Consider the following 288358-nt stretch of genomic DNA (forward strand, 5'->3'; position numbering starts at 1 on the left):
GAGACAGAGACCTCAGGACAACAGCTAGCAATGGAGGGTGGCTGCTAGCCAAGTTCTACAAACTATTTTTTCTTGCCCCGGACAAACTCTGAAATAATGAACTTCAACACAACACGTGACATGCTGGCAACAATATTGTGATGCTCACCTTTAACCTGCATCTTATCAGTCTGCTTTCTGTCTGCCTCTTTTGACTCCGTTGTCTCTTTTTACCTGAAGGTGTACGTGTACTATGGATGTAATATTAGAACTGGATACTGGACCCCAAAATGGTGCATATTTATTCCAATGAGAATTGCTCGCCTGGCGCATACATTAAAAAATGTTTTATAGCTTCCGGGTGTCACAGTCTGTCATGTTCTCTCCAACCACTCCCCTTCACTCTGCACTCCCTCACCTGCATATTGATTCCCAGCACCTGTCACTCATCACACACCTGAACGTCATCAGCCACTCTACCCCTCTATAAAATACAACTCCTCACCTCAGTCAGTGTCCGGTCTCGTTCATATGAAGGACAGAGCTACGCTACCCACCTTCGAACACTCCACGGACTCATCCACGACGTTACGGCAAGGCTATCGCCACTTTGAACCCCGATCACCAAATCCCGACTCCAGTAATCTCCGGTCTCCTGAGTGTGTCGCTCCAGCTCCGGCTCCTGTCTGTCTTCAGTCTCCTGTGTGTGTCGCTCCAGTTCCCAAACCCTTCTACCATCAGCGAAATAAGGGACGGTATCATTTCCACTCATATCCATTCCATATTACCTCCTTGTAATAATAAACTCTCTCAGTCTCCTCACCTTTGTCTCCGGTTGTTCTGTCCGTAACACCGGGTTTACTTCCGGGATATCCGGTCCACTGAATATGCACAGTAGTGTTTCACTACTTCAATTGGCCACTGGAAAACATTGTCTGAAAGGCTGAGCGGCTGCGGCGTATCTAGTTCTTATTATACATGTATGGCTATCTTCTTTTTTGTTTCTTTTGTGGTACACCACTTCACTTAGTACAATGAATGCTGCCTGCACCCAACAGAGTGTAATTAAAACACAGAAAAGTTATGAGCTTGAACCTATATCTATGGATGACAATTTTTGGGGGGGGGGGTCAAATTTCCCTCTTTCGTACATGGGGGAGGCAATTATGCGCATGCTCAAACAACTGCCATTCAGACACTTGAGTCCAGGTGTAATACAGGATTACTCTTATTGCTAGGTAGCAGTTTATCAGATTAATTGTGAAAAGCTATGACTGGATAAATGCAAATAAACAGGGTTTACCCATGCCTAAAAAAAAAAAAAAATAGTGTTAGTGCAAATCCACTGGGGTGTTTACACATCTACTTTGAAGTGGTAATACTCCCTCTTGCACTTATTCTTTTGTTAATTTTGAAAATTCTCATGTTGTCCTTCAGTAGTTCATGGTACCCTCACATAAGCACTGTGCAGCCACCAACCCACCGCCCACTTGTGCTAGGCAGTGCTAAAAACAAACAAACCCTCCTCTACACTGAGAGCCAGCAAAAGCATCAACTGGTGCATATTCTGTGGAGCAGACAGAAGAAACAAAGGTAGCTAGACAGCATGGATATCTAACAACATATGAAAAAAATAGAAAAGTTTTACACCTTGTTGCCAGTTTAATTTTATAACAAACTCTATAAATCCCACAGACTTCTTCACTTCTTATTGCTATAATTAACTCAAGTTTCAGTTTAGACAATTAATTGCAGAGTATATTTGTTTTTTCTGTGAGTTAATCCAGGTCAGAGGCCAATTGATCTGTGAATGTTTTTTGAAATGATCTCTGGTTTCTTGGGAGAAAACACTAAATGAGCATGGTTATGCACAGCCTTCAAATTGAAGAAACAAACCCAGAAAACAAACTATTTTACACTGCAATGTACACAATTCAAACAACATCTGTTGTCCTCTGGCAAATTTGTTTAAGCGTCAACACTTTCAAAATAAAGGCTGTGATAGCATGAAAAGAGCAAGAAGGGTTGAGTTGAGCAAAACATTGCACAGAAGTTATCAATATCTTTTTGCATGTCTTCCTGTTTGAGTATGTCCATCAAATATGACCAAACGTGTTGGTCAGTCAACCAGTTAACAACCTGCTCCTGTTTACCCAGGCCAAGATCTATTAGGGTGGTTTATTAGACCAGACTCTGCAGGTTCATGATATTTCTCTTCTGCAGATACTGCTACCACCTCATTACAGCCAGGGCTCCAGCCAGTGTGAAATTCCCCTGAGGAGGGAGGCACTGAAGCAGAGCCCAGACAAGCCCAAGATATTATTGAGTGAATGAAGACCCTGTAGCTCTGGGATTGTCATGTAACAAGATATTTTATGCTCTCATTAAAAAGAAAAAAAAGTGGCATTTGGAATCAATCAATTTAGTTATTTATTGCTCATTTTGTATTATCTGCTGTCGTTTATCACCACTCAGTTTTGTGTTTTGTAATGCAAACGGCAGCATAACAAATGAACAACATTTAATAGGGTTCAAAATACTCCAGCAAACAATGCGTTTTGTCTCTGTGTGTAAAGTCTTTTTTTTTTACTAACTTTTATGTAACTTGAATCATACTATCAATAATAACCAGTTTTGGACTATTCTGCATTATACAGCACAGAGTTGACACTTGACACTACTGGTTTAAAATTGGAAGCTCTGGCAAAACTGCCTTTATGTGTCAATATACAAACATAAATTAACTAATTTCTGTGTTGGAGGAACTGAGATTCTGTTTCCATGCAAACCATTATATTACAATATAGACTCTCAGCCAGGTATACATGTATGTATACCGTATATACATAACAGTGGAAAAAATGATCTGTGCTTATACTAGCTCCTATTTGTATCGCGCACACACCTGACACATTTTGTATATGAGCATGTGTTGAAAAATGACGAAACACTAAGTATTCCCCTGTATTTTCAGTAATAACTCTTTAGCTAGCAGCTACACATTGGATATTCAGTAAAACACAGAACACACACAGGATACAGAGTGGTAAGGACGGTGCGCCACACACAATGCACGCTCCGGTGCACAGAATTAATCAACAACCGACACAGTTTACTGACAAATCAACTACAGACCCTGTTTTCAAAAGACATGTGGCAGAGTGAATCTCAGATCATCCTCCAGCCTGTTACACTGACAAACACCAGACCAGATGTGTTCATCAAGAGCAGTCACGCACTAGTTTATATTTAACATGTGTATCAGTGATGCTGCAATTTAAACAGACTGTTTTACCTGTGTAGTTGACCTGTGAGTTATCAACTGTGAATGGTGAGAGGATACACAAAGGCCAAAAACTTTAGCACATAGTCGTGAACCGTGCACACTGCTGTTGTGTTTACTGTAGCTGGTTGACATGTAAACCAACATGAAGCAGGAGTTCAGTGACCATCCAGTGTATTAAGACGGTGTAGTGCCTCATTCGTCCAGGAGTGTTGCATCATAGAAAAGGTTTCAGTCGTAGTCATCTGGACACTGTTTTCAGAATCAAGACGTTTCGTCTTGATTCTGAAAACAGTGTCCAGATGACTACAACTGAAACCTTTTCTACCATCCAGTGTATTGTAATACACTGTAATACGTGCTTGAGTTCAATCCAAACAGTCCCAGTTGCTCACATTAGTAAAGACAAGAAGGTTTGACCCCCCAGGCGATTGTGTCCTCTTTGAACAGACACGTTGACAGGGCATACATAAATGGTGACAATTGCTATTTGTTTCTCAGCAGGAGACTCTAAAGGTGTTACATTATCATCTTATGAGCTGAATCAGAGAACTGTTCTTTATAAAGGAGATGTCAGAGAATTCCCATTTCAGTTTTTCTAACTGAAACAAGATGATGATTGTTTTCTAAAAATACTTAGAACTGTCAGTGTCTGACAGTACAAAGTAAGTTCAAATTACACATCAGTTTTGAGCTTTTTTTCTTGCTTCACCAGACAACAGCAAACATTTCAAAAATTGTTAGATCGAGAACAAATAAGGTCGCACACCAACTAACTGATTGGTCCTTGAAAATAAATCATTACAACTAGACATTAAAATGTATGTAATTGCTGAAGGGTTTGCCTGAAAATTCAGGGCTTTACAACATTATGCAAGAAACTTTAATGCCTGAAATCTATTAAAATTATGATCACTGTCTGAGGCTAAGGTCTGTAAAAATCCTCTATGACTCTAGAATATCTACTATTTCTTTTTTTAAACAAAATGTAACAGATTAATTTTGGGATCATTGAGAGTGAAATGTGAAAAATGCTGTGAAAAACTCTAAAGGGAATGGAAACACCAAATGCATTGCTTTGCTCGAAAGCCAAGCGCTTGTAGAACCAACTGGCCAGTGGAGCTAGACAAATGTACCCCGAGGCTGACCTCAGGCTGGCTGGAAATGATCTACCTAAGGGAGCCAGAGACCTAAATGTCATAGACAGTCATGGGTCATGGGTGCTGTTACTATGAGACACAAGGGGCTGCCTCTTCTTCATCTCAACAACCTTCCCCCAAGGTGTCACTTGGGTGGCAGGGAGGGGTGTTTTCAGCCAGTTTGTAATCTGACCCTGCCACAGGTTTTGTTTTCACTAAGCTTGTCTTGTGTCATCAGACCAAAAGGAAATTACCTCTGTGTGGGTACTGGGATGAAAAAATACCATTCAAATGTCAGATAAAAACTGAAATCGAGGGGTAGCTCCTGGTTGCATAGAAATTACATGTGGAAAGAGAATATGATGCCTGTTTCAGAATAATTAGAAAAGAATGGCACACTAGAGGAGTGTGACCTGTCTCTTTTTTTCTGTTGACATTGTCGGTACAAGACTTCATAGCATGAGCAAAGTATTGATTCAACTTCTTGTGCTGAAACGTTGACAGGGTGTGTGTGTGTGTGCTTTGATGGAGATCTGCATGTTTCCCAGCAATAGCTATAATGTGCACATTCCATATTTATCACATGTTGCCAGAACTGCTGTCACATTAAAAATGATTACACAAATCAATATGAACAAGCAATTTGGGATAATCACTGTCATACATCAAAATTATCCCGCAGCAGATGATGACTGCTAATGACTTTGAAACATTAAGCAATGCAAAAAAAAAAAAAAAAAAATAGGTCAGTAATTCATTTAGACTGAAAGGAGCCAAATCTTTTCGTGTGTCATCTGGTAAGTAACGTCTTGGAAAAAGCCTTAGACATGAGTACTTCAATTACAACTGACAACCGGTAGTGTATGTAGTTAAAGGCTGCATTTGGTTGCAAATGAAGCCAAATGTATATTTTTTACCTTGTCATGAACATCTCAGACATTATTTCTACTTTAAAAAGCCACCCTGGATGCTTCTCTCCATTTACTGAGATATTTTCATCATGTTCAGTTGTTTAAATGGTATGAGAAGAGTGATAAGGCTGAAAAGATGCACCTTTCCATCGTAAATGTAAACTGCATTTCAGTTTGTGGAAATCCTTACAAAAAAATACACAGGACATGACCTCAGTGTCCACAATGGTAGAAGTGGCTCTGGTCACTCAAGGTCACTGGTCCAGCCAAAAGAAATAGTTCCAGCATGTAAGTCACCTAGATCCATAACTTCTTGTTTGTACATTTCAGTTTGTGCACAGATTAAAAATAGTTTGTCAATATATGCTATTCTGTATGTGTTTTTTAATAATTAACATACATTCATACACATTTGTACTTGCTAATTTGCAATTAATACATAGACCCATAGACTAAATTAAATACCTCACTTGTCAGGGTTCATGCAGCTTATTTTGTCATCAAATGTTCCACTTGTTAGCAGAAGCTCATAACTCTACACAGTATGTCGCACTAACTTATATGTGCAAAAAGGGGCACATTAAAATTCCAGCCACACTCAGGGCATAGACACGACTACATCATCAGGCCATGGAAGAGAAATTGTCCTTTTTCTGGTAAATGTTGGAGGGGAGCGTTCGCTCTTCTCAGCACAGAGAAAGGATTGAGGGATGTAGGTGGAATGAAGCAAGAGCACTGGGTCATATACTGGATTAGTGAATGAAAAACAATAAAGTGTCTTCTTCCACAGACCTTAATACTGATTTAACCTTTGCCCTAATCTTAATCAGACTAAATGCTCTGTTGATGATTAACTGATTAATTTGTGGGAACAACAGTGATAGATTTACTTTGACCAATATGAGAGCAAGCACATTCAGAGAGAATCCCTGTCTGACTCTTTTCAGGTCTTTAAAAAAAAAAACTGAATTCTTTGCTCTGAGTCACCGCCCTCTCCCTTTCCTGCCTCCTCCCCCACATGCAGTAAGTCAGCAGTAGAAAACAGCATCTGTCCAAGATGCAGAAAAATATGCCAAACAGTGTCTGCACAACAAGTGAAAAGACTTAAAATAAAATTGCAAACATGATGCATCAATGTTTGATGATGTTATGTGCACAGTATGATGTAGATGTACTATTTAAGTGTTGAAATACATATTAAAGTGTAAACACTAAATGCTACAATACTCAAGTATATTAAATTAGTGAGGAAGGGATGTCCAAGGGAGAGGTTTAGTGCGGATTACAACTCAGTGTAAATGAATGAGAATAGACATACAGTGCTTTTTTTTAAAAAAAAAAAAAGATCTTTAAAGGACATCATTACATAGCATTTACATCATAATTGTCTGAACAGTTTGAGTTAAAAAGATCTGCATGTTTTATTTGAAATTTTTGTATCAAAACATTACTTTATCTTGTGAATTTGCTTGCTCTTGATGTTTTTTTCCACACACAATTTACATGTGATATAGATTTGGTCTCATGATTTACTATATGTATGCTGTAACTGTCATACATTGTTCAATGTTCTTTTTACAAATTAATAAAAATTGCTTTCTTTAATTCAATATTACTGACTATATTAAAGTACTTGTGAACTTAAACTAGCATTAACATTAAGTCAAGCAGGATTGTTTTTCTACCATTTGCATATAAGGGACCCAAAGGAATATCACACGGATTATTAAGAAATGATTTAAAACTATAATTATAAATGAATCAATATTCGTTGCTTGGATCAGCAGTATTTCAGAGTTGTTGACACTGTTATATTAATAACACTTGTCCCACAAACATGGTTTCCCAGTGAGAATTTCCAGCTTACTGTGACCGCCCTCCGTGCATTCAGTCATTTCCTAGTAGGTCTTCAATAAAGTATGAAAAATTAATAATACATATTATTAGCCAAGGGTTCTAAAAAGGATGTATTAATACAGGTAATCTGAAAAAGTCATTCATGTTCGATTTAATAAATTCATACATTGTTCATTAAATTATTTTTTTCTTTTCTTTGTAAAAATACTGTATTATACAGTACTTATTTACATCAGTGAAGATGAGGTGGAACGGGTGAACAGTTTTAGGTTCCTGGGAATCAGCATCACAGAGAACCTGTCAATATCCACCCTGGAATAATTTTCCAGGGTGGATATTAACATTTTTAAACCCTAAATTAACTATGCCTAGAGCTTATACGTTTTTGTAAAAATACTGTATTCATTAATAATAAATGCTTCCAATGATATTATTTATCATATGCATTACAATTCACCATTTATCATTTAAGGTAAGGGAATTCCTGTGGTAGTCAGCCACCTTATCCTCCCCAACCCTGTGTTCTCTGTTGTTCTCTCCTACCCTGGTGTGTCTTGTATGTCCCCAATTCATCTCTGGATGTGTGTGTGTGTGTGTGTGTGTGTGCATGTGTGGGTATGTATCCTGGTCTGGCCCAGTGGTTTCAAGCCTGCTGCTGATCACCGGCACACCTGTCTCCAATCATCCATCAGTCTCCACAGCAGGCTCTCCCACAACACCAATGCCAGATTGTCCCCATACAATTGTACGACCACTATGGTGAGGTGCCGCAGACTTACTAAATGAAGTATTCTTTCCTAGTATGTTTTTGCCTTGTTTTTTTTTTTAAGTCCTGTTTTGTTCAGCATCAGGATTATCCTGTGCTGGTGATCACAGTTCCTGTCCTTGTCTGGATTCCTGTCAGCCTGCCTGCCTGTCTCTCCAGCCACTCCACCTTGCCTGTCTCCAACAACTCCACCACGGAGACAGACCCTTTTCATCCAACCTGCTCCATGATCTTGGTTCTGCTGACAGTCAATCTCCACACCCCACCACCAACTCTCACAGCCAGCCCAGGTCTACACGGTACCACCTACACCTCGTCTCACTGACCAGTCTGCCTGTCCAGATCCACGCGGCTTCTAAACCAAGTCAGACGGGTGACCGCTGCTTCAGTCTCCACACCGGAACCATGGCTACTTCTCCGGAGTTATCAAGTACGACGGTGAAGGCTTCGTTCCGAAGAATTACACCCCTTCCCACTATTCCTGCAGACATTCTAATAAAGTATGAATTGGTTGTAAAAGACTGCTAGTGTGTTCTGCATTTGTGGGTTCGAAAGATCGTACATACGACAATTCCAGGTCATTTATGATTAAGACGATAAGTGTGGTTCTTTTACCCGTCAAACAGACTTGTAATCAACAGTATGGACGCTGGCATCAGAGGACATGCATCAGACAAAGGGCATAGGCCTCATGGTGAAAGTGAAGTTTAAAGGCATGGGGATTCTTCATGATGTTTTGTATAGTGTAATATATTGTAGTATGCATGGAGTGGTAACTTTACACAGCGCTTGATAAAGCAGAGCACACTGAACAGGAAAAAGCACACTCAGCAAGCTCTACATTTGTGAATCAAGCTCGTCTTGGCCACTTTGTGTGCATACCTTTTGAAACTTCCAACAGGCAGATCAGGGCCCTTGGTCAGGTATAACAAGGCAGAGCTGTCATAGACCTGACACTGATGTGCCTGTTGGACTGTCAGCTCGGTCTCTTGTCATCTCAGGTGCTCCAATGTGAGCTAACTGTCAAACAGAAAAAAACAATAATAATGAAACAGCACTATTGTTAGAAGCAGCAAGATATTGTGATCAATTGGCTTTGTTTAAAGGATGGTAGCAAAGCAACAGATCCTTAGGAAAGCAACATATTCTTGTCTGGTACTTTCAGTTTCTAAAGCCTAGATGTCGGGAGTTATATTTCACAGTTCCATCAGTGAATCAGAGATTTACTTGTTTGCCGTTTTCCATCTCTGTCCAGCTGGTGTCTTTGTATTTCATCAGGTTACTGTATTTTGTTTAATTAAGGCTTAAAAGGCATTAAAATGATCATAGTGAATGACCTTTAATTTGATAAGAGAAAGGAGCAGATTTAAACTCACTTCAGCTTTCAGAATAAAATCAGTGTTCACATTAAATAACAGAATCTAACTTATATTAAATTCCCCTTTGGGGCACCACTCTTTTACAAAGAGAACATCTTGATAGTCAATTATAATAAGTAATACATTAATTAATAATAAATTAATCTTGCTACAGAGTTCTTGTCTTGTGTACAGGGACCGGAACAGTTCATACACACAAACCAATGAAGGTGTTTATAAATTAAAGGTTTATTAAACTAACTTCACACACAAACTACACACAGAGAACTAACTGCACAAACAATAAACTACACACATAACTACTAACTACTACCTAACTAAGTACATCCATGCAATACAATTTAATTGAGTTAGTCCAGCTTTTTTATCAAATACAGCTAAAATAAAAATAATTACATTAACTAAGTGAAATTGATTTACATTTGTCCAACTCAAACTAATATAATTAATTGGAAATGAAATAACAGGTAAAACTATTTTTCTTTTGATACCCCGTTAAGACACACATGAGACAAAACCTGGTTGAGGTTTTTTTTATTGAAAATGCTCATATAATTTCAAAACCTACCATCAATGACATTTGTGTGCCTGCATTTCTTTTTTTGTTTTGTTTTAAAGATAACAAATATCAAGAAACAGACTAAACAGGGAATTAAAACAACAAAAAATCCAACAGGATCTATAAAAAGAAAACATCAAAATGGAAATCATCGATGAGGTTGACGACAGCAATCTTCATTTCAACTGACTGTAACTAACCTATTATTTTCATTATCGATTACTCTGCAGAGGTGACGTCTTTAAATGTCTTGTCAGTTCAAAACTCAAATATATTCAGTTTAATATGATATAAAACTGAGAAATGCAGGAAATCTCCATTTTAGAAAGGCTAAAAACAGATTTGTTTGCCATTTTTGCATGAACGATTAAATTTAACTTTTGAAACCCACAGGGGCGTATATGCTCTTAAATATGTTGTCTTTAGTGTCATTTCTGCTCAACGGTTTGAGCTAGAGACATGCAGTTTTTTTCTTCTTAAACTACAGAAATTAAGCTACCGGGGGAGCCTAGGGTTGCCAGGTCTGTGTGACAAAACCAGCCCAATGGCCAATGAAAACCAGCCCAAAGCCCAATAAAAGCAGCCCAAAACAGACCTCAAAATATGCCCCTGCCAAACCATATACACTACTTTTAAAGTCCAACAGCATTGCTATCATTGCCACCAAATATACTGTAATATCTACAGAGTAACACCATAAATGTTTAGTGTGCCAGCATTAAAAGCAGTTTTCCCTTAACAGTTCTTTTACCTAGGTTCTAAAATGGCCTTGTGTAATTAGAAACAGTATTATCATAAATAAAAGAGAGCTCTGTGAATGTGTAGACCAATTTACTGATGCACAAACAAACAATTCACTTTCTCTCCCCTTTCCCCTCTTCCTCCCTCCCTGCCTGGACAACATGAATGGGCAGCATGTTAGGCACACCGTGTGTTTATGCGGGTGTGACGTGTCCCATGTCCATGTGTGTACGTGATTATCTGTTTGGTAGGATTTGGTTATAAATACGGATTTTTATTTGTAGACATTATTCATCTAATTTGCATGCAAAATACAGTAGGTCTACCCAATCAGCGGACAAAAAATTCAACCCGCAGCAACACTTCAAAATTAGCCCCAATCTGAGGACCTGGCAACACTGGGGGAGCCCCTGTTTGTTCATGTGAGTAATTTACTTCCGCTAATAAAACTAATGTAAAAAGTTGTAAAAAACGTGGATAATCTCACCCTCTGCCCAGCGCTTTGCTCATTCTTTCTGTGTGTATATTGATCAGTTCTCATCCACCATGATTGTTGGTGATGTTAGAGTCACATGTCTGAATCGGACACTTCTGTTGGCTACAGTGGATGATGTCATAGCCAATCGGAATGTCTGATTCAGAGGCTTGGCTGTGTTGTGTGTGTTAATTTTTTTACTTGAATACACACAGCAAGATAATAACTTGTAATTTTAAAGAACGATTTCAGAGGGGTCTTACTCCTTGTCAAGTTCCCTTAAAATAGTCCTCCCGTAACTCCATAACTGGTGAAAAATGAATGCCCAGCTATCCCAAATCCTCAGAGCCACAAGCAAAGATGCAATGAAGGCGGAGGCTTTGCACTGCTCTCAAAACAGGGGATATCATTGAGTGGTTTTGATAAAAGAAGGCACTTCACAAACCTATATTTGTTACTTGCATAACTGTAGTGTAGCCATTTGGCTTGGACCTACCATTACAAAAAAGCAGGAAAGACATTGCAATAAAATAGGGTGGTGTCAGGTTGTGCTATGCACGGTCAGGGAGAGCAAATTGTAATTTAATAAACTGGCTTAGGTTGTTCATCCGTGAGTTTTTGCAGGCCTGTCGTAAATCGAGAAATTGTCATTCAACCTTTCATTAGTGACCTGAGCCCTGCAAAGGTCATGGGACAGAGGTTCCTGGGAGAAGTTTCAGTTCTCTGACAAGAGATTTTAAATTCTTCATCATCACCATCTTTTATCACACTACAGTTGTATGGAGGACTGTTTTTAAAATCATGTTTGTCCTTAATTTATGTGCTACTTTTGAGTAGCACACAATAATCTTTATTTATAAACATCAGCCATTGATTTGAGCAAGCAAGCAACTGGGACAATTTGTGGCAACATACATAATACTTGTTTGTGTGAGCTACTAGATCCACTGAGTTTTTAATTATTTCATTCACTATGTGAGAGAGGATTTTCTAGATCATTACATTTTTTTTTTTTGTTGCCCAAAATGTCCAATTACTCTGTGTGTACAGCCCCTGTGAAAACTGCCATATTTTCAGACCCCTTTATCAACCAGCACAGTGTACCACGCTTAATTAGACTGAATAGTGAAAGTTATGCATGTTAACCCTAGTACTATGAGCAGAGGCAGATTATGAGAGAGTTTCCCCGACCCAGGCCCCATCATTTGTAGTCATTTAGTTTCTCTTAGTGTTTGTTTTATTTCTCTTTGTGGTCATTTTTAATCTCTTTGTGGTTGTTTTGTCAAACCCTAAACTAGCTAACACTGAGTCAGTTTTGTTTGTTAATGTATGCTGTCACTGTCTGGTTTCCTGTCTTCCCTAACACATCTTTGCCAAGTGGCTGGAGTGTTGGAGGACACGGATCTTCATCAATTTCCAGCAAATGCTCTGGTCATGCATGTGTTCCCCCATCGCATCATGTACACGTCAATGATAACCATCAAGTTGAAAGAGACTGTTCTGAGCGATGACCTACGTATTCATTTCATTGATGTCTTGTGTATGTACACCATGCTAGTTGCGTAGGTTTCCCACACCACCCAAGGGCCCTGGACACCCGTGTCAAAGTGGCATTTCAAATGTTGTCAAGACCATGACAGATAGCAAGAGTTTGTTTAGGGCCCCAGGGAAGCCAGAGTTAGCTCTGATGACAGTGATAAAAGTCAGTATCATTTTCTGTTCTATTCGTTTACAGACCCAACTTCATTTTTCCCAGTCAGAAGATTTGAAGAAGAAGGCCCTTGGCCACTAGAATAGTTTTGGTTAAGCCTAAATGTATGAATGTTAAATTTTGCATTGTGTTTATGGTTATTAACAAACATTTCTAATAATTCAGTTGAATTTAAAGCTGCAGTAGGCAAAAATTGAACATACACAATGCAAAACCTTCCACCTCTCTCTGCTGCTCGTATCACTCTGTTGAGCCCCTCCCACTAAACCCACAACTTCGTACGACAGCAGGAGCCGGTTGCCCCTGCAAAACTTCATCCCTCATCCCTTAAAATGGCACTAAAACATACTGGAATCACTTTACCTTACATTTTGGTAAGAAACAAATAGTTTTATTGCATCACAGTTAGGACACGTCTTTTTAGTGAGCATCTTAAATAAGGTAATCATAAATCATAAGGTCCCCCTGCATAAATTAGTTTAAATAACAAAAATCAAAAACAGCAACATTGTGTGAGTCTGTTCTTTCTTACACAATAATTACTGTATTTTGTAAATCAGGCTCTATTTTTCACTTCTCTACCATGATGTCATATGGTACAGACAACAATTTTATCAATTGCATCAGTATATATATTTTACCCCTGACTTAAAGGGACAGTTCACCCCAAAATCAAAAATACATATTTTTCCTCTTACCTGTAGTGCTATTTATCCATCTAGATTGTTTTAGTTTGAGTTGCTGAGTTTTGGAGATATTGGCCATAAAGATATCTGCCTTTTTTTAATATAATGGGACTAGAGGGCACTTGGCTTGTGGTGCTCATAGCGCCAAAGAAATGCATTTGAAAAACTCAACAGCTATATCTCGGCCCAGAAATCATGACCCGGTTACTCAAGATTATCCACAGATTTGTTGTTAGTACATGAGTTTCATGTAGGAACTACAACCAATAGTTCCTCTGTTTCTACCGATAGCAGCCTGCATATGCTGTTAACTCAGGGAGTTACTGGAAACAATAACTTGGAGCATAAAGGCAGTCTGGCAGTTTCTCATACTGTCACGCTGAAACTTGTAAACTTGTAAATTGGTATTAACTAGTATTTTTACACCAATTAATGGCAAGTCTCTAGTAATAAACATGCAAACATTTCACTTTAAATGTTGACAAGGGCAACCTGAACACACCACTTGTTTTGGACACTGTAGTGTGGACCTCCAAAGGACCCACATATGGACTGCATCCTGTGTACTCATTCGGAGGATCAAGCGCCTGAGTTGTGACCCAGAAAGTGCATCTTATCACCCAGGGCATCAACTGTCAACTTTTTTTCTTCGTGTTTGCAGTCTCAAAATTGCATCTATTAAAGTAGGACTGAAACAAAAGCAGCATGTGCTGGAAACAAAACAAGTGGGTATTTTCATCCCATGAATTTCCAAATCAAAAAGCATTTGTCTGTCAGAGAGCTCGATGGTAAGGGGTCTGGCTCCCAAAGCAAGACTGAGGACAGTGACTGACCTCTGAGATGGAGGTGACACAGCATGAATAAAAGACTGGACTGTATTTATACTTTATAAAGATGCTATTTTGGAAAATGTTGGTTTTCACATTTCTACACTAGACATTTATTTATAGTATTAAGTGATAAAAAATGACACCAATTCTCCATAGCTTAGGTATTTTCTCAATTCAATGACAAGTGGATCTATGGCTATCATTGAATTGGAGCCACAGAACCCAAAATCCACCAAGGCTGAGAAGTCACTGAACTGATCTTGTTTTTTCCCCCCTAGGAGCAGCAATATGTCCAGCTGTATCTGATCCCCACCATCTTGAATAAGATGAGCTCAATAGCTATCTTTTCTGCTGCCTCAGACGTTGAGAAAGAATGTCTGAATTTGTGGAAATGCTACCAAACAAACCTTTTCAGGTTTGTCAAGCTGTGAGAAAAAAACTGGAAATAGATCACCATCTGACTGGGCTTTAATAATGGAACAGGACAGTGTGTAGTGACAGCACATTGATTCTGTCTGCCAACCAGCAATGCTAGTCTTCTTGCCTAAAATCCACTTCAAAGACAAAAATATGTCTTAAAGCCTAGTAAACAAACTAACAAATTACTGGAATGTTTGTTTTGTAGTCATTGCTTTTGTTGCAAAGAGGACTCAGTTCTCCTTTTTTAATATTTTCTGCTGATTAACTTTGGCAGGACACTGAATTTGTGCTGTTGGCTTGTTTTGAAGGAACCAAGAATATAAATGTTAAATGTATTTTTTTGCCATGCTAGCAGCATTACTGATGGCAATGTCGGTCTGTCAGTGGGCCCACCACTTTGATCCAGACTGAAAGTGGATTTCTATGGAATTTTGTAAAGACATTCATGGTCCCCAGAGGATGAATCCTAATCAGATACACAGGATTACACGATTATCAGGGGGGCATAGTGGCTAACTATGACAATGTTTGCATGCTAATGAGCTAAACCAACATGGTGAACATGGTAAGGATTATACATGCTAAACATTAACATGCTAAACATTATCATTGCAAGCATGTTATCATGCTGATGTGATGTGTGAGCATTTAGCTCAAGAACAGCCTCACAGAGCCATTAAAATGGCTGTGACTTAGCATACATTTGTTTATATTTTTAATGGCATCTATCCATCTAATTATTTCTATCAAACACACATCATATCAACACAGAACAAGAAAAAAATATTAATAAAACCAATTTAAATTAAGGATTATCTGACCTGGTTGATCTGTGTTACACTTATCAGGCTAGAATTTGAATTTAAAAACTGGATTCAATTTTCTAATTTTCTAAATGGAGAATGCAAGTGATAAGTGTTACATACACTGGTTGATTTGCAGTTATTGTCACTTATTGTTAGCCACTTTCCTGTCTTCTTTGAGCGATGCGACTCTGTGATGACAGTAGTGAGAAGGGACGGTATTCACCAAAAGTAAGGGGACAGTGAAGGAAGGAGACAAAAGAAACCAGTGACAAGCAGTAATTAAATGGCTCCTCAACCTCGCATTATGGTAGAAAGGACTGACATAAGGAAAGCAAAAAAAAAAAAAAATGGAGACAAATGATTCATGAGCAGGGCCCACACACTTGAAAGCTGTTTGAGTAATCCTGCCTCCCCAAATCTTGGCATGAAGGATTTAAGACTCCCTCTAAACATCACACATCGAATTCCAACACATCTGATTGACATAGGAGGAAGCTCCTGATGACTTAATTGTCTCTTCTTTTGGACATACAAAACATCACATCAAGATAGATAAACGGATGTGTACATACACACATAGACACTGATAATCTGGAAATTAATGGATTTTAACAAACATTTACTGATACAGACTAGGCATAGAGATAATATGTATACACATTTAAGAGTGTAACTTTCAATCAGCTATGGTCAGCTGTTCCTCAATGTGGGCAATAATGTCTACCTATAATTATCTGCATTTGTTAGTGAAGAGGAATTATAATTAATGGGGCTAACACAATAGTTGATCAATGTCCAACCACCAACAAAGCCTCAAGTAATTAGTCATAACATGTTTTCTATTGAAATATTTGTTTTCTATTTCAACAAAGAGTATGCTTACAGCCAATACATTTCACATTTTATGCCCTGCAATATAAAAATATAAAGATGCTTGTACTGTAAACTGTCCTTATCAATACATGCATACTTATGATAATATGTGATCCATTATGAACTATGAATATTAATGATTTTTTTGTGAAATATCTAGCTGCAAGCAGCAATGCTGGGGGCCAAGCACAAGTAAATCAGTGAGGTAAATTACAGGTATTATCGGGACTTGTCTGCCCATTAAGCATTTTTCAATTTAGAGATGTTGAAATATTCTGACATGCTTTAGGATAATGGACATGGCACCTTTTTATATTTTCTGATTTAATTATTTCATTTTATTTGTAAGAAACTGTGTTTGGAAGGATCTTAGGTGGTTAAATAAAGACAACAACAACAGCAATAATCCTGAGTACTGACACTGTACACAGAACCCTTAATTGAAAGTATTGATTAAAGATTAATAGTTAATAATATTGACAATCATGTCACCAGAGACAGAACTAACCTCAATTTATCAGGAGGGTAATCAGAAAAGGATACACACTACATGCTTTTATATATGACAATAATGGAAATATTTAGTAGGCTATAGCCAAAGGGGTAAAGGCAATTTTGCAGTAACAGCTTTAAATGCCCCATTAGCACATGAGAAAATAGACAGTATGCTGAGCTGGTGGTGACAGCAGGGCAAAAATCTATGGTCTGTCTGGAGTCTCCCAATGCCGTCATGCGTCCATCTGGGATCCACCTGTTTAGTTGATAGTAGTGCAGTGATTTTGACAGCAGAGCATGGGCTGCACTCAGTCGGAGGCAGTCCTACAGATCCCTCACTCAGCTGTATAGGTGGAACTGCGTTTAGGGAGAGAAAGGACTCTCGGTGACGACTTGATCCAGTACGAGCCACACAATGTAGTTTGGTTTGAAGTATTTTGGAGATCACAGGCAGCACTGACCATATGGCTGAGCTTCTTTGAGTTGGTTGCTAGGCAATAGAAGAGGGGCAGGTTCACTGCAAGCATAAAGCTTTGTGCTTTAACAGGAGGGAAGTGGAGTGCTTTACTTCTCTCAGAGTTCCCGTTAAAGATTCATTCAGATGTCAGTATCTGTGCTGACCAGGTCTGAGAACGCTGGCCAGACGTTTCCAGGAGTCAACACAGCACAAAGTTTCAGTACGTTCTCAGTGGATAGAAGCAGCAGAAGCTCTTGGTAGTAGCAGGTGAGAACAGATGATTACTTTGGCATGACCAGTTAATTATGTTTAAAACCAAAATATTATGAACAAATTCCAAGACATATTATGAAATACCTCTGGATGCTTCAAATAGAGTGAGGGTGCTTAATTTTCATGTAGACATAGAGTGGTTTTTAATAAAGTAAATACATAAAATCACCACCAAAATAGTCACCAAAATAGTACTGTAATATGGTAATAGAAATAAGTACACCAGCTCATAAATTTCAACTTGTATATACCATCAGTCAACAGGATATGGTTCAGAGTATACTGCTACACTACAGGTGGATAATGGCTTTTTGTAATGACTCTAAGGCTCCTTGGATGCTGTAGGACAGGGTCAACCTTTTTCTATGATAAGCGTCAATTTACAAAGATGAAGAAGATAAGTGTGCTAATAGCTAATAGGATACCCTTTGTCAATTACTCATTTGCACATACATAAACCATGTTGTGATGTAGGTTGCTAATAAGTCAAACATAAAATGGGCTTACCAATTAGTGCGATTTCTGTCGCTGCCTTTTGCTGCTCAGTCATGTTATGTCTGGTCTGTATGCTGATACAGGTGATCAGGTGCACACATGCCTCCGAATGGTCTGTTGTCAGCCAGCAGCAAGACATGAGATGTCATTGATGTCCACACATACCATATCCACAGCCACACTGAACACTGGTGCATTTATTAGTGCAACAGTTTGCTTGATGTGTACATTTCCTGCCATTTCAGGAATGCAACTCTCAACAGTTCTTGCAGACAGAAGCAAGTCTTTAATCCTGGATATGATGGTAAACTTCTGCGCTGTTGAGGAAAGCCTCATTTATGTATTCTCCTTCTGTGACTGGTTTCCCACATTTAGTTATGCACTACAAAAATTTATAGCTGCCCTCTGTAATCTGATTTTTGGAGACACACAGTGTTTGAAACGGGCTACTTTGCTTAGCATATTTTGACATTGCCTCTTGATGACTCTGCTTTATCGGACTCATCTTTGAAGTTTCTCTCATGCTTAGTTTAAAAACGATGCCTTACACTTACACTGTGTGTCAGACACACCACATTTTCACAGAAAAATTCACGTACGGCTTGGTCTCCTCTTGCAATGAACCTGAACTCTGTTGTCTAACAGGACTAAAAGGGCCTGCTAGATTTACTCACCATGTTGTGTGTAAAGTGGTGCGGTGTGGTGTTCTCTGTGCCAGGTGGTTACTGGTTACGGCACCTGCGCTCTTGTAAGGCAGCTCAAGGACCACTCAGTATGAATTGTGCACTGTTTCTTGTAAATGCAGATTTGACATATCACCATGTCAACATGGCATGACATCAATTACAGGACCACACTAATTAAATCTTATAAAAAGTATTTGCTTTCTCACGTGCCACTGAAAATGGCTTTGTTAGCAGAGAAGGGGCATGTTATTTGCGTGTCTATGCTGGCAGCTGCGTAGTCACCATGGTGATGTCAGGAGACAGCGGTGTTGCAGCGGCCGGGGTGAAGATTAGTTGATTGAAGTTGGTTTGGCAACACAGACAGAATGGGACACCTTGCACCGGTAACAAAGAAAATCCACCGTTGCATTCCAGTGAGGGTCTTTTATAGAGAAAGTTTGGTAAGGAAGTTCAGAGAAGCATCTGACCAATCAGTGGACGTGCTGACAATTCCACAAGTTGTACGCATGTTAAAGTTGTAGCAAATTTCTAACATAGTTAAGACTACAAACGTACACATTCAAACAATATGAAAAGTAACAAATTAATAGCATTGTGGCATTTTAGGAGCACAGAGCAAAGAGTTTCTTTGTTTGAAAAAGAGGGGAGAAGAGGCAAGCACAATGAGGGATTTGACTGTCTCGGGGAGCATCCCAGGGTCAGGGATGAGTGGCTGTGCAGGTATGTGTTAGGACACACATTTTAATCTGGCAGTTACATCCTTGGCTCTGTCAGTCCAACAGTGATGTTGGACCTCTTCTTTTACTTTTAATCCTATCTTGAGGAATATTCCACTCTAGTTTCATGTAGATTGATTGAGAGTCTTAAAGTAAAATACCAGGCATGCCAGGGCTTCAGCTTCCCTGCCCTTAGGGAGGCCTGGCTAATCTCAAACATGGTCCCCCAGGACCATTAACAGTCAGTTGTTAATCCTGTCCCATCTTCTGCATCCTCTAAGGCTTTGATTGTCTTAAATGTAAACACCAGTCTTGGTTTGGTATCTGGTCAAAGTGGCCTAATGGTCTCACAACTAATTTACTGCTGTGGGAAAGGAAGTAGAGTCCATAATGTGGGGGGGGTATGGAAGGCACCCCCCTTTAGCTGTCTCTGTGTACTGATCAGAGATATCCTACATATGATATTGCCAGTGCCAGACGTAAGAGAGAATGAAGTTAGTTTGTTCAAACCAGGTCCAACATTAGTGTGTCAACATTCATTGATGGGTGATTGTGAAAAGCTCATGCACATAAACACAATGTAAAACTTGAAGCAATGAGTAGTAATGTAATGTTACTGTCAGCTCATTATTTGGTTCAGTCAGCTAACTCATGATATGTTTAAGCCTGCCCGAAAATAAAGGTGGCAGTACAAAAATCCTTAATTTTTCTTAAATGTGCAGAGTGTTTTAAATTTCATCATTATATTATCACTTGTTTGTGCTTCTATTGTTATAGATGTCTTAAAGTAATATGGATCTCTTTAGAAAACAAGGTTTTACATGCAGATTCTTATCTGCATAAAACTAAACTCAAGAATAAAACAATCTGATAAAATTCCTATTAATAAAGGATAATACGAGATATTACATTTAATTATTATTTAAAGAAGACATGAGATTGCAAGCCAGATCGAAAGGTGACACATAGTCATGATGAGTGTCTGTCACTCATTTATTTGGTTGCTTTGTCACACACTGCTGTGTATTACAATTACATCACAAAGTCAATATCCCTATCCTTCAGTGTGCACATACATATTCTGTGTCATTCATGTTTATCAATTAATCAGTCAGACAGTTAACCACCATGGATCACATCTTTCTAAATCATCCCCTAGATGCACACACTCTTTAACGTTACCACTAAAATGTACCTTAATTTTGTGGTTTTAGTGATACTGATTTAGTACTGATGAAATTGATGCTGTGAAAGTTGACATTATGCTGAGTTTACCAGCCATTATAGTATTGGTAAGCTGATGCAATTTGGTAACAGGAAATGTACAAACTAAACTCAACTATATACACTGGCCTTTTGCTTATACCTGTGAATTCTCAAATTTGACTATAATGTAGTTGTACGCATTTATCTTAGAATATGGATAGAAAACCTTTGTATTTCAGTTTTCTATTTAGACTGATAAAGTTTTGAATTGAAATTTAATTTTGCTATTGGCTGATCTGGAAGCAGGTGACGTATATGGAGGCAGCTTTCGTCACTTACTGTCACCAACCAAATTAATTAAAACCCACTGTGTAACTCAGCTCAGCTTTGTTTGTGATTATTATGTGTCCTTTCCATTACTCAAAATAATTATAAGAGGCATGTAATTTGTGATAACCTTATCATGAATTAGTCCAATACATCTGCTTAGCTCAGTCCTGCATTCAATTAAGATTTAATGGCTGCTGGCATGGGAGAGTGATGCTTAGCTCCAGAAATAAACATAAAACGAGGCAACCATAAGGCTTATAGAGTCTTGCAGCTGTGTCCCGTAATGCCATGTTCAATAAAGTGCTTCAAAATTCTCAGGACCCCCTGACCAAATGTAAGAGTGACCTATACTGGCTGCTGGTCTCAGCTAAAAACTCACTTTCGTTTCTTCTCTACGCTTTTCTCTGCAGTCAAATCTCCCCCTCCAGCTTACTCCTTCTGGGCAATGTTGTCTCAAGTTTCTGTTCCACTTCATAGCTCTTTCTAGAATTCCTCTACCAGTAATAATTGCCCTCGACAAAATGCACAGATCTATGAAAAGTGTAGAGATAAAGGTTACTAGTGTTGGTGCAGTCAATCCTTGCATGCATGATGCCTGGAAAAGACCTTTTACAGCATTCCTGCAAAAGCTATGATAATATATCATGTTCAAGCCCATCATTGTGGATTTAATTTCAAATATTGCAGTCGCACATAGAAATAATAAAATGAACACATTTGTCCCATAAGTGTGTCCTCTAAACAACTTAAACAAGTCAAACTGTGCTCAATCAGTTGACAGATATATTACTGACATTCCTTCTTAAAACAGATTATATATCAGTGTCCTGTATATGTGTCCCATATGTTTCATTATAGGAACATACAATGCACTGTGTAAGTAAAGATTTAAACAAAGAAGGATGGTGAGCATTGACCCGATGCATTACCCACACACATAACTGCTGGAACACTGACTTTAATTAGAGATTTAGAGTGTATTGTACTAGGGTGTAGCACAAAAATCTGTACGTATGCATTCTCTATGGGCCCCTACGCGCATCCACAGCTATTCATTCTAGTATCTTTGTGGGCCCTTCTCACATGAGAGCCCTGTATACTCAGTCATACACCCCTGGTAATGTGGATAAATTACTTCATAAGACATCTGTAAAAGGAAGGTGCTGATCCAGGAAAGCTACCATACATTGAATGTGTTAAATGTACAGTATACTGTATGTTGTATGAATGTTTGATGGTCTTTGAGCATGTGTGCCTCTGTGTGCAAGTTACAAGCATACAGTACAGTTTTCTGTTACTTTCACACCTTCTCACTCCATAGGGAGACATAAAGGGATATTTAGTCATATCAGACAGATGAAGAAACCTACTGCTAGATTAATACCTCTACTTGGATGTATTTCTCTGCCCAAGGGTGCACTTTAAGCATTCTCACTCTGGTGTTCATTTGCTGGAGTAACATGGCAACTCATTCCATTATCAAAGAAAACAGTATTAAACCACAGTGAATAACATTGATTATGATGTGCCTTTGTCTAAAATGTTTTCCATTATGTTTTTTCATGTTTTAAAGGTTGTGGCCTTGAAATATCTGTTATTCCCTCATATTGTGTGTTCTCTCTTTTCACTTGTGTACAGTTTACATTGTCATAATGAAGAATAATATCTAGTCAAATTTAAAAGCAATTTAAATTCAAATTCAAAATAAAAACCACAAAAATACAGCTTTGTTACATCATTGCATATGTGTCGTATTATGGGTGAAACAGTCGAAGAAGCACCTCAACAATGATAGATTTGTGTTGGTGACCTCGGAACTCTGAACAAACACATGGACTGTTACAATATTTTCTTCATTCAAACAGCATCAAGCTGAATCAAAGCCCAAGGTTTTTAATGGATTCTGTGAATGAATGTGAGTCCGTAGACTGACGCCTGTGAATAGTGTCATAGATGGTCTTTGTTTTTGAACTATTTGACTGGGAGAACTCAGTGTGTGTCCATAGACAATTAGAACTCTGCACCTCTAACAGAAAATATGGGTGTTCCTCAAGGATCTATCTTGGGGCCAATTATATTTTCTATTTAAATAATATTGGTGTAGGATTAAATCCAGCAAAGGTACACCTCCATGCAGATGAAACTATTATTTATACTGTGGCACAATTTATAAAAGTGGCAATGGATTACTTACAGACTGCTTTTAATTTATTGCAGATTGTTATATTAAAATTGGTTTTAAACTCTAAAGAGACCAAATTTATGATTTTCATCTCCCACTGACTGTACGGTCTTAACACTAGATGGCACTCATCTAGAGAGGGTTACCTCTTACAACTACCATCTAGCTTGATCACAAGTTGACCTTTGGTGTCCATATTGATAACCTAAAAAAAAAAAAAAAACAACCTCCAAAACAAAGTTGTGTTTTTGTTTTTGTTTAAAAAAAGTTTTCCTTTTTATTGCTAGAAAAAGATGATTCCAAAGTACCTCTTTGTCAGTATTAGACTATAGTGAAGTAATTTATATGCATGTATCTTCATCTCTTTTGAAAAAACTGGATGTAGTCTATCATGCTGCCTCGCAGTTTGTAACTCGTGCAAGCATCCGTACACATTATTGTAACTTATATGAAATGATTCACTGGACTTCACTGTGTTTAAGGAGAAAAACCCATATGCTATTTGTATTGCAAAAACTTTACTGGGTAAATTACCTCATATCCACTTTACAGACATATTACTCCAGTAGCTATAACACTAGATTATCAGAGGAAATTCTCCTCATGGTCCCAACCACCTGAAAAGAGCTGGCTAAATCTGCCTCTTCCTTTTAAGCCCCGCAAGCTTGGAATGACCTGTAAGGCATACTTGACATGGAATCTTTACCCTACATATTCAAAAATATTTTAGAATCAGTTTTGACAGAACAATGTCATTGCTTTTAACACGTGCTGTTATTTTCCATGACTCTTTTTAGCCCCTGATCCCTGTATGGTTTGTATCTGTTTGTTGTGTTTTGGTATGTTTTTTGTGATGTTATCTGTTCCCTTCTGTACTTTTATATGTTTTTAATGTTTTTAATTTTCCCTGGCAGAAGAGATATTGTATTGTTCACCAAGAGGTCTGCATGTCTGGAGAAGAGACGTTCTGCCAGGAAGTGTCTCACTTCTTTGACGGTATCTGTCACAGGATTTCTGACCCTCCCTGCATTAGCCCTCTCTTCAGAATCTGCCAGTATTCTGCTCTTCCTATAGCAAAGGTAGGAGAAGAATAGCATCTTCAACTTAGCATCCTCTTCTTAGCTGCCTCAGTGAGTGTGCATGCCCTAGGCCTACGTGGCTACGTCAAAGTACAATGCCATTTAATAATTCAAGTTTGTAATTAATATAGGCTCTAACTGAACGTATATAGTAATTTACCGTGTTACATGAGAAAAAAAACCAGCTCCCCTCACAGATGAACAGTTTCACACGGGGGACTCACCTGCACGCGTGGCCGGTGCGGGTGCAGAGAGGCTGCGATAACACAGGCAGAGGGGGTGTGACGTCATCCTCTGCTCAGGATGCCTTTCCTCTGTTGTTGTTTAAGGTTTTGTCACTTCCTGTTTTATTTTGTAGTGTGTAGCGTGTTCCTTCCCTTGTGTGTCTTGTGGTTTTACTTCCTGTCTTTGTTTGCTTTCCCTCCAGTTTTGATTGTTGGCCCTTCCTTGATTGTTTGCACCTGTGTCTCATTGTCTCACCTCCCCTAGGGTATTTAGTCCGGGTCTCTGTCTTTGTTCAGTGTTGGATCATTGTTGTAACTGCATGGTGTGAGTCCTGTCTGGTGTTGCGCCTGTCTTGAGTTTTCCTGACTTTTGTGTGTCGCCGTTGGGTGCACTTTTTGTTGTACCTGGTTCCTGTGCCCAGTTCCCCAGCATTCTTACATTGAGTTCTGTATTGGATTCTTTGTCTCCCTTGGAACTTGGCTGGATTCTGGATTTTGTACCTTGCCTGCTCCCTATTGAACTGTTTAGCCACATTGGACTCACTTCCCTGCTTCCACCATTACCAGCCGGCAACCTATCTGCCTATTGCCTGTTAGTTACCTGCCTGCCTACCGGTCTATCTGCCTGTACCTGCCTGTAAACCATCACCCCCAATAAACGCTGTAGCCATCTGGCTACTTCACCTCATATCGCTTCCTGGTCATCTGCAATTGGGTCCACATACCATACCACACCATATATGACATCCTCCCCTATATCTTTAGCCAATAGTTGTTTGCTGCTAATGTTCAGAATTTCATTTACAAAAACTTTAATTCTTTTTTTAATACCCTACCACGGTATAACATTTAAAAAAATATTGAGATCGATCCCAGCATGCATTGACTGAAAGGCATAAACACCTTGAACACACTGTCAATCTATTCCAGGGCTATCACTTATGTATAATTTAAGGCACCAATTCACCTGAAATGCAGGATTTTGGACTATAGGCGATTAATCACAGCACCCACAGGAAACCCAATGAAGAGAACATGCACTTTCCATGGAGAAAAGCAGAACCAGGATTTAAACTTAACCACCAGACATATTTCAGATATTGAGAAACTCAAAACTAAATATTTAAAGCCATGAACCAATATGACTAGTGAATCTAAACCACCCAGTGAGATCCTCTCATCATATTTACTTTTCACAAGCTGGCTTTTCTATGGTTGCAAGGTGTTTTGAATAAATAGATGTTTAGTTTATGCTCCTAATCACCTGAAGTGTCTTGTTTAGCTTACCTTCACAATCTCACAGAAACATGCTGAAGGTAAAGCTTAGCCCATCCATCTTATTACAAATCTATAGCTTTAAACATTAATAGGCTTAACTCAGTATAATCCAGATTTTTCATCTCTGCTTCCTAAAACATGCAAATCCTGTTTTTGACTGAAGAAACAACCAGGGTGAAGTGAGGATCTTGTAAACATGAAATACATTTTTAATTTCTAAAGGTATAGGATAAGGTGACTACCACTACTACTACAGCTACTATTTTCAGCAGAGTATGCTGCCATTTCAGTTGTCTTCAATTGGCTTCAGCACAGCACAGACCAAGTCAAAGTGTTCTTCATAAAGCTAATTAATGATAATGACCAGTAGGCGACTTGTTAATTTTTAACAGGGGAGATGGCCCAATGGGATTATTAAAAGCGGCAATGTGAAGTGCCACTACAAAGCAAAGCAGAGAATCTTTGAGCAGGTTAACAAGGGGGATGGATTTTGGTCATTTTTCTAACAGCGGGCATCCCCCCTCAAATCGCCTACTGACTATGACGATTCTTATACAACCGTCTCCACAGACTCAAACATCATGCAGTTTGTGACACTCACCCTTTATTTCAGGAATATGAGTAAAAACCTTTCTCTGCTTCTTCACTTATAGACATGGTCCCAACATTTCCCCTTGAGCTCACTGTGGTCGAGCTGTTGGCTCACCGATAAAGAGCTGTGAAGAAATAATATTAAGTGGATGAAAATGACTGAGCCAGAGGCTCTCCAGGACTTTAATTTACATGAGTACTGTATTTTGTTTGTCCACCTGAGTGTGATGGATGGATCCCCAGACCCTGATGAAATGGAATGCATCAGTTAATTAGTTTTCCCTGGACAATGTAAGCTATCAGTACAAGATTCCATCTTTTGCACATAAAGCAAAGAATTCTCTGCCGGTGAGTGAGCATCCATATCTAACACCTTTATTCACTGTGTAGTTTGATAAATGCATTATCAGAAGTCTTTCCACTACACTACACTTTAACATATACTGTATACTATTACATGTTATTAATACTCCTGCAGCCAGAACATGAGGCCTGTGTCACGATTGCCAAGTCAGTGTTGCTGGCAGAATTCCAGGCCATTTGTGTTTAACAGCATACGATCTTCTATACAAACCTGTTCAGTAAATATTATCCACATACAGTAAAATAATGTCGCCTACCTGTAGGTCTGCTTGACCTGTAAATGAACAGGGAAAAATGCAGCAAGCAAGCAACTGAAAGGAAACATTTACTATGAGGAGAAGTTTTGGCAAATTGCTTAACATCTAATTTAGTGGGTAAAAAGCAGTGCTTGCCACTGGAAGGGCATTTCCCATAACAATACCCTCACAGCACTAACGTGTCAAACCTGATTGTGAAACAGGTCTACAATCATGCCCAGATGGGATTAGTTGTGAATAGGAGTCCTGTGCGAAACTGTTATTTCAGTCAGAAACATTCTCCTCATAGTTTACTATCATGGCAAATATAATTAACCTTGATTTAGTGGCTCCCTGCACCAATTAGAAACCCATTTCATGTTTGGTAGGGCAAAAGTGGGAATGGAATGGGCAGGCCAAAGGCATCTCACTACTGTTCAGTATTGTCTGTGCACATGACAACATAGATGATGAAATGTATGTTTAAATATATAGAATATCATGGCAAATCACAAGGTTAAACTTAATCAGTTTGGTCACTGGCCAATAATTACTGGTTTGCTCATTAGTTAGTTGTCAGTTGATGATCAGCTGATCTGAGTGAAACTAATGAGTTCATGTTCCTGCCTGAACCCATGCAATGTTTTTTATTAGTGTTTGATCATAGACTGCATGTTTTAGAGTAATGCACATTCGTGATATATATCAATTTCACTGTATTGTGTACTCGCCAGTAATGCAATCTCTTCAGGAGTTCTGTATTCTCAAAGTCTTTCTTTCTTTTCTGAATTTTTAAGTTGTATTCTACTTATTAAGGTAGCGTACTAGTGCAAAGAAAAGGTAGTGTGGGAGTAGTGAGTGCACTGACTGTTACATTTTAGAGAGCTTGATCTGTCTATGCGTATATTTTGTAGTGGGGTTTTTTGTATGATACAATGCGTTATTACATTTTTTACAGTATGTCTACGTGCAGACCGTCATCCCCATATTGGTCGTATAGGTCGTCTGTGCAAGCCGCTTATTACGGCCCGTATTTATGTTTATTGTTAGGGAACGACCTCTAGTGGCTGTATGATGGGAGCAAAGGAGAAAGTCAGGTGAGGTTGTATAAAGAGCAACAAAGTCCACGTACAGGTTAACCACGTGTCCGGTACGTCTGTAGCAGGTACTCTCCAACGGCCATATGTCGTTTTTGGAGTCATTGGCAAACTACCTATTCTCTTGTTTAGGTATGAGGGCTTGTTGCTCTGTGGGTGTATTATGAGAATGTAAAGCTTTTGTTGAACAAAACCTGCTGTAGCTAACAAGGATTTCTTGCCAAACTCCTCTATTTTCCTGAGAAAAAAAACAGTGGCCAGTGTGAGCTGTCTTAAGTGCTGTGTGTTACGGACAGAACTGGCCGGAGACACAAGGCAGGTATGATAGAGTTTATTGTAACACAAGTACGTAGATATGGAATGGAAGGAAGTATACAGTCTTTTGAATAGAGGTGGCGGAGCACTGAGGATAAAATCCACACGGGTCAGGAGACTGGAGAAACACTCACGGCTGACAAGAGACACAAGGGACCAGGAGCTGAAGAGAGTCACACGGAGGACAGGAGCAAGTAGGAGCCGGAGAAGAGGCACTGGGTACTGTTGGTATGTGGTAAAATCCGTTCAGGGAGATTGAGTCCAAAGCGTTAACCGAATCAGGGGAACTAGCGCTCTGTCCTGTGGCATTAACGAGACCAGACCCTGACTGTGGTGAGGAGCTGGGTTATATAGGTGAGTGGAGCGCTAATTGATTGCAGGTGTGAGATAGGTGACAGGTGATTTGTATTAGTACTCTGGTGAGGGAGTGCAGAGTGCAGGGGAGTGACTGGAGAGAACATGACAGACTGTGACACTGTGGGAACAATGCAATGTTTTCTGAGGAAGTAGGTGTATTACTGGAAAAGATGTAATTCTATCATTAAAATCACTGCTGTGGAATGTATAATTACTCACATTGTCTTGCAATAACTAGCCTGTCCAGACTCAAGGGCCAAAACAAGCTTTTCAATAAATCCTTACTTGACAGCTTTACCACCAAATTCAGAATATTGAAAATCAATATTAAAGTCAGAATATGAATTTTTACAAAATTTCAAGAGATGTTTATGAAGAGAACTTCACCGCTTACAAAGACATTCTTTTGTTTTTATAATCAGTACATAGTGTGATGTATTTCATGTTATATTAAATGGTAGTGATATATATTTGAAAGAAATCACCTGTTCCAATAGCATACATTACATTCACAAGAAGATTTAGAGGTTTACTTCAGTTTAATTTCATGCCTTTGGGGGTGCAAAAGCCTTTCATCCGGACATTCATTTTCCAAATACATTTTGTTCCTGCATTGAGCCTTAGATTAATGAATTGGCACTGTTAGGAGATTTTGCCTCTTAAGACCTGACCTTCAAATGAGTGCTTGCCAGTTGCAGCAGGCTCACTGTTATACAGCAGTATGTGGACAATAAAAGAGCTTTGTTTTAGAGCTAAACAAATGTAATTTGTATCTTCATATGTAAACCACTCAGTGGTGAACTGATGTACAGTTCAAGTGCCTCATGTACAGTATTAAGTGATTGAGTTTTGATGTAATATCTACAGAGTGCACTCTTTATTTTTCTACATGGCAAATTTAGATACTTATTATGTAATCAACAAGCGTGACACAATTAAATGTGATGATACAATACTGAAATTTAATCAAATCCAAATCAGTAATACGATTACATTATGCATGATGTGTGTGAAAACCTATTTAATTTCCTTAAAATGGCCAAAATAAAGCTTAGTGCATGGGAACTTATTCCTGCAGTCTCATATCTTAAATATATAATAAGTCACATTGGCGAGAAGGCCAGTGTAGTGGTCATCACCTTTGTCCTCTGTTTGTTCTATTCTTATGTACACTAAGGCATAGATTATGCATGTGCAATTATATTATAATATACTGTAGCTTTCTGTGCACAATTTTGGCACTAATTAAACTCCATACTTTGGTCAGAAAAGTCAGTCATTGAGGCACAGTGTAAATTCTCATACATTTTTAAATGGCTATAATAAATAATTTAATATTAACAATGGATCACATACTACTATTTGTATAAGAAAGGGGTTGTTCATAGTGATGAACCCACATATAATTATCACCACTCTCTCAGCTCTATGGAACTTTATAGGGTCTTTGAGATCATTGTTTTGGTTTTCTGGCCCACAATTGTACTGTTCCGGTTTATGCTCCCTGCTCTCATCAGCATTGTTTCCAGCCACAGCAGGCAACTGTTACGGCTAAAAGAGCTAGAAAATTCCACATTACGTGGCTTGCCCAGCACCACACTGCAGACAGACAAAGTTAGCGGCTGCCTACTGAACACAGTGGGAGCATTTAGCTGCGAAGGAGCCAGATATTTCTGTCAGGAGTTAGCTGAGACCAAAACAGAGCTGAAAGCAGAGTAAATATTGGACTTAATCCATCAGGTGGCCTGAAACATGACTCCAAATGAATGTTAATACATATGATGGATGTGGAAAAAGGTAACTGTTTTCTAACTGGTTCATCATATCAGGTTAAAAGCAGTCACTATGACAATGTTGTGTTTATAGCGTGTTTCTGCTGCCCCCAAATGGCCAAAAATCACTTATTGCAGGTCTTCAAAAAGTGTTTTGAGACGCTAACTGAATCATGACTTCAACCAGGCTACTGTTAACATTACATCTCCTGCAGCACCCACATTGCAGCATGAATGAAGTTGATTGCGTCAGTTATAATTACATTGCATTTTGATGTTGACCAGTTGTACAGTAGTGTCAAGGAAGCCCCATGTGTGTAATTTAAACATGTTCTTTGGCCCATTTCTGTCATTCCCCACATCGCCTCTCACTCTCTAACAGCTATCTAACAAAGGCAACATACTAGGAAAATTATATATGTAAGATTAGGGCATGACATGATATAAGGTACAGTAATATGGGTTATCCACTTTTTCTTTTGACTGTCCCAGCTGCCAGAAAACTTGTAAGAAAGAAATTGTAAGAATCTTCAAATGAGAGAGAGTGTGTCATTCCTTTGCACCTGATATTTAATCTCTGAACCCAATTCACAGAGATCCAGGACAATGACTCTTAGAAATTTCTATTTCTTATTTGCCAGTCATCATCATCGGCCATAAAATCAGCACAATCTCTCTGCTAGTGTCACACCTTAGTCTTGCATTTGCAATATGCTCTAATAGTATCAAATCACTCAACGTGTAACATTATGCAAGAGTATTATGCACACATATTGAGAACCATTTATGTTGAAATTATTTCACTTGAATAATTCATCACTGTAAAATTGTCATTATTGTTGGTGTGCATTACTCAAAAGTTTTGGATGACTAATGGATTCATATTTTTCAGTCACATTAGTGGGGTATACTAGATACTGTTAGGAATATTATTTGCCACAATAGAAAGAGGACAGAATGCTAAACACAGCTCAACATGTTATTGGGGAACTTTATGACTATCTAATAAAACAATCAGAAAATAAATTACACACTGAAAAAAAACATTAATTATTCTTCCTTTGGCACTTTTTGGAATTTACCAAACAGTTTCAGGTGCATTACCACCACTGTGTGGACTGGACTGAGCTACATTTGCATCTAATGTGGGAAAAGCAAGAATAGTGTGTTTTACTTTTTTTCTAAAGTACCATGCTCAAACATCAATTACCCATTTAAGTTACATTTTGAATGCACATTTACATTTGCAAGCAATGATGAAGAATAAATGGCTTAGTCTTCATGGAACTCCCAGGCTCTGGATGAGTTCCATTCTAGCCCAGGGCACACACAGTATATTACACACTTAACCATAGTAAATGAGGACCATATTTAATGCATAGTATTTATGACTTTGCTGGAACCTCTTATAGCTTTATTACTCATTTTCTTATAGAAAAATAAAATGTGATTTCAGTAATAGTAGTATAGTAGAATATTTGATTCAAAATCTGTTAATCTGTGTAGGCTATTTAATTCCATCCAAATTATTGACATTGTGCAAAAGTGAAGTTTGAACAGCAATTTGCTACGGGCAGTTCCTCCTCATAGTTTGGCTTTATTCAACGCTCCCCAGCATTGTTAGTGCTCCTGAGCATTCAGTAGTTCCTGTTATATTCAAGGTCATGGTCCAGTCAGCAATTCCAAAAATTAGCAATCTGATTTAGCTTTACTTCAATATGTTTAATATCCACCTGACAGAAACAGATGGTTTCTATTTAAATGTATCATGCCTTTCCAGCAGTGACCCATTTATGGTACACTACATGACTATCAATTACTTAAGGTTTGCCCTTAACCCCCTCAGCACCTGAAAATGTCCTGAAGAGACCATTGTAAATTCAAAATTTAGTGTCATCCCAGATTTAAAGCAAAATAATCTGTCAGGTAACAGATGATGTTTCATCAGAATCAGAATCATAAATGTGTGTATGTAAACTAAACTGTGTATAATTTTTAATTGTTTTGCCCAAAAATGAATTTAATGACCACATCTTCCAAATCTCAGACTCCTCCATTAGCAGAATTCCTTGTATTGACTGGCCATTTAGCAAATTCACGTATTTGCAAAACGTTGTTATAATATGCATGCCATGTATGCCATGTAACCGTAACCCCATGGTTGGAGTCTTCTTTTTTTTTCCTCAAAGAGGTGCAAAATTTATGACCGCTCTTCACATCGTCATACAGTATGTCCCTCTGGGTTGAATAAATACTGGATGCTTGAACATACATGTCTGCAGGAAATGGCCAATAATGGTTCAGGCATGCAAAATATTTTTTTCCAGTTAAATTGAAAGACAAGACAAAAACACTTTTCAGAAGTGTAGGAGTGAGTCACTTCTGTTATAACATCATTCACAACATAGTTACCTCAAGATTTATTATGTATGTAAAGATACCACCTGCAAACTTCTAATCACTTTATTAGTGACAGGGGTGTCTTAAAGCTGCCTCACAGGACCATATCATTGTTTTTCACTGCTATACAGATGACATGCAGCTGTGCATTTCCATACCACCTAAATATGTCAGCCTTAAGTGGTTCACTGTATTGATCACATCAACTTGTGAATGTCACATTAGTCCTTTCAGCTGGTAAGACAGTTTATTTTTATTGCGTCGAGGTCCAGAAAGAGAAGCTGTCCATCAACAAAATTTGGAACCCAGGCTTAAAGCCTCAGATGTACACATAAGAAATACCATCACTTTTATCAATTTTAGGAGTACACCATTTTCCTCTACAAGTAGACTTTGAATGACTTCTGCATGCCTTCATCACCAGCGGACTTAATTACATTAAGTCAACAAAAAAATATTTTAATTAACTGTAACTTGCAAAATGTATCAGCATGAATGTGTAATGACCAAGACCAGAAAAAGAGCACAAAGTACACCTGTTCTACATTTGCTTCACTGGTCATCTGTTTGTTTTGGACAATTAAGATTCTGCTCTTAGTTTTGAAATCATTGAAGATATTAGCACATGCATACATGTTGGACATGCTTGTAAGGTTTTTCCCCATCCAGATCCCTTTCCCTGCCTTCAGCACTGGCCTATTAAGGCCCCTGTTTGGTTGGCGCATAGTCTGGTTGTACTATGGTGGTTCCCAAAGCAGATCACAGCCATTCAATCCAATGTGTCAGTGATCACTGGGCATGTGAGCTCTGCTATCTTCACACTAGCCCCCAGATAACTTAACAGGTCTATTTTTAGGGATGTGTTTAATCATGGTAAATATAGTTAATTGTGGTTTTAATGTACAGTAGATTTTTTTTGTCTTGTTCAAATTAAAGGCATTGACCTTACAAAGATGCATATGGGCAACTGACCCATATCAAATGAAAATCAAGTTTTTAATCTGCTAATATTGTTCTCAGTATAAAAAGAAACCACTGGGTGTTTTAGGGAGTTCCCAGTGGAAGTGACACAGAGCGAGAGAGAAATACACAATTCAGTAACAATCATGAAGTCCCCAAACCAGCAAAAAAATAAATAAAAAATAATCTGCACAGTTTCAAACTAAACCATTAGACACATATTTTCAGTTAAGGATTGACTTACTATACTTTACTATACTGAATATAGTAAAAATAAATCTGACCAACTCTAAGTACTCCTTTACTATTTCTACAAGGGTTTTTATTATCTTGCTTTTGATTGGTTTCCATTTTATGTTCATTAAAATATGTACTTTTTCTATCTGTATGTAATTCATTTTTTTACATGAACATGTTTTACATAACAACAATTTTGCCTGGAAGGTGCTATGAATATAAATGTTGATTTGAATTTATTTAAAACAAAACTGTGATCATAGTCAGAAGACTGGAGTAAAAGGTTGTGAGAGGCGCACATTTTAGAGAAAGGGTTTCTCTGCATGGCTAATTCTTGGCATGCTAAACAGGGTCAGTCAGTGCATCCCACTATCACAGTTTCCACGGGAACACAGACACAGAGCAATGCAGCAGCCAACGACGCCTCCAGTGATCGCCCACACAGAACAATGCCCGGCCATTATTACAGTGTTTTAGGTACATGTGTGCATATGCATACGTTTAAGAAAAACCGAGGGAGTGAATGTCTGTGTTTATATGGCTGGTTACCCACAGCTACTATATGTGCAGCTGGGTGGTTGCTTTGCTGCATTGCTGGTAAGTTTAAACATGGTGAACACACCCTCAGGAAGTTATTCGCCTTACAGGGAAGGGAATCTCTGTGATGCTGAGCAGGGTTCGTTTAGATCCTGCATGTTCAGAGCACTCCTGGAGAGCAGGACAGTAGCTGCACTGTGACTCTGCTCTACTCCATTATCATCTAACAGACGTGTCCTGGTTATAGGACAGAAGATGCTGTCAGACATATCAATTTCCTGCACTGGCCGCAATGTCTTAAGCTACTAAAAAGTTGCTGTGTGGACCTCAGCCTTGCCTGCTATGCTGATGTGCTGACAATTATAAATCCACGAGAGTGATTCACATTTGAATCATAACAACACACATTTATGATACTATGATTTAATGTGGTTTCGAAAAACTTCTCAAATACACTCGATTGACAGCTTATTTTGCTCCTAAAGACAGTGATGGTGATGGCTGCTACCTCTTCTTCTTCTGTGTATTCCAGAAAAAAACGAAAAAAACATTCATCTAAACATGTTTTATATCACACAGGCTTCTGGTGCTAACTGGCTCTGCAGATTTGCCTACTCACCCCTGTGGAGCAGTGAGAATTGAAATGTGCATGTACTAGTTCAGCCAGGATAAACCCACCAACCTTGCAGTGCAGGCTGTATTTCGCATCATACCATAACCCACCACCCACTTTGTTCAAGTGACGAATAAAGAGCAACATTGAAAATGAGGTGATTACCTTTTTGCAATGATGATTCTGGTGTATAGGGTGCTGTATGTGGACCCAAATGCAGACGACCAGGAAGCGGTATGAGGATGAAGTAGCCAGATGGCTACAGTTTTTATTGGGGTGAATTCAGGGTGAATGGAGCGGGTCCAGAGGAGGGATCCTGGGTGGGTGTAGGTGGTCCGGAGGAGGGATTCAAGGGCCAAGTGGTAGACCTCAGGTGGACGGCCCGGGGGCTGGACATGTGGGGAGCTGGGGACCTCGGGCAGACGCCCCGGGGGCTGGGTATGTGCGAAGCTTGGAATCTTGGGCGGATGGCCCAGGGGCTGGACAGGTGCGGAGCTCATCTCATGAGGTCCGCGACAAAGAAAAAAAACATCTGGAGGCCTGGCGGAATGCCGGCGGCACGGGCAGAAGGTCGCAGGAGGCCGGCAGCTAAAATGGAGAGTCACTGGAGGTCCGCGGCGAAGACTGAGAGTCACTGGAGGCTGGCGGCGAAGGTGGAACCCCTCTGGAGGCTGGCAGCGAGAGGGGAACCCTTGTGGAGGCCGGAGAACCAGATCAGGGGCCGGCGACAGGACAGCAGGACAGGGAGCCGGCGATGGGACAGCAGGACAGGGAGCTGGGGAGACTGGTAGAGGAGCTGGCAGAACTAGTGATATCCGGGAACCCAGAGCCTGCCACTCCGGCAGAGAAGGAAGATAGCAGCGGCAAGGGATTGGTGCTGCTGAGATCCAGTGGCGGCAAGGGATTGGTGCTGCTGCGATCCAGCCGGGAAAGGAGGCGACTGCGATCCAGCAGGGAGTCTGGGAACTGGGAGCTGCTGCGATCCAGCAGGGAGTCTGGGAACTGGGAGCTGCTGCAATCCAGCAGGGAGTCCTGGGACAGGGAGTGATGATTGGCGCGATACAGCAGGGAGTGATGATCACTGCAGTGCTGGGCAGCAGAGCAGCGGAGCAGGCGAGCAGCTGGGCAGCGGTGCAGGCAAGCAGCTGGACGCGACATGACAGCAACAGCCTGAGGTACCACTTGGTTTGCAGCCTGAGATGCTGAATGGAGACCAGCAGGCCAGGGTGCAGGCTGGTTACTGGCGGGCCGGGAGTCCAGGTAGGGCTGCAAATCTTGCCTCATGCTGGAGATTGCCACAAGGTTCTCTAGCATAAAGGAAAGAGTTGCAAGCCAGGGTCTGGATAATATTGTCCTCTCCATTAAGGACTATACAAAATGACTGCGTTTGATATCAGCTGAGTCTTGAATGGAAAGGCAGAATCTCTCTAGCGTGGAGAACACTTCCTTCGACTCCCCCACGAGAGTCAACTTCTGCTGGGTCCATGACTGGTCGGATCATTCTGTCGTATGGGGTGCAGTATGTGGACCCAAATGCAGATGACCAGGAAGCGATATGAGGATGAAGTAGCCGGATGTCTATAGTGTTTATTGGGGTGAAGTGGCTTACAGACAGGTACAGGTGGACAGATTGGTAGGCAGACAGGCAACAAACAGGTAACAGGCAAATAGGCAGATACAGGTCCAGGAAAATGGGTTACCGGCTGGCAGTGGTGGAAATTAGGAAGTGAGTCCAATGAGGCTAAACAAATCCAACAGGGAGCAGGCAAAGTTCAAAGTCCAGAATCCCGACACGGTCCAAGGGAGACAAAGAATCCAAACAACAAAACTCACGGTAAGAATGCTGGGGAACTGGACATGGGAACAAGGTACAACTAAAAGTGCACCTAATGGCACACACACACACACACACACACACACACACACACACACACACACACACACACACACACACACACACACACACACACACACACACACACACACACACACAGGAACAACAATCATCCAAAACTGAACAAAGAAAGAGACCCTGACTAAATACCCTAGGGGAAGTGAGACAACGAGACACAGGTGCAAACAATCAAGGAGAGGCCAACACTCAAAACTGGAGGGAAAGTAAACAAAGACGGGAAGTAAAACCACAAGACACACAAGGGAAGGAGAATACTACAAAATAAAACAGGAAATGAAAAACCCTCAAACTATAACAGATTCCAGCTTCCACTACAGTTTGTATCCCTGTCAGGGCTGGAAATAAGGAGTAAGGTGCTCTCCATTTCTTTAAGTGGTGTCCATTTCTACAGTATGTGGGAGTATTTGGTTGTCATTAGGTGACAGTAGATGTCTTTAGCCCACAATACAGAATGTACTTAAAATTAAATCAGCAAAACTCTTCATCTGGATCTATCAAAAGCTAGACTCTGCCTGACTCACTTTCTGCTCATCCAACTCCATATTCCAACATAAACTTGCTTAAAGTAAAGGTTTTCTTGTATTTTCAATTAGCAGTTAATCACTGACTTGCTGCTTCTTAGGTACCATCCATTCATCTGTCTGATATGTTCATATTATCTTAGGTCCATATTACAATGTGTACCTTTGCTATACTGAACATGCTAATAGTAATACTTATCCCTGATGCAACACATCCTCATACCTAAATGACAGAATAGATTGTTTGCCAATGACTCTCAAAGTGACATATATGACCGTTGGAGAGTACCAGAGAAAGGCATACCGGAACTTCGTTGTCATGGTAGCAATAATAAACACATGGTTAACATTGTTATATGGTCGCAGGTTGGTTAGGTTTAGGCACCAAAAGTACTAGGTTAGGTTTATGCACCAAAACCAGTGTTGCCAACCTGGCAACTTCGGTACATTAAGCAACTTTTCAGACCTTCTGAGCGACTTTATTTCTAAAAAGTGACTTGCGACAAATTTAGCGACTTATTCAGTCCACCAGGGAAAAGGCGAGAAATATATTCAAATATACTGTATTGTAATTCATTCCCATGCATGCTGCATGGGTCCTCTGCCAACAGCGCCGGGGTCTCTCTCCCTCTCCTCTTGCGCTGTGCGCAGGCAGTCAGTGTGTGGTGTGTGGGGCAGGCAGCTTTTCTCTTTCTCTCTGGATTAAGATGTTCCTACAGGTTGTAAATATGTAAATAGTTTGTTTGATCTTGTAAATATTTAAATAGTTTGTTTGATCTTCTCCCTCCTCCCTCCCTTAGTAGATTTTTTATTTAGGCCTATTTTTGTTTTTTGCTTTCAAATATACGATGTCCCTGTAGTGAGTTTGGGATTATTTGGACAAAAATTTCTCTATCTACCTTTTATATGTCTTAAGATAACGTGATCTCTCCCTCACTGCACTAAGATTTATGCAGAGGAATGTGTGATGATGTCATCAACATGCAAATAAGCGTATGATATCATCTGGAGACTTTTAGCGACTTTTGGAGGTAGTGCTAGTAGGGCTGGACGATATGGCTTATAAATAATATCTCAATATTTTTAGGCTATGCCACGATATACGATATGTATCTTGATATTCACATTTTCTCTAAAATAACATACCTCAAAATCTCCAAAAGTGCAAACATATGATGATCTTTATATGATGAATATGATGCATTGCTGTAGATTAAACTACCCAACATAAGTAGTTGCTCAACCTTAAACATCTACAGCAGTAAAATGCAAACTTACACTAGTAATATTAATAATATAATATTAATATTCATTTGTAATAATAATCCAGAAACATCATATATAATAGTAAAACACTGGTTTTATTGATAACATTTTTATGTAGACAAATATATAAAAAAATCATCCACAGAGCTTTTAGAAAGGGGAGGAATAATCACTTTTCCTAAAAAAATATAATTGTGAATTAATAATTTTAAAAAAGTTGTTGGGTCCAAAATTAATGTTTTGTTTATCTCTGTATGAGATGTCTCTCGTTTGGTTCCTGCTTCTAACAAAGCTTGTGAGCCAATACTAAAACGACGTTGGTGTCACGTGGTATAGTTAGTGTGTAAAATAAGAACATACCAACAATCTTAGCTTAATTGTCCGAACAACAATAACCCATAAAATTACCGACAGCCATAGTCCTCACAACCTTAACTAATGTGTTGTCACTGGTTGTCAAAATTAGAAAAATAACAGCTTCAATCCCTGAGGAGCTACGTGATTAGTGAGCTACCTAATGTTATAGTTGATTGATAACAAAGATGCGTATCAGTCACTTACCAGTACAAGTTTATGCAGGGCAAGTTGATTGAGAGACTGGTCTCCTTATGAGAAGACGGTTGCTCTTCTTTAAGAACGGAGTGGGCGTGCATACCTGCCAACACTCCCATTTTTTGTTGTGTTTCTCCCGTATTTCAAGGCCATCTCCCGGCGCCTTCCCGTTTAGTTGCTTCTCCCGGGAAACTCCTGTAATTTGCATGACCCTTAAACTTTATTATGAATACATGGATCCAAGTTTTGGATGTTTGTCTGACATCACCCAAGTTGCCAGATTGTCTATGAAACACATCTACACACACAATTTACACACTACATACAATTTAAACCCATTTGTTACTGCAACCTGGCAACCCACACCCCGATCCAAGAGACGTGTGCGTAGCTGCTTTGCGCAGGCAGACTTGCCAGCTAAGTTAACGTTAGCTGGGGTATCGTAGAAAAGGTTTCAGTCGTAGTCATCTGGACACTGTTTTCAGAATTAAGACGTTTCGGCTCCCATCCGGAAGTCATTCCCAATTGAGAATGACTTCCGGATGGGAATCAAGATGTCGCATCTTGATTCTGAAAACAGTGTCCAGATGACTACGACTGAAACCTTTTCTACGATAGAACACTCCTGGACGAATGAGGGACTACACCGTCTTATTTTGTTAGCTGGGGTACATTCAATCTGAAAACGATGTGCACCGTTTTGCTACGGTTTCCGGGTTGAACGACGCGTTTGCTGAAAATGGTTTGCAATGGTGTAAAATGGATTTTGAGGTATGTTTTCTTTTGTTTGGTGGGTGTGTCAGGTGTTACCCAATCAACAGTGACATGTATATAAACACTGCTGTATTAAAAAGGCAGTGCAGTGCTCTTTCGTACACCGCCGAAAAAACCCTCCCTTATCATGAAACCAAAATTTTGGCAGGTATGGACATGGGATCCCAATATATTACCAATGTGGCATGTCAAAGGTAAATCTGTAAATCTGCTCATTATAGTGTTTAGAACCAAAACGTGACTGTGATTGAGAGTGTCATCTCATATAGCATATATAACGTTAGCCCTATTATGACTGAGTACTTGTAGCTACGGAACGCACGTTAATATAAAAATCAGAAAATACTGACATGATAATACAGTCATCCTTTCTCCCTGTAGCTATTGTTGCAGTGTGGCACTCCACTGTTTTTTATAATCCGCTATGAGCTTTGTTTTCAGCAAGAAAACACTTCGACTAATGTTAGGTTAACACTATGCCCTAGCTAATGTCAACTTTTACTGTAGCTGTCTGTCTAATGTCGAGCGCTGTGGGTTTAAATAGCATTCCTACAATGTACTGTACTGTAGGCCTAACCTTTGATTGGATTACAATGTAAATACTTACCTAAGGTCTTATAGTGTAAGGATGATTGAAATGTACTTTTACGGTAAGTGTTGCAATATAGTAATTATCTATAATTATTAAATGATGGGGAAAAAAAGGTTATTTTCATTTTTTAGCCAGCCATATCCTGAGATTACCATAGATAACGTTACATGAAACACCACCTCATCAAGTAACCTAACCTACATTAGCTATAGATAGCTAATGTATATATGTTGCAAACTGAATTCATTACTCTATCACAAAAGATTCCTCACTTGACATGACTGAGACTGTCTGAGTCTCACTCCACTCGACCATGATATACGCAGGTTGTGCAACAAACTGGCAACCACTGGAATGAAATGGAAGGGGAAAGGGGGAGTGCGTCATCTAGTGGCTGAATGTTATCAAAGTTATCAATAGCACAGTAAGTAAATGATGCTATAATACACACATTCACCTTAGTAAGGTTTAGAATGCAGAATTTTTACTTGTATTGTATTTTCAAAGTTGGTATTACTACTTTTGCTTAAGTAATGGACCTGAATACTTCTTCCAACTCTGGTTGGCACATCCACAGTCTAACTGTACCTGTGTTACAGGCCGAGCCTCCCTGTTTAAGGAAGGTGACCTTGTGGGTAACCAGCGGTGTTGTTGTGAAAGTGAGCCTTTACTTTACATTACTGGATGGCTGTGTGCTGTGTTTGCTGCCACAGAAAATAAATAATAAGTCCCTCTTTATGTAGCTTTACTATGGCGTCTTCTTGTACTCTTCACAGCAGAGTTGCTCCAGACTGTGAACAGCTAGCTAGGTAGCAGCTTCGAATCAGGCTAAAGAAAAATATTGATTGTGTTTTCTCTTGTCGTAATAAAGTTAGCTGCTGACTAGCTAGTTAGCTGTTTGCAGTCTGGATCAACTGCTCGAAGAGTAGAATACGCCATAGTAACATTATATAAACAGGGACTTTTTGTTTTGTTCATTTTCTGTGCTAGCAAACATGACACACAGCCTTTCAGTAACTATTATACTTCAACCTGAGCTTATCTACACACTTTATGGCTGACTAAAGTCATGTAACTACTCCTCTACTATATCGCCCATTAATTAATATTTTAATATATTTAATATATCTGATATATCACCCTAAGTGCTAGCTACTTGCATTGGAAAGGAGTTAGCAACAATGACCAAAACTACTTGGTGAGGTTTAGGCAAAGATCATGGTTTGGGTTAAAATAAGTATGTAAACTACGTAAGTTTAGTGCCGTACGTCACATGAGCTGCAGCAGTCACCTTTCCCGGAGCTGCAGTAATCCACTGAGCCTGTGCTGCAGCGGTCTGTTCCTAAGCTGCAGGAGCATTCACCAGTTCCGTATATAAGTTAAGTTACGTCACATGACTCACTAATGTGACTTACTAACATAACTTACTAATGTAACTTAACTTACATACCTAAGTTAAAATAAGTCAGCGCTGACTTTTGGTTTCACACGGGACAACTGACTCCTGGGTGAAAGTCCTGTATTTGACTCATCCACCCACCTACCCACCTCCTTATGCAGACTTTGTCGCTCTTTATACTCACCTGACTTACTCCTTTGCTCCCATCATAATTTCTATGGCTACTAGAGGTTGCCGCCTAACAATAAACGTAAATATGGGTCATAATATGCTTGCACAGACGACGTCTTTTTGGTGAGGATGGTCTGCCCTGATGATGTAGAACACACTTTTCTTTGATCTTATTTTGAGCTTGTCTGTTCATGATGCAGTATCTGAAGGAAAAGGGCAGCTACTGACCTTGAAAGAGGAACTGTCATCTCAGGGCCTCTGGCTGCTTGAGGTCCCAGGGCAGAGGAGGCTGTCAATAAGGGCACATCATCAAATAAATTAAACATAAAAATGCCGCTTTTTCTATCTTTTTTAGGTTTTGGCTTAGATGTTTATGAATCTAGAGCTTAAAAAGCTTACCAAAAAACATTCTGGTCTCGTGTGAGTTTTGTTCTCTCTGTCCACACAAGCTGCCTTATTTACAATTCTAAGTGATTTTAATTCTAATTATATATTTGGGGCTAAACTTTCATATGTATCTGTACCTGCTCCTTGCTCCATAGATAGTCATTTAGCCATTGCTAAAAGAGACAATGTTTGTCCTTTGAGCCTAAAAAAAGATTTTGACTTTATGGCAGCAGTTTGAGTACAACTTTGGGTAAGATAGTTAGGCAGCTTTTTGCAGTGATCATTAAATATTTTCAAATGAGACCCTTGAATATGTTCTAATCCTCCTTAAGTCTTTATAGACCTTTTTATAGATCTCCATCCCTGTCTTATGTTTTGGTTGTTTCAGTTCGGTTTTGTGCTGTGTTTTGTATTGTAATATATCTTTATTTATTTATTTATTCATTTATATGTGCCGCATATGTGTGTGAAGCACTTTGTAAGTGTGTGTTTTAAAAAGTGCTATACAAATAAAGCTTTACTTACTTACTTACTAACCTGCTTTAAACTGATGTCACTATCTCCAGCATGCTGTACTACAGAACTACAGATAGTTTGATAGTTTTATTTATATGTTTTAAGTTATGTATATATATATATACATAACTTAAAACATATTAAATACATTAAAATGTATTTCATGGTCACATCTCGGGTCACATTCCAGCTAGACATTTATGCAACTATGTTTGTTTGTGTGAAATGCAGTGCTTGAATGCACAAGTCCATACCAGGATGTGAACAGAGGAAACAACTAACTAAATAGCAAACTACTCCTCAACCTTTTCTGTCAGTGACATACTTTTTCTTCACAGTTTTCTTTCTAAATTCAAATATTATACACATAAAAAATACTAGCATACCAAACAGTACATCGGCATAAAGCACCCATTAATTTACCTGAGCCTCAGGAGCAGAATAAACAAGAAAATAAGGAGTTTAATGGTGCATTAGTGAGGAGCCAGTGGAACAGGCCCTGGGCTGTCTTTTGAATAGGCAACTATAATGAAAACCACTTGAAAGAGCAGACCAGTTGGCATTATACATTGTAATGCAGTTTTTCCTGAAGGAGTAGACCGCATGCTTTAGCTTGTTTATGATCGGCTGACACATAGGTGCAATAAAGATGAAGAGGTTGGATGAGAAGGATTAATAGTTATTTAAAAGCAAACTTTTAACTTAGTTTAACAGGTAGTAGATATGTTGTGCATCTTGTTGCCAAAAGTACGTAGGGTCTATACAATGTTATAGTACAAAGTAGGGCTCTTATCAGAGATAAATTATGATGCAGAAATATACTGTTTCATTCTAGGATTATACAACAAACACATTAATTTTCAATATGAGGTGACAGCATGTTTTGTAGTGTTTTCAATTAGTAGCTGCTGGTTAATATATCTGATAACAGATGTATTTCTAAGTAGGTTCATTTAAAAAAAAATGTTTCATGCAGGATACTCTCCTCACTTCAATTATGGTATTGATGTTAACAGCTTTGTATTCCCATTTCGCACATACCTTTTTATATTTATACTTGGTTTGACTGATGCTGCCAGCGCACCAGCTTTACCCCTGATGGAGACATCTAATTAAAGCCTCCTGTTATGAAAACAAAAGCAAAAAATAATTTGCTTCAGCCTCTTTTCTCTTTCTCACACACTAACTCTCTCACAAATATGCAAAATGAAGAACGGTGACAACATGGATGAGGCTGAGTAAAGGTTGGCCAGTTGAATGCCATTGGTACTTAATTTATTTTCTGACCTGTATTATAGTGTATTATATATTTTTTTGCCTAGTACTTCTATTCCTGTGTGCACTGACGTGATAGTGAGCTGCTGTAGCAAAAGAGTTTCCCCTCGGGCATAAGTATTTCTGATTCTGATTCTGATACATTTATGATGGATTGATTACTTGGTTGATTGACTGGTGTGGTACCTGAAAGCTATATTAGTTCCTAATATAGCCTATGTACTGCATGCATGTTTATATGCCCATATTTATGAATCAATCATACTGTAAAACTGCAGGCCCAAAATAATGAGCTAAAAATCTGTACAGCTGTAGAGTTGGGTGATGATTCTCAGTGGGTTTGTCACTATGAACAACCTTTTCACATTACATTTGATTTTCTGTTATTTATGATCTAAATACTTCTACCATTGGATCTATATATCACATCCTTTTTGCTCCTTACTGGTCTTAAGTGCTTGGATGGAAGAAAATAAAAGAACAGGATGGGGACTGCAAGTATAAAGTAAACAATTTGACTGTCAGTCCAGATGATATAGATGAGCATGAAGCCTCAGTTGAAGCTGCTTCAGGTTATTGAATAATAACAAATCATTTAGCAAATATCAAGATAAGATCTGCTTTACAACTTCACTTGGATTAGCTGTACAGTATTCAGTGTCACATGACAGTGATATCACTGCCTCACTGCGCATGTGTCAGTGTTTTTGTGTACCCGGCAGAAGCGTCGCTAGACGTCGCTTCGTCTTAAACCATCATAAATTGACATTTTATCAAGTTTTTAAGCCAAGTTTTCTACGCTACACTGTTTTCCTGGCCATTGTTTTACCTATATGTTTTAACTTGGTAAAAGTTTTCAGTCATCGGACGTGTGGATCTTAAGTGATTTTAAGCTGGCTGCAACTCGACATGGTTTACCGGAGTACCTCTACTGCTGCTAGCTTAGCTATGTTTGTTTTTTAGCCCCGTGGCTAGGCTAACCAGTCGCTTTTACCAAGGACTTTAAGCTTTGAAGCACTCTCACGGACTAAATGATGACTGTGGATCGTGTCACCTTACCGTCTCAAACCTGAAGAAAAGTATTGCCTGTCTGGAAGCCGAGCTCAGAGAAAAAGACAAGCTCATCCTGGAGTTCTCCCCTGTCGCCACGGCCCAGGCAAAACACCTTGCAGTCCTCAGCTCCTCTGGCTGCGGCAACCGGACTGCGACCATCCCTTCTCACTCCCCTGACTGCTCCACTCCAGCACTGGACAATGATCCCACTCTTCCGTGGCTCGGCTCCATCATCACTGGCGCCCCAGATCATGAAGCCATTTCAACTAAGCCTGAAGATCCATGGCTCCTCATGGGTGCAAAGCCCTAAGCAATTGCCATTTCTACTCCTTGCCGAGCCCCAGTGGATGCACAGTCACTCGTCGGCGGGGGTGGTGAGAGGGCTCCGGTGAGTTCGACTCCACGCCAACTGGAGCACTGGACTGTAGCCTGTAAGGACAGACATGGTGCAAAGCGCCTGCCTCCTCCACCTTCATCGGGACATCCCGCTGGCCAACAGGTTTGACATCCTGGATATGCAGGACTTTCCTCCACTGGAGGGACGCTCCCTTTTTCCAGCGGTCAAGTCTTCCTCCTCCTCTCGTCGCAAGTTACTGAAAGAGGCCGTGATCAGGAGAAGCTCTGGAGGGCTCAATAGTCCTGAGATGGAAGAGAACACCTCTGGAGGACGCCGCCCCCTCGCCGCAGCAGTCCCTGGCCACAATCCCAGGAACGGCTGATGGAAGTCAGCAGTCTCCACGATCATCGATTCTGCCTCCTCTCATCCCCCCAACTACACTGATCGTTTGAGATTCCATAGTAAGGAATATCTGCTTCGTTAATGCGGTCACACGCTGACTTTTTAAGATGGCTCTTCTCAATGTAAGATCCCTCTCTAACAAAATGTTTATTTTAAATGAATTTATCTCTTCTACTGATTTAGATTTTATGTTTTTAACTCAATCGTGGTTACGTCCTGGTGATCACAGTCAGCTGGCTGAATTGTGCCCTCCAGATTATGACTGCTTTGGCCGCCCTAGGGTTTGTGGCCGTGGTGGTGGCCTTGTTACTGTCTATAGGAAGCATTTAAAGTGTAACCTCATAGCTTGCAATGATTTTTCCTCCTTTGAAGTGCTCATGTTTAAACTTGGTGGCCCCCTCCCAGTCACATTTGCTATTATTTATCGCCCCCCTAAACCAGCTGGCTTCTTCTTGTTGGAACTCCCTGAGTTTTTATCCAGTCTTGTTTTTTAATTATGACAGAATTCTTCTTTGTGGTGATTTTAATATTCATGTTGCTGCTGATTTTTTAAATATCACTAACTCTTTTAACCTTCAACAACATGTTTGTGGCCAAACTCATTCCCGTGGCCACACCTTAGACCTAGTCTTTAGTCTGGGCCTGAAAACCCCATCTGTGGAAATCAGGGACATGTTTGTATCTGATCACCTATGCATTGTTTTTAACTGTGAATTACAGGCTGCTAGTACTGAATTATCCCGCTCTAAGTACACACGCGTCCTTAATGAGCATAGTGCTTCAAAATTCTGTACAGTGTTCAATTTTCCTGGGAATGTGTTTCCCGATTCCTCCAACACCAACGATTTGGTTGATTATTTTAACTACCTGTGTTCTTCAACCTTAGATCTCATAGCTCCTCTGAAAAATAGACCAAACCCAAAGACTAGAAAACAGCCATGGTTAAATGACTGTTTTCAAAGCTGTAAAAGGAAATGCAGAAGAGCAGAACGCAGATGGAAGAAATCAGGTCTCCAGGTCCACTGTGTGGCCATGAAAGAGTTATTACGCATTTATAATAGGATGATGAAGGATGAAAGAACATGTCATTTCTCTGCACTTATTTCTGCCCATCAGTACAACCCCAGATTCCTATTTAAGACTGTGGCTCAGTTAGTTAACCCTGCCTCTCCTTGTGCCCCTGCTGATTGTGATGCTGATTGTGAAAAGATTGTTTTGCACATTGCTGGAAAGGTGGAGTTAATAAGATCTGATATCACCCCCAACCCTGCCTTTTTAGATGTGGATCACCCGCTCAGGGATTCTTTGAGCAATTTTTCTGCTGTTATGCTGCCTGAACTCGCAGACATCATGTCGCTCATGAGAGTATCCGCCAGCCCTCTGGACAAAATCCCAACTAGGTTTTCACTGGAAGTTATGGATTGTATTGCGCCCCTTTTACTAATTATTTTTAACAGCTCGCTGTCTACTGGTTGCATCCCAGATTACTTTAAAACTGCTTGTGTCCAGCCAGTCCTAAAAAAACTTGGGCTTGATCCCACCCTCCTGGATAACTATCGCCCAATCTCCAAATTGCCTTTTATTTAGAAGATTCTCGAAAAACTTGTATCTAAGCAGCTTCTTGCTGCTGTGGAAAACAATAAGACCTTTCAAATGTTCCTATCTGGCTTTCGTCAGCACCACAGCACTGAGACAGCCCTTCTCAAAGTCACTAATGACCTTTTAATGAATGCAGACGCAGACATGTGCTCAATTCTTGTGCTGTTGGACTTAAGTGCTGCCTTTGACACAATTGATCATGGCATTCTTTTAGATAGACTGAGGCACTGGGTGGGCATATCTGGCACTGCACTAGACTGGTTCTCATCTTATCTGTCCAATAGGAAATTCTGTGTCAGTATTAACAACTTCATGTCATCCTTTTCCCATATCAAGTACGGTGTGCCTCAAGGTTCAATTCTGGGACCAATACTGTTCTCCTTATACATGCTTCCTTTGGGCGATGTAATCCGCAGACATGGGATTTCTTTTCATTGTTATGCGGATGACACACAGTTGTACCTCCCTGTCAAGCCCACTGACCTTAGTATGCTGAGTTCTCTGCAGGACTGCCTGTCTGACATTAAAAATTGGATGTCGATAAATTTTCTTCAGCTCAACTCAAATAAAACTGAAATCCTTGTTACAACATATCAAGCCTGTTACAAGAAATCTTGGTGTCCTGTTTGATAACAATTTATGTTTTGTGCAACATATCACTAAGCTTGTCCAATCATGTTTTTATCACCTCAGAAACACTGCAAAAAGCCGATGTATTTTAAATCTTAGTGATGCAGAAACTGTTGTACATGCTTTTATCTCCTCTTGCCTTGATTATTGTAACAGCCTGTTCACTTGTCTTAATCAAGTGACACGACTGCAGACTGTACAAAACTCAGCTGCTAGGCTGTTAACCAGGACCAAGAAGTACGACCACATAACACCTGTTTTAGCCTCTTTACATTGGCTCCCTGTTTGTTTTAGGATTGATTTTAAGATCTTGTTGATTACTTTTAAGGCTCTTCATGGCCTGGCTCCAGACTATATGTTAGACCTTGTAATCCCTTATGAGCCTTCACGTAGTTTGAGATCTTCGGGTAAGGGTCTCCTGTCTGTTCCTGTTCCATCAGTGTCTTTGTTTAAGTCTCTTCTCAAAACACATTTTTATCTGAAAGCATATCCTGATTTTACCTGAACTGGCTCTTTATTTTATTGCTTTTGTGTATTTTATGTATTTTGTTTCTTTATATTTCGTCATTCACTGTGATATTTTATTTCTCTTGTTGTGAAGCACTTTGTACTTTGTTTTGATAAGTGCCCTATAAATAAAGTTTTATTATTATTATTATTATTATTATTATTATTATTATTATTATATATATTGGTCTGCTCTCAAGAGGGGAGACATTTTTTAAATGTATTCAAACTTAAATGTTGGTTTATTGTCCCTCATAAAACAGGGGCACAGACAATGGATTCACTATAATTTATTATTTCTCAGACTGTTAGACATTTTGCAATCCACTGATCAATCCACAGCTTCAACCATTGTTTACTTGGTACTGATTGGCCCAAAGGGGATGTCGTCACTCTTGGGTCCAAATGTTTACTCTTGGCTTGTGCTTTCTGATATGACTTGATCACATGATGATCGCAATCTTATTTCATTTGGCCAATTACCAAATGGAACAATAGCTCATGAATGATAATGATGGAGAAATTAACTAAAAGTGTAATCATCTTGTTTGTCTTGTGCTGGAATCTGCTCAGGATAAGATCCACATCACATGATGTTTACTAATACAATTTTATTAGCTCTCCATAAGCCAACAAAATAGTATAATGTTTATCTGTAATTTTATTGTACTTGCTGAACTGATTCTGGTTTTATACTGATGCCATGTAACAACGCTTTAGATCAACACGTCCTCATACAATAAACATAAATATGGGTCATAATAAGCTGCTTGCACAGACGACCTATATGGCCGTATTTTTGGGGAGGACCGTCTGCTTTAGATTGTATGGCTATATCCATGTTAAAAAGGCATTATGATTGCATCGTTACCATTAATCTACATTTTCTAAAATGCTGTTGTGAAGCATGACAGCCATGTATTAAAAATAGGTATATAAAGATGGAATTACTCCCTCAAACATCCTTATTTTTTCCCCCTAATATTTATGATGAATGGAAACAGTCATAAATAAGTCATTATAATAAAATTTAATAATATAGTCAATTGGAATAAATAAATTATAGGTTTAAAAGAGTTATCATAATTTTGATCAATATTGGCATTACAGATAATTAAAAAGTAAAGTAAAAAAGCGTGTGAATGGAGGTGAAAAAAGACAATGACCTCAACTACAGCTTTGTCTCTTAAAAATGAGCCTTCCAATGTTCCACTGTTAAATCTCTATAACTATCTATCAACAGTATATCTCTGGCACATGATGAAAACAACAATCAGACAATACAGAAAAACAACAATAGTTTATTTTAACCATATTTTGTGTATGAACTACAAACTCTGGTCTCTATAATCGATCTCCATATCTTTAAAGGTCATGAAAGAATGCTTACATGAAAATCAATCTCTCATTCGTTTACATCATGTTTCTCTTTTTCACTTTTAGAACAGATTGTTGGCACATGTAAAATCAAAATTTATAAAATTTTGTTTTTGTTTTGTTTTATTCTCAAAATGTATTTTTTATATAAATCTACCACTAGAACAGCATTCAATCTCAGAAAAAAAGAAAAGAATGTGAAAAAAATCATATTGACCAAAAATATTTAGATATCTTACATACATGAGACAGCTTGACTAAAATGCAACAAATTTACGATTTAAGTTTTCAGACAATTTACCTCCAACTAAAGGCAAAAAGGGAAGTTGGTTACACTCTCTTATGTAAACTGAGTAGAACTGTGATCCACATCCCACCACTAGGAACTCAAATACAGATTAAATGACACACACCCAGGTCATTCTATGGTTTAAAAATGTGCCAAACTCCACAGAAGTGTAATTATGGGATAAATAGTGTCTGGGTGATGAAAAAAGCATGATATGGAGTAATCAATCATCTCATTCAGTCTGGACTAAAATTACTTGGGGACCTCATATTATTTAGGAATCTAATCTGTTGTGTGCAGCACATTCAAAGTGAATAAATAAAAATGTGTTTCAATCAAATTTACTGAACAAATCTCCAGAATTATCTTATCAAATTATTTTGAAACATACAGCAGGTCTCCATACTAAGTAGATACAATAACCTCTTGCATTTGCATCCAAAATGGTATCAAAGCTCCCATTAATAATATCCACTGCAGCCTCCATAATACTTAACCTGTAAGAGGAGGACAAATGTACATAAAAAACTAAATAAAATGATGCCGTTTCACACAGGACTATTTTTATCAAATGAGCTTCTGTATTAGGTGAAATATGGAAGGTAATTTGCTGTAGAGTTTTTATTTAACCAATTACAGACATGACAGACAGGTTATCAACATATATAATCTATGCAATTATTGTACTACGTATCACAGGAGGACCCCAGGTAATACTAATCCTGTGCGAATAGGGCTTTAGATTATTATCTTGTTGTTTCATTTAATTCTCTTTTCATATTCTAGTCAAGGGTTACTCAGATGAACTGCTACTGTATCTTATTTATTCTCTCTACTTGAAAAAAAGCTGAAGCATTAAGCTATGGGAAGTAGCCTATTTGTCTTTTAGGTTAAAATAGGTCTTTTGAGTTGAAAGCACTCACTCCAAGTAGACTTTAAAGGTGGTTGGAAAAGGTTAATAGTTATGTCCCGCTGATGACATTTTGTTAACTTGTCTTTATTCTCAAATGTGGGATAGTGAGCTAGCTAGTATAATTTAGAGTGGTTTTGACCAATGGAAGGCCAGGAGGTGGGCGCTATAACATGAATGGACCTATGAACATCTTCATCTTCATCTTCAGCTTGATAGTGTTTAACCAAATGGTGAAATGTGACAGTTTGAAACAAACTGAGCATACAGTTGGACGGTAACAATGTTGATTACGCAGCAGGAGTAGTTTGAGAAGTTTCTGTGGATGTGTTAATACTTTATTTCTGATGTGAAAACCACCATTGCCACCATTGGAATCCACTGTAACCACCGTGAATCCAAGCTGATCACACCATCTACTCTTTTTAAAATGGCAAATCATATACTTTTCACATACACCTTTCTAGCCTATAGAAGATGAGTGTTTGGAACTCACAACATACTGTGAAATTCGAGTACCACTTCCAGCATTAAGGTTAGTGGTGTGCATGGTGACTCCACAGAAAGTACATGCAACTATCTGTAACAGTAGTTTTTACGAGTAATTCTCCTTATATAATTACTTATTGTAACACCTTGATATAATGAAAACACAAAACTAAACTAAGCATGACAGTGGCCTCACCTTCTCATATTTTACTGTTAGGGAGCAAAAACTGCACTTATTTGCTAAAAATAAACCTGGGGCATCTCCATAAGTGCTGGAGCTGACAAATGTCTGCCTAACCGCTGCATTTATGGGGCCCGGCACCATTTTTCACATTGGGGACTTTGAAATGGTTTCCAGGGTATGGGCGCCTGCAGAGCTCTGTCCATCCAAAGCCCATTGGCATATCAATTAAAATGGAAATTGTGTTGTCGCTAAGGGAGAGGGAGAGAGGCAGGTGCAACCCAAACATCTGGTTGATGCCCGATCCCACACATTCACCTCTAAAGCCTCTCGCAGCATAAGCCCTGCCGCTCAGGGCCAAGTCCTGTGTTTGGCAGGGGCAAGGTGTGAATCTGGGGCTGCCAGGCACTGCCCATGTGGAAATCTGGCACACGGATGACAGGCAATGTCCTCAGACAGCTGTATAAAGGGTTTATGCTCTTTCTTCAGCTTGTCAATCTGCTTCTGACAGCACTCAGTCCTGCAGTACTGCAGATGAGGTAAGGGGTCTCAGCATGAAAAAGGTGGCTTCAAAGGAATTATCTTGATATGAAACAGTACAAAGCACCTTACGGTAAAGGTGAGACCATGATACATTGGAAGGCAGTGGACTTATTCCAGAAGAAGAGTTCTGATCTTTACATCTTTCCCTATTTTTTCAATCACAATTATGCTGATTCTAAAGTACCCATTAATGCTGGTCCTGTATTATGACCTTCAGAATCTAAATGGGTCTTAATGCAATTAATGGAATGTCCTCTATGATAAATAGAAGATATCTCAGAGAAGCTGGGAACTTGAGTCAAAACAAGTGGAGATTAGGGCTAAAATTATATTTTGTATATACATTAGAAACACAAAGACAAATGTAAGTTTCTTTCATAGTTAATCAATAGAATTTAATTTAACTAAAATGCACTTCTGATAGTGAGCCTCAACTTTTACAATAGCAGAATGCAGGGCATATTCCCCTCATTTAAGATCCTCAGTCCATTGATGACAGAGCAGAATGCCTAATATGTATATGACAGATATAATTAACAGTGAATTATGATCAAATTTCATCACTGACAGTTCTGTCACTCACTGTAAAATAATGAACAAGTGTTTAACTCATCTCAGTTACAGATGGTCACAAAAGATTTCATCACTTAATCCACAGCTGGAGAACTTCACTAATGTGCTCTAGATTCCTTTGATACCTGGGGAAAATGAGGTTACTATCTCATCTGATCTAAAGTCTGCAGTTTACCAAAAAAGAACAATAATTTGCTTCAGGAGTTTTTCTTCAACAGAAGTCTTCAAACAGAGTTTGAAAGCATATTAGTAAACCAATCCCGTGAAATGAGAGGAAGGAAAAAAATAAACATGAAATAAGTGCTGAAAAAATAATTGCAGAATACAGTTTTCTCTTGATTTAACCACAATAGCTTTTTTCTTAAATAAATAACTTCTGTTTTGTAAAGACACTTTTTGAAACAGTAGACATACCCTAATTCCCAAAGTCATTGAATAAACATCACCAGTCACTGATTTGCTAAACACACCGTGTTTCCAAACCTCTATGTTTGAGCCACAGTCCTCGCAACCAGTTGTCAGTAATGTCCAGTCAGTAATGTCTTTATGTAATTCCATCAGTTTTATAATGTCTCATTTTGAAAAAAAGTATTAGATTTGGGTCTCTTGTACATTGTCTTTTGAGCTGGCCCGGATTAGCAAAGGTTCGTGCGCTGAGCTGTGTATGGAGTTGATAGTGGAGGCATGGTTGTATGCAGTCTTATAGGTGTTATAGTGGTTGAGGTGCTCGTGCTCAAGAGGAGGCAGAGTCAGGTGGCCCTCCATGCCCGGGCCTCCCGTTACACAGTCCTCGTCCACATTTATGATCTCAATGGTGCGTGTGGGTGCGTGGTGGTTCTGCTGGTGGTGCTGTTTGCGCATCTTGTAGAAGATGATCAGCATGACAGCTGCCATGAGTGTGATTGCAACAAAGCAGCCAATGATGATCTTGGTCGTCTTCATTACCTCATCCAAGCCGTTCAGTGAGCCCTCCCCACCCAGCTCCGTGACAGGGATTGTGTAAGTCTTCTCTGTGGCACGGGTGGAAAGTGGGGTCCGAACTGTGGTGGTAGTTGTAGACGTGGGTGAAACAGACTCCCACATACCAGCAGAGGGGGTGGGGCCCACCTTCTGTTGCACAGTAGTTGTGAAGCCTTCATTATGTGGCGTTTCTATGGTCTCCACTGTCACTGTGGTGAAGTAGCTGAAGCTGCTGTTCTCTGTAGAGGACACATTGAGCGTGGCAGATGCTGTCGTGTTACCCGCAGAATTACTGACCATACATGTATATGTGCCTGTGTCCTGCATGGTAACATTGGTGAAGTTCAGAGTGCCGTCATTCAGCACAGAGATTCTGACCTTGTATGCACCGTGTGTCATGATGGAACCATTGGGTGTAATCCAGCTTACTGAGGTCAAGGAGCTGGCTCTGCATTTCAACTCTGCAGCGCTTCCCTCTGTCACATTTAGGTCTGCAGGAGGCTCCACAATAACAGGAGCATAACAGTGAAAGTAGTTCTGGTCCAGCTCGCCAATGTATCGTCCCTTATGGTGGGATGGTGAGCTGCAGCGGGCACAGCAGCTGGTGTTTGCTGGTACCATCTCCTTAAGCCACCAGCTTAGCCAGAGGATGTCACAGTTACAATTCCACGGGTTGTGGTGCAGGTGCACCCTCTCCAGGTGATGTAAAGGAGTGAAGAGATCATGGGGCAATAGGGTAAGGTTGTTATGGGCTAGATTGAGCTCCACTAGTGACTGCAGGTCATCAAAAGAGTTCCTTTCTATGGTCTGGATCTGGGCATGCATCATCCATAGCTTCTGCAAATGAATGAGCCCTTTAAAAGAGCCAGGTCGGATGACAGATAGCTGGTTCCCTGACATCTCCAGTTCATCCAGCTTCACCAGGGGAATAAGGTTGGGAATTTCCCTCAGATTGCACATTCCCAGATTTAAGTAGCGCAGATTGCTCAGCCCTTCAAAGGCCCCCTCAGATATGTAGGAGAGCCGTTTGAGCTCCCCAAGGTCCAACCGCCGTAATGAGGGCACTCTGTTGAAAGCATAGGAGGGAATGCTCTCTATGGGGTTATTCCTCAGCCAAAGCTCCTTTAGTTTGGACAGGTACTCAAATGCCCCGTTTGGGATAGTGGTGAGGCGATTATCAAAAAGCTCCAAGGTATTGAGGCTGGCCAGTCCATTGAAGGCTCCCAGCTCAATTTTGCGTATGTGGTTTTTGCTAAGCTGCAGGATCTCCAGATGTCTTAGGTGCTTGAAGCTGTCCACCTTTATGACTTGAATGAGATTTTCTTGCAAATTCAGGTAGCGTGTGTTGGTAGAGATGCCATCAGGGACATCCCGCAGGCCTCGCCGGGTGCAGATGACTTTGCTGAACTGGTTACTACAGGAGCAGACAGAGGGGCACGTCTGAGCACGTACCAGCCCTGCCACCACCAGCAGCTGGAGGGCCAGAAGCAGCACAAACAAAGGGTCGGACAAGGCCCGGTTCCACCTAGGACCTCGCATCATCTGCTGCTGCTGAGAGGAGGTCATCTTGTTTAACATTCATAATTCATTTACTGGTCTTCCACTCTTTGGAAAGAGGATTTGGGCTCACTGGAATGAAATGAGAGACAGAGGAGAGAAGAGATACATTAGATAATTGAATGCACAGCTGTAATGCATATTTCTCGTGTCACTTCTAATCATTACCACTGAAATAATTTTAATAATTCAAATTTGAGGGTTTTCACTGAAAGATATTTAGGTTTGTCTATCTGTTGCAGCCACTAATAATCACACATACACATACACTCAAACACACATGCATGCAACCTTGATGCTGTGCCTTATATCTGTTTCTGTTTCTGGGTGCACTGTCCTCCTCACACTCTTAATCTTAGTCACATAAAATAAAATCACAATGAAGCCGCCGACTTATGTGCTGTATCTCTGCAGAAGGAGGAGGGGAGGGAAGAAAAGCAGCTATGACTGCTGTGTTGTGTGATTTATATTTGAGACTGGGGGGACATAAATAATAAGAAAGCTCGCCACCCACCAGTCCTTCAATCGAGTCGAGATATCTGGAAACGTCTGATTACAAGTCACAGTTCCTCAAAGGCACGTATGTGACTGGAATGTCAAACAAGCAAGCCAAAATGGGCCCGGGGAATTTGTTTGTGTAACTCTTTATGAATCATGCCAGATGAAACTGTGGAAATACAAACAATGTATTCTTTGATTAAAATTTACTGTGTGCAAAAGAGATGGTGCTATGGCAGCCACGGAGTGTGACTAAATTCCGTTTATTTAATTGATTCAGTGTATGTTATATTCCTGTTTTCTACTCAATAATACCAGTATTCTTGATAGATGTTCATGGTTGTGCAGTGAAAAATGGTTAAAAAAGGTGCCATTCATATATTAGAAACATGAGACAGCAAAGAAAAACTGCAACTTGTGAAAGTAAAGCTAGTAATAAAAACTTTCACCATAAAGTGCAATTTAAATAGTGAGTTTTAAAAATGACCTGAATACATAATATACATATACGTAGAATGACCCTGGTAACAATAATTTAATTCACAAAGACAGCAAAGCAGTCTTAATCAATCATAAATCACTACAAGTGAACACCATACAGACCATATAGTACATCTATATTATTGAGATGGTGCATGGTTGAATCAACATGGTTGAATTAAAATCGCAGCAGATACCTCTTTTGGCTGAGAGTCATATAAAGACAGGAGAGAATAATTACATTCTACAACAAATTTAGAGAGGGGTTCAAATATTAAATGTAAATATCTAGCCCTCCTGTGGAAATACAGATCCATTAAGAGATAGCTTGTTACACTACTAACATGCTAATTACATAGCTTCAGTGTAAATATATTTTCATCAATTTATTGTTAAAGACTAGATTATAGCTGCAGTGTTCACTACCTAATACATATACTTACTGTTGTATGCAAATGCTGAGATGGGCATAACAACATCATCACTATTTGAGTAGTGCAATGACAGTCTCAACAACATTTTTGTTATCATATAGTTGTCAGAATTCATTCTTATATATTATTTTTCATCACTGTCATAGAAAGCTGGATTGTTTTTCATCTCTAAGTGAAAGACATGTAAACACTCTGGGAAGGTCGGAAGTGAGTCACAGAGCTAACACAGATAAAGCGAAACATTTATAGTCTCCAATCTACCTGACCTGAATGTTTTTGAATGTGGGAGGAAACTGGAGCACGTTCAGACAATCAATGTGAACGTCAAGAAGAAATGTGAACTTCGCATATAAAGAACTAGAATTACAACCTGCAGTGAAATGAGTGATAAACAGTGGCATATGTGTTGTTGAGCTACAAATAGCTACAGTAAATCTCAAAATTTGTCATAAAGAAAAGTCAGACTGTCACACAAATAAGTTTGAATCTCTAAATAATAATAATAAGTAATTATATGAGCTCTAAAATTATATGAGCTCTAAAAGACAAAGGTTCTCTTGGGATGTGTTTGATGAATAAAGTGAAACAGCCGTCATATTTAGATAAGGTAATCAAAAATAAACGTTATTTGTCAGTGAGTCAATTGTCACTGACACTGAGTTCAGAATACAAATTAACAAAATTTGAAAATGGTGTATGCCATTTAAAACTGGATAAGGGTTGCTGTAAATAGACTAGAATACTTTGTCTTTTCAGTGTTGATCTGGCAAATAATGCAGATGAAGACTTTAATGTGCTGACATGCACAAATAATGAAACATCATTAGCATGACAGCTGATTTCTGAACAGAATAGAATAAATCAGATACATAAATGCTGTTGTGGGATCACAGTATTTTCTGCATCTATACAGTATGTTCAACACACAGCCTAATCTGCAACAGAAAGCCCTTCACTTAAGAACGAGCAGGCTATTACTGTAACTACTGATTAATTGCTTGATTACTGACTCCATTAATTCTTCAATTACAAAATTCAAATTCCAAGCCGCCAAAGCCTGAGGGTGGAGAAAGAATGTGTTTTCATGCAGGGGACCAGGCAAATGTGACAGGGATCACACACCAGGCTGAAAATCACATCCCATTATGGCAGCTTCCGTTTGTTAGAAATTAAAGCCTTGCACTAAACAACTGACTATGATACAATCCACGGTACAATATGAGGCTTCTGCTTGCATGTTCTGCTGACCCTGTCAGAAGAGAGATATAATAAAAGTGAACATTTCCAGGAATATTTATGGTACACACTTGTGTACAATTTTTTTCAAGGTGAAATTCCATCAATAATATGACCAACTAGAAAATATGCTGAACAGTTTGGATTTGTGAATAACTATCCTTCGGATAAGGAATCCCTACATCTTATTCCACTATTTACTCATCGTCCTTTTTTGAAAAGAGATAAACAATGAATCAGCAGAACAGAATCCAAATTATGGCAGCAGAAAAGATGAAGTTGATTTATGAAGCAAAACAATGTGTCCTCACACTGACAATGAAAGCAGCAAAATTGGATTTACATATTGCGGTGAAGGAATTAGATTAAAAGAGATAAGGAAAATGAGATTAAGAAAAGAATGCATTTTCAAACTTTTGTCCTAACAGATTATGAACTGCCAGCTGTCTCTTTGTCTGATAGAGAGTACTAAAGCACAACCCAGATTAGCAGGACTGCAGACAATTGAAGAGCAAGATCTGCAACATTTCAGAATTATTTTCTGGTTTATGAAACAGAAACAACTCACACTGAATCCACATCTTATATGTGTCACATCAAAATATGCCATAATATGACTTCATAGGATACATATACATTCTATTAATCAGGACGCTATTTTAGTTAGAACTACCATACATATTATAATATGGATGCTAGAGTTCCTAAATGCTAAATGATCATTTAGTATTAGTACTTGATTATAAGGTAGCATGGATTACCTTCAATTTAGTGACCACTAATGAGGACATTTCTGAGTTTCCCACAACTTACTTTGACTTCTTATTAGTGTAGGCCTAGGTTCCCAAAAAGAAAAACTTAAATACTACAAACTACTTCTTGAGAACTTCTTTTGGATTTAACAGGGACATATAGCGGTGTGTCATCAGCATAAAAATAGAATAGAAATAGAATAGAAATAGTATTTATGTCTGAAATAGTTATGTTGCTAAATATGAAAATGTAAATTGAGACACATAGACTCATAGTTTAAATGAAGCTGAGTGTAAGTTCAATCAGGAAGACTTTTTATGCCTTTCATTCCATTTATTCACATCTCTCTCTCTCTCTCTAATCAGCTGATATGGGTGTATACTCTTTCAGTAACCAACCAGATTTTGCCACAATCTATAATCACAAATCTTTTTCTCTGTTGACAAAATAGTGCATTTTCATAACAGTTACTTGCAGTAACCATGTAGCCTGGTATGAATCAATTACTATACTGAAAGCACTTCCAAATTTGCCTGTATGGAATCTTGGGTGCACCAATTACTCCTTACATCAGGGTGTAGTTACATCAACCAGCTCTTCACTCCTTTTCCCAAAAACCCTACCTGAGGATCTGCCATCAGACCACTTAAAGGTAACCAATGGGATTTAACTTTGGCAGCCATAGAAACAAGATACTCATCTTTTTGCATGACACAACTAATCAATACTCATTCTGCATAGATATAACAGCTGTCTTGCTGATATTGCTCAACTCTCCTTCTTACCCAGAAAACGTACACACAGTACAATGGGAGCACTTTCCAGTCTTCACACCAGCTACATCTATACAACATATAACAGATACAGATAGATGTTGATTCTTCCCTGAGCAGGCCATCACTTTTTGATATTCTGTAAATCATCCATGTTAAATTCATGCAAACTATCTGCATTAGGAAGAACCTGTGAGTTAATCACCTAAAGCACTGACCCTATATCCTACCATGATTTCACAAGTGGTGGACATCTATTCAGCTAGTCATGTGTGTCTCTATGTTATTAATATTATAAATGTATTTTAGATAGATATTTAGCTTTTATAAGTCACATGTTTCATCATACCATTCTTTTTTTTTTTTTTGGCTGAATGCACAGCTGGAATTCTGTAGCTGGTTTCACATTGTGCTGCACAGCAGTTTACGCTGGGTCCTGCTTCCATCCATTTTCATGAGTACAGTAATTCTGGAGTCTGTATCGTATTTTTGCATTATAAATTAGCCAGAAAGGGCAGAATGAATTATTCAACACAGCTATAGGAAATTCTAGTGGGGCTAAAGCCCCCTAAAATAGGTCTGGTGACGCCACTGCTTAGCAAAAAACACTGAGTGATTTTCTTCTGCTCTCTTTCCATAGTCAACAAACATTTCCTGTCTTCAGTCTTTACAAACACATGCATGGCTTCATTGTGGAAAGGTGGGGAGAGTGAGAGGGGATTTGCCTAAGGCTTTCTTCACTCAGTTAATGCTTGAGTGCCTGCTGATTATGAACTTTTTGGTTCATAAGAGTGTTCAAGAGTGACTGACAGAAGCTCTGTCTTTCACACTGCATGGCATGGGGGGGGGGGGGGAAATGGGGGCTGATAATGAGAGTGAGAGAAGTGTGTGAAAGAGGAAGGTCGGCATGTATGAGAGAGAGAGAGAGAGAGAGAGAGAGAGAGATTAATGAGATATAAATCAAATCAGGTCACTTCTTGATAATGCCAGCAATCTTGCAACAGCTCCAAATATAAACCAGAATCCTTTATGGATTCCACTGTGGGAGGGAGACCCACTGCATCCATTACAAGCCTTCCCCTCTTTTCTTTCTCTCCTGTATATTTTTGCCATGTAGTCATATTTTCAATACAGTGTTTTGTCACTTAACCAGTACATTATGTTTTCACTCGGGTAAAGACAGGACACGACATCCTCCCCTTGAGCCATTGTCAGGGACACTTGTGTTAATATTTTAATGCTGAAAACAGTGTGTCACTCAGTATGCCTCAACTGCTTTGCTTCTATATTTGTAATCATTTTTAAAATTTATTTCTTTGTCTTCTAGATGACACATTTTTTCAGCCTTTCAATCTAATTGAAAATATCATCACGATTATGCATAAATGTCACTGATTGGTTTTCTTCACTGACAACAGCTAAAATTACTTCTATGAGGCTATGAGGTAAAAGATACTTTTATTTCTCTATTATTTATGTGTCTATATTTATAATACTCCATCTGTTTTGATTATTGGAATTTAATTTATTTATTTGTCTCTGTCTGTTTATAATACTTCATAATGAGTTAATTTAAAGCCTGCAGCATACTGACCAGTTGTACAAAAGTAATTTATTTCAAATTACCTCCTGCAGCCCTCTATCAACAACATATATCATTTTTTCTTTAGGGGGATTTCAGTAATTGATACACAGCAATAAGCAACAGGCATTGGGGGCTAACACGAGGCTTTCTCATAAAAAGCATATGTTAAGTTCTTTTCACATTCACACAAACTATTAATACTTAAGTCAGTGTTTTTTCTGCAGATAACCTCACTCACAAAACACCAACCACCTACATGCATAAACACATCAGCAAACTTGCTTAGCAAGCTGTATATTATCTGTAGATGATTACTGGATATTCACTAATTAGCCACCAGACTATTGCAATTATTTAGTTATTTTGGTTTGGTTAATAGTTCTAAGTACTTTGAGTGTGGTTTCCAACAAAGAACTGCATACAGATACGCTACAGTGTTTTCATTTGATACAGGCATTCAGAGTCACAGAAGGGATATACTTGTCTTTTCCATGTGTCATTGTTTTAGGCTAGTATACAGTATAGTATAGCTTGTATATAGCACAGCTACAAAAAAATGTCATATTCTTATAGTTTTTCCATAAATATCAAACTTGTTTAGAGTAAGTTCAATTTCTGACACTGCAGAAATATGATAAGGTACCAAATGCTGTCAAATTAGAATTTCAAATTCATTAACAGTAATATCTGAACCTTTCAGGGCCATCCATGACCATTGTTTCCTGTTAGACCACTGTTTGACCAGTGTGTAACTGAGCTGTTTATGTATAATCTGGAAATTTTGATTAGTTGTTCTCTTTTTTCTCTATTTTTGCACTGTCCAGTTTGTATCTGACTATTAACTGTCTCTCAGTGGAGTTTCACAGTTGAATCAATAAAAATACAGATCAATGCACTGAGTGTTCAGGGATGTTGAGAGAAAAAACTGAAGATGGTCATACTGTAGCTGCTTTTCAGTGTCTTTTGTTTTAACCAGCCAAGTGAAACAGACAAGCAGAGTACTTTGAATTGGTGCTAACTGGCCAAGTGAGACAAACTGACAGCTGCTCCCCAGCCCACAGCCTGACATTCTTCCACTCTCATCCATAACAAGATGGTGAAATAAATTTGATTCATCTAGCAAACAGTGATTCAACCAGCAATCCCTGCATGAAAATGTATTAGGAAGTTACTGTACAAATGAATCAGCCCCCATTTAGAAAGTTACCCTTTTGTGAAAATATGTCACAACTTTAACAAAAGTGCTTCTGTATACAGTGAAATGTTGTCATTTAGATGCTCTGACTGGGGAAAGGGGGTATATGAATAGTGCATTGCGATCTGGAGGTAAAAGGGCAGAGACAAACTCCAACAACAAACAAGTTGATACAAAATAATAAAAAAGAAAAGACATAGGTTACATACAATGTTAATAAATATTCAGTAAATATCACTAAAGCCCAATCTGGTAAGGAATTATTTCTCTAGGGTAGGTTGGGTAATTTCAATTATACACTCACTTATCAATTAATCCCATATGTGTGTGAATTTTCTCCTGTTTCTTGATAAACTAATTGGTCCTCTCATAAATCCAGTCCACACACGTTGTATATTTAAGTGTACTTCTGAGGTTCTGTGCTCCAGGTGCTGTTTTTCCTGTTATTTGCTTCATCCTCTCAATTCACAGTTCGATTTTTGAGTGATCATGGAAGAAGCAGAAAAGGTTTTTGCCAGCTCATTAACATCAACACCCCGTCCTAATTGGAAATGTATACAATGAAGGAGGAAAAGAAGAGAAAAAGCCATTAGAAGAGCAAGACACAAGCTCATCTAATGAGCTGTTGTAACATCAGCTACAAGTAAGCATTCTCTCTCAGCTAGTCTGCCTGTAAATTATTTTATGTGTCGTGTGTACACCTATATCTTTTTTTATAACTTTAAGGAGTTTTGCATTTGTAAATACATATACACATATGCACACATAAATATCCCTCCCTACTGTAGTGTAAGAGCACACTCAAAAGGAAAGGACAATGAAATTAGGCAAATTGAGCTACACACATTTAACATCACCTCACAGTCCCCTTCTTACTGTAAAAGCATTGAACTGGCATTCAAAAACAGCCTTCAGAAATAGTTTTAAAACAGCATGGGACAACAGGACTTTGCCTTTGCCTTTATTTCTTGTCTTTATTACAGTGTAGTAGATATAGATAGGAAATCAAAATCAGACATACTTTATTGATCCCCGAGGGGAAACTCTTTCGTTACAGCTGCTCACTATCACGTCAAAGCACACAGGAATAGAAGTACTAAGCAAATCAAAATATAATACACTATAATACAGCTAAGATAAGTTAAGTTAATGTGGGAGAGAGAGAGAGTGGTATAGCATGCAATAAGGGTCTCCAGCCAGACGTCAACCTGGAATGTTGTAGTTATGTGGTATGCATTTTAACCACTTGGCCACCTCCAAGCAGGCTTACTTTTAATGATCACTGTCTTACTAAACAGATTTTCTACACGGTTAAAACACAAATCCATAAATCAGTTGGATACAAATGGTAGTAGGGATCCATTTGGCCATTACCCAGTAACAACATTTTTGCATATTTCTCAACTTGGATTCTCAACCCCTTGGAATATTAATATAATGTGAATGTGCCTTTATTTGTATTTCTGTGTCATTTTCTGTATAACAAAGGAAAAATCTTTTTTGCAAGCTTTGACAATGGAGACAGGGAAGCTACAGCTGAAGCTCGCAGGCAACTGGAAACCCAAATATTTTTGTTGAACCAAATCTAAGTAATGGGAATCATTAAATTAATTAAAGATCGCCTCCAGACATGTTTTAGACATAAAAAAATACTCTGCTTGGAATAATAATTTGCGTCTGATCTGTTTTCTTTTTCACAAAAAAAGTTAAATTACGAATATAAATTCTTAAAATTACATTTACTCCTTCTTTATTGAAAAACCCAGAATCTATATGAATTTATATATAGTTAATTTCAACAGTTTAACTAGACACCAGATGTCTCCTATGGAATAATCCATTGAAAGGTTTCAAGTTTTCACATTAGTTTTCACTTGTGTAAGTTTGATACTGTCGTAAGGCGAGGTGCTATATGGAGGTATGTGGACCCAAAAGCAGATGACGAGGAAGCAGTCTCAGGGTGAAGTAGCCGGATGACTACCGAGTTTATTGTGGGGTGGAATGCAGGCATGTACAGGCAGAGGTGAAAGCAGGGGAGTGAGTCCAAGGTGGAAAACACAGTTCACAAAGGAGCAGCCAAAATCCAAAATCCAAAATCCAAACCACAAATCCAAAATCACAAATCCAAAATCCAAACAAGGTCCACGGGAGAACAAAGAATCCAATACAAACTTACAGTCAAGGCTTGGCAGGAACAACACCATGTGTACAACAATGATCCGACACAGAACAAAGAAAAGACCAAGACTAAATACCCTAGGGGAGGTGAGATAACAAGACACAGGTGCAAACAATCAAGGGAGGACCAACAATCAAAACTGGAGGGAAAACACAGACAGGAAGTAAAAACACAAGACACACAAGGGAAAAAGAATACTACAAAATAAACCAGGAAGTGACAACACCAAACTACCACAGATACTGGACCACAACTGGCTTCAAACTCTATATATTCATCACTGTGCACAGTGAAGGTCAAACATCCAAGTGACTTAACAATAAGCAAAACTCATTTTTCAGTGGTGGGGGACTTTTGAGTTTTGAGCCCTGTCTGAATGAAGAAGCACAATCTTGTTAAGATTATCTAACATGAATGAACTGCACATAATTCACAGAAATACTGAAGACTGAAACTGAACTGAAAGTGCTTTGTTATTTGCACTTTTTCCAATGTGTGGGTTAAGTTTAGGCTGTGAGTAACAACTTTTTGTCACCTCATAAAGTACCTTTAATTTTCTGTCTCTACAAGTTCCCTCAGTGCTTCTTTATGCAAACATACAGTATCTTGCTGTTTACAATGACGAATCTTTCTCTATTTTTGAATGAGGCCATTGTTGGCGATGATGCTTTACTTGTGAGTCAACGTGCCAGTATCTGCTAGAGAGAGTGGTGTGTCATCAGAGCATGTTGAGGATGGTGTATCATTACTGCAGGGCACCACATTTGCTATTCAGGTGCGGGCCACTTCTACACAGTAACAGAGCAATTGGCCTCCCCCTCAGTCAGAGGATGACCCCGGAGGGACACATTTTCCTGATAAATGAGCTGCTGTAATTTCAACTGGCCTCTTTGGACAGAGGTGCCCGACCAGGAGCTCGTTTAGTGCCGCTGGCCTTGAAAATACATGCAAGGATATGTACACATGCGTATCTGAGCTGGTCCACTCACACCCAAGTACAGACATGCACATGCACGAATAATGTCCATACAGTAGAGCAAGTGCCTAACTAGAAACAACCATGGTGTGATTGCTATGATTTCTAATTAAACTCAGTCCTTCCTGCACAACGTTTTGATTCCCGTTATTCCTGAAGAGTACAAAAAAAGGATTTGCACCAACTGCACAGATTTTCAACAGGAGGTGTGTATCTATGTGAGAGCGTGTCTGTGGTGTGTGCTTTTAGCATGTGCAAATTTTCACAAGCTGTATATGTGACAGCCTTCTTGTTTCACAGTCAGCAGTGTGTTGGCGGTGGGGGCTTTTGGGTGACAAGAGGTATTGATAAAATCATTCTTCACCCTGTGAACATTTTGGAGAGGCTGTGGGCAGAAAATGGCTGCTAACTACTCTTCAAGAATGTAGGATGAAGGAGTCTGTCTGTAATACTGCTGCCACTCCAGTGTCTGGTTGAGGTCAGGGTTAGCATGCATCACTCTGAGTCTGACCGAGCCGTGCAGAAGTCATTCTGAGGCTGTGAACCCGGACATCCAGGCAGCACAGTCTCCCTGTGATTGAGTTTGGGCTTGAGAGAACATGTGAGATAAGAGGGAGATAGCATACTGATGATATCTACTAACCAGAGGCAAATCCGGAGGCTACAGTGTCAGAAAATATAATAAAATTAAGAGCCTGTTAAGACTGAATGTGTGAATTAATTCATTGGGCTTTGAGTTTAATTGTTGTACACTTATAATCCTTTTGTACTGACACAGTCCAGCAGCAGCCTCATGACTGATTAACAAAATCAATAACTGTTTTGGTTTTATGGTAAGACACAGAGCAGAATTATACCACTGCAATGAGTCAGTGAATTAAAAGAGCAGAACTGGATGTCTGGACAAACACTACACCTCTGTTTGCCTTCTCTGAACACTGATTTTAACATCTTTTCAGTGTTGACATCTTCAGGGACACATGCTCGTAATGTTTCCTTGATTGATGAAGCTCAGCTCTACAGAGGGTCTGCTAAGAGAAGGCTATTGACATTAAGAAAAGCAATAAGTAGAACCAAATGTCAAATAAAATGTGTTGGATGCATCTTGTTATGGTAACAATGAGAGTGGGGGGACCTCTGGTGGTTTGGAAACATGTCATTACAATAAAGAATTCTTTACAGCAAATAGAGGTGATTCCACCAATTCCATCATTCATCTTGATTTATCTGAATGAACACACATGGATGCTTGAGGGTGAAATTTATTATTTAATTATTATTAAATAATTTAAGTATGATAAGAAATACATAAAAATTGATTTTCAGCTTTGGCATTTTAGGCTTGGAGTTCTGTGTTGTGTGTGTGTTTGTTTGTGGGTGTGTGTTTGTCACTAAAAATGCCAGTAAATAGACTGTGTGTCTAATCAGGGTTTAGCAAGTTTTACTTATTACACTCATATTTTTGAATGCTGGAAGATAATGGGATTTGTATAAAAGATTATTTTCTTTATTCGATTCGCAATAATACCAATTTTGTTTCTCTTACTGATTAGATACACCCAAGAAAGAACATATATAAAAGAATGTTTGACACCTTGCAGCTTCTCAGCTCTGAATGCTGGATCTCTTTTTTGTTCTAGAGGACGACACTGCCGTTAAAATGTTTCTAACCACAATTTTGGATTAGAACTTAACCATCAAACTTGGACTGAATAACAGGATAAGAGAGAAAAAAGAACAAAAGCCTAGAAATCTTATCATACTATTGTATATTTATATGCCCTCTATATACCACCTATAATTTTATAATCTTTTTTAACAAATTCTACCACAAACAATACAATTGTCATAACACTTTACAATATATTGATATTATAATTAAATACTTTGTTTCATATCAGGCACCTGTTACCTTATTTCCTCTTCCCTTTACAACAATCTGCTTCATATTCATATACACACACTATCCCGGTGTGGAGATGCTCGCAACCACATTTCAAAGGCATATTCACAGAAGTAATGGAGAGAAGAGAGAGTGATGCTCGTTTTACCTAACAACACTATCACTTTCTGCAGCTGTAAAGGAACATAGGATATTAAATTACAAGACTATCTTTGTCTGATTTTGTTTTAATCAATCAGATTGTTTTATAATTAAATTTATGCCAAGATTAATGCAAATAACAGTGAAGCTCAGATTCAGAAAACACAGAGGGCCTCTGTAAGGAGGCGCATTATAAAGTTATAGTCCTGTGATAAAGGAAGACTAATTACGATGTTTTACTTTCAATAACACATCGCCACATGTAAATCCATACACTTGAGAACATATATGTCACTAGCTGTTTTTCTGAAACTTGTTGCCAAAGGAAAAGGCTAAAGGAAAAAAAACCCCATGTGAATTGATTCCAATATCATTTCCATGAAGAAACCCAATCTCCTACTGGGGTGGATATAAAGGATGGATAAAATAAGAGAAACACCACATGAAAAGGAGCTTTGAACTAAGTGACTCACAAAAGCAACAATTCATGTGAGTTATATCAAATAAGTTGAATGACATTTAGCTTTAAAAGAGGTCTGACAACCATCACTTTTATATGTGAGTTTCCAAAGGGAACTCTTAGTTCCCTCGTGTTGAGGTCAGATAGTCAGGGCCTGATTTGCCTCTGCATTGCCCATAAAAACTAATAATAAAAATAATAAATAATTTACTGTGGCAGGGATAATAGACACAAAAATTATGACAACATATGGCCAACACAGACAAACAGCATTATCAGCCTAGAGGAACAGTGGTTGCAAGTAAAAGCTCCCTGACACTGTGACAGTAGTTCACACCAAGTAGAGCAAATGTGTAGTGGAAGTTACATGCATGAGTTGCAGCAGGGCTGTTCACACCAGAGGCGTATTTCTGTGTGCAGCCCTCTTTGAGAAGAAAAAAAATATCAAAACCTGACACAAAGGTGAAATGTCTTGTGAAAATAGACTTCCTACAGTGTGAGCAGAGGTACCAGCATAGAAACACTGCGGAGAGTCATAAAGTTCCTCTTCTTTCCCCATCGGTGACTTTACATCCTACTTTCTTTCCATTTTCTCTACAGACTTACTCATGCATCAAAGCAGCCACATGTCATTTCTCATTTAGTGCCGTGCAGTGATTGAGTAAAGCCTGTGAGACCTATGAATCTCTCCCTGTCCTTGTCAAATAATTTCTAAACATTTAATTCTTCAGAGAGTGGATATTCATTTGGTATTTTACAAAAATAACAGTAATTTCTTTGTTTTAAATGGTGTATTTTTTTGTGTATAAGATGTACCTTATTTTTAAAGTCCATTGCACTCAGCATTACCAGAACTATAGCTGGAGGGTTATCAGCTGTATGCGTGACAGTGTACATCTGCTACATACAGTAATGGAAATCATAATTACAGCTTAAAATGCAAAGTTATTGCCTCACCAATTAATCAACACAGTTGTGACAAAGACTCAACAAAAACTTTTCTACTGTTCTACTGTCTCTCACGAAGTTACTATACAAAGTATTCTGGCCTTGGATAAAAACAGTTTCAGTAGCCTCGTCATTCTGTATAAGCTTGTATTCAAGGCTAATACAAAAAGACACATAAAGAGCAATAAAAAAAGTCTAAAATAGTCTGATAGCTGTTGATAGATAGTTGTTGTTCCATCAACTAGATGGATTTACATCTGGGAAAAGACAAATGATGCCCAAAATATACCCACAATACTATTCCCACGTTATTCATGATTGTGAATGTGTAATGGTATGGTTAGCCACCCCACTAAATCCTTTTCATGATCCTGGAGGCTAATCCCAGGATGCACGGGGCAGAGGGCAGAGAAACATGTTGGTGATTTATAGTTTCAAATTTACGAGAATTAGACACCTTCGGACTGTGCTGTGTTTCTACAATGTACCAGCAGTAGTTTGCCGAGATAATAAGGATGATGTATCCACATTGAAATTGTTACGCTCTTCTCTGCAGCTCTGTCTAAAATGGCTGAATATGATTTGGTCAAATGTATGAAATAGAGTATGTTATTTGTACCGTATGTCACATAGTTGGGATTTTGATTGAGCACATACATTTCTGACATGACAAACAAAAAATGTTTTTATTTTTCTCTTTCTTTTTCTCTTAACACATTAGATCACCTCTGCACATGTCCTGCTGATCAAGGTTAAGCTTCTGGTTCTGTCTAATTAATTTCTTACCTGCCAATTCAATCAGAGTTCCAAGCAGTTCTGGTCATCCTTATGTTAACTTCCAATCCACTGTAAAGCTGTCTCTGCAAATACAAGGGGCAAACTGTAAGAATACCTTAAAACAGATAACAGATTTACAATGATACAGTTTGTGGCCACGCAGTTTCATGGGCTCCATGGAATACAGCCCATGAATAATGCACTGTTTTTGAAAGATTATGATGTATCTACTCAACTACAAAAAATGCATTTCTTTTTAAACCCCCAGGATAGAGTACATCTAATTCAAAATTCTCTTTACTGTTTCTAAATAATCATTGAGTCATCTTGTTAGTTTTCCTTTCTACCACTTCCTCAGTATTCTCTGCTGATGCTGATATTTTAGTGCCTTTGAGAACCTCTATCTAACAAGAGGAGCTTTAGAGTATGCTACTGTAACTCGGAAGAGCTCATTCCCCAGGGACAAGGGGACAGTCAAAGCCATAAAGCCTCACAAACACACACACATGTGTAGCCTGAACACAGAAAGACACATACAAACAACATAGAGGACAGACCCTGCTGAATAAATTACAGGGGGGACAAAAGCAAACGGAGATAAAGCTATCCATCTTTCCCACAAATCCATTAGTGCAGTGCAGGAACTGTGAGTGCAAATAAGTGTGTGTTTGATGCGCAGAAACATTATTCTGTGGGCCTAACATGACCGCAACCTTTGTTTTAAGATAACGTTTTGCCTTCTTCGTCTCATTTATGTAGCATTGCCAGTGAGTACTGTTTTCACTGTTTACAGTTGCATTACACCCAGATGACCAGCAGCTAATGGCCATAAAGCAGTGCAAACGTACTGTATCTTGACCCATCTAATGGGCTTCTGATGACAAAACAGAATAGAATAGAATTAAATGGAATATGCTAGCCAGTTGGAGTGGAATGGAAACGTTTTGCGAGAGCTGTATTTATAGTAAGTCTTTTGGTGTGAGTCCAAGACAATTCTCAAGTCAGTCTGAAGTCCTAGAGGGCAAATCAAAATTAAGTCATAGGTCTTGATTTGTTAATGGGGATAGATATCTTTAAAAACGCAAATGTTAAAGTAAATAGTGCATTTGTTTGGGACTATTTTCAGGCACAGGTTTGGTCCTCTAGTGAGTATTTAAGGCTGCAGGACAGTGTATGTGGGACTGACTAAAATAAACTACAGTGCTCATGTTTATCTAAATAAGGGGACATGTCACCCATTGTGATAGTGTGGCTCACTGGTGTGTTTTTTTTAAATAGTTTTTGGACAACAATGGAGGTCACAGAGGTATAAACTACAGTATATCAGGCTTTGGCTAATCAGACAATACTTGTTAGTACGAACAACTCAATGTTGGTTTTCATCTTTTTATAAGATTTGTTGATATTAAAGAAAATATAGAATATCACCAGACTCATCTGTTAACTTCAGTCCAAGTCTCAAGTCTCCAGTATACAGCTCTGAGTTCTGCTACTATGGTATACATACATGGACATAAAACAAAGGTACAATGACAGCATTAAATAAGACAAAATTGTTCAAAAGCTGCAACATATTTACAAGATGACCTGATAATGTAACATTGTAAAACCACATGAAGTGCAGCACTGTAAGTTGAGGAACTATCCAATGCTCTCTTAAACTTCACTAAGAATGACAAATTATGCCCACAGACAGCGATGATAGATGTGAGCTTTGCCGTTGTAATCATTATCATTGTTGTTATTATTCCCCCCCACACACACACACACACAAATGCAAAACACCCCCTGGCTTTCCTCCTTCTTTGACAAACCACTGCATCATTCCATTTTTCAAAGCATGTCTCAAGTCAGTGTTTCAGAATGTTTCTTAAAGATGTATGTCCTTTCTAATTAAAAAGAAAGAATCATACTCAAACTTAAACATGCAGACAGTCTGGTCTGTCAGAGACAGCTGCTGCTTCAATGGTGTTTACGTCTTTCTAGGATAAGGAAGGAGAACAAAGTGTGATTTGCTTCTATATACATATGCAGTGTTTAATTATTTACTTCAGCACCCACAGCTGGGCAAGGAAAAAAAAACAGCAATGCAATGCTGTTGTCATTGCAAATATTATCAGATTGATCCGTTCAACCAACATATGACTTTCATAAGCATGTCACTAATTCTGGAAAGTCATAGCAGCGATTACATTTCCAGAAACATTTTATTGCCACCTTGTACTTTGCATGGACACCAAAGCACCATTTATTATCTCATCTTCAACATCAGTCAGTCCAATAAATTTCTAGTTGTATCTTTAGGGGTCTGCAGGACATCAAATATCTACTCAGCCATTTTTCTTCTATCTTTATCTCCCATGAACTCACAGAGATAGAGAGTCCATCTCTGAAAGAGTAGTAGTCCAACAAATCAAGACCAATGTCAGTGCCTTCTGCTCCAGATCGCAACATATTTTGACCCGCAGGTCACACTACATCACCCACTGGAAATGACCAGAAATGCATGTCAGGCTGAATCAATTGGCTGCACAGCCACTCGTTCAATTAAGATCTTGGGTGGGGGTGGTCAGTGTGGTTTGCAGTGTGGTGAGTACAGGCTCCCAAAGGAGCAGTAAGTGCTGAAATCAGCTCAGCTGCGCCTGCCATTTGTCATTATTTAATGGTAAATCCATCTGTGTCTGGTAGAGGGCCCTCGCCAGGCGAAATTGCTAAGTGACCAGACAGTAAGGAAAAGGAAAAGAAGGATAGATAGACAGACAGACAGACAGACAGACAGATAGATAGATAGATAGATAGATAGATAGATAGATAGATAGATAGATAGATAGATAGATAGATAGATAGATAGATAGATAGATAGATAGATAGATAGATAGATAGATAGATAGACACAAATGAGTCAAATGTTATATATGTGAATATTGGTTATTATTATTATAAATATTAGTTATGTTAAAATATACAAAAATGTTCATGGCTATAGTCCAGCTGATTTTGCTGGTAAAGGCAGACAGATCATATCAAGAAGTTTAAAAAGATCCATGAAATCTCTAAGGTTTGCTATGAGATGATGCAAATGCACACAGAGATTCCAAGCCATATTTTCTATTAGAAAAAGTCTAAGGAAGACGATGGTGATGAGATAAAACAAATTAACAGACTTTAAAGTAGGCATTAAGAAGGAATACAATTATCTGGAACAAAGAATGCAATTTTGCAATTCTCTCAATTACATAATCTGTGATTTAATTCAATTAGAATGCAGCTAAATCAGTACTTTAATATGATTTTAATTAATACACGTCTCAGCTATGTACACCATTTGTCAGTAGACAATATGAGAGCTTATAGGCTTTTCAGGCATATTCTGTTTATCTCTGTGCGCTTGTGTGTGTGTTTGTACAGGAATGCTTGTGTCTGCACTGTATAATGAATTTATTGTCAATAATCACTGCCACTGACAGCCAGACTTTCTTGAAATACAGACAAATATGCTGCCTAATGTGTTGTTTAGCCAAAGTGATTCAGAAGCAGTGGGCATTGTTGCCAGATTTTCTTATTTGTAATTGGCAAACTGGTGCAAGATGAGGTCTATTTATTTTTAATAGGATGGCTTCATGTACAGCTCTTCAGAATGACACAAAACATGGCTATTTACAAGTCCAATGGAACTGAAATGGCTGTAGGGCAGAAGGATAACAGCAAAAAATGATACAACCCAGACTGCCGCATGTAGCGTTGTGCCCAACATATTATCTTTGCCATACATTTGTTGTCAACCTGTGGCGTTGTTTGTTTTAAAGAAATGCTTTTACAGATCTCAGTTAGCACCACAGTTGAAAATTCGACTGCACCAAAGGGATGCTGCAGAGAAACTCATTGCAGAGTGGAATTAATGCAATCAGGGGAGATATGGAATTAATATGTCTGATTAAGTGCCTCACTGAATTAGCATTTGGAGTCCAAAGAGAGTTCAAGCAGGAGGGGAGGCACAAAATATGTTCTGTAGAGAGGAAGAAAGGCTGACAGATTAGGCTACAGAGGAAAACAGAGTAACAAAAACAAGAAGGGAAGGAGAAAAGGTACAATGATATAAAGTGATATAAAGTGTTTTACTGTGCATAGGACATTCCTTTGGCTCTTGATTTCACTCAGGCCAGTCTTGTCTCTTTGATTAATTATTTTTGACAAGGAAATGTTCCTTCCACTCATCTGCCTGTGAAATGGATTCATAGTCACCTTCCTGTCTCTGGTTTTCACCAGTATACACACCAGCTGTCTGTTGTTCGTGATGGGAGAGGTAATTGGTTTAGCCCCATCAAAAATGTTAGAGTCCTGGAAGACATTGTGATCTGTTTTTATGAAGACCCTGTCATTAGGGATGAGAGAACTACATGAAAATGCTTACATGGAGAAGACGACATTAAAGATGTCACAAAGAGGGAAATATTCAGAGGGAGGCAAATAAGGACATAATACCAACACTAAAAAGGCAGAGGGAAAAGTCAGGCAAAAGGTAGTTTGAGGAGAAGCAGGGAAGATGAAAGACACAGACTGCATGGTTAGCCCCAGAGAGAGGGGGGAGTAAATTACCAATATGAAATCTTTATTTTAAAATGTTTGACTCTCATATGAAAGTCTGACAAAAGCCTCTGAAGAAAAATGCATAAGAACGGATGCCATGCTACCACAGGGTGATACAGGAGGCATACCATACTAAGCCAATAAGCATATGTAATGCAAATCAATGAGAAAGCAACCTGGGATTGTACAATAGGAAGCTAACTGCATGTGTGGTTTAAGACTAAAATTGACCCTGCTTACAATTCTTGTTACTTAATAAATGTGAGAGAAAAAGGAGACACAATCACTCTTAAAAACCAGAGAATAAGATAAATGGAGTGAGGTAAGAGGAGAGGGCAAAGGATAAAATGTAAGGTAAGGCTGAGAAATTAAAGCTTGGAGTGGGAGAAAGGGAGAATACAAATTATGAAGAAAAGGCAAAGTGGTATATAGAAATCTTTCAGCGAATGAGTGTGATATGTGAGCAGAGAAGGTGAGAGACGCATGAAGGCAAAAAAGAAGAGGAGTGAGGAGGGCAGCAGAATATTTTTTTGATTATCATCAATTTCATTTCGTGGTGTGATGGACATCATGGTGAGTGGGTGTGTCTGTCTCCAGGAAGAGATGAGTGCAGTAGCTGAAGTGGCTAGCATGCTGCACCATCAAAGGAACATGGCAAACTGACAAATTAGAGATTTTCTCTAATTTCCCCTTCTGTTCTTTCTTCACATTTTACTCATTAGAATTTTCTTCCTGGAATTAAATAGCGGCCTTCAGTTGGTGTCCCATTTGATGCAGGAACTGACTTCTTGGTACAGTCACATTAAGATGTTTTATGATGAAGTGTATCTGTATCTGTATAACTATGCTATAAAACCAACTCTGAAAATATGGATCATTAAGTGTTTAGGCAGTAAGACCGTGCAGACTAAACTGCATAAAATATTTAATAGTTTGTTGTGTCAGCACAAGCATTGTCACTTTAGTTAGATTTTTTGCTCTGTTATCGACAAGGCCTACAGATGGTAATGTTGGTTGGTCAATCAGGACCAATATTCAATTAAATTTTATTTATATAGTTAATTCATAACAGAAGTTATCTCATTGCACTTTTCCTATAGAGCAGCTCTAGACCGTACTCTTTATAATATTATTTACAGAGACCCAACAAATCCCACCATGAGCAAGCACTTGGCGACAGTGGCAAGAAAAAACTTCCTTTAAGAGGCAGAAACCTTGGATAGAAGCAGACTCAATGGTGACATTGAGTGGGCGGCCATCCACCGCTGCCATGTTAGGTTTTGAGAGAGAGAGAGAGAGAGAGAGAGAGAGAGATAGGGTGGGGGAGAGGGAGGCACAATGCAAATATCACCTAGAATTATTATTATTATTATTTTTAAATAGTATATCTTGACAACCACTGGCTAGATTGCTGTGACATTTATATTCATGGTCCCCAGAGAATGATTTTGGTGACTCCTCACATTTCGTGTAGCACTACTGTCAGGTCAAAATTAGCTGTGGATATTCACGATGCACACAGGATGAATCCTAATAAGTTTTGGTGACCCTATGACCTTTCTTCTAACACTAACATCAGCTTCGCTTTTGAACCCGCTGACAGCGTGGTGCCCCGGCCACGTCAGCAGCCGAGCCTGAGAGGACTCCGCCGGATAATCCAAACGGACTGACGCATTAAATCGCTATCAAGATTTCATCTAAGCTTCATTTGTTGTGAATTGTGCTTTACATTATTGTGGAAAGTAATGGACCACTGTGTCCTTTTTATGCTGTGTGTTTTCGTTCGTTCACGTTCTATTGTATATTAGTACCACACCCAGGGCTCTAGGGTGCGACCACTGTGCGACCAAAAATCTGTCAAGTGCGACTAAACATTTTCATTGGTCAGAATAGTTCAAAGTTAGGCGCACCAGTGCCACCAATGTAAAAAAAATTAGTCTGGAGCCCTGACCATGCCGCTGGGCTGTTTACTTGTGTTAGTATTTAACCACTGTGAAAGCTAATAACTGTGCTTTATCAGACCAAAGTCCAGTAACACGGCTGTTGAAAGTTCACTGCCGGGTTCCTGTGTGATAAAGGGACAGCGATTGTGTCTTACCATGGCATCTGAGAACTCTTGTACCTTTTCTTTCTCTCTCCTCTTCACTAACCCACACACATTTACACGTACATATACACACCTACACACACATCTCAAACAACCCAGATAGCGTGATAGCATTGCACTCAACGCCATATTCATAATCTCATAATCTATGAGGCATATTGCAATAAATTATGTCACACTACTGTCAGGATAAACTTTTTCTTCATCAAATACTTTCAAATAGCATGATGTAATGAGCATTACATACTCTTGAGATAGCAGCGGGACTTGAGACTTAAGTGTTTTATGTGTGCATGGGTGTGTTCATTTGTGTCTACACCATTGTCTATACAGTATGTATGCATGCTTGAGTGCAGTTGAACAAAGTGCCATGTTTTTTGCAATAAACACCACGATTTGTCTTTTAAAAATCTAACCTTTTACTTTTTCTCAGCCTCACATGGGTAAACCCAGTACACAAGCCAGTATAACAACATCTAAGTGCATGCATGTCTGTTTCCACATTCTGAAACAATTCTTCACCCAGCTGAAAATCCATGTGGGCACATTTCATTGTGATGTGCAAAATCACACATAAGACTTGTCATCACGCTATAGCTATGAAACATGCAAGAGTGAGCATACAGGAGTATAGCTACCTCATTCCCTGTTGGGCTGAACGCTAGGGATCCTAAGCGGATTTACAGTACGATATCAGCACTAAGCAGAGTGTTCATTACAGGTATCAGGAGTTGAAGTTGATAGTGGAGTTAAGAAAGGAAATGCTGACATGCTAGCAGAGAAAGGAGGTAATATAAGGGTCAGATTATAATGCTGAACATTACCAGGCTAAATGCAGGCAGTGGAAGATAAAGAAAGCGAGGGGAAGAGAGGAAGTGAGCATCTGTAAATTACAATATGTGTTAATGTGTTTCTTCCTAGAGCCAAGTTACAATCCTATTGTGATTACTATGAAAGACATGTACAGTGTAGAAGAGGAAAATGTTTGTATTAGATGTTCACACAGGTCATAATGTTAACATGTGAATTACCAGAGTATGACATTGGCTGTTTTGTGGCAGCAAACGTAGCGAGCAAATGATTATTAAAATAATAATAATGCTGGATGAATAATGAATAGTTTATGTTGACAAGTACAAAGCAGACAATCAAAACCAGACACATGGGAGACATCCTTTCCTCCACTCAGCTTTTTACATGAAAGCCCAGGGAGAAGCATCAGATAACAGAGAGTACTCGTCATGCACAATCGGCCATGAGTCTCCCTCTTGACGAGGCCATCAGCCTTACAGCGCTTTCCAGAACAATCTCGCGCCAGACTAGCCTTTAGCTTCAGTGCCTGGCAGCACCAGCTGCTATGCTCTGCCAGTCGTGCTTGCACAGGGAGCAAATGCTCCATTGCGGAAGAGATAAGTAAATGTTACAAATTCCATGTACAAAAGCAGTATTGTACTATGTACCTTGACACAGGCTGATAAAACAGGCTTGAAGCAGACAGCACTCGGAGGGTGGAGGTAGAATGATGCATCAAATACTTGTATGTGAGTCATCATGAAGCTGAATGTGCTTAAGTAGGTAGGAATAAAGATATATAAGATGATGCAAGGTGTTAAGTGTTAAGTCTCTTCCTAAAATTTGGTCAATTTGTTTGTTGGCAAAACCCAGAAGTTACGTTTGTGTTAATGAACAGACTTACATGTAAGAATACTTAAAATATAATACACTCTTCTGTAATTGGAAATTATAAATCATGCTCACTACAATGTAGTTACTGTGGGTATATGTCCATGTATGTGATGTGAATTAACATTTTAAATATTGTTTCCTTATGCAACATGAACATGCTGTGGTCATCTACATCTGCAGTACATATGGATACAGTGACAGTGTGTGAAAAAGAAGTGAGTTAAAGAGGGGAGACAGAGAGATAACTACATGGAAAGTGAACACTGCTCTTGGGAAACCTCTCTTTCTCTCTTAGAGGAAAGGGAGGCCGTCTGAAGAGGTTATTTATTTTTCATCTGGAGATGGAAACTGAAGAGCGGTGGGGAGAGCCCCAGCGGAATTACTGACTGGAGATGTACCCTCCTGGGGCTACTGTCTCTCTCTTCTCCCTCTTTCTCCCACTCCCACTCACTTTCCATCTCCCACCTTTCTGATCTTCACCACAGAGCTAGCTGCCACTGTCTCTCTGGGAGAATGGGGAAGAGGAGAAGAAAAAGAGGATCTGCTCATTCTCGATGCCATCTTTGCCTGCCTCACAGTCAAACTCTATTCATCCCACACTCCTGTGGTCTGCAGAGCTCTGCTTGGCTTTGCTCAGCTGTAACTGCATCGAGTAAGCTGAGCCGAGTTGTTCTTCAGGCTCCTCCCAGGCTTGTCTGTCTCTACGTGGGAAGCATAGCTTCTTATCCCAGCCCTCCTCATTAACAGCATACCCCTCACACTCCAGAGTCATTAAAAGAGCCACTTGTCCTCCCCCATCCCCTCTGGTGTTTTCCTTTCATCATTCCATTTCTCTGTTCGAATGAACCGGCGGTGTGAATGTCTTGGCTGACACCTTTACTCCACAAGGACCAGAGTGAATTATTGGGTGGCAGAGAAGTGGAGCTACATAATCTTTGTAAGGCTGCCTCTCCATGGCCTGTTCCAGGCATTCTTGTGTTGTCATGGGAGTCCATGAAAGGCTGTCTTTCTACTCCCTATTTCTCTTAATGAACAAAGGTGTCAAATGCATCCTTACATTCAGGTCATTTGGGAGGTTCCCCATAGATGCAAAAAGTCAAGATACTAAAAATAAGAGTGCTGCAGTAAATATGCAAGGGAGCTCATACTTTCAGACTGATGTGAAGTAATCCCTTCCACTTACAATCTGCGGGGGGGATCCAGGCCTTGTGTCTGTGCACATTTTCATCAAGCACATAATTAAGATGACATTGTTGCTACAGTACAGCAAAGCTCCTTTGTACGAATCCTCACCTGGCTAGAGCGTGGTACCCCAGGAGTTTGCCATTTCCACTACTTTCTTCCACTATCTGACTGCCATGCTACAACGCAAACCCTCTCCGCTATCTTTTTTTAGTACTAAGCTGTACAAAAACAGGATGAGGAATGATGAACCATCACATGCATTTACATTTCTATGGAGAGATAAAGGGTGTGTGAGAAGGGGGGGGACTAATAGAGGACCCGCTGCAATAGTAGAGTAGGGTTTGTATAAGGACACAATTTCATTATTCCTCAAATAGAAACAAGCCCAGCCTCTGCTAATCTCCCTTACAACAGTAACAAGAAAATGGACTCTGCTTTCGCTGTCTCTCAAAGACACGAGCTAACAATGAATGTAAAAAAAATCAAATTTGCACCCCCCCACACACACGATAACCTCCTTATTTTCTCTCTTCTCCTCTTTCCTTTGCCTGTCCCTTTCTTCGCCTTTCTCCCTCCCCTCGATCATCCTCTGCACTCCATCCCCTGCCTAGTTAACTGGAGTTGGAGAGGAAGAATGCTGAGGATGCAGGAATAAGGAGAAACCAGCATCAATTAGACTCTAAAGTGCACTTTATTTTTTTGTCCCCTCATGCCAAATTAAATTACACTATAAATAAAAAAAAAAGCGCAATGGAAAAGCAATGAACTTTAATTATCGAAGCAGAACCTCAGCATGGGTCATTGCTCACTACACTCCGGTTCACTGTGTGCTCTCACACTGCACATGTGCTGGCTTGGGGCCACTATTTTGATCTGCTCTGAGATGTAAATTTCACAAAATCAGTGTCACTTTTAATGATCAAACCTAACCAGTCAGGTATCAGAGTTTAGTACATCCCTTGCTCTCCTTTCTCCACATGGTCCAACAAATTATACCACTTGTATCCAGATGAACAGCCTGTATTTGTCCACATCACTGCAAACAGCCGATAATTATTCACAACAGAAGAACTCATACCTATTTAATAAAGTGATATCATAAGATGTTCAAAGGAAATAGAGTAATTGTTTAACAATGTTTGAGATAATAAAAAGCTAAAAAAGTCTTTTTATTGTTGCTTTTCTCATTCTCTCACACTGTATGTAACAGAAGAGATCAAACAGCTTTGATAATTTAGCTGGGAACACTACAGACACAGTGGGAAACAAATTAAACATGATAACTAAGACTGTGCTTCCCCCCATGTGGATTGGATAGATGGGGTAACGCCTGTCTGAGAGCGAGTGAGACACAGAGAGGGTAGAGAAAGTGTGAGACAACAGCTGTGATTCCCCTCTATTTCTTTATTGGGAAGACTGCCAGGTCAGATGGCATGGCACGACATGGCCTGTGTAAAATGTTACTACCATTTGCCAGTGTTTTATCTTTCTATTTTAAGTGTGCAGTGTAAATTCTGACCTGTACTGAAAATTATGTGGAAGGTCTACAGTAAAGTGTCAATAGAAAGCTGCAAAAATAAAATGGCTAAAAGCATCTCATGACTAAAAAAAGGCACTGTTTTACTTAACAAGTCCCAATAAAAACCTAAGGTTATTAGATTTTCAATTCTACAATTAATCTTGATACTCTGTGATTTGAAGTTATTTGGCTTCTTCAATATGGAGCACTTGAGGATATCAAGGACATCAAGCAAAATAAAAGTGAAATAATTATAGAGGGAATGAGATAAGGGGACAAAGTAGGTCATCAGTCCAATGTTACAGGTGAACAGACAAGCTTGCTGAGATATCCTTGTTTACATGCTGCTTTCACATGTGGATATTGAAGATTTTTATTTTCTAATTGAGATCAAACACCAAACTTTAGTTTTGAATAACTCAATAACTCAATTAGGCTGCTAGTGGGGAGACAACAATATCTTATAATATAATGCAGTTTAAAACCAAAACACCACAAACTGAGGGCAGGAAAATTAAACTTGATTCAACACTTTTGACATAGTCTTGACAAAGAAAGAGAACATTTCATTTTGTTTTATTGCAGGGGTATTGGCTTGGACTTTGTTCAGCTGAATGTTTTATATGTAAGGGATAATGTACAGTGTGGGGGTTAATTTCACAATAATGACCGGCTCACTGTACATTATCCCGCTTATTACACGGATACTTCAAGAAATCAATAATTTGACACCAAATATTGATTTAATTGATTTAAAAATTATTTTTTAAAACTTTTTTTGCCACAGGGCTTCTTTCTGCGGATTGATATGATTGGACTCAAGAGAAGAACTGCAACCATAGCAATGGTCTGTTATTCATAGGTCTGCTCTTCAGAAATAACAGACCATAGAATGACGTAATTAACCGAATTGAGTATTCAACAAAGCTGGTTAATAAAGTTCAATAAGGGTTGGTTCTATAAGATTCTTGTTTACAATCAGGTAACCTCAACAGAATGAATGTGACTGAATGGTAAAATGGAATTTTCAAGTCAGATTTTAAGGACATTAAGACAAGGTTACAAGGACAAGGTTGTGTGAGTCATCAAACAAATATACTTTTCCAAACAAGAAATTTCTATTTGATAAATGTTACTTCCCCAAATTCAGAAAACCACATTTTTATTGTATGAGGGTAAAATTGGACACCCACCTTTCTTCTGTTGATACCTGAATAAAACCATTAGACATTGTCTTTAAACAGATTGTAATACATTCAGTTAATACAGTCAGTGCTGAAGCAGGATGGAGTGTGATGTTTTTATAATTTAACAATGTGGATGTTGGGGGTGGTAGTTGGGTATACAAAGCATTTGACTTCAGCACAGCGGTCCCATCTCGTTCCAAGAGTCAACATTGGTTTCCTTTAACCATGAAGGCAATCGTTTCCTAACCTTTATTATATTAAATATTATTCCTATCACTATCATTCCTATTATTATTACTTAATATTAATATTAATATTACTTCTACCATTACATTATTATTGTTTTAAAAGTCTAGGTAGGTTTACATTGTGCTTCCCCCTCCCCCCCTCTCTCTCTCTCCTCCTCTCTCTCCTCCTCCTCTCTCTCTCTCTCATTCTCCCCCCAACCAGCAGCGGCGGATGGCCACCCATCCTGAGTCTGGTTCTGCTCAAGGATTCTGCCTCTTAAAAGAAGTTTTTCCTTGCCACTGTCGCCAAGTGCTTGCTCATGGTGGGATTTGTTGGGTCTCTGTAAATAATATTATAAAGAGTACGGTCTAGAGCTGCTCTATAGGAAGAGTGCAATGAGATAACTTCTGTTATAAATTGGCACTATATAAATAATATTGAATTAAATTTAATTGAATCTTAACCAAGTATTTGCCTAAACTTAACCATACTACATACTACATACAAATCAGATAACAAGTCATATTTGATGTTAGAATACAATGACAAATGACCTATTTTGTGTTTTTTAGATACATTTTTGTTAGTTCCATTCGCTAATGAAGATGTAAGATGTGCTTAAAAGCGATGGAAGTGGATCTTGAGTTGAGATTACGTTGTCAAACAAAGGCTACTAATCCCAAAGTCAAGACTAATGCTCAAGACCTATTTTGTCTTTTAGTATGAGGACTTTTTCAAGTTGTTGTTTTAATTTAGTTTATGTTTATATTTTCTGTTACTTTTTTTTTCTTTTTAGTGGATGGTAACCAATAACATATTACATCCATACGCTAGAGATTAATCATAAAAAAATGAATAAATCAGATTGGGTACCCTGCTAAGAAACTTGACTTTGGCAATCTCACTTTTAATGGTGTGGTGTTAACACATAACATAAAAACATAATGGTTCTGCTTAAGAAACCAGCAATTACCATTAAAAAATACTTAAAGTGAGCCTATGTTTTCTGAACAGCATCCCAACTGGCTAGTAGGCGATAATGGTAAATGCTAAAAATGTAGTGAAGCAGTTGCACAAAAAGAAAAGAGTCATAAAGTCAGCAAACTGACTCAGTAATGTCTGTTACACAAAGATTTCTACCTCAGGTTTGCTTACATTAGCTAACATTAGCAAATCATAAGATACTGGTCATACCAATTACATACACCCAAGACCTTAGGTGTATTTAATTCAGCAAAGGTTCATTTTATTGTTTATGAATTCCACTTTTCATTTATAAAAGAATGGATGTGCTAATTCTTACATAGTCTCACTTTATCCTATTTCCCCTTTATCATTGTAACAAAGTTAAGTGATATTGTCAACTTATATGTTATACTGTACCTTGCACCAGCTAGCCTGTGGCAAGTTGTGGTTGAAAGGTAGATTTTGATTGGTTTGTTACAATATTGAGTGTGTTTGGGTAAGAAGTAGAGTATACAGAAGGAAGTTGAAATCCCTTTTGGTCACAAAGAATGTCTAGATGACTCAATTTTGAGCTGAAGAGGTAGATACTTACAATTCCCCCATCAACCATTTATAGACACTTAGATTACCTTAGAAAACAGGTTACCATTGAAACTCACAGTCACTAAAGAACCAATTTCAATGAGCAGGAAATGAATCAACCAATGCAGCCCACCCCTTACATTCTCACACACATGCACCACCTCTGATTTCCTTGTAAAAATAGGCCTTTTATACAATTGAATTATGGTGAATCATTATTCGTTGGTGTCATCTCCTGGTGGTTTACATAACCAGGATTTAATAATAGAACAAGTGCGTGAATGCTCTCCCACAATACTACTGGTTTTCCCCAAGAAATGCTACTCAGGTTTGTAGCTCTATTTTGAGAATGAGTCAGGCAGAGAGTCATAGAGAGAAAGAAAGAGAGAGGGTGGAGAGAAGAAATGAACCGAAGAAGTACATTTTCCCTGCCACATGCCTGCCGCTCACCCTGCCGAGTCACAGGCGTCTTGGCCTCTGTGGTTTTATAGAAGCAGAAATGTCTCAAGGGCTTGTGCATTTAATTTGGCATCAAAAAGCATGGATCAAAACAGCGGAGTACACAGCTTTGTTTCAGATTTGCTCATGAGACAGGGTGCTGTTTCAGTTTGAACTTAAATACATATCCCATTACGGATGATGCTGGAGCACTCAGTGCTACAGGCTGTACACAGCACTCAGAACTGTGTCTGCAACAAAGGATCATCAGGGAGTGTGACTTCAGTCAATAATGAATTCTTACATACTGCATCTGTGAAGAGACCCAACAGACACAACCACACACACACCCACACCCACACACACAGTCATACAAGCAGTATAACTATGTGATTGGTTTAGAAATGAACAGCGAAGCATTATAGATTCTGGTATGCTTTCAGATCTCTACACAGACTCTGTGTTAAAACACACAAATTATTGGCATTTCTTTACCTTCTTTCAAAAATAGAAGTGCTGTAAAATGTAAGATAATTCAAAATGTAAAGCATGTGTTTTTATATAGGACTTCTGACAAATTTGGCAACCTAAACCTTCATTCCTGACAAATTACTGGCGGACAAATTACAGAGCTTCAGCTGGAGATGAACAAAAGCCTGACTGAGGGACACGCTCAGCTGGCAGACATTTAACTTTAGCTGGAGACCCTGGAGTGTGTGTGTGTGTGTGTGTGGGTGGGTGAGAGAGAGAGAGACAGATAGAGAGACTCCATATTAGCAGTCACATCACATCACAGTTTGCAACCACATTGATTAAGAGAGTCACCATGCAGACTAATTCGGACATGGAGCAGACTAAACGATTACTGGCAACTGCTGACTTCATGTGAGGACATTAGAATACTTTAATGGTTATTGCCCTTATACATCACTATACTCTCAATGTTTTATTTTCTTTTTTTAATGCCGCTTTTAATAATTGTATTTGTGTCCTGCATGTGTACGTGTGATTATTTGTATGTAGACATCAGTGCTGTTCTGTGTGTGTGTGTGTATGTGTGTGTGTATCTCTGTCTGGTTATAGTAGAGGAATTGCATGTCAGTATGTTGTATGTACTGTATGTATGTGGGGGTGTTTTATTTATCTCTCTTTATTTGAGGATGCAGCCCTTTGAGAGACTCAAAGCACATTCTATTGTAAACCCTGAGGTAGCTGAGGGACTGCGAGCGCCAAAGCCATCCATCAGAGCTGGACATATCCCCCATATGCAAACAAATGAATTAGCGCACATGGCCCATGATACAGCAAAGCGAAATATGGTGCAAGGATTTTAGGAGAGGTGAAGTAATGCCATATAACAAGATGAAGATTAGAAAACCCTCTTGTGGTGCCAAAGTGAAAGGACAGGCAAATATAAGGATAAAGGAGGAATAAGGTCAAGTGAACTTGTTCTATGAATATGAGAGGAGGCCCAGACAGAGCGTTAAAAACTCCTCACCTCTTTTGAAGTGTGTAGTGCTGAAGACAGTGTGGTTATCCTTTAAAGGGTCTGTAATCACTGGAAGTGGGTGCACAAGAACCCCACTGCACACAGCTGTGTCTCTTTTTGTGGCACTGTGGTGCTGTTGTCCTCTAGGAATGATTAACCCAGAAGAGCTTAATATAGAAAGAGAGGAAGAACTAGATGGGAGAGAAGAATGAGAGGGAAAGAGAGGGAGATCAGGGCATAGAGGACATTATTGTATTCCATGGAGAGTCTACTCTTTACCTCTGCACATCAAACCATGTTCACCACCATTTAGCAATCTGTCTGCTAATTAATCATGCACTGTAATCAGTCAGAGGCGCTGAAATACTAGGTGTTTGTGTGGCTGTGGGAACGTCATGTGTGTTGGGAAACAGGTATAGACTGAAAATAAAAGAGGCAGACTGCATATCATTTACTGCTGTCTGTGGCTACAATGCAATCAAGCTTTGACATTTAGGGCACCTAGGTTTAAGTTTCTATAGTGTTGCTTCTCCATGCTCCAGAAAATACAGTACAGAGTTCACTTTATGCTGTATGTTCACTTTAGGTTTTTACTTCAAGACCTATGATGACCTATCTTGAATTTATTACTCACTCCTGGATAACTGTGTCTATTGTGAGCTTGTTAGCCTCAGAAATTAGAGCAATGAACAATGGACATAATCTCCTGAAATTAGTCTTTATTCTCCTAATATCAAAGTATATAATCTAAACGGGTGCAGTACTCATGATGCCAATAATGACCTCCAGAGTGGTGATATCCCAATGATTGGAGATGGATTGACTGCATTGCCACCAGGGCAAGCAATCATGTCTGCTGCTATTCTGGCTAATTGCGACATGGTGGCAGTGGCAGCAGGGGTGGGCTGGGTTAGCATCAGACACAGAACACCAGCCAAGCCTGCTAGCTCACATACAGCCATCAGCACTAATCTCCCGCTATGTGCTAACAATAGCGCTGATGTGCTTGCTTTCTGGAGGAGCTTTGCTCCCCCCAAGCCTGCCTTGTTTGTTCGATGTCCCAGCAGCCAGCCATCTTTAGCTTTCCCATTACCGAGGGAACAGTAGAGCTGAAATCAGCCAGGGTATTGTCGCTCCCCTGGAATGGCTCAGTGATTGAAGGCACACAGGTTAGCGGATTCAGCATCACATGAGCTGGGAAATGCGGCAGGTGTGGATAAACAGTTCTCTAAACCAATTACTTTGCATAAAGCACACTGTGATTAGTGAAAGAGAAAAATGTGAAGCAGGAGTGTTGAGATGGGAGAGGAAGATACAGTACTTAGTGTTTAACAGAGTGGATAGGATAATACAATTTGGAGAGAGTCAAGAAGCTACAGGGGCTAGACAAAATAACTAGAACACCCTTTATAATGCAAGTCAGCAGAAAAGCACTAGAGACTTTTTTGAATTTAATTATACAGATATGAATTATACGATGCAAGAGCTGCTACTTTGTGTGTTTGTATGTGTTGAAAACACACACACACCCATTTTAAACATTTATTTCCATGGAAAGATCGTCATGTATACACGCCTTCTCCATCAATGCTCTGCTTTATATTTATAGTAGTTCTACTTCATGCCCAGTACAAAAGTCCTAGACTATTTGCCAATGAGCAGCTCCACCATGGGGGAAATACTGCCTTTCTAAAAGGAACCTTAACTGACAATAGCTGCGGAAGGATAGTTAGGGCTCATTGTTTTCAGAAAATAATGTTATTTTCTAAAAGAAGCTGTTTGGTCTAAACTGATTTTCACCTGACATTTCTCTGCCCTACACATCAACATATTGTGTTTCTTGCTACCAAAGGGTACTGATCACCACAGTTTACAGTAAATATAAGCCACTACATAACTTATTTTGTTGGGAGGATTGGGCTGTAATGTGTACAGTATTTGAAACACATAGAATCTGCATAATGCATTATGCACAGTGTCTCATTACTCATATAGTAATAAATTACCAGATTTACTGGTACTTGTTGCTTATTTAAGTAAAAATATTAAACATAAATTATAGCTTTAATTGATCATTGATGTTAGATGTAATTTGTTTTCCCACTTGCAGTTGAATGCTTTTCTAATTCACATCCTCATTTACCTTCACTAATTGGGATAATACATGTACAGTATATGTATTAATGCTATGTATATGTATGCTAGTCAGGATATGATCTCTCTTTTTCTCAGTCCTACATTCTTACACCCTGTATTTACTTTCATACTTATAAGCATATGTTGTCTAGCACATTTCGTCAGGTCTTTAAATCTTGTATCAGCCCCTGGGTATTGAGTTTAAAACAAGGCAAATTATATTGGACCTCAGCTGCGCTGAAAAGGGAAGGGCTCTCCCCACGGTATGTCAGAGTGTAATCCTCCATTTTAACACACTCACTCAAGCTTTCTTTATATGCCCATCTGTTTTTCACTTCCTGCATCTTGAGGTTATTCGAAGACATAGACTGTCGATGATGTCTGAGATGTGGTGACTTCTGCAAATTTCATCTAGCATTCTAGAAACAGCAACAGTCATTCACGATGCTAGTTGCAAAGTCTAGAAGCAGGCACATCATTATGGTGGACACTTCCTTGATTAGGTAGAGAGAAAGAGAGAAGGTTTCCAAATCCCGCTAAGCTGAATGACAGCCAAAGACACAGTTAGAGAAAGTGGGACTGCAATGTCACACATGACAGCAGGTTAGTAGGCATCTGGCAAGTGGACATGAACTTGCTGTCTGAGTTCATGAGCAGGTCTGACACACCAAAAGCCACAGCAACCACCAACAGCACACAGAACGTTTGGAGCACACAGCAGTCTTCTTGGCTGTTTACCTATTTTCAAGGTGAGGGACGCATTAAACTAAATGGGTTATACATTTCACAATCAAATAAAATAGATAATGATGTTCTAATGAAGTTCTATTCATGCATCCATTCAGTGCCAAAATACAATATGCTGACCTGGTTCCTCAAAGGTGAATTGGTCATAATTGCCTAAGCACAGTCCAAGTTTTTTGATTTAATTCTGTTTGATTAATTTTCACGGTGCTTGGAATGGTATTTATTTTGAAATAAATTTATATCACACAATGCACTATTCTGCTCCAAAGATTGTTTCAAGTTGACCTGAATGACTGGATGTTAGGTGGCTTGCTAGTCAGCTTGGCACTAGTGTATATGCCAGTAATGTATGCCTGAGTGCCATTTAAATAAGTATCAAACACATCGTTACTCAATTCAGTACTCTCAGTGGTTTTATTAGCTTCTACAGCCATTACACTATAAATCAAATTCAAATTCAAACTCTTTTCAAAATACATTGTTAATTCAATAATTTAAGTTAACATATACTAATGTAATATAAATGTGTAGGCCACTTATGGGGCACATTTTCCACCGTTAAATTAACATTCTTAGCAAGTAAAGCTTACTTGTGCTGGGTTTTTCCAGCACGTGTCTCCTCTTTGATTCAAAATGTATGTCAGCATTTCCAATAGATCTATGTGCTTATGCACTTTACATAAATTAATGTGTACATGATCCAAAGGGTACAAGGTTATACTATCTCAACAAAGTGTTTTTGACATTTAAAAGCTAAAAAAACAAACAATCCTGTTGACAGACAGATGAAAAGTCAATGGAAAAAAAAGTCATTCCACTTAAAAAATTCATTCACTTTCTCATTGAAACACAAAAAACAATACAGTTCTTGTTAGCATGTTCCAGCATTGCTTCATCTTTTAATTTGGATTAGGGTCCACTTTATAGAGGCTGTAATCACAATGCAGCCGATCCTTTGATGTTGGAACAAATGAGTACAAAAATGGCAGAACAGTCTTATGAAGATTTGTTCTCCTATTTCACCACAGCGAACACTAGATCTCCCCTAAGTCAGTGAATCTCTTTTCCCTCACAATGATGAAATTCTCTATTGTCACATTAAATGAGAGGATGGAGGATCCTTGCTTTTTGGGGTGGAAAAAAACCCTCCCCTACACTTTCCCTGTTTGCCCAGCCATCCATTGAAGTCTATTTGCATTTTTGGCATTTATGGGTGTGCTACCTACACTTGCAGTATAATTTATATGACTTATACAGCTCGTTTACAGATTGATAGCTGCCATTCTTAACTGGCTATAATGAATGCCTCATCACTGCACAAAAGTTACTGTTCCAGATCTGACGTTATGCCAGAGACTGCACAGAGCCACTTTCATTCTTCATTAAAATCTAATTTGTCTTTGGGAGATAGAAGCCAGTGTAACACCCCCCTGTTTTTTTATGCATCATTTTACTCTATACAAGGAAACACAATTTGCCATTAAGGTTCATCTTTCAAATATGAACACTGGAATGACACAAAAAGAATTCCAATTAGTGAAAAGTCACGCAGAAAATCCAGAGCAGGGTGAAGTTTGGGGTTGATTGTTCTTAATACACACAGTGATAAGGAAATGGTGAAGCAGCAGCTCCTAACTTATACAGCTCACAATAAGGATGTGACACTCATTTCTCCTTCAAAAGACCTTGCCCTGTCTTATCAGTCAACCAGTCATATCCATTGTGATCTTGTCAAGGCTAAAATAGGAAGAAGTTGTTTCTGTTCTGCTTCCATACTGCAGTGGTTTAGCCTTCTGCCGTAAGGGACACCTCACATTCATATGACCTCTTTTAAATACAAAACTCCACAACCAACCCAATTCAAGCATCACAAAAAGAAATAGCAGAGCAGAATTGTCTCTTAGAGCAGAGAAATATGCAATATGATGGCCAGGACATGATAGGGCCTTTATAGAATAAAGAAACACCAGATGAAGCTAATGAATACGGAAATAATCTGACTCTCTTTTATGCTCCGATTAGTGTTATGCAAATGCAGAGCACACCGGTGGGGGGAGGAAGGGGAAGGATTTCATGCCAGTGACTGTAGGGGTCCCACCTGTTTCATCAGGCACAGAAGACCCTTTAACCTGTTCACACTGCCCTGAAAAAACACACGTCTCCCAAAGGGCTTTGTCATCCTCTGCAAAAACAGCTCATTCTGGATTTGCTTTTGAAACGGATGATTTAACATAGACCACCTGGTTTCGAGTCTCTTTTTCAACGTAATGTGACACAAAGAAAGCAGATTACCCTACAACACTTGTCTGCGGATCAGATGCAGATTTAAATCAACACACACCTTTTCATATCAATGGCATTGGGAAAGGGGGAAACCCACATCTTAGAAATGAGGCTGCAAGCGCTGTAACCGCTTTTCAGGAACACAAAAGGATAAATTGAAGAAAAGCTGTACACAGTGATCAACCTTTGTTCCCTACACCCATGCGTTCTCATGCACACGCATGCGCACACATACACTCATAAACCTTTGTACCATGCAGTCCCAGAGAGAAAAGGCAATCCTCAAAGCTCATGAATATTACAATGAGCTGGATCTGGGTCATTAATATGACACAGTCGTTACACTGGAGCCCAATTAGCAGTCAACATAAAGCCTGGAATGTTCCCATGTTACAATACATAATCACTATATCACTGTGAAAGACTCCAGAGCAGGGAAGGATCAAACCAAACAATCACATACAAGAAATATCAAGGACTCTTCGACAGATAGCCTGACTAGATGACACATTTTCTGGAAAATCTACAAATATAAAAATCTAGCCACCACAAAACACTATATGACATAGAACTAGTAAAAGCTAACATGCTTTTTAGCGATACAACTTTAGAAATTCAAGATGATACCTGAAAGTAGATTATTTGAAGTTTTAATAATTAATATTTAATTCAGCTCAGTTTAGGAGTTATTATCTTAACAGTACAAAGAATAATCTGAAAAGTTTAAACTAAGAGATTAATTCCTCCCCCCTTTTTCATAGAGGTTCACACTGCCCCCGTCAGCCTCTGTGCAGGCGCCCTAATTGAGGAGTCACTACTGCAGCAGCAACAACATGATCCCTCACTGGCTTCCCAACCGCAAGCATTGCCAAAAACTATTCACAACCAAGCTGGAGGTATCACTGCTGGGAATTAAACCCTGGTCTCTGTCATGTGGACGAGCGTTTGGCCCCTGTTCCACCTGTGTCTCCAACATGAATTCTTAACATCCAAGCCACTTCCTTTTAAAAGAAGAATTTTAGCTTGTTTAAAGAATTTTGTAGAATCAAGAGTGATATTTTAATTAAATTCAATTCAATTTTATTTATATAGCGCCAATTCATAACAGAAGTTATCTCATTGCACTTTGCCTATAGAGCAGGTCTAGACCATACTCTTTATAATATTATTTACAGAGACCCAATAAATCCCACCATGAGCAAGCATTTGGCAACAGTGGATGTCAGTATTTGTAACAGAGCCAATAACAACAACTGTAGTAGCAGTTGTCGAGCAGGAACACGGGGCAGCAAGTGGCCCACAACCACAGATCCAGTCCAGCAGAAATACCTGCTGAAAGTGACAGAAGGAGAGGGGAGAGAAACGAGAAGGCACAGAACTACGGGAGAGAGAATATGTCGAGTTAGTAACATACAGTAATGTGATAAAAATGCATACAGATGGAGAGGGAGAGAAGGAGAGAGGAAAGAGGTGCATCATGGGAAGACTCCCAGCAGTCTAGGCCTATAGCAGCATAACTAAGGGATGGTTCAGGGCTCAAGGAAAGGAGCTTGATAACTGAAGGCTCTGGCTCCCATTCTACTTTTGGAGACTCTAGGAGCCACAAGTAACCCTGCATTCTGGGAGCGCAGTGTTCTAGTCGGATAATAAGGTATTTTGAGATCTTTAAGATACGATGGTGCCTGACCATTAAGAGCTTTGTAGGTGAGGAGAAGGATTTATTATATTCTGGATTTTACAGGGAGCCAGTGCAGAGAAGCTAATATTGGAGAAATATGATCTCAAATATGAAATATGATTTTTCGGCATCATTTTGAGACAGGATGTGCCTGATTTTTGCAACGTTGCGTGGGTGAAAGAAGGCAGTCCTTGAAGTTTGTTTCATGTGGGAGTTAAAGGATAAATCCTTATCAAAGACAACTCTGAGGTTCCTTATGGTGGTGCTGGAGGCCAGGGCAATGCTATCTAGAGTAACTATATCTTTAGATAATGTGTCTCTGAGGTGTTTGGGGTAAAGTACAATAACTTCAGTTTTGTCTAAGTTTAACATTAGAAAATTGCAGGATGACCTGCAGAAAACAAGGCTTTTGGAACTCAATAAATCACAAAATGACTTGTTAGGACATATATTTTTGCAGTGAACGCTTTGTAGTGGATTTTAAACAAACATGTCCTTTCTTAAATCCAACCCAAAGAAAGATTGTCATCAAGACAAGGAAGACACATTTATTTGAATTCAATCAGATAGTATTGCATAGTCAGTCCTTATATACACAAAACAACTGGATTTTAAATCCTAATATACTGTAACATTATCCTACTTGCTTAGATCAGTTTTGTAGTGCATACATTTGACACAATATACCTACGTATGTTTCCACTGAATCATATCTGCCAGTGGTTAAACAAATTATAATGTTAATTTATTCACTAAAAGGAAATGAAATATGACAAGGCTTTAAATGTTGTGTGACTATTTTCTCTCCTCAGTGACAGACGGGCTGCAGCCAAATGCTGAGGAGTCTGGCACAGGCTGCAGGAGGCTAGCCATTGAGCTGTAGGCACACACACACGCACACACACACACACACGCACACACACACACGCACACACACACACACACACACACACACACACACAAACATTTCTCTCTTCCCATCAAACATGATTGGCTACCATCTCCACTGCCTCTCTTTGATTTATTTATTTGATTTTATTTATTTGGATCTCTTTTAGCTCATTGGCTAATCTTCTGACATTAGACTCTTGACTACATATTTAATTACAATTTAACTACAATTTAATTTAGTTGTTTTCATTAATGAGAAATATTGCTGACATACAGATTAACATTTTTAATGGATTGATAACTTCCAGCAGTTGCTTTTGTTTGACAATCTGTTAATTTCACTTATCTATATTTATTTTTGTTTTGTTTTTGTTGGCCTTTATTGCAGCGTTATTATGAGCTGGGTATGTTTTAAAGACCAAGAAGTTGTGACATTCAAACTTTTCTTGTTTACTTGTTTTTTTCATCTTGATTCCTGACAAGCTGTCTGTTTGGAAACAAGCGCTAGTGTTTCATTATATGATGTGGCATCTGTTCAGGATTAATTCTTGTTTTATATGTGGGAGTTTACCCATTAACCAGACATGCATGAGCTCTCTCAATTCATCCGGGCCCTTCAGCAGCTAGTGTTTCAAAGCTCAAAGTGTTTCTTTTCTCTCTCACACATGCAGTAGAGGAGCGGACTGACAGCCCCTGTCACAAGGCCTTGACCTGAGCAGTCGAACAGACTGGTACCTCAGCAGAGTCCATAGAGACAACTTGGATTAAATCAAGTGCAAGTCTATCCTTGTCAGATCAAAACTATCATAGTAGGGCAGCCTTGCCTACATGCAGGTGCCAGGATGAGTGACACTTTAAGGTCAGAGACTAACAGGGTGAGTGGGTGAGTGGGTAGTGAGAAAAATATACAAAGATACGGACACTCACACAGATACACGCTCAGATAAACACACACATCATGTACAAATGCATGCACGTGTCCTCATGAGTGAAAACAGATAAATAATTGTAAGCACAGAACAGAGTATGAAGTCTGTCCTGAAACTGGTAAATTCTTTTGTGTTCCTGTAAGGTTTTTGTGTGAGTCAAATATTTAACAGTAGGTGTGTTTTTTTCTCAGTGGTGTGTCTTTATAGGTATGAGAATATGTGGTCATGGAAACAGGGGGCTTTTTCCCCCTCAGAATGATCAAAGATGCAATGTCTGTATAGCTCAACAGTCAGAGAATGTGTGACTGCTAGCTGGGGTGTGACCATGCTGTGTTGTATTGTGGGGCTTTGACTGATGACCGGACTCATGCTGCGAAGCTGAGCTGAGCTACCATCTGATTGCCAGCCTGATTGGGTTTATGAGTTAAAAAGCAGATCTGGGAGACGGATGGCAAAGCTCAACCCAGATGCCCAGATTCCAGACACTTATTCTGCACCCCTGGGTCTGCAAAAGGCACTGATTTAGGAGGGAACAATCATGCACTTTCACACTCATGCACACACTCACACACAGTACTGTAACAAAAATCTACAGATAAATTTGCATTCATTATGTGCTCTCTGTTTTTGTACTAAAAAAAGGTATTCTTGTTTTCCTGACACTCCAGACATTTCGTGTGCACTTGGCTCTCAAGAACACATTATCGCAATGTGCAAACTGTGATAATCAAAACTGAATTCATATACACAATCATAGAAGCCAAACATACCATTTCAGTTTTCATTTAATTTTTGATGTGAAGGACATTTAATTACATTTGTACACATATGTGTACTGTATAAACATTTCTCTTTCTCTTCATTTCTGTCTTTCTCCAAAGCTGAGCTTATTAAATTTAATTTTAAAACAATATACACCCATGGGGAAGTAATGTTTTTTTGTTAACCAATGAATGAGCAACCTGTTCAGTAGTCACAGCAAGATGAGATTAGTCTACTCTTGCTGGTGTTAGTGAAGCCTATCACAGGGTCAAACCCTGATGAAGGCTACTGAAATGCATTGGTTTTTAATAAATCAGCTTTGTGAGGTATTCTCAAAGGGAGGCTAAATTTTCCATTTAATGTTTCTAGTTCTAGGTTTCCTGTATGATTTCACATGCGGGGAAATTGTACTGGAAATTAAGTGGATCCTAGTGAAATGCTGTTTCAGCTTTGTTGGAAAGCAAAGTACAACATCTTTGCAACTACCCCTGCAGATAAAGCTTGCAATTTGTTATGGACAAAACACTGTATGAAAGAAATGCTTCTTCTTCACTGGGAGGAGCACATCAGCTCTAACAGGTCAAGTATCCATTACAGCTACAGGGCATTTTCTTTTCATCTCAAAAACAACACTACAAGTTAAAAAGTAAGCGGTACATCCTCTTGTGAGCACATGCAGATGCTTATATCTACTATAACACAGCTTTTCTTTGTCTTCAATAACCCCTCTCAGACTGACAACATGACTAATTTGGTTGACAGGATACAGGCTGCATGTGAAGAAAATTCACATTAATGAACCTAGATAACAACCAGCATTTCCAGGAGACTAATGGTCTGCGTATTTTAAAATAGCCTACAGATTCTATATTCTTACTGGTTTTGTCACTGAAAGCTGGTGTCCATTGACAACATCTATTTTAGCTAGCAGCTAAGCTGCCTGGGGATGCGCTAGTCATGGCTCTGTTGCTATGCGACCACTAAAAACCTGTTTGAAGGGCATCTCTCCAGTTCAAACGTTTTAAACTTTGAGTGTTTAGAGCACAGAGCACTGAGCACGCTCAGCTCACTCTAAATTCCACTGTCAACAACAAAAGATTGAGAAGACAGCGCTTGAGAGGAAGGTCTCCTTTCCTTCCTTAACTTCAATTTTCTTTTTTATCATCCTTTGCTTTTTTTCTAAGGTGGAGTTAAATATCTTACCTCCATAAGGCACAGTCTGGACAAATACAGGGAGGCAAGAGATAGCCTGGCACCCTTTCCCAGCCTCATTTAACCTTTTAATTTAGCAGCAGGAATTAATGTGGTGGCCAGGGCCAGTATCACTTTAAACAGACGCTGCCCAGGTGCCCCGAAGGCAGTAAGAATGACTCCTCTGTGGTGCATATGTATATATTTCTGTTAATGTGTGTGGGTTTGTGTGTGTGTGTGAGAGAGAATGTGTTTGTGAGTATTTGCACTGCATTCATGCAAGCTGTTATTAACAGAGCCGTCACGTCAGTCCTACCTCGGGTGCTGTCACTCTCATTTTAGCACCATGTGACATTACAGTGAGGTCAAGAAAAGAGAGACTGGCAGCAGAGAGGAAGGTGAGGATTACTAAGTCGAAAAGACACCATCATCACGACTGGCAAGGTGGGTGATGTCAGGCAAGTGGTGAGTAATGATGCACCCTGAATTCAGGTCAGTGCTCTTAGCTGAATTTTACGAAGGAAGCGAGGAAACAGGGAGATAGTGGAGTTGGAAGAATTCCTTTTTAGCCCTGAGTCACAGCAGCAAAATTAATTCTGTATGCTTTCAAAATAGCAAAAACACTGTTCACCAATGTTGCCACACTGAACAAACTTATCTATATTCCATTTAATCCACTCCTGTCCCATGATAAGAGTGGCAGTGGAGAGAAAGTCAGAAAAAAGGAGCAATGCTCCCTGGCCTCTAGAATGACAGAATGGCACTTTATGATGTCTCCCAGATTATTCCCTGAGATGGATGGGCTGAGTTGGAACACCAATTGATTAATCCATTGACTGTCGGAATGTGTTGCGGCCGTCCCCCTGCTCAGCTGTTCTTTCCCTGGACAGAGCATTCAGCCAGACATGCTGGAGAGGATGACTAATGAGTGGGGCTACTGCAGATACCGTTCATGTCTGTCTGTGCATGTGTGCTGCGCCCAAGATGCTTGCTTGTGTCTGGTTGATAGAGCAGATTATATTATACAAGCATGAACAACAAACAGTCTCAGGTCCAGATGATCATCCACAGTGGTATAGCAGATTATACAACTCCTTTTGGGGTTTTTTTACAATAAAGAATATATCTGGATGCTATTGTGACAGTGAGTGACAAATTGCTACATTTTTACAGCCAACCAATCTGACCATAACACTCTCTTCAAAGTGGTGCATGCATCATCTACCAGCAGCACAAATTGAGGTGATTAAACTGAGGTGGATTTTTATCACATTCACAATAACTGCCAGTGATGCAGACTTGCAACACTGTGTCAGTGACCATCACATCAGAGCTTACTCACTGTCGGCTTATGAAAGTATCTTCCAAACAATTCCTTTAAGGTGACTCTCATCTTGCCTACCTCTGCAACTATGCATGATTAATCACTATGAGACTGACCTCATGTATAAAAGCAGAAATCCTTAGCCATGATGCACTTTGCAAAAGCTTCAACTTACATCACTGCTGCTTCACCTCAATATCCACACACTTCCAAATTTTCTCTACTGAGTGCTGACAAGGGCTACCTTGCGATAATTATGTGGATTGTCATAAACTGGGTGCAAGATAGATAATATCAGGAAGCACATTTATTGTTTTGTTTGTTTCGCAAAATCTATATAAACTTTGTCAGTAAACTAGATTTAAAACATTTGCCACAGTGCTTAAACCTGGTATCATTGCAAATATCCAGGGGGTTTGAGTTATCCCTTAAAGCTAGTAATGTATTTCAGAAGCATTTTTTGTTTTTGATGAAATTATCTTTACATCCCGACAGCAATCAATACATCATTTTGGGGGAGTGGCTTGAGGCCTGAAGGGAGGGGGTAACATTTTTTTCGGTTGGATACTTTTAAAATCTAGCTGTCTCTTGCTAGTTTCTTCAACATTACCTACCCTAGCTTTAAGGGCACATTCATGTGTACATTAACCTTTGCTAATTCTAATAGAAATATGCTCTGCAGGCTATTGTAGGAGGTCAAATGCAACACACTGAATATTTAAATGTGGGTTCATGAACAAACAATACTTATCATAATCACTTATATAATTAATGCCAATATTAACATTATATTGATATAAATATGCCAATATATATTGTTTGCGCTCCGAAATCCATAATGCGGATATTATCAACCTCATCTTCACATAAGGGCTTCTTTCACCTCCAGCATCAGGGCTTCCCTATCTGGCCTACCACTTCAGACCCCCTGCGTCGCAATGCTGGGCTCCAATACAAAAGGTAAGGGAGTAGATAACAGATCACTGTAACTGTTCCCTTTCTTGTTGAATGAAACCCTCTGAGAGATTGTATATCCAGAGAAGATGGAAAAATTCAGGGGTAGCTTCATTATTGATACAAGTCCCCGGCAGTGAAAGGAATGAATGCTAGTGGTGTCCTAAGCTGGGCTTTACAGAGATTAATCCGATTTGAGAAATGAACATTTTATTATATGGCACAAAGTGCTGGTCCTGATCTGAACTGAGTCACAGGCTGAGGAGGAAAAAAATGACAAAGGGAGTGTGGGGAGGGAACATGGGTATACAGTCTGTCACTTTGCAAGACCCTGGCACCTCATTGCAGTGGTGCCCTTTTCCAGCTGACAAGTTCATTAATTTTCTGACATGGCTGCTTGAAGTGATTTTCAATAGATAAGTCAGACAACAATGGCTGGAGAAATTGGACATAAAACAGATGTTTATGGTAGCAACATTATCAGCTTAAGAGACTGGCTTTGTGTGAGCAGCAGAAAGTCCCTCTTGGTCCATTTGCTGCACCTGCTCAAAGGCTGTTTCCCACTGCTTAGAGGGACTAATAGGGACACACTGGGGATACAGCTGTTGTCACTCTAGTATCAGTGAAATAAACAAACACTGATCCAGAGTTTCATGTCAGTTTTAAAGTGATTTACTCCATATGTTGGCTGGGTATTTACATAGTCTTTGACTTCCCTAACCTGCAGCCCACATACATCTCCAGTAAAATCTCCACAGGGATAAGAAGGTTTGGGGAGTGTTAAATAGGGAGGAGGAATAGTCTCTCTACTTATTACTATGAATCACTCTGCACCAGTTGCCAACAAACAACTGCAATCTTGGGAATATGTAGGGAGGATTTATCATGCTAAAGCCTCTGACAGGGCAAAAACATAATATCAGCGGTCTAATTTGTCTCCCCAAGGTGATGTCACTCCATCATATGGAGGGCTTTTCTTTCAGTAGGTGAATAATGTTCGCCATGTTTCTCACTTTCACAGGTGAGAGATGCAATTCATTCTTTGTCTGAAGAGTGACAGCCACCTCTATTTATGCTTTTACCACCAACACTGGTTTATCACCAACATGACAGAAATCTATTTTTAAACTCACTTGCTACTGGGTTCAAAAGCACTGATATGACAAATTTAATACACACTTATAATGCTTGTACGAACCTTTGTTCAGGAGAATGCTCATCCTAAAGTATTCTTAATCCTTAATTCAGAGAAACAGATGAGGGCATATAGATAAATAGATAGATACAATTAATGGGTAGCCTAATGGGGCATGCTGATATATAATGCAGCCTACTGTACACATTTATTTATTTAGGCTTGCTCCATACAGTAATTGATGTTAGGCTTATGTAATGAGGTTTTGCAATAGAACAACTGCAACTCACTTTTATCATGTTTTTCATATCACAGACAGAAACTCTCAAATGTGTCACATGTTGCTTCGTTGCATACTGGGAAAGGATTATTTTCAGCGGACTAGAGGCTCAAATTTTCGAGCCATTAACTGCAACATCCAGTTGAGCAATTTCAGCACCATAAAAGAAGGACAGCTCCCACCCAGGCTACCACAGAGGCAGTGAACAAGTGCCTTCTGTGTAAACCATGTGAAGAAGAAGACGAAAAAAACAGTCCATTGTCTGAAGATTTAGGCAACAGTCAGATATTCCAGCGATGCAATCCTGGAATTTTAAATTCCAATACTAAATATTTGATATATGCCATACTTTTTTTTCTCAAAGGTTACTATAGCAGATACTCGTGCTAATATGGCTGATTTTCAGATGTAGGTTGAGAGCATGCTGTTATAGATTGGGTGTATGGATAGGTGAATGGATGGACTGCAGTTTCCTTGTCAGCATTCAGCATATTACAGTGTGAAAATTAGAACCACACGCATTTAATACACTTCCTTTTACAAATAGTTGATTTGCACTGTTTTGTAGGAAAGCTAAACTCTTTCTTTTTTTACTGTTCATGACATCTAAGCTTGATGCTCGCGTACTCAACTCAAGGGCGCGCAGTGAAACGCAAGCAGACCCACGCGAGCGCGCGCATCTTTTTCTTATCTTTCAAATCAGCGCATGATTAGAGATCTTTTAGTTAGAGGCCGCAGTATCAGTGAGGGTAAAGCCTTGGGAACGCTGTACCCTGATTTAGTTCATATCACAGCAGTCATGAAAAGAAGACGAAAAACTACAACATCTGGACATCCAACAGGAAAAACAGACTGAAGAGGTATTATGTTATAGGGACGAGTGAGACAATCAAAACATCTTTTTTACACCACAAACACCAACTTACTTGTTCACGAAGACGCCGAGGGCTGCAGGATCTCTGCTTTAGACGGAAAACGGTCCCTCTCCCGCTCCCTCCCCAAAAACTGCATCGAAAAAACATCCGCAATTCTCAGGCGATTTTGCAGAATCCGTGGTGATATTTCTTGTCAGACACATTGTGTTCCCACTCTCAAAACGACGTGGTATGTAATCCACATATCAGTATGGATGGCATGCTATTAACTCTCACGGTGATGATAATGCATCCGATATTTCCTCTTGTTTTCAGTACGCACACAACACAGAGGTACCCACAAGTGCCATTGTTGAAACTACTCTCCCGATACAAAGCGATACCCACTGTGGTCCCACATTTTCTCCAAATGATGAGTTAGGCGAATGTGAAGTAGCACTGTTTTTATTTGCTCTCAGATCTCAATTAAATGTTAAAAAAGTAACCTCTCCATAACATGTAGAGCACGGATAACCTCATGTGGTCAATTTCAGGTAGATACATCCTGAAAAGTCCGTCATTAGACTGTATGGCAGGCCACCATCCATACATTGAGGAGCAGAGGTGGGGTTATTTTAATGTCCCGCTCACTGTCGTTTTCAAATGTAACTTTTCTTCAAGTCCCTATTACTTCTTAGTCATCAGCCCAGCTGAATCTGATTAGATTTCACCTCACAACCCAGTGCGGATTTCAAGATGCTTATTTCTATTTTCCCTCCTGGTTATATCGATGAAAGAAGTTCCGCAGTTTAGTGATTGAAAAGGTATCCTATACATTGAAGAACTGATAAAGTTGCCGAGATTAAACAATATCTCTCTCTTCTCTTCAGGCTGCTCCGTTTTCCATTTTCGAGAGGAAAAATGCGTTAATCTGTGATGCAACATCGAAAGAAAAAAAATCCAGCAGGTATCCTCAAGAAGCCTTTAAAACCCCATCAGAAATTCAGGCAGCGGCTTCAAGTGTGAGGAGCCTTCATTGTACACCAAAAAGCTAAATTCTCACATGATTTCCGCGCCGAGCCTTGATTCACCAGGTCTGGACGGGAGTTTTACTTCATCAAAGGCAGTCATCACTTCTGCGCTCTTGTTCCATCTATGTGTGCAACCAATTCAAGCCTCATCCATCCATTGATGTGACACACACGGGGGTAAGAAATGACTTAAAGGTTATTATCCACAGAGCGCCGATCGTCCAAGCCACGTCTTCTTCTCTTTCAACTGCAGTGTGTTTTAACCTGCTTCAAGTGTGATCACAAATTACCCCGTTCCAATACGCGCACGGCTGCATCCATCGGTGAGCTTTACAGTACCTCAGTGCGCTCGGCATTTACGTATCCCAATAAAACGCACGGCGCAGCACGGACTGACACAGAATTGATAAGTGCACGAGGGGGCATCATGTTGGTTACCTCCCACTAACAGGCTGTTCTCTCCAAATGAGACTATTCCGCCAGTCACTGCTGGTGGATCGCCGTTGCTGTCAGCCGCAGGACTGTAGCAGTGAGGGCAGGAAATAATGTTTTCCCTCCCTTTCAGTCTTCACATTTCTCTGTTTGAACTTCCAGGGCTCATTAAATGTCTCCACTGCAGGAGAGGTGAATCTCACCGGAAGACTGGCAGTAATTAACTGATTCTTGACCTTGTCCTTCTCATTCATTGGTCAGTTTTAATAGGGGCAAGCAAATGCAAATTATTGTTTGAGCGCGCACATTTGTGTGCGTGTGTGGTGTGCGAGAGAGCAAGAGAGAGATTCCTCCCATGCGTCTCTGGCAAATGGGACACGACTGCCACCTACCGACTTCCCTTGCCTGTTTGCTGGGTGATGGTGTGATAGTGGCCTCAGGCTGCTTAGCATTGCTCTCCCATGACAGACTATGTTTTGTTTATATAGGGTTATTCTGTATGTATGCTATATCTATTTGTATTTTAAAATGCTATAGGGTACAATATGATACATTGGCCTACATGTTTATGGTGAAGAGAACAGTAGGCATGCAGTCACAGAATGGAATAAATGTAAAGTCAGTAAGGAGAGTACTGTGACAAGTTTGGCAACCCAGAAAACTGTTTAATATGTGTTATAATCTCTCTCAGGCTTCAGCATGTTAGACCCCATTTATAAACGCTGGCTCTGTGTTATGAATTATGAAAGTTGCAGATTTTTTAAGCATGGCGGCTGACACAGGAGACTTCAGGTCTTCAGAAAGATTATTGCTTGTGTAACGTTTATCTCAGGCAACCTGCTGTACAGCACATATTGTGCTCAACTCAGTCATATTATTCAACGTGTATAATGGAGCTAAAAAAAAGGATGAATTTGCAGAAGGCAGAGTGAGAACATGTCTCATCTGGGAAGAGTATGCATCCACAGACCATGTGATAGTAGATGTGAGAAAACATTTGAATGCCAGACTAGGGATCTGTCCATCTAGCTGTCAACATCTGATCTCATTCCCTGTGTGCTGAAGGTGTTGCATCATTCATCTGTCTTCATAACTGTCGACCTGCCTGTCTGTGTGTCTGGCATGTTGTAGCAAAGAGCACCACCCTCTTGCTTTCTAGTCGAAGGAGACATCATTAAATAACTCCATTCTTCTCGCCTCACATTTTCCTCGGCTGTGGCCAAGCAAGCAAATGAAGCCTATTGACATGCAAAGTCCTTTTGCTCTTCAAGATAGTGGAGCAGTTTTTTTGTATAATACACTTTGAACCTACAACATTTCCACGTCATTCACATGTAACTTCTGAGGTCACTTTTGAGTACTGTCTTCCATAATTTATGTCATGTTGCTGTATGACAGCCTTGCCTAATGGTTTTGATTGAACGCTTTTACTCTTCCACCAGCTGGGAGTCTGTGGATCTCTGGTGACCACTCCTTATTACTTTAGGTCTTATTTGCAGTGTAGGAACCATCACTGGAGGCCATACCCTTTATCTTGATTTATGTAGCTTCACAGACCATAGCGTCTTTGCTAGTGGCAATACTTGCTTCTTCAAAGTGAAGCTTTGGAATACTCAGATATTTTTGACAGAATCCATCACCTTAAGCACTATATGCATGTGTCAATTCTACAATGCATTATTCAACATCTTCTCAGCTAATGTGACACATTCATTTACGTTTTACTGATGTGAGCACAGGTCCTGAACACAACTGAAACATCATAGTAAAGATCACTCTGTCCTTGGAGAACGTTGAAGAGGCACTGTGCTGCCATTGTAAACAATGTGACATTGTTCCCTGAAAGGGCAAGACACATACAAGACTCACAGGGCCAGTTATTCCTGGAGTGCTAAGGGTAAAAAACCTATGTGAATTACAGACGCAGTGGTGGCGCAGGCTTTAAAATGGTCATTTTTACCACACCATGCTCTTTATCATCACTTTACGAAGACCTCTGAAAAAGGTTTTCTAACAGAAGAGAGGAAAAAGCAGTAAAGTGCCATTCAGAGACGGCTTAAGGTGCACAGCTTTCTTCCTTTCCTTGAGAGTATTATATTGTCAGGGCCTGAATAATACACGTGTTTGGATGCAATTAGATAATGTAATAATCATGTTTGGTATGCCATGTAGGTCTCATCCAGTGATCAAAAGGAATATGCATACATATAGCATAGGTTTGTCCAAACATAAAGCGTTAAGAACATAAGCACAAAGCATTTAATGCATTTTATTATAGTAATGCCATGTTATGTGGGATATGCATAGAATACACAATGTCAGCTACTCGCTCTGATGTCCAATTGAAATGTTGAGAAATTCTTCTCTCACTTTAAAATGTGTATCTCAACAGTTGGGGTTTGTTACCACCATACCATTTCATTGTTATTTTGATAAAAACACACATTATAATACCCCTCTCTCTGTCTGATGCTCTTTCACAAAAATAGTTAAATCTAGCTGCTCAGAGACTGAGTGAGAAGGGGGTACTGTGGCACTTACAGCTGCCCCTTTTAAAGGAGGATCTGAATACATTAATAATGTGTGTTATTTATTTTGAGATCTGCCATTCATTATTCATGATGTTGTTTTTGAGGGTATGAGACATCACTACTGATATCCTGCAAGGCTCAGAGGCAATGAAATAATGTAGTCAGGTGTGTTGTGAGAGGTAAGACAGAGAAGCAAGTCTGTGGGCCTGCGAATGTGTCACACGTCGCTTGTTTCCACTCTGCTCCATCAGTCTTAGTGCCACTTCAGGTTATGTAGCATAGGAAGCTTGTCTTTCTCTGTCTAATGTTTGATATCCTCTTTGTTGTTCCCTGTTTCCACTGCACTCACTGTAATCACATATTTCAACCACAGAATTAGTTTAGTGCACAGAGTCAGTGAGAGAAATTCCACAAACAACTCAGTGACGACATCTCTGAGATTCAAAGCAATTCATCAAATTTCATGGACTTGATAATTAGGTGCATCAATGTGTTTGCCATCCTATTTAATCTCCACTTTGATCCACACTAATCTCTAACTGTACTTCTTATCCAAGGCTTTCTTTGGCCCATAGGGCTCGTGATTGAAGAATGAATTCTTAGTTTCCATTCTAGGTCACTTTTGGCTTGGGTTCTCAATTCACCCCTGTATCTGGGCTAAAAATTCAAAGCATGCTTCACCCTAATAACACTCTCTACGCCACTTCAGCTGCATAATATAATGGTGAAGGAGACTGGATGACTGGCTTAGTTATTGCTGCAGCTCAAAGCAGTATCAAGAGATGAGAATGCCCAAACTCATTGAAGGATGAATCAGTTGATCATTATATAGTCAATATATTACTTATCATATCATGGATTCATCAACTGTCAGTGGTGTCCTTTAACATGTAAACTCAAATTAGCATTAGTAACATGAACACTAAAAAGTATTTTATATTATGTGATAAGTATTTCAATTTGCTTCTGTATTTTGAAAGGAACTGAACACGAACTCACAGTGGCAATCTTGAAGATCCATTCAAGTAAACTTCCAATGAGGAAGGTCCACATAAGCACAGAGTGCTCTCTCTCACTGCGCTGGTGACTTTGAGCGGTGTATTTAAAACTGCACTGAGCCTTGCTTTAATACAACAGAAAGGATAGCAATTTCACTAAATAAATACATATGTCAGCTTGCATTATATGTCAAAATGAGCATTCAACAGCAAATACTTGGTACAATAAAAAACAACTAACTGTCCTTTGAAATATATCACCTAAAAAATAGATTTTAAAAAAAATCGTATTATGCATCTCTTGAATCTCTGGATATAAAAATCTTTGGAGGGAGATTTGTGAGTGAAGCTGTGACTGATTAAAGTCAAGCTCTTTGTTTTAATTACATTTGAGATAAGCATTATTCTAATTTACAGGCAAAAAGAAAGGAATTTGAAGGAATTTACAGTTCTAAGTAATTCATGTTCACTAGGATCAATTGTAATGATAGTTTTGGTGGATATTAAATATTATAAATAATTTTAATGGACAAAATGTTCTGTTTTGACCTTGTTGACCCACCTGCACTCTCAATACTCAGAAAAGAAGATAGAAAGACATAAAGCAATTTGACCTTAAGAAGGCTCCAAGCCCATGGCCCAAATGATTTGACAGCAAAAATAAAAGTTTGATAAATGATTTTGGAGGAGGTTCTGTGAGTATAGATTAAAAGTTGCCAGACATACTGCCATTTGAAACTTTACCACTGTTTGGCCATATGGTAAAATGTAGCCTCAATCAAATATGGTCTGACAAACTTTCAGGCATTTGCACACATTTATGTGCAGTTTGGTTGCTGAAGTGCGTGGGCATTTAGAAATTATGTATTCCTTTCAGGTTGTGTGCAACTTCTTTTGTGGGTCATGACTAAGTGCAAGTATCAAAATTTTGTGATGCAAAGATGATGTAGGCAGTTGAAATATGCTGTGTAAAATTTGATGGAGAGGGAGGCAATAGGGAAAAAAAATATATTGGTGCTACAGAGCATGATGAAATGTGGTTTAGTACAATTAAGGGTCCATCCAAAATATTTATCTGAAAGTCGGTTGCTTTAGCAAGCTTGGCAGTTTTGTCTTACTTCACTTGTGCACAGTCCAAAGAGTTGTTTTTCAAATCCCATGACCTGGAAGTCCATTTGCAGAAAGGAGTGTGAAAAAATACAAAATGTGTTAGATAAAAAAAATGTTAAATATGTTGGTAAAATTATCAAAGGAGAAATGAAAATTAGGTGATTATAGACATTACAGTTCAGAATTCATTTGCCAAGACTTCCTCATTTTAACACACAATTGGACCAATTGATGTACTTGTTGTTTGTTGAGCATAAGTTCTAGGAAACACTTGAAGCCGATCCACCAAATCTGATAGTTGAAGGACTCTGGATCTCTGGAATACAGCTAGCTTTAGGGGAAAGGAAGCTCAATCCTCACACAGAAAAGAGTTCAGTCCTTTAGCCACAAACCTGGAGATGAAAGATGTGAACATGTGCCAGAAGCTCCACATTCCTCACCATAATGAAATGCATATTGCGTAGAAACATCCTCCCATGCTATTTACTGTAAATGAAGAAACTATTGAGCACTTGAGAAATTATCATGCTGAAGTCGGAGCTATCCCCAACGCTTTTATTTCAGAATTAAGCTTGAATTTATTAGTCATTAGCGGTTTCCTCAATCATTCATTACACTTTTTATATCCCCCAATGAATATTTTTAATGTGCTCATCTCAAAATGTAGAGCTCTCTCTGCACATTCATATATTGTTTTTTTATCTGCTGTTCACCCATCTATTACAGTGTAAAATATCACATCCAAATAGTTAGAGAAATTAATATCTGACAAGAAAGTTGAGGCCTGAAACACGTCAAGTTTACTAATGAATATCTCCCTTTTATCATAGTGACAGAAATATTTTTAGAAATAATCTAACCTCAATGTATTTTCTGTAGAAATGCTTTGCCATAATAAAGTCAGATGTTTCAAGTCAAGCACGACTGACTGTTTCCTCTGCAGGTGAACGAAGGCCCACAGAATTATACTATGCATGACAAACCACTAAGGGTACATAGATGCAGACCTTGATGTGAGGATTTTGAAATGGATAAGTATGTATTACATGTTTGCCATGCATTGTGGAATTTGTAATTATTATAGTATATGAGCAAGCCATAAATGGATTGGTGCAAATGTGTGTCGTTTTGAATAAAATACAACATGCACTGCAGAGTTTAATGAAAGTTCCCACATAGAGCCCATTCTGAGTCACAGTCATGCGACCACATGCAGTTCAGTATGTGTGTCTTCCTACTGATAGTTCAGCATCAGTATGCTGTACATCTTTTAACAACCCCCATATTCCTGCTAGAATTGTCTATTAATGCACAACCATTAAAGGCTTACTAAGTTTGCTTCTGAGAAAATCTTGACTGACAATCAGAGGATGAAGCTTTAATCATGACATAAACCTTGTAATCCTGTATCATAGCAGATTTAGTCTTGGTGTAACCTCAGTTTCAGCTTGTTTATCTCCTTGCCTGTGTCTCTGTTCACGCAAAACAAGTAGTGCTCCAGACAATGGCGTACCTATTCAGATGTGAGGCAGGGAGCAGATTTGCAGCATCTGGATGTGACGGCCGATCCCCTCTCCCTCTAATCCTCTGTGTGGTTGTCTTTCTGCTCAGACACATAGGGGATCGAGTGGGCCATCCATTCACATCCTGCCTGCCATAGGGCAGATAAACAGAGGAAAACAGTGTAAATGGCCACATAATCAATAAGAAACATTATAAGGAACTACACATTTCATTGGCTGTATTTGCATTTGCTTAGCTGGCAAAAATATACTGCTCACATTTAGTGGGATGGAGGTTGATTAGCTCTTAAATGAAGTGTCTCTTCAGGCTGGTATCACAAAAATGGTAAAATGCGTGGGAGCATGAGAGTTCATGATGTTGTGGATAGAAAAGAACATGTGATTTTGCAGTGGTTTCCATTCCAAAACACCCCTGATCATGCTGTATGTCCTGAAATGGCATCAGGACTTCACTTTAAGATCCCCTATTCATTATTTAAAAGCAGTATAAACATTTATTAAATGGTTTATAACACACTATTATACTAGTTATATGCAGGTATGAGGACATTTTTAAGTGTTTATTAATGTGTTTGTCAACAATTATAACTTCTATGAAGACATACAGTGGTGTGAAAAAGTGTTTGCCTCCTTTCTGATTTCTTATTTTTTTGCATGTTTGTCACACTCATCAAACAAATTTAGAAATGTGTCAAAGATAACACAAGTAAACACAAAATGCAGTTTTTAAATGAAGTTTGTTATTATTAAGGGAAAACAAAATCCAAACCTACATGGCCCTGTGTGAAATAGTGATTGCCCCCAAAACCTTAATAACTGGTTGGGCCACCCTTAGCAGCAACAACTGCAATCAAGCGTTTGCGATAACTTGCAATAAGTCTTTTACAGCGCTGTGGAGGCATTTTGGCCCACTCATCTTTGCAGAATTGTTGGAATTCAGCCACATTGGAGGGTTTTCGAGCATGAACTGCCTGTTTAAGGTCATGCCACAGCATCTCAATAGGATTCAGGTCAGGACTTTGACTAGGCCACTCCAAAGTCTTCATTTTGTTCTTTTTCAGCAATTCAGAGGTGGACTTGTTGGTGTGTTTTGGATAATTGTCCTGCTGCAGAACCCAAGTTTGCTTCAGCTTGAGGTCACGAACAGATGGCCGGACATTCTCCTTCAGGAGTTTTTGGTAGACAGCAGAATTCATGGTTCCATTTATCACAGTAAGTTTTCCAGGTCCTGAAGCAGCAAAACAGCCCCAGACCATCGCACTACCACCACCATATTTTACTGTTGGTATGATGTTCTTTTTCTGAAATGCGGTGTTACTTTTACGCCAGATGTAATGGGACACACCTTCCAAAAAGTTCAACTTTTGTCTTGTCAGTCCACTGAGTATTTTCCCAAAAGTCTTGGGGATCATCAAGATGTTTTCTGGCAAAAATGAGACGAGCCTTAATGTTCTTTTTGCTCAGCAGTGGTTTTCATCTTGGAACTCTGCCATGCAGGCCATTTTTGCCCAGTCTCTTTCTTATGGTGGAGTCATGACCACTGACCTTAACTGAGGCAAGTGAGGCCTGCAGTTCTTTGGATGTTGTTGTGGGGTGTTTTGTGACCTCTTGGATGAGTCATCGCTGCGCTTTTGGTGTAATTTTGGTCATTTTGTCAGGGTGGTCCTATTTAAGTGATTTCTTGATTGAGAACAGGCGTGGCAGTAATCAGGCCTGGGTGTGGCTAGAGAAATTGAACTCAGGTGTGATAAATCACAGTTAAGTTATGTTTTAATAGGAGGGGCAATCACTTTTTCACACAGGGCCATGTAGGGATTTTGTTTTCCCTTAATAATAACAACCTTCATTTAAAAACTGCATTTTGTGTTTACTTGTGTTATCTTTAACACATTTTTAAATTTGTTTGATGATCTGAAACATTTAAGATAAACATGCAAACATGCAAAAACAAAAAAGAAATCAGGAATGGGGCAAACACTTTCACACCACTGTATTTTATATTATTATATTATTATTTGCAGTCATTCATCTGTCTACACACCAACCTCCACTTATGAATGCTCTCAGGAGGAGTTAGAGTTGGTGACAAATACATTAATAAACACTTATATCTGCTTACAACTACATGATAGTGTGTTATATTTGTTAAATGTTTATGTACAGCTTATAAATGCAAAGAAGGGGAACTTAAAGTTAAGTGTTGCCAAAAGATCAACTGTTATCAGGAAGTACGGCTGAAATCGAAAATGCTAGATACCCTAATCTTCTTGGAGAAGCAAAATGCAACTTTAAAGAGTCCAGTCAGGTCTGTATTTGGCCACTGTAAGGTATCACCTTGAAAGGTTGGAAATAATTGAACACCATGAGGTTCACTCCTGATTACCTTAATCATCTTTCTCCTAGAAAGGTCATTTTACAGTCTGGTTAACTACGGACAATAAGAATCAATGACTGGTAAATGATGACATTCATAAGAGCTGCTTGTGGTAATGTCTAATGGGCAAGCTAACACTATTTTAAAGAGATTAGCAAGATGAGGAATAGAATATGGAGCCAGATGTGACATGGCATGAAACACTGTGACCATTAAACACAGTGGATGACTGGAAAGCAATTCTTGCCATAGTTACTAAATGGTCACTTCATGATTACTTTTTAACCTTTTTAACCATTCAAATAAATCTGACAAATCGGATGGTGCCTACTGTGTAATTCCAGCCAATCTGCATCAGTAATATATTTGGTTTGGAATTAGCACAACAGATGGCTGTTGTCATATAAAAACCTTGTAACTCAAGTTTTGGTGGTTTTAATGTTTCATGCTGTCACGGTACGACTTGGGGTGCATTGTGGGTTGAGAAAAAAACAGTTCCACTATCTGAAAAATATGAGATAGTAAAGAAAATGAGCCACTTTCATGAGAAGTTTTTCAGTAGGCCTTTTTGTAAAGATTGCACATTATTCGTAGAAAATTCTAATAATTCTGTTTTGATACAGTTTGACTATCCCTCTTTGATATTGACTAAATATACTTGATTACCTCCTTTAATTTGCATTTTTAGTATAATTTATATGCTACACCATGAGTTACAGTTTACGTGTAACCAGTATTAATGCACTTCAAATCCAAGGAAAAAGGGTTTTGTTGCATCATTAGTTTTTCACTTTGAGCAAAACTTAAAGCAAACTTGGTGCGTGTCATTCACACACACACACACACACACACACACAGACAGAGAGAAACAGCCACGGTACAATCAATCATCTCTACACACTACAATGAAATTCAATTGCACTGATCCGTTATTGATCTGTCATCCAAACAATTTTTCATCTCATGCTAGATGGGTACAAAGAAAATATATTTAGGTGCTATCCTTTCTACAGTCCAATATATTCAAAGCGTCCTGCAATACATGTCTACACTTAATCTAAATACACCTGCAATCCAGTATTTCTGATGAGTGTGCTTTTCATTCTGAGTATACATTATTTCTGCTAATGGACAATCAATATGATGAACTGGAGTCAATACTCAATGGCTGCGGCCAGAAATGTGGGTGCATTTTGTATAGTGTTCCCTATGAAATGTAAAGATTGCGTTCAGGCATTTCTGTTAGCTTCAGCTCACGAGCTGCTCCACTGCACCAGAAAAAGCTGCTGGCAAAAAAAAACATTTGATCTCTGCCACTTGCAGTATAAATAAAAAACAATACTAAAATACTGTATTTCTGTTTGGAAGAGGAAGAAAGTGGGCTGGGTAAACAGATTCCTGTGCCAAAAAAATGATCCACAAGTGGGAAGTCAGGACAGACCACACAGAGTCAGAAGTGCAAAGCAAAACTTTGAGCTGCTTTGGGTGACCCGCAACTTATCAGTCTAATTTGCAGTCTTCTGTTCTGCAGTCTTTGCATCAAAGTTAGCTGCCAGTCCGAGTGAAGAACTCTTTAAAAAAGTATCACATGCATTTGAATTACAAAAGGTATTATTGTTATTTAGCACTCAACACTTGTACTCCAACAGTACCTCAACGGATGAACACCTCTCTGACACGGTCGCAATAAAACAGAATATACAAAGTTTCATTACTGTAGAATAAATTACAGGGATAGTATATTGGATTGTAGTGACAAGTAAGTGAATTTTGATATTGTGCCTGTTTGAACAAGATCCAGAGAGACAGCAAAAGAGGAAAGAGACTACAAAGCAACAAAGAAAAATACAGATACAGACAGAATCAGACAGACCCAATAAAAATCCTAGAAAAACAAATTATCTTGTTCTCTATGGCTTTGGTTTTGCTTAATTAATAAGGCATTCTACTGTATAATAAACAACAAAACCACATACTGGAGGCTAGTTTCTGCTCTATATTTAATCTAAGTGGAGGAGTTCAGACTGACCCTGTGTGGATAGCATTGTGCAAAAGCCCATAGACACCAGTGCTAAGCTTTTTCTCCAAACTCTCTGCAAGCAATTTAAGCCTTGCCCTTTGCCATAATCCCTCCCAGACTCACTGCTGGCTGACATGCAGAAGAGTATCTACTCTAACTCCAGTTCCCAAACTGTGCCCTGCTGATAATGTTCTGGAAGCCAAATGCCAAGCAAATGAAATCTAAGTCCTGTGATATTGCCGTTCCATAATATATCTTCATTGTATTTTGAGGCATATAAATCCTAACATTCTCATCATGGAAATCATTGAAATACTACAGAACACTAACACAATGCTGCCAAAGTCCAAAAGTAGAGGTCTTATCTACTCTGTAGCACCGTGGACACAAATCCTATACTGTAACATTTTGCTTGACATGTATGAAGAGAGCGTGCTAATTTCTTATTGGTCCTTTTGAGGTTTCTCCTACCTCTCCTGAGATATTAAAATCACACAGTACTATGCCGGTTAAGAAGAAACTATGACATTGCTTTAGAAAGGGATCTCTTTATGGCCAATATGGACAGGAGGAACAGTTACGACTAATTTTCTCTTTCAGTATACATATGGTAATGTGAGTATTTTTTCAAGACAGACTTGAAAAAAATGTGAACCTATCTTTTAAGTGCAGTTCAGACATTATAAATGCAAGGTTTCTGATATGTATGCCACTTATTTTAATAATGATTCTAGTCATACTGATAACTTGAATACTATTTACATACTGTATATCTGGACCCATGTATTATTTACTTTGTTTCAAGATAATTGTTCTATGGAACATGTTTTTCTTTTGTTCTGGCCTGTCCTCAAATCTCAACTACAACACAGAAAACACCCACCTTGTACCATTACTATATTTCTGATAACAATGCATGCATACTTAACAATCAGTATTACATTTACACTAACTCGATTACTGCAATCAACCAGATTGAATAATTTAAAGCATTTTCATGGTTTGCAGTAACCCAATTTCCACTTAATCTGAGTTTGCACGACTTGTATTATAATTGAGTTATCCAGAATAATATGCAATAGCCAACAGCAACAACACCTTATTGAAGCCACAAAATACAATAAGGAAGGTCAGGGGGATTAGTGTTGCAGTGACTTTACTTTTCTTCCACTCTCAGTAAAGACAAGCATATATGCTGCTACTTGTGTATAGAAACACCTCTTTACCATTTACTGCCGCTTTACCCCCAGAGTGAAGTGGAGATAGAGGTGGTGCATGCACAGACTGAAAACCCCAAATGAATCAATGTTTAAGATCAATGTTTATACATCCCACAGTGTACTTTGACAGACGTGTAATTCAGCTCTGTTGTTCAGTGTTTTTTGTTTCTCTGATTTCAAGCTTACAGCATTTTGACTAGGATCCCTGGGTGATATTTTGACATGAAGTGGCATGTGAGTGAGTAGTAATGGGTGGAGATCTCTCAGTCAGTCAATATCAGTATCAGCAAACAGGGTCTTGCTAACAGAAATATTTCAAACCACAATGCAACCTGATTTTCTTCTATCAAACACAACAGAGGAAGACAGTTTTGTCATCTTTCTTATGCTCGATTCTGCTCTTTTCAGACATCACTGAAGGGTGAGAGGAAGTAGTTGAGCCTCTGTGTGTGTTTTATGCTGCAATTCAAAGTAAATGAGCATTAGGTTATAGATTATAGGATACACGCCATCCCTTATGAGTTTTAGCTACATGACAGTTGCAGCAATTGTATTGCTGTTATCTGGTAATAATCAATTTTTAGCATGCATGTAAACACACTGAATATGTTCACTTGACAGTAGGGCTCCAACTAACAATTATTTTCATTGTTGATTACGTTTTATATTATTTTTTCGATTAATCGTTTAGTATAGGAAAGAAAGTTGTGAAAACAACTCCAAGGTGATCAAAATATTTTGTTGTTGTTTGACCGAAAGTCAAAAACAAAACGTCCAGAGAAAAACTGCAAATCATCATATCTGAGAAGCTGGAGACAGAGAATGTCAGGCATTTTTCACTTTTTCTTTTTGAAAAATGATCAAAACAGATACCGATTCTTTTTCTGTCAATCAACAAATCGACTAATTGTTTCAGCTCGGCAGTACTACAAGGCTCTTGGACACACATGCACATATAATACACACAAGCATGTGTTTTATTAATAATCACTACATCAATTCTGTGTCCATGTTTTATGAGAAGCTTGTCATAGTTTGAGGTTTTGTCCTGTTTCCTGTTTTATTTTGTAGTATTCTCCTCCCCTTGTGTGTCTTGTTGTTTTACTTCCTGTCTTTGTTTGCTTTCACTCCAGTTTTGATTGTTGGCCCCTCCTTGATTGTTTGCACCTGTGTCTCGTTGTCTCACCTACCTTAGTGTATTTAGTCCGGGTCTTTTCCTTTGTTCATTGTCGGGTAGTTGTTCCTGTCATGTGCATTTTTGTTTGTACTTTGTTCCGGTGTCCAGCATCCCGGCATTTCTTACCGTGAGTTCTTTGTATTTGATTCCTTGTTCCTTGTTCCTTGGACCTTGCCTGTACCATGGACTTGTGTACCTTTGCCTGCTCCCTGTCGGATTGGTTTGCTTTGTTTGGACTTACTCCCCACATCCCCCAGTGTTTGCTTGCAGTTTATAAAATAAACAGTTGTTACCTCATCCACATATCACTTCCTCGTCTTCTGCACTTGGGTCCTTATGTGGGTCCTAAATGTGCAACACTGAAAGCTTCAAAACAAAAGAAACTCTTGAAGTATATTTATTTTTATATATTTAAGAATTATCCATGATATGCAGAGATCTACTATCTTGAAAATATATAGCCCAACCCTCAAAGTTTGTTTTATAAAGCTTTTTGGACTATGTGTCACAACTCATCTTATTTGATGATGATGATGATAATAATAATAATAATAATAATAATAAACTTTATTTATATAGCAAAAACAAGTTGGCAAAGTACTTCATTAACAGAAAAAAAACAGCCCTACTTCCCTCTGTCTCATGCCTTGCCATGGGGACCGAGAGCAACAGCTGGTTTGCAAATCTGAGAGTACGAGCAGGGGTGTAAAGGGTGAGAGGGTCCATAATGTAAGAAGAGGCAAGGCCGCTCAGTAATTTAAAAACAAGCAATAACATTTTGAAATCAATTCTGAACACCACGGGTAACCAGTGCAATGAGACGAGAATAGAGTAAATGTGCTCATATTTTTGAGTTCTTGTTATAACTCTAGCTGAGAGTTTGAGCATTGCTGAATGAAAGAAATGATCTAATCAACAAATTATCTAATAATCTTGGCAATACTCCTGATTTGACTGATAGATAATTTTGTGATATTGCTAAAATGTTTAGTGAAGTTAAGGTCCGAATCAAAGATTACTCCCAGATTTCTGGCCTCATGGGTACCCTGCAAACCCTGGGAAGCTAAAGTCTGACTTACACAATCCCAATTTGTCATTGTCAACAGGACCTTGTCCAGGACCTTATGGCTGCAAGACAGACTGTGAGTGAGGTAACTGAGGCTAGGTCTGATGGATTTATGGACAAATAGATTTGTGTATCAGCATAAAAATTGAAAGAAATATTAGAGTTGCGGATAACTTGACCCAGTGGTAACATGTAGATACGGAACAGCAAAGGGACAAGAATAGACCCTTGAGGAACGCTGCAGGTGATATTTGCGTAGCTAGAGGAGACATTCCCAACTGATACAGAGAAGGTTCTGTCACTCAGGTAAGACTTAAACCAGTCTAGAGCAGTCCCAGTCACACCTACCCAGTATTCTAGTCAATAAATTAACAAGCATCTGAATTGATCCTGATGTCATATAAAACTTTTAGAAGTGCAGTTTCTGCAAGGGTATGAGCTGAGAATATATCACTTCCTCCAGTGCTTTTGCAAGAAAGGGTAATTTAGATATGGGTCTTATTAAGATTAAAAAAACATTAAGACTGTCTGTGTCAAGGTTAGATTTTTTCAATAGGTGTTGAACAACAGCCGGTTTAAATATTGAAGGAATAATTCCTGAAGACTTGTTGAATATTGCTAAAATATTGGAAAATAAAAAGGCAGAAACCTCTTTTAAAAATCTTGTGGGTAAAACAAATAAAGGAGAGGAGGAATATTTAATGCCATTAATCATCCTCAGTAAATCTGACTAGGATACCAGATAAAATGAATAAATTAATAAAATCTGATACATCTCATTGTGTGGTAGAATAAACAGAGATGGCATGATTTGGGCTCTAATGCTGGAATCGACAAAAAATGACAGAAATGTCTCACATCTCTCAATACAAAAGACTTCTTTGGAGGGGGGTGGTTTTAGTTTAGATTTGGAGGCCCCAGGCAAAGACCAATCTCGGGCCCTTCTCCATTTTGCTTAACACAATCATAGCTAGTGAACAAAAACTATTTGGAGCAGCTCTTTTCAGTTAACAAAGTCACAGAACTAAAGGATAGACCCAAATGAGAATTCTCACTGTTCTAACTGATAAACTTCAAATGCCCTTCAGTCAGAAGACAATATGGCAAGAAAAGGATTATAAGCAGTGTTGGGCAGTAGCGGCGCTACAAGTTGTGGCATTACAAGTTTAACTTTTCAGTAGCGTGGTGGTAGCAGTGCTGTTTTCTGAATCAAATAGCTTTTGAGTAGCTTAGCTCTTTTATTGATCAAGCTACATTTTCCCAAGCATTTTTGAAGCTCAAGCGCAGCGGCGCTTTCTGCTGTGGTCTGAAATAAAACTGCTAAGGATCAGTAGGTGACGCCACCGTAATACACAGATGTGTATGTGCAGACGACAGAAGCACTTCCGCATGATGATGGCATCACACACCAATTCTTGACCTGGTGCCTATGACATCTATCCTGCAGGGGAATACAGACACGTGAGCTTGAGTTTACACATTCAGGTGATTCCCGTATAAACCAACGCGACCATCGCCAACCAAGCTAACCATCACAATTCAGTGCAGTCTGCAAGCACCACCCAGCAACTTGTCAACAGCTAACCACTAGCTAGCTACAACTTTTTCACTGTTGGCAGAAAATGAATATAATTAAGCGTGATTGGTTTTAGAGCAGTGAGAGCAGAGAGCACAGTTTATTGACAGTTTTATTAATCACCGAGATACCACTGACTTGGAATGAAGGTGGTTCAATGTAAAAAAAAAAATATAGCATTGATGTAGTAAGCTGCTTTTGCCATGTTGCTGTAGCTTAGCTTGCTACATTTCTCTGGGGGTAACTTCAGTGTAGTTGTACGGTACATGCTTTTTCATAAATAATTTGATCATCCACTATTCTCTAGAGGTAAAAGTCCAAATTCCACTCTGTTTTTTTTTTTTTTTTTTTAATGCAGCAGAGGACTGCAATGGGGGGCGTGGCCTTGTAGCTACGTAGTGTGTGACGCAGGAGGTAAGGAGACACCGACTAGAGTGACTTACTGACAGTGTGACAGACTGACCACCACTCAGTGTAGTTTATACATCCATGGGCTGTTGTCAAGTAAAATATTCACAAATGCTTGGTACAAATCGGGTAGTAATAAGGATGCGCATGTGCAGAACGGATCAGGCAGCCACTGTCGGCCAGTCTGTCTCTGTTAATTCAAATTTCTACATCATTTGATTTGGCGCAAATACAGCATGTATAGGTACTGGAAGGTCAAGGTGGAATAGTCCATTAAATGTGAAATGTGGATGATAATAAATATTGTTAAATAGATATTTAATTTGATTATCTATTACAGATTATCATTTGTTTAGAGTGACAAGAAAGGATGGCGGATGAGGCCCCAAGCAATTGCCTATCTATGACGTGTGGTTTGATTCCAGCCTGTGACAGTTTGTCTGCATTCCCTAGTGTTTTCCGCCAATATTCCTCTCCCATCTGTCTATCCATGGGCATGGTGGCACATCCACTGGCTCTCGACTCCAATGCTCCCACCCACCTGATGCTCATCCTCCAATCACTCCGCTCAGCCAACACACCTGCCACCAATCAACGCATCATCCAAACTCTCACCAGTCAAGGTGTCCTCGTGGGCCAGCACGACCAAGTCCTGTGGGAAGTTATGGAGACACTCAGAAACAAGTGGGCATCCCATACAAACCACTGGAGACTCCACTGGAGGCTAACGCTCTCAATGGCAGTCGGTTAGCCCAGGTCACCCACTGCACCAAGCCCATTTAACTTGTTCTCTCTGGTAGTCATCATGAGTACATCCAGTTCCACCTTATCTCCTCTCCTCACTCCCCTATTTTTCTCAGCTACCCCTGGTTAAAAACTCACAACCCTCACCTAGATTGGTCAACCGGTAAGCTAGTTAGCTGGAGCCTCTTCTGCCACTCCTACTGTCTACAGTCTGCCCTAGCTTCTGTAGAGGTCACTAACTTAACTCCCTCGATCGAACCTCCCAATCTGTCCAGCATTCCCCCAGAATATCATTAGTGAGACATTAGTGAGTTTTTCAGTAAGCAGCGTGCCCTGTCCCTACCACCCCATCAACCACATGACTGCTCCTTTGAACTGCTCCCAGGAGCCCCCTTACCCTCGAGCCGGGTGTTCAACCTATCTCGCCCAGAAAGGGAAGTGAAGGAAAAATACATCCATGAGTCACTGGCTGCTGCCATCATCCAGCCGTCCTCCTCTCCTGTGGGAGTGGGTTTCTTCTTTGTGGCTAAGACAGACCGCTCCCTTTGTCCCTGCATCGGCTACCATGGACTCAACACCATCACCCTTAATAACAAGTACCCTCTGCCCCTGATCAGCTCAGTCTTCGAACCCCTACAAGGAGACACCATATTCTGTCATAGTCAGCCACCATGCCCGTACAACCCCTGCAGGCTCTAGTGTGTTTTCCTTTCCTTGTGTGTCCTCTGTTTGTCTCAAGATATATATGTGTGTGTGTGTGTGTGTGTGTGTGTGTGTCTTCTGGTCTGGCTCCCTGGTCTCCTGCCTGCTGCTGATCACTGGCACACCTGACGGCCATTACTCATCAGTCTCCACAGCATACATACCTGACTCTAACACACTACCAGTGCCAGATCGTCTCTGTACACTTGTATGACATCTACGTAACGGCTCCCCTTTTGACTAAAGCTAAGTACTATTGTAGTTCTTTCTCGTTGTCTCGTTATGTGACTTTGGTTTGCTTCTGCCTCAGAACAACCCCTCGCCGGTGATTGCAATCACAGTCTCCTCCCAGATCTCGGCCAAACCTGTTTGCCTGTCTCATCTGCCACGCTATCTCTGCCAGCTGTCTCCTCGGCTCTGCCAGCTACAACTCACGAGCACCTACCACTCGGATCCGGTCTACTCCACTCTACGGATCCACTGCCGGGCCTACACATCACCCTACACAAGCCAGGTCTTCCTGTAGTCGGATGACATCCTGATTTCCTCCCGCAGTCTCAAAGAACATGTGGTACATGTCAAGCAGGTTCTCCAAAGACTCTTGGAGAATAAACTTTTTGTAAAGGCAGAGAAGTGTGAGTTTTACGTCAGCTCCGTTTCCTTCCTGGATATCATCGAACGGGGTCAGGTGAGGACCGACTCAGAGAAGATCTGGGCAGTGGCATAGAGGCCACACCCAGTTTGGTTAAGCAGCTACAGAAGTTCCTCGGTTTTGCCAACTTCTATCACTGCTTCATCCACAACTACATTAGGGTTGCTGCACCCCTGACAAGACTCACTTCCCCAGCAGTTCCTTTTGTGTAGATCCCAGAGGCAGAGGCAGCCTTCAAAAAGCTTAAGGCAGGGTTCACTTCAGCCCCTGTACTCACCGTGACCTTTCACGCCAGTTCATTGTGGAGGTGGACGCTTCCAACACCAGGGTGGGAATGCCTTTCTCAGCATTCCAGTGATGACCAGAAGCTTCACCCTTGTGCCTTCTTCTCCTGAAGCCTAACCCCAGCAGAGGGGAACTACGATGTTGCCAATCAGTTGTTGACTGTTAAACTTGGCTTGAAAGAATGGAGGCACTGGGTGGAGGGAACTGAACAGCCATTCATCGTTTGGACTGATCACAAGAACTTGGCTTACATCCAGACAGCCAAATGGCTCAACTCTTGGCAAGCTCACTGGGCACTGTTCTTTGGTCACTTTTCCTTCACCCTCACCTTCACCCTCTCTTGGCAATTCACCACTAAACCATCCTCTTCCGACCCAGAAGCTATCCTACCTACTACCTGCCTAGTCACTTGGGAAGTGGAGTCCATGGTCAGGGACACCCAGCGGAACCAGCCCAGCCCAGGTAACACTCCTTCTAATTGCCTGTTTGTCCCTGACTCTGTCCACTACCAGGTCCTGCAATGGGCACACACGTCCCAGGTTTCCTGCCACCCAGGCATAAGTCGCACCCTCATGCTCCTGAAGCAGCGTTTTTGGTGGCCCACCATGGTTGCAGACACCCAGGCCTTCGTCTCCACCTGTACAGTTTGTGCCTGCACTAAAGCCTCTCACCAACCGCCCACTGGGCTCCTCCGCCCACTGCCAGTTCATGGTCGACCATGGTCCCACTTTGCCCTGGACTTTGTCACTGATCTTCCCCCTTCCCAAGGTAACACCACCACACTTACCATCAATGATAGATTCTCTAAAATGGTACACTTTGTGGCTTTGTCTAAACTCCCCTCAGCTCTGGAAATAGCAGAACTTATGGTCAACCACATCTTCCGCCTCCATGGGATCCCACCAACATCGTCTCTGACCGCAGACCCCAATTCATCTCTCAGTTCTGGAAAGCCTTCTGTCAAGCCCTCGGAGCCACAGTGAGTTTGTCTTCTTGTTGACGCTCATCCTCCAATCACTCTGCTCAGCCAACACACCTGCCTCCAATCAGCGCATCCTTTGCAGTATATCTACTCCGGCTTCTCATCCACTCATTGCCAGATTGTTGTTTAAACCTCCTTGTCTGAGTCCCCTCCCCCAGATAGAAATATTTAGCTGCGCTATCAAATAAAGGCAAATAATAATAATAATAATAAAAAGAAAAGACTTCATTGAAATTGGGAGGGCGGTGAATAAGAGAGTTAATGGTCCTAAATAGCAACTTGGGGTTGTGAGGATTTGCAGCAATAAGATGTGAGAAGTATTTTGATCTTTCTTATTTTACATTGTTGTTAAACTCTTTTAAATGCTCTTTCATGGCATTAAAATTGCACCATAATTTGGAAGCTTTCCATTTCCGTTCAGCACATCTACATGCCCTTCTAATACTCCGGACATGGTCATTAACCCTAGTGGTGGTTTCAGTAAAGCAGGACAGGCTTTAAAGGACAGGCTGTTAAAGGGAGCTACGGTGTCCAGAGTAGCAGCACATTGTTGCAGGAATCTAGTAGCCAGCTCCTCCGCAGAACATGAGAAACCTAGCGGATCAAGCTGCTGAGAAGCCTGATAGGTGTTACAGAAATTCTCAACTGATCTGCCAGGGGCTCAGACCCAGAGGACATCAAACACTACAGGACCGGTCACCTGAAGAGAGCAAGGGGCTTGACTGGAAGTGGGCAGGTGCATGTGAATGGCTAGAGAGTGGTGGAGCATAAGAGTGCTGTAAACAATAAGATAAGTTTGCTGTTAGCATGTGAGAGCCAGTCCTTGGACAAGAGTGTGGATTAGGCCAGAGGGTGGCACTTCACGTCTCTCCAGGACCTTCAACAAGTTGATGTAGTCCACTTTGAACAGTTCCCACTGTTAATTCGGGATGTTATTTGTTCCCACATGGACAACAATTCAATCCAACCTTAGATGGTCCCTTATAATCTCTGGGATACTGCTAGCTATTTCCTGGACCCTCGCACCAGAAAAACAGTACTTTTTCGCCATCTTCATAGGCTGGCATGTCAGGATGATCACAGTCGTGAAGTGGGATGGTGTGGGAAGAGTGTGATGCGGCGCAGGATGCGATGGAGTATCCAATATTTCAGGGTTCCTTTGTGGAACCGAAGAAACTGCTCGGGGGAAGGCAGGCTTCATTCGGGGACCAACTAGTGTCCAACTGTTCGCCCTGTGTTGTCCATAGATGAGGGAGACCAGAGGTGGTCCAGGGCTCCATTTGCTGGGGGGTAGAACTAATCAGAGCATTCGGTCTAGCACCTAGTTTGCTCCAGGGATCTCCAGCCTGGGAAGAAGCTGGTTCTGAGCATGGCACAGTAGAGTCAAGTTCCCCTCCAGCTGCAATAGCATTAGCAGGGCCAATGCTAACCAGGGATTTGGGGAGCTGTTCGTCTTCTTTAATCCGATAAAGGATGGATATTCTTTATTCCAGTTTGGTGATTTTCTAGCTAAGACAGAGACAGCTTGCACACCCAGGCGGAGAGGTAAGTGGTGGCATGCCGGTGTTGGGATTCAGGTAGGGCAGGTTTGGTTATTAGCAGAAATATCAAAGATATTTGTTAATATTAATGTAATTATTAATATTATCAAAATTATGAATATGGAGTAATAATTACGGGGGACCACGCTGGGATCAGGGACCAAGAACCAAACATGAAGAACAGTCTCAAAGGTGGCTGTCCATCTAGAAATGTTGATATTTACGGTACTATCTTACATTAAAAAGGGGGACAGTGAAGAGTGAGATCTGAGCACTGACTGTCGCAACCAGTTATTATCACAACATACACAATAACCACAGGCAACTGCTCTTCAAAAGATACAGTAGTGTTTATTTAACCTGAGCACTGATTAACAATCAGTAACTTCAGCCAGCAACCACTACAGTCTAATCTAAACACAATACAACAATCAGCAAGCATCTAGGATATGTGTGTGTGTGTGTGTGTGGGACAAAAGAGAGGGAGGAGTGTGAGGAAGACGACGTGACCATGTAGGTGGTCGTCACGCACGGAGCCAAAATGGCGGGCAGACCTGCGAATCTCAAACCAAGGGGCAGAGCCAAAAAGGGAGGACAGGCTCTATTTGTCCTCAAGATAACTTGCTCTCCATGAAGGGAACGGTCAGTCTGTATCTGTTCCTTCTGCAGGTACGGGATCGTTATGGGGAGTAAACGATCAGGATCCAAAAGTGTTCTGCTTCTCATCCAGAGAGTTAAGATTCTTCCTAGGGAGATTTAAATTTACGTGAAAAGCATCTTCTTGTGGTAACAGCAGTTACCGTGGAGAGAGACATGATGCACCTCCTATCGTAAACAGAGTTTACTGTGGAAAGACGTAAGGTGCCTACTTTCGTAAACGGGTTACTGTGGAAAGGCAACGGGCAGTGTGGAGCGCCAGGCTTTATAGAGTTGGTGTTGTCATGGCTGTGTGCCGAGATTTCATGTGCTGTCTCGCACGTCTCGTCCAATAGGAGTCTGTTGTTTAGATTCAACTGAGATCTCACGTTGGGTTCAAACGAGATCTCATCTCAAATTCACATTCAGGTGCGAATTAATGACTGTATCGGCTTGGCGCCTTCCTATTGTCTGTTCTTTGTTTCTCAGTCAAGCCTCTTAGTGAAGGCTTTGGCCTTTCCAGGTAGGCCTGTCTTTTGTCCCTCACATGTGGTGAGGCTAGGCGAGGCCCAACACCGGGATGGCTAAATATGTTTTTCAGTGAAATGGTGGCATGGAGTGTGGCGTGGTGTGATATCTTTTTCTTTGTCTCCCTCTGCAGATTGATAGCCTGGTGACTCCACTGAGTGAAGGGTAAAATGAATCATGAAAAAAGCCACCACCATGTCCAGAGCCCAACCGTGTACTAACCATATTAACATCATCATACGCTCTACTTTAAAACAGAGGCTGTTTACATGTGAAGCATAAGTGCCATCCGAGCATGTACTGTATCCAGTTCACTTCAGTTGGTCAATGACAGCGTCTCTGTCGAGGACTTACACATTCATTCACTTTACACATCAATTTCAGACTTCGTCCATGTCCGGCCAATAACCAGAGAAAAAACCCAAGTTAAAACATTTTTCAGGTATTATGTAAGGAAAGCCCTGGGGGAAAAAGTGCATACCAAGTCTTAGACAGTCTGTATGAAGCGTTGGGTGAAAAGAATAAATTACTGTTACTTTGCATCCATCTCTTATGTTGACGTGTGGCCCAGCGCTCAGCTTTGTGGCCCATGAGACAGAGAACACATCATAGACACACAGCTTGAATATGCTATCTACAGTATGCAATCTGCCAAAAATATTCAAATTACTTTAAATACCTCTAATGAATCACTTATAAACCATTGACAAATTTTAATCGAAGAGTGTACACACAGTGCGACCACATTCAAGAACACACATACACACAATCAAATAAATAGGCAAGCAGGCTATAACACAGAAGACTGGAAAATAGTAAAAGGCAAAGGTAACGAGGAACTACTTCATACACTTGAAGTACTATCACTTTAAATGCAAAGAAAGGCTTCTCTTTAAATAGCTGGCATTGTCCCGCTTCATACTACTTAGTAATACTATCAGTAACAATGTGTTAGCTTATTATGCATCTCTACTGCAGGTACCATTTAATGTACACTCTCTCTCTCTCTCTCTCTCTCTCTCTCTCTCTCTCTCTCTCTCTCTCTCTCTCTCTCTCTCTCTCTGTGTGTGCGTGTAACAGTTTTACAACCGATAAGTGTTCAAATTCACAGTGATACATATTTGTCCTCTGATGAGCTTATGGTGGATCAACTTCCTGTATATTTCTACTGCAATTCTTTTTTTGTGTTTTCTGCATATATTCTCTTCCTCAAACTGTATAATGTTTGTCTTTATGTGGGTGGACAGGACTAATTAGAGGACACGACCTACTGTTGTTCTATTGTGTATTGCACTTGACCTTGCTGACAAACCTCATGTACAACTGTGGCACTCAGAAACTACTATTAATGAGTGCTTTGCACTAATTAAGAAAAATACCATGTTTCTTTATTTAAACACATTATACTTTGGTTATAATATTCTTGCTGTAATACTATGTACAATAGTGCAACAGTAATACAGTACTATAATCAAAAAATGTTGCAGTGTTATGCCATAGTGCATTTTCAACAACCATCTTTATCCAATATACAGCAAAGTCATGTGGTATTTTCCCCATCATTCCTGGGTTCAAAGGTATTAAATACAACCAGAAATGCATGAATAATGCACATTAATAAACACAGACAGTCTTGTAGGCCGACAGTAGGTGAGTCAAACCTCTCCCTCTCTCTTTATCTGTCTGTCCCTCTCTCTCACTGACTCACTCACACAAACACACACATGCTTCAATAAGCGTTGTATTTTTAAGAAAGCAGATTTGTTTAATACTAGATGTTGTCCCACAGCCACAGCTGCAGTCATGCAGGGCTTTTATATAAAGCAAAGCAATGCACTCAGATTTGCCATGTCACAAGCTGAATCACTTTGCAACAGAAGGCCTGTGACCCTTCCCTTACCAGAATCCAGCAGTCTCCTATAACAACACAGCCTCAGTAATCTCCATTGTGCATGGGCAATGTTCTGCTTTTAGTTTAGTGGGTGTGCTCTAGTTTATGTAATAAAGTTATATTCTTACATTACAGTAGAGAACTTAATGTGCAGAATATTAAACACCTTGGGGCTCCATGGAAGAGGTGGCTGATGGATGAGATTAACCATTTTCTCATGTTTGTTTTCCCTCAAACTTACTGTGCACTAAATGCCAAGGCACTACAAACACCAACTGAATTTAAACATTACTGCTAAGATGACACTTTTCTTGTTTGTGTGTCAGTGTGTCTGTGCGCAGTTGTGATAGTAGCTAGATACAAGATGCACAGTTTGTGATGAGGAAATGTGTTTATGCTCCCAGGTCAAAATGGCATACATTTTAAAGTCTTAGTTTTCAGCTAAAGTAGGAAAATGGATAATTTATGTTGAGGAATAGTTTGAGCAGGTTTTCACTGAGGTTGGTGTTCAAAAAACAAGTGTTTTTACCCCCTTACTTATACTACTTCTTTGACCTTTTCATGGCTTATCGATCTTTGAAGAAGATCTATGGAACTATGGAATTACAATACCAGCTTTGAAAATACATCATGTTAATGTAATTGTTTCTGCAATGTGTAGAGTTGTTTGCATACACATTAGATGGAAAACAATTTTATAACGAACATATTTCATGCTTGCATGCCTTGTCTTGAAAACAACTTCAAGAAGGCTTTCTTGGTGATATTTTGGTTGAAACATGCTTCTTATGAGGCTTAGCGCAAATCCAATCAGGAAGACCGACACACTTATCTATTTCTTATTACTCTCTGTTCCTGCTCCAACTCAATCAGCTGACTGAGTGTGTTCACTCTTTCAGTACGCGATGCGCCATGCACAAATATTGCACCCCAGTGCCCCTCTTTGGTGACGGGCTTTGATTGAACTAAAGGACTAAAAATGTGGGTTTTAAAATCAGAACAATGACCTGAAAGACATTAAACTCTCTGTAGAGCTGAGGGTAACTGGATGGGCAGGTAATAATTTCCTGAGGGTTCATCAGTATGAGTGACACCTCTCACATTACACATAGTCATCTGACCCATCTGACAGCAAGGAGGCTAGACACTGTTGACTTTGTCCTTTGAGATGCCACCTACAGTTCCAGAATCTAAATACATGCTCATCTGATATCCCCTTAGGTGAACAATTAACATATTTCTGAATTACTTGCTACATTACTTCTTAATTTCTCCCATTGCCTCTTCATGTTCCTCTGTCTCTGCCTAACACACAAACCCTTTGAAAATATTCTGATGTAGGATTAATGTGCTTCACTGCTCCTTACTTTCTCTTTCTCCCTCTGCTGCTCCTTAGCTCACACCAAACCTCAAGAGAGACACATCATGGATAATAATGGCTTACCTGTAGTGTAGACACTTATTCATAGCCTGAACAACAAAGTCAGGGAGCCGATAATCACTACATAGTGTGGGCAAACACTCCACAGACATCATCCTGAGGGGCCAGAGCCTTGTGTGTAACAGGTAGTACAAATCTATACCACCAAATGGCAGCTTGCAGATCTCACATAATTAGACAGAGACACAGGAAGGAGAGAGCTCTGCTTGCCCAGATAGATGAACATTAAACAAGTATTTTGAGCCTGCCTCTTAACATGTTTCACCAACAATCATTGCCTTCCTATCGGCTGACAAAGCTACTCTCACCCAAAGTGTAGAGTGACTAGCAATTGGAGGAGAGCCAAGGTACACCTAAACAAAGCAGCAAACAGCAGAGGTGTAGCATGGAATGCTAATGAATGTTATCATCTATTTCACTCTCTGCTTTTATCTTCATAAAGTGATTAAAAATCTTTGGGCATACTAGAGGCTCAGACAACTGTATGTCAACACATCTGTGGTTTTTCAGCTTTTTCTGTCACTGACCCCTGGAAACTGTCACATAAAATAGAAACAAAAAACAAAATACAAAAAAATCACCTCATAGTGCTTTCTACCTGCTTCTCTATCAGTAGATGAACTTGCCAGATGCCTGATATATGTTCAGCCTTATGGGTAAGGGTTCATCTGGTATCTGTGTCTGGGTATGGGTAAGGGTATGGACCAAAGGCCATACCTTTAGCACTGAGTAATTTCTCTCTCTCTCTTGCTAAGTGTTCCTCTTATGTCACTTTCAATTATTTTTCTCCCACTCACTGCAGGTCTGTCAGATCTGACAAGAGATGTGGTCGTGAGAATGTGTCAATCTGCTGATTTAGCATAGGACCATTCATATACAACTAAATGAGCACATTGCTAACACTGCTTGTCTTAACAAACCACTCTGTCTGAAATTCAACCTTCAACACAAGAATTTCTTAAATCAAAGAAACAGAATCTGGCAATGGAGTGAGAAGACCCACATGCTCCCATTGCAGTTTTCTTTGTTCCCAGGTATGATGTGGAAATGACTGTAATTTAATGATGCAGATTGCTCCACATCAAGGAAATGACACTTGATGCCATAGAAAATCCTTGAAACAAGTTCATTTGTATTGGAAACAGGTGAAATATTGACATGGCAACAAATTGGTATACCTGGTGTTCTGGTTATTTCATTCAGTATCTTTGACAGCAGGAACTAACTCTTTGTCTCTGTATCTTCTGCTGCTGCTTCATTTGATTCTTTCCTTCAGTTGGGGGCTGTTAGGCAGTGGTCTCTTTTAATTCCCTCTCTTTTAATTCTACTTGATTAGTAATTCTATAGACAATAGTAAATTTGTCACTAGATTTGGTACCTGTTAAGACCCTGGCATCTTTGTTGCTCCAGATTGGAAAAAAAGAGAGATTTTTTTTTAACCATGGGGAAAACCGTTCATGTTTTGATCAATGTGCATTTGGAGACAAATCCGTACAGCTAATGCAGATTTGTTCTGTTTCATGTCTAATCTAGGGCTTCTGATGATCACAGTGCTTTCCATACACTGTGACAATCCCTCCACTGAGAGCAGAGACTGTAGAAAATGCTCTGGTATGTAAATTCAGATTCATATATGATGTCATGTGATGTCATCAGGTTTTCAATAGCAACTCTCCTTGGAAAACAGCTGTCAATACTGTAAGCACATTTTCCTGCCACCCATGGATCAGAGCAAGTCATGTGTGAGATTCCCACATCGCTAGATAAACATGAAAAACTAGTCGCTAAACAGCTTTAACTAAAATGAAACCAAGGCTGTTCCATTACTTATATTGTATCTATGTGGTGCTTCAACCAGCCATCATAGGGACTTCTGCATTCACATTCCATCCAAATAGATGATAGAGATGTAAACACTCAGAAAAACAAGGCACAACCCTTAGGGCTTGGGGTTCAAGTTTTTTCTAGGTTTATACTGTATGTACTGTTATTTTGTTTGGCCACAAACAATAGAACAGCTGCCACCAATCTGTTGCTGGTTTAATTATTTCAAATAACTTTGGAACTATAACAAATTGTTTCTGTTTAGTCAATTGGTTGTTGATCTATCAGCTTCTACCAGCCTTTTGTGAATGGTGGAAATATTTTGTGCAATTTGGTATTCATAAAAATTGCAGTTATGCAAATCAAAATAACAATAAACTGAAGTAATTTAGCAGTTTATGAGTCAAAAACAAACAACAACAAACAAATGAAAAAAGAATGTGATCACATTGTTTACTGTATGTCATGGAATTGGTAATGTCCTTGTTATACTGGACGCAAAATTAAATACATCTCATCATTAAGTTGCAAGAAAGAGTTAGTTAGATTGCACATAATACTCCTTTTTCTAGATTGTTTAAACAATATGTTAATCTTGCACATCTGAAGAAGCTGCAGATTTGGCATGTGATCTGTAAAACAGTGCATGAGTCAGTCTATCGATTAGCTCTGCAAAAGAGTGTCGTTGTGGTTAGTGGTTTAGTCTTGGTCACCGTGGCTACGTCAGTGCATTTAGTGGTGGTGCTCTCACCCTGTATTAGCTCAGCATTATGCTATAGTTTTTATTCCATTATTTGCTGAGAGAGCTTTCAAAATTGTTAAATGGCATGCTTTGTACAAGGTGGAAAAATGTGTTTGTTAGACATCTCTTGAACCATAGACTGTACTTACATGTATGACGACACAATGTGATTGGAAGAACTATTTATATTGGGAAATAAACACAGGTAAATATAGTATGAATATGACAGCGTGAAGACAAAAAACAGATGACTCTCTGAGTAGCTTCAGAGAAGGGATATGAATCTCTCTTTACTAAAGCATGCAAGAGAAGAAAGCTGGGCTTGCATTCATAACACTTTCATCTCCCATTACAATATTGCCCTTTCGAGTAAATAACCATCATGTTTCAAATGTGACAAGCAGGTTTCCAGATATTGCATGGATTATTCTATGTTTCATTATTACCTCCATTCTCATTCACAGAGGACACTCCTTGATTTTTTTTGAGAGCAAACATTCTCTCACTATCTCAAAATACAGTAAAAGCACACAAAGGAGAATAGTTTGTTCTCTGTGTTTCAAAAATGTCTCTTTATCCTTTCATCATACACCATGCAGTGTCAAAAATGACAAATTACATTATGCAAGGAAATGCAAACAGAAGTAAGAAAATAAATCAAGTGTTATATAGTATGTTGGCATTACTGATGTGCATTTCAATTAAAACTCCTTTACTGCTATAAATTAATACTGTAAGCCACATCATGAAACAGAACAATATGCTAGCAATGAATGAAATGATACAAATGTCTTACATCAATGGAGTTTTGAAATTGAAAAAAGAAAACATCTTCTGTGTAAATGTTGTAATGCACACAATCAACAGCAAAGTAGTAGTAGTGGGAGAGATATGATCAACATGAGCCATCTGATGCAATACATGTCCTTGGGATGGAAACGTGTTATTGTCAGGTGTTATCTGAGGTAACAGGGTATGGATTGTGACTGTGTGATTTGACCATGCAAATCATTACTAAAAAAAATAGCATAGCTCAATGATCAGGTCCCTGTCTGTGACAGTTAAACTTAGTATGTTCAAACAATTTCTTGGCATTCTTCTTGCATCCAAGCAGTGCCATCTGTTTCAATGATTACTTTAAAATTCAAGTTATGTATGAGATGAACTTGTGTATGGCTGTGGGCTAGAAGAATAGGAGTCTGTGGGTAAACCAAGTAGCTGCCATGGTTGACAGTGATGGCCAATGCAGAATTTAAAGTTTCCATAGATCTAGGACAGCATACTGTATCAGATTTAATATTGAATGGAGATATTTTAATGACAGTAAGTATTGTATTTGCAAAGTTTGGCTCATAAGTAGCATTGGTTTGTTACATTACAGGATGTCAAATATTTCTAGAACATGACATCTAATAAAGAGATTGAGCTTTCCTCTGGGTTACATTTCATTCATTGAATAATGGTGGCAAAGAAACTATACTGTATGTTTCTAATCCGAAGGGATACAGAAAGCTTTCCAGGATGTCTCCCTGAAGACTGTAGGACTCCAAAAATCCTAACACCGTTCTTTGAGTCTCATTCCTTAATATTATCATGAATAATTCCCCAATATCATCATGAATTCTTATCTTTTATAGTTCTTAAGAAATACCTTAAAATTTTGTCCTGAAGTAGGCCGGATTCTGATTGGATTCTTAAATGTGTTTCCTATTAGATTAGCAAAGGACTTTTTGACAAAAGATATAAAGCTCAACTAACGTCATATTGTTCTTACTGTTGTTACAATACCGTACAATATAATCCAATGAAAAACACCTTTTTTCTCCACTTTATTTTACTTTCTACCTTTCTGTCTATATTTTAACACTAGCTTTCCCTGGAAGACTCAGCAGGAAAAGCTGAGGACAGTACAAAAGAAAGAAACTGAACCCCCAGTGTACAGCGAATACCTAGCACTTGACTCTGAGCCATGAATATTTATAATAAAACTCTTAAGATGATGTTTCATTTTCATTTTACTGCTAATTCTTAAAAAAAAAATGCTTGATGCTGGTAAAATCTTCACTGGAATATTTGATGTGAAAACAAATCGTAAGAAAGAGAAAGAAAAGACTAAGAAAAACTTTTGAATTTTGCTTCAAGAGTTTTTATTAACTACATAGCAGACATCAATGGACTGATTAATGCATCAGTGTAACTACCTCTTAAAGTTTAAACTACCTTTAAACATGCTTGTGGATTACATCTCTCGATGATTCAAGGAGTGCATTTTGTTATATAGTTTTCAAAGGTGACAACAAAAGAGATATTGATACCAGATGAATATTTTACAGAGGAACAGATCTGCAACAACAGTGTCTGAGTCCATCAACAAATGCTGCTACTCTTCACAAGACAAGGCATCTACATAGCATTCATACGGTGGCTGACAAGGGCAACGCACTGCAACTTAAGAAAACACATGCAAACAAACTAAACACAAGCTAATTTTAAAAACATCTTCATTAATTTGACAACACATGCGCAGCATTTAAAAAACACGCTGCAAAAACATAAACAAGCTGCAAAAACACACAACACAACCAAATACACGAACGCACTGCAAAAACACAGAACACAACCAAAACACCTGCAAAGACACAAAATGACAAGGGAAGTGTTTCGAGAGGACCCTAAAAAGTGCTGAACATGGCTTGGACACACTTGTTGTCAAGTTTGGTGCTCATGAAGTTATTGAAGTTGGCTCCGTGCATCATCCATTCATGTTTATGTTGTTGTTGTTGAATGTGACTGCTGCATGTGCCTTGCAAGATCTTGCAGAGCGATAAAGTGGAATTCTATCAATTTTAATGATTTGTGAGGTAATTAAGTGTTCATGACAGATATTAACCTTTACTATCTTACCCCCAGTGTTGATAGACAACCTGCAGGAAACCTTGCAGACTGTAGGAAACGCTATTGTGCACTTGGTCACTCCAACATTCATAACAGGCTACAGTCTGTCTGTCATCACTGATGAACCTGGTTATTATCATTAACAGTAGTTTTCCAGCATTTTTTCAAATTCCTTCAAATTTACCTTTCATCAGGGGCTGTAGCTGTAGATTTTTTCTTTAGCCCCTAATAATTTATCCACTCTGGGCAGCTTGTCACTAAAAAGACAGCAGTTTTGTACTTTTGAACATCTTCAGTGAACAGAATGGAGACAAGACCAATCATAAACCAATCAATATAAAATACTAATCTTATTCTTATTATGCTTCTCATTTCTCTCCCCTCTCCTTCTGTCGCTTTCAGCAGGTATTTCTGCCTCCGGAGCTGCAGAGACTGGATCTGTGGTTGTGGGCCACTTGCTGCCCCTGTGTTCCTGCTCGACAACTGCTACTACAGTTGTTGTTATTGGCTCTGTTACTAATACTGACATTATTTGTCCTATAGCTGTCATTCCTATTATTATTAATATTAACACTACCATTACATTTCTACTATTTTAAAAATTCTAGATGGTATTTGGCATTGTGCCCCCCCCCCTTTCCCAAAACCTCTCTCTCTCTTCTCTCTTCTCTCTCTCTCTCTCTCTCTCTCTCTCTCTCTCAAAAACCTAACATGGCAGCAGTGGATGGCCGCCCACTCAATGTCACCATTGAGTCTGCTTCTATCCAAGGTTTCTGCCTCTTAAAGGAAGTTTTTTCTTGCCACTGTCACCAAATGCTTGCTCATGGTGATAAGAATATTTCCTTTCTTTCACGCGCACTTCATCCTATCCTCTGTGGCCTCTCTGCTCTGCGTGTGTGTAAATGAAATGTGTTGGACAAGACAACAGGTCAGCTCAGCAATAAGAGCACTAGTCATAAAATGTATAATATAAGATAAAAAAAATTAAAAAGATGATAAGGACAAATAAGAATGTAACTCAGGCAGTGACTACCAGAAGTTGTACTAAATGAAGAGCCGCTTAGGAGAATAGCAGGAACCACCCCAAAAATTTTCAGCACACGCATACACCCTGACTTCTGCCCCAGATGGTCTGGGCTCAGCCCCAGAACCTAGTCAACTCCAAGAAATGCCCCTGCTTCAAACCTGTTATATATACCACGCTATACATCATGACAAGATGGTGCTGCCTCTGTGATTAATACCAATATTCACTGAATAAGTGAAAGGTAAAACAAAGTTCCACTATTTTTAGAGTTGACGTGAAGTTCTGATTACATTTTAAGTATTTAGTTTACACTTTTATTCCAGTGATGCTTAACTTGGCAGTAGCTTGGCTGGCATGTGACATGGATTTCTTTTAGCATGAATGTAACTGTGGATATTAAAACAGGAAGTAACACTGTTTGGTTTTGTTTTGTGAATGAATATCTACAAAGGAAGTTTGATGTACTGCTCATTAAAAAATGCCAAGGACAATGTCGTGATAGTGCTGCTAATGTGTCTGAGACATAATGGCAGATGCGCAACAACAGCTGTGAATCTTGTTTGGGCACATGATGAATTTAGTTGTGCAGGACACCAGCTTGTCACAACAATACAAAGAGTGGAAGTGGCTTCTTTGCAGTCCATCATGTGAAACTACCATGATATTCATGGTTTTGGAAGATTTTCCTTGTCATCACAGAGTTATGCAGGAGAAAAAGCAAATTACCTTACCCCTGCAGAGGATTGACACATATTTTACATTAAAACTGATGTTTATCTTTTCTCCTGTACTGAGATAGCAAATGCAGCTCTTCAAAACAGCAAACTGCACCTCAGCAAAATCACTGAAATGCTTGAAATAGAGGATGTGAAACATCTCTGTGACAAATAGTCTGAAGAGTTTTGAAAATACACAACCACTTCTGTCAACTGGTTTAAACCTGTGCAAAGTCAAAAAGGAGCAAAACACCAAATTGCCCATATGCAAGCCCCCATCTGGTTGGGTCAGGTGTCTTTAACCCAGGACCAAAAAAACTCAAGACTCAAAAGTTAGCACCTCATTAGCAATTTGTTTCTTAGTTTAATTCTTCAAAAATGATTGTGGTACTAGGTAATCACTGCTATGGTGCTCTGCTAACATTAGAACTTGTTTTTTCAAACAGAAAAATTATAAACTGTGAAAGACTAACATGAATACTGAAATAACTGAAGGAGCTTGCCAGAGGGTGTATTTTTGTCTGAATAAAAATGCCTTGGTTCTCTGGGAGGGATATTAAAATTGAAATGAAGTATTATGTCACTATACTCAAGTTCAATTCCTATTTGTGCATGACATGACATGTCGCCAAAACAACAAACAAGAGATCCAAAGACTTAGTCAAGCAAAGAAATTGTTAGCAGTCAGTCTTGTGAAGTAGTAATGTTGTGTTGGGGCCTATTTTCGAATGTCTATATTCTGCTGTGCTTTTTTTTTCTCCAATACACCACACTCATTGCCCAGTGTCAACACTGGCTCGCTAGTTTGGAACTGTTGGATGTTTACTCCACTGTGGGATGGAGTCCAAGTCCAAATGGCAATTCAAATGTCCAAATGACAGTCCAAATGAATAGCATGAGTTTCAGGGGCTGCAGCTCTTTAAAGCACTTGCTCTTGGCATTTTACACCATGTTAAATTCACTTTAACTCTTTTAAACTTATCTGGACAGTACTTCAGGTAACTTTGGCCAAGCACAGGGACAGGACAGCAATGTCCCACCATTTCTCTGTGAAAATCTTTAATCTTTGATTTCCTTAACTTTGCTTTTTTAAAATAAAATAAAACTATATTTGTGACTAGTTTGTATAGATTTACATCTTCACTGTATGGGCCTGGGGCTGAGTGCCAAATACGGGGAAGGGTCATCAGAAAGACTTGAGAGACAGACTAAAGGCAGGAGTATGCTCAACGTGTTGTCTCACCACTTCTGCGTGCAAGAGTGTTTTGCTATTCTGAACAGTCTCACTCAGTGGTGGGTAGAAAAGCCTGTTGTCATACAAAGACGGCGAGACAGGATTCATCATACAAATAGGGATAATGGCGCACACTTATGGACAATTTTACCTCAAAGGCATTCGTAGTATTGCATTAATTTGTACATAGGAAAAGTGGTGGAAGTATTGTTGGTGTTGGAAAAATCCTCAATTTAGATGTTGGAAGGGGTTGGGGGAGTGGGTTTGAAGCATATTGTCGCTTCATTGTTGGTTTTGGTCTTTCTGTGGGATTTGTTGACAATAATAAATATACTGTATAGAATAACACCAGACTAATATTTAATGGATTCATATTACTATTACTATTACCACATTTCATGCGAAATATACAGTATACATAACATTTTCACTTAAAACACTGTATTCCTTGTTTCAACCATGCAGTTAACCCAGACTGGATTTGCAGAATGCTCCAACCCTTTTCATTCAAGTGTCTTTTAAGGAAACACTGATATAATTTGGGAAATACACTTAATTGCTGTTTTACTGTAGATGAGACAATCAACACCAGCTCCATTTCTGCTCAACCAGACAGATCTTGGTTAGCTTAAAACAAAAGGAAGCAAAGGGAAACTGCTAGCACAGTAGAATGCTTTCCAACAACTCCAAAGCTTTGTTCTTTACACAGTGTATCTGGTGTGTAGAAGACATTGTATTTTAATTACATGTTACATTTTGTAAGCTAGGAAGTCAACTTCAAAGAATCAGCTATTTTGTTTAAGTGTGTAAGCTAGCAGCTGTACTGTGAGGACTTCTGAAATGCTGTGGCGTCACTGTGTCAAGCTGGCGTCGGCCAAGAAATAGCTTTAATGTGTAAGCTAACTCCTTTGTAAGATAGTTTTGTAGTTGTTGTAGTTTAATTTTTTTCCCCACTTTTAATGACAGCTAGCTTTTTCCCTACTACTGCTACTTCCATTCTATGCTAGGCTAACATCCCAGACCTATCTGTGTAGCAAATGTATAGAGATTAAATTGTTATTAATCCTCTCACCTGACTTTGGGCAAAATGACAAACAAAATAATTTCCCAGAATCTTTCTTTAATTAACCACTGCTGTACCCCACATAAACATTAGCTCATGTCTTTCCTATGTAACATTTTTCAACAGTTACCAGCCATGGGTGTAGCAACTAAACTGAAACTCTGTAATTTGTTTCCCAATTGTGTCTGCTGTGCACTAAGAGGTATGACTGCTGGCTGTTACTGCATTATTAAGTTACCTTTCTTTTTCTGATACTCCTAGTCTGTTTCTGGTCCAGCATAGGTTGTCCTGGTAATCACTGTAAAACATCCTTGAGCTGTTCTTTGATTGGCCTACCAGAGCAGCACTCTCAGCTGTCATGTCTTATTTGGGAAATAGAAGATGTTCATGCCCACAGACAGGACTAGATTTGATTGGAATAACACTGGTGTGCACTGAGCAGGCAGAAATGTCCATCTTGACAGTGACTGCAGAATGCTTGCCGAGATGCAGTTGAAATGGGAGTGGGGTATGTGTGCGTATGTGTGAAATCACTGGATAACAAAGGAATATATATGATAGAGTTTTGCACAGTTATATCATGACCAGGTTTAAAAGACAGAGGCCAGCAACAGAAGTTAGTGTAAGTCTGTTTGATAAATGTCTTTAATTATTCAAACAATATTTTTCCTCTATTTGAAGATTAACTTATTATTTTTTCTAATCTCTTTTAACTCTATGGAATTTTGTGGTCACTTGAGTGCCTCTACAGTGTTTTTTTAGACATTTATAAAGACTGCTTGTCAGAGTCTGGACAACCTACACAAGCCTAACAATGTCAAGCTTGTTTATCACTACAGACAAATGAATCTAAGATGTTCCATTTGCAATATTCATGATCTCTGCATGTGTTTTTGGTTGAACACATGGAACGTATTGAAGACAGACTGTGACACACTTCTCCAAAGGGCAACTACCCCCTGACTTTGATTAATCAGTCTCATTGGAATGATGTCACATGTTCTTTATTTTCTCATACAGAGTACAAGCAGAACAGATGGTATCTGGGAGTAACATATTCTCATTAGGAGGTCCAGAATCTGCATATCTGAAAGAGAAAACGAGAGAAAAGGGGGAGGGGGGTAAAATCCTCAGAGTTTTGGCACAGAACAACTTTCTGACCTTCTGTCCAGTCTGCTGGCCGACAGGCAGGAATAAAAGGATGGAGCAGGGAAGGAAAACTGACAACCTCTCAGTAGCAGAGAGCTCCAGATCTGAGTCGGCCTAATCAGTAATCACTGATATGTTGCTTTCACCTTTTACAGGGCTTTTGTTACAAGAAAAAATCAATAAGCAGCAATACTCTCCATACAAATACAAAGGTTGGGTCTCTACTGTAAACACGTTCATAATATTATGGAAGAGAGCACTACTCCTGTATAACAGCATTCAGTAAGTGAAGGGAAATAAGAGAATATCAGTGAGTTCATTACCAACAAAAAATAAATCACATTTCAAAACACATTTTAAAGTAGCTTGCATCCAACAGCTTGAAAAACAAAGAGGTCAAATGTCATTGATTATTGAAAAAAATACTTGTTTCACTTTAACTCAGCATGATGTGTGCCTGAAATGTTGCATTTGGCCTTTGTGTTTGTGGATGTGTGTGGATGTGAGAGTGCTCTTTAATTTTTCTAGGAGGATGTGGTGCCCTTTTGTCTACCTAACACTACCTGACAGCTAAATGGCATGGCATGTACCTTGACTGATGTGTCAGAATGGGATGATGGCTGTCTGCGCCAAACACTGTCTCTGTTTCAAATTCATTGCATTGCTTACAGCATGTTAAGTTGGTGTTTCTTGCAGTGACAAGTAGCTACAATAGTGGAGTGGTTGCTGTGACTGCGTCATTAGCATATAGGTCATTACTGCTCTCACTGGCAGTTGGACTCTACCAAGGTTGTGCTTCATCAACTGTTCTCTTTGTGACTTTCATAGACAGGGTTTCAAGCATCAGTCAATAATTAGAAATTGTCCAGTTTTGCATTACATCGCTGCTTTTTGCAGATGAAGTATGGCTTCATAAGTCAAATGCAAGGCATAGGCAGATGGGATAAGGGGCAGAACCTTAAGAAGGGCAATGCTGCCTGTCGAGTATTCTTTCTTTCCAGTTGGGAATTTGTTGCAGTTCCTAGTGAAGGTGTGCAATTATCTTCAGGTATCACAAGGTTAAGATGGAGCACAACAACGGGCAAATCAGTGCAGCAACTGCAGTCATGCAAGCCAGGTCACTGTGGTAAAGAATAAGCAGATCATAAAGGCAAAGCTCACATGATTCACACACAATTTACTGCCTTTACCCTTACCAATGCATACAAGCTTGTTCCTGTAGAGACTGAAAGGTGAGGGACATGGACATGAAGTATGTTTCCTACACAGGTTGTGTAAGTTTATGCTTAGTGTGAGGAGTTCAAATATCCTGAAATAGCTCAAATAGATTCTGCTCATTTGCATTGAGCCAGTAGGGGTGAATCAGGCATTGATTAGGAAGCCTTCCAGGCACCTCCCAATGGAGGCATTCCAGCAGAACCAGACTGGTTTGGAAATGCCTCTGGATTCCCCATATATGGTGGTGTATGTGGCTATAGGCTTTCTGGTTTAATTTGCTGTCACTTCAGCACAGACCCGAGTTACGTGGTATTAAAATGGATGGATGGATAAACACATCTGAATTGTGGTAACTTGGTAACTGACAGAAATCTACAGTGTCTGTAGCTCCGTAGCTATCCTCCATCTGTGTGCTGCTATAGTTTCCCCATCAGCTCCGTCATTGAGAAGATCAACAGAGGATATACTTCCTGTGTCAGCTGAAGAAATTGAAACTGCTGCAGAAAATAATAGTGTTACACAGCTACCACTTAGTGTGGACTGCATACGATTATCTGGTCTGCAGGGAAGGTGATTGGCTGCAGCCTGTTTTCTCTACATGCCTCTGAATCAGAGATGATTATGATCTATCATTCTCACCTCAGTTACAACATATTTGAGAGAATTCCCTCAGGCTGGAGGCTGCAGTCTATGAAGATAAATGCTTTGTGCCATCACAAATGTTTCTGCAAACTGGAACTCGAGCTGTAAAATGAACCAGATTCTGATATGATAAAGCGATCAGGGTTCAAGTAGCGCTTCAGCAGCATTTTTCAACTAAGACTGACATGCAGTATCATGCAGACAGCACAACCCTAACCATATCTCACACCCACCCACACATACATAATCCAAAAACCACCTGTTCCATTTGTCTGTTTCTTCTCCAGACCCCACAGCCTCCGGAGAGAAGTGATGTGACTTTATGCCCCAGGACCTGCCACTGGGAAAGTGGCCTTGCAAAGCCCTTGTAGTTGAGTCTGATTCATTCTGTCTCACACCACAGCCACAACAACAGCCATAAACCTCAGGCTCTCTCGGGTAAAAGTCAGATAGTTAGAAGCTTTGGTGCCAGCGGGTCAAAGTATAAACACCAGTGCTGACTGCAGGAGAAAAAGCAGACCCCATAACCATCTCTGCCCTCAACTATGAAAGTGAAAAGGGAAGTGGCTTTGTTTTTCTCTCTGTAACAGGCCTCACTCAGGTGAAAATAAACATCCAAAGGTAACATGGGGCATTTAGTCCAAAACGGGCAAATTTAGTTTACGGTGTAAATAAATACATTTCCATTTCCATGATTTTGATATATATATATATATATATATATATATATATATATATATATATTTAGAAAGAATACAATTAATAAAATTGTTCTGTTTTACTTTTACTGCAGCATTCTCAACATTTGATTCACATTGGCTTTAATTAACAGCATTTAATTAACGGAGTACTCCAAAGGTAAATAGAAAGATCTAAGACTTTTACAACTATATGTGATTTTTTTATTACCAAATATGACAAATATGGTTCTGACACTTTGGGATCTATGTTGGTTGCCATTCAAAAACATCAGAGCAATTCCTATACTGTATATGCAACAACAAAGTGTTTCCTGGACTCTTAATTTAGAGTTGTCATCAAGTGAAGGTATTTGTGCACATTTTCTTAATATGATGTGCACAAGCAGTGAATTTGAGCTGTTCATCATCAGTTCTTTCCATCATTAGCTTTTCTGGACACTGGCCTATTGCCTTTTTGCTTCAAACATTTAATAAATCAAGTATTTGTCCCTTGAATCTCTGTGTGTAGTTACAGGCCTACCTCCTTATCCCCATTTCTATCACAATTTTAGACAGTCTAAAAACAAACTATTACCCTTTATGACCCGCCATGATATTTTAGAGAAGGGCAGCCCTGATCCCAGTGTCTTCTTATATAGATAAGTAACTGCTGGACAATAATTTATTAATTTCAAACCTGTGTGGCAATCAATATAATAAACTCTGCCAGTTTTCCTCAAAACCAGGGAGGATGGGACTAGCAAAGTGCTTGACTTGTTTATGTACCAATTCACCAGCAGAACTTTCTAAATAACACTGAGAAAGTCTCCATTATCATTTAATCCCTTGCAGTGCACTGCATTGACCTTTCCATTTAATCTGATTATTGTAAAACACAATACAATATCTATTATTGTTACACAATCTACCATCTATCTATCTCTGTTCAAAAGACACAGAGATCAGAGAAGTATCTGCAATTTAAAAATAGATATCTAAACAAGAATAATTACCGATCTACACAAACTAGTCAGCAGATCGTGCTTTCTTTAATACTTTCTGAAACTAATTATAGCTATAAAAGCTGTTTTATACTTCCATGTGAAAATGGAGGACCTAATCTATGTACAATATACTTTTACTTAGTCTACTTTAGATTGCTCTCTCTCCTGGCTGGCCTTTTTCTATTTTCTGCTGCAACAATACTTTTACCAGAACTTGGAGATTACATAACCTCCTTTTCTTTTCAACCTCCCTGCTGCAGTGGTTTTTAAGCTCTGAAAATGATTTTACATATTCTAGAGATTATTTTTAAGGCACAACTGTATCTGGCTGCAGGCTATAATAGACCCTTTAATCCTGTAGGAGCTGGGGTATTGTCTGAGACTCAAGAAAAAGGAAGAAAGCTAAAAAAAAAATAATAATAAGTAAGGCAATGGGAGATCACTGTTTGCCTCAAATGTTTCCCATATACAGTATAATAATAATAACAATAATAATAAAACAGCTAAATTCAGAAAATTGATTCTTTGAGATCCTTTGATAGCATGTCGCTTTAGCATAACCATCCAATGCCTACCGTTACCTTTTCATGAAAGTCAGAAAATCTCCAGCCTTTTAGCTTGTCTATGATGAAAAGGAAATTCGTCAAGGGAGGCAGAGAGATGTCGCTTCCGCCCTAATTGCATAATTTTGATGGCTCTGATCTACACTTCTGTGGTTTGTGTACTCTGTGTTCATGACTTTTATATCTCTACCCTCCATGGATGGCACACGATAAAATGTTCTGAGAAAGGTTTGTTTTAATGGGAAAGTTTTATCTTCAAGTTGTTTTATGAAATGCTTCTTGCTTTTCCCTTCAAAAGACGAGTCAGTCAGTGCATCCTGTGTTGGATGACAGGAGAAGGACCATGAATTGTTAAGTTGCATTAAATCTCTGCATCTTGTAGCTCAGGCAGGGAGCTGAATTGTGCCAGCCAGTGTGAAAGTCAAAAATATGTTTAATTCACATTCAAACATTTAACATGTGGCATTGAAAATCCATTTAGTACAAATTACCCCAATCATTATAATTCAGAAATCCCAGGCAGATCGTATTATACATATGAAAAATGAATAACACAACTAATAGATTTTAATGTAATGGCTTCACTAAAGGCAGAGGGAGTCAGGGGTAAACATGCTTTGTTGTCTTTTGTGCTTTCTCTTCCCTTGCTTCCCATATTTCAGGCCTGAGTCTCTGCCAGTTCTGATGCCAATCCTTGCTCTGGAGGGTAAATTAACTTTGAAGCTGTCCAGAGCCAGAGGATGTTCACCAGTGGCTCATCACAGCTCTAATCGCATAACAGTCTTTTCACACCTGTATAAAGCTACATGCTGGCTCCATGGGTTACCTACTTGCGTGAATATCCCTGAAAAAAAAATGTCTCTGAAAACATAATCCTAAAACTTAAGCCTGGCACTGCTGAGTCTATGCAAGTATTAACCTTTTTTGGAGGCTGGAGGAAGGAGTAGCAGACACTTTTGCTGACCACAACCTACTAAGTTATTATTTATTTATTTCCTTGTCAAGTCATTGCTGGTTCACTCTGGTATTTTGACAGCCACCTTATTTGGAGCATGACACATTTAGTTTAAATAGATAGGGCACATGAATGCAAAAAAAAAGTGGCCCAATTTCACTGTCTGAACAGATGTAATCGGGTGGTGTCAGCATCATATACAAATATGTTAGTGCTGCACTTTTTTTCCCCCTGTCAAGAAGTAATATACAGCATGCGATTTTGTATATGAGAGAATGTCTGGCAGTTGAGATTTCACAAAATGATAGTGTTTGTACTGAAGTGCTTGCCATGGCCAGAACTGGCCTGCCTCAGCTTCCATTTCTCCTGTGTTATTCTACATTTGTCGTGTACTTATAGCTGCTCACAGCAGGAATCTACACACCAAAGTAGGGGACTCTTTGAATCCCATCATTGCCAAAAGCTTATACTGACCTGTGTGGAGCTCCTCTGATTTCACCAAAACCTTGGGGCTTTACAATAAAAAAACAATTGACTTTAAGAACCTGAATAGGGCAACAACTGACAGACACATGAATCTTATCATGGTATACAAACTATATGAGCTGGAGTTTGTTGTTCCATGCAAGTTTTACAGTGTTTTTGTTGGATAATTTACATCTGCTAGAACAACGAGCAATTTCTCATGTGCACAGATTTTAGAAAACAAAATTGGCTTATTTGGCTGAAGTGTACTGTTTGTTATGGACACCTGGAGAATGTATGATGAGGCTGTGAACCTCTTCCAGGAATAATGTATCCAGAAGAATTTCATGGATAATTACTCCCTGTGTGAGCGACAGCAGAGCCATGGCCTGTGTGCAGTATCCTTCATTGTCCTTACTGAGAACTTTGCCATCACTACAATCACTTAATGAGTGCAGATTCCACTTAAAAGCATTTTAATTTTGCACTCTTGGTCATGTGTCTCTAGTTTTCCTGGTTCTCGCTCAAGGTGGTCACTTGGCAGAACAAAGACACAGTCTGGCTGTGACTTCTAACTGTCAAAAACACAATTGCTGATGGTGTCATTGTTGTAGGATATCTCTGAGCAGAACACAGAGACAGCTTAAAGGGGGGTGCCTTTCATAACCCCACCTCCAAACCAAGGACTCTACTTCCTTTCCCACAGCTGTAAATTAGTTGTGAGACCATTAGGCCGCTTTGACCACATACCAAACCAAAACTGGTGTTTACATTTAAGACAATCAAAGCCCTCTTCGAGGATGCAGAATACAGGACAGCATTAACAACTGTTCAACAACAGTTGAAAGTAAGTAAATAAAAATTTGGCATCTGACCCCTAATACACGGTACGCCATGTGGGGTTGAACATTGGTGGAGCCAGCACGGACATGCAACTAACACGCTTCTTCTCTGCTAACCGGGTGAACTCCTAATTACAATTGGCCTCTCTCTTGATCACATCTTGATACTAAATTTACCACCACTTTTACACCAGCTGCTTCCAGTGACGGTCACTCCTCTCATTTGGTTTATTCATCTGTTGCATCCCTGCCAACCTCTGTTTCTGCATTCATATTCCTTCACTGTAGTGTCATTGTATGTGTAGTTAGCATTTTATTGCATCATTGTTGTGTCTCTTATTTGTTAGTAGTGTTAGTAATAAATGTTTTAGTGCTAAAGTCGTTACCTTTGTTTTCTGTAACTTACTTTCAGTCAATTCACATATCTGATACCTTGTTCCTTCGTTCTACCTGAGTTCAGGTTAACTCCCAAAGCTAATTTGTGTGTTATAGACACTCTCGGCTGATCACCAAGAGGAACTGTTTATCAGTGTTTGTTGTGTAGACTCTGAAATTATATCACTGGAGGAATAGTTAAAGTGGTTCCGCTTAATAATTCTGATTAACGCTGTATTTCCTCAAAACTCATGTAAACTTTAAATTACATATTATCAGGGCGCCCCGGTAGCTCACCTGGTAGAGTGTGCGCCCCATGTACAAGGTAGGGGTGGGCGGATCAATACCAAACTATTGATACTACAGATACTACGTCTCATTTTTGAAGATTGTTTCAAACGTCAATAGGAGCGATACAAAAAAAGGGATCAGTATCTCTCTTCTATGTTGTACCCATTTGTATTTCATCAAAGAGTAGAACAGTATGTACTCTTTGCTTTTCCACTGCTGCCGTTGTGTTTTGTGCACTCAGGCAAACTACACATCGTTAGATCGGCACGCACTCTGAGTTCACAGAGTTCACTGGCAGAGTCTTTACAGAGAGGCTCAGGCAAGGAATATCCAGGTATATAGTAGTGAAGATCTTCAGCATCAGATCTTCAGCATTATGTTACATTTTCAAACTGTAATTGGTCATCATTAGCTGTTTCTTTAGCAGACTTATCAAATATGGCAGACTATGTTCAGACATTCAATTAGCCTAATATATTCATCCCATTGAAACTTGTTGTCTAAATTAATTATATTAATGGATTTGAAAAACATAATATACCTCAAACCTGAAATATGAAAATGGCTGAATATAACCTTTTTGCCTCATGAATCATGACACACTGCTCTCCCCTACATGTTAGTACATAAGCCGCTTTTAATAATAAAACATATTGGTATCGGTATTGATATTGATATCGGTGATTCTGGCCCTATATTACTTGGTATTGGATTGTAACCAAATTTTGCGGAATCACCCACCCCTAGTAGAAGGCTGAGTCCTTACCACAGCGGTCCTGTTCTAATCCGACCCGCGGCCCTTTGCTGTATGTCATCCCCTCTCTCTCTGCCACATTTCCTGTCTCTCTTCAGCCGTTCCAATCAAATAAAGGCCAAAAGCCCCAAAAAGATAATCTTTAAAAAAAAATTACATATTATGGTGGATAATTCTTTAAACTGCTGCTGTTTCCCTACAGATACTACATTGTTCATACCTCGTAATAAGAGTAACCTGTTTTGATGAATTTATGATATTTGCGGTAATGTGAAAAGTATTCTAACTGACTCAGTAAGCTGATTTTTGGTTGATAGAAATGTTGGTAATTGATGTACTTTCTAAGGGAGAAGCTGACTTTTACAAGGAAGTCCACATTGGACAAGTATAAAAAACACATGCCTCCAAAATACTCAGAGAAATGCTTGTAACAACTACAGATGTTGTGCTTTTCCCTTTTATCTGTAACCTTATGAAATTTCAACCATGTCTTTCAGTAAACATCTCATACATTTAAATCACTCTTTAATTTTTCAACATTTTCACAAAATTTCCATGTCATTCATTAGCACTTTACATAGAGTACAAATGTTAGTGCCTGAATGCCATCACTAGTTTAAAGTCATATTTTTTGCAAGGTTGTTAATGTATTTTACATATTTCAAGTACAACTTGAACTTCAAAGTTCATCTTAAGTGGATTAAATTGAACACTAGTCTTGTATAATACTTCTCAACACCTAAAAAGTATACTTATTAAAGTATATCTTAAAGACTTGAGTGTACTTTTTTCTTCTTCTATATAATATAGCAGGATTTGGCATCTAGCTCATTGCTTTCAGACAGAAAATTGCTGAAAGCCCCTCATCTTTTCAAATCACATTAGCTACCTTGGGGCATAAATATTTATTAGGCCCCAAACCCTGCTATGAAACAACACAAGTTCACAGAGGTGCAGAATAGAGGAATGACATCAGAGCTAAAACCAAAAAAAAAATGGACGGCCAGCTTGTTATCCAGCACCATCCAAGGCCCATATTTGAATTCCAAACAATTCCTTGTTCTGTTTTTCTCTTTGCCTTGTTGATCTTTCAGCGATGGATGGGGGAGATCACCCCAGGGAACAGAAGACATTTTGGTTTAATTGTGTGTGATTGGCAGACTGAGTGTTGATTTCCTCTTCTGTCTGTCTGTATATGGGTTTCAGTGAGCAGGGTCCCATACAAAGTACCTTTGAAGAACCTAACATTATCATGGTTTTTGGTTTTTGTTCTGTTATTTCCTGTTTTATTTTGTAATATTCTCCCTCTCTCTTGTGTAGTTTTGCGTCCTGTCTTTGATTGCTGTGATTGTTCTCACCTCTGTCATTTGGTTTCACCTGTGTCTAGTTATCTCCCCTACCTGGGTGTATTTAGGTCTGTGTCTTTCAAGTGTTTAGTGTCAGATCCTACTTGTACCATGTACCCTGTGTTAGTTCCCCGGTCCTGCCTTGACCGGTTTTCCCAGTCTCTCTGTGATTCTCCCTGTTTTACTGTGTTAACTTGCTCCCTGGACTCTCTTTTGGACTATTCTTTGTTTGGACTTTTGTTATTCTTGTTGGACTTTTTCCTGAACTTCTCAGCTGCCCTTAGTAGTTTTGTGTTCCTCCATAGTAAGTCATCTTGTGTTTATTTTACCAGTTCCCCGTTTGTCTTGTCTGCTCTTGTTCTGTCTCCTAAACTGAATGCAACAAACATACCAAAAAGGTTAAATAATACTGGCTTGAACTGACAACACTGAAATTGTGAAAATTTCACATGTTAAATTGTAAATTACTATTAATAGACTTTGATTGGAGTACCACACACAGATTGGTAATCCACAACACAGATTTATACAGGCATTAATGTTTTAAAGAAGTTAGTAACTAACATGAGGTCACTTGCTACTTTAAGATAGGCCTTGACTGGTATATATTTATTTATATTAAGTTTGCCCCGATATTCATAAAATTGACCACTTTAATGTAATACATCTGATTTCACATTGCATAATTATAGCTATTGATGTGAATTTTATAAACTCTCACAAGCAGGAAAGCATATTGTAAGAAATGGATGTCTGTATCCAAGCAATTTTATTCCTAAAATAAGACTTCCTTTGGATGTCTGTTTTGGCTTACTTGTAGTTTTTCATGACTGAGCTGTAATCAGTTACCTAAATGACCAATGTCAAAGTCAACCATACAAAGATTTACTCTAATCATTGTCAAATGAATAATTTGAAAAATCAAACTGTAGCTCCCCTGAGGCCTTTTTCTCTTGGTTCATTACAATGTTTACCCTTCTGCTGCTTTTTATGCAAAACTTGATAATATTGTCTTTCAAAGGGATTTTCTAAGAGAAACAATTATTTTTTTCATTGCATTAGGATTTGTCATCACAACAAATGTCCCATCATAAGTGGAAAAGTGAGGCCCTGTTCTAATGTGCAAGATGTGATCCTCTGCATTCAAGCTCTTCAAGTCACAGGAGGGGAGAATGATTAATAATGACTTCAAGGATGAGGGCACAAGAGACTGGTAAGTGAATGGAAAAGTAAAGGGAATGTTGTTACATTTCATCACTTCTTCTCAGAGAGCCCAAAAGCCATTTCAGCCCCTGAGTAGGCTATGCTCAGATCTATTAATGCAATAAGCTTGAATGAGGTGAAGGATAATTTAGGAAAGATGATGGAGATTTGGACAACTTAAATTAGATTCAATACTGATAATTACAATGCTGTAGACCAGATTTTATGTCCTCTAAAACTGTTAAAGTGGACACCTCAGAAAATAGCACCATAAGGCTTTAATTTTACACAAAATTATACTCTATGGCTTTTGTGTGCAGCTCCCATGTGTACCAGTGACTAAAAATGTTAATTGACAACACACCTTGAACTTCTCACTAAGCTTCCATCTCTTCTATAGAAGTAGCTGAGCTGACAAACACTGACATTGTAGTTTCTTACACCTTTGGTGATATTTCATCTGAGAAGTAGTGTGGAGTGTGTACAAATATACAATTTAGCCATTTTCAGTTAAATTCCACTACAATGACTACTTAAGTACTCTGATACTTGCTCCAACAGTTTGTAATAAATTAAGTTATGCTCAGATTTGAACCTCTTTTGTTCTCTGAAGAAGAGCCAGATGCATAAATGTTCTGTCCTGTCCAATCCAAAATGGCATTCCTTGTCTGTTTATATGCTTGTTGTGTACATTATAATACACAGAGGGTGGACACAATAACATGGACACCTTGTACTGTATTGCAATCCAGTGCAGTACCACAATCTATGTGCATTGCCACAAAAATAACAGTTGAATCAACAAATTCCTCTATATTACTTTAACTGTATTTTAAGCTTTTTAAAGGTAGGATCTGTTGCATAGCTGTTGCGCTGGATTGCATTACACTGTCAGGAGTTGATGATAATTTACATTTAATGATGAAAAAACACGTCATGTCTTTGACAGTCACTGCTTTATGTAAATACAGTTCAAAATTAAATGTTTTGGTTGGCTATTTGCAAAGAACATCCAGACACACGACAAATGTCACTAGTATATGGACAGACACAAGGCGCCATCACAAGACCAAATATATAAAAAAACAAAGTAAATGTATCCCTTTTGGGTAGTTTTTTTTTCTTCCTCAAAAAAGGCAGCATATCTAATTTAAAGAGCAGATCGTTATGGCGTAGCAGACAAAACCTACAATTTCATTTCAGCAGGACTTTAAAAAGTTAATGCTTGAGTATGCCTGTTATGAAATCACTGTTGATCTGTACCAAGAGGAAGAGTCAATCATGCAGAATAAGGACTGCACATAGCTTTTACCAACTGAGTTTGTTTTATTTAACAGACAGCCCAGACTATATAAATACAGGGCTATACAAGCAGGAAATAAAAACAAAAACAACAAAAACTGACTCATACATGATAGGTGTGTTCAGCAAAATTCCGCATGCAGACCCAAGTTTTAGTTTATATATTTTTTAAATCTAATAATGTAGCACTTTGATATATGCATAATATCTTGAAATAAATGTTGCTGTACAACAACTCACTATACATTTTCACCATGTAACACCATGTAATAGATTTTGATGCCACATGAATTAGAGCAAAGCAAAGGCCATAATTAACTGACCCAACACCGGCATACCATAATTAAGAGTCAATTAGATCTCAATTGTTCAATTCAAACCTCTGCTTATGTTACTGTAAGTCTCACCCCAATATTAAAATGTCTCCCCAAAATTCCACTCTGATGTGTATATAAATCAAACCCAATTCATGGGATCTTCAAAAATATCCTGGGATAAATATATACACTGTCCAACCAAAAGCAAAGTGTGGTGCACTGGACTAATGGCATAATCATGACAACATAAGAAGAAGTCAGTCTGTAAGGGTTTTTATATAAAGAAACAATGTCTAATCAACAACAAAGACAGAATTATTCAAGGACTCAAAGACAAGCTTATGATGTGATGCCTGTTTTACTTTTTCATGTCCTTTTTTTCATGTTTAGTAGTGAATCTGTAAACTGTGATTGAAACCTGTAATCATGTGCAGATATGCAGTTCCAGTAGAGATAAGTAGCCCTGTGAGACTACAACCACCATAGTAATTTGAGCAAACAAGCAATTTGAGCAAAGATGTTGGGAACTTAACAGTGTGAAACTGCTGAGATTGTGGATAACAATCTCTGCTGTTCTTTCTGTCATTTCATAATAATATGTAAACATCAAGAATTGTAATGTGCAAATGCATATTTCCTTCATGAAATGTATTATTTGAAGGGATGTTCTCTTACTCAGAATTGATTTTTAGATATTAGTCAAAGGATATAAGCGCTTGGATCATACACACATTAGATGGATTTAAAACAATTTAAACCCTCCTGGTGGTACTGAGAAAATTAAGCTGGATAACCAATGTATGAATTTTAATCCATATCCTCTGAGAAGAGAAAATTTCAGACAGCGACTGATGACATTAGAGATTAGTACATTTTCCACACTAAGGTGTCTACTGCTGAGATTCTGGCTACTAATCTAACAGTGGAGATCAGTTACACTGAGGATATTCCATTCAGTAAATCTAATATCAGAACAATACCTCATCTACTGATTTAGAAACACAATTAACCTTGGTCACAAGAAACTTAAATACAGTTTAAATGTCCCTGGCACAAATCCAGCCCAACCCATAACTCTGTAGAGATCTGTAGCATTCTAATACCAAATCGTGTCAAGGCTTTACAGCTCATACTCAGAGGAGTTTCAGAATTAGCTTAAGTAGTTGGGGTTGGGGACCCTAAACCTTGAATACTATTACAGCAGTGTGAATGGGGGTGTGTTTCATTTGCCTCTGTGCTTAGCAAATACACCCTGTGGTATTAAAAACTGGTTGCAGACATGCAACGTAAATAGGTGTACATGAGGAATACATCATGAAGCAATTTTCTCCTGCATGTATTAGTGTAGGTAGAGGATTAAAGTGCATCACTTGAATGATAAGTACATCTCAGAAATAGCTCTTCTGCCAGCTTTTTAAAAAGCAAACATTTCTGCAAAGGACAACTTATAGAAAGCTGGCTGACAAAACAAGGCCCACAGTTATCTAGAGGAATCTTGATAAACTCTTTTCTGTTTAATATCAGCACTGAGTTATTCATTTAACAAAAACAAGGATCACAGTTTCATCATTGTAGATTCATCTATAATAAGCTAGGAAGGGGCTTTTATAATAGCTCTTGTTTTCTTGTTTTTTAAATGGGGGAAAAAGAAGACACACAAGGTACCCTGTAAGTGTCTGTATGAGATGCACCGGGCTTTCAGTTAACTCCAATGTAAAACCATCCGCAGCAATATTAGACGTTCAGCCGTCCATTCATTCCAAGATTAACCTGACCGTGGCCCTATAAGACGCTGTGAGCATCAGGCCCATTGGAGAACCGAGGACCCGCCACCAGGAAGTATTTTCCTTGCCGTTAAGGTTTTCATTCAATGATATCCTCAACATTTCGTAAAACTAAACAATAAAGTGTCCTTGATAATTCAACAATACGGTTAATGTTACGACTATAGGTTTAGATTATTTCTCCTTTGATTCTGAATTTTTTTTTTTTCTGTTGGCCGGCGTCCACGTCACGTGACTGCCAAATTTCTTTTGTGAAAACATTAGAGTGGACATTTCATTTATTCTCAATGGAAAATTCAGTATTTTAAGAGTTATTGTATTATTGAATTATCAAGGACACTTTCGTGTTTTTTAGTTTTGAGAAATGTTGAGGATATAATTGAAAGAAAACCTTAACACTGGAATTTACAGTGAGGAAAATACTTTGGGGCAGCGAGTTCTCAGTTCTCCAATGGGACTGATACTTGCAGCGTCTTATAGCACCGCAGTTAGGTTAATATTGGAGTGAATGGACGGCTGGAGCAATTGCTCTGAGCGTCGAATATTGCCACGGATGGATTTACATTGGAGTTGTGTCTCATACAGACGCTCAAGTGTATGAGACGCCAAGGGACATGACAAAACGTCGGCATTTGATGACCTGGGATTGAGAATGGGTTGTTTATCCTCAGTCCTGGAGGCAGCAGAAACCCCCACAGCTATCCCACATGATCATCAACCTTAACACAAAGTTCAAGCTGCTGCATAAGGACTAATGAGATTCAGACTAGCCTTTTCAGTAGTGTCGCCGAACATAAGGTCCATATCTTTACCTGGGTCACTTTGAAACATGGATCCTGTGAACTAACCTCTGAAAAATAAACTAGAATCACCCCAAAAGCAGCATTGCTGTGTTTATCATATGACCTACATTAGGCAACAATAAGGGCCCTCAGCACATTTTTGTTTTTTAGTAAATAAATTGCATAAAGTGAAATTCTCTTACAAAACTGATTTCCCCGAATTCCGGGCAAACAGGAGGCAATCCTCTCAAAACAGACATCACAGAAGCCCTGAGCAAGACCCTTGAAGTGCAGCAGGGGTCCCAGAAAAGCATGTTCTCCCTCGACATCACCAACATCACTAACACTGTGCACACATGCATATGCACATATGCAAAGTATACTCTGGTCTCTCGAAATTCTAATAAATGGCATCACAATGAAAAAATCAGTGCTTTCATGTAAGACTAACTTTCACTCTGCTTCCAGTTATTTGTTTTAGAATATTAGCAGCAGTGTAAGATGAGATACTTTGAGAAATATACCAATATTCTGGAGGACACATTAGCAACATTAGCTGGCTAAATCATGTTATGTACTGTATGGAATGGCATTTTTATTTTAGAACCAAATAATGTAAATCCATGTTTAACACTGTCTGCCTCATTGTGCAATATCTTGTGCATAGGATAAGGATGTTCAAGAATTTAAGCTTTTCATGCTCAGATGACAACCAATCAGAGCTCAATCAGATTTCCCCCAAGGCCTGGGTGATCTAATGCTGACATGAGAGAATAAATCACACAAGATAGAGCAGCAGCACAAAGATGCTCAATATATCTATGCAGGTTTTCGAACGCTGCGTTCTTTAGACAATAGGAGAAATGGGATTAACATTAGACTTTCAATGGATTTAAATTTCTGTTTCACTGGATTTCTGTATCCTGCATAACCATGGAATTTCTTGTGAAACTGAGTCACTGGCATTAAACAAACATTACTACTCAAACTCTTCTACCATTATATAAATAAATTCATTACTTAAAGATGTAGATTGTAGCAGAAGTTATTTGACCTTGCTCTTTAAAAGGAAAAATGCAAACTGAATCAGGTAGAGATCATGCATTTTGCTTTCTTCAATTTCATCCTCACATTTCTGATCTGTCGCTAGCAGCAAGAACACTCTTCTCTGCACATTTTGCTCTTTGCATAATCTAACTTGGAAATAAAAAAGCAAAGAGTTTGACATAGATTATGAAGAAATAGATTAAGTGTAAAATTAGTTACAAACCTCCATGTAACTCAAACTGCCCTCATGTGAGCGTGATGATAGATGTGATAATTTGAACACTTGAGTTCTAGACTGCACCATAATGTTAAAGAGTATTCACTGTTTATTTCCTACATAAGGTAAAATGCATGGCATCATAAAAACATACTTTAAATTCAAGTTTCTAAAGCAAACAGTGCTCAGTAAGTCATGGCATATAAGGTTTGTTTACACTTAAACAGCCTTAAATTAATAGATGTTTCTGAGCAATATACTCTTAAGAAATAAATATACAAACCCTTTGTTTCATACAAGCGGGAGTGCACAACTGCGTGTGGTTTGAACCCATCAAAACCTCTAATAATAAAAGAGGATCTCACCTTTTTGTCCCACTTTTAAGAAACTGAAATATACAGTACAGAAAGCCTGCAATCCGTCTCAATGTTTTTCAATCAAACTCTGCAGAAAATATTCACATATCTTCTCATTCACAGGGCTTATATGTAATCCCTCTGTTTGAACTGTGATTTGGTTTGCATTTTCATAAATTCCAGTTGGCTATTTGAGTTTTTACAGAGGGACATCTTGAAGCATCTCAGAGGAAATTATCAGAGCTACTCAAGTTGGAAGTATCACATGTAATATAGATGGAAGGCGTTCAAATCTAAGTACAGTATACTAATAATATCTTCAATATACTGAGAGTAGGTTCATAGTCATTAAAGGAAAAAGAAACCACTCCAAATTTTGCGATCTTGTAAAGTCATCCAACTCCACTGAGGTTGGCTTGAGAAAAAGGGCTAAAAGGATTCATTTGATTTGGTTGTTACAAAACAATGAAAACAAAAGAATAAAAGTTAGGTTTAATTCTTTTTGCCTTTTTAAAGTCCCACAGCCTTTTTCTTTTGCACTTTGTTTTTTCAAGTCATAATTGTAATCAATTAATTTTAAAATAAACTAATTATTGGAGAAAAGAACATGGCGAGCTGGTGAAAAAAGACTCAGTTTTTGTTATTGGTCCTCTTCAGTTTTTCTAACAATTAAAAACATAATTTCACACACTTTTAGGAAACACTGTAATCGGAATTGTTTTCTGACAAAGGTCTTTGACCAAAATAACTCAAAACATTTTAGACATCTAATAGACTGTGGGCTGTTATACTAGACTGGTAAACCTTACAAGCAGTTGCGACTTGCTGACCTGCAGAGCACTCTGTCAGACATGCTGCACATTCGGACTGGAACACTCTTGGTAATGACCATGTCGCTATTGTGGTTGATGTTCTGTATAGCTCTGACTTCAGATCTAATGCTGGATCCTGCGAACTTCAGAACTTCTCAGATGAGTTGCCTGTTGTGGCACCCACGCAGCAGTGAGGGAAATGAGTGGTGGGGGCTCAAGACCTTTCTGCAGCTCAACATTTGGGAGATAAAAGATCTGGTAGATTTCCAACAAAGCTGGTAGTCATCAACACGATACCTGTCACCTTCCAGAGAGAGGACGTAGAGATAGTTCAGCAGGGTAGGAGGCTCATGTCCTTCAGCGTATGTGCAACACACTTCTCTACTTCAATCAGTTCAATCAGTCTGTTGTGAAGTGCATCACTCTTTGTGATGGTGTGCTAGTGTGGGGAGGTGGCAGAAAAAAAACAAAAAACAAAGATGGATTGCAGTAGCAGAGGGGGAGATATAGAGCCAAGTTGTAACCCAGTATAGGCAACACATCTCAAGCTCTGTGAGACTGATGTAAGACTGAAGCACTTTCAGCCTCTGAATTTACAACCTCACTGTGCATCATGGAGGTCTTTAGATTGTAATTTCTGCATATGACTCACTTTTTTTTCTGCTAATATATGGTAGTATATGGCTCTGATTTTGACAGATATAACAACTGCACTAGTAGCTTGGTGGTCTTGTGGTAATTATCTACATGCTGTTATGAAGATGAATGAAGAATAATGTTTGTTCAGTGTATTTTTAGAGCAAACATATAGAAGCCGGCACAAAATGGTCCTCTGTAGATCAGTTATTGAACACAAGATTTTTGGACTTTATTGTGAATTAGCTGTAATTAATTTTTTCTTCAACTCTCTAAACCTCCTCTCATATTGCATGTAAACTGGACCGGACTCTAATGTTTAAATTTAATGTATTTTCACCTGTTGCTCTGTTGTCAGTGTCATGTGACAAAATTGGTATAAGATTCTCTGGAACCTGATTGTCATTATTTATGTAATATAATTTTGATTTTGTACTTTTTTTTTTAAATTCAGAAGAAAAAAAAAATCAATCCATCAATCTCACCAACAGCACAAGAATTAATTTAAGATTCCACTTTCCTGAACAGAAAGAGTTTAATCCAACATAAAAGAATCCCATCCCCCCGCAGAATGTCCTTTTCGTTGTACATGTTTGTGAGTGTTGTTCCCATATTTTACGTGTTTCAAACATTCTTGCACAACACTGGAAAAAAAATAAGTCAAAATCAATCGATGTGAGCAATAGAGGAAAATGGAGACAAATAGCAGGGTAATGCTCTCTGTGTCTGGTGCTGTTTCAGTGCACACTGTGCTCACTCTGTTATATACGCATTAATGAGAGTGTGTTTGTTGGAGAAAGTGTTCCACATTGATTGATGCTGCTGGGAACTCACAGGCGCAGGAAATAGGACAGCATATTCTGCCACTAGTGATCCCTTTCCTGCTCCAAAAAAGAAAAAAAAATATTTTCCAATTTATAGATGGAATTGGAGGAAAATATACATGTGGATTCACAGTGAAAATTAATTCAAGAACAATTGTGAATACTGTACAGTGTCTTGCAAACTATATTTTTTGAAACTATAAATTCTGTCACATAGGTAGGACCAATATGTCAGGGAAAGTCAAAGATAGGTTAAGAACAGCCTTATAATTTGGCTGGAAGTGAAACTGCTACATGTAAAAATCAATTATAGTCCTTTTGTTAAAGATCATCTAAATATTACCTGTAAACATGAACAACAGTATGCCATAGCTAGACAACAGAAAACTGTCACTTGTTAGTCTTCCTCTGGTTTCTGGAGAGTTGCTGATATTCATAAATGCTTCAAAAAAATTTGAGTCATAGACCACCTCACAATATCAACATTTCCCTTTCTTGGAGGCGCACACACACACACACACACACACACAGCTTAAATGTAATTATTATCCTTTGTGTGGTAGCCTGTATACATTTTTAACAAACATCAGCAAACAAGTGAAAACTTGCTTAATGCTACTTTAAAGTTTAACATGTGTATAAAACCCAAGTATGGTTTATATTGTGCAGTTTGGTTAAGCTTGCTAATGGCTTTGCAACCCAGGCTGCCAATGTCAAAAACATTATCTGTCTCCTTGTTCATATCATAATTTTCATATTTCCAACAACACCTTAAAGACAACATCACATCAATGTGTTAAAAGTGCCCTGTGGAGTTTTTTGAAAATGTTTATGTTCAGTGTCACTCAACATTACATACAATGCATTGTATGTATCCTTGAGCTCTAGCAAATGCGTTAAATGCTTCCTCATAAAACATTAGCAAACCCGTACTAAGTATTTTAAATCCAGCATTGTTTACTAGCTAGCATGCTTCCTCTTCACTGCCTTTGCTGACGTATTGCTGCATATCTTGGCGTGTGTCCACCACCTGCAGATCAGTGGAATAGTGTGAAACCATTGACAGGACTGTGTATTGTGTCACTGGCGTGCATGTGCGTCCTTGTGCTAGTCCATGAGACAAACAAAACAAGGATCCACTCATAGAAAAACAGCTCAATAGCACTACTAGAGGTAAAAAAAAAAAAAAAAAAATTCAACCCGGAACCTTTACTTTAACTTATTGTCAGCTCATATGAAAGTCATAAAAAAAAAAGATATTGGCCTCATGAGATGTGACAAACTTACACAAATATATTGTAATATAAATAAATAAATAAATAGTCAATCTGCAACAGAACTACACAACATACAAATCCTACTCCAGATGGCCAGTCTTTTCCCTGGCCTCACCAGGTCTTTTGGCTTTTTTCCCTGCAGGAAACCTGCAGTGGCTCCAGTAGAAGTGAAGCAACAATTAGCCTCATTGCCTCAGCTGCTAAGTGCAACTGACTGAAAGGTGTTAACACAAGGTAAAAAAAAACAAAAACAAAAAGACTGTGTTTAGACAGTAGTTTCTTGAAAGAAAGCACAGCCATTTATTTGGTTTGTTCTTTCTTCCAGAAGGCAGAGAGAGATGTGCAGTGGGAATATGAGCTCTGACTTGACAGCCAAGAGAACCAGTGAAGCAAGCAAAGAGTGGCTCACTTAGCAGCAGCTTACTAAAAAATAGCTACCACCACATGAAGGAGTCAAGGTCAAACTTTTTGGATGTAGATGATTTTGTGAAAGTTTGTGTTCTTTTTTTGTTGAGTCTTCTCTTAAAGACGGACAGCACAGGATAAACCCTGGTCATAAGACTAAAGAGTCTGGAAATCTTCTAACATCAGCTGAAAAAGTGTTGTAGGTTGAGTGTCTGGGGTTGAAAGTATTCAGTACATGTCCTTTTGCATTTAGCATGGATTTATTTATAAGACCTTTTGAAAATGACTTCTGAGACTTTTACAGTGACATCTGATTGATGCTTGATTTGAAAATTGGTTAAGAAGAGAGGGGAGGGAAAAAAGCAAAGAAAGAATAAGAGGGGAGGATAAATTTAGTTATAAATGTTACATTGTGGCATTTATGAATGTATAAATTAAATGTTTCACAAAATTGAATAGATTTAATTTATATTTTTGCAGTCACAATGTAAAACCCCAAATTATTTGCATGTACTGTATATTATGCAGAGACCAACTTTGGGGCAGGAAGCCGAATATTTTTGGGTTGGGTTGACTCAAATAACACAGACACTGGTAACATACCATCTGTGTGTGGAATGCTCCTCACGTCTGCCCTCAATTCGGGTCTGTATAAAGGATAGACACTAATAATTATTCTAAAACAAATTCACAACAATGCTAAAGGTGTGTTAGTTATTAAAATAACCTTGAAGACCCTGTCTAGCCTAAATAATAGAGCCCCTACAGGTAGTAATGTATTTAAATAAACCTTTCAAAAACCTGAGAAATTATATAAATCTTCAAAATCATCACATGCTGTATGTTATGCCTCTATTTACATATTTCCCTTCAGAGAGATTGTATAAGATCATATCAAGACCATTGCACATTAATATATCAGATTTTAGTATAATAAAGGTAGCATCTTAGTCTACTGTTCTTAAGGGCAAAGTTATGCTCTTTATTTAAACAGCCTTTAGAACTTCAGTGCAGCCTTGCCACAGAAGACCAATTGATCTATCTTCTAATTATGACCTTAAGATGTTCTGTGTGCAGCATCATACCAGTATCCAATCAAATCCAATTAACACTGGTGGCCCCCTCCAGAAAACTGCATTGTAGAGGGATTATACAGCTATCTGTGCTGGTCTGATTAATGGCCGCAGTAATTAATGCTGAAGGGGTCTGTCCGAGTCCCTCAGTGTAGAGGAGCATATAGCAGTGAGCCAGCTGCAGTGAACAGAGCTCACGCTAACACCTGGATCCTCTCATGTGCGCATATGTTGCACACAATATGAGGGTTTTTTTTGTAAAGTTTTGTGCCTCATACATATGGGGATAGGCAGGAAAATTAAAGTATTATATGCAAAAGTCTGTTCCATTTGCCCTGACTTTGTAGGTATAACAAACAAAAAAACTAAAAGTGGGATCCACAAATCAATGGCTGTAACGAATAACGGGGTCACTGATTCTCACTGATTTTCTTATTCTTTTTACTAATAAGGCCTCAAATGTTCCCCAGCTTTCATCTAAACGAGGCATTTCAGACTTCAAACTGCATTCCCACTTGTTTTTTTTAAAAGCTATATTTCAGATGATTGATCCAGATATTTTAGCCATTATTAACTGCTCTCTGTCTACTGGCATTTTCCCCTCCTATTTTAAACATACTACTCTTTACCCCCTTTTTAAAGAAGCTCTCTCTAGATCCCTCTGTTTTTAAGTAATTTTAGACCCATCTCCAAGCTGCCATTTTTATTGAAGATTTTAGGAAAAAACTGTCTCCACTCAACTGACTTCTTTTATGAATAACAATCAAATCTTTGAAAATTTTCAATCTGGTTTCCGCTCCCTACACAGCTCTGAGACTGCTCTGGTCAGGGTCACCAATGACCACCTGCTTGCGGCTGACACTGGCCTGTCCTCCATTTTAATTCTCCTTGACCTCAGCTCAGCCTTTGACACAGTGGACCATGATGTCTTAATCAACCATCTGAAGAACTATCTACACTACTCTGTAATGCTTAGAGATGCCTCCTCTTCTTGTGTTCCTCTATTTTGTGGGGTTCCCCAAGGATCTGTTTTGGGTCTCTTCTTGTTTACCATACACATGCTACCCCTGGGGCAAATCTTGCACAGACATGACATTGATTTCCACGCTAAGCGGGTGACACCCAACTGTACGTCCCAATAAAGCCTGGTACCACACATGCATCCTGCCTCGCTGAAATTAAAAATTGGATGTCCAAAAATGTCCTGCAATTGAATGACTCAAATCAGATGTAATTATAACTACCCTCATCTCCTAATCTCTCATCTAGTCTGGGTGCCTTATCTAATAATGTTCAAAAAGAGGTCTACAACCTAGGTGTTAGATTTGATGCTCAGATGACTAAAGTGGTGCAGTCCTGCTTTTCTCAGCTGAGACAGCTAACCAAGATCAGGTCATTTCTTTCCTCTGCAGACTTAGAAAAAGTCATCCATGCTTTTATCTCCTCCAGACTTGGCAATTGCAATGCACTTTATTCTGGTAACAGCAGGCGAAACATCCAAAGATTGCAGCCGATACAAAACGCTGCTGCCAGGCTTTTAACACGTACTAAGACAAGCAACCACATTACACCGATCCTTGCTGCCCTTCACTGGTTACCTGTAAGTTTTAGAATTGATTTTACTGCTTGTTTTTATAGCCTTGAATGATCTGACTCCTTTGATCTGCTAACTCTCTGAGCCTGATCGCTGCTTGAGATCCTCTGGCCCTACTAATGGTTCCAAAATCTCAACTTGTCACTAAAGGTGCCCTGGCCCCTCAGCTGTGGAACTCCCTGCCTGGAGATCTCAAGTAGGCAAACTCAGTGTCCTCCATTAAATCTCTTCTTAAGACTTACTTTAATTGTATGACATTTTCTTAACTGATGACATTTGTTGTAATTATTTAAATGTAAATGGACTGTACTTGTATAGCGCCTTTCTAGTCTTCCAACTACTAAAAGGGCTACATATCACATTCACACACTGATGGCAGATGCTAACTGCTCAACAGTCCAAAGAAACCAACTAATCATTCACACACCGAAGGCACAGCCCTTAGAAGCAATTCGGTGTTCAGTGTCTTGCCCAAGGGCACTTCGACATGTGGGCTGGAGGAAGCTAGGATTGAGCCATCCACCTTCGGATTGGTGGACGACCCACTCTACCAAAATGTTTTATCATGTTTATATCTTAACATTGTTTTTGCTATATGAATAAAGTTGTTATTATTATTATTATTATTATTATTATTATTATTATTATTATTCGACATGTGGGCTGGAGGAAGCTAGGATTGAGCCATCCACCTTCGGATTGGTGGACGACCCACTCTACCACTACGCCACAGCCGCCTCCAAAATGTTTTATCATGTTTATATCTTAACATTGTTTTTGCTATATGAATAAAGTTGTTGTTGTTGTTGTTATTATTATTATTATTATTATTATTATTATTATTATTATCATTTGAGTGCTCAATGTACTCTGCACACTCATAAAACATGCACGCAGTCAGAGAGACGAGTGGAGGAGGCACACTGAGTGGAATGACAGTTGCAGAACTGAGCTAAATAGAGTTAGAGAATCCTCCTCCGTTCGAATCAGAAGCATGTTATTTGACTTCCTTTTTCATAAGATGCTTAAAATGTGCCTATCATCAAACAAAACAACAATAGTGTACAGTTTGTCACACACACATCTTATCCAACCGGTAACTCTAGAAACAGCATACGTATACTGAAGCTGAACTAAAGGTTTTAAAAGAGATTTGTGTTTCTCTAGTGTTTTATATAATTTTGAGTTTGGCCAAGTTGTGTATTATACAATGCCAATGATGACCCCAATTTTAAGATATATAAAAAATGTGAAAACAAGTTAACATTACACTCCCAATACAGCAACTAGAGCTAGTATCATTCATTTATACACTTCAATGTAGTTATATTACAAGTTATGTCGCTTTTACTGTCACAACTATATAATTCAGGAAACAGTCTGCAAACGACACTCCACTGGAGACTTGTCAAGCAGACATACTGTAATGTATAATTGAAGTATACCAATTCAAATAATTCATAAAGCAATCTACTTGCAGCATCCGCTTCCAGAGATAACAATCCTCAGCATCTTCAGCACAGAATTATCACAGGTGGTTAAGGCCTTGAACCTAATCACCAGGATGCGACATGCAAATTTAAAGGCTCTTCCTTTGCTTCACTCAGTGTGCATCTATCAGTCTATTTCAACATCAAATGTTCTTTATCATGCAATGTTATCTCATATTTCAAAGGCTGTGGTTGATATGGCATGACTCCAGTCTGATAAGAGCACAAACACCTGCTTGCTCTGCAGGCGTGCGGCTTGGAGAGCCCTTTATATTGGTTTTGGATTGCTTTACTGAAATATAAGGTTTAATCTCTCTGTTTTTCACCTACCTTTCCAAAACCTCTCCATGTCTTTTTTTCTCATACTGATGCGTAGTAATTTTCCGTAAATTGTAGCACAAAGGAAAAGCTTTGCAAACACTTTGTGGAATTAGTTTTTAGTTTATGTAAGTGTTTCATGTGTCCCTTTTATCCTTTAATATTTCTATTTCTTATGCTTCACTTTAAGTCTTTGAATGAATATTTATTTGTATGTGTGTGTGTGTGAGGGTGCTCATACATGGCTGACTTCTGAAATGGTACAAATTACTATCACTATGTTCTGTTTCCCTCTGTAGGTTAACCATCACAACAGAGAAATTCACAATTCATGAGGTGCAAATACTCAATTCTCAGTATTCTCTGAAGGCCATTTGAAGGGGAGGTGAAATGACTCTCATGAATGATGAATACAAAACTGTTCCCAAAATAAATATTAATCAATGCCATAGATGTCTGTTGAACTGATGGAAAATGTAATACACACAATGCTTCTGTAGTCTTTTATAATTTCACACTTTAAATAAGAAATGCACATATTGGCTTAATTTTTTTTTGGCACACAGTACTGTTAGGGCTACTGGCACTCCACCATTTGAATTCATTCATTTGTGGGACTTTAACTGAACTTGTATCAGGAGACAACATGCTCTTTTGTTTTGTAAACAAAGGAGAGCCATTAAACTCAGTCTCCCACAACCCTCTCCCCATGGACCCAGCTTCCAGTTACCATTGGTCAGTCTGACCCGTGATGTCACCAGGTCAATAAAAGGGTCAGCAGCCATTGTTCTCTCTCTTCTCCAGGAACTCTTCTTAAGCAGCACACAGTTGCTGTATTCACCCTCCCAATGTGATCTGGCTGGAGCAGACACACAGCACAACTGAACTCTCTCTCTTAAAGCAGCGATGCAAGGGCATGTGTAAGATTTCTGCAACAAAGCTTGGTGTCAACGGCTATTACACAAAGTCTGTCAGCTAATGTTAAGAAGCATCTAAGGAAGTTAGCGCTGCGCTAACTGTAAGGATGACAACAGACAGAGCAACCGGTCTGTCCATCTGCACAAATGGACTGCTCATCAAGGACTTTTCTTCAATCAGAAAATTCTTCCCTGCCTGGCTCATCCACAGGGCCAGTTAACAGCAACTTCAAAGCAACCTTTCTTCCTTTACAGACTGGTAACATAACCACTGAACCTACAACTGGGCATTGTATAGCTTCACATAGCTTAACAGTGTACTTGTCTAAGCACAGGACTGTGTTACTTTTGTGAATGTATCTGTATTGATTTGGTTAATTTTATTGTTGTTATGTGTTGTAATGGCAAGAACACTGACACACTGGCACAACAGACTCTCTGATATAACTGATATAATATACATAATTGTTTGACGTCAATACTTGATCTGTGTATGATTGTTTGGACTGCGTAATGAGAACAGTACACTGATGATGACATGGAACTACAAAACATCCTAGTGACTGTTATGTCCAGACTTCAGGGACACTCTTCTCCTTGTTAAGTTATTTTGATAGCTACGTGCTAAGTTGATGTTAGTGATGTTTTACACAGACTAAGGGTCTTGCGTGCAACTAACTATCATTATTTTCTAACCTGGCACCATCTATCTTACACAATTCACACATGAACTCCAAACTGACCTTTAACAGAGCCACACTCTTTTCAAACTTGGCCCAATCAGCCATTTTGGATCACTCACACACACACGAACCCCCACACACCCATTGATCTGTAGTTTAGTGCATTTAGAGATAGACTTCACATTGTGTGTTTTTGCTTTGTTCATCTTTTAATAAATGTTTGTGTAATTATGCTGGTTTCTTTAATGTTGCACAAGAGTGAATCATTTGCCAACCTCTTTTATGTTGAACTCCAAATCCTTAAACCTACTAGCTATTAATGGTCATTTAGGTTGTAGTTATTAATCCGATTATTCTGAGTTCCAAATAGTTAAGTGTATTTTATGAGACTGAATCAATTAATTAGCTATCCTTTCCCTCGTTTAAGGGTGGTGCCCCTGAGGAGTTTATTAGTATTTATGATTATCTTTGATAATTTTGAAACCTACACAATTTGGTGCCCCCTTTAACCATTGTAAATCCCAACAGTACACAGGAAAATGCTATGGACACATAGCACATGGCAGCACATTCTGGCAATTTTGTGGCCAAACATGAGAGAAGCAACTGCAGGATGAGATTAAGGGCTTTATCAGACATGATTAATCAAATCAACAGTTTTCCTTCCCTTTATTCTTTCAACACTTAAGAACCTAAATCAATTAAAAAGGGCACAAAATACAGCCATGCACACTTTTGATAGCTTTGTAGCTGCAGGCTTAAGTTGACTTTACTGACTGAGCAAAGGAATCTTAAAGCACTTTCTTTGTGTTTCAGCATCTCTACTTTTTGAAGAAAAGACATCACACAGTTATCTTTCGCAGAATGTACAGTCAAACAATTTGATCCACTGCACTTGTAACTGAACAGAAGAGTGATGCCTATGACACCAAAAACAAATTCTGGATGAATCAACTCACTCTTCAAAACTTGTTGTGGTTGTCATTGATAGTCCAAATCAATTTGCATCTGATCCATTCAAGGACCTACAAAAACAGGGGGGAAAATTAATGTTTCATATTGAGGTATATAACAAATGCACCAAAATACATTGGTAAGTCATTGTAAATTACCAATTAGGTATATCCAATATTCCCTGGGTTAATGGGCCAGCATCTATAGATTACTGTAAGTAATCCATAGATGTAGGACACAGTTATTTTTTTTATAGAAATTATACTTTGTATCCTCTCCACATTAGAGTGGTATGATTTATGTGGAGCATTGATTCATCATCATTAATTCATGTCTACCTCATGTATAGCAATGACATTTCACAACACAACAAAAATGTCTTAGCCAAATTGGTTTTGTACACTTGAAATCTGATGGACATTAGGCACACTGTGGTCACATTAAGCCTTGATGCAATCAAGGCAGTGATAGTTTTGTTGCTGGTCTGGCTGGAAATTGGCATTAATAAAGATGTTTAAAGACATGCAGTGGAGACTATTGACGTCCCACGCCTTTGAGACCAGCCAATAGATTTTTTTTCACTCGATTACCAGCTCCAGTTGCCAATCTGCCATAATTATTAAGGCTGTCTAGTCTTTACAGGCACTGTAGAATACAAATGAACTGGAGTCTGTAGCGATAGTTATCATAAAGCAACCAGCTCTGTGCAAGGACGATTAGAGTAACTTGAACTTTCTCAAATGTCAACTATCCCTGCATTAAGATCATCACACTGTATATGTCCATGCAATGCATCACTAACATTTTCCCAAGCCCACATTACCAACCACCCACACATACTTTATTCATGCACCTTAAAAACACACAGACACACAACACAGACATACACAAAGTATATGTAGAAATATTTTCTTGCTAGTATATGAGCAGACCTAATGATGAGACAGCACAAGGCAGAGAGCGGATCCGTTCAGTTTGACACATGTTTTATTATTCCTCCATTATGTAACCATTGCTAAATGTCATGTAAATGCTCCAATGAATTTCAATTTGCCATCAAGCCACTAAGCCCCAATTTGTACTTTGAGTTGATAAAGTCAAATTAAGGGATGAGAAAAAGTGGCACGGTAGAGAGAAGAGACTGCATGGGACACTTCCCTGAGAGTAGTATTATCCAGCCATGAATACAGAATGTCACTAGCGGTAAGGGAAAAAAAGTCATTTGTCAGCTGTATCAAGACGCTGAGAGTAATTAATGTAGAAACAGCAGTATTGTGATTAGCCTTGCTGAACAAGTACAAAATAGGAAGTGTCCAAGTCTGTGTTGATTAAACATTAAAATATTCACAGCAGTTCAGGAAACAAAATCTGCATCTGTAGGCTAAGTGTTGGAGCTGACAATCCAATTCAGTTAAAGTTATCATAATTTCATATGCTGATGAAACTCTATACATAATAGTATATAAATGATTCCAAGTTCACAGTTATCAAAAGACATAGACGGACGTTGAGCCTGGAGCACACCACAAAGTAAATTTCACTAAGTAACCACAAAGTATTCCACTGGACATTAGGTTTATTGAGATATTGACGAGTTAAGGTGTATGTAAGTATATGTACTGTATGTGAGGCCTCTTAAGTAAGGATTAAAGAAAAACAAGATAAGTTGTCCTAGTAGGCAAGTGGTGTATGTAACAGTAACATCCCTGATCTGATTCTGGCCAAGGACCTTTATTGCATAACAACTGCAAAAGCAAACCATTTCACTCCAAATCTCATACAAACCAGATACTAACAAGACTATTTTGTGCCACCTTGTCTCCTCTCTCCTCCGTCCTCCTGCCTGTGACCTGGAAATCAATCTCAACATGTCATCTTGAAGGATGTATCAATTCTTAAAATGCATCTCGAGGAACGAGAAGAGAGAAGGCTTGCTGAAGGAGCTATGAAAAGAGGTCAGTGTGTGCTTTGCGGAAGTCTTTCCAGTACCCGTGATGTATAAAAGAGGTGTTCAGCGCTAATTTGCTGTATTTCATGTTATCATATACTGTGGTGATCAATTGCCCATTATGTAGTCTGCAAATGTCATTCCAAAAGTATAGTCCCGTGACGAGAATTGCAATTGGTGCTGTAGGCTACATTTAAGATCAATTTTACTTTGGAATTTCATACAGGGACCGATAATGAAACGCTCACCCTTATCAGGCTGAGGGCTGAAAATTATCACATGTTTACAGGCAAAAGGCACACAGCCAAAAAAGCCTGGGAGTGAGTTAGTAAATGTCTATGTAGTGCATGATACTGTGATCTGTAACTTGTTGTTTTCAACATATGCTATTAATGTTCATTGCAACCTCGAGGTGTTTCTACATGTCATAATGTTGACAGAGACATTTTTCTGGATTGTGAAGATATGATATATAGCCTTTATGTATTGGTGCAGACAACTGGTATTTTAATGATGTCTCCTGAAACTCCTGTGTTTGAGTGTATATATATATCACCCAATCGTATATATAATATATGTCACTCTTTATTTGTATAGTACTTTTCATACAAACATTTGCAGTGCTTCACACAAAATATATAAAGACTATGTGTGTGTGTGTGTCTGTGTGTGTTAAATAAAAAATGTATGACATCCGTACACTCTTGTCACATTATGCCACATTGTGAATTGAATTAAAAGTAAATATATAAGTTGTCATGAACACTGTTATGCTCATCTGACAGGGATCATAAAATACAGTGGTAGGCTATAACAAAACAATGGACAGATGATGTAGCTGTGCCAGACGTCATATTTAACTAACGAGGCAAACAAACGCTGAGAAAAATGTGTTAACTTGAATTGTTTCAGAAGTGGTTCTTGTTGAATCAGTTACGTCAGCAAGAGTAACACTAAGCATGTTTTTGCCTTTTGGAGAGGAATAAGGAAGAGGCCAGAATCTTAATCTAGATAATACTCGACCCTGCACCCCAATAGAACTGACTTCAAGATCAATTTGACAGATGAAGAATGACACTAAGCAGCACTTATCCTGAGAGGTTTTTGGAAAGTTAGATTCCACATAAAGCTTCCTATCTCTGTATCTTAAGGAAATATCTATTATTCATTTTTCAAATATTAATTTACATAAAAAATCCTATTCATCATCAGGTTAAGAAAAGGTCATAAGTAGTAGTGCTTGCATTTGACTTATTTGACTGTCTTTCATTAGAGCCGGCAAGCCTTGCCATAAAAGTAGTGCCAGCTGGCCACTTCCTGCTACTTGTTCATTTTACTGTCAGTTCATTCCAGACACTAAATGAGCACAATGAGTTGAATTTCAGTAACAGCAATTACTGAGGAACAATTAGTCCAATTAGAGGATGGAATATTTGGCATGACTAAATGTAAGTGGATAATGATATGAAGTTCAATTGCAGAAATATTGCAGACACACAACAGAAAAAAGACTGACTTGCATCATAGTGCTGGCTATTTAGAAATTACAGGTTGATTTAAGATTTCTCATCCTCTTGTACTTGAAATGAAGCAAATAGTGTATAATGTGAGTGTATTAAACATGGGTGTTTAAAACTGAGTATAGTAAAAGTATTTCATTAGCATTATAACTAGAGCCACAAACCCATTGCTATTCCACCCAGCCATATATTCAAACACACGTATGTGCACAAATGTGTTTCTATCACAAAGGAAGACATTGCATTGACTTAATTCCCTTAACTTACCATAACCTTAACCATAACCATTACATCTTAACCTCTAGCCCTCTAGTCTTAAGTCAAAAATTTAAAAAATTATATTGTGAGTACCTGCCAAAAAGTTCAACTTTTGTCTCGTCAGTCCACTGAGTATTTTTCCAAAAGTCTTGGGGATCATCAAGATGTTTTCTGGCAAAAATGAGACGAGCCTTAATGTTCTTTTTGCTCAGCAGTGGTTTTCGTCTTGGAACTCTGCCATGCAGGCCATTTTTGCCCAGTCTCTTTCTTATGGTGGAGTCATGAACACTGACCTTAACTGAGGCAAGTGAGGCCTGCAGTTCTTTGGATGGTATTGTGGGGTCTCTGAATGGCTGAAGAAGAACAAAATGAAGACTTTGGAGTGGCCTAGTCAAAGTCCTGACCTGAATCCTATTGAGATGCTGTAGCACGACCTTAAAAAGGCAGTTCATACTTGAAAACCCTCCAATGTGGCTGAATTACAACAATTCTGCAAAGACGAGTGGGCCAAAACTCCTCCACAGCGCTGTAAAAGACTTATTGCAAGTTATCGCAAACGCTTGATTGCAAGCATTGTTGCTACTAAGGGTGGCCCAACCAGTTATTAGGTTTAGGGGGCAATCAGTATTTCACACAGGGCCATGTAGGTTTGGATTTTGTTTTTCCTTAATAATAACAACCTTCATTTAAAAACTGTATTTTGTGTTTTACTTGTGTTATCTTTGACTAATATTTAAATTAGTTTGATGATCTGAAACATTTAAGTGTGACAAGCATGCAAAAAAATATGAAATCAGGAAGGGAGCAAACACTTTTTCACGCCACTGTATATAGCCTGCACTTTATCTGTGTACCATCGATGCTCAACAGCAGTGGTCAAGCCTGCAGACCCTGTAAGAGGGCTTCACTTTTGCTCATAGAACTAGGGTTACAGTGTGTAACTTTCGATTGAACCTTTATTTGCTGTCACATTTGCTTTAGAATATGATCATTCCAACTCAATGAAAAGGAGAGCATGAGCACAACAGCACATTATATGTTATGCTAAGAACAAGCTGAGAAATCATGGAAAAATAGAGAACAGAGACTGTGACTGTCTCTGTGACTGAGGTATTTTTAGAGACATTGTGCACATGAACATCCATCACTGATTCTCACTCTGGGAATGGTGGCAGTGTGTATGGCAGGCGACAGTGGTGGAGAGAATAGAGACAGGAGCAAGAAGGGTTCTTTTCTGTCAGAGGAAGCATGTGCTCATCCCAAAATGAATTTCATCTCATATACATGTGTAAATCTCGTCAGCCCCCATCTCTCTCTTGGCGGGAAAAGACGTTCAGAAAGACAGCTGAGATAAATCAGCGTGTGGGGCCCGATGTAGCCTGTGTGGGCTGGGACAGAGATGAAGCCACTGCAAGCAGCCTCTGGCTTTAATGATGTGCAGTGAGCCAGTAGAGGCATGTAAATCTGCAGCTGGCATCTCATTCTCTGCAGCCTCAATTCCTCCCCAACCTCTGAGATATCTCTGTCAAAGTCACCTCTGTGCACCTGTGTCAGGTTCAAGTGTAAAAATCTCAACAGGAGGTTTAGTAGGTACAGTAATAGATTCTACAGATGGACAGAAATTGCTGCCCCAAGTTGTGAACTCACACACATTCATAAATAAATTATGTTGCATTGTTACTACAAAGGTGCATAAAGCCTGCATAACAGAACAAGTTCTCATCAAACACTTAAATAAACCACAGGAGGCAGTTAATCTGGTTGCATTAGGGAACATCATGGGTGTTGAAATCATTAAATCAAAACCAAAGCAACACATGAACACAAGAAAGAGTAGAATGCCAGTGGCAAACATCAAACTTAAGTTAAAACATCCCTGTAAAAATGCTTTCCCCTGAATTAAAAATGGAAGGTAAACAGAGTCACTTTATTTAAAACAAATTATGAAAATGATGATGTAGATGACATAGTCATGTAATTGGTATTGTCATCACCAAAACCTCAAATCATAATGAAGTCATTAATCTAGCTAAGAGGTCACATCTTTCCAACAAAGCTTTTTATAATTGTTTATTGAAGGTTTTGCAAAATTTTGCAAACCTGTGATCGATGATGTCACACAGGCAAATGACAATATTCCACTGCTGCAATCAACAAAAGAGATTTGTTTATAGATTGGAAAGTAATTAAAGGCTGAAGGTCATTGATTTGTAAACACTAGAACATAGTACAGGATCTAACACAGGATTATAATGGTAAAAATATGGACCAAGTGTAAAGGTTCTGGAAAGAATGTCATGTCTTCTTATTGTGGATGATTTAAAAGTTGCTAAAGTCTTAGAATCAGACCCATATACCCATAAATATATTAATCCATCCAGAATTTATTACTGCTTTATGACTGCTTTTTTCTACTCAGGGTCATGGGAGAACTGGGGGCTATCCAAGCATAAACTGGGTGAAAGATGGGGAAACATCATGAACAGGCAGGCAATCTCTCGCAGGGCTGGCATATTGACAAACACATTTACTCTCATTTCACATCTATGGGCTACTTAGAATCTCATTTTCACCTGACCTGCATGGAGGACAGGCACACAAACATGGGAAGAGCTTGAAAACTTCACCACTGCACAAACTCAGAAATTAGTAAGACTGCGTTTTCCTTTTACTTTGACACTACTTCTTGTTGCTTTCAACACTAGCTGTCAGTGTTAAAGGTTACCAATAAATGTTTCATTTTAAACAAGACTGTTCTCATAAGAATAACTGCAGCACTGGTTGTTTGTTTGAATGCTTAAAATAACCTATATTCACATCTGACAAGCAACTTGCAGCTGTGTTAATAATGACCAACCATTCTGTCTAAGTAGAAAAGGTGGAAGTAGCATGACATTATTATCCAAAATGCATATGGTATTTTGTTATTTAGGCATTAAGATTTGTTCTAACTGGGTTTGTATTGTGTTACATACAGTACATACAGTGTTGTGAAAAAAGTGTTTGCCCCCTTTCTGATTTCTTATTTTTTTTGCATGTTTGTCACACTTAAATGTTTCAGATCATGAAATTAATTTTAATATTAGTCAAAGATAACACAAGTAAAACACAGTTTTTAAATGAAGGTTGTTATTATTAAGGGAAAACAAAGTACAAACCTACATGGCCCTGTGTGAAATAGTGATTTCCCCCTAAACCTAATAACTGGTTGGGCCACCCTTAGTAGCAACAACTGCAATCAAGCGTTTGCGATAACTTGCAATAAGTCTTTTACAGCGCTTTGGAGGAAGTTTTGGTCCACTAGTCTTTGCAGAATTGTTGGAATTCAGCCACATTGGAGGGTTTTCGAGCATGAACTGCCTTTTTAAGGTCATACCACTGCATCTCAATAGGATTCAGGTCAGGACTTTGACTAGGCCACTCCAGAGTCTTCATTTTGTTCTTCTTTCAGAGGTGGACTTGCTGGTGTGTTTTGGATCATTGTCCTGCTGCAGAACCCATGTTCGTTTCAGCTTGAGGTCATGAACAGATGGCCGGACATTCTCCTTCAGGAGTTTTTGGTAGACAGCAGAATTCATGGTTCCATTTATCACAGCAAGTCTTCCAGGTCCTGAAGCAGCAAAATAGCCCCAGACCATTGCACTACCACCACCATATTTTACTGTTGGTATGATGTTCTTTTTCTGAAATGCTGTGTTACTTTTACGCCAGATGTAATGGGACACACACCTTCCAGAAAGTTCAACTTCAACGTTCACCACTGTTCCATGTTTTCGCCATTTGTGGATAATGGCTCTCACTGTGGTTCGCTAGAATCCCAAAGCTTTAGAAATTACTTTATAACCTTTTCCAGACTGATAGATCTCAATTACTTTCTTTCTTATTTGTTCCTGAATTTCTTTGGATCTCGGCATGATGTCTAGCTTTTGAAGAGATTTTTTGTCTACTTCGCTTTGTCAGACAGGTCTTATTTAAGTGATTTCTTGATTGAGAAGTGTGGCAGTAATCAGGCCTGGGTGTGGCTAGAGAAATTGAACTCAGGTGTGATAAATCACAGTTAAATTATGTTTTAACAGGTGGGGCAATCGCTATTTCACACAGGGCCATGTAGGTTTCGATTTTGTTTTCCCTTAATAATAACAACCTTCATTTAAAAACTGCATTTTGTGTTTACTTGTGTTATCTTTAACTAATATTTAAATTAGTTTGATGATCTGAAACATTTAAGTGTGACAAACATGCAAAAAATAAGAAATCAGGAAGGGAGCAAACACTTTTTCACAGCACTGTATATGTAGCCATGTGCCACTTTTGTGCTTCCGAATCTTCGCTTATCAATATTCTGAATAATAACTTTGTTGCAATGCCTGATAATGTAATATGTTTACCAATAGGGCAAACAACCACATACGCAGTATGTGTTATCTCCTGCTTACATAATACAATTCAGATGTTGTTGTGCAATTCGTGACCTTGTAATTATAAGGTTCATAATGTGTGATCTGAATGGTTTTGTGATATTAAGTTATAAAGTTTTCATATTCAGTCAAATTCATCTCTTTCGTTGGTCAGAATTACAGACACCTTAAATGTACTCAAAATGTAAAATATCAAAATGCAATCACATTTTGGAACAGGTTATAGAACTAATACTGAAAACTCATTTACTTGGAATTGTAAGGTAATATCCTGTAAGACATAACAGAAAACAGCAATTTTAAAGGAGAATTTGACAGTTTATTCTTGCACTGTTTTAATATAAGAAAGTAAGATGAGACATTACAGAGCATTCTGTTATGAAATATCTGAACCCAGACTTCAACACATTTCTTTCTTTATTTCTTTTTTTTTGCACATTTAGACATTGCGTCATATCTGATCAAATATTTTCTGACTGTGCCTTACCACACTACACAAAAGAACTTAAAACTTACGAACTTAAACTCATCATCCATACCTACAGTCAATGAAAGAACTCAAACACTGTTAATGTGCCACTTCACAAACTGAATGAAAGAGTTGGTCAGAGGGTCTTTGGCAGGATATGTTGGTATAATATTATTGACCATGTGCTTTCATTCAGGGTCTGCTGAGGGTCCAGGGAGTCTAACTGTGTGTTTTCTCTCATCTTCTCCCCAGCCTGAGCTCTCTAAGGGCCATGTGAGTGTGGTCTGCAGTGCACATGATGATGAGTGAGGCAAGGTTGTTTGGATTGATTTCTTTAGTATAGTGCTTGAATGTTTCTAAAGCTCTGACTTCAGTACTATCCAATTCAGGGTCCTTCAAAGTTATCCTTTCTGACCTGTCCATCTAACTTATTTAAAGTTCATCTGACATGTTTGAAAATAGATGTAACACAGCACAGCATATAGACTACAACTACAATCCATTTATATTTTGCATCTTCTGAAATCCTTTTACTAGAGGCCTCTCGAAGAAATCAAAGCTTCAATAAACTACAGTGCTAAAGGGAAGTAAACGGTTTATTTGGAAAAGTTTTTGGGCTTTTCAGTACCTGTTCTCCTGAGGGTACCTACCAAAATGAGCTCAACTCTCCATAGACTTCACCTCCAACACGGGGTTAAGAGCTACATTCGGCTTCAGTGGACAAGCTTGCCTGTAATTGAATTGGCCTCAACACCGTACTGGAGGAATAGGTTGTGATGTGTTTATTTATTTCTGGGCATAACCCGGACAATTTACCATGTTCTGCATTTTTTCAAGCAAGAAAATGCTGCCAATGCTTTTGAGGAATGAGCAGATTGTCAGCATCATCAAAACAGCAAATAGTGGTTATCTTTCTTATACTGTATGTGAGCAGACATTGTTCTTTATTTAATGGCCTGCATCATAAATTACATTACAGTAAGTTACTTAATAATTTGAATTGCCTTTTGAAAGGTTTGCATAAATTTGTATAATTTGTTTAGTAATTCCTATATGACTGAATATACATGTTCTCTCCTCTTCGATAAAACATAATTTAAAAAAATCACATTTCACATAACATACAGTAAAAATGCTCAAATATCACCTCATTCAATAGTTTTTTGTGTACTTATACTTTTTGAGTATTTTTAAAAAGCATTAAAAAGTGGTTTTACTTTTACTTTTTTCAAGTGTTATACTTCGCTAGACAACGTAGGGTTGTGTTCGTGTGTGTGCACTACAAGATGTGCAAAAACTGTGTAGCTCTCTTTTTGCTTTAATATGTGTGTTTGTGGCTGTAGCTGCTGTGGAGTTTATATTGTCTGTACATATCTGTGTTGTCTGCTTTGGTGATGTTTTATTCTGCTGTTAATTCTATTAAAAGTGGCAGGTTATTTCATTTGTGTAGCCTAATGATGCTTGCTGTTCTTTTTATTTATTGTTGGTTATTTAATTTAATACTTATATTATATAACATCATCATCATACTGTATTTTTTTTTTCTTTATCCTCCTTCCACCACCCTTTCATTTAAAAAAAATGCTGTAACATTTACTCAGAGTCCATTTTTACTGACCTACTTTTTACTTCTATCTAAGTATATTTTTACACATGTATTTTACTTATACTTGAGTAACAATTTCTTAAAACTAACAGTACTTTTACTTAAGTAAAATATTCTACTACTCTTTCCATCCGTGGTAAAAACCTAGAATATTATTTTCTCTTTCTACCATAAGAGTGATGTAGCCTCTATGGCTTTCATTGTGTTACTGCACAAGAGGTGAGTTTCCTCCGGCTGTTCTGGGTTCCTCCGACAGTCCAAAGATGTGTAAGTCAGGTGAACTGCTGGTAGCTGTGAGTGTGAATTTACCTGTAGGTATGAGTGTGAATGTGTTTGTCCACATATGAACTTTGTGATAGAGTAGCAACCAGGTGTGTTTCCATTGCTTTCACTCAGTGCATGCTGGGTTAGCCTGCAGTCCCCAATGTGACCCTGAAGGAACGATTAAGTGCAGAAAATTGATGAATGGTTGGAATCTCAGGGATTATTGCCTCTAACAAAACACAAGCAATCTGACATAAACAGAAATGTTTTCTCCCTTCTTTGTAGTCACAGTGCAGAAAATAAATGCAGATGGTTTGTGTCGAAACATCGTTAGCCATTATTCTTCTGCATTGTGACTACGAGAGGGCAACCATTTCTCCTCCACACCTGTACTTTTGTCATGGTCGGCACCTCTCCACCTCTCTAACACTGGTGTGCGCTCCTCCGCTCCTTCATTTCTCCCTTCACAACATTTTCTCTCTGTTCGTATTTTTATTCTCTATGGCAAGAGAAATTCATTACATCAAGACAACACATGGCAAAAAGGTGATTATTTAAATTTCACTTTCATGAAAAGATATATTGGCCTGTGTATCTACTAAATTCAGTTCCCAAAGCTCCTTGCATTACATTTGTGTACACAGCAGCACTAAGCAGATTTAGAGAGAACCACAAAGAAAGAGCAACATAAACATTCTGCACTGCCTGAACACTAATACCTCTTCAGATTTCATTTATTGAGTCCCCTGTAGTGTTGTTAGGTGCACAATGAAGTGCCCAAATAAAGCACTGCTGTTTAGCTGCTAACATCTTTGTCTTTCTAACCAGAATTGAGACAAAGCAGAAAATATGTTTGACAGGATTGTTCCCTTATTTCTTTGAAAGTGTAACCTCAAAGGACAGATATGAATCTGTTTTCTTTCGAGTAACAGTAGGCCATCATTTTTCCTCACTAGTCTTATTCACCTCAAATGTTTGGAGGAAAAAAAAAAACTCATTGTAATTAGAAAACAAATGGCTAAAAAGCAATGATAACACTGAGAAAGAGAAAAAGGAAGAACATATTGATGACACAAATAGGAATAATGCAAACACTTGGAAGGAAAACTGAAAATGAAGTAATTGACTGAAAGACAAATGTCAAGGGAGAATAAGGATTAATAACTGGGTATTATGAATGCCAACATTTTCACTGTCACATCTTTCTTGCGCTCAGAATAAGGATATTAGGCTAGAACATATTTGTTGAAACCAAAGTAGTTATGAAAAGAATGAAATTACTGATAGAAATATCAGGAATGTTTTACATATAGAAATCCAAGGGACTTATTACCATTTCAACATGCAATGTAATATTCCTTTAACTACTAAACACATTTTTTAACTCTCTCAACTAATACTGACATTCATAACCTGGCCTGTAAGAATAAAGTTGAATTTGTTATGATGAGCAGTTGTGTACAAGGATGTATGAAGTTAGTAATGCTGCAAAAAGCTGAGACATCCTGAGGCAAAACATGGTTCATTCTATTTTTCTTTACATGCAGAGAGGGTCCAATAAACCAACAACACTGACACAAAATGCCTAAGTGTCAGAACTCAACAACTAATGGAAATAACTTACCTACGGTGCCTACATACTATGTCAAACTCTCCATAAAACTTTAATTATCTCAAAATAAAGATTTATTTCACTGTGGTTACAAGTTGTTTATGGTGCGGAAAAGACTGTCACCAATAGCCTGTTGCATTAATCTTCCAGGCTAAGTCTTTCTGATGCTGCACAACTCTTGAATGTGGTATTTATAGTTGATCTGTCATTTCCCAACAAAACATAAACCAAACCCCCCTCAGGGCCTAAAATAAAGGGGGGATAAAGTACATGGACCTTAAACTCAAAGACTGTACTTGTCTATGGAGATCCAGCTGACTGTGTTCTTAAATTTTGTTTTTATACATAATGCAGCACTTTGAAGTTTGTTGTTTGATCTTTGTGATCATTATACATACATGCTGAGAAGTGAGAAATTTCACTCACCATCCAATTCAGTGCACATATTATGATAGGATTTATCTGCAGTGCAGCAGATTCATTCATTTTATACATTTCTACCACTATGAAGAGGGTTATGACTTATTAAGTCACGAATACATTTGAATTGGCTTTGCACTTGGGAGCTCTCTGTTGGGTATTCCTGAGCTATTCTATTGTTTTCTGTATTTTGAGACTGAATGCAGGTATATAAAAGGATTAGTTAATATGCTTAATGCATCTGAGAATTTTCTGAACACTTACTGTGAAACTGGGCTGTATAAGCCTGTTTATATGTTCCCTGCTCTGTGATCAGTACTGGTGGACTGCCAACATGGGTGTCCAAAAAAATAACAAACCCCTCTGGCGAGCCAGAATCAATCAGGGCAGTTATTTATCACTAACACTTAATAATTCATTTAATAGGAGATATAGGGAAAACTCCGGGTTGCAAGGCTCTCTCTCAATATATCCTCAATGGAGGACAAAGAAAATATCAGGGTGTTATCATAGAGTTACAATTCTTATCAGTGACATTAATGGTCAGGGGTGAAACATCCCATCTTGTGGGTTTTTTAATGCTTATTTTCACATAATAGACTAAAGCTTACCAACTCTTATAAAATACAAGATGCGTGATGCAGTGCCTCTCAAGGACAAATGGTATTACACTCAGTTCTATAAGGTTTTTTATGGTTTATGAAATATTTCAAACAGAGAATGGCTCTGCTTTGCCTTCTGGTCTTTGTTTTACAATGTTTCCCAGACAAACATGCATAAACAAGCAAACACAGAAACAGGTGAGAAGCCTCGTATCCATGTGGAAGAGAGGCACATTTAATCCTGCTGTTTTTAGCTATGTGCGCTTATCGCAATTCACAGAGCAGAGCTGGTAAACAAAGCTGCAGTCGTAGGCTATGTCATTGTAAATGAAAGTCATCGCATTGCATGCCTCTCACTGCTGTGCTGTGCCTTTCGGAGATATTGTGTGCAGGCTGCCTCTGGTGAATTACCTGAGGTCCAGTGTAAGTGCAATGCATGAGCTGGATGTTCTTGAAAACACAACTTGAACTATGAAGGACGTGCTCAGCATTAGATGACTTGGATGCTAGTTGTGGTGATGAGTCACTTGATTTCCAGGTGTATGCAAATATATTATATGACTGTAAATTGGCAGGTTTCACTTATTTAAATCCTGAAACTCCAAAAATTACAGCTACAAAATTTCACTTTTGGCATTTGAGCAAGCATTTTCTGCTAAAAATAACCATTATCAAGTTGTTTGTTTGCAAAAGCATTTGGAAGCAACCACACTTTGCCAATCCCTTTGATACCTGTAATTAAAGATCAGTATTTTAATTAAAATCTTGAATGATTTCCACCGTTGCAAACATATAAAAATAAAAACATCCCACAAGGCATTCATTCCTCAGAATGTGCAGTGATTCTGTGGGCAGAAAAAAATTACAAGGTTCATTTGGGTAAATATAGCCACTTGATGTTATCTAATCCTGCACAATTTAGGCTTAAGGTCCCCCACAAAGTTGTAGCAGCTTTGATTTATGCAGAGATGCGGCTGACACTCTCAAAATGTAGTTCTGCCTTTATGCAATATTGAGCAAAAATGGAGGTGGAAAGGTATAAGACAGAAGTCTGATGTTAAAGGTAACCAATGTGAAAGAGCTATAATTAGAAAGAATCAATTATTCAGGGTGTGGAAGAGTGTTTCGAAACACTGGTGTGCGGTGCGTATAGTTTCAAAACAGTCTGGGCACCGAGAGTGTACAAAATTATAATTATGATAATTATAGAATGCTTATCGCAAGAGGTTTCACATACTGGCAGGGATAAAGAGAAGGAAAAGAGGTGTGAGCCTGTGCTGACGCTTTGGCAATCACAAGCAGTGAGCAATGGCTCATCTAAGACTGCTGATATGTTACACCTGTGTCAGTCTCCATTAATGCAATTACACAAGAGCTAAGCCGACAGTATGAAGAAGGAAAAGATGGAAGCATAAAACCGACATTATTAATGACAATAAGAAGCTCACCTAGACAGCGTACCATTAAGGCTGAGTCCTTACTACAGCGGCGCGGGTTCGATTCCAATACATGCCCCTTTGCTGCATGTCATCCCCTCTTTCTCTCTCCCGACTTTCTTGTCTATCTCTGCATCTGTCACTATCAAATGAAGGCAAAAATGCACCCCAAAAAATCTTTAAAAATAAATAATGACAATATCAGCATTTCTGTCTGAGGCAGAGAAAGAAATGCAGAGAAATGCATCAAGTGAAAGAGAGTGGATTTTATAAACATATTCATAAGCAGGTATGTGTAGTTTTGTTTGTCTCACTGAAGTGAGACACTACTTGAGGCATCACTGTAATGCTTCGTGACCGTTGTGTGACAGCATATCACACCATTCATGGATACCGAGAAGCATGAGGGATTTTTTGTCCTTTTCTAATCATCAGGAAGCAGGTGGTTTTAAACTTTTTTATGACCACAGTTCAACAACTTAGATACATTCTTACTTTCTTTGAATGCTCACAGTGTATTTCAGTTGAATTTATACAATCATAGAACAAGTCGCCCCATGCAACATAACCAAAGCAGAATTCTTTATAAATTATACTATTCATACATTGCATTGCAAGGAACACTACGTAAAGTACTAATTCATACAAAGGCTACACATGTTTCTTTGTAATGGATGAGGAGGAATAAACAAGGAGTTAATATTCTAGTAGGGTGACCAGAACTTCCAAGGACAATCCCCAGATTTGGTGCTTTGTCTTGGGCTGGCACAGTCCCCAGAGACGTTTTGCCCTCTCTGCATGGCATTAGTATCAAGCAAGGTACTAGAAATGCAATACTGCAACTCTATAGTCTTCTTTACTCAAGCCACACCAGCCTGCAGTCACTTACATGTTGATTTGTTGTTTATTATTTATTTTCTTAATTGGCAAGAGAGCACTTAAACCACTTAAATAAAGACACACTACAAAACAGCATGCATCTAATGTTGTATATATCTAAGTGTAACCAACCCATCCTGGGTACGTCTTGCTGGTATATTTTCCAAATGATCTCGCTGTTGTCTCCTTCTTTTCTACTTCAATTGCATTTTCACACAAGTGGGGCCCACCACTGTCGAATGAACCAAAACACACTGCTTCTTATATACTACTTATTCTATATTACTATTATATTATAATTAATATGATTTACACAGCATAAACATATGTATTCCTCTGTAATTTCCTGAATTTCCCCTCTGGGTATCAATAAAGGCTTATCTTAATTCTATAGAATTTGCAACAGTCACTGTCTCTTTCTAATGTAGATGTTATTTAGCTATTAATATTTTTTAATAACTTTTAATACAAATTTCCTTTTGTCTACCTCTGCCTCAGTTAGCCATCTTCTTTTTTACTACATTTTAACCTTATAACATCAAGATTATTTCTAGCTACAAAATTAGTTATTAATTAGTTAAGTCTTTAACAAGTTAAAATCAAGTTTCAAGTCTTCATAGAGGTTTAGTCTTATACTATAATATAATATAATACTTACCAATACACACCCTATAGTCTTAAAGGTGGCTGGTAAAGGCTGGTAGTTTTCTCCTTCATGGCTGTGGCTGTGGTCATTTAAAATTCTTGTCAGTATAATAAATAATAATAATAAATGTTCTTAAAAATGTGGTAGTTTTGGTGTTATCACTTCCTGTTTTATTTTGGTAGTATTCTTCTTCCCTTGTGTGTCTTGTGTTTTTACTTCCTGTCTGTGTTTTCCCTCCAGTTTTGATTGTTGGTCCTCCCTTGATTGTTTGCACCTGTGTCTCGTTGTCTCACCTCCCCTAGGGTATTTAGTCTTGGTCTTTTCTTTGTTCTGGGTTGGATCATTGTTCTACATATGGTGTTGTGCACATGGTGTTGTGCCTTGCCAAGTCTTGTCTGTGAGTTTATCTTGGATTCTTTGTCTCCGGTGGACCTTGTTTGGATTTTTGGATTTTGGATTTTGTCTGCTCATTACCTGTCTACTCACCTCTGCCTGTTCTTGCCTGCATTCCACCCAACAATAAACACGGTAGTCATCCGGCTACTTCACCCTGAGACCGCTTCCTTGTCATCTGCTTTTGGGTCCACATACCTCCATATAGCACCTCGCCCGTTACGACAAAAAAATATTAAAACATCCATAGAAACTTCTGAAACCAGTCCTGCAGCATAATCCCCTTCTCTGTTCACCAAAATTGCTAAATACACTGTTTCTGTGTCCGCTGCTTCTGTGTCTCATGTTCCACCTGAGTACAAAAATCTTGTGCTTGGTGCCTTTATCCCCCCCACCAGCTGTGGCTTATCCTTCTACCACAGACTGTTGAGATCTGTGTCCACTGCTCCATATATTCCCTGCTCTCTCAAACATCTGCTGAGTCCTGCACAGTCCTCCAAAAAGAGCCAAGATTTAAATGATTCAGTATTTTTTCACTTTCTTTTGGCTAAATCTTTCTTTCTTCTCACTGTTTGGAGTTTTGGAGCAGGGAAACTTTATATGATGGAGGCAGAAGTGCTGGTGGAAAGGAATGAGTTACACTATGCTCTTACAGTATTTCTCTATGACCCAGCTCAGGACCACTCATATCAGCCTGAATTCCCTCTGATCTCTGGACTGAGAGTGCATGCCGATAGCCATGCTCCTCTTGTGTCTCTGCTCCAATCCTTATCTAAGAGGAAGAGACATACTGGCATCGGGGGAATGGACTGATGTTTCAGTCTGTTTCACTGCACTGTACGTTTTTGTAGATGTAGATTTGCCCTTGCTGACCAGCAGAGACAACCATTCAGTGTGTGCTCTCTGGGTAGAAAATCAGCCACATAACAAAAATCTAGAGTAATTAACCAGTCAAAAGCTATAGTAAATATGAAAATGACATTTAAAAAAGTTACTTCAAAACAAACAAAAAAAACAAGTTACATATACTTACATATTTAAGTAAGTATAAGTATATACTTATATATACTATACATTATTCTATGAAATACAGGTTGTAGTTGCCTATTAGAACATCTTCAATGATTTATGAATTAGATGTTTTACAGAGTAAGACTAAATTGGTGACATACACATGACTGATATGCATACTGTACATGTAAGATGTTGAATATAAGAGCTACCAGCAACAAAACAAACAAACAAACAAAAGATCACTTAAGCAACACAAAATAGGTCAAATGAAAATCCATTTTTTAAGACCCTGAAAAATTTAGATCATCAGTTTTTTTTTCATAACATGAAATATGCATGACTAAGTAAGCAACAATCAAACATAAAGTAAAATAAATCATCCTTGCATATTATTTATTCCAAGTTAAATGTGCTTCATCAGGAATGTGTCGATGCAGTTTGAGCAGATTTATGTGACATTATAGCCTGCCAACATAGGAAAATAACTCCACAGCTGTCTTCATTTTGATTCAAATGTTACTAAATGCTGATTGGTGCTCGGAAGTATGTAACATCACCTTTTTCCAACTGAGTCCCACCCACTTCAAACCATTGACAAGAGCACAGAGAAAAAATACATATACAGAACTGAACTCTGTCATGTGATATAACCAAAACTATTCTAACTTTGGCAGGAAAGTGTGCATCACAGAGGACCCCTTTGCTCATCATAATAAGCTGGTTAAGAAAATAGGTTTTCAGGGCGTTTGAATCATCTATATTGCCTCATGCAACATTGTATGGAAACCGTAGTTTACCAGTATCCCCTTGTGCTGCAGATATTTGTTTGGTTGGACAACTTAACAGACTGAATTACATATTTAACAATGTACTTCTGTTATTATTGAAACATTTCAAATGAATGCAGTTTGTTTTGTTCCTTTTCTCATTGGACGTGTATGTGCAAATGTTTGTACTTGTTTGACTGCTCCCAAGCTACCTCAGGGAGGATTGTGGCTCACAAGCTTGTGGAGGAGGTCCTGGTGTATTCCACCATGAAAAATCAGAGAGCAAGAGAAAGGAGTTGAACAAGTCACCAATTACAATAACCCAAGGCTGAAAATCCGGAAAAAAAACCCTCTTATCCACAGCTAAATATTATTCAGTCTCTGATGGCTACAGTGAATAAAGGGGATCTATCTTGGTCAGATTTGGTGCTTGTTCATACTCAAGCTTTCAACCATCAGTGTTTGCAGGACTGCAGTCTGTAGGCAGTGATGTACAGCTCTCACTTAACGCTATGCTCTCTTGGCCACTCCAGGGAGCAGCAGGGGAATTTAGTCTGCCATTCACTGCTTCCATCAAAAGCCATTTGTCAACTTTCTTTAGTGCACATCAGTACACAGAGCTGAGAGGGTCTAACTTTCTGCCCCCTACCAACTGCAGACATATTGCTTCAAGTGGAAAATGGTCCTGAAATGTGCAGTGATGTGACAGATAATGCGAATATGTACAGTATGTGGGAAAATTGTTTATTCCTGCACTGTGATGAAAGTATGTCACTGCTGGTGGTGCTCGCTTAGTAGCTGACTACTAAAGGACTAGAATTGTATTTTTTCTTATTTTCTTTTAATGCAAAGAAAAAGAACAGAAATATGAGTGAATAATAGAAAAGGTTGATTTTGCACTCAGTGGTAAAATAAAGTGGCTCATAACTTATAAAGGTATATATGACTGAATAAACAGAGCAACTACTGGTGTAAAGTATATTTATTATCAACTTTATAGATAGCATAATTTGGAAAAACTGCTGAAATAAATATCTAACCTTACAAATAAATGTCTCTATGGGAATTTACAATACTTTTCCATTTGTTAGCTCTTAACTATTCTTAATCCTTAGCCTTGTGGCAAAATTGCTGTCTGACGAATAAAACATCACTTATTGCTATCATGTAAATATGTTGTCAGTGTTCACCCCTGGAAACATTCAAGATGAAAGAATAGAATAGGGTCTAAAACTGTGAAGAAGGTTTCAACAGCATGTTCCCTTTGTTGATTCCAATTATTTCATTTCATGAATGAGAAAAAAAGATGTGCCATTTAGGCACCTTCATATTATGACAGATAAGTATGCTAATTTCTTATACATCTCTCACCCCAAAACTCACGCAGCTTCTCTGATGTTAGAAAAAAAATCTAGAGAACAGCCACCTCAAAGAGAGAATTGTCTCACAAAAGCATAGAAATCTCAACCGTGGTTGAACACATTTGATTGGTTGCAGTTGGGATGTATTTATGCCTTAAACAATCTGACAGTCTACGTGTGTCCAATAAGGTGTGTACTTATGATAGTAAGTGATCATCAAAGGAGACAGTACTATCCACGTTGACAGAGGATGCCAAGAAACTGTGTATATATGTGCTGAATCTAATAGACAGCATCACTATTTCTGGATGGATCTCTAAGCATTACCGTCTTTTGAATGGTTATATGCAGAGCTACACTGCACTGCTGACATCTTCCCCATCAAAGTAACGTGCACACACTTCATCCTGGCGACAGGTGCTGCATCAGCCCCACAGGGTGTGTAGGAATATCTTAAGCCTTCCTGATACAGCTCGTGATGGTAGTGAGCAAAAAATATGTGAGACACTGATGCATCAAGAAGCATAATCAAAGATAGATTCCTCAATGGTTTGAGATTTTCAAATGTATGTATGAGATCAGGGTGCAGGGTTGAATTTTATGGGAATAGGAAAGGTGACGTTCCATGAGCAAATTCAATTAGTGTGACATGCAGTAACAGCCTAAAATAAGTTTATGCATGACGTTACCAGTTTTTCCTTGTAATGCTTCCTGCATTGCACTGTCCTACTGAGTTGATTGAAAAGCATTTTTAATTAGGAAATGCATTTAAAAAATGTTTTGATCAAAATCTTTCAGTGATTTCAGTTATTTGTTGTTATTGTTGTTTTTTTTCTTAGGCAAAATGCAGAAGAGCCTAAATTATAACAGTTTTCTTGAGGTATATGTTAGAATGTTGCTCCAATTAGTGCTTCAAGGCAAGGCATCATTTCAATCTTGGTGTGAAGTCATTCTAAGCAAAACTCAATTAAAAACATAAGGTATTTAAAGGCAATATTATAGCAGGAAGACATGAGAAGGATAGATGTCTATTGGCCACCTTTTTCTCCCATTTTCAAGAACAACAAAGAAGTGTGGGTTTCTATAAACCTGAGCACAAGTTCCCTAATATCAAAAGCTCACAAACTCGTAGTTCTTAATCTTGTCTTAAAATGTTATTCGATTGTTATTTTTCTGTCTAACTTAAGCAGCCAATGTGGGAAGTTTGTAGTTATCCTCAAATTAAACATTAAAAATTGTAAGATCAAGTGAACTAAACATAAACAAATGTTTTTACATCTAAGTGTGCAGAACTCCCATGCTGTTGAAGCCAGTGCACATACACACACTTGGACTGTGATTGATAGTGCTGAAACAAAGAGCAGAACAAATCTATTGTACTGTTAAGATCAATAACCTGACTGCATCCCAATGGTTGATGTCAGCAGACTGACTTATGGTACAGCATCCATACTTATATGGTCAGTCTTTCTATCAGCTCCCACTGTGGTGGCATTAAACAAATACTGTAAGGACCAAAAACCATAGCATCCCCGTCACTAAATGACTGGTAAAGACAAAATCAGATCATACAAACAAATTGGTGAAATGTATTTCAATCCATGCACTCACTCTAGTTTAGTTGTTATTTTCATGGTACACAGGTCTACATAAAGGTTCATTTCATCAAGTTATGAGGTGGCTGTGGCTTAGAGGTAGAGCAGGTCGTTCACTCATCGGAAGATTGGCGATTTAATCCCGGCTTCCCCCAGCCCACATGTCGAAGTGCTCCCGAAGGCTGTGCCATCGGTAAGTGAATCTGACATGTAGTGTAAAGCGCTTTGAGTGGTCAGAAGACTAGAAAGGCACCATACAACTACAGTCCATTATGTTCCTCACTATTAGGCCTAATAATTTTAGAATACTACTAATGAAAAAAACAATTCTATAAACAATCTAACAAAAAACAATGAAAAGGACAGAAAAAGAGTATAACGAGCACTGCAGTGTTTTTGCAATTTACAGTAGACAACAGTTTTTTTCTTCTTGTTTTTTTTTCTCTGAAAAACAACTGATAAACGCCTCCAAAGCCAGGAGGCATCTCATCTTCATACATACATTATCCCCCCAAAAAGTTCAGCTTTATGTAACCATAAAATGGGAACATTTTGTCTCTTGCTCCAGTTCCTTCATTACAAATTAAATGCAGTGCGCCTGGCAAAAAATATGAATAAATTAAGAGCTTTAAAACACAAAATGCTAGTGACAGGCAACTACAGGAGTGACAGCAACAATGATAGTCATGTAGGAAGAGAACTTGGGTAGATTGTTGCTCCCAGGCATTCAAACAGGGAGTGAAACTCAGAGACATGGTGTATTCATTGTGCAAACACCACCTGCTGAAAACTATTTGGGTGCTGCATTTTCCACTCTGGGCTGCTCAATCTCAACAAAACACAAACACAAATAAACATGTGTTTCATATGCACACCAACTCACATGCACACAGCTTTTCCATCACTGCCAAAACTACTAACACTGGAATGAGAAACCACACCTGATGCAATGCTAACTGAGCTACAGTTGTATTTTCCACTTGTCCAAATTATGCAATTACTGCTTCACACTTTAGTATGTGCCAGCATGCAGCAGATAGGAAAAGGCTTGGTGAGCACATGCGTTGTAAGCTTGTGTGGAGTGAGAGAATTTGAAGCAATTGCTGCTGGTTGTGAATGTATAAGTGTACAGGCAGGCTACTGTAGGTAAAACACAGAAGTATTCTAACACTGTATACTGTATATAACAGCATTTTCCAATTTAAATGTAAAAACTAACTCTAATGAATACAACAGGGGATAACATATTCCTTTCAAGCTACCTTTGTGTTTCACCATGTTTGCCTTATTTTCACCTGATTCGTTTAAGGCTTGATTGACACCCAACTAAACTATAGGAAAATATATAATATGAACGACAACAATCCAATGGTATTTAATATGCAGAAAATACAGTATGATCAGTATATTTTACATGCTAACACAGACCACTAACAGATGTAAACATTACCAATCAACTGCCCATTTCGGTAACATTATTTAGCTTTTATAAACAGTATACAAACATTTAATACATGGTCTATAACACACTATAATGTAGTTGTAAACAGATATAAGAACATGTATAAGTATTAATGTACAGTATTTGTCAGTAATTATAACTTCTCCTATGAAGACATAGTTTATATTATTATAACTGTGTCTTACTATATTGTCATCTGTTTATACACCAGCCTCCACTTGGGTGCCCACAGGAGAAGTTACATTGTTGACAAATTCATTAATAAACACTTATATCTGCTTACAACTACATTGTAATATGTTATAAATCATGTATTAAATGTTTATATAATACTTATATATGCTAAATAGGGTGACTTACTATAAAGTGTAACCCATGTTCCAAGTTATTTAGCCACTTTAGCTAATGCCTTCAGATTGTTCAAATGAATTCTATGTGCCAGAGATGTGTAAAGATTATGCTCAAAGGCACATTTTATAATAGGATTATTCATAACTTAGTGTATAAGTAGTGGATAACACATGTGTGGCAAGATGTGTAGAAATATTGAGCAATGCAATGGCTAAGAACCCTCAACCATTTATAGCTTCTTGACAAATACACTGTCAGCACTTTTAATGCATCTTTTCTATATTGAAATATTAGCACTGCTTCGCTTTCTGCTCCCTTTCAGGGAGGCAGTACTTTTGTATATTCATCTTTTGTGGCAACTACTTGGCAACTATCTATACACGACTCATGCCAGCTAGCATGGGTTAATATGAATATATATATATATATATATATATATATATATATATATATATATATATATATATATATATATATATATATATATATATATACACAGTACATGAGTTCTTTGATAGATATTGTTGACACTGAAATATGTCTCACTGTTTTTTTTATCTTCAATTAATTTAGATACAGCAGTGCAAGTCTATATATATATATTCTATGGACATTTAATCAATGAATAATACTAAATAACATGAATTAATAAATGCCCTTAAAAACATCAAACTGCTCTGCCATTAATTTAGCTACAAAGCAGGGAAAGTTCACACACATAATTTAATGCCAAGTGCATCAGCCGATGGCTAGGGAAGCCTAAATCTTGATAGCAGGTTAATTTAGAGGACTGTAATTAAATGTCAAACTTATTCATTCATACATGATATATCAAATACCACTGATCTAATTTAAGATAGCTATGCAGCATTGGACCTCGGCACTGGTGTGGCATTATTTCTGATGTAAATACGTTACTTCTGAATGATAAAGCCAAAACAGTTTACTGTAAGAACATGGATGAAAATCAGCTTCAGGCTATAATTAATATATGTGCTACATTGTCTGCATTTATCTTTAATTATGTCTTTAATCTCAAGACTAAAATGTTTTAAGAGACCATATTGATGTCTACTTTAAAGGTTCTGTATACAAGATTTTGAACATTAATATAGTAGCAAATAAATAATTGCTATATAAAGACATGGAGTAATGGCATCCTAAGCAGAGGATGGCATCATACTCTCTCCTTGTTTGTTGTCATTGGAGGTTCTCTGTTCTTTGTTCTTTGTCCCTCCCTGTGAAGATGTTTTGAGGAGAGCGGTATAAGGGCTGGTTCTTTTCTCATCTAATGCGGTGAATAAAGGATTTATTTTGACCAAACCAGAGCTGGTGATTGTTGGAACAGTGGAAAGACTAACAAAGACGGTTTTGGTGAGTTTTATTTTGTTTCTGTCGAGTTTGTCGAGTGTGTTTTACAGTGATCTGCAAGGTAAAATTACTGTTTTTCTCAATGGAGTCTGGTAGGCCGTAGCGCCCATTTGTTTTGGTCTGAGATGCTGGTGCTTTAGTGCGACATTTAGTGGCAGTGAATGTCGCATACAGCTCCTTTAATGTGAAAACAGCCTTGACACATGCTCAGTAGCTGATACCTTGAGCAGTGCATCTTATCTTATTATGCTGATTTGATTTTGTTTTGCTGTTGTTACAATGCACCTCCAGTCAACGCTACCGTGGGTACCACTTTTGGAAGCTCCATTCTAACTGAGGGATGCATTTAAAGAGTTTTTCAGACAAAACTGGAATTCTGGAGAAGAAATATGTGACGGACATAAAAAAGGACCTCTAAGATAGAGATTTTAACTGGGAGCATATTCCAGATTTAAATAAAATATGATTAAAAAGAAGGTGGTTGAAGAGAAATCAGTAATCACTTTCCTATTAGACTGCCACTTCTGCTAAAACTGGATTGCATGTGGATAGATTCATAGTGGATTTTTTTTTAGCATTTAGTCTTTTGCAGACTGCTGCAATATTGGTAGGCTTTGATTATTTACTCTGTGAAAAACTCAGAATTTCTCCAGGAGTCAAAAAGAATGAATTTGCCATAGCCACAATTTGAAGTGACTTTTCTCTTTTCAGAACAACCTACTATACATATACTGTAAGTATTAAATAAGGCATTGCATTTATATATAAATTATAATATATACAGTATATATTTTGTTTGAGATATTTAGGTTCTCATTCGGCCCATTGGAGATAAATATAGGCAGGTAAGCTTATTGCATCTCCAATGAGACACTTGGTATTTTGAATGCAAAACTATTATTACATTTGCATATGTACATCTTTATTTGGTGTGTTTTTTGGATTTCTCAAACACACACACACACACACACACACACACACACACACACACACACACACACAAACTATGTGACAGAACCCTGCTCTTTCACCCCCACTCCACTTTTTTCTGCATTTCTACTCAGACCTCATGTCTGCTGCCTCTCTAGTATCCAACCAAAGGAAGTCTACTGTAGTGACAGTAATCTCTAATCCCTGGATATCAGTGTGTTCTACAAAACCTTTTTATTGAACACCTGGAGACAAGGATGAAGCCATTCTTGGAGGGCTTACCTCTATTTACTCTTAAATTAGCTATTTAACATATGCCACTGCATGCTCACTCCATGTTTAAGTTTCATTGTATTCATCATGCAGTGAGTGCACACATCATTAGCATTGTTGCTCCCATTTGGGATTAAACTTCTAACCTTCACAGTGTTAGTGCTTTGCTCCGTCAACATACCATTCACACACCCACACAGGCACACACAGATAATATGAACTGGGTGTACATGCATGACCTTATGCATCTTTCAAAAGATGTTAGCTTTAGTCCATCTTCTTAATATGATCTGCTCTAATATATTGCACAGAGCTGCACACTTAACATTTCAAATATGCTAGCAAGACATTAGACTGGGGGAGGAGGGTGGTATGGATGTGTGAAAGTTGAATTATAGTATTATTCACATTAAGCACTGAAAACTAGTGATGTATGTTCATCAAGTATGATAGATTTTTTTTTTTTTTTTTGGGGGGGGGGGATCTGTGTATCTATCTAGAAGGTATATAATATTTAAATTAAGAAATCTGGGTTGGTGGTACTCTATGAGGTCATTCAGACTTTGTATGAAGTCATGTCTAATGTATTCAACATTGGCTTGTTTTCCAAATGGGATTCATGACTCAGGGGTGGTTTGCTCCATATTTGCAGGGTACAATTCTTCAACAGTAAAAAAATAAATAAATAAATGGACAAGAGAAGACCAGTTACCTCTCAGAGAAGCAATTACAGGAAGCAATAAAGGTGTAGAAGTGCATTCAAGAGAAGCAATTTTTGGTACCTCTCTCCCTTTGGCAGTCCACTTGTTCTCACTTGCACACAGAAGTAGAGAGGGAGAGAGAGAGGGAGCAAGGGGGTTACAGTCTCTGAGGTCTCACCCCTTCCCGTTCTTCCTGCTTGCCATTTCTCATTGCAATACCACATTGTTTACTTTCTAAAGATGTGGGTAGAAAATGGTGAAACAAAGAGAAAAATAAAAGAAATTTGTACTAACTAGATACTGCTGAGAGAGCACAATAGGGTCATAGTAAGGCCCGATGAATGGTGGCCCACTTTCAAACCGCGCTGAGGCTGTCCTCCTTAGAAGAGGTCCAGTGCATCTGGTACAGATATCATAAAAGAGAGTGATTGTGGCAGAGTGCAGCGCCTAAAAGTTCAGAGAGAAGTGTGCACTCTATTAGCACAATCGTAACAAAAGACAACAATGAGGCTTACACATTTATGTGCAGCTGTGGGATAATTATGTAATCTTTCTGCTCATCCTGTGCAGTGAGGTACACCGCCGTTAAATGTGCCTTTAGCTTCACCCTGCATTTTGGAAAACGTAGTTTTCCCATGTTTTGGTTACATTTCTGAGTACTTCTATTCCTGTGTGCACTGACGTAAAGGCGAGTTGCTGTAACAAAAGAGTTTCCCCTCGGGGATCAATAAAGTATTTCTGATTCTGATTCTGACTTGATGAATGAATACTGAATCTTGTCATGTATAAAATCTAGAAGCACATTAGATCAACAAGTCAAATGATTGTGATGACTGTTATTTTGAATTTCTGGGTACCCTGCAGACTTATCTTGTTAACAGGCCTAGTAGCGTGTGGGGGCCTGAGCTTCGTTTGTGGGCACTTTACTAAATGATAAATATGTTCTCAGATGACATCAGTATAATATTATATGGTAGGGATTTTTTGGCAATCTGCAGCCAGCTGAACAGAGTAGGTAGAATATTCATAAAATCACCACATGCAGCCAGGTGTTACTGGCCTTTACCACATAGAAACAAGATGCCATGCAATGCAGTAATCAACACAGTGATCTGCCAAACGGCAACATCACCATCAGTTCAGTACCAAGGACAGCACGTGCCACTAGTCTAAATGTATCAGTGAACAAGATTTTACTCTGTAAAACCAACAACAAAAATACCATCCTCACAGTCAACAATTTGACTACAGTATGAATAAAATCAGCGAAACTTCCTGCTGAGGCTAATTCAAAACAGAACACAGATCTACGTCAAATATAAAGGCAAAACAAAGGACAAGGGGCCCCTTCAAGGGGTACCAGACAGACAACACTGTAGGAACAACACAATGCCACCAGAGTAGAGAGGTACAGGACAATGGCAGATGCATAGCTCACTGCATGATTTTAAATCCTACTTTTTATATTATCTGCCTTATATAATACAGTAGTTAGTGTTTTAAATCAGTAAAAAAAAATCAAACAACATGATGATTGATGAGTGTGGCCTAACCCTACCCCTGACCCCCATAAAAAACAACTATTGCTTGTAAACAAACACAGTTGTTTGCATTCACTGTTTCTCACCCACAACTATTGTGTGAATACTTCAGGACTAACAAACGTGTTGAATGCATTTATTTTCTCACAAAACAATTGTAATGCTGATTTTAAGAATATTTTGAAATCTGTTTACAAACATGTTTGCATGAGCTACCAGTCTCATTGTCCTCGCCTTTTTCTGGTACATTTCTATATTTCTTGGCAGGTTACTGCCAACAACTGTTGACCATTGGAATAGTATGGTTTACATGCACTAAACATTTACACTTTCATTTCTATTACTGCACAAAATACATACTAAACAGGGGCATGCTCATCAAAATAGCACCCTCACTAGTAGCTCCATAGCACCAATAGTGATCATCGAAAAGGTTTCAGTCGTAGTCATCTGGACACTGTTTTCAGAATCAAAAAATGGGACGGGAACTAGAAATTTAAGCTACTCAAGTTTCTGAGTAGCTTAGGCTGAGGCTGTGAAATGATCAAGTTTCTAGTTCCCGTCCCATTTTTTCACAATTGAGAATGACTTCCGGATGGGAGCCGAAACGTCATGATTCTGATAACAGTGTCCAGATGACTACGACTGAAACCATTTCTACGATAGAACACTCCTGGACGAATGAGGGACTACACCGTCTTACCAATAGTGATCGAAATGTCAAAAACTCCACAGGATACCGTTAAATCCACCACAAATGTTAAATGCTAAATGTTATCCAAACTTTTTTTGTGTATGTGATTGTCTGAGTAAATATTTAAAAATTGCTTTTGTTGGGGTAATTTGAATATTTTGGCATAATGGCAAAATGGCATTTTTAGTACACTTAATACAAGACCCCAGGAAAATTGCTGGGCTGTGGCAATTTTTGCGTAGCGGCCACACTCAGTATTGCAGGATTATGTGACACATACTCAACCAAAAACACTTTTTCCCATACACAATCATTCTAAAAGGAACGGCTGTGAAATGATTAATACATTGATCAATACAGCTGAGCATCACAAACACCCCAAAATTACTCTTTGAGTTTGATCCATTTTCCACGTGACAGCATATAAACCCAGTGAGCAATTTTCATGTATGGTATGAATGGGGCACTGTCTTGGAACGCAGTGTCCGGTTCTCTTAATACATTCATAGCTGAATAGTATCCACAGCAACAGTTAGGGCTGCATAGAATATTTTCAATATTAATTGATCTGTCAATTATTTTTCTTTTTCAATTCATTAATTAATTTGTTAGTTAAAATGTCAGAAAACAGTGAAAAATGCCCATCAGAATTTCCCAGGGCACAAAGTGACATCTTGAAATAGTTTGTTTTGTCCAACCAAAGATATTCAATTTACAATGGCATAAAATAGAGGAAAGCAGCAAATATTTGCATTTGAGAAGTTGAAATCAGCATACTCAGTCCCCTTTCTCCCCCCAGTCCTATGCCTATGATGGCACTAGCAAAATTAGTTTGCATTCATTGGCTACCCACACAGTGGTTACCATTTAATCCACATTTTTACAGGGTAATTACTAGATTGTCACTTTTGAAAGAATAGATGACCAAATCTTAATTAAAAGAACACAAAACTGGCTACCTACTATAAGATCTGTAAAAATAAGGATTTGGTTTCTCTTGCTGAGCACATTGTTTGTTTGTTTCCTATTTTTATGTTCAAGATTATAAATTGTCGAATCAGTGAATAAAAACAGAAAAATATGACATAGTGTGGTAAATACAGCATTATCCTTTCCATGTCCCCTCAGGCTTGTTTTTGTGAGAGATGGATGTTTGTACCTCTACTTGCACTTTCCCTTTGGAAATATTCATCAGAAGTGCTGGCTGCTTTCACTTCATAACCTCTTCCTCTATCGAGCTTTCTGTATCTTTCCCTCTCCCTCCCTCTCCTCTAATGGCTAAAGTCTTCCCTGGGGGAAAGATAGCCAGGGATGATGCTTCTGTGGATGGGTTTAGATTTGCTGAAGGTCTTTCTTGTCATGGGAACAATATAAAAATGATAAAGCTGGATTTTTTCAAGGCTTTCTTGATGTATTTCATTTTCTCAAAGCCAGATGCGTGCTTTCTGCTTGGATATGGCCCTGGTCTGGTTTTGAATCATATTCACAAGCTGTCTCTCCTAGTTATCTCGTTCTTTATTGCCCCCACTGTATTACTTCTTGCCTTAGCTGGATGCCAAGATGAGAATCACAACTAAAGTCTCCTGAAGCACATTTAACACATTTTTAGTTTTTCTCCTAGAGGTGGAGCCAATTCTCATTGTGTCAAGAATAATAGCCTTGGAAATTACAGTGTGTCACCTTTTTCACAACATGCCAATGTGAGCTACATGGTATTCCAGTCTCTTTCTCAAGGAAATGTCAGCCAATCTGTACTCAGACAAAGGTGCAGTGCATGTCTGATTGGAATATACTATATTTCAGGCATGCATATTTAGTATTACCTCTCGCTAATGATCTACCGTTAACTAAAGTCTGACATAAGCATATTCACATCTTCATATCCTCTTTGCAATTAATTACTTTATAATAACATACCTTCAGCAAGAAAAGACTATAATGAGCAACTTTAACTTAAAAGAAGGTTGGTCAGGATTTTAATTTGACATGGCAACCAACAGGGAAGTAAATGAGCATGCACTCATGAAAGCTACATGCAGCGGTGAACCACAGCTCTAACTGAAACATGGACAATCAGAATCTTCCACTGCCTTTTTTGTCACTACAACTGGGGTACCAACGTCAGCAATTTTCAAAATGTTCACATAGGGGCTTTAAAATCTAAAAGTAAAAAATCACACAAAGAAAAACATTAGAAGACACATAGGACAGTACTTCTCAAACATCTAGTTCTAGTTACAAGACAGAAGTCAGTGTTTTGGGATTAACAGTTACTGGTTGATAGCACATATTCTTGTAGAAGGGATTATAAAAGAATCAATTATTTTTCTACCTTAGCATATGTAAAAATATGCATATACCTAGGCTATATGTTTAAGATTCTTAATAACAAATACAGTCCACTAAAGTATATTTTGATGCTAATACTTTTAATTTTGAATGCATAACTCTTACTTGTAACAGAGCATGTCTACACTGTGGTATTACTTTTACGTAATAAACGTTCAGGGTACTTTTTCCCACCACTGTAATTAAGTACCACACTGGCTGCTTTTCAGAAAAAAGTTACAAGGGCTCACTTTAAGGGAAACTAAGCTCTTTAAGACTTTTTAACACTGCATACAAAACCAAAACATCATGTCACATGGATGTTACTGTCAGTTCCACAAATAATTTTGTTTGTATTAGCAATGGCATGCTTTCATTTGTTCATGTATTTTTTAGACATTAATTTGTTTTACACAGTGTCCAATTTGTAGTATCCATGTGTGTGTTTTGTGTTACTAACATGTTAATGATATATTTGACAGCAGAAAATTATCGGGGCAACAGCATGGTCACGGCCATCTCAGCTGATTTGTCAGATGATGTATGATGTTAGATGGTAGCAGAGAAAATGAGATGTCACACTTTAAATATGACTGAGGCGGGCACTCACAAAATGCAATAATGTTTGATGAACACAGGTCACAGTGAAAAATACAGAATTGCCATAAATGTTAGGAGACTTTTCTTTCTTCTGTTTGCTGAGCACTTTATAGGTGACAAAATGAACCTCTTCAACAAGCAGGACTTTAACACTTGCATTTTTTCTTAATTCAAAGCACTGGTAATGATCCACTACATCCACGTCTGTGCCTTCCATTACGCTTTACACACGCACTGTTTACTCTGAGGACCACCTTCAACCTTGATGGCACCCTGATAGGACTGAATTAATAGTTTGATCGAAATAGTCACATAGACATTTTTAGGTCATGAATTAAAATTGTAGGTTGTATTGTATGTCCCAGAAAAGAAAAAGTGAACAGGGTGGAGGGAGGCTTGTTTTTTTCTCTAAAGCAGTTACAATACATTATTTTGTTTCACGTGCTTTTTATGCTGCTTACACCGACTCCCTTTGACCTTAGTATTCAGAAAACGTGAATGTCAAATTGCTTCACAGATGGATTCTGACAAACAAGTCCATGTCACAAGGACATAATCCTACAGCAGCACCTCATGTCTTATATAATGGAGCACTAAAAATAGTATAGCAGACTGGAATGACATAAAAAAACTAAAATTTGGAGTACTGCTTTTGCAGTAATACAAAATGCTTTAGGTATTTTTCAGCATGACTCACTGTGCCTGAAGAAAAAGCACAGAAATTTGTCTAACCAGTTCCTACACACCGACATGTGGAACACTCAAACACACACAACTGTGTGGTGGTAGACGTAATGTTTATAGAGCATTTTGTCATTGAGCTGAATCTATATTTTTTTGTATTTTAAAGGTGTACATGTAGGAACTGAACCATTAAGGAATATGACCAGTGAGCCTTCAAATGTAATAGCAGCAATTTTAACAAATGCCATGTCATTCAAAAGGAAATACAAAAGGACTGATGAACACTGCTGCCCAGCTCGATGAATGAACAAGCATTCATCAAGAGGCTGCAAAAAAACCCACTAGGGGGTCAGGTCAGTAAGGTAACAAGACCAAGACAAGTCCATTCATTGAATATTGAACATTGAATATGACAATATACTCCTGATTTGGCAACAGCTAAAGCCCTGCCAGTGCTTACAGTGGCAAAAAAAAGTGTATATTGTGTCTTGCTTTGAATCCAAGTATTGGTCAGATGGAACAACCAAGTGACATTGCCTTATGTCCAGCTTTAAGAGGGTAAAAATGTATCTTTATCTTTCAATAGGAGAATGAATAAAGTATAGATTTGCTATTAAATTTGTGATCTGAAGAAATGTGAACATTTCTTATACAAGCAATAAATACCACCAGGGAAACAATGCCTTGCTGAGTTATTTAAATTTTCGGAAATCGTATATAAAAATAGTATATAACAATAAAATGTCAATGAATTTAATTGCTGAATTAAAGATTAATAAAATGTAAGATTTTTTTTTTGCTTTTATATTTAAACAACATTTTAAACACCTCTTATGTTCTTTTTCAGCTAGAAAAGGTCACAACTTGGTATTTGATTATAACAATGTTTTCAGTGCAGGCTTCCTGTAATGTCTTTGTACCTTGCTGCATTTAATAAAGACACAATGGATGAGATTTATTAAAAATTAACACATTTTCACTCACTATTACACCTTATTGGGTGAATTGCCCTGCACGTTATTCAGGGGTTCATTTTTCATCTTTAAGGCCTTTATGGATTTACCTTCTAACTACTAGTGCTTGCTAAATTTCTAATAGCAAAAGTTCTGTTTTAGTTTTTGCCTCCAAATACTGCATGACTTGCTGCAAAATGATTTTAAGCTGAAAGAACACTTGCTTGCTTTCTTGATGAGTTCAAAGTAATGATAAAGGATCTTAATTGAGAGTTTGCTTAGTTTCACATTTAAATTGCTTTGACCCCAAAAATATCTTGGTTTGACATTGGGGTCTTTATTTTATATTTCCACTCAGTTCATTCCCCTGTGATGCCACTTGATTCTCAACATTGTGTGACCTTTTTAATGATTATGACTGCATCTTTATACATTTTGCAGTTGTTATATTTTCTTGGCCATTTGGCTTATTCTGTTCCCATCTGTATGCCATCAAGTTAATGTTTTATTTACCAGACTTTTTCACACCATCTGACTATGACTATGTTAAAATCAACCATTCACCGATGCAAAAACAATGCCAAAATACAGTATTAATGCCAGATGTACTTAAACATAAGTGGTATCACTGCATGGTCGGAAGACAGCTGACAGCTCATAAGGTGGAAAGTAACTCTCTATTAAGCTGCAAGAGCTTTGACACAGTTTTTTTGTAAGTGCATTTTTGTTGCTGTGTAGAACTTCTTTGCTATTGCTTGTGTTTGAATAATGACAGAATGAATGCAACTGTTAATTCTAGCAAGATAAGGTCACTATCACTAATGTAGTTTGCTACTAAGATATAAATGAACCCAAGCAAAACTGGGTGCAAAATGACTATTTCTAGTAAGTTCCCGGTAGTCATTATCCATTTCTGTAGCCTATTTAGAACAGGATGCTTTGTTGGCAACATAGAATTGTAAGGGAGGTACTGTATCTCTGGTAAGCACAAAGCAAGATGAGAAGCAATGAGGGTAACAATGATTGGTCTGTTAATTTGAAATGGTGGTTACACTTTTGAAAGGCTTGAGCATTTTGCTGTGTATTTTACAAAGCAACATAGAAGGTCCTACTAACTCACAATCAAATATTTAACAAAGCTATTTGGAAATGGTTAAAGCTGGCTGTTATTTGATGTTTTAAAAGTTGCATAAACCTTGGCTATGACAGACACCTTATTTTATATTATTTCATGCCTTTAATGCACAATGTGCAGAAGAGATTGTTGTATTTACACTTATGGTAAATAAACAACAACAATTGTATTCCCTTGTGTTCATTTCAGTGCTTGATATCACATGAACTCACATTTGCTCCTGAAAAGGTGTCAACACCAAGAAGGACGGAAATTCACTGGGACAATGACAAATGTAGGACATCGGATTCAATATGAAACATGGGAGGTTGTTATGGGAAAATAACATTGAAAGAAGCACAGTGAGCACAGCATCCCCTATAGGCCCATTCCATGACACCACTGGGCAATGGCTCCACCACCACACCTGTTTCTCCACTACAGAAAGGTAGCCTCCTAACCTTGCCCACACAGCCTTAATCTTCCAAATGCTGCTTGAGCATTTGAATTTCTGCACATCAATCTCAGGGCCCCGTCCTGCCTTGATTAATGGTCCCCATCTATCACAGCACCATGTGGCGTGCAGGCCTTGCCCCGCCAGACAGCTTTGCTTTAGAATAATGGGTGCACTCCATCCCAGTCCCTACCATGCAATGATTGTGCATCTTTGTGATCTATCTGTCAAGCCCCTCTGTCAAAAGGGACAACAGGGGACAGTGCAGGTGGAATTGGGAGGAGGGACGCATTGCGGCATGACATTTACGTACAGTATGTAACAGAATGACTTTAATTGTGGCTAGCTGTTCTGACTGATAAACAGAAATATTTTCCCACAGATGACGCCGTCTCTCTCATTCTGTCACACACGGGAACATGAAGCCTTGGAGACATTCTGTCTGCCATCAATAATGTTGTCAGGGAAAGCAAGCCACTAATGGTGACTTTAGGTTCTATTCATGTAAGGTCGCTTTCTTTCTTCTCAAATATTCCACACGTACATGCTCAATTATATATATGCCCAAACTCACTGTCTCATAAACACACAAAGTGGATGAATAGTTCCTTTCCGTATAGCTAGAAACATACTGCAAGGACGCCATTAAAAGGTACTTCCCTCTGTTTAGGAAACGCTTGTGTTTTCATCAATATTCTGAAAATAATTAGCTGCAATTATGTCTGCCTCTCACCAAAGCAATTACATGCCACATGATCAAGCCCCATATATGGGTACACCAGTATTCTGTGGAGTCAAGAGCTAATCATGCCTTTAAAAAAGCCATTCATCACTGTCATATGAATATTCTTTACTGTTGATGGCGCTTTTGTGTGTCTTATTACAGGCAGACAGGAGCACAAAAACTCCTAGTCCCTATGGAAAATACACAAACCAGGCAGAAATGTGTCTTTCTTTAATTGAGAACTCGTTAATAACAGCAATAAGTAAGGTGCCATCATATTGCAGCATTTTGCATGGCAAAGAAACAAGCGTGACCACAGTTACATGTCAGATGTAACCAATACATCTTGGTTGCTTGATATTCTCTGGCATTGTTGTTTTAAATGTCGCAGTCCTATTACATTGCCCACTGGGATCAGCGCCGGTATGTGAGAGTATTGTGTTGCTGCCTGTTGCTGACATTTTGACCGGCTGGATATTGCTGCTGCATTCCCCAAACATCATCCACTGGTCCACTGCTCACGTCAGTCTGTTCCAGGCGTGAAAATGGTTCCCCCCCTTTCCTCACAGAAGATCATAAGGCAAACTGGAAAGGAGTGCAAATAGAAGGAAGTTAAATTGCCCTTAAAAACTTAAATACTCTACAGCAGAGGGCTCTCGATACATAATGTTAATATCTGAAAAGTCTTTTGGAAATCTTACAAAATGCAATTGTTTTCCAAACTATGTTTAGAGGAATAGACATTATTAGAGGAATAGTTTCATGAACAATATATTTTTAATACCCATAAATTAAGGCTTATGGTATATGCAGGCTTTTACTAACAAAATGGAAATATAGTCACACGTGTTGGCAGACTTTTAGACACAACAGGCATATTCTAGGGCTGTGAAGTGAAATCAAATTTAAAATTGCTTAACTTTAAAATGATCTATGTTTGAGTGCTTATATTTGCTGTCTCATCTGTGAGTAGTTCCAGAGAACACTATGGAAAGAAGTAGCCCTAAAATCATTTTGCAACACTTAAGATTTCAAGACCTACAGTATGTAGATGTATGATGGCCAAGTGATCTAAGATGCACACTGTGTGATAGCAATGTCTCCTATTTCACTTTGGCTAGTTGCAAATCACCCTCTCTCTATCTCCCCATGTTCCCTGTTAATTTCAGCTGTCAAGTAACAATAAATTGACAAAAAAGAATGGATTTCAGAATCCATTACAGATCTCACACTGATCTAGTCCTTTAACTAATCTGCCAATTCCAAACCACATACAAAAAGCAACGAAATTACATTAAATTACAAGTCGGGTATAGAGTTTGTCTGTTTTATTGACTGAAGTCAGACTGATGCAACATCTTCACAAGCCCTCAATCCTGTCTCACCTTCTAAATTTGTTAAATTGCCTGCTGGAGCAGACAGGCTGTTTTGATACGACTGTAAGATTTGCCATGCCTGTGAAGGGATATGCAACTATGTTGATGCAATGTTACTCCAATATGGGTTGTAAATATCCTATTTTATTAAATTTTCAGTCACTTGAAGCTATTTTTTTTATAATTTGGTAACAATCATTTAAGGGATGCATAACTGCATAACTGTATACAACACATTAAGAATGAATAGCCATGTTAATATTTAACATCCTCATACATATGTGTCAGTGTGCTTCTCTGCCACCTTATTTGTCACTAAATTTGGTTCTAAAAAATTGTTAATACACATTGGGTTTTGTGGTCATGTGGTTAAGAATACCTAACCAATGATTTAACTTGTTTTTTTAGCTTGAAGCAAATAATTGAAACAGATAACATACTAAGCATAACAAGCACTGTACACATAAAATGGAGTTTGTGTTATTCTGAATGTAGGTGTGTCTCAAAAAACACAAAAACATGCATGCGCTCTCTGTTGACCTTGCCTGTGCTGGTGTGCAGTGGATGGCACATATATCACAAATCCTGCACCGCGTCAGCAAATGTAAAGTCACTGAAATACTTTATGCGTGCAGGTTAAAAAAAGCTGGTTTGGAAGGTGAATTTCAGCCACGCCTTATGTCTTGCCTGTATGAAACTAGGATAGAATATGATGACCCACATACAGGTAGGTTCCGGGCTCACTGTTACTGTCCTATTCTAACAGATTTAGTGTGTCTTTAAGAGAGAAAATAGAAATGAGCTCATTATCCCATTACAAGTCTTTTTTTTTCTTTAATGAGATGAAAGCATGGGGAGAGGGGTTGTTGGAAATTTCAGTTTTGTATTTTTCACAAGAAATTAAGTGTGTGTTTTGTTACAATTAGTTAAAATACAACTGAAAATTGCATGCAAGTATGAGTGAAAATTGGAAGACACAGCCAAACACTAGTGTGCATACCTCGAGCCTTGTTCTTTGACTTCTATAAGCCTTGTGTTTTTGCTTTTAAACTGTTGGAAAAGAGACAGGCAAAATGAGCATGGACTTTAGCTTGCCAAAGTTGAATACAAAATGTATGTCGTTTAGTTGCCAGTGTAGGCCCTATTTTGTTTTCATTCAAAATTCAGTAGGTTCTGGGCCATTTGTGTTTTGTGTGAGCTGGGCACCATTAAATGGGGAATTCATTCACCAAGTCATGCACAAAAATAATAAACAGGACAAATAGCACACTGCCTCAATAAAGAGCCTTATTCACAATTAGCTATCTGCAAAGTAGTGCAGAAATCATAAAGCACTTTCAGGTCCAGTGTATAGGATTTAGTGGCATCTAGCGGTGAAATTGCAGTTTGCAACCATTTTAATACAGCTCGCGAAACCTGAAAAACGCAAGTGGTCCTATTTAGAGCCAGTGTTTGGTTTGTCCTTCCTGGGCTACTGTAGAAACATGGTGGTGCAACATGGCGGTCTCCGTGGAAGGGGACCTTCTCCTTCTGTAGATAAAAATGGCTTATTCTAAGGTAATGAAAACACAACGATTCTTATTTTCAGGTGATTATATACTAATGAAAACATACTTATAAATATTATATTCCATTTCTGCCAGTAGCTCCTCCTAAATGTCACACACTGGACCTTTAAGTGAAGTGCAGACAATACCTCTCACAATTACAAATTAAAACAGTAACTATGCATGAAATCCACAAGTGTTTTTTTTTTTTTTTACATTTGAAAATACATCTCATAAAATGAAGAAATAAGTCTGTGACCTTGTTGTTTCTCATAGGTAAGATAAAGACAACTGTCAGGTCCTGTGACACCATTGTAAGTTTTATTGCATAGAATACAAATCACTTAGCACTGACTGCTACTTGGCTGATGCTTGTGTTGGAAATATCTACTGAAGTCTTGCTACACACTTGCAAGGCCTACACTATATAAGACCAGTAAACTTGTGAACTTGGCAGATAACTAGTGCTGTGTGTTTGTTTTACACCGCTGTTAATGAAGGTTATAGGTTGTATCTCTGGTTCTGGAGAGCTCTCCAAATACGTCTACAGTTGTACACACTGACATTCACACCAGTACTGGATCAGACAGACCCACCAACTCCTACCAATATGGGCTGTAAAAATAGTTGTACCCTAAGCCAGCATCCATACAGCTAGGTGACAAGGTAAATTAAAGGTTGCCCTGCTAGTGTTATGCCTGGGGTCATTGAAATATGCTTACAGTATGTGGCCATTATTCTAATTTCCAATGGCTTTTCCTTCTAACAGACTCTATCGGTTTAAGGGGGCAAAGCAAAATGCCTGCACTCACTGTAATGATACCAACACACTACACAGCTGTACTGTAAGACAAATAAACAATTATGGCCAGCTTACAGAACACTTCTACAACAATACCTTATTTCTATAAATGAACTAGTTCCTACTAGACATACTGTCTACTGTTAGACTACGTCTTTCGTCATTAATTTAGAAAACCAGAATGCACAACTGTTGTCTTGACTGAGACTGCTGTGATATAAAATTACAGATTTTTTTCTTTTTTTATTCTTTTAGTCTGTTCATAGTAGAATAGCACAAAGTAATGCTGCTTTTCCCTCTTTGTGTCAACAATGAGGACGTGGTCGTCTTGTTTGAATAAACTTTATTAAAACTGACCGGGGATTATGTGTTTACATTCAGTGTGAGCAGCTACATCATGGCCAGTCAATTGATTTGAACTGTGTGAGCACAACAGTCACAGGTCCTGGCTGGGTCAGTATCACAACACCTGCTGTCACAGCCTTGGCTTTCTGCACTGATGTGGCTGTTGGCATGTTCTCAGGGAGAAACAGATGAGGAGGCAGAATGGGACGACAAAGTGTTTCATCTGCACATTACTCTATTTGGGATGTCAGAGGATTAGGTGAAAGATAGGTGCAGGTCATCGAGTCATACAGTTCTATCTCAACTGAAAGAAAATAGGCTTGGTAACACAGATAGAGAGAAAGCTTGCCAGCCAAACTTTAAGCAACCTTTCATCACTTGGCCTCAAGGTCTTTCCTGCAGGCAGCAGGGATGTCACAATCACTCTTGCACTGGAGTACTAAAGACAATTGTGCAGGTGCAGGCACAACAAGCAGTGGATGATCTCAACAGCACATACAGTAAGATGATTTACTCTCCATAGCAGGACTCCCAAATGTCAAACCACATTTCATTCATAACTTACAGGAAGGATGGAGGAGGAGGAGGCAGAGGAGGTGGAAGGATGTGGGTGATTGTTAAGTCTAAAGAAATGCTGCATTATTCCACTCTTAGAGATGGGGCAGATCTTTGCAACCTTTTCAAGTCAATAGAGGTGCTGTCAGTTCAGCACTACAACAGCTTTTAGCTGCTTTAATTAATAGCTTGAATGAGTTTTTTTTTTTTTGCATTTCACAACAATAGAGTTAATGAATTCAATGGAGCGCTTCATGGTTTTTCTACTGTAGACTTATTTCTTAACGGTATAGGATGGGCAGCAAACACTTTAGGGTGTCTGTGATTTAAATCATGATTTTGATGCCACTCCAAATCCAATTTGAGTCCTGTGGTGCAATTTTGACAACGGCATGAACATGAACTGACATGAATCACACTTCACAGAGTGTAAGTGTGCCTCTCAAATGCATAAAATATAGCACTACTCCTTGGCATCACATTTTTAGCAAAACTATTTCAATGAGTTATCTCAATAATTCAAAGAAATATTCACATTTAATTAATTGGATGCTCTTAAGGTGATGATACAAGGTGATGACAGATTTATGCATCTCATGTACGCAACGGCCATTTTATTCCGTGTTTTGTTGTCTGAAAATTACATCTAATAAAAAAAGCCCTAAAAGGCCAGTATTTGCAGTTGAAACCAATACATCTAATGAGCAAGGATTTGCAATTTGTAGGCATTACAAACCAAACAGCTAGTTAAAACAAAATAACTAAAAAACTATTAAAAACAACTTAAGCGTTTCTCTTTTTACATTCAGTTTGCAATGATGCAAGAAGGCCGTTTTTGGCTGAGCAGTGAAACCCCTTGGATTCCCCGGAGTGGGCCTGGCTGTAAATTCAGTGTGGAAATGGGTGCAGATTAAAGCTTCATTAGTCAAGGATTTAGCAGCTATGTACTGTGCGTGCTCTTACCCCCTCTGCATCTGTGTTTCTCTCCCTCATGTGTATTCAAACAGAATAACACATACATATAAGAATAACAACATTACTAGAAACATGCAAACACAGAAACGTGCACACTGCACCTCACTGTTCTGAAAAAAAGGTTTATTTCAGAGACAGCTCCAAGGATGCCAGCACCTTGTTTCTTCTGTATTGCCATCTGTAATCCAAACAAGCCTTTTCCTCATCTGTATATATTTCATATACATGTTACATACGATTTATCCTGTATCACACATATATACACCTTGTTATTTTAGGTATTTAATCATTGTGCCTCCCTTTTCAAGAACTTTCATGTAAAGTAAAGCATGCAAAATATGTTTCATTGCAAATATCAATTGTGCCTGGTAGTTAAGTACCACATACTTAAGTTTTGAATTTTCAAAACGATTATTTACAGAGGAGGAAACACTGCAAAATAATGCCCGACAGCTTCAGAGAGTGTTGACACTTTTATCAAACGTCAGAAAGAAAACATTACCTGCTGTGTAGTATGAATGAAATAACTAATAACTGCTTAATTATTATTATTATTATTATTATTATTATTATTATTTCATCACAATTAAAAGCTAATGTGACAGACAGAAGTGATAGGAATGATCAGTTCAGATTTGTTGATTTTATTAATCAGTTAGCTATCTGTTAACATTTATGTTGCAAACAGCAATATTTTCTGCTACAGCCCTTAATAACATTGCTAAAAAAGTATTCCTAATTCCTAAAATAAAAAACTGACAAGTGTAATCTAATTACTGCATCAGCATTAGGAGATGCCTGCGGTGGCAAAACTTGTGAAATTTGTGTTCAAGTTCTCTGGACCTTTATGTTTGGAGTAGGGTGTTTTGAGTTTCCTGAGGCATTTTACTTAACATCACATACTCCTCCACGGGTGACAGAACATACCCTGTGGCACACTTTGCAATTTTCCATGTATTTATTCTCTCCCACACAGAAGCCCGAAACATTTAGCTTCCTATTCTTCGTTATACTTTTGCAAACTCTTGCGTTTGACAGGAGGGCTTGAAGAGGAGGCAAAGTCCATTTTTATCTGAGTCCGACTCCCACTGCCTGCCAGAAACTCCTTAACATGGAAACAGCCAATTTACACACACACACCATCACACACAGAGTAAGTAAGAAAACTAAGGACAGAGAGCTACCCGTCTGCTTTTGTCATTAAACTTGCTCTCTATTAGTCTTATAATTGAATTGATTTCAGATTTATTTTCTTATTTCTATAATGTAAGTGGGTGTGTTGTGCTTGATTAAAGCTTCATTATGTGTGATCATACTTACAGTTTAGCTACATAATCATGATGGTCATGTACAAAGAATCAATAATCTGTGTTTCAGAGCCTTTAGAAACAAATATTAGATTTTGCAAAGGCATGAACTTTTTCAGAATGAAACACTGACTGAAATAAAAACTTATTTATTTTTCGATTTTAATAAAGTGGTTCTGTCTTAGTTGCAGTTCATTCTTCATTGCTGTTCTCACCAAAGATTGTTCATTTAAAATAAAACCATTGTAAAAATGTGATGATGTATATTTACACAGTTAAGTATGTGTATGCCTTGTATGTGTGTTACGGACAGAACTGGCCGGAGACACAAGGCAGGTATAGTATAGTTTATTTTAACACAGGTGCGAAGATCGGGAATGGAGGGAAGTATACAGTCTCTTGAATGGAGTAGGCGGAGCACAGAGGAGAAGATCCACACGGCTTAGGAGACTGGAGAAACACTCACGGCTGAAGAGAGACACAAGGGACCCAGAGCTGGAGAGAAGAACTCACAGAGGCCTGGAGACACACGGAGACTGGAGCCGAAGAGAATGACTCGGAGGACAGGAGTACGTAGGAACCGGAGAAGAGATACTGGGTACTGGGGGTATATGGTATAATCCGTACAGGTAGATAGAGTCCAAGGCGTTAACAAAGTCAGGGGAACTAGCGTTCTGTCCTGTGGCATTAACGAGACCGGACACTGACTGTAGTGAGGAGCTAGGTTATATAGGTGAGTGGAGTGGCTGATTACCTGCAGGTGTGCGATGGGTGACAGGTGCTGGGAATTAATACTCAGGTGAGGGAGTGCAGAGTGAAGGGGAGTGACTGGAGAGAACAAGACAGACTGTGACAATGTGTACCTACAGGATAATAATACACTTGCATCGGGAGACAGAAAAAGAGAGGGGAACATCAAAGGGAGTGCAGACTGGCTTCACACAGCCTGCATGTTTAAAACGCATGCATAATACAATACCAGAATACAAAAATATTGTAGATGAATGTTCAGGGTCAGGTCCAACACAAAACAGCATTAGAAGGCATAGCATCCTTTAGTCATGTTCTACACTGTGTGTGTGTGTGTGTGTGTGTGTGTGTGTGTGTATTTGTGTTTCATTTTAAATTGGCATTAGAAGGTCAACTAATAATCCTACAGTTGAACTATGAGATGACAGAGATGCTTTTCAGCTTAAGGAAGAAATATTACTAGAAACACAAAAACACCCAACTGTCTTTCTAATGTTGACATATAGACTCAGAACATAATCTGTAATTTCAGTTAGTCTCTGAAAACACAGTTATATACAGTGGTTTTAATTAATCATGACATAATGCCCCTTCCACTATGGAAAGAGAGATTGTAAAGAGAATCTATGAAAAAAAAAAAAAGAAAAGAAATCCAACCAGGATTATGACATTGTTCACTCAAATTCGCTCAGTTGCTTCAGGCAATTGATGAAACAGTCAGTTTAGCCTAAATAGCTATCAAACTGAGAATTCATAATCTGCATTGTCTTCTTTAACAATCAATTTGGAATTAGTTCTTGCAATTGGATCAATCGGGTGTCACTGCTGATGTCAGTAATGCATGGAGTATGGTTCACTCTATTCCTCTGTTGTTTAAGTACTGCACACAATGTAATTTCATAACCAAAAGTAGCTTCTCAGCTGACAGGCTGCCCAACAGAGATAGCATCATGTTGCTGGAATCTGTCAGAAACATGGTTGATTTATGATTTTTATAGTAATACATCAAAACTTTTTTCATGAAGCTGCAAATAGCAATCTAAAACAGAGAAGACACAAAATAGTAGAGTGTAACCCTATATAGCTTCTGGCTTTTGGAAGTTAAAGCAATAGGAAAAGTCACAATAACAGTAGCAGTAGCTGGGGTAGCTTAATTATCCCACAGCAGCAGATTCTTTTAGGATACGTGTAAAAAAAGTACCATGTAGAGCTTATTGTCTCTACTTAATTGAATTCCCTATTTGATTGAAAAATGCTCAATCATTGCCACCTTTGTTATTTGGTTGAATTGTTTGTCTTTGCCACTTTCCACTATCTGATGATACAATATTTGTGATCTACTTTTTACAGCTAAATAGTTAATTTAATAATGATAATGGAAGTACAAAACAGGATGTGCTGAATGCAAACTTCATCAAGTAAAAGCTCTGGTTCCTAGTAAATGAATGCAGTATCTGTGATCTGAAGACTCTGACCATGATTAGTAAAGTGGTTGCATATTCATCTGTAGTGCAGTAATGTGTGACACCGGTGGAGGTTCCTGGCGAATCAGTGGACAACTGGCCCCAATCCAAATACAGACCTTGCATAAATTATAATAATCGTGCTTGCTCCTAATACTGTGGGCCATGCTGGTTGCCTCACTTCTGAGTTCAAGTGCAGGCAAGGTGACATTAGCTTGCACTTGCTGCTCAGGCCCTGATGGACTCTCATGACATAATCGTTTTTTGTATTTTCTGCTTGAGTTGCAGTGAATCTTATAATCTATTTTTCTCTCTTTCAGCTCTGAGGTTGACCACCCTGATACAACTAAACCTCAGTTTGGTGGCTCCATATTAGGATTTGTATCACCCACTATTTCTTACCTCTTTTAAATACGTGTTTACTCTGTGTACTCTATTGTATGTATGTACTACATTTTACAGCAAAGGATATACAAATATATATAATATATAAAGGATTTATATTGGGAAGTTTTTTGTGCACTATTTGATCCCTAAGGAAAACAGTCTTTTTCTTAAGTTATTTTGGTTGAGAAAAGGCGTTTTTGATGTAGGAACATTTCAATTTTCAGAAGTCAGTGCCACAAAACAGTAATTCATGAAGCAAAAGCAATTTTAGCCTTACTGTTCTCTCTGTTTGGCTCCTCAAAACAACATTTCAATGATGTAATTTGTTTTATGCTTGCTGTGAAACTTTAACGCTTGTGAAAGTTATCAGCCCCCTCTCTCTCAAAATGGTTGACCTGGAAAACACTGCCAGGCAAACTCATTTGAACAACATCAATGAAGGTGACCCCTGAACAGCAGGGCGCATACTGCAGTGGCAATACTTCAAACGCTGTTTAACTGAAAATGAAATGATTCTGCTTTATTCTCATTGAGTTCTTCTGTCAAAGAATCATTTTGGAGATATAGTTGTGGCCAATGTTGCAATTAGTGATGTGTTTCCCTAAAATGAGGTTCTGTCAGAGCAAAGGCTATATGAGAGCTGGGGAGTGTGTAGGCCAACGCAAGAAAAAATCACTTTGGCCATGATTTGAATTGCTGATGAGAAAGACCTTTACTAGGCCTTCGCTGTAATCTAAAAGCTGCTGTTCACCTTTATGATCGAATGCAATTTTATCTGTAATAGTGGAACTTTAACATACCTTAAACCTAAGACATTTATTGGAGATTATTGGTCTCCCTCATACTTTAAAAGGCAACCCTCACTCTATGCATGTATCGTTCCACCAAAGTTTAATTTTACAGTTTACTGTTAATGACTCTTTTGTTATTGCTAATGTTGGCAATTACGCAATCGCCTCCTATGCCCTATTCACAACCCACAACAACAAACCTCTAATAGTGCATTCACTGTATGTATGGACAGCAAATGGATGAGAGTGGTGCTGCACTCTATCCCTCTATCCGCCACTATTTATAGCCCAAACAATTAAGCTGAGAAGACCTTCATTAGCCTGCTGCTATTCAGCGGGACCCTGAGTCGCCTTGCCAGCCAGCCAAACAGGTGTTCCTTAAAAATCACTACTGAATTGCCAGCAACACTGGTTTGCGATTTTCCCTCCATATGTTTCAAGCTGTTAGCAGTCCTCTGCTGAGAAATGAATGACTTTCTAAGCCTCATTACAATATCTTACAGTACTTACAGGTGTCTGTTGGCTGGCAGTCTGACCCTAATATAAGACAAACTGGCAATGTTTGTGACATTCAGCCACAGTATCAAAATAACACATACTACAGTATTCATTATCTGCAGATGTTATTTCTATATCAGCAGTATAATGATCAAAATATAAAGTTATTGTTATGCCTGTACTCCTACTACAATATCCTTTGCTCAGAAAATTGCCCTTGTTTGCTTTCCTTTGAAGGATGAACATATAGTATTTTTATGAGGATGTTGCGCTGTGCTGATATGCTGTGGTAAGGGATACCTACAGTATTTTGCAATTTAAAGACAAATTCACTGTGAGGCACATTAATTACAGCTAAACATATATGGACATTTTTAACATTGCAGATGAGATAACAGGCTGCAATTCTCCACTGTAGCTGTGCCAAAAGCCAGGAGATGAGAGGCTGCCAGAGGTTTTGTAAATACTGCAGTGGCATGCCACCACTTGGTCCAATTAGGCTTCGGTTCATTTGTTATCTCATCAAGCAGTGATAAAATATAATCACTATGGGTTGTACATTTAGGGGCTGGTTTTGGTTTGGTAATCTTCATTTTTCACCCTAGCATAACTGCACATGCATGCAATGTGATAAAAGTAGGGAAGCCCTAAAACGCAAGCTATATACATATACATAAAAAAATATAATATAACATTGTTTGAGTATTTAAAAAAATCACAAATGGAGTCAAGCGATTCCACAAGAAGTAATCACTTTGGCCATGATTTGGGGCTTTGCTGCATGTCATCCCCTTTCTATCTCCCCGCCTTTCCTGTCATTCTCTGCTGTCACTATCCAAATAATAGCAAAAATGACAACAACAAAAAACCCACAAAAAACAAATATGTCCACACAAACTGACCACACTGATGCATATATAATAATATATTATATGATATATAATAACAATAGCTATATATGAACATAATTTGTATGAGTGGCCCATGGCAACATACATTTGGGGTGCTGTAAATTCATATCTGGGTTTCTGTATATCTGTGCACCCCCTGGACTATAAAACACCTTTCTTCTGGAAGGTCTGGACTCTGCTCCTTGCCCATTAGAAAACTGCCACTTGCTTCTAAAGGGGATGAGAGGAGTTAATGTGATTGGACACAATGAAAGCCTGCCCCAACTTCATCTGCTGATAATATATTCCTCCCACTAACAATGTATTCATCCTGCTTCAGCCCTTTTTCCAGAGTATACCGCTCTGTGCCAGGATTGTGCTTAACTCTGGCTTCCAAAATTAGATGGCCACATCCACTTGCACTTTCTATCATAGTTTGTGCTTGCATTTACCCTTGCCAATGACCCTGTGTAATAACAATCCATTCATAGTCACATATTCTATAAACAATATTTCTACAATTTACTGGTAAGCCACTTGTGGTAGTGCAAATCAGTAGGCAATGAATTGGACAAGAATGTGGCTTTATTCTAATTATCACTAGTAAAATAATACAATTGCCATATGTAAACACTGTTAGATGTGTTTTCCTGTTAAATCAAAAGGAAAATTTATGCCATAAGGAATTATGATGGCCTGGGTCCTACTAGACACCTCCTCTTGCTTATTTTAACTGTCTTAACACACTTGTCAAGTAAGCTTCGTGTATTGTATTGCCATAGTAAGCTACATTTCTCTGCTCTGTACTTTGTTTTCAAGGCTTGCTTCTCATCATATACAGAGCATATGTGTGTATCACCTACTGTCAAAAGGTAAACAAAAATTTTAGGTTTGAGTATCTGATGACACATTGTCGATAGGAAATACAAAAAAAACGTTTCAGTGATTGAAGAGACATTATGTTTCATTTGCAGGTGCAATGAAAAACTCCACCTCTCACACTCTGTCTGTATTTCTCTCTGTCTTTTAAAAATATCTTTAACATCAGGGAATGAGCCGTTATCAGCATTAAGTGATACATCCCACTATGATATGGTGGTATTTCCATCCATTCAGTCAATATCTACCTGCAGCATTACACCAATTTAAATAGAGCTGTCAGTCTGCAGTCTCGGTGTAATTATGATGAAATACTAATTAGGGCAGACATGACCTGTGCTGACATGCCCACACTCTCAAATGTCTACTACAGATGGCAGCAGGTACAAAGGATGCTTGGGAAGAGACCCCTTTCAATGTTGTCTGCATTAGCATAGGGAGGACCTGTCATGCTAGGTTAAGATTCTAAACATGTGTCATTTGGTTTAGATTTCAAAATAGCAGTTTGGCCAATGAGTGAAAAGATCATGCCTGTGGAAGAGAACTGAGTTAGAGGGCTGCAAAAGGATTGGGATCCCGTGGGTTCTTCGGGACTCAACAAAAATGCAGCAGGTTCATATTTACCCCAGGAGAATGGCAGCAGGTGATCAACATCATCATCATTTACTGAGTTTAACCATGTGTGTAAATGCATTGTTGTCCGGTAAACTGTATTTCTCTAAATAAAGTTTTCATTTAGTTAGATTAAAAAACCACAAGGACTATACATGTGTCTTATTTTCTCTGCAGGATTGGGTCGACCCTATCGGCAGACAAGAATGTCATTATTATCAACTTCAGTGACACAATTTGTTAACATCCAATGCCAATGTTTTTGAAATTCTCGTTTTCTACAATATCTACACATGGCCACTACAGTATGGTTAAGAGTAGGGAAAGATCTTGGTTACTGCAAACAAAATATGGTTACATTATGTTTAGGATTAGGAGCTGAAACTTAAGGTTAGGGAAAGATCATGGTTTTACAGTTAATGAAAATGCAAACTATAACTGAGGTTTGTGACAGTAGGGGAACACCAATCTCTTGTATGAAATGTGGATGTGCTACATGTTCCACCACCTCCACCATTTGCTTTGCTACATGCTGTACATGGGCCTACTGCTTCCTGTGTTGGCACTGAATCTGCATAATTGTGACATAAATTTGACAACACTTTACTATTATTACCAATGCTGGCTGTTTGGAGGAAAAGGGATGTGAACAAAAGTCTCCTGTGTTAAAGATACAAGAGTCAAACAATGTCATGCTACTTCCAATTTAGCTCCTGACAGACAATACTCATAATTCACCAGCCACTAGTGGTCTTTGTCAGGTAAACCTAAAGATTTGTCTTTTTAAGCATTTGAACAAACAACTATTGCTGTCATTTTTCTTGTAGTCGAAACATTTCACTCACACATACCAACCTCATGGTGGTGCTAGAAGAAAAATCGGAGGATCACCAAAGTCATAGGGATTCATCCACTGGGAAGTGTGGATGTCCGTACCAAATTTTGTGCCAATCCATCTAGTAGATGTTGAGATATTTCACAGGATAGGTAACAAACATTGACATGTTGGTGGCACTAAAGAAAAGTCAAGGGATCAATGTCATGGCAATCCATCCAATAGTCAGTCAGTCAGTCAATCAGTCTAGACCAAAGTGGTGGACAATTGACCAACTGACAGACCAACTTTGCCATCCCTAGAGTCATGCCGCTAGCATGGCTAAAAAGCTATCCGTAATCTATGCTGCTCCCAAGTGGAACCCCGTCAGTAAGTGGTGTGGGGAAGTAGCCAAATTTGGGGTTGTGCCATTGTCATAATTATTGATAGCTGCAGAAGAATAAGCGTATTTGCATTTAGTGTAGTAAAAAAACCAACATGGATGCAAAATAGAGTTTGTCTGGATAATGGAGATGCGTATATGTGGCTAAGTGTAAATTAAATACAAGACGCATTAAATGACAAGTATGAATGGTGCTTTGAAGATTGTGAGTCATGTTCAGCATGTTCAAAAGATCCCTACCTTGAACATGTACTTCATGCAACAGGTGAAAGTATGCTGAACCTGAACCAGGCTCTTTAACTTTGTGCAACTATATACCAAACTTGAACTTGATGAGATAGAATGTAGCATTACATGAGTTGTCAGTGTGGTTGCAATGAGCCTTTTATCTCAGGGTCCACTATTCTCAGAGAAACATATCAGTGCATAAAGGTTACATTTTCTCATTTTTGCCACCTTTTGCAGTGACAGAGACATTCTAAACTTCAAGTTTAAGCTCCCCAAACTTCTCTGCACCTGTTCCACACTACAACTGCCACGCTGGCGAGGGCAAAGTCATCAGCAAGGAATAGAAGAGAGGAGTGAAGAGGTCACTTCTCTCTTTCGCTCTTTCTGTCTCCAGCTTCCTGACAGCCTGCGATACCTGCCACTTTACTGTTCACCAGGGGAGAGTGTAGTGCATAGATAAGCACTGAGATACACACAGAAACATCCACAAGTCTAGGTCTGAGGACACAGTTACTGAATGAATTGCACATTTTGTGAAATTCTTGTAGGATTGGGTCAAAAGCCTGCTGAGTGATTTTATTGCACATCCTAACCACAGATACACAATTTGCCATATTATGAATTTGATACTTTAGAATAAAGATATCAAGCAAAGAGGCAGCAAGAAGTCACACAATTGGGCATACATGAATCTACATACACACTTACACACACATCTTGTCTTTGTAATAATTCAGGTTTATTATAACTCGTGTCATATATTCGGAGTAGCCTTTGTAGTTGTCATCATTCCTATCAGGATTGCAGAGACATTGCTTCAAAGAAGACAGATGAGGGAAGAAACATGTAATCAGAAGATGATACATGTTCTAAACTAGAGCTGCAACTAATGATTATTTACATTATTGATTTATCTGCCAATTATTTTCCCGATTAATCGCTTGGTTTATAAAATACTGAAAAATGCTTCTCCCAATTTCTCAGAGCCCAAGGTGACATCATCAAATGGCTTGTTTTGTTGAAAGGTAAAATGAGTAGGATTTGTCGGTTGCTGTTTGTAAGCACACAATTCAAAGTTGGCCCCTCCTCCCGGCTCAACGAGCGAGAGAGAGAGAGAGAGAGAGAGAGAGAGAGAGAGAGAGCGAGCAGCAGTGGTCGAGGGAGCAAGAGAGTGAAAAATGAGAGGGAGCAGCGTTAGTGAGAACAAAGCAGTGAAACAGATAAATTAAATTTTATTTACTGATTGTTTCACTGCGGTTGTGTTCTAAAGCACAAATAAACATTGCCCACACCTCCGCCCAACCCTACAGGAAGGATTTTGAGCAGAGGAAAGAGACAGAAACAGCAATGTAACATGGTCCCTACGTTTTTACAGTGAGTCCCGATCTCACAGCCTGCGAGCTGTTATTGGCTGGAGGCTACACACCACTGCTAAAAGGCCGATGCCAAGAAACGTCCCGAATACAGCAAAATAATAAGAAAATAAGAAAATACAGGCAGAGGGTAGGGTCTCTGCAGATACAGACAATGCCACACACTTCTAGTGAGTCATAAGTGATGATTGAGAGGGATAGTCTATGCATTGTTTTTTTAGGAAAACCCCACTCATTCTAACTTTAACCAACAGTCCGTATTAATATTATAATTTTACAATGATCAAAAACAAAGAAAAGCAGCAAATCATCACATTGGAGAAGCTGGACCTATGGAACGTAATTGGTGTTTTTTAAAAAAAAGATATTTAAAACTACAAATGAACTATCAAAACAGTTGCAGATTTTTTTTCTTTCCATTGACTAATTAATTAATCGACTACTTGTTTAGCAGCTCTATTTTAAACAAACCCCCAGTTTAAACAAACTTATGTGGAAGACAAAATAAAATGGCAAACAATGAAGTCACTATTCAAATTGTAATATCTACAGACTGACTTCCTGTTTAGCTTTCACCTACTGAACCCGTTGTAGTTGTGCGCTAATGAAGGATTATTTTTGGGGTGTTTTTTGTCTCCAAATAAAGTGTTTTAGATATAAATGACAGCCTGTACTAGAAAAATAAGACTCAAGTTGTAATGTACTGATATGAATCTCCAAATTGTAGAGGTGCTTGTTTTATTTTGTTTTCATCTGTTTTTAAATACTTATTTCATAGCATTTGTTCCTTGAAAAACATGTTTTTTTTTTAATTATTCTGATAAGGATTGATTAATACATTTTCCTTGATAAAAAAGAGAGAATAAATTACTTGAGATAGGTCTGCATGTATGTTCAAAATGTATTTGAAGTACTTGGTTTGTAGTTATCAGTGTTGTAACATGAGTACATATTCAGTAGATTTAGGTAAAAGCCAGCTGTGGCTCACTCAAGAGGTCCACCGGTGTGCTCCTGTTTCTCACTTGTTTTTGATGATGTTCCTATTGTTGTCCTTGTTCAATAATATATGGCACATACCCTTGCCACTGAGACTAATGTTTTTGGTGTGGGATTTGTGCTGGATTAAGCTTCAAAAGAATGGCTGACAGTCTATTGTTCAATGCTGGCATTCTCAGTTCCCCATAGGGCTGCTGATTTAGTGCAGTTTGGGTTTTGTAAGAAGAAAACCGATATTATGCAATCTAGTATTATTTTGCCATTGTGTGTAGAGTATGCAGTTGGAAGCATACTGGCTGATGGCTAAACAGTGCAAACAGAGAATAACAACCCATGTGTGACAAATGAAATATTGTGCTGCACTGCTACAATCATTCATGTATTATTTTCAGGCAGACATAGTGTTGTTTACCACAATGACATGCAACACACATCCTTTCATAATGAATGGTGAGTGAATGAATCAAATTCTGCTCACTTTTTCAAGTGATCCCGTCTTGTTGGAAGGACTTTATCTATTGAACTAATTGAAGTATGTTTGCTCTGATTTTGATGACGCATATAATTTCATTATGCATGGGTGAATGCTTTTTCTAATATCTTAATCAGCAGCAATTACCAGCCATTCATCATCACCTCACTGCTTCAAGAATCACAAGTGGCATCAAGGGTTGTGCACACATGGCTCATCACCACATGCTCTCTCAGGGGTACAGCGCTTGTCCAGCATCTCAAAGGCCCTGATTGCATACAAACAGATGACGGTGTAATCTAAATGTGTGTGCAATGCTCCCTCTTATCTCACCAGGCCTGTGGGTGACAGAGGAGTGTGATTGCGGTAAATAGAAACCGCCCACCACCGATACTCCAGTCCTCTAGCACACAGGCCACCAGTGCATGGTGTACTTGATTCTCAGTCTGTTTAGTACTTGACAATTACGGTAATGCGTAATTATAGTTGATACAGTTAGAGGTTAGACAAGACTGAACAAGAGGCAGGAACCTGTGATTGACATCGAGCTCCCTGGATATGGATCACATGGCTTTTCAAGAAGCTAATAAGACAGAAGAGGCATATGTGTTTCCAGCAGAGACAATATTCATATCTCAAAGGAAAAAGTAGTTATTTATTTTGTAACCCGGGCAGTAAATCTCTCACACAGAGGACCATGCATTCACACAGTAAGTGCTCAAACAATTTCCTTTTTACCACCAACATCAATACATATCCCATGCCAAGTGTTGCATTTGGTGATAATATTTAACATGCTAAATAGCTGGAGATATTCAGATACACTTTGATCTGTTCTATATTGAAGTGTTGTGTGTGTTTTCACAACCTCTCCATTACGCAATACAATTCAAAAGCTCCAGCCACAAACAGCACAGAACTATGAGGGACAAGCCAAATGACTGTCCATGCATCTGGACAGTACACACAAGCTCTCAATTATGCTGATGTCCAAACAGGGTAAATCATGTCATTCCTGACAGGTAGCATGACTACTCTTGCCGAAAGCAACTGTAGCTTTGCGACAGAAGTTGATCTTGGTGGAGAAACCTTACCATGCATCAGTTAACCTGTCAATTTTATGTTAATGTAACTGTAAGGCATCAATCCCTGCAGTCTGGGCTGCAAGGAGGACAGAAAAACTAGAATTGGTTGAAATAAAATAGAATACAAATAATGCAGTGACAGAATAAACTAGATTTTTGGAAATAAATATGGTGTTGCATATTAATATTTATTCTGTAACATTGTCTGATGTCAGTTCTTATATGGTCAGTAATAAATACCTGGCTTTGAATAGATAACAACATTCAGACTACATATTTTTTTAAAGTAATTTCTGAGTTGTTGATGCAATAAGCAGGTAATGATATTCAGCAGGTGCCTGTTCAACAGCCAGACAATGTGTGTATGAAAGTGGGAAACTTCTATTACTTACCAATGTGTTTCACATCTTAGTCCTGGGCGTCCCTCAGGCGGAATGCACAAAATTCACCAACAGTGTAACTGAAGCAAAAGAGAATTTTGTAGCTGTTTTCTTCTTCTCATAAAGCAAATTTACATTTGCTCTTGTGTTTTTCTTGTCTTTTGTTTTCTCCCCACATTGACCAAGAAACTCAATAGCTATGCACAAAAAGAAAAAAGAAAAGCTGAGGCCTATTTGGAGCACAACTTCTCATATGTACTTCTCAATGCCAATAACTCCCCTGACTTCTTTCCACTGACTGAGACACAGAGCTGTGATAAAACCCCTGGATGTGCAGAATGCCTCTTGAGTCTTCTCCTGGTACCTATGTCTGACCTGTAGAGAGACCGGCACTGATTCTCATTCCAGCCACGCTTTCCGTTGGCATGAATACCCCTTCAAATCAACACAGAGGAAAGGGTAATAGATGGACTGAAGAGTATCAGGAGGAAAAGGGAACTGATGTGCTACAAGGCAAAGCTGGAAAAGCCAACATAGTATTCCAGAAATCATATTGCTGGTGGCATTGGAGAGGTGTTGTGCTCCCGGTGTGTATCCCCATGTGCCTCCGCCTCTTCGTGTCCACCTTGTCTCCAACTGTGGTGGAGGCACTGAGTGATAGAGCAGTGCTGAGTGCTGCTGCTGCTGCCGCTGCCCCCGCCGCTGTGTCCTTCCTGCTACAGCAGCAGTCTCTGCTCAAATAAATGTCTGTCACAGTTCTCTGCTGCAACGCATTAGATTCATCCTTCCTCTCTCTCATACACTCCCTCCCTCTTTCTGCCCTCCTCCCTCCTTGCTCACTCTCCTTCGTTCACTTGCACTCAGCCAGACGTGAGGAGGCACAGTGGGAGCCTAGAATACAAATAGGCTGTCTTCCTTAAAGATGTGATTGTGCTCCTTGAATTAAGCCAGTGAGGGGATGGATGGATGGAGTAGATGTGATCTCTAGATCCCTGACTCCCTGTCTTTGATCTGCCTTACCTCCAATGGACTGAGTCTATTAGTGTTGCTGTGTCTCTGGACGGCAGACTATTTCTATCAAGAAAAATTAGAGAAAGTTGAATTAAAAAGTTCGTTTCAGAGATTATAGCTGTTAAGGGGTTTTCTGTGCATAGTGCATAGTTTTGGGATAGTGGCATCTCTGTCCCTGCTGGGAAAAAAAAAAAAAATACGCAACACGGCCCTAACCACAAAGCACACTGAAAAGCCACATTGAATTAATATTTAATCTGGGAAATGGACTTGGAAAAAAAATGGAAGGAACCCATATTCTGTTTTCATAAAAAAAAAAATGCGGCAAAGGAAATGTGAGAAACAACTTTGAAATAAAAATATTTTCAATTGAATTAACACAAGTTTTCATAGATATATAATCTAAAAAACAGCACATTTACAGGTTGCAGCCTTTTAAATGTTAATGTTAGCTGCTTTTATCTGTTTACAATCATAGTAAAAAAAATAACTTTAGTTTTGGTTGTGCAAAACAAGCAATTTGGAGATGTCACCGTGAGTTCTGAAAAAACGTGATGGGCATTTTTTATTATTTTATAAACCTATGTTTAATCAATTAATTAAAAAAATTAATTTTCAGATTTATCAATAATATAAATAATTTTAGTTGCAGCCCTAGAAAACAATTAAGATGTGTCTGTGTGCAGGACACTACTGCAACTAACAAAATTAGCCTAAATTAATCAAACCGACCTTATTCATTTTTATTAGCTGCAGCTGTGATTACCCTACTGTGACGGTGTGGAAATGGTCTGCTGGAAGTGTAGATAAATGGAATTGTCATCACATTTGGTCTCTGAGCACAGACAGCAAAGGTGGTTGCATATTTTTACAGTGCATTCTGAAAATGCTCTAGGGAGCTGATACCACGTTCATGTCACATGATGCTTATGCTTATTTATGTGTCAGTAAGTCATACTAGTGAGCCAGCATGGCCTTTGTATTGGCATGAAATGCAGACATTATTAATGTTATCAGATAACACTGTGCTTGACAAATGAAAATGTCTGTCAGAAAGGAAAGAAAATGGCACTCCCTGGGCAGTTAATACACACTCTTAGTGTTTGAGTCACTCTAGTTACATTGTTATCTGATTGCAGACTTGTTGCCGATGCTCTGCCTGCCAGTTGATTCTACTGGGCTTTGTTTGCCTTATCCTGGACTGGAAGCCTGACTGACTATCTAGTAAAGTGCCTGTTAACTTTACCTGCCTTGTCTGATGGATCTGCCTTTGGGCCTGAGTCCTGCCTCACTGTATCACAGACAGATGAATACAGTTAAATTCCTGCTGTGCACTCGAAATGTTGAACAAGCATTTGTGAAGCAATCAGACTGTGTGTGTGCTATGGAAAGGTTTTGATTTAAGAAACTCATGAGACCTAGTGATATAAAATGGTCCAGCATTAGGCACTGCAATGCCTTACACATGCAGATAATAGTACACAAAACACACAGTATTATGGAAATATTAGAACATTTAACAATAATCTTGTGAGGGAAAAGACTATATTCCAGGCTATAAGCGGCTGTTATCCAGCTGTCAAACCACTAAAACCCTGAACAGGAGTTTACAGATTTATTTTTTATTCTGTATTTACTGAACTTCTTTTTCCTACCTACTTTGCATTCCCCGCTTTTATCAAAGTAAAACAGAATAAGCATAGAATATAAATAAGAAATAACCATTTTCTATATGAATATTGTGTAACAAACCCAATAGCTTGATCCTTTAAGTAGCCAAGCCTGCAAATACAAAAAGATACCAGTGGAGGATGTATGTGCCTCTCAGCTCAAACATTAACATTCATGTGTGGTATCTTGTACAAGGCAGCTCCTGTGTAATAGCTGTAACAAGCTTAAAGGACTATTTCAGATCCAAGTTGAGAAACTGATGGAGGCAAGGCAAAAATTACAGATCACAGAGGTCAGAAACCTCGAGTCAAGTTAAGAATAACCTCCAGATGCTGTTTTTATGTGCTATTTCATTTTCCATCTCCAGAGGGCACGGATGGTTTCGTCATCTCTGACCATTTTTGCCTCCGATTATCTTATCTTGTTTCCATGACAGCTAAAGCTCACAGCTCACATGTGTTTTACTTGGACTGTGTTGGTGTTATTTTTTTCTTTTCTTCTATAGAGTGTGTTGCTGCTTTACTTGGAACATGCCATGTTTTATCAGTTTTATGAGCCTTTCATGAATGTTGTGTTTTTTTTCAACAGCACTTTTTATTCTCTTGCCTCAACCATTAACTCTACAGTTTACAAATGACCATGTAAGATTTTAAATTAAACAATAACAAAGATCTGACTTAAAAGTTCATAAAAGGGTACAAACAGATGGCTGTTTTATGTTTGTATTGTAGATCACAATCATAACACACATCATAAAGTTTCTTTTACACCAGTGGCAAGTGGAGGAAAAGAGTCCTCTTTAATCAGATTGTTTTATTCACTTTCACACACACACATACACAGAAAGACAGGAAAGAAAGAGATAATAAAACTATAAACTATGTAAAGAACAAAACCTTAACCACATGTTAAGAAAATGAGGACTGAAAACCCTTTCAGGCCTTATATAATTTGTATTCTATATATAGCATACAAGGCTATCTACATCAATATCTGATCAATATTAGGTTGGCATCCATCGATTTGTCCATTTTTACAAGCTTTTACTTCGCCTTATTATTATTATTATAGTTCTGTTCTCAAATCTCAAACAAGCTTAGTGTCTTTTCATTCCCGTGTGAATTATCAGGAATACTAAAGGTACTGGGAACATTTCTACAGAGGCAAAATTTTGATACAAACAACCTTTCTCAACCCTTTCACAGTGTGTAGCTGCCAATCACAAGTGTGTGATGCTGAATCAAACGCTGTTTTGGTCTCAGCAGCTACAATAAGTTAGGGCCTTTGGATTTAGGGACTTACAAAGAAAAAGAAAGAAAGACTCTGAAAGACCTGATTTTGTTGTTGTACTCACCTGTGTGAACAGCATTCTGCGAGTCTTGTGCACCGCAAAGTCCTCCACAATCTGCTCTAGGTTCAACTTATCTGCTTGTTCATTCTCAATGCTTAATGTAACCAAATGGAAGTCACTGCTGGAGGATCCACCATGGGTATGTTAGCCAGACCCAGTGTGCACCTGTTGGTCACGCAACATTGTGGCACTTAGCATGCTCGCCAGGTGGTGCATTAAAAAAGTGACTGATTAAGGTAGAATGTGACCATTTTTTGTATATATGCCAAGGTACTTTTTTTTTACATAAACTTTATCCATTAACCTAGAACATGTATAAGTATACAATAACATATAATAATAACCAACATAGACTTCCAGCAAATTGGAGTTATACAAATAAACAGGAAGACTGAGAGAGGGTAAAGCCAGGGAGTAGCAAAACATATCAACAGGCATGGACCACATAAAAACACTAAAGGACATACAGACACTATATATTTCTACAGCTTTTCTGTTTGCACTGTAAGCAATAATAGCCTTTTTTAATTTCACTAGCCAGAGCTGGAAAAAAAACAACTTTGTTACAGTAAGGAGGGTAAATGATGCAAGAAGCAAAGAAAGAGCTTTAACCTAAAATTAGAAAACAGTTCAGTTGTTCAGTTCTCAAGCAGCAGCTAATCATTACCAGAATAGGTCTAATATTTTTACCATTGTGCCTTTTCTTGCCTCTTTCTCCATCTCAAATCTGTTCCCTAATGACCATTACTCTTTGCATGTGCACAGACTTTTCTTTTCTAGAGAAAATAATATAAACATACTGTATTTGTTCCTTTTGTTATCTGACAATATTATTATTTTTTAAATTACACATTGGCATTCAAATAACCTATACCTTTGGATTGTCTCTTTATTTGTTTGTCTGTAATGAATAATAAATCTTCCATGCTTCAAATAAGGATAAGGAAGACCTCTTTCTGTTTAGTTGAGGCCCCTTTTTCCTCAGTCCTGACCATTTCACATTTTTTACAGCCCTTACTTCATAGTATTAATATTAACTTGAGAATGATTTATTGAGGTTAATATTATGCAAATAGGGTATTTAAGTAGGAATTAAAACTTTCTTGCGTTTGCACTCATTGTGAGTCACCCTTGGAAATAGCATCAGCTGAATGGCTCAGATGTAAAATGTAAATGTAAGCTTTATATCATTGAACCACATCTGTTACAGCTTGACATTTATTCCTGAACCTGACCTGGACCCACATTTATCATTCCAAGGAATCACAGCTGAAGTTTGAATTGTACCTTCCTTTGAGAATATGGCATTAGAATTGTATGATACTGAGAGCAGGCACACAAAGAATGCATATGAACATCTCTCCAACTTGGGGTTACGCTAAAAGACATTATTTCTTAGTTTACTTAAATTTTAATTTGAACTGATGTTTTTAACTCTACAATGCTGCACATCCACTTAGGTTTTGGAATCTCTGGAATCTGTCTCTCGTTCATAATGTTGGCAAGAAAAGCTATCAATAGAAAAGCAAGATCTTAATCACCACCAAAATCTAATCAATTGTTCGTTAGTACAAGTCCTGTCTGTCCACCAATTTTTACAGAAAGACAAGCACACAGACAGACAGGGTAATGCATGAGATCAGTATCTCCATGGAAAAAAGTTCCTCTTGGGTAAAAAATATATCTACTGACAAAACATACTTTGATATTGTGTGATAAACAGCCTCTACATATTGAGTGTGACAATAAGTATTAAGGGAATGACCCTTAATACTTATTGTTAAGTGAGTTCAGCAGTTTGGAAAATGGCAAATGGTCACCAAACTCCATAAATCAATAAGAATGATAAAGGTGTAAACTCTCCCAACCTAACAGGTGCATCTGAATTAATCAGCGGGTCAGACAGATGTCGATCACAGTCTGTAAATGCCCACACACTCTTCAGGGCAGGTCTAATCAGGGCAAATTGAAAACATCTGTGTAGGTGGACCTTGGGTGTGTAACACCTTCAAACAACAATAATATTAACTTTAATTATATAGCACCTTAAAAAACAAAGTTTACAAGGTGCTTTGACAAAGCAAAAGCAGGATATCTGATATATATTTTATCGACCTTCAACTAACTTCAATGATTAATTCACTTAAGCCATCAACTTGTCTCTTAGACCCTATTCCAAATAGGCTGCTTAAAGATGTTTTAGCCTTAGTCAGCACCTCTTTACTGGATATGATCATTCTGTCTTTATTAACAGGCTATGTACCACGATCCTTTAAAGTAGCTGTAAACAAACTGCTTCTTAAAAAGCCCACTCTTGATCCAGGGGTTTTAGCCAACTATAGTCCCATATCTAACCTTCCCTTACACTCTAAGATCCTTGAGAAAGCAGTCGCCAATCAGTTGTGTGACTTAAGAGAAAATAAGAATTTGATTTTTTATTTGAGGATTTTCAGTCAGGATTTAGACAGCACTGGTGAAAATTACAAATGACGTTTTAATTGCATCAGATAGTGGACTTGTCTCTGTACTTGTCTTGTTAGATCTTAGTGCTGCGTTCGACACCATTGACCATCACATCCTATTACAGAGACTGGAACATGTAATTGGCATTAAAGGAGCTGCACTAAGTAATCTATCAGATCGATCTCAGTTTGTACATGTTAACGGTGAGTCCTCCGCGCACGCCCAAGTAAGTCACGGAGTTCCACAAGGTTCTGTGCTTGGGCCGATACTATTCACCTTATATATTCTTCCTCTAAGCAATATTATTAGGAAACACAACATAAACTTTCATTGTTATGCGGATGATACCCAATTATATCTATCGATCTAGCCAGACAAAACAAACCAGTTAGCTAAACTTCAAGCATGCCTTAAGTACATAAAGACCTGGATGACCTGCAATTTTCTGATGTTAAACTCAGACAAAACTGAAGTTATTGTTCTTGGCCCCAAACACCTCCGAGACACATTATCTAAAGATATAGTTACTCAAGATGGCATTGCCCTGAACCTCTGAGGAACCTCAAGGAACCTCTGAGTTATCTTTGATCAGGATTTATCCTTTAACTCCCACATGAAACAAACTTCAAGGACTGGCTTTTTTCATCTACGTAACATTGCAAAAATCAGGCACATCCTGTCTCAAAATGATGCCGAAAAATTAGTGCATGCATTTGTTACTTCTAGGTTGGACTATTGCAATTTCTTATTATCAGGCTGCCCGAATAAGTCCCTTAAGACTCTCCAGTTGATCCAGAATGCTGCAGCACATGTACTGACAAGAACTAGGAAAAGAGATCATATTTCTCCAATATTAGCTTCTCTGCACTGGCTCCCTGTAAAATCCAGAATAGAATTTAAAATCCTTCTCCTCACCTACAAAGCTCTTAATGGTCAGGCACCATCCTATCTTAAAGATCTCATAATACCTTACTACCCGACTAGAACACTGCGCTCCCAGGATGCAGGGTTACTTGTGGTTCCTAGAGTCTCCAAAAGTAGAATGGGAGCCTTCAGTTATCAAGCTCCTCTCCTGTGGAATCAGGTCCCAGTTTGGGTTTGGGAGGCAGACACCATCTCCACAGTTAAGAGCAGGCTTAAGACTTTCCTCTTTGATAAAGCTTATAGTTAGGGCTGGCTTGGGTGAGTTCTGAACCTTCCCTTAGTTATGCTGCTATAGGCCTAGACTGCTTCTTTCCTCTCTCCTTCTCTCCCTCTCCATCTGTATGCATTTTTATCCCATTATTGCATGTTTCTAACTCGACATCTTCTCTCTCTCGTAGTTCTGTGCTTTCACGTGTCTCTCCTCTTTCCTTCTGTCGCTTTCAGCAGGTATTTCTGCCTCTGGAGCTGCAGAGACTGGTTCTGTGGTTGTGGGCCACTTGCTGCCCCTGTGTTCCTGTTCGACAACTGCTACTACAGTTGTTGTTATTGGCTCTGTTACTAATACTGACATTATTTTTCCTATAGCTGTCATTTCTATTATTATTAATTTATTAATATTAACAAAAATTCTAGCTGGTATTTGCATTGTGCCTCCCACAAAAATTGAATTGAATACCCAGAACGTGCTTTAAAAGTGACCAGTAAAATCTTAAAATTAATTCTAAAACAAACAGGGAGCCAATGGAGAGAAGCCAGGATTGGGGTGATGTGATGTTGTCTGTTAAAACCAGTAAGAAGCCGAGCTGCTACAATGACATCATAGAAACCATCAGGAACAAAAGGAGTTATTTTTTATCCAAACAATAGCTTGAGTGACTTATTGCTTCTAAGCATTTCTAACACATACCACCTCTCAGACAGTGAAAATATATTGCTGGTTCATTGCCATTAACTAGGAGGACAGGACCAAATATCAGGGAAACTAAAGTTCAGTTCAAATACTGTATGTTTAAATATGGTCTGACGTTACTGGAATGGTTCCTCACTTATTTGTGAATAAGACTGTCGGATTCACATTATTTACCATTTTGAGGTTTAACGCCCATGACACAGGCAATGCTATTCAGATTCTGTCAAGCTTAAATCAACAGAAACAAACACACACTCAAGTCAAGCTTGGACACCTGTCACTCAAAGCTTTTTATCTTTTACAAGACAGCTCTATTTTTAAATCATATTTTTCAGTCCTCTGAAGCATTCTTCAAATAGCATGCTAGGCACTCTGCTGCAAGTGCAGTTCTTCAACATGATACCATCAGACAAATCACTGTTAAAACCCAGTTGTTGTTGTAAATGTTTATTTTCTCCCTGTGCTAATTACTTATTAGTAGGACACATACGTTTTCCTTTAAGTGGTTTATACATCATTCCCCCCATTTTCCAAATTAATTACATCAGAGTTTCAAAGAAATGGTGGAAATGCTAATGTGGCCCACTAACACCACTGCTGTAGGAGCAGGAGAATTCAGATCAGAGGAGAGCAGTTCTTTAGGCACCACATCCAGACTCTTTCTGTCAGTAGAGGGGGAGTACAGATCAAGTTACACACTTATGCAGAGCCAGATGTTTTAAGATCATTAACACTAAAATGCTGCTGCATTTGACAAGATCTTGCAATCTAGACAAATTGCCCTCATTACTTCCCATTTTTGATGCTCAGTATTAGGGATTGTGTCTAAGATAGGACTTTCGCCTTCAGTACACTCAACACTTTACTGTGTCACAGTTATTACAGTCAAATAAAAGGCTGGGTTGAATAAGAATAGTACAAAGCAGAATATAAAGTAATGTTTGTGCCTCCTCACCAGTTTTCACGCATTTAGAGATATAAAAAGCAAAGCCACTTCCTTCCTGATGTTGTTGAGACATAGCAAATGCCCTAAAGACCCTGGATGTGCAACCATTAAGATTGTCACACTACTTCAGCATGACAATGTATTAATCACATATTGTGTCCTGAAAGTGACAGGGAGAGAGTGCACTGAGTGAAACAAGGCCCTCAGTGGGGATTTGCCAGTGGGCCGGTCCCTTCAAATGGCATCTGATGATAACCTTCTTGTCTTCTGCTCAGAGATTAACAACTAGGCGGGCTGTATGGATGGATATGCTCTGGTGGTGTGCTTGGACTTGAGAGCCATAGAGGTCAGAGTCTATCTAAACAGCAGATGGTTTGTTGGGCCTCTTTGGGAGTGTGCTTAAATGAATTGAATACACTAATCAAAGTGTGCATATGAGCACTCTCTTTAGCTGTAATGGAGGCCAGTTGCAAAAAACTACATGACTGCATTGGAATCATGTGAATCCACAGCACACAAACATTAATATAAAGTAGAACAAATGTTCACTATAATCACTATAATACTTGGAAAAACAAGGGGGAGAGTTTATTTGAATGCAGCCAGACAGTTCTAGTAGACAGCAGCAGTGCTAATTACAGAGACTAAAGCCATAAACAGCCTTTCTCAAAACTGCACTGCTTCCAATAACAGCTGATATTGAACCACCAGCGATTTGGCCCTTCTCCTCAACCACCCCAGTGTATAAAGGTATTTTACTATTATAATAAATAATTTATAAGCATGGCTTTGACTATCAAAATAAAAACAAAAATGTTAGGCGGCACCAGTCATCTCATTGTGATATGAGTTGTGGCAGATGTTGTTTCCTAAAGCAGCTGAACCATTCAATTAGGGGAAGATCAAAAATACAGCTGAATTTTAAAATGAAATGCTCCTCTGAGCTCCATATTTCCAACATCTGGAGTATAAACAATCATATCAGCCAAGGCAATCATTACAGAAGGGGACCATGCATGAGTTGAAACAAGTGTTTTCATACGTCATTAACACAGAACGGAAGAACGAAGTTGCATGGCCTCGGGTGCAAATACATGCACACACGTACACATTCCCAATTTTGATTTGTGTTGCTCTAATTTGGACCTGCACTTTAAATGTGAGCTTATTTTATGGAGTTACAAATACAGTGCACACTACATTCCCTTAACAGACAAGGGCTTATAAGGATGAAGATGACTACTCTTTAGTATTTTGTTTTCTATCATTGTAAAAGCAATTACTTTGAGCAGTATTTCTACTTGGCTATACAAACAATAAGGGTAGTCCATCAAGGAATTTGAGGTCTGCATGTAAGCTGTGTATTTCATTGAAGGGTAAAATGAAATGTGAATCTATTGTTTTTTTCACATTTGATATTGTGTGCTTATCAATAAATTTCTTGTTAGCTTCATTATTCACTGTTTTCAGTGATGTCAAGGTAAGTAAAACAATAAAAAATCTCCTTCTGCATTGGTGTATGAGATGTTTCAAGTACTGTATATGTTTTATTGTGAAATACTTTCCTTTGCTCACCATGCTGAGACATTACTCAAAAAAAGGTTATGATAAAGATGAAGTTCTTGTGAGTTTTGTAGACTTTCTGCTTTATACAGCATCAGTGGGATCTTTAAATTATACACTGCTGGAGATGAAGTGCAATAAACATTAATGTAATGAGTAGCTGATATAAAATGTAGACAATCAAAGTTCTGCAGGCAATGGCAAGCCATGTAAATTAGATTTAGCACAGTGCAGCTCTAAGGGATGTCCCCTGAAGGCCAACAAACTATGGTGGTGTTTTAATGTTCCACGAGCCACTCAACTTCTAATCTTGAGAAGTAAGCAAAGGGCATCTGCAGAATATTATCCCTTGAGTTACCTAAAGCTTACTTAATCAAAACAACTTCTAATCCTGTGTAAGACGGTGACGATCTGTTGGGTATTATGGCACACCTGCAGTACATACATTAAGCTGACTTCTGATGTATAATACCATCAATGACAAGAGAAACACCCACTGCAGAGACAGAGGGAACTGCATACTTGATGATGCTGGAACTTGAACGTTCCCATATGCGTCTTTTCTCCAAAACAGAGGGAATGTTCCCTGGGGGAGACTCGCACACAGACTGACAGCCCAGTTCTTCAAAATGAGTCCTGAACATCTGATATTTCCACAATTTAAAGCAGTCTCTAATGGATTTAATTCATTGAGATGATGTGACCCAGGCTTCAATTTATGCATCCTCTGAGGCAGATGGTTGTGTTATTTTCTTTCTCTTTTTCTTTTAAGAATATCACAATTCAAACACATATGAATGAAGGGTTCTGCTCCCACACCTATTTAAATAAACAGTTCAAATAAAATAAAACGTAAAGTAAAATAGAAAGTGAGACATGAACCACTTACCTCAATTTCTGTCAATGCCCACATTGAGTATGCTTGTGTTGGCTTAATTACATTTAATGAATGTAACTTTGATTCATTTGATCAGCTGCTGAATCAATTTCATTTTTGTAAATTCACTTTAAAACATAATTTACATGCAACCACACTGTAAGAAATAGAGGACAAAATCTGCAGTCCTTGTTTTGTGCAAACTTCGGACAAACAGTAATATGCGTCTTAATGTCATTTAGCCAAATCAAGTGGATATCTTTGTCCTAGCAGTCATGTATAGGTTAACTGTCCCAGCAACAAACCTTCATGCAACTACCAGGACATACAGTATATTCTCTGTCGTGGCTCAGAAAGAGGGAATTTTGGATGTTTTCCCTTAAAGGTCCAGTATGTAACATTTAGGAGGATCTATTGAAATGGAATATAATATTTCTATGTTTTTATTAGTGTATAATCACCTGAAAATAAGAATCGTTTTCATTACCTTAGAATAAGCCGTTTTTATCTACAGAGGGAGCGTGTCCCCTTCCACAGAGTTTGCCATGTTGCACCGCCATGTCTCTAGAGTAGCCCAGAACAGACAAACCAAACACTGGCTCTAGATAGGTCCTTTCACATTTTTTGTGAGTTTCGCAGCCACCATAGTTTCTCCTACACTCACACTCTTGGAACGGGAGAATGATCTGAGCGGTATTCAAAGGGTTGCAAACTGCAGTTTCACTGCTAGATGCCATTAAATCCTACACACTGGACCTTTAAGTTGTTCATACATCATTCCCACTGTAACTTTAGGAGATAATCACTTGAATTGGCTGAGCCGGACTGGCATGGCAGGCTTCAGCACTCAAAATCAAAGCCAAAAAATCTTCACTTCGCAGAAACTTCAGCAACTAATGAAACAATCATTAAGCCATCAGTATTGATCAGCAACAATATTAAACCCTTGCAGCCATGTTATGGTCTTTTGAGGTATGCATGTCTTATTTTTTTATGCTTTAGGGTTTCATTTTATAACTATATAACTCTATGATTAATTATTGTTTAAAATGAGTGAATGGATGGACAGATATATGGTAATGTATTTAAAATTACATGCAATCCCTGCTCAAGAACATATGTGCAGAAGTGATGAAGGTGGTATGTGGGACATTTCCCTCTACTGCTTGAATTATCAGACAATTGTGATACTAACACACTGAGACTTGGCTTGCCAAGACAGATATTTACATGACACAGAAGTCTGTGGTCCTCTACGACTCTCTGTCTGCATCATCTGTCTCTATTTATTTACATTTGCACTAATGAGGCTCTTTGCCTATTTGTGTGTGCTTAACCTCCTGCCGAGCATTTCCATGGCCAGGACATTACTCAGTGTGATTTTTATTTTCCTTCACAAAAACAAGGTTGTTGAATTGTTGTTCAGTTGTATGTATGGGTTGTTGTGGTACATACTTTCATGGCATTGCCTTACTGCGGTTTTAGTGTGACATGAATTGAATAGGGTGTGAATGAATCTGTGTTGGCAAGCCTAGCAGAGCACAATGTTAGTTGTCAAGGAGATTTACATTTCTGAAATTTAAGCTGAATAGACTGTAACTCTTTCCCAGAAAATATTGTAAACTCACATAAAAAAAATCTCAATACCAAGACAAGATCAAATTTCCAATTTCTTATCAAAGGTGTGTTGTAAAACTACCTTAAAGGGACAGTTCACCCCAAAATCAAAAATACATATTTTTCATCTTACTTGTAGTGCTATATAACTTTCTAGATTGTTTTGGTGTCAGTTGCCACGTTTTGGAGATATCGGCCCTAGATATCACCTTCTGCACAGCGATACGGTTGGTGGGTGTAGTTTGGTAGAAAGAAAATAGTTCCTACATGAAACTGCTCATAACAAGGTCTGTGGATTATCTTGAGTAACCGGGTCATGATTTCTGGAGTTTTTCAAATGTATTTTTTGGCACTGTGAGCACCACAAGTTGAGTGCCATCCAGTTCCATTATATTTGAGAGAAGTCAGACATCTCCTTGGCTGATATCTCCAAAACTTGACAACTCACCCCAAAACATTCTAGATGGATAAATAGCACTACGGGTAAACTGTCCGTTTAAACCAATTCTTTTTTTATTGCTCTACTTTCCTGAAACTGGGTGGAGGTGCAAACACAAGTGCACCTGGTGTGGCCCAATTTTTGCATGTTGGTTGACCAAAGCCATAATATGTTTCTAGTATTACTGTCTTTCACATATTTTGGTTAGCAATGTGATTAACAAGATTGCCATCTGTGATGTTTGAATATGTTTACATGCACACAATCAGGCTGCAAAAGTAAGAATAGCAAAAGTCTGTTTAAATTGTTAGCATGACTGAAACTGACAGCCTCTCGTAATACTCCTGCTTGCAAGAAAATATTGCTTTGATTAAAGGTGGGATATGCGATTCTAGTCCAATGCACGTGTTTTTGTCACATTCAGCAAATATCTCCTCACAGTCTACTAGCTGTCATTTCAGTGTGCGCGCTGAAAAAAACTCTGGTGTTTGCACACAGCCCTGGCTCTGTAAATAGGAAACAAACAAAGTGGCTTGAACCAAGCCACACAACACTATTCCAGCCTTTCCAGCCATGATTTTTGTGTCAGGTAACGTTAAATGACTTCCTTAAATGCCCACGGACATTCAGCTTACTTACATGCTGTTGTTGTGATGTTAGCTATAGTAGCAGGAGAGTTGTAAGTATCACTGTCTGGAGCTGGTGTGCTGCTCTGGGAAACCGTCTTGTCCTCTCTGCATGTTAGCTTTGTAGCAGCAGCTGTAGTGACAGTTTGCTAACCCACAACCTAGCTAAGCGAACCTACAACCTAGCTAACATTAGTTATGCTACTTGCTGTATCGTTGTTCGCTCTATATTATGATACTTTACTTTAAGAAAGAAATGTCCTACTACGCACTCGTGATGATTCAGTGTATGAATTTGAAATCTGTGTTACAGTTTACCATTGTGATCGGAAGAAAACCAGAGAAGGTCATGCACCTATCTTTTTAAATTTCTGTTCTGTTTCAGACGATTTGACTAATTAACTAAGGTACCCATGCTGTTTGACCCGTGCATAATTACACGTAGTGCATCCCTCAAATTAGAGACTGCAGATAGAACACACATGTTAATCCTGCTGCTGTATGATGACTACAGGTATTTAATCAACTGCAAGGGAACAACATCATACATCCTACAAAATGTTGTGGATGATATTATTGGTCAGAATCACCCATTAATCTAAACCAGCACAGACTCTGCTTTAACTGTATTAAAGAGTATGGTGCTCATTTACACGTGTAACAGAAAATGTTTTAATTAAAGTCACACAAAAAGACACAAAAAAATTCTCTGTGCCCTTGCATTTGTCAAATGAGGTGGTCTGAGTGGGTGCACTTTCTTGCCAAAATTGCAAGACACCAGTAAGAAGAAGCAGGATTCGTTTGGAGCCACACAGGTGTAAGTGCAAAAAAGTACAATTGCACGAATAAACATGGCATCACCACTGCATCTGCACCCCTGCTGGGTTTGCACCTGCACAAAAATAGAACCTTGGTTGTACAGTAATTGCGGGCTACTGCACATATTTAAGTAATCATGTCTACGACAAAGAGCTGAAGCTTATACAGACAAAGTGTCTATAGATTACTCACAATCTCTCAATATAATGCTTAATGGCAAGCACCAAGAAAATAGAATGGACTTTCATTTCACCAGCTATTAAAGTAAAACGCTCAAACCTAAATGCTGTCAGCTGGCAGTTTCTGAGCAACCTGGATTAGGCGTATTCTTGCCTTCAGCAAGGACAGGGACTGTCAATGCAATAGATTCCAGATTTCTGTTGAGCCGACAGTGACTGTCTACAAGTACAAAGCAAATCTGGTGCCAAGGTCTTGCTGGTGCCTTGTGGCTATCAGATATGCATTTCTATTCAAATCTTATATTTTGTGATCAGATGGATTAGTTGTTAGACAAGCACTGAAGCCAATCCAGTTGTTCTAGTATTATTTATCTCTTTTTTCACCCCCTCCTGTGTCAGCGCTGTATATACTGTACTGCAGGTGACAAAACAGTCAAAGAAGTGTAGATGTTAACATTAAAGATTTGTCATTTGGAAAGGCAGCCACACAGATGGTTCACTAAAATCAATTTGAAGTTTATCAAGGTAAGACAATGAATTAAACCCAACACGGCACTTGGAGAGGACACTGAGAACAGAATGTTAATGGGTCTGACAGTTATGGCTGAGCTTTTATCTGCCTAGATGGTGGGAGGTTTGCTCACCTAATGACCACTGTGATTAGCAACAATCAACTCAATACACAAACCCCTGGGGTGGTGGTGTGTGGACTTGATATGTGCTTGCATGTGCATGTGTCAATGGACTAACTCAAGAAGAAAAGCCATTCTACAATCTAACAATGTACATGTAGGATGGATGGGCAGGGAAAACATTTGTGAAAGCAGGATGGGTATCTCATGAATTTTCAACGTGGCACCTCCCTCCCAGTGTCTCTAACCTCATGTATTTGTAAAGGCTCTTTCATCACATATGTCAACTTCAACTAGAGATAACCAACAGAGGATGCACCCTTCCTTTTGCATCAAACTGCCTTATGTCAGTTGGCTGCCAAGTGCAGAGAAAGGCACTGACCATTAGTTATAGATATGTCTGTTTCTGGTTATTCAGCCACTGAATAACTTTAACCATAATAAGAGTGTCTGAACAAAGCCACGGTAACACTGGTGGCAGGTTTGTGTTACTTAAACCAGGATACAGTAAATGCAGTGAGCTAAACAGAATTTCTGGTCTAAAAGGGAGGCAACAATGTGATGTAAAAAAAAAAAAAAAAAAAAAAAAAAAAAAAATGCAGCTGCATTTACATTTGATTCACTTGTTACCTAAATGACTTCTGTGGGAGTCATCAGAGAACTGTTCTCAGGGAAGCATGAATGAGTTCAACAATGAGCGTCTGCAAGACATCGTCACTCATTATGCTAGCAACTGGCATTCAGAGATAGTAGAACCGGTGCGTCATCGCCCAGCTGGGGAAGTGCATCACAGTGGTAAACTTTCCTGCTTCAGTTTTGAGCTTGAAATCATAGACTGTGGAAACAACAACAGGATGAACAAGATCTAACCTGTCTGCACTGCTGTTTTTAAAGCTGAGGACTGTTAGAAAGGTTATTAGCACAATATTTATGTGCGTGTTAGATCCAAATGTGCATAGAATCACGGCACTGAAAAAGAGACGGAAAATAAGACTGTGAGAGATGCAGTTTTTCCATTGTGTTTGCAAAACACAAACATAATATGAAAAATGAATAAAACACACACTGTAGGAAAATTGGGTAAATGAATATTCATGCCCTGGATCGCTCTAACAAGCACTGTGAGTCTTAAAATGTCTTTTCACCGTCTATAGTCGTGCATTCAGCTCTCTTTGTATGCTAACTGCATTTGCCTGATTGCTTTTTCTGTTTGTGAATGGTTTGTTTGGAGAAAGGCCTTGGCATGGGGTATAAGGCATCACTTAATCCTCTGGCAATAAGAAAGAAAGGATAAGAAACAATGTGAGGGCATGGCAGAATAGGCATGCAATGATGCTTCTCAATGGTGATCATTCCGGCATTCTCTGGCACAGCATGCTTCATAGCTTTTCCGGTTATACTGCATGCCTCAGTTACTGCCAATAGCCAACCGACTGAATTGACAGAATGTGTCATTTAAAGGTGACCTTTATTGAAGATGTATGCTACTCTGGGCGGATACAGACTTGGTTGTTTTTATGAAGGTGGGTGCATTTAGAGGCAGAACAAGTTAAAGAATGTTAATATGTGACTTTTCCTTTTTGTTGTCATTGTTATTCAATTATAATCACTGAATTTAAATAGAGGGCTTCATGCATTGGTTGACTTTAACCATTCATGTAAGCACAGCAAGCAACCAAAGGAGAAAAAAAGTCCAGCCATTTTCTGCAAGCAGGAAATCACCAGCTGAAATAAAATGCAGCTGACATATTTCACCATCCGTGTGAGTGGGAAAGCTGTACTTTTGAGGCATCGCTCAGATTTAGCACATGCCTAACCTGTTGTATGTCCTGAAACGGCACCACTGGGTTAGTAACGCTTTCATTTTTCTATTATGCATTTTTTATAAACTTTAAAAAACATTTTGGTACCACTTTCTAATAAGGCATCCTTTAAATTGGTCTATACGTTGTGACTAATGGCTTTATTAATGGTTAATAAATAATTTACCAATGCTTTATCAATTATAAACCATTATTAAGAACAGCTTTTGGGTTGCCAGGTTGTGAAAACACCATTTGGCTAGTTGTTTACCCTTCTCCGGAATGAGGCTTGCTTTATATTTTTAGATAACTCTTTAATCAGGAGGACACTCCAATGGCCTTTTTGCCTATTACCTTCTGGAAAAAAGTAGCAACATTTACAGCTGCAGATTTTATGGATTGTTGTAAATACCCTTTATTTATGACTTTTATGTGACTAACAATTATAACTGCAGACATGATGGCCCATTAGAAGGTGAGAAACCAATGAGTATTGATTAATGGATTACCAACATTTATAATTGCATTATAAATACAAATGATAAACACCAGACAAAGGAATTTTTCACGACTGATTTGTAAAGCATTAAGAAATGGTTTATAAACCATTAATAAAGTCATTAGTTAACTTATGAATCCTTTATTAATGGTGCCTTATAAGAAAGTGGAACCATATTTTTCCTGCTATGTTACACTGTACTCTTTCTATCCTATTTTTATTTGTAGTATATTATATATACATATTTCATAATACAGGGGGACAATCATAACGACGACTGACAATAGCACTTTGTAAAGGAGAACATTAACTCTGCAGTAACTTCACAGTTACAAACCCCACCACAAAGGTAAGTTTCGTTAGGCTGAATGTCAGTCAACAGTTTTTGTCGAGGTCTGGGCTTCGGCACTCTGATGTTTGCGTTTTTAGAACAACATTCCTACATTGCAGGTGCATTGTAAAAGATAAAAACTGCAACAGTATTTAATATGTCTTGGAAATCACATCACATAAATAGAGGCACATCAATCACAAACTGAAAAATACCAACAGAGGATGTTGACAAATACTCATAATTGGCTTGCAATGTAATATGGTCCACTGTTGCAGTAGTTTTTATTAAGTTACTTCAAAATTAAAGCACTTATGAAGTGTTTCCTTTATAATGTCTGAACCTTGTTTATTCCTACAGACCAAAAAAAGATGCCTACAACATGTCCACAGCTGTGGTGTACTCTGGGCTGGAATTGTTCCTGCTGCATTTAAAAGTGTTCGCTCTATCATTTCATCATTTGGAACATTGTTGTTTAGTTTAGGAGCAGTTCCAAAGCTACCCATATTCAGATAGGCTGCCTCCAGCTGTATCTGCCTCCTCTGCCCTTGACGTCCATGTTCTGCATATCTAATCCTCCACTCACCCCCTCACTTTGCCTTTGCACAACACTTGCCTCTTCTCTTACTGTCAAGAGCGCCTCTGCGTGTGAATTTTACAGGTTCAAAGATCAAAGCGATGAATCCCAATGGAGATAAAGACAGAGGGAAAATGAAAGCGAAGATAAAGAGAGTTTGAAATCCCCTCCAGTCTCCATATTTAGATGTTTGTCATCACTTTGTTTATGTGTTTTACTGCAACCTTAGTTTCTTCTAAGCTTGCTGAGGTTTTGCACCCTGCAGCCTTGTTTGGACTGCTTAAGCAACCTGACAGCTACTTAGTCATGATAGAGCATCAACAAATATTTACCCACATCCCACTGCAATTAAGTTTTTGTCACAAATTAATTTAACAAATACTTTTTGTCAATTTGAAAACCTTCATTTTCACAGCTAGAAAAGGTAGAAAAAAAAAAAAACTCAAAATCAGAGGAAACTGCTTGAGACACAGTCAGTAAATGACTTTCCTTGCCAAATAGATAAACCTTAGATCCTTATGAGATTTTTATTAAAGTTAATGGTTTCTCCCATGTCTTTCCTCAAGGTTGTCTGTAATTTTCAGCTTTCTGCATCACCATAGAGCCACTGTTTCACCAGTGTATAGAGTAAATGAAAAATATGCTATAAATTTCTACTACTGGATCACATCATGTGCATTCAAAATGCAACTGTCAGGTTACAATATGGTGGCAGCATTTAATGTGATTGTATGATATGTAGCCTGATACATACTGTAAAATTACAGTAAATTTAACCTATTGATTTAATATTGTCTTTTAATACTTTAACTTTGTAAGAATAAAACGTTATTTAAAAAGCTCTTGTAAATTTGAACGTGTTTAAAGAAAATGGTCACTGTGTGTTTTTGGAAAGGGTATACAGTACTACAAGTGATCTGATAAGCCTGAAGTTACTCATTATCTCATTATGGTGTCAGTTCTGTGTCTGTATCTGTTTGACTGCGCTGCACAGCAGATGGTGCTGAGGAATGGGCCGGGAACTGTTGGTCTTAATTAACCTTTCTATTCTGTACTGACATTAATGTCAGTCGGGTGTTGTCACCAGAGATGAGCTCGGGCTGAAGAGAACGGGTCAGGGTGCAAATGGAGAGATGAGCAGTGTGAGGAGATTGTGAGGGTCAGAGAAGTAGACAAGTGAACAGTGATACAGAGAGAGGAGGGTTCAAGGTCTGAGGGGAGGAAGGGGAATATGTGGGGAAAGGAGAAAGTATCCTTTGACCTTGCTGTGTGAATGACAGATGAAGACAGGGAGTTTGTGGTTTGTTAGATGTTTGTTTCAACTATAAAATTCATGCTGCTGCCATGTGCTAACCATGAGCAGAGATAAATGCAGGCTGAACTTTTGACCTCCATTTTGATGAACAAAAGTTGTTGTTTCGTAACAAGACAGAGAAAACAGATTAGGAAAAGCAAGTACATCAGAAGCTTCTGAAATGCAGTGGTCGTGCTGTCTGTAATGGTTTTTCTCTAAATGGGAGACTGAAGTTTTTCAGTTTCTCCAGCCAAATCCTGGGGCAAAAACATAGATTAGAATGTGCACATCACAGTTTTTGTATCAAAGACATCACATCTTTCCCAAATTATATTAGAAAAAAAGCTTTACATAAAAAAACTAAAATATACACAGTTCTATTCACATTGGTCAATACATCTCCAACCAAAACAGACTGATTTGAATCTATATCAGAAAGCAGTAATGTGTTGAGGTAGTTTCAACTTTACAATGGCAAAGATGTGTAACACTCTATTAAGGACATATTGTTCTAGTTTGAAAAGAGGAGGTGCATTTTTTCTGCATGATTTAAGGTTTTATATTTAACTTTTAAAGAAAGACAACACTGCAAAACAACAAACTTAAATTTAGCATCTCCTGAGGCAAACATGACATGTTAGTATTTATAATTAGAAATATCTAATCTGCTAAAGTATTGCTGTCTGGATTTCAGGATTTTCTTTGTCAAAATTTTGGGATGGCTCTCTGATATACTGATATATTGTACAACTCCTTCTTCCAAAGGAAAAGTTATTGGCCTGTGGGTTTTAGTACAACACGCCTCTTGACAGAAAGTTTGAGATGTTGCTGTAGTGTGTAAATTGGAGTTTTAATGTGCTTTCAAGAGTGAAAAGATTCACAAAGGGATTGAAGAGGCACAGCATGGAAGTTTTTGCTCAACCCACTTGGCCCGTTTAAATCCATCCATTCCAGAGAATATATGTAACCTTCAAGTGTTAGCTGAGCAAAATCCTGCTATGGATGCAAAGGCTGATAACACTGCAGCTGATCTGTCCTCAGTAAGAAAAGACTGATACTCACACAGTGTTACTGGCTTTAAATTATCTTCTTTCTTTTATTCTTTTATCTATTTATTTATTTAGTCATTCTTCTTTTACTGTTCTTGTGATTATGCAGTGGCATGAAAAAAAGAAGCTTGAAGCCAAGTGGAATAGTCTAATGACTGATTAGTGGAATGACATTCTATAAATAAAACAGTATATTTCAAATTGAACATAAATAAAAAGTAAATAACAAAAACAAAAAAACCATACATACTGTATATTTGTGTACATTACATATCATATGACATCTAATGCCAGGCATATTGGCATTAGATTTAGTCCATAGTTAAGTGTTGTGTTTTGCTGCTGGCAGATATGAATAGACATGCTGCCTCCAGTGTCCCCTCGCTCTGGTAAAAGTGAAAGATTGATCTGCAAGACATGCTCAACAATTAATTTATGAATTGATTTTCTGCTTAGGATCAGTATAGCTGCAGTCTTTTAAAAAAGCTGTGGTGTCTTGGGCCTGGAGCTGGAAATTTTGTTCACTGATAAGTCGAACAGAAAGGACAAGAAGGTCAGGGAGTGATCAACAGACCCAGAGTGACTGAAATGAAGGGCAGACTGAGCATATGCTGAAGTGAGGCAAGTGTGTTCACAACTGATCTACAAACACTGATGGAAAATACCAAAATAGTTAGTAAGTAAAATTTCAATTTTTGTTTTCACATCATGTGCATTTTCATTGGCATTTTACACCTGAGATATTGAGTATAAGAACTTTAAAACACTTTGCTCTAAATTCACACCCAAAGCTTTCTGATGTGATTATTTATCACTCAAACTGGAAAGTATATTATCTGATGCAGGAGCACCTGTAGCACTGTTGGTGCTAAACCACGATGGGCCTGTACACAGTATTTTTTATGGGCTCATCTCCATAAAGCTGGCTGGTGATAATGTTGTTTTCCATAGTCAGGTAAGAATTCATCAATTACTCTGTTGCAGTGATGACCCTTGCATACTGTGGCTGGTTAGCAACATTTTAATGAGTTATATATGAAGCACATTTTAGCACAAGATTACTGATTGATTGATTTTTATTCGTGTGTCATGCCTCATTGGAGTTCAGGCCATAAGGATTTAGAAGACATCACTCATGTTCAGTGATCAACACACTTTTTTGTGGATCACACATCTCTATTCTAACAAGAAAAGCCTAACAGCAAGCATACTCTCTAAATCTTGACATATACAAAGATGGATGGTAATGACCAGCCTTTACGTGGCTGTAAAGTATGCAGCTGCATGGAGTGCCCTCTCCTTCTGGCAAGTCATTAAGAGTGCATCATCAGGGTCTTCCTTCACACCTGGAAAAGCAGGTGCAGGGCCTCGACCTCGTAATGGAGTACAAGGTGAGCTCAAATAGTAGACATCTCCCTGTTTGTGTGTGTGTGTTTATATAAGTGTGTGTAAAGCACTTTTAAAAATCAAAAATTCACTTTTGCTGCAACAAACAACAACCCGCAACTATACTGCAGTGCAGAACTCATGCCAATTATAGACTGCAGCTTGAAATCTTATCCGTTTGATATAAAATATTGAGGAACACACATCACATCCTAACAGTCAGGTGATATTTTGCATGCAAAGTGTTACTGCCTCTCATACAACTATAAATCATTTATTTAATTACCAGTTTAAGGGAGTCTTAGATTAAAGAACTCATTTGCATTATTGAGCATCAGACCACTCTGCTAGAAAATATATGTACTTCGTCAGAGAGATAATGACTCAGTCGAAAAAACAGCACAACAAGATGGTGTCACATTTTACTGTACATCATAAAATGAATCAAGGGCATAGATTAAGTTGCTCTAAAACAGCACGGTCCCATGAGGACAGATTGGTGGTGTGAGGAAAACTAAGTTTACGTGAGGAGATGTGCTAATGGCTGTTGATTCTCAAGTGTCTATTTGACATTGGTTGTGGCCCTTAAGAACAAAACGCAATACTTATGCAAAGTACTAATCAAGTAGCATCAAAATCCACCATGCTAATCTTTCCTAAGTGCTTTCTTGGCAGATGTGGACGTTTACTGCGTGTGTATGTGTGTAAGAGTGAGATAATAGTTCTCACCTCATTTTAAAATCGTCATTACACCAGCTTAAGGAAATGTATCTCACGTGGCAGTGGTATTGAACGAATACTCCCAATACTCCACTATCCTGACATGAATATAAAACAGTAGACCCGTGTCTGTAACCTCAAGCCAGCCATTTGCCATGGCATCTGTGAGGGTAATGGGAGAGGACAAGAGGGGGTGGGGATGTGACACTCATTGCATGCACCTCTGACTATGGCGGGCATGCCTGAAGAAGTATGTGAAAGTGAACTGATTTAGGTTGCTAAGACTAGCGACCGTCCGTCACACCAGCGGCTAAGTAAATTTGAGAGAAACGAGCCCTTATAGATAGTGTATTGGTCCTGACTGCAGGCAGTCAGCATCCATTTATGGTAATGGTGAGGCACACAAACCAACGTGCCTGCCTCGGGTCTCGCTTTCTTTCTTTTTTTTCCCCTCACTGCACTATTTCAGTGTGTTAAACCACTCTTAAATGATTCTTTTTATAGTTATTCTTATGCTCAGAATTATGCTCAGAATTGACCAGCTAATAAGTTTTCAGTTATACTTGAGTCCTGGCTGCTGTAAGACTTTTAATTACTCCATGCCTTTAAAAGGCCATGTTTGCTTTTTTTATTTTCTTTTGAACTACTTTCACTGTTTTAAAGACTCCTTCATATTTGATTTATGATGATGATATTTGACTAAATCTGATCTAATTCCACAATGTTGAAACACGACCCAGGGTTAACATCATAAGTTAATATTTCATTCTCCCCTGCTGTAACTTTGGTCATTGAGACAGTGTTGATAGGCCATTATTAGTGAGTGATGGAGTGATTGCTAATGAGGAGGATAGAGTATGCAGCCAAGCCCTAGTTGATGAAGTGTGATAGATAATGGAAGAAATTGTCCTGCTAATGTGTAATTGAGTTTGAAAAGACATCATCCTCTCGAGGTGAGGGACGATTATAGATGACCCTCTATTATTTTATTATTGCGGCAGCTTTTTAGATACAAGAATTTTCATGTTTTCCATGTCACTTCCCTTTACACGTAATAAGGGGCTTGAAGAGACAGGCCTGCTGAGATAGTAATTTCACAACTGATGGAAACATGCACAGGTGTTCATTTTCTGTACTTCAAACACTATTATATCCAGAAACATAATGGGACAGACAGGTTTATAATGTCATATAGTTAATGAGTTAATGATTGGTGGAACATATATCTATGTCTTAATGTGTGTCTCTCTATCTCCTATCACTCACAACCCCCTAGCAACAACAAAAAAATGAATAGTTTTAAATATGTAGCCATATTGCTCATATTGAGACAGGCATGCACATAAAAATAGGACAGAGCTTAAAGGCAGGATATATTTCTTGAAAGAAGTCGTTCATACACATACACTAAATACACCATGTTTATGTTGCATTTGTAGTTAAATAACACAAGTAGTGACCTCACCATTTTCTTTCTTCATAAACAGCCACTTAGCTTGATTACCTCCTACTCACTACTCTCCTCCGCTCGCAGACCTGTCAAAGCCTTTTCCACAACAGCAACTCGCTGCTCCAATGTGATACTGTCTGGAAGATTAAATGCATAGATCACAGTTTCCTGGACCAGACCACCTGAGTGGCAATGAGTCGGGATAGCATCACCTCCCTATCTGGGCCACGCCACAGTAGACTCAGGTTCCAGATCAGCAGGAGTTGATCAGTCAGCAAGCAAGGCATTAATCTGCTGTGACACACTGACTCTCCCCTTGGAGGACGTCTGGCGCTGGGAAGCAGTCCAATAGCAGTGCCTATTGCTGCTAGAGTAATGCAGGGTGTCAGAGAAGCTGGCATGGATGGAGGGACAGGGTATGGAAGGATGTAGGTGAATGGACAGAAGGAGAGGAAATGCTGAGATGCTGGATCAGCGGAAGAGAGAAGACGGATATGGGAAGGAATAAGAGAGATGGAATGTGGCTTAGAGCAGATGAGGACTAAAACTCTGTAGAGAAGTTGAGTTAAGCTGCAAGAGAGAGTGACATCTTCATTGGCTGGTCCTTCCTGTTTTGTGTTCAGATTCTGTGGGAAGTGGGATCTTGTTATAGCAATAATACAGTTTAGGGTTCAAATAGTTTATCAGTCATAGGCAGGTATCAGTATACCATACAATGATTTCTCTCATTTCACAAAAGCAGTTTCCTTAAAGAATCTGCTACCAGTCCCACATTGACAGGTCTTACAATCCATAGATTAACGGTTGTGGTGTGTCAAGCAGGAATAGGACCCAAATGCAGACGGAGGCCGAGCAGGTGCAGTTTGATAAATCAGGGTGGATGGAAGACCCCAGGCGAATGGCCTGGGGGCTGGACAGAAACAGGACTGGGAACCTCAGATAGACAACCCGGGGGCTGGACAGGTGCTGGGCAGAAAACCTCAGGCGGATGACCTTAGAGCAAGACAGAAGAACAGAGCAGGTCAGGGGGGCGCCCAGGAGGCAGGGCTGAAGGGCAGAGCTGGTCTGGGTGATGACCAGATGCACGGAGCAACCCAGGAGGGGGCCCAACAGGTGGTTCAGGGGGCTGTTGCGGCCCCAACATGGAGTTCAGGGGGTTGTTGAACGGGGACTGGGAGTAGGACCCAAATGCAGACAACGCAGGCCGAGCAGGTGCAGTTTGATAATTTTATTAACAAAAAAGGTTTACACTGAATTGGTGGGCAAAGCAACTCTCAGCAGATAAGCAGTCCAAAATAGAAACACAAGTCCAATGGTGAGCAGGCAAAATCCAAAAGACAGGCAAGACAGGCAAGGCACAAGAAACCAGGGTGCTTGACAGAGATACAACGTACAACGATGATCCGACACAGAACAAAGGAAGGGCACAGATTAAATACACAAATACAGGTTAGGGAGACAACGAGGCTAAAGAGTAGGCTATTTCAAAATAAAACAGGAAATAACAGAACACAAACCCAAAACCATGACATTAACACACAACAACTATATGAAATGTATTAAAGTTTTTTCTGATCTTGTAAAAGTTTTCCTTTAGTAAGCATTTTTTATTGAATTTATTCATTGTTGCATGCATTTATGCATGGTGGGACATCGATATGAATAATGTAGGCATCATTTCTTAAAGTGGCTGTAATCAATATTTTTAAAATAACAATTTATAAAATGACAATGTGAAAGCAATGTGATAATGTGAAATAACCTGAATCTAAAGATCCCCTCGGCTTTATGGGGCTTTGTAGCAAGTTTCAGCTGATTGTTTAGCTGTCTGGCCCGCAACTTCACTGTTTTGGTTCACTCTCAAAGCTCTCATAGCGTCGATTTTGGCAGCAGTAGGCAGCAGTTTTCAGCAGAAAAGCTCTAAATACCCACTGTACACTACCTGCTCAGCAACAAACAAAAATAGTGACTAACCGGTGAACATAGTGGAGCATTTAGCGGCTAAAGAGCCAGATATTTCCTTCAGTGAGTTGGTAGAGACCAAAAACAGAGCTAAAAGAGATACTGGACTTACATTCACCAGGTGGCCAGAAACTGCTGGTCGTGTAAATAAGCAACTGTTTGCTTATTTACACAAAAGAAAAATAGTTCTTGCAGGTTTAAACACAAGTACTACAGTGATTCTTCCTTTAGTTTGGCAGCTTAGCTTAGAGCCATATCTGCAATGTTTTGGCTGAGTATCATCTAATCATAAGTAATGTTCCAGTCTCCAGTTCCATATAAATTCCAGAATTACCAATATTTTCTCATATAAAATGACTTTTGTTAATCTAATTAAAGTTTGTTGGTATGCATATTATTCAGATATTGTGAGTAAATGAAAATGTAATGAACTATCCACCTTTTATTGTTTTGTTCCACTTTGTACATTCTACTACTTGCATTTTATTTAGTCATTGCACTTTGTAAACTTGATGTTTGCTATTACTTGTTTTGTATAGTGTCTTTGTTGCTGCCATATGTACAGTATGTTTCTTGTTACTTATTTTTTATGGTGTTTTTTTGTTGTTGTTTTCATATGTTTCTCCTATATTTTGTATAGTATTTTTATCTGCTCAAGTTATTTGAAGGAGTTCCTTAAAGGCAAGGAGATTCCTGCACACTGCTCTTGATTTTATGTGGAATCAGCACAAGTAATGCGTACATTAATCAGTTTAATATTCAGGTCCCTATGGACCGTCATCAAAGTATGGCTGACTAATAACAAGAATAATACCATATAGAACATAGGATGCTTGATGCCACAGCTGATTTCACTGAGGTATCAAAGAGCTCAACTGAAGGTGTTGATACCATTCATGATATGAAGAAAGACACAATAAAAGCCTCTGTAGAAAAAACATTTAGTCATTGTAACAATCTTAAAATGGACATTGTCATAGTCAATACATCAAAACAGTTTCACATATAATTTGGATATATCATAAAAAGATTACATTACATTCTTAAATATCATGTTAGAACTTTTGGATATGTGGATTGTTGACTGACTCAAAGACTGGTGTACTGATTCAGAAAATGTGCAAGAGCAGTGTGTAGGAAATGAGATATTTAGCAAATCCCCAGTGTCACTGCATTGGAAACATTTGATGTGGTTTCTTTCTTACTCTGTATGGAGAACTTTCTAAATATATTAAAATTAGGATATCACCTTGGTAATCTGGTTGGAACAATAACAGTAAGACACATGCACTATAAAACATTCAGCTGTTGAATAAGCAGGACTCACCACACTTTTGATTAATGCATATACACATGCATACATAAGCAGAGAAATGCATACATACAAAGAAATACATGGGATTATTTTGTGTTTAAACTGTTCTTTTGTCATTAAGAATAAGAATGCACATTACATAAAAAACTCCTGTTTTACATGCACAGGTGTGCAATATGAGACAATGTATCTATTTACTGATAAAGGTCTGGACAATAGTCTCAAGTCAGTTGTGGTGTATTAATGAAATGCTGTGCTAAGTGGTGGGATAAATCAAATAGCTCTTGTCTCTAGAGCCCCTTCTTCCTCCACCGCCCAGTTTGTCTCCAAGGAATGCTGAGCATAAACATCAAAGCAGAAATTACATTAATCTAGCACTCTGATGTTGAACTTTATTCCAGAAAGTCTCTTTCATATGAAAATACAGAAGGAGTTCCTATGCTGCTCTGCATGCTAATCATTCCAGCCTCCAGTTTACATAATCAGTGTCCTGCACTGGTGCAGTGACACCAAGGGGAAGGGTGGGAGAGTAATGGAGCAATGCATATGCCATACAAGGGATGAGGTGCAGTGAAGTCATGGTTGCTGCACTCCCCCCGGGCTTGGAAGACAAAGGCTGAAGGCCCGCCCCACAAATGTCAGAGAGAGCACCTGCTTCCATGAATAACTACAGAGATAACAGAGGCAGGACACATGCCCACCTGCTGGGGGGGCACACACAGGCCACGGTGCTTCACCGAAGAGTGAAGACATCCAGGGAAACAGAGATCACATGCACAGCATGGTGGTTAATTACCACAACATACTGCAACAAACAAATATTTGATTTGATTGTTATAAGTAATCCTTTAAAGTAGAAGTAAAGAGTTTGGAAATATTTACAAATCAGATTCATTAGAATGCAAAACCGACCTTGAACATTTTCAGTGTTTCTGGTAACAAGTTTTTTTTTCCTAATTTGTCCCTCATAGGCTTACCATAAAGAACCCTTCTAATTGGAGGTTTTTAAATTCATTGTGTAGTTTATGGGACCCGTTTAATATTGCCTGGGTCTAACTCTGAACCTGCTGGGAGTACAGCTGTCTGAAATTTCTTTAAGGTAATCTAGCAATTTTAGAGCACCTGCTGACAATGCCAGAGTCTGTTTCTGATAGTCAAGTAACTAAAAAAGAAATGTAGAAACTAAATTTAAACAACTCTAAGATAAGGAAGGAAAATAATAGAAATCCAATTATAACTTTAGTTTGGTTCCACCAAAATGAAATGAATTCACAATCTGCTTATGCTAATTTCTCTAAGGAGTGTCAAATTCCCTGTTGGTGAAGAAGTGATTTTGCCTCTTAATGCTAAGTGCTGTCATTTGAAAATGAACACAAACGTATTAACACCACATTACATGTACATTTTTGTGTAAAAGACAGGCCAAGACATGAACTTTGTATAAGAACATGATATGTTTCAGTAATAGCTATAGTACAATAAACCACAATTATGGTAACAAGGAATTTTGCCACAAATTAAAGGATGTGCGTAATGTGCACTTTACAAGAGCTCTTCATTCAGGACCATAAACCCACACAAACACAAGTCAGAGGATCAACAAAGCAATAATTACAGTATTTCTTACAGGAAAAACACAACAACAGTATAATTTTTCCGACCTTATAGCTTATTTTTACTTTCAGAGTGCAGAGAAGGAGTTGAGCTAGCAGTGTGTTGGTGCAGTCACTGATAGCATACAGTAGATGTCTTACGGAAACAGATTAGACTTTGTTCAATTATTGCAGTACACTTAAGTACAACTTGAAAAGTATTCTACAGTAAAACACCTCCAAGGGTATTCATTTTATCTGTCTTGCAATTCACTGCAATGCTTTGGCTGCCAAGGCTGTGCTTGGAGCAAAAGTGGTTTGCATGGAGAGAGGGAGGTCTGATGCTGATTTGGCAGTGGAGGTAAGATTTTACACTGGTGTCACTATAGTACTCCCACCACTGCTAATCTAAAACCTTGCAGAACACCGAGATTCACACCATTAATTATTTGTTTCAAGCAAAAATAGCAATACACTTCCCTTCCCTGTAATCTCTTTTGACAGAATCACCATTGTAAAGGAAGATTATGTGTGACTTTCACTGCTTAAAGTGTAGGACCACTCTTGACAGATGATATGTGACTTGAATAGCAATTTAGTAGGAACATAAATTTGGTACATGTGCTCTAGTAAACACAATTTGTTGGAAAATAAGCAATGTCATCTCTTACCCAAACTGAGTCTGTCTAAATACTGTTTTAGCCAACGGTAACCGTGCACCAACTTTAAACTTGGGAACTCAATGTGAAATGCCAAGCTGCAGCAGAAGTTGAAACTGAAAAGGAGGGGTGTCTTTGCTTAGTAAATTTCAAAAGCAAAACATACACTACTACAGCTGCCTGCTTGGTAGTTTTGCTCTGAAATTTACACTGCATTCACTTCAAAAGACCACCACCGTGTGTTTGTCTTCTTTCAGGATGCCAAATAAATAAATTAGTTTGTGAGAGTAGAAGAGTGGCCAGAATTAAGTCTCAAGATGTAGAAAGAAGAGGCACGGTGTGGTAAGAACTGCATAAATAATATATAATATATATTATATATGGTTAGTGTACTGTATAGATTTCAAAGAATATTCTGGTTCTGGACACATTTGTAAAGCATTGTATTACAGGTTTAATTCAGAAAATTGTGTGCTTGGTTGGATAGCCCTTAGACTATACAGATAATGACATCCCGTGCATACCCTCCTATAAAGCCAAACCTGCATCATGCTGTTAAACTGTGGTCAGTAACGCTATACTATTGGTTAAAAATTGCAAGAGTAAACAGGTGCAGATCAAAAAACCTTTAGCTGCATTGTAATTTCATGCAGTGCATATTAAAATACCAGTCAATTCTTCAGCTGGCTTCAGCATGGATGAAGATTTTGTTTGTTGTTTGTTTGTTTTTTCATTATATATGCCCAGCACAACTAGGTGGTAGGTTGATGGTTTTACAATGCTCATTAGTGGATACCCAACTCTACAGCCCAGAGTGTGAGTCTTGACTCTGACTGACAAGATATACAGGAAATCGGCATCATCACGGGTCACAACAAATATGCAACCTGTAGATACATACACAATGAAAGTCACTGCTGTATGTGTACTTCAATTGGAAGTCGATCATGCAAATAAAAACTTAGAACAGTCAAATTTTCGAATGAAACTGCAGAAACATAATTATGAGGCTCACCACTGTGTTATCTGTTATCTATTACTGCAGTGATCCACAAACCTATGCACTTGCATAACAGTGAAAAAGACTGTATGGGTGGTTGGCACTTTATATTGAGTACAGACTTTGCAAATGCAGCCTGATGGTGAAGACAGATAGGGGTGCAAAGGGCAAGAGGGGCACCATAAATCAACATCTATCTGAGCTGCCACATTCATTTTGGAGCGATTTCTCCTCAGCATCCCAAAGGCACTGGACGCAGACCTCATAGCACTTCTCTTGCTTCATGACAGTGGGCATGATTGCATGTTTCACAACAACATTGCTCTGAGAAAACATTGTTTTCTCATTTCTCTCTGTCATGTTGTTCTTTTTTTTTTTGAAGCGGCATTGCATTAAATTGACTTATATTGACTTTCTGGCCTCAATAGCAGCAGTACAAACTAAAGTATGTTGACATTTTTATCGAGTTGAACTACTTTGTATGACGTGTCATTGTTAAAACCACCCCGACCACTCTGCGACGCTGGTGCAGCACATAAATATGGAGCTTAATTCACTCAAAAAAACATTGCCTGTGAACATAATTCAGGCAGCAATTACGTTTCTCACCATATCAGAATTAGGAAAAGAATTTAGTACTACATAAACATAATTTCTATAGAAGACAGGGTTGGTCTAAACATACGTATTTTTGCAAAAATATGGCTACAAAGCTTCAGTTTGTTACTAGCACAGCTATCTTATGTGTGTTGCTCACTACCGACTTTAGCAAGCATAGCTGCAAGCAACAGATGTAAACAACTTGAAAATGTTAAACTATTACACAAAGCCCCAAAAACCATCATTCTCACGTGAGAATTCAATTTACCCAAAAATTAATACACATTTTCTGGATGGTACAAAAGTGCCTATTGGATCATATGCATACTCTTGCTTCTGAGCAATTTTGCACAGTTCAGTAAGTCTTTGTTTGCTGCAGTGGTGGATCGCTTACTCAGGTCTTTTACTTAAGTAGAAGTAGTAATACCACAGTGTAAAAATACTCAGTTACAAGTAAAAGTCATTGCATTCAAAATCTTACTTAAGTAAAAGTACAAAAGTGTTAGCATCAAAATATACTTAAAGTATCAAAAGTACTCATTGTGCAGAATGATCTATTTCAGAATAATGTATATTATATTATTGTATTATAATTATTGATGCATTAATGGGTACATCACTTTAACGTTGAAGCTGGTAAATGTGGGGCTAATTTCAACTATTTTATATACTGCTGGCTGGCTTAATCCATAATAATACATCAGAATTTATTTCTTCTTCTTCTTATCCTTTCGGCTGTTCCCTTTCAGGGGTTGCCGCAGCGAATCATGTGCCTCCATCTAACCCTGTCCTCTGCATCCTCTTCACTCACACCCATTAACTTCATGTCCTCTCTCACTACATCCATAAATCTCCTCTTTGGTCTTCCTGACCTCCTGCCTGGCAGCTCCAACCTTAGCATCCTTCTACCAATATATTCACAGTCTCTCCTCTGAACATGTCCAAACCACCTCAATCTGGCCTCTCTGACTTTATCGCCAAAACATCTAACATGAGCTGTCCCTCTGATGTACTCATTCCTGATCCTGTCCATCCTCGTCACTCCCAAAGAGAACCTCAACATCTTAAGCTCTGCTATCTCCAGCTCTGCCTCTTGTCTTTTCTTCAGTGCCACTGTCTCTAAGCTGTACAACATCGCTGGTCTCACCACCGTTTTGAACACCTTTCCTTTCATTCTTGCTGATAGTCTTTTATCACACAACACACCTGACACTTTTCTCCACCCGTTCCAACCTCCTTGCACTCGCCTCTTCACCTCTTTTCCGCAGTCTCCATTGCTCTGAACCGTTGACCCTGAGTACTTAAAGTCCTGCACCTTCTTCACCTCTGCTCCCTGTAACCTCACCGTTCCACCTGGGTCCCTCTCATTGGCGCACATGTATTCTGTCTTACTGTGGCTAAGCTTCATTCCTCTGTTTTCCAGAGCAGACCTCCATCTCTCTAGATTTTCCTCCACCTGCTCCCTGCTCTCACTACAAATCACAATGTCATCCGCAAACATCATAGTCCATGGAGATTCCTGTCTAACCTCATCTGTCAGCCTGTCCATCACCAGAGCAAACAAGAAGGGGCTCAGAGCTGATCCTTGATGCAGACCCACCTCCGCCTTGAACTCCTCTGTCACACCTAAAGCACACCTCACCACGGTCTTACAGCTCTCATACATGTCCTGCACCACTCTAACATACTTCTCTGCCACTCCAGACCTCCTCATACAATACCACAGCTCCTCTCTCGACACCCTGTCATACGCTTTCTCTAAATCTACGAAGACACAATACAACTCCCTATGACCTTCTCTGTACTTCTCCATCAGCATCCTCAAAGCAAATATTGCATCTGTTGTACTCTTTCTAGGCATGAAACCATATTGCTGCTCACAAATGCTCACCTCTGCCCTTAGCCTAGCTTCCACTACTCTTTCCTACAACTTCATTGTATGGCTCATCAGCTTTATTCCTCTGTAGTTGCCACAGCTCTGCACATCTCCCTTGTTCTTAAAAATTGACACCAGTACACTCCTCCATTCTTTGGGCATCCTCTCACTCTCCAAGATCTTGTTAAACAAACTAGTCAGAAACTCTACTGCCACCTCTCCTAGACACTTCCATACCTCCTCCAGGTATGTCATCAGGTCCAACTGCCTTTCCACTCTTCATCCTCTTCAACGTCCTCCTCACTAATCTTTGCTACTTCCTGCTCTACACCAGTCACCTCTTCTACTCTTTGTTCCCTTTCATTTTCCTCATTCATTAACTCTTCAAAGTACTCCTTCCATCTTCCCATCACACTCCTGGCACCTGTCAATACATTTCCATCCTTATCTTTAATCACCCTAACCTGCTGCACATCCTTCCCATCTCTATCTCTTTGTTTGGCCAACCTGTACAAATCCACCTCTCCCTCTTTAGTGTCCAGCCTAGAATACAAGTACATATGCTCTTTGTTTGGCCTTTGCCATCTCTACCTTCACCTTATGCTGCATCTCCCTGTACTCCTGTATTCTCTCTTCAGTCCTCTCAGTGTCCCACTTCTTCTTAGCTAGCCTCTTTCTCTGTATACACTCCTGAACTTCCTCGTTCCACCACCAAGTCTCCTTGTCCACTTTCCTCTTTCCAGATGACACACCGAGTACCCTCCTACCTGTCTCCCTGATCACATTAGCTGTAGTGGTCCAGTCATCTGGGAGCACTTCCTGACCACCCAGAGTCTGTCTCAGCTCATCCCTGAAAACTACACAACATTCTTCCTTTTTCAACTTCCACCACTTCTTCCTCTGCTCTACCTTTGTCCTCTTCATCGTCCTCCATCTACCACCAGAGTCATTTTACACACTACCATCCTGTGTTGTCTGGCTACACTCTCCCCTACCACTACTTTACAGTCACTGGTCTCTTTCAGATTACAACGTCTACAAAAGATGTAGTCCACCTGAGTGCTTCTACCTCCGCTCTTATATGTCACCCTATGTCCCTGCCTCTTCTGGAAGAAAGTGTTCACTACAGCCATTTCCATCCTCTTTGCAAAGTCTACCACCATCTGTCCTTCTGCTTTCCTGTCCTGAAGACCAAACCTGCCCATCACATTCTCATCACCTCTGTTCCTTTCACCTACATGCCCATTGAAATCTGCACCAATCACCACTCTCTCACCTCTGGGGATACTCTGCATCACTTCATCTAACTCACTCCAGAATTTCTCCTTCTCTTCTAACTCACATCCTACCTGTGGGGCATAAGCACTCACAACATTGAACATCACCCCTTCAATTTCCAGCTTCAGACTCATCAACCTGTCTGATACTCTTTTCACCTCTAGAACATACCTCACAAACTCCTCTTTCAGGATAACTCCTACTCCGTTTCTCTTCCTATCTGACCCATGGTAGAACAACTTGAACCCTGCTCCTAAGCTTCTAGCCTTGCTACCTTTCCACCTGGTCTCCTGGACACACAGTATGTCCACCTTCCTTCTCTGCATCATGTCAATCAACTCTCTAGCCTTCCCTGTCATAGTCCCAACATTCAAAGTCCCTACTGTCAGTCATACATTCTTAGCTTTCCTCTTCTCTCTCTGCCTACAAACACACCTTCCTCCTCTCCTTCTTCATCTTTGACCAACAGTAGTCCAATTTCCACCGGTACCCTGTAGGTCAACAGTACCGGTGGCGGTCGTTGTTAACCCGGGCCCCGACCGATCCGGTATGGAAGTCATTTTCACAATTCGCATATTTAATTTGGCATGTGTTTTACGTCGGATGCCCTTCCTGACACAACCCTCTGCATTTATCCAGACTTGGGACTGGCACAAGAAGACACTGGCTTGTGCCCCCTTGTGGTTCCATTACATCAGAATTTATCAGAAATGAATCTGAATCTGCAAAGTAACTAATGTTGTAGTGCAGTAAAAAGTACAATATTGGCTTCCAAAATGTAACGGAGTACAGTACTTAAATAAATGTACTTAGTTACATTCCATCATTTGCTGATTGATGACAAACTTGGTACATAGCCGGAGTGGCAGTTTTGTGGCAAGAGGTATGTGTTCATGCCTTTAGTGAATAACCTTTGCAACAGATGTGGCCTAACACAAAAACACAGCTTATTGACTATTTTTCCAAACAACACAAAACCTGCTGTGTTTGTTAAGGAGAGACTACAGCCTCTTCTCATTTCTCTATTTTGTGCCTCCTCGTCTCCTCTCTACTCCGTCCTCCTGCCTGTGACCCAGAAATCGAGCTCAGCGTGCCACCTTGAAGGACATTGCATTTCCTAAAATGTATCTTGAGGAGCAAGCAGCAAGGAGAGATCACGCTTGCTGGAGGAGCTATGAGCGAGGATACACCAGTGTATCCTTTGCCGAAGTTTTTCTGGCACGTGTTGTACACAGGAGGCGTGACACACAGCGGGAATATACAAACCATGGTGGGAGAAGGACTCTACAAGTCATCCGTTTGTATTCACAGGTTGTATTCATGATTTAAGATGATCAAATGCGCGATCAAACTTTATTCCCTTCATTGTTTGTGTAGCGCCTCATAAGGTATGCTGGCTTGATATTTATTAAGTTTTCACCGGCTACACCCAATTCAACTGCTATAATCGTGACATGATGCTTACAAGTGCAAACAGCTGCTAACATCACATTATTATATCAACAAGAACATTTTCTTCTCAGCACTAATTTTCTGTATTTCATGTTGTCACATAGTCTATTGCCCAATATGTTGTCTGAAAATTTTCCAAAAGTACAGTCCTGTGACGGCAGTTGAAATTGGGGCTGTGGGCAACACTTGAGATCAATTTTACTTTGTCAGTGTGTTTGTGTGTAGGCCTATTTAATATGCTGTAGCCTATATAACTCAATCACATGTATAATATACTGTTTGTAAACTTTATTTGTATAGTACTTTTCATACAAATATTTGTAGTGCTTCACACAAAAAATGATATAAAGGCTGTGTGTGTGCTAAATAAAAGAAAATTAATTTGTCGTAAGTGGTGTAGTATGTGGACCCAAATGCAGACCCAAGACCAGGAAGTGGTATGAGGATGAGGTAGCCAGATGACTACAGTGTTTATTGGGTGGCTTATAGGCAGGTACAGGCAGACAGACCGGTGGGCAAAACAAACAGGTAATAGGCAGATACGGGTCCAAGTAATAGGTAATGGGTTACTGGCTGGCAGTGTTGGAAACAAGGAAGAGAGTTCAATGAGGCTAACCAAATCCAATAGGGAGCAGGCAAAGTTCAAACTCCAGAATCCAGACACAGTCCAAGGGAGACAAAGAATCCAAAACAAAACTCACGGTAAGAATGCCGGGGAACTGGGCACGTAAATCGGGTACAATGAAAAGCGTCCCAAACAACAACACACACATAAAACAGGAAGAACAATGATCTGACACTGAACAAAGGAAAAGACCTGGACTAAATACCCTAAGGGAGGTGAGACAACGAGACACAGGTGCAAACAATCAAAGAAGGGCCAACAATCAAAACTGGAGAGAAAGCAAACAAAGACAGGAAGTAAATCGACAAGACACACAAGGAGAGGAACACACTACAAAATAAAACAGGAAGTGACAAAACCTAAAACTACAACAGTATGACATCCGTACATTCTTGTCACAATATGCCACATTGTGAATTGAATTAAAAGTAAATATATAAGTTGTCATGAACATTGCTCATCTGACAGAAATAATAAAATACAGCTGTGGGCTATAACAAAACAATGGACAGATGATGCAGCTGTGCCACACATCATATTTAATTGACATCACTTTAAATGACAGCTCCGAAGCAAGGATATCTCATTTTGTTAAATGCCTGTTGCCTCGACTCCACTCTCCTCGAGTCGATTCCTTGCTGCCTCCTCCGCTCGGTGGGAGGGACTAAGATGCGAAGAGAGGAGGCGAGGAGGTACAAACTGAGAAATGAGAAAGGCCTTATGAAATGCAGCTGTGGTGGCATCTTCAAAACAACCCTTTTATCATTTGTGGGTCTGCCACAAATGTGCCACAGATATGATGTGACCAGTGAAGTGCATTGTGATACCAAATACTTTCTTTACATCTACCCCGTTTCCTTAACACGGTAGCCTTTGGCCTTCACTGTTAAAAATATGTACAATATTTGGGACATGAGTCACAAAAATATGACCCTAATGATCAATTAAAGGTGACTCTTATAATTTTAAGTATTGTTTCCACATTTTAACCTGTGTTTAACAAGACAACTTAGTATAAAATATAAGTACATGATATTCTAACTCTCTTGTACAGAAGCTTGTACCGTTTCAAGCTATCTGTACATACAGTATGTCTTTATCCCAGTTGTAAATTATGGCCTGTGAACAGGATCCCAGGGAATGATGGACACTCTGGCACCATGGCTACTGTGATATACTGAGCTTGGTGAGTGACAACTCATCCCTCTTTGAATTACAAAGTAAGTAACATCCTGACAGAAACTGTGTGAGTGTTTTTGTGTGTCTGTGTGCATCTGTGTGTGTGTGTGTGTGTGTGTGTGTGTGTGTGTGTGAGAGAGAGAGAGAGAGAGAGAGAGACAGAAATAACTATGCTACTCCTACAGTTCTTTCTGCTTTTCTATCGCCCTATGTGTACGATTTTATTCATACAGCTTTACTATTTCTCTTACACTAGAGTACAGCTCTATTACAGAGTTTGATCACTTTAAATATTTTACTTTTACCTCAGGGAAGAGATTTTAGGAAGAAGGTTGCGTAATCAATATGTTGATGGGGCTCAAAAAAAAGAAGAAAAAAAATCCAAACTCTGCATTGCTGCTTCTCAACAGCCCATTAGCTAAATCCCTAACCACCATTTTACAATACACCTGGGTCAAACTTTCATTTTAAGTAGAAGCCAACCACCATCAATATTAAAAAAGAAACTCATAATGCAAAGACCTGTTTTGCAAATTCAAATTATGTTGAATTTATCAAACACGTTGACATTTTTGCTTATTTGGCACAAAACTAATGTGGTTCTCTACATATTTCTTCAAATTAGAGTATGTCAAAATGACAACTGATTAAATTACAGTACATTTTTTTGCATCTGCAATTGCGGTAGCCAGGGTAAAAGGTCTGTCAGTTCTCCGTGCCAACCTCATTTGGGACTTGAACAAGCATTTTGGGTTAGAAAGCAATTTAAAGCAACAGAGTGCCATCAGTGAATGCACCCAAGCTCTTTGTCATGAGGAATTAGCAGCAGCTTGTTTAATGTCTTTAGGATTATGATGATGTGAATGGTAATTACAATTGTGGTAATGATGATTAAAATGTGGATGCCTCCAAGGTAAAACAAAATGAGAAAGAAAAATAAGCTGTAAATGAATTGGTTTTTAAATGATCAACTACTGACTATCGGAATGCTATATGCCAAAGAGTGATTAGCGTTGGTTTGATCAACGCAAGACTGCACCTGTTTCAAAGGAGTGTTGCATCCCTTCAGCCTTACTCTCTTCTCTCTTCATTTGTCATAGAACGTGTCATCTTTGTTACAATGCTTGTTTCCAAGTTTCTTTAAGAGTCTAGTATTGTGTTCACATATTCAACTGGTGACCCAAATAGCATGCTGACAGTCACTGAAGTTGACGAGTGCTGGGCAGTGTGTGCCCAACAGTTGTTACGTTATGTATGGATCAACTCATGAAACATTATTTCATCATTACACTTCGACACCAGGAAGACCAACCATAAAGTGAAGGCTGTTTTGAATCTTTGAATTGAATTCATTCTTTTTTATTCTACTTACTTGAAATAGTAGTAAATAATAGTAGTTCAGTTTTTTCTACACAACAACAGTTAGTTGAAGTTATTTATCAAAGCTACCCATTGTTTTCTATGTAAGCTCGCACAACAACAGCATAAAGTTGTATTACGTGTTGTTCAGTTCAGTTGTTGAGATACACCATTGTCCTATATACCAATGTCGACACACATCAACTCTCCAGGAAAGCAGCAATTTTATCATATTTGTTCCCCAGATTGACTACTACTTCCATCTGTTTTTTGTTTTTTTTCTTTGGTGCATGTGTGCTACGGCCGGTAATTGACGTGCATCAAATGCCGCAATGCTACGGAACCGTTAGCTAAATTATATCATGTGGACTTGGATTCTTTTTAAATGGCAAAAGTGTAGAACTGATATTATTAACCCCCAGATTTAAACATCATATTATTTCAGATCAGCAAAATTCTGCTCACAAGTTTCAGATCCAGACAAAGAATTCACATTTACATATAAGCATACAACTGCTGTACAGTAATCTGAAGGGAAACAATGGCTCCAACATCATCCTGACTCATTGACAGTATGTAGCTGAATGAATAAGTAGGAGTGAAAGTTTTTGAGAATTATTTCTCTGTTATAAAGGAAGCAGTAAATATAGCAGTATTACAATGGGGGTGTAAAAAAAAAATTATTTTGCTCAGCATCAGGTGATATTTTACTGAATGAAATGATGATTTTATTTATTTTAGTTGATGGCTGAATTAAGGCTCACTCTAAGTAACTCTTCTCCTCCATGCCTTTTCAGCCCTGGTGCTAGCTGATCCCTGACAACATCTTTGGGGCCCAGCAGCATGAAGTGCATGGACTTGTAATGCATTACATCCCGGTCGTTGATTATCACTGTCATATGGTGTAAGTAGTATATGGCACTGTTTGAATTGTATAGGGTATACTCCTGGCTTTTATTACAGTTCATGTGGGCAACTCAGCCAGCATGTCTGTCCTATCCAGAGGTTCCCCAAATAAAAGGGAAGAGATTTGTTTGCCAGTCGGTTGTCACAGGTGGGAATGCTTTAGTCAATCTTGAACGCTGTCAGCAGAATATTACACACACATCAGGAACACCACATCCAACATGGCAGTAAAGTCTGCCGTTAACAGGAGATTCCAGGAGTTTAGCAGAGCACCAGTCGACCAGACGTGAGGAGGTGCAGGTGGCACAGCGGAATACGCAATAATTTGAGAGAGACCCAGGAACTTATTTATACTGACCTACGGACAAGTTTGGATTGGTGGGCTACGGTTTTGTTTTGTATACACTGTAGTCTCTTATGCATATTTTCTTATGTATGTTGTTATCATATACTTTTTGATTGTTGCCAACTTCAAATATCTAACTGATTACTCAACCAGACCAAGAAAGAGCAAACTGAAGGATTTGGGAGAAAGTCTGAGAAACAAAACTGAAACGTAATATTTTTTAATAACTATTTCATTGTGATTCCTAACTAAAGTGGAAAACAAAGGAATGGACTCAGCAGGTTCCTTTCAAAACATTGACTAATTATATGTGGGAGGCTAGTAATGTGCTTCTGTGCATGGTGACCAAGATTGTGTTCTAAAAAACAGATTTCTTCTCCATGCATATTTGAAATTGAGCAAATTTTGTGATTACTCAATTGGTGAAAAAAAAAAATGGAATCACCATCCCATTGCCAAAATCTGACAATCTTTGCTCCTATCTCTAAATGACAACTTCTCATCACTTGCCTCTTCAAGATGGTAGCACAGTGGTGATGTGGCAATTAAACAGTGTGCCAGTTTATTAATGTACACATCTGTTGGTATACCACATTCTGTCTGTTTAGTGCCATGGCCTACAGCATTCCTTCTCTCCCTTCCATCCCTGTCACTCTTCCCATCCATCTCTCACATTCTCTCTCTCTTGGTTTCCTGAGGCAATGAACCACAACACAGGCTTGTCTTCCTTACACCTGGTGCATTGAATTAGTCCCAGTCTGGACATCATGGGGATGATGTATTTATTGTCAATGTAAGATTTTTGTTTGACAAAAAACATGCTGTGTTCCTGTAAAACTGAAGGAGTTAATGTATTGTATTGTATTCCCTCAATAAAATCATATGTGTGTAATAAAATTGTTTTGTTTGAGGAGCTCCACTCATGGGCTCCATTTACATACTGTTAACTGACTCTTTATATGTTTCAAACAAGTCACCAAATATTGACTGAAGCTGTTTTTAAATCTACAAAACATTTTAATACAGAGGTAGCTGTGCAAACCAGTGCTCTGTATTACCTTGTCCTGTCGCCATTTTCCATCTTAGTAACATTGTGATTTTTTTTTTCTTTACCTACACAAATTTTGTATGAAAATCTTCTTGTTGGATGCAGTAAGACCACATGCAAGCACATATATCTTTTCCAATGATGGCAAATGTAATCAGATGATGGTAAATTATTAAAAAAAAAACATAAAAACACACTAGGCAGTACTAGATACATGTTTTACATAAATTAGTCTTGCCTATGAACTGGTATTATTATCTCTTTCATGTGCCAGCTGACATAAAATGCCACAGTTCCTCTCTCTTGGCATGAAGTCACCAAAGCAAACATTGATGTTGTCTGGCTCAGGAGGAAGAAGGGAAACTGTGTGCCAGTAGGATCATGGGGGTGTGACAGTAAGGTGTTACCCAGTCTCAAGGCAGTTGTGAAATAGTCACAAAATTTTATCTATTGATTGTGTCTATGGACACGAATTTCCCATTTTTTTATTGTCACTCAGCACGAATTTCAAACTAAAGTGCACTCTGTTTAGGAGTTGAGTGATCAGTGCACCTGCGCAAGCTCCTGCAGTGCAGAACCGAGTACATTGGTCAGCTGGTGGTTTAAAGGTAAGAGGTTTTTAATGAGAGCATTTAAACTGTGATTATTTTGTAAATAAGCGAAAACAATACAGATAAATACTTTTAAGTTGATGTGACATGAGCGTTGACATGAGATAACCCTTTTGCACTTTGCTAGATTTTACATGCTTTACCGATCTTTTGCAGTGCTAGCTTGAAGTTACTGCAAAAAGGTTAGTTTGTATTGTAGCTAAGCAGTGTTTTGAGGTTTTTCAGTGATGTTAGGTTGATGTTACACAATCTTTTTTTGTAGGGACATTCTCAGAAACAAAGGTGAGAGACAACATTTAATGGATGCTTTTAATTATGTTAAAAGGTTTGTTGTTGTACATAGGGGACTTGTTTACATTAGGGGTTCACAAGGGTCATGAAACTGATTTTCAGGACAGTATTTGGCAAGTACTTCACACACTGAAGTTGCATTCATCAAAATAAGAATGCTGTGTCTTTTGAAAAGAATCAGATCATTTACTTTACACATTATGTTGTTTTTACAGAGCTGTTACAGAGAAATGGATTTCACAACCCAAGTGTGAACCAGTGTGTTGGACAGACAGTCTCTGTATTGATGTAGTTAAAAAAGAAATACAGACTCTAAAGTGTTAAGTTTTCTGTGTGTCTTAGGCACAATGAACACTATAAAGGGCAGGTGGTCCACATTAGGGGAAGACGAGACGCAGACATACTACAAGAAGAAACAGCACTGAGGGCAGAAGGGCAGGCAGAGGACCATAGCCCTGAGATGAGGGACCTCAAAAATTAAAATGCATCAGAAGCAGCGGAAGTTAGAGGTTTGGGAAGAAGCTTTAGTGGTATCATTATAAATGTAAGAATGATTGACAGCAATTGTGATGTGAGCAGAACATTGTGACAGACAAGTGGAGTGTTTATATTTAGATTCTTTCATCATTTTAAATGAATTCATCCCAAATAAAAATTCCAGCTGATATTTGTTTTTACACGTAGGGTATACTACATTAAGTCAATTATTAGTGGAATATTAGCCTCCACGTAAACACAACTAATGCATAGTTAATGTAATCTCCCTCAGGACTTCTCACAGCCCTGTTATGAGTTGTTTCTTCAGTGTATGTTGGATTTTTTTAAATGCGGGTTTTGTCTATTTTGTGTGTAATCCATTATTTACTATTTTTGTGGTTGTCTTGTTTACCTAAATATTGTAAAGGTGTCCAAGCTTAAGGCATGGGGTGTGGAAACAGCCATTTTGTCATCTGACCATCTGAAGTCCAGCTTTGAACTGAGCAGCAAAGGAGCCACTGATTTCTTGACTCAACACATACAGTGAACACCTTTGCACTGCATTTCAAAGCTGATATTGGTTATATGGAAATTCACACTATAGTGCAAAGATACAAAATACAGTTTTATGAAATTAGTAGTTGTTGTCTGTTGTTACATTTGCAGCCAGCTCCTCAGCTGCAACACCCAGTACCAGCAACTAATGAGCCCATCAACCATAAGATTATGACACTAACAAAGTGACATGTTTACAGTCTGTATACAGGCTATCAACAGGAGGGGAAAGTCAGAATTGTAAAACTGTGTAAAGTTGTGTAACGTGTTCATGCATGTATGTCCCCGTGTCTTTCAGAGGAGGCTGGAGGCTCCCCTACCAGGTCCTGGTGAATCAAAGCATGACCATAAAGGTTGCTGGACAGCCCAATGGCCTTACCCTCAAGAAGCCATCCATTTACATTTAAAACAGCATTATAATTCAGTACTGTAGTGCTGCAGAGATGCCCTGGCCTACAAATCTTGTTTTCCAGATGTAAGAAAACATGTTTGTTTGGTATAGACCCCAGCAGATGTCATATCTTCATGATTGTAATAGTTTTTTCAGTAAAAATTAAAATTTTGATGCAAAAATGATCATTCCAACTAATCGTGAATCATATCACAATCGTTATCTCTGTCAAAATAATTGCAATGTGATATTTTTTACCATATTGTGCAGCCCTAATGTGAGTCCTTGTATAGTGCTGGGCAATTGCAAACATCCAGAATAGCTTTATTGTATTTTGTTATGAATTCTGTCTTTAACACTTTGTGTAGGATGTGACACTATTCCTCAGTTGAAGTTTTCATGATTATAGTGGAACACATGTTCTAAGGCACCTCCCCAGAATAAGTGTTTATTTAAATGCGACTCTAGTGACTGTGATGGCCCTTGACAATGGTTTACATCTTTTTCATGCTGATCAACCTATTCAGTAATTCATTCATATGTCTAACATTCCTGTGAATTATATTCCTTTATTTATACTGCTGTGTGATTTTTTTTTTCTTCAGCAATGTAGGAAGACCTATTATTTGTTATGCTGATAAGTGTTCCTTTTTTGCCTTTACACATCAGTCAGATGCAGCACCAACCCCACTAGAAAGGCAGAGGGAATTTTAGAGGACATGGATGCAGTTGTTTTTATTTTATCTTTAAATAAATATTTAACATTATCCTTCACTATATATGTAATTGTGGTCATTCGACCTCTTACACAGCACATTTGACCATTATTGTGTAATGCAAATAATGACAAAATCTTGCAGATGGCATCCAAACAAAGTCGGTGGAAGAGATATCGGAGGCCATGTGTGGAAATGGTATTTCTTCTTGGAATTGTAATTTTATAAGCTTGTAATTCTGATCATTTTACACTTTGAGTTGGCTGTTGAGATTTAGATGCCAATAATGTTAGTGTGTCTGTGTTCTGATCAATTTACTATAACTTTTGACGATATAAATGCTGAAAGATTATATTACAGATGTGTAATTAAGATTCAAAATTTGTAATTTTGTAAGAAATATGTTATTGTGTTTTTGTTTTATGTACTTTAGGGGCACAGCAGCCACTAATGTAGCCGTCGTGATGACAGCAGATGAAGGTATCTATCCTTTTCCACATCAAATTACAGAGGTCCATGCACCCAATGTCTCAGATCTTGCTGGCACTGTATCAGAAGGTAGCAATAATTTATTTTTATTTAACCAGGAAGTCCCATTGAGATTAATAAGCTCTTTCAAAGGAGACCTGGCCAAGATTGGCAACAGCACACATAAAAACAGGTAGTTTCAGACAGATGACGATATTACAGTAAGAACAGCTACAGGAACAGAAATATAGAGTAATTTTTACAGAAAAAAATCCACTAGAAAGCTAGAAAGTTGTTCAAAAACAGTGGAATTCCAACAAATCAGCCTCCAATTAATTCATTTTGGATTTAAAACCATTTAACAAGATAAGTCTTTCAGGAGCAGATTCCAGGCAGAAGGTGTAGAATACATAAACACCCTTTTTCCTAACTCTGTACGCACATTTGGGACCAAAAGCATAAAAACATCTTGAGAGTGCAAATACAACTGTTCACTAGTTTTTTTTTTAATATAAACACAGAGACAGGAGGGGAGCATGCCAAGAATTGCTATATAACTGAATATGTAACAGTGTACAAGCCTGCGGGTGGCTAGAGCAGGCCAACCTAACTGACTGTATAACTCACAGTGGTGAGTTAAGGCTTTACAATTAATAAGAAATAATAAACTTGCATCAATTTGAGAAGTTCAGCTCTGTACATCTTGGCAGATAGTGAAATTATATTTGCTACCTTCCTGTGACATATTCAAACTGTGGGGCTCAAAGGTTTAATGTGGGGCGTTAGGCTGTTTGGATTCCTTGTGCCTTAATCATTACTTGTGCCAAAGATCAGAGTCTTAGTCTAAAAATGATTGAGAGTCACAGTGCATCCGGAGTATTCACAGTGCTTCACGTTTTCCATAGTTTGTTATGTTGCAGCCTTATTCCAAAATGGATTAAATTCATTATTTTCCTCAAAATTCTACAAACAATACCCCATAATGACAACCTGAAAGAAGTTTGTTTGAAATCTTTGCAAATTTATTAAAAATAAAAAATGAAAAAATCACATGTACATAAGTATTCACAGCCTTTGCCATGACACTCAAAATTGAGCTCAGGTGCATCTTGTTTCCACTGATCATATTTCAGATCTTTCTACAACTTGATTGGAGTCCACCTGTGGTAAATTCAGTTGATTGGACATGATTTGGAAAGGCAAACACCTGTCTATATAAGGTCCTACAGTTAACAGTGCATGTCAAAGCACAAACCAAGCCATGAAGTCCAAGGAATTGTCTGTAGACCTCTGAGACAGGATTGTATCAAGGCACAGATCTGGGGAAGGGTACAGAAAAATTTCTGCAGCATTGAAGGTCCCAGTGAGCACAGTGGCCTCCATCATCCGTAAATGGAAGAAGTTTGGAACAACCAGGACTCTTCCTAGAGCCGGCTGCCTGGCCAAACTGAGCAATCGGGCAAGTAGGGCCTTAGTCAGGGAGGTGACCAAGAAGGAAGATAATGACTTCAATCCATTTTGGAATAAGGCTGTAACATAACAAAATGTGGAAAAATGAAGCGCTGTAAATACTTTCCAGATGCACTGTAAATGAATATCAGAAATCAAAATGGCTGACCTTAACCCAGATTAATTCAATAATGTAATATTAATATTAAGGATAACACTCGTGGTATATAAAAACTGCATTATGAGACCTGTGTGTCTCAGTTAATTGTTTTTCATATATTCACTAGAAGGGATATGACATTTTAAACAAATACACCCAATATTTACATGCAATAAACATTTTTACCACAAACAATATGTCGGGAACCCTTCTTTGACCTGCTTGTATCCTCTGATACAGCATCAGCAAGATCTGAGATGGTGGGTGTCAGTTCTGTCAATTTTCATTTGGCAACAATTGTAACTGAATAAGCTGCCTTTGCTTTGAATTTGTTTATGATTTCACCTAACTAGCTTCACCTCCAAAATAATTTTGTTTTTCCTTTGGTAGATCAAAGCAGTTTGTGCCGTGTCTGCTGCATCCATTTTGATGACAAGAAGAAGTGGCTTTCATGATGCCAACCATGGTTACACACTGCATGTAGTTTAAAAGCAACATGTGCCTTCACTGCCAGTGTCACAACACCCTGAAACATGCAGCATTTACTGCATCGCTGGGTTTATAGTTTGAGTTGTTTAAGTTGTTTTTACTGTCATCTTTAAGAAGAAAACTGAAAATTCAGTTCACCTTATTTAAGAAGCCTGTCTGATTTAGCATGAATTGGAAGTTATTCAAGTTTATGTAATTAGCACCTGGACCAGTGTTGAATTTCTTTTTTGGATATCTGACAGGCCATTTAATGAGGAAGGGGAATGTGCAGAATGAACAGAATTATGATTATTTCTGAAACACAAGTCTTTGTAATGTAAACATCAACATAACTGATTTTCACACAGTCCAACTGTTCAGATTGTTAGAATTTCCTTGTTGGATTGTCACTGGTAGGTATTTGGCTAGATATTGAAAAGATAGTTTATGTCAGAGCAGTAGTGAAACTTAAGAAAACTTTAGCATACAGTTGACTAAAAGTATAATGGTAAGCCTAAAAGAGTATAATCCATCATCCAAAACGTCATGTACGACGGCAGGTACAGTACCACATCAGAAGTCCTGGTGTTACTATATAGTTTAATGTTATGGCCATCAGTTTTAATTATTTCTCATTCAATTCTCAGAAATTTCCGTTTCAAATTTCTGCCGGTCGGCTGTAACTTGAATCCAAATGCCACTACCTCTGTTAAAAAAGGCGTTTTATAGCCTGTGATTGTAAAATGTGAAGTTGTTCATTTCATTATCATATTTCCAAGAATATGTGGCTGAGGATATTTAATTATGAAATCACCGTTCTTAAAACATAGTCTTCCTCAATACTGAGCCACATCATCCAATAGAGCACTAGGTCTACAACGTTGTGTGTGTGTGAGCGCACATCAAATCTTGTACCATGGTCATATAATTGGAACAAAGATGAGGTTTTCAAACTGGATATTACTTTTCACATCCCTTATTTAATCCCTGTACTTGTCACGTTCATAGATATCATCAAACTGGACTTTATATTGTGCATTGCATTCAACCTCCACTGTTACACAATTTTATGCATGTCATATTTAATTTTTGCTCTTGTCACCTTCTTGTATTTCATACACTTCATTTCTTTGTCCATAGTATAGTCCATATTTCCTTTGTAAAGTATGTATTTAATTTCAAGATTTATATCATACCCATTTCAATTTTTATTATTCCATTCTGTAAACAGATTTTATATTTTAATTTTAATATTTCTTTGTTTATTTCATTATTATTATTACTTTTGTCCTTTTTTAAATTCTTCTGTATTGCGTTTTTTGGGAGCAAATGCCATGACACATTCTTTGTACAGTATGCTTGCATTGGCTAATAACAGATTCTGATTGAATGGGCTATGTCATGCTGACATAAAACCAAGAATCATAGAGATACAAAAAATCTCCAGGGTTGTGTAAATAGTGAATGCATCAGTATCTGACAACTTGTGAATGAGAACTGGTTGGTCTTTTCAGCCATAACCCAAGCCTGCCTCCAAGCCTGTAAATGCCCTAGATTGTCAGTAGTATTGTACAATAATCTCGGAAAGTGACTCAATTGGTGTCATTTGGTCATTATTTTCACTAAAAAAGAAAAAACAAACAAAAAGATTAATTTTATGTATTGGGCCTCTCTGAAACTAGAGCTGGGATGGCTTGTCGATAAAATGAGAAAATTTTAAATTCGTCATAGAGTTAAACCCGACACATCGGTGAAAAGGTCTGAACCTGGAGAGTAACATGTCAGTATGACAATTCTTCATGGCTCCTGCTTTGAGATACTGACCTTTGAACCTTGACCTTGGATAGATATTTAAAATCTGATTACACAAATGGGTTTACCATTCCCTTAAACTCCCCAGTGTACTCTCAATTTGGTGTTTACAACTTACATTTCTAGGAAAAACAATATTTTCTAAAAACTACAATTCCCTAGATCCGCGTCATGCACCCTGATATAAATCAGCACAACAGTTATAGTTCTTTCGGTTAGGGTCTTAAAAAGATATATCTACTAAATATATCAAATATCTAGTACAGCTAAACTAGTTATTACACTACATCTAGATCATCTATGTTAAGACGTAAAGATCTAGGTTTATTTCAAATATTTTAGCGAGTATTCTAGAAATTGTGTTTGGGTTGGTAGTTCTTCCAGTTAGCAAAGTAGGCTTGTAAATGTAAATAGGGTCGTAAAAAGATATATAGACTAAATATATCAAATGTTTAGCACAGCCAAACTAATAATTACACTGCATCTATATGATCTATGTGAAGAAAAATGTGTTTATTTATTTATTTCAGAGTGGTTTACAGCTTACGCATGACGTCAGCGATGGACACCGAAAGCAGCCAATGGGAAGAGAGAAAAAAGTTCTTCTGCGCAGGCCTGGACAAGGTAGAATTTCATGCCAAAAACACATATGTGGCACACTATGTCTAGCAGATCATGACTGTAAAATCATTGTATAATAAGTAATTTATTAAGTAATTTACTCTTATTATTTCTCAAGTGTGCTGTGAATAAGTGTGAATAACTGCTGTGACAATGGCAGAAAACATGGCTCTAAGTCACTAAGTTGTGGGAAAGTTGTATTGTAGAGTCAATACATCTGTATGTTCTCTTTCACTTTTATAAACTGAAATTGAGTAGCAGTAACCTTCATTTACACATGGAAAAGCTATTGAAGGCAAGCTGTCTTTTACAAGTGTGTCTTTTTTTTTTTTACAAAAAACATGGTGTAAAGATACAATAATATGGTTAGTGTTAATTGTAGCATTATTCATTATACCAACGTACAGTACATGTTGGTGAAACATCACAGTGGCATCATGTAGCTTTCTTTCCAGCTGTTTGAGACGTTAGATGAGAACAGTCTTTGCACCAGACACATTTTCATGCCACTACTTCATCATACACGCTGATCTTAATTATTGCATAATTTAATGAGTCTGTCTGCCGGAGTCTAAACATGTAGTGAATCATTGTAAAAGGAGAATTAGGCTTCTTGTGCATTTTAGCCCACACAGCCTGTAAAAAGCTATTAATATTTAAAACAAAGCCTATTCCTGACTGATCAGAACTTTTGTAATTAGAGCTTATTTAAATATGTTGTATTTTTTATTGACACATTAAGTGTAGGGTTTATCAAGATATGCCACAATGATGGTTAATGTATTTTTTTACATTCCAGGATATTTTAAACTGCAAAGTTACAGTGTGCAACTGAGGCATAGCCTATTCCTCATATGACATAGGCCTGTTACTTTAACAAGATTGCAACAAGAGATGGCTCTGCTGTCAAAGTGCAATGTAAATAAAGATAACTCCTTCATTTGTTCATTCATTAAACCCATAAACATCAAGTCGCTGCCACCTTTGTTTTCCAAAGTAGCCCCTCTGATGAGAACGTTCCCAGTCTGTCCAATCAATGCAATTCTTAATGCTTGCATTGTTTTGAAGTGGAGGCTAGTGGTCGTAAAATGTACACTCATAGCGAATCGCAACTTGTTAATCAAAATCCCCCCCCAAAAAATAATAATCATTTTGCATGCAACTGTATAATCCTAGATGTTTCCATAAAGGTTTACTTTTAGTTGTGATAATTAATTATGCAGTACAATCAAGGAAGAAGGTGCGTCAATCATCAGTGGTGGAAGAAGTGCTCAGAACAGTGGAGAAATACTCTGTTGCAAGTAAAAGTCCTGCATTCAAAATTGTACTTAAGTAAAAGTACAAAAGTATGAGCATCAAAATATACTTAAAGTACCAAAAGTAAAAGTACTCATGCAGAATGGTCCATTTCAGAACAAAGTTTATTATATTATTGGATTATAATTATTGGTGTATAGATGTGTACATCACTTTAATGTTGCAGATGTTAAAGGTGGAGCAAATTTCAACTACTTTATATACTGCTCATAGACTGTGTAGTCTATGGTACTGCTGGATAGCATGTGAATTTCGCCCCGAGGATATCAATAAAGTCTTACCTTGACATATAAAAATACATCATTTTTTTAATTTGTTGAATATATTTTGTATAATTAATCAGTATCTTAAAAGTAATTAGTAACTAAAGTTATCAGATGAATGTAGTGGAGTAAAAAGTACAATATTTCCCTCTAAAATGTAGTGGAGTAGAAATATAAAGTAGCAGACAATGGAAATATTCAAGTAAAGTACAAGTACCTTGAATTTGTACTTAAGTACAGTACTTGAGTAAATGTACTTAGTTACATTCCACCACTGATAATCATATGCAGTTGTAAATTTTCACATCCATATGGACTCAAGTCTGTAAGTGAAACGTTCACTTCACAGAGAGGACTTCAAACTGACCTCTGCAAACTGACTTACCTCTGCAAGTGTGAGGCTGTTTCTGCAGCACAGGTTGTTGCAAAAACCCTCAACAGAAACCTGGAACTCCAGTGACAGTCAAATAAATAGCTCTAGCAGAAGAATGGAAAAGGCTGTCTGGGGCTTGTCGGCTGCTGCTGTCCAGAGCCCGTGCCTTTGCAGGATGCAGGCTTCACATTTTGACAGTGATGATGCAGAGCTGTCCTGCCAAATAAAAAAAGGTATATAAAAAAAAAACATAACCAAAGACTGCCATATCAACACAGGCAAAATTACTTGGGTGTTTCACTATAACCTAATGTTTCTTATGATTGGAATCAGCAAACAGGTACAGAAAGGAATTTTCAAAAATACATCACAAATTTAATGAATTACTTATATGAAATTGTTGCTGCACATTAAATAGGATTGGATTCCTTAACCTTAACCTTCTTTAATTAAATACATCGTAAATGCAATGTAAAATGACAAACCTGTATTAATAATGACCTTTATGTCCTTCATGTTACAGGAATAACCCCAGGGAGCACGGCTCATAGCAGGCATTCCGAAAAGAATGATTGCAAGGTCTAACAGAGTTTTTAAAACAACAAACTCAAGAAGACACAAATAGTTAATACTACATAGTGCTAAAACAATTACAAGAATCTTATGAATCTGTTAAAAATTACTGTGAGCTTGCTATGTCTGTATGTATGAGTGGTTCTATGGTTCTTACATTCCATGTAGGTGGAGTGAATTTCTGTGAGTCCTCTTCAGACAAGCGTCACAAAAGACTGCAGTGACACGTATAATCAGTATGTTCTAGGCAGACAACGCACTAGGTAGTGATTGGTGCTGAACATTCAAACAACACCTTAAGCATGTCATCCTTGACTGCATCCCAGGCATTCAGCTCTCTCTTCTTTGCCTTACTGTATGCAGTCTCAGAACATGAACTACAGCTCAGTGCCACATCATCAGGTTCAGCCTGCAGTACAGGGATTTTATTTTTCAAATTCAAGGTTAGCCTATGTCATTGCCCACTTACAAAAATACAACAGAGCCACCACAGCCCTGATATCACCATATAGGTAAACTAGGTAAAGCTATGGTATTTCTAATAATTTGGCTGTGCTCATATTTTGCATTAATATAAATGTAATTGTTAGCTTCTATCTTACACTCACAGGTGACAGGTGTGCTAGTAAAGGAGCAGCCTAAGGTTCCTCATGCGGGATCAAATGCAGCCAAGATTGTTCAAACCCACAGAACTTCCAAAGATACCAAACATCTGGCTGAATTACATGGGAATGTAATTACAGTAAAGCATGTAATATCTAGCAAAGTGCAAAACAGTTATCTCATGTCAACACTCATGTCGCGTCACCATAAAAGTATTAAATAATCACAGTTTAAATGCTCATTCTTCTTCTTCTTTGATTTTACTGGCGGGCTACAAACCAACATTAAAGGTGCATGCCACCACCTACTGTATCGGAGTGTGTAACATCATGACTTTAACCAAAATCTAACAAACAATGAGTAAAAGGAGTAATAAAAAATAAATAAAATATAAAAAATAAATCTTTATAAAGAATTTATATTCTAGATTAAACCTGTTTCTTTTACATATTTGAATAAAGCCCTTTGAACCTGTAACTGTTTATCTCCTGTCTCTAACAGACCTTTGATGCTCCACTCCCTGCCCATCTCCACCACTCTGCCCTTCAGTCTTTCACTTTCTACACTGAACTACTACATCCCATCAGCACATGTTCAACAGTTTCCTTGCAATTACAAGTCACATTTATCCGACACTGATTTTTCATGGTATACAACTCATGGTAGCATTGAGTTCTGTATGTCCTGATCTTAACCTAGAAAAGTTTACATATTCTTTCCTACATTTACCTTGATTATTTTTGACTCTCTTTGATTTTATAGTATTCTTTACCCTTAAAGTCGTTATTCCAAGTTTCCTGCCAAGATGTCTTTATTCCCTGATGAGATAGTGATTTTGCTTGTGGTCTCCCAAAACAAATTTCCAAAATGTCGTTATTATTTTTGTTCAGTGCATTTTTAGCAAGCCTATCTGCAATCTAATTTCCCTCTATTCCAACATGTGCTGGTATCCAGCAGAAATGAACATCTATACCTAGTTGCTGTAGATTTAATAAGACCATATAAACCTCAACCGAAAGATCCTCTCAGACTGTTTCTCCTGATTGTATACTTTGTATTGCAGCAGCAGAATCTGAACATATCACCACTTTAATTGGTTTAACCTCCTCTACCCATTTAAGACTGATGATTGCTGTGTATACTGATAACCTGTTTGAGATTCTCTTAACAATTCCTTTGTCGAATTCTGGAATGTATATACCCACCCCTACATGTTCGTTATTTGAATCAATAGATTAAATTCCATGACTATTTCAGGAACTGCCGTGGGACTGGGTTGTAAGGTGTGTCAAGAAGATGGCAGCAGGCAATCTCTTGAGTGGAGCTTCAGCAAGCAAACAAAGGCATCAAAGTGCTCCCAGTGAGGTTTCAACATCTTTTTAATATAAAGACTTTAAGAAAACCACTTAATGATTGACAGGTGAGGTGGTAAAAGCGTGTCTACACAGGAGGCGTTTCAGCTGCATTGTATTAAGTCTATTTTCTTCTGTTTTCCATGTGTACCTACAGTGATTGTGTATTGGGCTATGAGCACGGGTGACCTACAACTCAATGCTGTGCCTGAACACATCCTATGAAAACACACACGGAGCACTGCTGCTGCTGCTGCTCACGGTAGCCTCCTGTGTAGACACGGTGGAGCCAGACCAACAGACTTAGAGTAATGGCGCTTTGAAAAACTTACACAGTCTTGAATCCTTTAACATGATTATCCACAGCATAGTTTTGACCTTTTAAATGTTATGGCATTTTAAAAGCTGCATTGTATCAAGGTTTTGTATTTAACAGGTGTACATGTATGATCCTGTACAGGCTCCACTATTTTAACACCTGTTTATTCACGGCAGCAAAAACACGTAAAGTTGAGGATGTTTCAACATTGTGAGGCTTGGTGGATTGTGTTGTATGTGAGCGCTGTTTTATTTTGTTCTTTTTGATGATGAAGCCCTAATTATTTCCATATAACAAACATATAACTACAATATAATAAGTTGCAAATCTTTATAAATGCAGCTGATTACATGCCAAGCTCCATGTACAATCCAACCTGCAATTATGAGGTGTTATCTGTGCCTTGAAAAATGTCTCACCTTATGAACCAGCTGTTCAAGGCTCATTCCCAGCTCAAAGCAGAGACCAAGCACAGCTAATGTGAAATGAATAGAAGCCTGTAATTGTGAGCCACGTTCCAGCTGGCATCATGCCCTGGAAGAAGACACATCCCCTGCCCCTGTTTTGGTCCTTAACCAGATATGCCTGTTTCCCCTCTGCACATAGCTAAACATTTAACCTCTTCAATGACTTTTCTGTTAAAAAAAAAAATAATCTGGGCATTGCTAGCACTGCAGTGGCGTCACTCCAGGCAGGATCAGTGGCTGTCGCTCATGCTCACAGATCAGTAAGAACTAAGGCCTGCCATTCTGTGATGGCACATGAGCTCTAGGGAAAGGAGGGCACATTGACACAGGGGCAGGTTTTCTTTTCTTTTTTTTTCATGCCACCATTCACCAAATCAAATCCCGTTTTCTGCTCTCTGTATGTGTCCATGTGAAGACCCAGAATTGAACACTTTTTTCCCAATGCGATCTTCCAAGTAAACATTCCCAAAATAATTTTTTTTGCTAGAATGGCATCTTGGTGCTAATACAATTTAGAGCTCTGTTTTCAGCCATGTACTGGTTTTGAGGTTGCCTAATTTGCAACATCAGGATAAATCAACATATACTGCACTAAAAGAACAATTCTTTGTGACAGTATATTATGTAGGAAATGCATTTGTGTGTGATCTACTGTAGGTTTCAGCACTGAATTGGTGCCGATGTATTGTGCTACATTTCCTATACCAACATTTGTGCCAGTTTGCCATGTATTGTTTTGGGGTATTTTCAAAATGCATATTCAGTTCTTTGATTTGTAGTCCAGTGGTTTGATGTATGTATACTTGGACAATATTTTAGCTCTTGGATGTAAAAGAATGGGGTCATTCATGTCATGAGTAATGTGCTGTATCTCAGATAGATCTGTTCTAAATTTTATACTTCAATTTACCTTATGTTTAGTCTGTCTCCATACTCAAGAGAGCTGGCATCATAAGATGGCATTGGCTGCAACCCAGTTTTCCTCAATTTAGGAACAACAGTGCCTCCTAGGGTAACATTTTGCAGTGCATAATGTGTGCCGTCCTCTCCCCCCACTCCTTCTCCATCTTTATTCCTTTGTTTCTCTTATTTGGGGGTTAGAGCCTTCAGGCTTTCTGGGAGAGAGATGATGCAGCTCAGGTTTTGCAAATGTGTAGGAGGCTTTCAAACAACTGTTGCACTAAGTAAAGAGAGCATGAGGAATGTTGTTACAGTGTTGGAAGGTAAAGGAAAAGAAAGAAAAAACACTGAAAGAAGCTTTGAGAAAGAATGGAGTATTATGAGACAGAGAGAGAAAAGCAGTCATCCAAGGAAGTAAGAGCTTCTTTATTTTTACTTCGTCAAGAGTTCGAATGGCAACGCAAGTGAACACAAATGAAGTCCAGCTTGTCATTCATCTAATGAAAGTGTTTGATAGTGAAGTAGTGTAAGCACATACTGTAGCAACCAACTACATAATAATGGCTCAACATATTCTGTATGCTTTCTGATTCTCACAGGGAGTGTGAGAAGTACAGCAACTTTTCCAGTTTTCTAATCTATATTTATAAGATTGCTCTTTGAATGCAACAGTCATAGCATCAATTAAAATGTTTTTATCATTGGTTTCCTTCTAATTTAAAATCCCCAAAAACCCCTCTACTTGAGTTTGTAGCGAGTTTTCCAATCTAGTGTTGAACTTTCCCCTTACTTTCATCCCTCCTGCTAACTTATTTACTCTAAATATCCTGTTCAAATAATTGCTATGGTACTTCATAAGGAGGTCCTTATAAGAGCAGCAAACATCAAGTGGATTCTTGATTTAAGTACCACATTGGTTGCTTTGAGTGGGTTGTTTTTGGATCTTGAAACTCAAACTCTGAACACCACCACCCCAATCTTCCAGGTCTGTCTCTTGCCCAGAGAGCATTTTTATGGGGCTTAGCAGTTCCTCATAAGTCTCCTTTCATTTTCTGACAATATGCCCAATTGGTGTTAGCATTTCCCCAGTCTTACTATGAACAGCCTGGTTGTTGGCTGTTGTCACCTCCAGAATTGCTGAAAGGTTTCCAGAATATCTTAGGCTGATCAGAGCCATTTCCCATTGCCTTTCCAAACTCCTCCCTCATCAGGGCTTTTGCTTCAAACCTGCAGAGAAGACAGCTTCCCTCACCCAATGCCAACAAGCAGCTTCTTGGGCTGCCACCTTGGCAAGCATTGAGTCTGGCCACAGCATGTTGCAGCAGTCCATATGACCCTATTTCTTGTCATATGGGTCTTGTTCTCTGGATACTTTCAGATTTTTGATCTTGTCTTTATGTTGTACTGCAGCACTTGCTATCAACATTTTTAATAATATGTAATGGAGACTAATGAGTCACAGCTCAAAAGCGGTGGTTCTGCCAATCCCAGAGGTGAATGGAGCCTGTATTTGCTTATGGAACATCTAAAAACATTTTTTTTAACGTACATTATCTTATCCTGAACCCAACCCAATTTTTAAACTTATTCCAAAAAGGGGCAGAACAAAAATGTGAACTATGACTTAAATTATTATTTTCTTGGGAGGTCTATTCATAAAATAATTTTGACAGTCCCAATAATTTGTACTTTATTGAACAAGACTGAAGCTAAAGGGCGTCACATGGACAGAGATCTGATGGAGCATCTTAAATCTCCTGTCACGTCTCATGACAGACATGCCTTACATGTCTGCATATCCAGTAGGGGCAAAACAGGTATATCAACTTGAAAGATGTTATTGATTAAATCCATGACCAATCCCAAAACTGCCACGGATCTGATCTTTGGTGATTTAAAATGTCATATAGCAGTTCTACCACACACAACAAAGCATGCAGAGCTTAAATCACAAAAGAAAATGTCAACATGGTGCAAAGTGCTATGCACACTGACTGAGGAAAAAAAGACTCTAAACCAAGTGTGCAAAATGTTCAATGCTCGAAAAAAACTGTCTGTTTTGTAAAGTAGAGGCTCACTTAGAGTTAAAAGATGAGAAACAAACTACTCAGGGAGAAAATAGAACTTTTGCAAGAGAAGCAGTTGTATTTCTGATGTTTGAAGCTTGGCCATATGAGTAAAGGCTGCAAGGAGAAGCTGTGCTGACAGGTGTGTTCCCTGATGAAGCCTACTGTTTTGCACATGACGACAACAAGATGATGCAAGCAATCAGATGGGCAATGATAACGGTCAGAAGCAGGTTCAGTCACTAGTGCTTTGTTCTGTGCATGAAGTGAAACTCGCCTTGAGCAGTGCATGTAAAAAGATAAAGCAGGATTTATGCATTTCTTCACTATACACACTGCGTACGTTTTTCTGTATAAAAACCCTGAACAATAGATAAAATCCAGGCAGTGGAAGGAAAGCAAAATCACTAAACCTTTTGTCATGCTTCACTTTAAATCAGTGAAGTTATACAGCTACTATATGAATATATATATGTGTATAAAAAATTGATGCAATAGAATAAGAACTTTCAATGCACAATGAGTTCAATTTAAAAAATTCAACCTCAAAATTACAAGCTTATAGCGACAACATTTGAGGTGGTCTTCAGTTGTTGCAGCACATGCTAGATTGCAACCACGGCTTTGCAAGTGAGGAAAACTTGGCATAATAACAAAATGTATGAATGTATTATTTCTTTGATCAACAGAAACCCCAGTAGAACACCAAAGTACACCAATGTCTCAGATGATGATAGACAAATATTATGTAGCGCAGTGGTTGATAATGATAATGAACAATAAAAATAGAAAGGTTTAGTCAAGACGCGTGAGATGCAAATTCTAACCGCCTCGAATTACATGTCCATTTTGACTGTTCTTCTTGGCTAAAGTGGAAAAAAACAGATGGTCCTTATATTTTTTCTTTCTCAAATTGAATCATGTTAAGCATAAAGTAACCATATTATTATGTTTGATTGTACCAAATGATGAGTTGTTTTTCATTATTTTTGTTCCTTCCCAGATACATCCTTATCAATCCTCACCAAATGCCAAGAACACATGGAAAACACTAAAAATGTGTCAGCATCGCCTATCACCAGCAGAAAGGGCTTGTCTGGCTAACACGCAGGAACCCACCAGTGTTTGTGGGGAGATAAGGCTGGAGGGGAGTGGACAGAGTGTTGTGTTTGAACTTCAGATAGCAATAGTGATGACTTAATTCACTTTTCTGTCTCCATTCTGCACTCACTGACCTTTCTTTTATAATCCCTTTTCTCAACCACAGTATTTGTCAAAGGCCCGGGTGATGTGACCTGCTTCCCAGGGTGATAAAATCTAATTAACTTCTTTCACGGCCACTGTCACTGCCTGTATCCTGATGCATATCCTCACAAACATGTTCAATAAAGTTTATGTATAGTAGCAAAGATGCATCAACTATGGTATTTAATATGTAAGGTTATATGTGCATTTTCAGGTCTGACTAAATTTTATCAGGTCTATTTGTCCGTTATTTGAGTGTTAGTATTTTTTCTCGCTAGGTCATGTTATTTTCTTCGCGCAGTATTGTATTAAAAATTAAAATGCGTTCAACATAGACGTGCACAAGATTCATGTGTTTTTGTTTGTGAATGTGTATGTAATGTGCACTGAAGTGTTTCTGACCCCAGTCTCTCCTGGGTGCCTGGCCTCCACCATCTTGTCCCCTATTAACACATACAGTAAAGGAAGGAGGTGTAAGTGGGTGGGAAGGGGAGGGGGAAGGTAATGTACGCTGCATTATTTATCGGTTCTCATCCATGGCAATGCTTTGTGCTCATTTCCCTGTGACATTTCAGAGGTTGAGGAAAAAAGCAACAAAACAATGTAATGGAGAGAAAGACCTTCAGCACAGCACAATAGAGCTGAAAGAAGCGTGACGGATGAAGCAAATGCCTCGATTAACGCTCACAATTCTCTCTCTTGCTACCTATCTGTGACACCCAGTGTGCAGATCACATGTAGAAGAGACTGGGAACACAACAGCGTACCAGGGCTGCTATATAACATGAGCTCCTCATAATTACTGTATACGGGAGATATATTATGTTGCATCTGCTCTCATCCTCTTCACCCCATCTTCACAGGCCTCTCTTTCATCTGTCAAGTCTAATGAACAGATGTTGCTCAGCTGTTGGAGTCAACATGATGGACTGAGTCGCTGGCAGGCACATCCTTCTGCTGAGAGAAAGTGAGAGGGGTCATCTGGACAGTGAACAGCGTGCCAGGGTGCCTTGACTCTTCTGTGTTTCTCACCTTCTTTCTTCCTCATCGCTGCCCTCATGTCTGACATTCAGGAGTCTTTCCAACCCGAGCCCCGCCCCCAGCACTCTACCACCTATTGTCCTGTCCATCTGAGCCCTTGTCAGCCATTCTGTTCGACTGATCACTTACCTGTAATGTGCCCTTGTCCACAACTGGAGAAGCCAGCCGGTGAAAAAGGTCAAAATATTTATAATAAGGTCAACAAGGCCTCTGAGAGGCGAGTAAGGGAGGAAGGATAGGAACAGTGGTACGAGGGATGTGATAGAATGAAGGTTACGTGAAAAGTCACTCAATATTTTTGAGATGGAGAAATCATATACTTTAAGCAACTGGGTTAAATGGAGGATCCAAAGAGATATCACATGTTTTATTTCTGAAAATGGATAGTTCAATACAGATTTATAAATATGAACAAGTCTCACCCAATGCTTCCCAATCTTACTCTGCTTTGCTTTACATTGAGGGTGCACATATTAGGAAGATTAATTGCGCATTTAGACACATTGCTGCATCTTCCCCTGTTGGCATAATGGTAGCATAGAATTTATTGAGATGTTCAAGCAAACATTGTGTGACTCCAAAATCATCAACTGGTTGTCATTTAAAGCTGTAATGTCTTTCTTTCTTTTGTAATTAATATATCATTAATATATCCACCTGTGTATCATAACATACGACAAAAAGAGATATTACCAATCCACTTTCCAGAGTTTTTTTAGGTCACACCTTTCATTCTTCTAAATAAAGTCAGATTAAAACAACACTAGCACACTAGAAACATTCAGCATTTCAAGCTGTTTCTGTTTTCACATACCAAAACTAAGCTTAAATAAAGTAATATCGCACTTTGCTAGTTGGTGCAGATGTAGAATAGCAGATTCAAATTAACTTCTTCATAATTATTTAATGACCAGTGTTGTGCATGAACGCACTCAGTGTACGACATACATTGCACATGCTCATGTGTGAATCAATAGGGGATGTTGACAGTTCAATGGTGAATTGAACATATCTGTTTGCAAATAATGAACGTGAACGACGCTCAGTCTCTGTGTTTTACAGCACCCGGCATGCCGGTGTTTTGTGTCACAGAATCTGATGCGTCACAGAGTTTTGAAATGACATCTGCAAGTGAATGATGATCACAAAAAATCATTAAAGGGTAAGACCACGAGCCAACAGCCCCAAAGTTCCAGATTTGTCCAATATAGATGTAATTCATAAAAATAGTGGACTGGGTTAAAATATGGTTATGGTTGTTGGAGTTTTGCTAAGATCAGCAAAATTCAATCATTTTGTGATCTGTCTAGACTTCAGGCTGGGACACACCTTATCTTATGTACAGATTAAAATGCTGCAGTGATTGTATTAATGCTGGTACTTTCTTCTAAGACAATAATTGGGTGAGTTTGTGGATTTTGAACTTAGTGGAGAAGAAGGTGACAGGTCCATCACCCTCCCTGATAATCTCCCTGTAATAGAACAGCACCAGCTCCTGCACTGAAGTGTCCACCTGCAGTGAAAATTGTTCCTCTACTCATGGAGCAGCCAGCACCGGTGCAGCACACGAGAGTGTCTGCCCATTTTGAAACACTGTTTGACATTCTTCAAAAAACATTCCAGACATACTTAGCCTGGGCTTTTATCAAATCTGTCAAGGGCACTAAAACTGAAGAGATTTTTTTTTCCCCAAAATGGGTGATAATAACACACCTATTTAACGCATGGGTTACTTTTTAGTAATGGGTGGCAGATAGAGAGCTGATGATGATAGCTGTTTTTCCTTGCTGGACCACCTTCCTCAGGTATGTGACTGCCTTTCCAGACTAACATTTTCCCAGTTTAGTCAACCATACCCAAGCCAATCTGTCAAACATCTTTTTCTCTGTTGCATTTCCTGTTTTGTTGTCTTCAGCAGGCCTCGCTGCTGCTCACAGCACTGCTTGTGCTTGTGCTCAGTCAGTGTAACTATAGGCCATGTCTTGTTTGTCATCATTGATGTCAGCACATTTACAATGTCCTCAACCATATCTCATTCCGCTGGGGTCACATCCAACAAGCGTTTATTCTTCCCAGTGTAGTTTTGATCAGACATCACTGCGTTGCTCCAGCAGTTGCTCAAGCAAGGCACATGTTGAGTGTAGAAACGTGGAAATATCCTGTACCAGTTTATGGTCTGGGACACTGTGGTAGTCTTGTTTTTGGCTTTAGCTTTTTTTTTCTTTGTAAAATGTCCCATCTGATTTGCAGCAACAACAGGCGAAATCAGGTCTTCTTTGAGTGTAGCGGTAATGCAGAGCAGGCCTGTACTGCAGCTTTTGCAAAGGCTGATTCCAATAAATGTCAGGCTTTGACACATTCTTCTGCTTTAGATGTAAAACCTGCAGGGAGAGGGACAGCATTTGCTCACAGGTGAATGTTGGCTCAGAAGCTAAGCACAGTTTTGTAAAGTATCAAAAGATATTTAAACACTGCAGAGGTCGGAATGCTTCTTTGGGATACGATATGTACTCGTAATCTTGTTTGATTGCAGCAGAGACTTGCTTTAAATAGTTAGTTTAACTTAATTCAGCATTATTATGTTCGTTATTGACCCTAATCACAAACCATTACCACACACTTGATCTCATTATGAACTTAGGACCTTTCAATGGATAATTTTGATATAATACAATTTCCACTGTGAGATCACAAGGGTTTCATTTTTCAGAGAATTCAATGTAGCTAGTTTAATCCCCATTTGACTGTCTGTTGGGAACACTTTAGAAGTCCTTGGCTGGCCTCTCTGCAGTTGGAGTTGCTCCTCTTAAACCCAAACAAAGTTCTATTAGAAAATGTGCTCTCTGGTTAAATGAGCTGTCATATTAAAGGAAGCGCAATCAAGTTGAGTGCGCATGGACGAACACATTTTATGAACAACTGAAGAAACTAATGCTGAAATACAAAAGCGGTAAGATATGATAGATATTAAAGAATAACCTGCAGTTCTCTAAAACCTGCATGGTATGAACATTCTCCCAGTAAGACATTCTGAATGCTGAAAATATTAGAAATGAATTTCTTCCTTCAAATTCAATTCAATTTTATTTATATAGCGCCAATTCATAACAGAAGTTGTCTCATTGCACTTTTCCTATAGAGCAGGTCTAGACCGTACTCTTTATAATATTATTTACAGAGACCCAACAAATCCCACCATGAGCAAGCACTTGGCAACAGTGGCAAGGAAAAACTTCCTTTTAAGAGGCAGAAACCTTGAGCAGAACCAGACAAACTGAAAGTATCATTCATTATGTTACCTCAGTATGTATTTTGAATTTTATAACTTCTCAGAGGAAGTTTTTCATAGTTCTAAGAACAGTTTGAGGACTCATGTCTGTCACCTGTAGGGTACTCTCTCATGTCCAAGCCAAAATGGAGCAAAGACAGAGCTTCTTTCTCATAGTGAGCAGTGATCAAGAGAGAACTAGAAAGCCTACACACAGACCACATAGCGTGCATTCTTTGCCCTGCACAGCAAACTGCATGCGAGGGAATTCCCAGTGTAACAGCAGATGTCGCACTGAGGAGCTCGCAAAGCGCTCTCATTTTCTCTGTCAGTCTCTCGCCACCCATGACAGATGTGATCCAGACAGAAGAGCCACACAGACACTGTGCTGTGGGAAATACAACTGGATTACATCAGACATCAGGAGGCAACAGAACAACAGAGGTGAGAAGTAGGAGGTTTGAATCTGGGAGAAGTAAAGTCTAATTTTTGCAACAGACAATGTTAAAGGGTCACTTCACTTCACACTTCACCCAATCAGCAGATCCTCCTGATTTTTCTGTCTGTAACAGGGGATTTTTAAATTATTAAATTCTTGTTTGAGATACAAAATAATGTTATTTTTTTTCATATTGACTGCCACTTTGTGTACAGACCCTATACCCTATACTTTTTTTCCCTTTAATGGATATGTTCCTACATTAATGGTAAATATGAACATAGCCTTCAACAGTTTTGTGTTGTGTCACTGCTCCTTTCACATTCTGACACATTTGTCCCTCTCCTGTCATGAAAAAGCCTCTCTTATTTGACAAATATATCTCTTGGTGGTTTGGTACGACAAGGCACGGGGTCTGAGCTCTCTAAGGTAGATCCGCCCATACATTGACTGACAGCTAGAGTGTCAGTTTTAAAGTGCAACAGCATGACATATTTTGCTAATGTAGAATTGAGTAGTAGGTCAAAGAATAGTCCCTCATTGCATACATTCAGGTGTAGTATCACATGTGTCGTGCATTCTTAAATCACAAATTTAAACAGCTGCATTCCTCTGCAAAAACTGCATCTGATGTCAGAGTTGAAAGACTGACAGTTTCCATAACTTGTCGGGTTATCAGACAGGCTGATAAGGCCTTTCAATTTCCTCTGGACTTTCATCGGCCTCTGTATGAAGTCCAAAGGATGAGGGGTGTGCAAGGGGAGTCCATGTTGTCCCTTATTCCCAATTCAATATGAAATGCAATTGCTTTCTCTCACATTTTACTTCCAATCTGCCACCCTCGACCACCACCACTCATCTAATCTCATTCCCAAGCAAAGAGCTCCCCTGATATGAAGAAAGAGAGATTGAAGAAAGGAATGAAGAGATATCACTGTGTTAAGGACGTAAAAGGATAAATAAAATAGATGAGGGCATCTATACAGTAAGGTCTCTGTAAAACGCTGTATAGTCTAATAGCCCTAATTTGGGACGCTCCAATCCGTCTTATTCGAGCTAATACTAGTCCCTGACATAATTTTAGAACCAACATTTCAATACCCACCACTATTTTCCTATTATTCACACTATTATTATCTTAGAAACTCACTCACTTCAAAAGAAATAGCATGATTAGATGAAGTTACATAAAAAAAATGCAGAATCAATTACCTCTTCAGCTCTTTAACTAAATAGATTCATAGATTTTATAACATTTTAAATAATGTGTTTGGTCCCAAAAGGTTAAGATATGAAGTAAGATATATGGAACACTGAAAGATCAAAAATTACTCCTGGACAGCTTTCAGTTAAAAAAATACTTTAAATACCTGCCAGACTGCATTTTGTGTCCCACCAACATCTTTACTTCGACTCTATGTGGGGAACATAAACTGCTATAAACACTTGTGGTGGAGACCAGGTGGCTATGACGAATGGTGCAATGAAAACACTGTTAATATATGTTTGGATTAATATCACTCAATTCCTGATCTATCAAAGCATCCCTTGCACTAACTCAAACTGCACAGCACAACATACTCTACTGTAATATGCAGTTTGAAGTTTCACTATTTTTCATCCCTGTATGCCACATGATCACTCATTACCAACTAGTGTAGCTCACTAGAAGTTCTTCATAAGATGGTAACCCTCACAGGAGTAGCTTCATGGAACGAGCAGACTGAGAAAACCCACTCATATTCACATAGAATATTCATGGGCCATCATTGCATATTTTTGAGAGAAAAGATAACCACAAAAGAGCTCTTGACTTAAATGTGACCTCAGTCTTAATATAGCAGACACAGAGATGTTGTCGAACCTTGACCAACACCCTGCAATTAATACTCTAAGGTGTGCCTAACATAATAAAGATATATAATACAGTACAATACAACAAGACCATAAACTATGGCTTCAGTGGTCTTAATAAATATCTAATAGAATAAACTTCACAGAGGTAGTATGGCAAGATGCAAATAAAAACTCTATCTATGCTGATGCATAGACCAATCTCTTCCCACATGCTGCCCTAATTTGAGCAGTGCTCTGGAAGGTCACTCCCCTGATAAGGATTTTGCGCCTGCTAATTTGGGATGACAGCCCATGTCATCGAGAATGTTTTTTTCTGGGACCTGATTATCATCAGAGCTGCCCATGTAAATGACAGGGAGACCTTAAGGGATATCATTTTCTATTAAAATATGTAAGAGTCTAATTACAGATAAATGTCACATTAGCTGTGTGAGATATAGAGACCGGGAGTGAATAGGTGATCGAGGAAAGGGGTGGAAGGGGCAAAACGCGCTCATAGAGTGATGCGTGAAAAGAGGTGGGAGAATCACTGTATCTAATAACACTGTCCAACATCATTAACACACTTCAGTTAGTTGTTTTCATAGGTAACATGAAGGCAGAACAAGAGCAGCAACACATGTGACATACTGTATAAGAATATGATTAGATTGTGAAAAATAGATGTTACATCCAAGAAGACAATTTTAAACTCACCACTGTAGGTAGAGAGATTCTATATATTGGCTTGCCAGTAGGTACAAATGTATACAAGGGTATACTTCAAAACTTAAAAGGGTATAATCAAATAATCGATAGGTATGGTTGAGTTTATGTTCAACATTATACCTGACAACTAACATTTTACATTGCAGCTTGGAAGTGGTGCAATCACAGCATGGAATAGCACCAATGAAAGGACAAGACAGTTCTATCATGTTTCCTTTAATGGATTAGTATCCATTGTTTTACAAAATAGATTTATTTTTGATTCAACAAGTACAGGCATTGTGACTTTCTACCTGAGTGTGGCTCTGTGCTGCAGCAATGAAGAAAATCAGATTGTTTGGTTAAGGTTCCTTTCTTGTCCTGAATTAGGCCTCTCAGACAACACTTGTTCACAGGCTGTATACCATGTCCAATGGTAATATTAAGCTAGAGTAGAGGTGGTTATGTTGCTTTCAGACCTGAAATTGGCAGGACAAAATATAATCTCATGCTGGGGTGAAAAACAAGAGTTAGAACTTGCATGACTAACTGACAACTATTAACAAATATTAACAAATATTGACACACATTGCTGATGTGATGAATGAGGTGATGAATAATGACTTCTACATTTTAAAACACAGTGTTTCACTATTTGTATTGCACACAGTAAAATGCATCTTTGAATTTGTCAGTTGTATGGGTTTCAGT

The 288358-nt window shown here is 38.7% G+C and overlaps 1 protein-coding gene and 1 long non-coding RNA gene across 5 annotated transcripts; one reads left to right on the top strand and one right to left on the bottom strand.

Moving 5' to 3' along the window:
* Positions 1–50493: 50493 nt before the first annotated feature.
* Positions 50494–221278, bottom strand: lrrc4ca (leucine rich repeat containing 4C, genome duplicate a). Of its 4 annotated transcripts, XM_044193821.1 has the most exons (4): positions 220538–221278; positions 109181–109318; positions 70437–70510; positions 50494–56161 (listed from the first exon to the last, which is right to left on the bottom strand). In XM_044193821.1, exon 4 carries the CDS (start codon positions 56108–56110, stop codon positions 54164–54166), a length of 1947 nt encoding a protein of 648 aa, XP_044049756.1. In that variant the 5' UTR covers positions 56111–56161; positions 70437–70510; positions 109181–109318; positions 220538–221278; the 3' UTR covers positions 50494–54163. The 4 variants fall into 4 exon arrangements, with proteins under 4 accessions (XP_044049756.1, XP_044049754.1, XP_044049757.1 ...); XM_044193819.1 differs by lacking the exons at positions 109181–109318; positions 220538–221278 and adding an exon at positions 101638–103302; XM_044193822.1 differs by lacking the exons at positions 70437–70510; positions 109181–109318; positions 220538–221278 and adding an exon at positions 101638–103302.
* LOC122875063 lies at positions 148078–162156 on the top strand. The gene is made up of 4 exons (XR_006377735.1): positions 148078–148522; positions 149281–149431; positions 158918–159009; positions 159101–162156. It is a non-coding gene; the product is annotated as an uncharacterized LOC122875063 (long non-coding RNA).
* Positions 221279–288358: the final 67080 nt, after the last annotated feature.

Source organism: Siniperca chuatsi, linkage group LG4 (genome assembly GCF_020085105.1).
Source record: "Siniperca chuatsi isolate FFG_IHB_CAS linkage group LG4, ASM2008510v1, whole genome shotgun sequence".
Classification (NCBI taxonomy): Eukaryota; Metazoa; Chordata; class Actinopteri; order Centrarchiformes; family Sinipercidae; genus Siniperca; species Siniperca chuatsi.

Coding starts and splice junctions, on each gene's coding strand:
- lrrc4ca (XM_044193821.1), bottom strand. CDS start 56,110: ATGTTAAACAAGATGACCTCCTCTCAGCAGCAGCAGATGATGCGAGGT.